The 288,358-nt window shown below is 37.4% G+C and overlaps 3 protein-coding genes, 1 long non-coding RNA gene and 1 other non-coding gene across 14 annotated transcripts; 3 read left to right on the forward strand and 2 right to left on the reverse strand.

Annotated features, from left to right (window-relative positions):
• Window positions 1–1,341: 1,341 nt before the first annotated feature.
• Window positions 1,342–75,139, reverse strand: ZDHHC20 (zinc finger DHHC-type palmitoyltransferase 20). 8 transcript variants are annotated; one of them, XR_005989405.1, is made up of 13 exons: window positions 74,797–75,139; window positions 48,963–48,989; window positions 43,851–43,954; window positions 37,304–37,424; window positions 28,872–28,941; window positions 27,436–27,468; window positions 26,713–26,833; window positions 18,282–18,414; window positions 9,377–9,466; window positions 8,306–8,350; window positions 7,846–7,961; window positions 6,466–6,543; window positions 1,342–5,027 (listed from the first exon to the last, which is right to left on the reverse strand). XR_005989405.1 is itself a non-coding variant. In XM_041766251.1 (13 exons), the coding sequence occupies exons 1-12, from the start codon at window positions 74,912–74,914 to the stop codon at window positions 6,506–6,508; spliced, it is 1,098 nt and encodes a 365-aa protein (XP_041622185.1). In that variant the 5' UTR covers window positions 74,915–75,139; the 3' UTR covers window positions 1,342–5,027; window positions 6,466–6,505. The 8 variants fall into 8 exon arrangements, 6 of the variants coding, with proteins under 6 accessions (XP_041622185.1, XP_041622187.1, XP_041622190.1 ...); XM_041766251.1 differs by lacking the exon at window positions 8,306–8,350 and adding an exon at window positions 13,804–13,930; XR_005989406.1 differs by lacking the exon at window positions 8,306–8,350.
• LOC121498316 lies at window positions 34,200–34,306 on the forward strand. Its single transcript, XR_005989709.1, has one exon. It is a non-coding gene; the product is annotated as a U6 spliceosomal RNA (small nuclear RNA).
• Window positions 75,140–101,264: 26,125 nt separating the features above from the next.
• On the reverse strand, window positions 101,265–233,506 carry MICU2 (mitochondrial calcium uptake 2). Of its 2 annotated transcripts, XM_041765345.1 has the most exons (12): window positions 233,270–233,505; window positions 198,891–199,035; window positions 173,730–173,761; window positions 173,543–173,618; window positions 153,823–153,870; window positions 152,508–152,590; window positions 129,872–129,937; window positions 117,889–117,986; window positions 107,548–107,719; window positions 104,553–104,661; window positions 103,500–103,657; window positions 101,265–101,902 (listed from the first exon to the last, which is right to left on the reverse strand). In XM_041765345.1, exons 1-12 carry the CDS (start codon window positions 233,477–233,479, stop codon window positions 101,798–101,800), a joined length of 1,302 nt encoding a protein of 433 aa, XP_041621279.1. In that variant the 5' UTR covers window positions 233,480–233,505; the 3' UTR covers window positions 101,265–101,797. The 2 variants fall into 2 exon arrangements, with proteins under 2 accessions (XP_041621279.1, XP_041621281.1); XM_041765347.1 differs by lacking the exons at window positions 173,543–173,618; window positions 173,730–173,761 and having other exon boundaries at window positions 233,270–233,506.
• Window positions 194,562–216,318, forward strand: LOC121496760. 2 transcript variants are annotated; one of them, XR_005989336.1, is made up of 3 exons: window positions 194,562–195,016; window positions 199,210–199,298; window positions 216,198–216,318. It is a non-coding gene; the product is annotated as an uncharacterized LOC121496760 (long non-coding RNA). The 2 variants fall into 2 exon arrangements; XR_005989335.1 differs by lacking the exon at window positions 194,562–195,016 and adding an exon at window positions 195,068–195,225.
• Window positions 233,507–278,311: 44,805 nt separating the features above from the next.
• LOC121497874 (40S ribosomal protein S3a-like) lies at window positions 278,312–279,051 on the forward strand. Its single transcript, XM_041767616.1, has one exon. The coding sequence runs from the start codon at window positions 278,312–278,314 to the stop codon at window positions 278,831–278,833; it is 522 nt and encodes a 173-aa protein (XP_041623550.1). The 3' UTR covers window positions 278,834–279,051.
• The last annotated feature ends 9,307 nt before the right edge of the window (window positions 279,052–288,358 follow it).

The raw sequence follows: 288,358 nt of genomic DNA on the forward strand, positions 1-288,358 counted from the left end.
CTTGATACTGCCAAACTGCTCTCCAATGATGCTGCACTGTAAATTTATATTCTCAATGAAATGTGTGAATGATTTTTTAACGAATATTTTTCAAATTTGAGATAATTTTATAGGCTGTCATGCTCACTTTTCTTTGAGAACTTGGGACATCACAGATTAATGAACATGAAATTCCTTACAATTCTTTTTTGAACTTCAATGTTCATTTTATGGATAGTTAGTACAAAAAAAAATCCTCAAAAATTTATAACCTAGTGAGTTGACCTGAAAGTACATATGACCAATATATGGCTAAATTAAATTAGTAATAGAACAATGTATGGTACTTTGGGCAACACAGAGAAGTAACTTGGTTTGGAGGTCATGGGGAAGTGTGAAGAAAGCATGCTACTGGATTGAAAATCCTACATGAAAAGAATTAACTTACTGGAGAATGGACTGAGAGGTGATATTCTTGCTTGAAGAATAGGTGGTAAATTAAGGAGTGGAAACAGCACTTAAATCCTCTTTATCAGATGGAAGGCACTGATATAGAGAGGTTAAAGAAAATGAAGTTAACTTCATAGGATGGTTAAAATATCCATAAAAACCTGTTACTCAGGAAAAACTAAATGTTAATTCTCATGTCTCTAGATTCTGGGGTGCATGAGCATAAAATAGGTAAAAGAGGCCAACATCACTCAACTTTTCCAGAATGGTTCTAAAAAGTTGGCTTATTAAGAAGTGAGAAAAGTAAAGCCAATGTGATGTAGTAGTCTGTCCTCCTTCCTACCCCAAACACAGTACTTTAAATTACCCTCTATTCTCCAAAAAACAAACATAAAGGTTGCTTTATCTCTACTGGCCCCTACTGGTTCCTGTGAAGGTTCTGAAATTTTGCTAGTCTAAAGACTGGGAATCATAGCTCTCAGAGCCTTCCTGTTTCATTGAGCAGCCTCAAATATATCAAAACTTTGTTGATTCGGAAGGCAATGAGAACACAAATGTTGAAAAGAATTCTGCACAAAATAAAACTCATTCAGCATTTTAAGAGCCATAGTTCAACAACTCTTACAGTGTTTCAAAGGTTCATACAACCTTAAAGTGACTTTTGAATTGAAAATCAACTTATGTTCAGTAAAAGCAAATTTAAAACCTTTGAATAAAGCAATCTATACCTCTGGCCTATGTAAATTAAAATACCGCTGCACTCAAATAGTACCTGTCTTAGATGTCATTATCCCAAATTATTTGCTAATTCTCTAAACACTATTTTACCAAATTTTCAGGATGACCAAAATAATAGTTATTCTCTCATTTGGTAAATACCACTTTATAACAACACCACCACCACCACCAAAATGTTCTTTCAGGACTTTATTTTGTTTATTAATAAAGTAAATCATTATTATGACTTTTGAAAAAAAAGCTTTAAAATGTTCAGCCTTCATGTTAATGTAGGTTAGGCCAACCAAAAGACAAAGCAAAGACTTAACATGAAGTCATGGTCCAGGATTACACTTATGAGAAACAAATACAAGACTTACAGTACTTGATAAGTAAAGACAACCAAAGTAAACTGTATTTCAAATTTGTGTCTATAAAAACATATTAAAGATTACTTGAAAATAGTGTCCATCTTTTCTTTGAAATGGGTATAGCCTCATCTGCAATCATGTACAAATATAATAAACTTGACTAATAGCTTTCTTAATCTTTTAATACAAATACAATTCCTTGCTTCTTTATGCAACCCAACAAAATATAAAATGATGTCATTAGAAAAATATGGACCTTTCTGAATCTATATTGCATTTTTAATTTAGATTGGAAAATACAGTTCAGATCATATGAAACACACATGGATTTCAGGCTTACATATTATATCTTACAAATTATTAGATATGATCTTTATTTTGGCTGAAATGCAAAAATATGATTAATTTCTTAGTAACAGATTATTTTAAAAATACTTTCCATTGATAGCAGAGCTAGTCCTAGAACAAAATGTAAGCAAAACATATTTGTAAGTCACTGTCTATTCAGTGCCCCAAATATACAGATCCTAACACTAAGCCCTTAATATACATTTGCTTTAAAGATTATTGAATGGACATCTCATGTGTCTGATAATCTTTAATTTGAACAATCCTGTAAACATAGTCAGAATCTTTCTAAAAGAAATAAATTCAAGTAAACATTGCATATTTGATTTAACCTAACCTTACACAGTTAAATTCACTTATGACACATTGGATCAAAACCATTCAATATGTAAAAAGGTTTTAAAAAATCATCCACACATAAAGATGGAACTAAACTCTGTAAACGTGTTCGTGTTTAATAACTATTGTACTGCAGCTGCTCTTTGGTTTGGCATAGTTACACTGGTCAGATGCCTCAGGTACTGAATATTCAAGTAAATCTGTACCCAGGTAAAACCATGACTTTGTGGAATTTGTCTTTAATGGCAATGGCAAGACCTGAAATTCAACTTTATTTTCCTTACATATCATACCACAACTATTCAAAGTATTTGATGGACCAAAGATGTACTAGTACATTTTGAAGGCCTTCATTTGACCTTTTCCCTTGCAAAGAGCTGACAGAACTAGTCAATACCAGTTGAAATACCAAAGAGGCAGCCTTGTCCTGACTCCCATGCTGCGTGTAGGCCCTTGCTGAACGACCATTAATATGTATGAAAAAAACAGCCAAATATTTAGCGTTTGGGAAAATGTTGGCCATAAACTAAAGCAAAGGTAACTAAAGCAAGAAGCTTTAAGTGAAAATTTCTGGAAAGGTGTTTGCTATGCTATTAAAGATGATGTGAAATACAATCTAAAAGAGAAAGATATACCACCACAAAAGTGCCTGGATAGGTTAAAGGGGAAATTCTTGTTTCCTCAACTGTTAATCAGGTGCATGCAAATCCTTTGATCTACATGTAGAAATACTCACAAAAAGTACCAGAATAATTCTGAAAGTAGTTAAGTAGGTTTAAACATTCACAATTTCCTTATAATACACAAAATGCCAAAATGAAGTGATGTTTTGTTATCGCTTAGCTCTCATACTTAGAAGTTTTCTAGAGTCAAGATTATTAGGACAACAAAGTTGAAATAAAGGTACAAGAATCATTATAATAGTATTCCAAACTGTATTTTCAAAGCTAACTCATTCCTTTGGTTCAAGGGAAAAAAAACATTACATCCTTTTAAAATCTAATATTAGTATAGCCAACATAATTAGACAAATCCACTAAGGTATCTGGAATAGTTGATTATAAAATTTATGCTACATTAGGAAATGACAGAGCTATCCCTAGCATATGTTTGGCACACAGAATATTTGTTTGATGAATGAAATGTAAGGTTACTTTTGCAAAATCAGGAATCAAAGAATGTGAGAGGTCATCCAGTCCAACTCATGCATAACACCCCTTTCTCCCCAATTCCATTTACAGACAGGGAAACTGTATCAGTTGATATTTACAGATGTGGGTTAAGATTTCTCTCCACCCAATACAGGAAGCAATCAATTATTTTGATCTCTGTGTGTATATTTGACTAAACAAAGTAAGTAAGGAATAACATTTCTACCTTGTTTCTTCTTTACAGGATACAGTATTTTCCCTCAGAATTAATGCTACAATTTCTGTTGCTTAGATTGCATTTCAAGAGGAAAAGGGAGATGCAGGTCCACCAGGCAGACAGGGGCTGCTATTTAGGAAGTCGGATTTAAAATTCTGCAAGTAAGAGTGGAATTCACTGCTCACAGACTGGATACTTCAGTTAGAATTTCTTTCCAGAAAGCAGAAATTACACTAGGCAGTTTTACTCTTGTTCAAATTGCCTTTTAAGTCACTGTTTAAGCTGTTATAGGAATGCTGTAAAACATTTCAAAGTAATTTCCAGTAATCACCTAAACTGACATTTGAAAAACAAAGGATGTGGCATTCTAAATACCTTAGGACTAGAAATAATTTTTTTAAGACTTTATCTATTCATGAGAGACAGAGAGAGAGAGAGAGGCAGAGACAGAGGCAGAGGGAGAAGCAGGCTCCATGCAGGGAGCCTGATGTAAGACTCAATCCTGGTACTCCAGATCACGCCCTGAGCTGAAAGCAGACGCCCAACCGCTGAGCCACCCAGGCATCCCTAGAAATAATTTTTAACAGCTTACAATACCTGCCTATATTCCTCTTTACTTTTCTTCTAGCCACTGCCACTATTCTTACTGTGTCCAATATTTCTATTTTGTCTCCTTGCCCATAAAAATACCCATGAAAGTTCAATAAAAAAGTAATTTAAAAGTAGAGGGAACCAAAAATATTTCCTATACTGCCAAGCTTCCTTTAAGCCTTGGGCACAACACTACATCACATGGTTGTATTAATGCTTAGAACTAAGCCATCAATGAATTATACAAATGTTCTCCATGCTTTAAATAATTATATTTAGATATCTGAATCCTTCTGAGTGTTATTTTATAGTTAACAATAAAAAACTTTATTATAAATGTTGAAAAGTATAAAACAGTAATTATAAGTTAGCAAACACCCAATTAAAAAAAAGTTATTTCCTTTTCCTTATACAGTACAAGCAAAAGTAGATGGATATTATTATTCACCTTCAGCCACCATACCGCCCTACATGTACTTCACATAAGACAACTTTTCAGCTTGTTTCTGGAGTGAAAATTTATATGGATACTAAGAAACAACTCTAATGTCAAAAAAATACATATGCCATGTTAACATGTGACTTGATAGCTCATACTGTAGCATCTCATAACAGCAAAAGTGTTATTTCCAAAGTAAAATGAAGTCACTTTTGTAGCAGTAAGTTGATGTAGCACAAATGGGTATATTTAGGATTAAGGCATCTTCCTGCTCTGGAGTAGTGCTCCTGTGGATCTGGCGATCTGCACAAAGGCTTCCTTCTTTAAAAAATATATCTTCTGTTATATTTCAATTATTTCATTCCACTGATCATTTTCTTCCAAATAAAACTGAAAATATCAGTCCATAATATGTTTTTATACACCTACAAAACCAGAAACAATTGAGTTATTGGTTAAAACCTGATTTTATATTTCGAAGAACAAGATTTATTAAATGGTTTTGTGGGCAAAGGTATAAAGCTGCTAAAATAAGATAGGAAATAAATATTTTAATAGTACTAATATTGTAATAACAAAGATTTTTATGAACAGTAAATAAGTGACACTGCTGACTTTCTTCTTCTGAAGCAATCAAGAGAGCGTTTGAAAAGATGTAGATTCTTACAGTTCTCCTTTAACTGTTAACTTGGATGTAATCTAAGGAGACATCTTGCCTACTCCTTCCTAAGACTGCGACAGGATATGGGGAATTACCCACAGCAACATTATTTATAGGTTGTTGAGGACTTTCAACAAGCATAGCATTATACATTATTCCACCCACGTTAAGAATCCTAGAGTGGGGCTATCCCACAACCACAGTTTTGGTTGACATGATCATATGATACAATCACCAATCATCTTCGGAGTCCAGCCTCACACAACCCCGACTGAGAGCCTCTGTTCTGATCCTGTCTAGGACTTAGGCTCTGGCTTCCAACACAGGCTTTGGGTTTTTTACACGGAACTGAATGCTAATGAAAAATGCTGAGCAAGGAAGCAGACGTTCCCCTAATTGAGATGCTAGAGAACTCTGAAAAAAATGAATTCTTGACACAGAGAAACTGAGATAATAAAGGGATGTTGTCTTGAATTGCTAAGTTTGTGGTAATTTGTTATGTAACAAAAGATAAGCAATATACATTATTAGGAAGACTTCAAAACAATCTCCTAATTGTCTTCAAAACAATCTGCCTAATATGTTGCTGAGTCACGGAGCTAGCTCTTTAGCAGTTTTTGTTCTAAAGCATCAGGAGAGACAGAGTTCACTTCATCTCCACAGTTCAACTTAGTTACATTACTCTCACTGCTGGTACTACGTTTATGTTTAATCTGTCTGGAATGTCCTTGATTGCTATTTAAATTAATTTCCTCTGGGTATTATCTCAGAGCTAGCCATATAGCAGCTGATCAGAGTGGTTGGCTACGGTAAACTGCTCTTTTGTTCTGTCTTTTCCAACTAAGTCACATCAGTGAACTTCTTCAGTCTTTTTTGCAGCCTAATTAGTCATTCTTTCTTAAACAGCTAGCAAGACACTGTTTACTGAAAAGATTAGTTGTTCACATATCAATCCACACCAGTTTTTAGTTTCTTAATTAATCTAACCATACATATTTACAAAGATTGCACTAGGAGTGGTAAGAAAAATGGGATTTAAGCAGCTGTTACCATCCAATAGCTTCTGAACTACCTATCTCTTCTGACCTAATTTTGCTGATATAATTAAAAGAGTTAAAAAAAATTGACTTGCAAATTGTTGGAGAGTACAAACATGCAAATAACTGCATTTGTTCAAGGAAATTACCTTTATACTGTCTTACCTTGTTCTTATTCAAATGATTAGTTATGAACAAGTGGTACTCAATTTTCTATTGCCACTGTAACATGGTTATTTGTCCCTGTAAGCACATAATTATATATGACAGGACAAAAAAAAGAAGTATTATGTTTCCGGCTAAATGGTAAAATTGATGATTACAGTAAAAGCAACTCTTATGTAAGCATTAAATAGACTTACGGTGTCAACCATTTATCCTCTTTGAGAACCCAGAAGTCAATCAGCACTAAGAGCTAAAAAATCTGGTTTTACGCTTATATTTGTAAAAATGTCCATTGGCTTTTAAAGATGTTCAGCAATAATTACAAAGCCCATGAAAGGAATTTTTCCCTCGACCTATATGGGGTCTAATGGTCCTAATGAAGATTCTAATGATACTAATTCAAGAGAATAACTTAAGTGCTGCTAAAAGCCAAAAAGAAAAAACAATCAGAAATTCTGACAGTTTTCAAGTTTTAGGGTATTTCCTCCAAACCATTTTCCCACAGTGCAAGATGATGACAATGTTATTATTAGTGCTGATGAAAAACGCCACACATATATTTTAGATTGTAATGCCTATTAAGTGGCCAAGCTTTGTTAAAAACCCAATCTGGGGCAGCCTGGGTGGCTCAGCGGTTTAGTGCCTGCCTGCAGCCCTGGGCATGATCCTGGAGACTCGGGATTGAGTCCCACATTGGGCTCCCTGCCTGGAGCCTGCTTCTCCCTCTGCCTGTGTCTCTGCCTCTCTCTCTCTCTTTGTGTCTCTCATGAATAAATAAAATAAAATATTTTTAAAAAATAAATAAAAAATAAAAATAAAATAAAAACCCAATCTGGTTTGAAAAACCACTTCTGTCTTACCAACTGTTCTATGATGCATCTATAATTCAGGAAATGATTGAGTTATCAAGAAAAGGTTATAATATATTCAGTTTATTCTTTTTATACTAAGGCAGCAATGACTACAATGCATTTCTTATTTTTTAAAATTTTTAATTCTTATTTATTTTTGACTACAAAGCGTTTCAAAAATTATTTTCAAATAAGCAAAGTTAAGACCCTAAGAAAATAACCTTGTTTAAATGTTATTCCGAATAGTGAAGGCCAAAAGAATGTTCTACATTGGAGGTAAAGAAATATGCGCCTGGGTAACAAAAGAAAATCCCACCTGTAAACAGAACAAAACACAGCAGTAGCCACTACACTTACTCTATAAAAGCTACCAATAATCACCGATGCCCCATTTATAAGATATTTTATTAAAAAGTCTCACATAGCTTAGTATAAAATACCATGTTGTTTTAATTTTTCCACATTTGTTAAATCTGTTTGATCTTCATTTTAACCAGGAAAAGCACTGTTTTTAAATGACAAGTATTACCTGATCTGACAGTGCTTTCTTCAGATCCATTCTCTATCCACTGAGATTCACTGTCCAATAATCGGTTTTTTGATTCACTAAGCGGTTTGATGGGAAAGGGTTGATTTGAGCCAATACTGAAAAGAGGAAGAGGTAATTTAGTAAATAGTTTAATGCTCAATTAAGGACACTTTATTAATAAGCAGCAAATTAGTATTCCTTCTCCTAAATATGTGAGGGCAACTCATGAGATCTCAGCACTCTAAAAAAACCCTATCTTCAAAAGAAAAATATACCCCGGCCCCCAACTGAATGGCTCTTAGACCCAAAATCTATATTCCAACAGTGCCAATGAAAACAATTAGACAAAAGGAAAAAGCTTCAGAGGCTGGTGTGAAACTTTTAAAATGTGTTAATCAAAAGCCATAAGGTAGTAGCACAAGGTGAGGATCTATGTCTGTGGCCAGGACAAAAAAATTACCTGTCATTTCCCAAGTTTTCTGCTTTCTACCTCTGCAGTTTAGATCTAAGGGGAAAAAATGATTTAGTGATTTAGCGTAGACTTACTTTTCTTGCTAAGAGATCCAGGGAGGGAGGGAATGGAGGAACAGAAGGAAAAGGGAACTAGTAGTTCTTATGTACTTACTATGGGCCAGACACTGTGCTAGGTGCTTTATACATATGATGTCAACCTTCACAATAACCCTTGGAGGTACATATGGTTATCCTCATTTTATAGAGGTGGAAGCTCAGTCTCACCCAGTTTTAGGGACTTGTTTGGACTCACAATAAATGTTAGAGTTCTAAGGTCCTAAGACTGGAGGTTTGAAGGTCTATATTGTATTAATAGGCTGGCTTGGAATTTATAATCCCTCCTTCTCCACAATTTATTTCTGTCTTATAAAAATTTCAACTATTTTACTTTGACAGAAATATCTCTTCTTTAATATTTCATTTAAAATGAACTGTTTTTCTTTGAATTTATGAATCAGTTTGCTTGCCACACAAATGCTAAAAAAAATCTTTTTTTTTTTAAAGAAAAATCTTCTAAGAGGGATTTTTACATTTGTATTTCTGAAATCCTCATTAATATTATCTCTACACTGAAGTTTAAATCTGTTTATCAAAATATAATAGTGGATACTATGACTAAGTTCTTTGAAAAAAACGTAGCTGATATAAACCAAGGATCAAATCTTGAAAGAACGTTTTGTTTTCTAGAAAGATGTAGCAGAGTTAGGGTAGCCATGTTTCCTGGTTTGCCCAGACATTTCCAGGTATATGTGATTGTCCTGGTTCAACTATTAATAGTAAGCATTCTCTTTCTTACTCTTCAGTGTTCTGGGTGGATGATAGAAAGTATGGTTATCCTAAACATATTAAGTACATACACATTAGGTCTCAGTTAAAAAAAAATTACATAGAATTTCTCTTTCCCTATCTATGTTGACTTACAAATTATTACTTGTATTTATCAGATACATATGTATGACATGCACACACACAGTTTGCTTTATAATGAATAATGAAAACCTTAATGACAGAAGCACACCTTCTGGCATATTCATTCTGATTTGTAACAGAAGCTTGTTCTGGATCCATCCCCACAAGGCGAGTTGGAAAACTGCAACCATCACCCAAGCTGCATAATGAAAAATATCAGTAATAATTTAAATTGTATTAACTTAAATTAAGGTGGTCAAATTTAACAACCATTCTTCAAAAGCATAGTATAAAGAAATTATTATAACTTGTCATTTCAGAAAATAATTCTTAAAACTTTCTAATTTAGAGAGTTAGTAGCCTCATTGAAGAGATAAGCCTTCTTCTCATAATTTATGTATATTTTAAGACAATATCCAATCAATATCTAATCAACAATATCAATTAAGACTATAAAGATTATAATGCGTGAGGTGCCTGGTGGCTCAGTCAGTTAAGCATCTGCCTTTGGTTTTGGTCATGATCCCAGGGTCCTTGGACGCATTCCCACATCTGGCTCTCTGTTCAGTGGGGAGCCTGCTTCTCCTTCCTTCTGCCATTCCCTCTGCTTGAGCTCTCTCTTGCTTACTCTCTCCTTTCTCTCTCTCAAATGAATAAATAAAAATCTTAAAAAAATATATGCCTATAATAGATTATGATTATGATAGAGATTATGATACCTCAAACATAGGTATTCAAATATCTGGGAAGCTGGCTATTTAAATATTTGGGTAATTAAGATTATAATGCTTATTAAGATTATGATGCCTATTAAGATTATGATACCTCAAACATAGGTAATCAAATATCTGGGTAACTGACCTGCTCATCAGAATAATTTAAGACATCATAGAGGCTCAGACTGAAATTCAAGATGTTAAGTTCCAAATATTTATTCATTTGACAAATATTTATTAAATGCCCATGACGCCCTGGGTAATATTATCAGGACTAGGGATATAACAGTGAACAAAACAGAAGAAAATCTTTGCCCTCAAGAAGTTTACAATCTAGGGATGCCTGGGTGGCTCAGTGGTTGTGTCTGCCTTTGGCTCAGAGTGTGATACTGGGGTTCCAGGATCTGGTCCCACATTGGGCTCTCTGCATGGAGCCTGCTTCTCCCTCTGCCTGTGTCTTTTTTTTTTTTTTTCTCTTCTGCCTGTGTCTCTGCCTCTCTCTCTCTGTGTCTCTCATGAATAAATAAAATCTTAAAAAAAAGTTTACAATCTAACAAAAAGTACAGACATATCTTAATTTCACATTTTAAAAGTACCAAAATTATGTAAAAAGGGACTTTCATTTCCAGCCAAGATGGATTAATTGGTAAATGTGACATTTTGTCATGAACAACCAGAAAACCGAACAGCATATACAAAGACTGTTTTCCAAACAGGCAACACAGAACTGTGGTCTCTGAAAAAAGAGAAACCAACCAAGTGACTCCCAGCTTTCTGCTAGGACCTGAGCACCACTAGGGGAAAAAAAGTAGAATGAAGTAATCTCATTGAATTGAGGTGACAGAGATGGGTGTTTCAAGAGGCTGAGGTGGCTTGAGTCTACTGGACAGAGCTGAGGAAGAGGGAGATATGCAAAGAAAGGGCTACAGCAAAGTGCACTGCATTTTACTGGAATGTTTTGATGAATGCTAAGCTTCACATATGATTCTAGGAAAACAACAAATGGGAAGTACAAGTTGAATAATTCACAGAGGTCCTATCACACTAGAAGGTATTTAAATCTGACCAGCCAGACTAGAGAAATCTTACTGAACATCTGGATTCTGTAGACACTCCAAGTGGCTCGCACCTTTGCTGCAGTGCTAAACTTCCCTAGAATAAACACCAAACGTGGCCTAACAAAGTTTAAGACAGCCTCAAAAGGACCAAGCTAAAACACAAGTAACTGCCAAAGAAGACAGCAAACTTTAATATACAGAATTCAAAATGTCTATCCATCTAATAAAAAATTACTAACATGAAAAAAAATAAAAAAAACAAACAAAAAACCCAAAAATTACTAACATGAAAAGTAGCAGGAAAATGTGATCCACAACTAAGAAAAAAATGGTTAACAGAAAAGAACTAGAAATGACTATGAAAACTTGAAGCAAATATTTAATTTTTAAAAAAGATTTTATTTATTTATTCATGAGAGACACACAGAGAGAGAGAGAGACAGAGACAGAGACAGAGGTAGAGAGAGAAGTAGGCTCCCTGTGGGAAGCCCAATGTGGGACTAGATCCCAGAACCCTGGGATCACACCCTGAGCTGAAGGTAGATGCTCAACTACGGAGCCACTCAGGCATCCTGAAGCAAATATTTTAAAATAGTGATTATAAATATGTCTGTGAATTAACAGGAAAAAGACGTATATATAAGAAGAGAAATATAAGATTTATATATATAAAAAAGGACCACCAAACTGAACTTTTAGAGCTAAACAATAAAAAACAATGTAATATCTGAGGGACACCTGAGTGGCTCAGTGGTTGAGCATCTGCCTTTGGCTCAGGTCAATATATATATATATATATATATATATATATATATATATATATATAATCTGAAATAAAAAAATCACTGGATGAGCTTAACAGCAGAGCAGACATCATAGAGGAAAAGATCAGTGAACTTACAGACATAGCAATAGAGACTATCCGAACTTTAGCGGATAGAGAAAAAAGGTGGGGCCTGGGGGAGTAAAGAATGGCAACGACCTATGGGTCACAATCAAGCAATTTAACATATGTATATTTAAGAGTGCCCCAAAAAAGTCAGTGGAGGGAGAGCATGGTTAGACATGATAAAAATTATTTAAATATCTAAAATAAAAATTATAAATTCACAGATCCAAAAAGCCTAATGAACCCCAGAGAGGATAAACACAAAGAAACCACACCAAAGAACATCATCAAACTGCTTAAAATCGAGATAAAGATAAACAAAAATAATAAAGGTAGCCAAAGGGCAAAAAAAGACACAGTAATTTATAAAGAGTGGAATAAAGACAAAAGAGAGGCTGATTTCTTATCAAAAACAATGCAAGCCAGCAGTTAATGGAACAACAGCTTAAGAGAAAGAGGAAACAAAAAACAAAACCACTAAACATTGAAATCTCTGTGTAGAGAAAATAATCTTAAAAAATACTAGTCTGTGCTCTATCTAGTCAGAGTGGAAACCCTCATATTATAGGAGATGATAAAGTACACAGGAGAGATTGATGCACTTAAAGATACAGCAACAGGATCTATCAAATGAAACACAGAAAAAAGACTGAACAAAAAATGGCCAGTGTATCAGGGAGCTGTGTTCGAATACACACGTAACTGGAGTCCCTGCAGTAAATGGGGGGAGGGTGGAGATGACAGAATTTAAGTATTTAAAGAAATAATGGTTAAAATACTTTCCAAACTTGGTGAAAGTTATAAAATCCATTCCAAGAAGCTCAGCTAATTCCAAGTAAAAGAAACATGAAGAAAACTATATACCAAAGCACATCATAATCAAACTGCATGAAACTAGCGCTAAAAAGCATGTCTTAAAAGCATCCAGTGAAAACAAAGACACATTACATACACTTAAAAAAGAATGACTGTGAACTTCTTGTCAGAAAAAATGTAACCCAGAAGACAGTGAAGTAATATCTAGAATTATATGTCAAGTAAAAATGTCTTTCAAAAGTGAAAGCAAAAAGTTATTTTCAGACAAAAATATAGGAAATACAGCTCAACATTTATAAATATATCATTTGAATTTCAAATATTTTTATTTTTTTATTTTTATTTTTTTAATTTTTATTTATTTATGATAGTCACACAGAGAGAGAGAGAGAGGCAGAGACACAGGCAGAGGGAGAAGCAGGCTCCATGCATTGGGAGCCTGACGTGGGATTCGATCCCGGGTCTCCAGGATCGCGCCCCGGGCCAAAGGCAGGCGCCAAACCGCTGCGCCACCCAGGGATCCCTCAAATATTTTTAAATTATTTTTTATTTTTTCGTTTCTGTAATGACTTTGGTATATAGGTGGCCTAAGAAGGCTGGGAATCTGGGAGAAAAGTAAACTATGAATCATCTCAAGCATATACTTTCATTTAAATTTGAAGTTAAAAATTGCATTACATGTTGTCTTCTTTTAAGACACAACAGAATACATAACCTGTGACAGAATCTTTGAAGATACAGCTAATAAACATAAATTCTTATGATTCTCTACTTCAAACAACATATTTTCATCTTCAAGGAAAAAGAGTGATTGTTATTTTTATGAATCATCTTTTCTTCCTCCTTTCCATTCAAATATATACCCAACCTCTCTTTGGGGAGTTAAATAAAAAACACAAACAATAAAATATTTTATATAATTAAGATGTTCTGAGTTTTCATTCTCAAACTCCTAAGAATATCACTATATACTGTGTTCTCTAAGTCCTAAGACATTGAACCAGAGACAGACTATCACAGATTCTATAACTTCTGAGACCTGCATTTTATAAATTACCTTGAAAATATTGGAAGTAGCCAGTATTTCTTTTCATCACCAAAGACTTGTCTCCAATTTTTACTGCATCCAAGAGAAAAACCATTTCCATCAGGTCCATATGAAAATGTGGGTGAGCGGAATGATTCTGTTATATGTACATATATATATAAAAAAAAAGTTAATCTAATTAAATATTATACAAGGATGGAAAGTAGCAATTTTCTTGCTTTAATCTTTGATATCAAAATTATATAAATATAATTTAAAATAAGTAAGATATTGTAATAATTAAAAGATAAGTTTCTGAGACTTATTTGGGAAAAAATACCACCTATTTCATCAGCTTTATAAAATGAAAATTTGAAAAAAATTCTTATATTACTAAAAATCTACGTGTGTTCACTGTATCTCACCATTTTTTTTTTTAAAGATTTACTTATTTATTCATGAAAGATACAGAGTGAGAGACAGAGGCAGAAACATAGGCAGAGGGAGAAGCAGGCTTAATGCAGGAAGCCTGATGTGGGACTCGATCCCAGATCCTGAGATCCCAGGATCACGACCTGAACCAAAGACAGGTGCCCAACCGCTGAGCCACCCAGGAGTCCCATGTATCTCACCTTTTAAAAAGATATGCTATCTCCTGCAACTTCACTCATTTATTACTTATGAAATTCTTTCTATGTACCGAATGGTATAGTACCAGGTGTTTGAGATCCAAAGGTAAATTAGGTGAAATCCTTAGCAAAGAACCCTCAAACCCACAAAATCTAACAAAACTGCACTTTGATAGAGTTTTATGTGTCATGGGGATGGTGGTATGTGAGCATGATCTTGAACAACAAATGACAGATAAAGAAGCAGATGGTGATGAGAAACCATTATTTCAAGTTTGGCTGTTAAGTGAGAGTGGGGGCTAGAGAAAAGTACACATTTCACAAGAAAAAGGTTTTTTTTTAATTCAAAAATACAATGCATTTTAGCATGTTTTATAAGCTAAGAATAAGAAGCCAGGGAGAGAGAAATTGGGAAAGGTTGATGATACAGAAAAGTAAAAATTTATGGAAGAAAATTCTAGAAGAATGGGACAACCTCTAGAAGAGTTCTAAAGATTAACCGTAGATTCCAGAAAAAAATTTGTCCTTAGAAGTTACAGGCAGAGTGACAATGATGAGTTTGTTTTTTGTTTTTCTTTTTTAATTTTTATTTATTTATGATAGTCACAGAGAGAGAGAGAGAGGCAGACACACAGGCAGAGGGAGAAGCAGGCTCCATGCACCGGGAGCCCGACGTGGGATTCGATCCCGGGTCTCCAGGATCGCGCCCTGGGCCAAAGGCAGGCGCTAAACCGCTGCGCCACCCAGGGATCCCCACAATGATGAGTTTGAAAGGAGAAATGTCTGTATGAGGTTATAAAGGGGAGAAAATAAGAACTTCTAATTTTTTCAGAAACAGGTGGCATGACTGCCAAATAGAATAGAGGACCCAAGTGAGGTGGTGGCATGACTGCCAAATACAGTAGAGGACCCAAGTGAGGTCTGAGACTTTAAATGTGTAGGTGCACCAATCACTGTGGGAGTAAGACTGCCTTCCACAGCTTTCTACAGCCCCAGCATACTTGTGGGTAAAGTGGAGAGCTAGACTAATCCAGGTCATTGTTCAGCAACTGAATTACGGGAGAAAGCCAGGGCAGGTATAGTGTGAGAGCGCTGTCAAGAGTTGGTAAAGTCTTCTGTTACAGGATCTAGAATCAAAAAGGTGAGAAATGAGACCAAAAGGGAAAGGAATGCTTGGGAGAATGCCAGCAGTGTAAAAGAGGAAATATAGCTGGAGTACAACAAAGGAGAGCTGCAAGGATGAAGAGTGGACAGACAATGGAAAGTTCAAATTGGAAATTTTAGGGGCTCTTCAGTTTTAAGAGATTAAAAGGTTCAATGTTTAGTTTATGGGAACAATTAGCCATGAGAATCAAAGGGACCAGGCTTACCTATTTGGAATGATCGCATCCCAGAGACTTTAAATTGGGGAAATGGTCTCAAGATACGTAGGTGACAGTTACAGAGAAGGGTAGAGGTGATACCTCAAAGAATAGAACAGAACTCTGGAAGGAGCAGTGGAAAACTAGCCAAGGGCCAGGGGTGTGGAAGGTGAGCTGTAAAGGAAGTGGTGTGCCAGGGTAGTTTTTTCAAAGTATGGGATAAAACACCTTAATAGGTGTTTTTCATACCTATTGTGTGTGTGTGAAAAGCATTTCTTTTTTAATGGACTAGAACAGAAAATATTAGAGTACATCGCACATAGTAGAGATTAATGGTGTCTTGTAAAATTTTTGCTTATTTATATAATTTTATAAACATGTGTGCATGCACTAGGTCACAGTATAAACAATGCCTTTCTTAATGTAGTCACTGGCAAAAATAACTGAAGGATACTGTTTATTTATTTATTTATTTTTATTTTTATTTTTTATTTTTTTTAAGAATACTGTTTAAACAGAACAATGGGTTTCCCACAAAGCCCTCCTCTCTCATAACTATAGGGCTGGGGAGGAAATGAAGCAGGCTTGGAACTATGGCAAATTAAAGCATTCAGGCTTCCTTCCATCTAAAGCAGTAAGCTACTACTCAGTTCCATCTGAAGGATGCCAGATAGGAAAATAGGCCCACTGTTACCAGATTTATCAAGGTTTGAAAAGAAATCTAGGGCCTGGGTGGCTCAGTGGTTGAGCATTTGCCTTCAGCTCAGGGCCTGATCCCCACCAGGGATCGAGTCCCGTGTCGGGCTCCCTGTGAGGAGTCTGCTTCTCCCTCTGCCTAGTCTCTGCCTCTCTCATAAATAAATAAAATCTTAAAAAAAAAAAAAGAAATCTACTTTTCTATGTGACATTTCTTCCTTTTTATTATCAGCACTGATTAAAGGTAAGGAGATGGCAGGGTAGTCTGTGAAGAGGATTAACTAATTACTAGATACAAGAAAGTTTACACAGAAGAGGGATGAAGGCTTGACAGAATGAACTGGAGGAGAGATCCACATGGAGAGTGAGCTGGGGAAGAAAGGACTAGAAATCCTTACCCTGGAGCCCATCACACCTTTACATGACTCAGTAAGACACAACATTAAATCAATCCAAATGTAAACATATCTAAAACTCTCCCTCAAATGTCATCTTTCTGTATTATAAACCACCTGCCTCTAATTCCCCTGGCAGACATACTGGCTTTAGATATCAAGGAGTCTTTGACTTTCTTATGAAACAATGTGACAAATCCCTATTTTGTATCTTGGTACATTAGCCAATGCCTAAATATTTCAGTTCCAGCACAGTGGCTGCTTACAGGGTAATAGCTTAGTTTGAGCAATACCACACCACCCTTATTTAGGAAATGTTTGTCCAATTATTTTAATAGCTTACTGAATTCTTCCCCTATATTTCACTTTGAAAATATGAGCAAAAAAAGGAAATAAATGCTGATATTAGTGATATGTTATGTAAGTTTTACTGTCAATTGACATAAAGATGAAGATGATTAACCATGTCAAAAACACTACTCTTTAGCCTCAATCATGGAACATGCCAGTGTGAAAATCAACTGTGGAGAAAAAAGTAAAGAACACATGTTTTAGCTAAAAGATAAGCTGTAGGGGCACCTGGATGACTCAGTTGGCTGAGCATTGGACACTTGATTTCAGGTGAGGTTATGATCTTAGGGTCATGAGACTGAGCCAGGTGGGCTCCACACTTAGTGCAGAGTCAGACTGAGGTTCTCTCTCCCTCTCTCTCTGCGCCTCCCCCTGCTTGTGTATGTGTGTGTGTCCTCTCCCTCTTTCATAAATAGACAAAATCTTTAAAAACACACACACACAAAGATAAGCTGTAAGTAAGGATTTAAATTTTTTTCTTTTGCATTTTGGGAATGAACCTTCACATAACATGTAAATTGACTGTCTACTTTTATAGGTTTATTTTTAAAAGACATTGTGTAAATGTAGGAAATAGCTTTTATTTATTAAAATTCTTATAGAGGCTCCTGGGTGGCTTAGTCTGTTCAGCGACTGACTCTTGGTTTCAAGCTCAGGTCGTGATCTTGGGGTCCTGAGATTGAGCCAGCCCTGTGTCGGGCTCCATGCTCAGCAGGGAGTCTGCTTCTCTCCTTCTCCTTCTCCCTTTAGCCCTCCCCCCCATCCCCGCCCCACTATAGGCTCATGCTCACTCTCTGTCTCTAAAATAAATAAATAAATCTTAAAAAAAATAAAATATATACCATTAGTTCTTTTATATACAATGCACTACTGAAAATATGTATAAATGCCAATCTCAGGTCCTCAATCTTTAAAATAATGAAACTACATTTATTATGTACCTACTGTTCTTATTCAGTTACAGGTAACCTTAATACAGAATTATTTTATACTACTTCATCATGTATGTCCTCATGATTTCATAGCCAGTTATGGTCATTTTCCTAAATAATTATGATTTCTCTTATCCTACGTACCTATTGTTGTTCTGTTTTTCCCGACTAGCCAGCAGTGGTAGCTGAAAAGTGACAGGACGCTGATGAAGAACATTGTGGACACAAAGAAAAGGAAAAGTACGTGGAACTTCGCACGAGTATCAGAGAGTTCATTCTGAGGAAGGAAAAAAGAAGAGGTCAGAACAGTCAGCCTCCGAAATATATTACCATGTGATTCTTCCTAAAGAATGTTGAATCTACCAAAAATCTTGCCAGATACGAAGAATATAAAATAAATTCAGATGATAAATCCAAAAGCAACATCTCTAAAGACAGAAAATTGACATTATCAAAGGAGCTTGCTCATATAAGAGGTTGAAAGTCATTTAAAAAGTTATTCCTAAACATTAAAAAAATTTTAGTACTTATTTTTAATGAAATAAAAAGATGCCCTTTTTGATTCAACATCTTTCTTTTGTACTTTATGCATATATTCATAAGCTTCCCCTGATATCCAGGATATACATGAGTTTTCCTAGTTATCTATGCTAAAATATTTGCTTATTTTAATTATACATGCTACTAACCAGACACTAATTGTGATAAATGTATTTATGCACTTCTTTAATTTCTATTTTTGGAACATCCCAGCAAATATCCCCATGCCTCAGCTGTTCAATTTCTACTTTTATCCTCACTCAATTCTTACACAGGTTTTTTGGTAATAAGTAATTTTGGTAAATACATTTCCACAGGGTACTAGTGAACTAAAATAACTGCTGTTACCCATTCTTATGGCTATATTCATTTTAACAGAAGCAAAATCTTAACCTAGAAGAAATTAGTATGTATTAATAGGAGAAAGAGGAAGGCTTTAAGTGTCAGCTCTTAAAATAAAGCCATGTGGGCAAATCACAGACTCCACTAGAACACCAGGTGGTCCTGCTTGATTTAAACATAGTTTGCCAAATAAAATGGTTTTTAGCATTAGATTATTCTGACATTTATTTTGTACTCTTGTCTCCCAGAGTAACCACAGTATCTTTTAAACATAACAAGCGATTCTTCAACTTCCCATCTTGTGAAGCAAATGAGTATTATACATATTTACTATAAATGTCACAAGAGTGGCATGGCAATAATGTTATTTTACCTTTGGACAACTCTCTGTAGATTTCCTGCGGCAAAGCTTGTACAAATAGAGATAATGTATTAAGAAACCAAATTTTATACAAAATTATCCTGAATGCTAGTTTTATAAATCTTTTGTTTTGAAGGAACACTAAGATGTTGTTCTCTAAGGTCATTGACATTTTCTCCAAAAACACAAAAGAGAAAACAAACAAGAATATTTAGCTCCTCAAGTACATTCAAGGTACACTTTACATATATACTTTCCCACTGTTTTAAAACAGATTTATATCTAGAAAAGAATTTTTTTAGTAGTTTTTATTTAAAAACTTCTGATTAGTATTTTCTAAAAACTATATCTGAGAATTTCTTACCACCTTCACTCACTGCTATGGCAAAAGCCTTATAAGAGGTGCCGTCACTTGACGGTGGTCTCATCTCAGCTCCACAATCAGAGCGATCCATTACAATGAGACCATGTCATTCCTCTGCTCCAGTTTCACTCAGCATGAAAGACACAGTCTTCCAACACTCTCCAAGGCCCACTGCCTGGACTTCTCATTAGTCCCATTCTTGCTCATTTTACTCTAGCCACACTAGCCTCCTTGTTCCACAAACATGGTAGGGACACTCCTACTTTTGGGCCTTTGCTCTAAAGTCCAGATGTTTCCTCAAAAACATTCTTCTCTCGAATATCCACTAACTCCTTCAAGTCTTCGCTCAAATCTTATCTTCTGAAATCTACCCTGATCATATTGTTTTTTAAAAGCTGAGATATAACTGACATTTAACATTAGCTTCAGGGTAAAACATGAATCACTATACATACACACTGCAAAACGATCATCATAATACATCTGGTTAACATCCATACCACAGTCACAAAATTTTTTTCTAGTGATGACATCTTTTAATATATACTATATCTTAGTGATCTTGAAATATACTTAACGATAGTCACCATGTTGTGCATTACATACCCAGGACTTTTTAATGTCATTTTAAGCACCTTCACCCACTTTTCCTATCTCCCACCCAATGCCCCAACATTCACCGAACCTGTTATCAGTTAAAAAAATTTTTTTTGATTCTATGTGTAAGTGACAAAAATAGTATTTATCTTTCTCTGACTTATTGTACTTAGTGTAATGTCCTCCAGGCCCACCCATGTGGCTAAAAATGGCAGGATTTCCTGTTTTTATGGCCAAGTAATATTCCATTACACACACACACATACACACACACACACACACACACACACAACTTTCTTCACCCATTCATCTGCTGATGGACGCTTAGGTTGTTTCCATGACTTGGCCATTATAAATAAGCTGCAAAGCACATGAGGTTACTAACTTTTCAAGTTAGTGTTTCCATTTCCTTTGGATAAGTATCCAGTAGAATTGTTGGATCATATGGTAATTCTAATTTTGTGAGGACTCTTCATACTATTTCCCTAGTGGCTAAACCAATATACATTCACACCAACAGTACATGGGTTCCCTTTTCTCCACATCCTTGCCAACATTAGTTACTTTGCATCATTTGATAACAGCTATTCTAACAGGTAAGAGTTGAAATCTCATTGTGATTTTTTTTAAAGATTTTATTTATTTATTCACAAGAGATAAAGAGAGAGAGAGAGAGAGAGAGTGAGAGAGAGTGAGAGAGAGAGAGAGAGAGAGAGGCAGAGACACAAGCAGAGGGAAACGCAGGCTCCATGCAGGGAGCCCAACGTGGGACTTGATCCCAGGTCTCCAGGATCACACCCTGAGCTGAAAGAGGTGCTAAATCACTGAGCCACCTGGGCTGCCCTCATTGTGATTTTGGTTTGCATTTCCCTGATTAGTGACATTGAGTACTTTTTCATGTACCTGCTGGCCATCCATGTCTTTGTAAAAATGACTATTCAGATCCTCTGTCCATTTTTTTAATTGTTTTTTTTTTTTTTTGGCTATGGAGTTGTAGGCAACCTTTATCTAACTTGTCTATTAAGCCCTTATCAGATATATGATTAGCAAATATCTTATTCCATTAAGCTGCCTTTTTGTTTTATTAATGGTTTCTTTTGCTGTATAGAATCTTCAAAGTCTGATGTAGTTCTACTTGTTTATTTTAGCTTTTGGTTGCTTTTGCTTGCTTTTGCTTTTGGTGTCAAATCTAAAAAATAATCACCAAGACCAATGTGACAGAGCTTACTGCCTATGTTTTCCATCTAGGAGATTTATGGTTTCAGGTCTTATGTTCAAGTCTTCAATCCACTTGGAAATTATTTTTGTATGATGTAAGACAGGGATCCAGTTTCATTCTTTTCCATGTAGCTGTCCATTTTTCCCAACATTTATTATGGAGATTGTCCTTTACCCACTGCATACTCTTGGTTCTTTTGCTGTAAATTAACTGATCAAAGATTCATATCTTTGTAATATGGTTTGAAATCAGGAAGTGTGATACCTCCAGCTTTCTTCAAGACTGCCTTGGCTATTTGGGGTCTTTTGTGATTCCACAGAAATTTTAGAATTGTTTGTTCTATTTCTGTGAAAAATGTCATTGGAATTTAATTAGGGATTACACTAGATCTATAGATGGCTTTTGGCAGTACAGACATTTTATAATAATATTAATTCATTAAAAAAATATTAATTCATCCAGCCTGTGAGCACAGATTAATTTTCTATTTATTTGTGACTTCAACTGCTTTCATCAATCTCTTATAGTTCTCAATGTACAGGTCTCTTTTCATCTCCTTGGTTATTCCTAGGGAATAAATACTTATGTTTTTTGACCTTTTTGATCCAAGTGTAAATGAGATTGTTTTAATTTCTTTTTTCTTTTTTAAAGACTTATTTATTTATCCATGAGAGACACAGACTGAGAGAGAAGCAGGTTCCTCACAGGGAGCCCAATGTGGGACTCAATCCCAAATCCCAGGATCACGACCTGAGCCAAAGACAGGTGCCCAACTGCTGAGCCACCCAGGCGTCCCAATTTCTCTTTTGATAGCCTGTTACTAGTGTATAGAAATGCAACTAATTTTGAACCCTTCAACTTTTCTGAATTAGCTTCTCAGTTCTAACAGTTTTCTGGTGGAGTCTTTAGGGTATTCTAAATATAATATCATGTATTACGCAAATAGGTTTGCTTCTTTCCTATTTGAATTCCTTTTTTTTTTTCTTGCCTAATTCCTGTATCTAGGACTTCTGATACTTATTGTGTTGAATAAATAACAAGAATAGGAATCCTGGTCTTGTTCTTAATCCTTGGAGGAAAGCTTTAAGCTTTTCATCACTGAGTATTATGTTAGCTGCGGGCTGGTCATATATGGCCTTTATTGTGTTGAGGTATGTTCCCTCTATACCTGGTTAAGAATTTTTACCAAAAATGGATGCTGAATTTTATCAAATGCTTTTCTCCATCTATTGATAATCACATGATTTTTTTCCCCTTCATTTGTTAATGTGGTATGTCATGCTGATTAATTTAAAAATGCTGAACCATACCTGCATCCCTGGAATAAATTCCATGTGATCATGGTGTATAATCCCTTTAATGTATTGTTGAACTCCCTCGTATTTTAAGATTTTTACATCTTTGTTCAACAAGGATATTGGCCTATAATTTTCTTTTCTTATAGTGTCCTTGTCCATTATTGGTATCAGGGTAATACTGGCCTCCTAAAATGAATTTAGGAGTGTTCCCTCTTCTATGTTTTTGGAAGATTTTGAGGACTGGCATTAGTTCTTTAAATGTTTGGCAGAATTCACTACCAAACCATCTGGTCCTGGACTTTTGTTTATTGGGAATCTATTGATTACTGATTTAATCTCCTTACTGAGAATTAATCTCTTCAGATTTTCTATTTCATCATGATTCAGTCTTGGCAATTGTATTTTCTATGGAAGTATTCATTTCTGCTAAGTTGTCCAATTTGCTAGTATAAAATTGTTCATAGTAGTTTCTTATGATACTTTGTATTTCTGTGATATTAGAAATAATGTTTCCTCTTTCACTTCTGATTTTGAGTCCTCTTTCTTTCTTGGTAAGTCTAGGTAAAGGTTAGACTAATTTGTTTATCTTTTCAAAAAACAGCTCTTTCACTGACTTTTTCTATTGTCTTTTTAGTCCCTGTTTAATTTTTTTCCAGTCTGATTTGTTATTTCCGTCCTTGTACTAACTGTGGCTTGTATATTCTTTTTCTAGTTCCTTAAGATGTAAAGTTAGGTTATTTCAGAGCATTCTTATTGGTGAGTTTTCCAGTTTTCTTTTTTGTAATTGATGTCTAGTTTTATAGCATTGTGTTTTCTGTTTCTTTTGGATGGAGTGTTCTGTATATCTGGTTAAGTCCAACTGGTCTAATGTATCATCTTAATGCCAAAGCTTATTGATTTTCTGTCTGGGTGAGCTATCCATTGATAAAAGTGGGTTACTAAAGTCCCTACTATTATTGTATTGCTCCCTATCTCTCTCTATAGATCTGTTAATATTTGCTCAATATATTTAAGTGCTCTCATGTGTCCACTAACTTCCTTCAAAACTTTGCTCAATTCTGATCTTACTGAGGTCTAGCCTGATCACTCTCTTTAACACTTCTAATTGCCTCTGTCATACTCTCCCTCCATACACTAGTCATATCCCTTATCCTGCTCTACTTTTACTTTTTTCATAGTGTTTACTTTCTAATGTATAATAGAGTTTACTTATTTATTATTCTTATATGCCTTCCTTTTCTCAAAAGTAAGTTCTATAAAAACAAGACTCTGTTTTGTTCACTGATATATCCAAAGTGCCTAGAACACTGCCTGGCACATAGTAGATACTAAATATTTGTTAATGAAGAAATAGATAAAGTTTACTAGTCTTTCCTTACTCATGATAAATCTGAAAAAAAAATAAAAATATATTTTTTCTTTTTTTTTTAAGAGAAAGACACACAGCATGACATGAGTGATGGAGGGACAGAGAGAGAGAGGGTGAGAGAATCCCAAGCAGGTTCCCTGGGACTTGATCTCATGACCCCGAGATCATGACCTGAGCCAAAATCAAGAGTCAAATGCCTAATGAACTAAGCCACCCCCCCAAAAATATTTCTTAATTAATAAATTACTATATGCAAACACTGATTAAGTTTCTGACAAAGAAATATGAAATTCTTTAATTTAGGCTTTATCTGGCACTGAATCCTCTTCATGTAAAATGAAGTAGGGTTAAGCGCGTTATAAACTGAATAAAGGTGCTTAGAAGCAGGGGAACAGTAGGATCCAAAATTCATTGGGCTGAGACCACATAGAACTGGGGTACTCTTTTCTAATATGCACAGAGGCACTGTAATTACTACCATTCCCTGGTTTTAAATACCCAAAGTTTAAAAATCCAACAATGTTTTTAGCAAATGAAAGTCCTTCTAAAATGTATTAGATATTTTTTGGAAAAATAATTGTGCTTGATGACTTGAGGTTTTATTTTATATTTTAACAGATTTTTTTTTTTTTAAATTTATGATAGTCACACACAGAGAGAGAGAGAGGCAGAGGCACAGGCAGAGGGAGAGGCAGGCTCCATGCCTCGGGAGCCCGATGTGGGATTCGATCCCGGGTCTCCAGGATCGCGCCCTGGGCCAAAGGCAGGCGCCAAACCGCTGCGCCACCCAGGGTTCCCAATTTGAGGTTTTAATTACGTAATTCCCAAGTATGACTATGAATAGTAACTCACAATGAAAAGTAGTTGGATGCTGAATTAGAGATATCGATGTTCAAATTCTGGCTATTTTCCTAACTCCTCTAACCTCAGTTTTCAACTTTGAAAACTGGAGTAATAGCTCCTGCCACATTATATTCTTACTTTTTTTATTCTTGTCTATTTTTATTTTTGAGAGAGACAGAGAGTGAGAGAGTGAGTGAATGTTGGCAGGGTGGTGGTAGCAGGCGGTAGGCAGAGGGAGCCCAGCACAGAGGCCAACACAGGGCTTGATCTCACAACCTTGAGATCATGACCTGAGCCAAAATCAAGAGCTGGACACTTAACTAACTGAGTCACCCTTATTTTCTGTATGCTTGATGCTCTGGCATCTGAGGCCTTGCTAACTGAAGAGAGACCACCTCTCCCACAGCTAGCTATTCAGTTCTTAAGTGACAGCAAGGAATAAACCTCTCGTATACATACTAACCAATCCAGAGTTCATACTCCAAACCACCTCCTCTATCTGACTATTACAATTCAGGAGGGAGAGGGAAAGGGACCAGCAGACTGACCCAGGTGCCTCCAAAGCACTGCTTTTAAATAAATAATCAGAAAATCAGAAATCATAGGGGCACCTGTCAGTCAGTTGAGCATTGAACTCTTGGTTTTGGCTGGGGTCAGATCTCAGGGTCCCAGGTCATGAGACTGAGCCCTCTGTAGGGCTTGCAGCACAGTCTGCTTGTCCCTCTCCCTCTTCCCCTGGTTCATGTACATGGATGCATGCACACTCTCTCTAAAATAACTAACTAACTAACTAAATAAATAAATAAACAAACAAATAAATAAATAATATCTTTAAAAAAAGATGTTAAAAACATCTTTTAAAAAAGATGTTATCTTTTTTTAAAAAGATAAATAAATAAATAAATAAATAAATAAATAACATCTTTAAAAAAAGAAATCATGAAAATACTGCCTTATAAATATAAAACTTTGATTTGATAAAAACGGTTATAATGAGAGACTCTTAACTACAGGAAACAAACTGAGGGTTGCAGCAGGGGAGGTTGGTTGGGGGATGGGCTAATTAGGTGATGGGCATTAAGGAGGGCACATGATGTGATGAACACTGGATGTTACACAAAACTGATAAATTATTGAACTCTACATCTGAAATTAATGTACTATATGTTGGCTAATTACATTTTAAATAAAAAAGAAAACAGGGTTATAAGATATAAATTGAAAATGGAAAAAAAACATTTACAACTCATGTCAGAAAAGGATTAACATCTACAGAGGCAGGAATCAGATTAGTGGTTATTTGGCGTATTGGCAATTTCATTTTTACTACTGTAAAACTGCAGTAAGTCTTTTGAACTCAAGTAAAAGCAATTACTTCTCTAAACCTGATAGGTCTCTACTGTTAGAATATTACTGAAAATATTGTCATTTAAAAAAGCTCACTATATCCTATTTAATATCCATTTATTTACAAATAAACATATGAAGGTAAACTAATCCCATCTGCTTTCTGATCCATTATAAATTCTACCTAACAAAACTGAAATAAAGTGCATCGACTTATAAAAAAGAATGAATTCTTTATGAATATAGAATCTTAAAAAGTCTTAAATATATGTTTTAAGATAGAAAAAAGACTTACCGTCCAGAATTTTATAAAGTACTGTAAAACTGTTGTAGCCACGAAAAGGCAATATAACAAGGAATATAATAAAAACAGCAGGAAGAATTTGTAATTAGAAAATCCCACACAGTTATTCACCCTAGAAGAATAAAGAAAGTCACACTGTAAAAATAAGACAAATCACAAACTCTCAGAAACAACATGATGGTGTTTGCAAGGGGCTAGAGGGGTGGTAATGGGTACAGAATTTTAGTTTTGCAAGATGAGAAAGTTCTAACGATTGGTTACCCAATGTGAACATACTTAATACGACTGAACTACTTAGAATTGGTTAGATGGCAAGTTTTAATGTTATTTTTTAACTATAGTAAACAAAAACAACAATACATATGACAGATTAAAAAAATCATTATTACTTAGAAATGGGTCATTTGGGAAGTATGGAGCAGTATCTTTTTAAATTGTGGATGTGTGTTTTTAATAAATTCTATGAGGAATCTGGAATTTTAATGTTACTTCCTAATATATACTTATTTGGGTTAATATCAGAGTATATATTTAAGGGAATACATTTAATATAAATATGTATATATATAATTGGGACTAGATCAATATTGAGTAATTAACTGAATTGACCTTAGAAATTTATGAATGCTGAGGTAAGCATTCATAAATGCGTACTCTCAATTCTCTCCTACAACCTTTCCACCCCATGTGATTTCCTCTATTTTTTATACATACCAAGGACAGTGATGATCCATCTTAAGAATACACCTAAAAAACAAAGTGTAAGAAAATCCTTGCATAAAAATTCCCTGAATTCTAATTTCTCATAATTTTCTCTGTCTTTGGCTTAAATTTTTATCTTTACAAATAATATCTTAGAAAAGCCAACTAAGGGTACCTGGGTAGCTCAGTGGGTGAAGTGTCCGACTCCTGATTTCAGCTCAGGTCATGAGCTCAGTTTGTAAAACTGAGCCCCACACTGGGCTCCACACTGGGCATAGAGTCTGCTTCAGATTCTCTCTCCCCCTTTCTCCCTCTCTCAAAAAAACAAAAACAAAAAAACAAAAGCAACAAAAAAACTAACCTAGTAAACACTAGGTTATAGAAAACTTCTGGTATTTCCACAAGGCCTTTTATAGTTAAAGGATGATTTTTAAAAAAAGATTTTATTTATTTATTTATTCATGAGACACACACACACACACACACACACACACACACACACACAGAGGCAGAGACACAGACAGAGGGAGAAGCAGGCTCCATGCAGGTAGCCTGATGTGGGACTCAATTCCAGGTCTCCAGGATCACGCCCTGGGCTGACAGCAGGCCCTAAACCGCCAAGCCACCCGGGGTTCCCTAAAGGATGATTTTTAATACTGGGAATTAAGCTACCAAATGACACTGTAATATGATATGGTACATATAGCACTAGGTAATTAGATAGTACAAATTAGCTGAGAGAGATAAAATGAAATACAGAATCCCTATGCTATTTTAATCATATGCAACACATAAAAATAAAACTTTAGGAACAAATACGTTAAATATTAACAACATTTGGGCATCCACTGGGAGTCTTGGAACAGCTCCCCAGGTGGCTAAGAGGTGACTGCTGCAACATAGGGAATGGATAAACTAGTACTCACAATGTTAAACAGCCTAACTAAAATTCAAGGAATAGTAGAGATTCCCAAACTATGGATCTTTTTGTTCAACACACTGCCTTCTCACAAGTACACATACACAAAAAAAATCTTCCAAATTTTTTTGGCAACAATGTCACAGATGGTAATTGAAAACAGCATTTTTGTGGTTAGGTTTTAATATTAACAATAAAAATAAAATCGTCATGATAGTCTGTTTTTTTTAATGATAGTCTTTTTAATCCATCCAGGAAATAAAATTATCTTTCTCAAGGAGTTATAACTTATTTGCTCATCAATATTAAATATCCATCAACTAGCATAGGAACTGTTAACTGAGATTACTTCAAAGTATATTCTAGTTTATATAAATATTTTTGTTAGCCCAGTATACATAGCAAATAAAGGGAGACGATATAGTGTTCTTGTTAAGTATAGAGCATATAAAATGTTCCTTCCTCTTCCATTCTTCTGTCACCAATTTCCAGTACTAGAGTCAAATAAAAACAAACAAGTAATACTTACATGTCACATGCTGAGCAGTGATGTGCCCGGTCAGGTTTAATCAACTGACATCTTTCACAATATCTGATGGCTACATTTAAGAATTAAAAGGAAATTGTTGAAGGACGTACCAAGCTTAGTTAATTTGACGATAAAATTTGCTTTCATTTTTTTTTTACAAATAGTTCTGTGAAATTGATAACAATTTTAAATTAATACCAAAACTCATTAGAGAGCTTCTGAAATCAAAAGGTCAAGAGAAAGAAGGGAAACTCAGAAATAGAACAGTGCCCAGCAATTTTCAGATGAAAAAGGAGATTTATAGCAAGTAAGTGACTTGCACAAGGTCAAACACCTAGTTAGGTAGCATAACTCAGATTTACAAAGTCCTGATTCAAGTTTTTTTCCTATTATAACACAATGTCTATAGTAAAATATCAAAATGAATGTATCTAAACTCTTTAAGGCACCCTGTGCTGTCGAATTGTTTTTAAAATTATACAATAGCTTTCAGAAAAACAAAATGTTTTATCTCCCATTCCTATCCCAAAGAGCAAAACTGAGACCAAATTTTAAAAATAACCCCAAACTTCTTCCCACTCAATTCTAACATATGTCACTGTTGCCCAATTTATATGTTCATTCATTCAAAACATGAGCACCTACAAGATTTCAGATACTATTCTAGGTTTAAATTCCTGTCTTCATAGAACTTATATTCTTTTGGAGGAGATGGGAAATAGTAATAAGTACGTTAACAAAATAAATAGTATATTAGTGATAGGTGCTGATAAGAAAAATAAAGCAGGGAAGGGGAATTGGGATATTGCATACTGTAATTTCAGAGACATTTGAGAAAACTGAAATTGAAGGAAGGGGGTTAGTAAGTCACACTGGGAAAAAGATTCTAAGTAGAGGGACATGCCTTGAGGTGGGAGTGTGCTTAGTTTAAAGAATAGGATAGGGAAGGGTTGGTGTGCTTGGAACAAGGTGAAAATGAGATAGGAGATGATGTCAGAGAGTAACAAGAAATCAGATCAAGTAAGACTTGTTTTCCCAAGTCAGCTCAAGTACTTTGATAAAAAAAAAGTCAAGAGAAGTTCACTGGAAAGAGTTCTATCAGAGTCTGTATATAGTATAGAACCTAAAGTTTCAGTTTTTGAAATTTAAATAAGTGACAAATAGATATCTGAGATTCACCAGGGAAATGTCCCAAGACTTCATAAATCAGAAAGTACCTTAAAAATCATTATTATGGGGCAGCCCCGGTGGCGCAGTGGTTTGGCACCGCCTGCAGCCTGGGGTGTGATCCTGGAGACCCGGGATCGAGTCCCACATCGGGCTCCCTGCAGGGAGCCTGCTTCTCCCCCTCCTGTGTCTCTGCCTCTCTGCCTCTCTCTCTCTCTGTGTCTATGAATAAATAAATAAAATATTTTAAAAAAATCATTATTATGGATGAATAGAGAATAACAACATTATAGTTAGATCACCCTCCCCCCTTCTAGTTCATGCTCTCTCTCCTATGGATTAAGCACTGGGATTGCAAATGGCTGTATGCTGCTGGATCTGGGTAACATGTGATGGCATTATTTTGCCATGTGAATTGGGTAAAAAATGAAAACTTGTTTTCAGGGAAATACTGTTAAAAATGAAACAGATACACAGAAACAAGAAGAAACAAACTGCACTGAGTCCCAGTTTTGGTGTTCCAATTCTGGGTTCCAATTCTTTCTTGTAGTTCTGCTTTTAAGATACAGGAAATACGTACCAATTTCTAATACCATTTCACATTTTTGCGTAGCTTTTTGGAGTGAAAGGGAGTTAAAAAGCTTAAGTTGTTGCCTGTTACTTATGATCCTAATAAACATAGTAATAGTGTAGAAAATAGGTTCAAATAAAAATTTAAATTAAGTATACCCTCTAAAATAGTGCATGGATCATTTTATGTATTACAATCTATTTGGAAGGAAATTTGGCAGTATCTACAAAAATTTAAGATATGTATGTTCTGTGACCCAGGATTTCTACTTTTAGAAAATTCTATAGACATGTTCACTATGGGGGATCTCTGGGTAGCTCAGCGGTTTAGCGCCTGCCTTCGGCCCAGGGCGGGATCCTGGAGTCCCGGGATCAGTCCTGCATCGGGCTCCTTGCATGGAGCCTGCTTCTTCCTCTGCCTGTGTCTCTGCCTCTCTCTCTGTGTCTCTCATGAATAAATAAATAAAATCTTAAAAAAAAGACACATTCACTACAGCATTGTTTTTAATAATAAAATACTATGAGTAACTTGAATGATGTAAATGGCTAAGCATTCTGATATATCTATACAGTGGAATACTATGTGGACTTGAACAAGAATTTTCCATACAAAATACACATGTACCCTAAATTGGAAAAATGCAAATATATCACATAGGAAAAAAAAGACAAATTGTTACATAGTTTGAATATGTAGCACGTTTCACATCTCTAAGGGATAAGAAGACATATATTTTCTCTTTATATATCCCAATAAAATGCATCCACCTTCCAGACTTGAACTAACATAAAAAGAGACAAAGCATTAACTTGAAGCAATGTTGTAAGTTACATCTGCTAAAAGACACTCTTTAGGTAACCAAATTTGCATTGGTATTGTATTGTATTCACTCTAGTTGTTAAACTATATTAATTGTACATAAGTTATGCAATAACCCGCGAAGTGTAAGAGATTTCTGCAAGGATATACAGGGTGCTCCTGGAGAGCAGTGCTGGGGTGAAAAGCAAACTCACTTTTCTCTCTTTTTTTCTGGTAGGCTTGATGCCTAGCATGGAGCCCAATGCAAGGCTTGAGCTCACAACCTTGAGATCAAAACGGAGCTGAGATCAAGAGTTGGAGCCTGAGATCAAGAGTTAGAAGCTTAACTGAGCCACCCAAGTACTCCTCACTTTCTATCTGGAGCCCTAAAATCTTTTTTGAAATGATGAGCATGTATTACTTTAATAATTTGAACAAAAATGTCTTTAAGTTGAAGGGAATACATATAAACATCCATTTAAATGAATAAGCTATACTTTACTGAAGGCTTGTTCTATAATACCTCACCTGGGTTGGACCACTAGGGAGATAAAGCTTTACAATGTAGAAAAAGTAAAGAAAGAAATCTCCTAGTTGATCTCTCCATTCTACAGATGAAAAACACAGCTGAATTAGTGGTAAGATGAAGATCAGGAGTATCTTATTTTCTTCTATACTTCTACTCAAAATGCTGAAGTGAGAATTTTGTCCTGAGATGAAATCAAACTGAACAAACCTTTGAAGAAGACGTCTGAAGGATCTTGATGGCTAAGGAGACAGAGGAACTGAGGAAAACGGAGCAATCAGCAAACTTCAGTTTCTAGTCTTGGGCCCTGACACGAATAAGGCTGCCAATGGCAGAAATAAGCTCAGTCTGAGGAGAGCAGGTAGAGTGGGGCAAGGTGTTTTTCTTTTATTCATTCTCTCATTCATTCAATCAATAAATATTTAGAGAGTTTCTATCATATGACAAAAATACTGCTTTATGGTATTAAATTTTGGATTGGTGAATCTAGTTTTGTAGGTTTGGATAATAGGTCACTCAAGGACAGGTATTCTGGGGGGAGCCAGGTAAGAGGATGAAATAGGACTCCAAGCTCACCTAGTCCCATGGATACATGCAGATAGCAGACACAGTAGTGTAACTAACCCAGAAAACAAACCAAGCTGGAAATACCAAGTTAGAACACAGATGCCAAGAAGAGTGATAAAGCCTAGAATAATGGCTATTGGGTGCTCTAGGGGAAAGGTCTGCAGCTTCTTCCATCTGAAACATTAGGAAGGATGCTGCAGCCCTTGTGCAGCTAGACTGTAGGCCTCTAGATAGACAAGTGATCCTTGTGTGCAGCTACAGCTTCACCCTTTTGCCTGAGATACAAGAAAGGGTTTGGAATGCAAATAAGTGCTAGTGTGACAATGCCCTTGAATCTGTTATAATTCATATTAAGAAAAGTGAACTCATTCCTGAAAACTATTTAAAAAAAAAAACTGAGACACAATAAACTAATGATCACAATATCTTAGTGTCAGAATTCCAGAGGTGAAAACAAAAGCCAAAGGAAAACTATGAAAAGAATGAGGGCAAGGCACCCTTGTGAAGCTAAGAAATAGAAAAATTAAATTTAGGAGGAAGAATAAGTAATTTAAAAATCAGAACCAGAACCAGAATAGAAAAGCACAAACAGGAAAGCTTTTTAAGAAGCCAGGATGACAAAAGCCACTGAACTTGGGTAGGGAGACTGGAAGTCAGTTGCCTGGAATTAGCTGGAAAGGAAAAGAGGTCTTGGTGAAGACAACTTATAAGAGGACCTAACTTGTGTAGCCCCAGTGGCTCTGGGTTTAGCATGGCTCGGCAGTTTAGCACTGCCTTCAGCCTGGGGTGAGATTCTGGGAACCCAGGATTGGTCCGCGTCAGGCTCCCTGTGTGGAGCCTGTTTCTCCCTCTGCCTGTCTCTTTGTGTCTCTCATGAATAAATAAATAAAATCTTAAAAAAAAAAAGGAGGATCTAATTCAAAGGGGAAAAAAATATAATGGTTAGAACAGCATCCAAAATAAATTGCTGTTGTTTTTAAGAGAGAGATATACTTTGATGTATACCTGAGAACAGAGGGAAGAAACTGGTTGTGATTTATTAACTGAAGAAGCAAGAGTTATAGGAGCAAACCGGAGAAGGTCAGCAATCTTTATGTAAATATGAGAAAGGATGAGGGGGGCGCTGGGTGATGCAGTCGCTTAAGCCTCCAATGCTTGGTTTCAGCTCAAGTTGTGACCTCAGGGGTATAGGACTGAGACCCATGTTGGGTTCCCCACTCAGCTCGGAGTCTGCTTAAGTCTCTTTGTCGTCTACTTCTCCGTCTCCCCCTCTCCCCTGTTCTCTCTCTCAATAAATAAACCTTAAAAAAAAAAGAGGGACGAGAACAGATACCAAGAGGAAACTGATATGCTCTGGAAAAGCCAATCTGTAAACGTGCACCAGCGAAACATTGTCCTGAAGGCAGCAGGGACTATGTCACCAGTTAGGTTTGATGCTAGTTCTTTCATTTACTAGCCTGTGACCTTGGGTCAGTAAATTTACTTTCTATGAGCCTCAATTTCCTCTTCTGTAAGTGCAAATAAAACAAAGTGCAAACGATTATTGTGCAGATTAACTATAAATCTTCTGGAACATATTTTCTCAATAGAAGGTGTTATTAGGATAATAGTAATATTTCTGATAAAATATAAAGTCAAACCATGATGGGGAAAATCAGTGAAGGAGAAAATACTAGGGAGATTTAAAAGTGCATAAACAGTGCTCGCTTTGACAGCATATATACTAAAATTAGCAGGATACAGATAAGATTAGCATGGCCTCTGCATAAGAATGACATGCAAAAAGTGCATAAACAGCCATTATGGAGAATACCCAGGAAGAGATTCATTCAACAAATTTATTAAACAAAAACCTACTGAGGGGCTATTTAATGAGACACTTTGTTAGAGACTATGGGAGAAATTCCTGACAGCCAGACAAGGTCAAGGAGGTAAAACAGAAATAACTATGAGACAGTTATTTGTGACCTACAAGGTACGAACTTGAGAAGTTCAGAGCGGATTTTATTTATTTATTTATTTTTTTCAGAGCAGATTTTAAAAATCACTTCCTGGGGTGCCTGGGTGGCTCAGTCGGTTAATGTGACTAACTCTTGATTTCGGCTCAGGATACCATCTCAGGGTACTGGAATGGAGCCCCAAGTCAGGCTCCCCAATCAGCAGGGAGTCAGCTCATCTCCCTCTCCCTCGGCTCCCCCTCCCACCCCGTGTACATGTGCAGAGCTTTCTCTCTAAGATAAATAAATATTAAAAAAACATAAAAATCACTTTGTGTTCAACTGAATACAAATGGATAAAAAGCAGCAGACATTTGCTTAAAACTTCAAACTAGAGAGGAAAACATAATCATCCTAGGCAGAGAAAAAGACATCAAAAAAGGTGGGGAAAGACGAGTAATTTAGCACAGAGCTGATGCAAGGAAACAGTGTGGGACAAAGCTAGAGAGACATGTCAGTTGAATCCACATCGTGGAAGTAGAAGGTCTAGAAAAACTCATTCTGTTTCTTGAATAGATGATAATTTGTCCACATGGTTCAAAAAGCCCCCCAAAAAACTGAGTGAAAAGCCCCCCATCCCTGTTTCTCAGCCACTAATTCCTCTCTGTGGAGGCAGCTCTATCACTTTCATTCGTTTTTTGGTCTGTGAAAGGTCTACTTTCTATAATATGTATTTCTGTAATTTTGTTTTTTAAAGAATGAATATTGTTTCCATAATAAGAAAAAAGAATAAAACTCCCCAAAGTATGGAACTCTAAGCAGTAGAAATGCAGTATAAAATGGTGCTCAAGAGCTGGGACTCTGCCTGTAATCAGAAGGTAAGCTATAAATCCAAGATCTTATCACTTGAGGACTATGGATACCTAATTCGTGCCTCATTTCTTCATCTCTAAAATAATGTGCAGCACCTCCCTCAGAGGTGTCCTGAAGATTAAATGATCACCAATAAAATATGTGGGATAATTCTAGTGTAACTGAATAGACAAAGGGTATTATTCAGATTACAGGAAAGCCATTATAATGGCTTTATATAATGGAAAAATAATAAAGCCTTTAAGTGCAAAGATTTTACATCAGTGCCTATTAACTATTCGAGGCACGCATACTGCTCTGAAAATCAAGATAATCTCAGATTATCTTGGTATGAGCAGGTTACTCTGAAAACTACATGTACCCGCAACTTTGCATATTATCTCAGAATTCATAAATTCTCTGAAATCTTGGACTTTGGGTTAAGAACATCTAATCTGCAGAACTATAAGTACAAATAATTATTATAAATCAGACTTTTCCTAATTGAATATAAAAAAAGAATATTTTATATTAGCTATCATTTACTGAAAATTCATTATTATATATCAAGATCTACACTAAATGTGTATCTCACTTACATATCTTATTTAATACTTCCACTAACCCAAAGATATAGATATTCTTATCCTCATTTTAAAATAAGGAAACAGAAGGGTGCCTGGGGGCTCAGTCCGTTAGGCATCCAACTCTTGATTTTGGTTCAGGTCATGATCTCAGAGTTGTGAGATCGAGCCCACATTGGGCTCCATGTCAGGTGTGAAGCCTGCTAAAAATTATCTCTCTGACCCCGACTTGGCCCCCCACAACTTGTACTCTTCTCTCAGAAAAATAAAAATAAAAAATAAATAAGGAAACAAGAACTTAGAAAGTCAGTGACTCACTACACTAGTAATGGGAAAGCAGAGGTCTGATCTGAAATTTGTTTTTTGTTATGTACAGCAATTTATTAGTCATGCAAAAACAATAGTATTAAATGCACGAAAAATTTAACAAATATCCCCTCCTAAAATCTTGTAAGAACTTTATAATTCCTTAGTCACCACTTGACCATAACTACACAAAGGTAAAGCTCCTCTTCTTTCTACTTGGAGTTGAACAGCACAGTGGGTTCTAGAGCAAGAGCACCTACATTTAAATCCATTTTTTCCACATACTATCTATATGACCTTGAACAAGTTATAAACCTCTCTGTGTCTCAGTTTTCTAAGCACTCATCTGTAAAATGAAGACAATAGTACCTACCTCACAGGGTTGTTGTGAAGTTTAAATGAGTATGTGTAAAGCACTCAGAATAACTGTTAGCTATTATATGATCCTGTATTTGAACAAACTCATGGGGTATGTAGTTTATAACTTAAAACAATTTCCTATAATTAAGTGACTACATTGGCCACCCATTAACTCATCCGAATTATAAGCCTGTCACCCTAAGAAAAGGAAGGTGCTGCACGAGTCACCTATGTCAATGTAGGCAGTGGGAAATCCCAATGGCCTTGGAATCAGATAAACCTGAGTTCAAATTTTGGCTGAGTATTAGTTTTAAAACTTGAACAGGATTCTTCCCCTTTGGGTCTTTTACTCCTCTCCATTCTAAATTAGCACATTCTTAAAAAAAAAATAAGTTAGCACATTCTTGATTTTTAAAAAAAATTATTCCGTGATAACACACAATATCCAAATTCAAACCAGATTTTCCAAATGATGGTTTGCTAAGACATTTTTTAGCCATGGGGTTGAACTGGAAAAAAACTGCAGAGAAAAGAGGCTCATAGTGAGCTCCTTAAAAAAATCTGTATCAATACATGTACATTATATATGTGTATCTGAAATACCACAGAGGATACAGAACACAGGAAAATCTTGTTTTTGCAGATGTTATTTGTAGCAATCACAATATCCATTTAATTGTCAACTCATGCAGATATATTTTGGCAGAATTAGCCATATTTTAAAAATTCTTTGGAAAGGAAAGTTTAAGACTGATTTTTCTTACTCCTTGAAGCTGATGTGGTGTAGATAGGTAAGTCCCTTGCTGCTCTTCTCAAAATTTCTTGTTGTCTTTCTTGGCTAAATTCCTTTTCATAACGTTCCTTTTCAGAATTGGACAAGTAGAACTATAAAAAGAGAAATAACCATTAATTCTTTTTAATCCCATGAAGTATCATACTCAGAAAAAGTTTCATTCTGAACAGAAAAAAACATTTTCTTCTATGAAGGCAAAACTTATTTTCAAATTTGAGAAGCTCAATCAAGTGTATTTTAGCACAACTACATACCTTTGACAGATTAAAAAATATTTGCCCTCAATACTAATGATGGGAAAAAATACGAACTAGAAAATTTCATCTTTGTTTTTTACAGAAAAAATTAAATATTAAATACCCCCAAAACAAAAAGGGCTTAATATATATTTCCTATTAATAAAAATTTTGATGTTTGAAAATTAGTGTCAAGAAATTTGTAATTTTTGGAAGGATGTCCAAGATTTACTCACTTTGGATAATAGATTAAATCATAGGCATGAGGTCCAGCTATTTTCTGGTCAAGTATCTCAATGAGGTCAACAAGTCATTCTTTTACTACTTTGTTTTAGCTATTAGAAAGCTAGCCAATAGAAGTACTTTCTGCAAAATTATTAAGGACTGTCTCTTTTATAGAGTTATTTCTAGTTTCCATTTCTTAAAGTTTTATTCCCATAGAGTTACCAGCCTGCAGTCCATTTCTTAAATAGCATTTTCCCTACAAAGGACTTGTTTATAGTTGCTCTTCCTGTCATCTCAGTATCTCAAGGACCCTCAGTTTTAATGCCTCTAATTTCATGCAAACAGAAGCTTTCAATCTCTATCAGTCTTTATTTCAGATTTTTTTAAAAACTAAAAATGGCTTGGGACTTGCTTTCATCATATTATATTTTTAACTGTACTGTTTTTCAATTTTTTCAAGCAAAAGCAGGGTTTAGCTTGAAAAGAACTAAAGAGTCATGAATGGAGTTCTATCTTTTTATATTCAAGTATTTTGATTCACCTAACTTGCTACTAAAACTTTCCCATATTCTTGATGCCTCATCATCAGTTATAATATTAGCTTATCAGTGCACCCTATCTTGTTACAAACAAGGCAATAGTCTGGCATAGTAGAAAGAGGTCTGGGCTGAAGAAACTGTGATGCCAAGAACCTTGGGAAATTTTCTAAGATCGCACAATTACTGGTAGAACTGATATTAAAACACAGGTCTTTTAAACTCTAGTATGCTTCCCTCTATACTGCTAATGTAAAAGAAACGTTCTTGCTTTTTACAGACTGTTACTCTAACCTGACCAAACACCACAGTTTAGGACATAGAGGAGTCTATTTAGATTACCTTGCCTGGTTCCCACAATCAAATCTTGATGGCATAATAAATCCTCAAATTTACTTCTAAGGCATGAGAAGTAGCACAGACGAATAAACAAGATAAAAAGAAGTCAGAAAAGGTCCCATAATCTTAAACTGAGACTTTGGAGGTCACTCATCTAACCTCCCAGGCATGTAGGAATCTTAAGACGACATTTCTGAGATCCACTCCCTTTGTAAATACTTTCAGGTACTGAAATACTTCCCTACTTTGCAAAATGGCCCATTCTCTCTTAAGAGAATTGTAACTTGTAACTTGTTTGAATGAAAAGTTCTCCTATGACATGACGTGTCTCTGAAGCATTCAGAGTAGAATATAAGAATCATATGGTATGATAATAAATATATACTTGGATAGGATGATGTTCTAATCCAATTTTATAACTTCCTTGTAAAATCTGAACATACTTCCCTGGGCTGTCCTATTTCTAGCCTGTGGTAGTATCCCAGGCTCAACATCATCACTTTTCCTTAAGGACTAATGTTACAAATTATAAAAAAATTAAAATAAAAATCTCAAGAGCCACCAGAATTTTAGATGAGGAATGGAACAAATTTTAAATGGATTAGACCTCAGAAATTACTACCATACATCTAGTTTTCATTAAAAACTACAAAACAGAATTCAAACTATGAAATATCATAAATGCAGTGTTCAGATGGTTCAATTTAAATATATGTTAGATACCCAATTAAGAACTTGGAAAAACAAAAACAAAACTTGGCACTGCTCAAGGTAACAGGAATCCACGGATGAATATTATAGCCTTTGCCTTCAAAAGTATATTCCTACAGTTCAGTAGGAATGTTGGCCATGTCAATAAAGAAATACAACTTACAAATCAGTTTAAGTATAATATGTTACCAGGTATAATAAAAGCTCCCTTAGGAGGGAGTGGAGAATGTCACTGAAAGTCTCTTGGAAGAAGCAGTACCTATACCAGGTTTTGAGAGGTAACAGGAATCTTGCAGGAAAACAAGGAGGGAAAGAGAATCTTGGTAAAGGGAGCAGCATATAGAAAGCACAAATATAGCATGGTATAGTCAGTGCAAAACACTACCAAGTTCCAGGAAGAAGCAGTGCAGATAAAGTTAGTAAGATTTTACTTCATGAAGGGTCTTTCTTGTGTGCCATCCAAATGAGCATGAGATTTATCTTGTAGCTTATTGGTGACCTCTGTAGGATTACCCGAGAAGTGATGGGGCCATATTTTCTTTTTAGAGAGATGACACTTAAGTGATGGAAAATGACTGCTAGGTCTTCATATTTTGCCTTCATTCATATATTTAGCAGTCTGCCTGTTATATACAAGGTCTGAATCTAGGCAATGGGGATACAGCAATAAACAACAAAGATCCTCCTTCAAAAAGCTAATACTTGGGCAGCCTGGCCTGGGTGCCTCAGCGGTTTAGCGCCGCCTTTAGCCCAAGGCATGATCCTGGAGACCTGGGATCGAGTTCTACGTCCGGCTCCCTGCAGGAGCCTGCTTCTCCCTCTGCCTGTGTCTCTGCCTCTCTCTCTCTCTCTGTGCCTCTCCTGAATAAATAAATAAAATCTTAAAACAAAACAAAAAACTAATACTTTAGTGAAAGAGATACTTACAGAAGTCTTAAGTGCCACATCCTCAGAAATTTGTTCATACTACCTACAGTTGTTTTCCCCTGATATCTTTTAGTGTTACACTTTACTACATCATCATGTTCTTTTCTAAAGTTTTGTAAGTTTATCACAATTTATAATTATTTATTTGTCTACTATCTGTCTCTTCTTTTAAAATGTAAGGACTATGTCTTTCTTGTTCTTTTTATTCCCAGAGCCTAGCACACACAGTCTGACAAAGAGTAGGTGCCAAGTACTTGCTGACAAAAAATGAAAAAATACACATATTTATAACTTAACTTCCCTAAAAATGTAGAGTTTTTGCTATTTAGACTCAATCAGTTTTCCTGGGTCTGATTTCCAAATGTTGCTCTAACCTCTCAACTACTGTTAACTTTAGTAGCTACTGCATAGCTTTGTAATTACTCTAAGGAACCAGCTCAGTTGGCACACTGGAAGCTTATTAGAAAGAGAATCCTAGGGGGATCCCTGGGTGGCTCAGCAGTTTAGCGCCACCTTCAGCCCAGGGTGTGATCCTGGGGACCCGGGATCAAGTCCCACGTCAGGCTCCCTGCATGGAACCTGCTTCTGCCTGTCTCTGCCCTTCTCTCTCTCTCATGAATAAATAAATAAAATCTTAAAAAAAGAGAGAAAGAATCATAAACTCCTACTCTTTCTTGGTTGCCACTGCAGCTTAACTTAGCCAGCCTTTGATGATTTAATGATTCATTCATTCAATAGTGAACACTCACTCTGTGCTAAATAATGGGAGAGGGATACAGTACAGGACACCATAAAAATGATCCCTGCTTCAAAAAATTAACAATAAGGTGGTGGATACAAGTCAGTATGGTTAAGTTCTATGACAGGAAGGTAGAGCATGCCATAGCAGGGCCACTGGACAGGCTTTGGGGATCAGCTGAACTTCTAGGAAAAGGGGAACATGAAGGATGGAGTGGATGTAAAGGCTTAAGCCCTATGCTGAATGCTAAATGGATGCAATATGACAAAACAGCAACCAAAATAAATAAATAAATAACATTTAAATGGCACTTATTAAGTGCTATGTATTCTTCTGAGCACTTTACATATTTATAATATATACTATTAAGTATATATTATTATAAATATTACTAATCACATACATGATTAATTTATTCAATACGTACAACAATCCTGTAAGGTATGTACCACTATTGTCCTCACTCTACAGGAAAGCTCTGAGGTGCAGACAGCGGAAGAAAGTCTCCAAAGACACAAAGCTAGTTCGCAGCAGAGGCAGGAGTTGAACCTGGGCACTCTGGAACCCAAGTCTGAATTCTTCACTTCTATACTATACTGCTTCTCAAAAGGATTACCACTTGTTTTTATTCTATTTTTAAAGTTTATTTATTTAAGTACTCTCTACACCCAACATGGGGCTCGAATCCATGACCCCAAGATCATGAGTCGCATTCTCTTACAAGTAAGCCAGCCCATCAACTCTTTTTATTTTTATTTCCTATAACAAGAACTATTTACTTCTATACACTCTATGTTTTCAACAGCCATCACTAGTAGTAAGTGATTAAATAAAATTAGTTCTTTTTCAACTCAGAGCTTAAGATGTAGATGGCAGTTTGTGGGGCGCATGGGTGGCTCAATCAGTTAAGTGACCAACTCTGGGTTTTGGCTCAGGTTTGATCTCATGGTCATGAGACTGAGCCCCGTACTAAGCCCTGTGTTGAGCTCGATGTGCAGTGGAGAGCCTGCTTCTCTCCCTCTCCCTCTGCCCTCCCTGCCACTTGCATAAATGTGCTCTCTAAAAACAAATAAATCTTGGAACGCCTGGGTGGCTCAGTGGTTGAGTGTCTGCCTCTGGCACATGTCATGATCCTGGGGTCCTGGGATCTAGTTCTGCATGGGGCTCTCCGCAGGGAGCTTGTTTCTCCCTCTGCCTATGTCTCTGCCCCTCTCTCTCTCTCTCTCTCTCTCTCTGTGTCATGTCTCTCTCTGTGGGTCATGAATAAATAAATAAAACCTTAAAAATAAATCTTAAAAATAAAGAAAGATATGGATGGCAGTTTGTAACATAACTTTAAGAGTTGACTAATTATTACCAAATGTCTGATGAATACATTTGAGGAAACACCGTTTGATTGATTGCTCAACCCCTTAAAACAAGAGCACCCAATAGAACAAAAACGGGCAAAAGATTATGTAGCATTTCCTACTTAATGCTGAATGTACACACAACATAGGATCCAGCAATTCTAATCTGAGGCACCTACCCAAAAGAACTATAAATATACACATATGTGGGTATGTATGTAAATATATACATAGGTATATGTAATAGGATGTTAACAGCAGCCCTATTTGTAAGAGCCTAAAACTGGAAGACACCCAAATGCCCCTGCCCATCAACAGCAGACTAGCTAAATAAGCTATTATTTACCACAATTGAATACTAAACAATAATGAGAATGAATGCTCCACAAGTACATGCAACAACATGGAAGAATATTAAAACAGAATGTTAATGAAAGAAGCCAGAGACACAAATAAACAAAGTATATGACTCCATTTATGTAAAATACAAAACCAGGCAAAATGAACTGATGCTATTAGGGGGCAGGAAAGTGGGTTTGCATGGCTGGAAGGAAGCATGAGGAGGCTTATGAGATACTGGCAATGTTCTGTTTCTTCAGCTTGGTGGTGGTTACTCAAGGGTGTTTTGGTTTGTGAAAATCCATCAGGTGTACACTTATATATACTTTTGTGTATATATGTTTTATAAAAGTTATAAAAGTTAAATAAAAGTTGATATTATTTTTAAATATGGTCTATAACTTTTAAAGAATTTTGATGAATTTTATGGAAGTGGAATAATTATCATCATCTAATATTTGAAAACAGGCACTATTTTCCAACGAGAAAACGGAGGCTCAGAGACATTAAGTAATGTGCTAGAACAGAAAATCAAACTCAGAGAATCCTAACACCAGAGAGTACATTCTTAGCTATCTAGTTATAACAGATTTCAGTCAGCTATGTCCAGGTAAGAGAAACACTGGTTTTAATACTCTACATAAATATTTCCTCACATTATTTTCCCAATGGAACCTCAAATTAGAAGAAACATATGCCATATTAAAGCCTAGACAGTTTCCCACAATCAAAACTTTCTTTAGTTGTAGCATATTTGTTCAGGCCTGAGAAAATATGTTAAGGTGTCCAAAAGTATACTCTACTTTTCTAACTCTATTCTGTCCCTTAAGATTTTTTATTTCAATAAAAAAAGTAAAGTATGTCTTTAAGAATATACAGCATGGCAGAAAAATACCAGTATTAAGTAAACTATTATCAGTCATTCAGTGCACTAAGTCAGTGGGTTTTATCTGAGTCCAGACTGAAGACTCACATTCACAATGTAGAGTCACCAAGCAAGTTCATGAACAGAAACAGAACAAATGCATTATGTAGTAAAATGTTAACCAAGGTATCATAGGGAAAATAATTCCATCATTAGCTACAGCATTTGGTAATTTACCAACATTAAATTTACCTCTTTGGAGGGGGAAGCGGGAGATGTGAAAATTGTCATCCAATAGGACCATACAAACATAACAAAGAACAGATGGAAAGCCACAAGGTAAACAACGGCCTTTCCTGGTAAATAAAAACAAACAACATTTCATTGAATCCAGGTGAAAGCAGGAAAAAGCATTACATTAAAACACAATATTCAGGGTCAGGAGGCTTAATCCAATAAATATCTTAATTAAAACTATTGAAGACATCAAATTTATAAACTCCTTTATCTGAATGATGTAATATTACAGATATGAGGAAACATTCAGTTCCTACACTTAAGGGTTATCAGCTTGGTTTATAACCAATGACTATAGTCTGAGATGATATTTGATTTTATTAATAAACTGCTGAACATTGAACAAGTTGAAACCCTCCTTCACTCACTGTATTTCAAGATCTTCCTAAAAGTTACATTTTAAAATGACTTAAAAATTACTTAAAACAGATTTTATCACTATGAACATTAATTAAGTCCAAGGAACAAACTGAAAGTAATAAAGGAAGTTCCCATCACTGTGAATAATGAGTAATCTGAAAAACTCAGTTTCTGGATTTTCCAGAAATGTTATGCTAAATTTCATTCTCCTTTCAACACAGGGTAACAAAAAAATTCTAGCCATTTAAAATTTCTGCCATAATTGTTTCACAAGTGGATTAGTGTGGCATTCTAACATCTTTCTCTCCAAATATTAACTCATCACTGATATACAACTTAGAGCTTTTTGTTGTGTTCCACAGTTTTTCTACTTGAAAGAAGTAGGACTGGTTTTCATAGGGAACAAGAACTATCTACCAGATGTTTAGACTCTTTTTCTGTTGGAATGAGGCACCACAAATCCACTGAAGAAAACAAAGTAGACATAAGCTTCAAAGTTTGAAATTCTACTCATTTTTAAAGTTCAGATCAAATATTAATCCTTCTAACATAAGCCTTCTCCATTACTTTTAGAATTCATTACCTCTTCATGCTATACTCCTCCTCCCAATCTGCTCAGACTTCAATAAAACACTTCATCTGTTTTATTTTATTTATTTATTTTTCTCATCTGTTTTATTAAAGTTAGTTGCTTAACACTGATTACCTAATATGTGCAAAACATTTAAAACAGTGCCCGGCATATAATAAATCCTTAATAAATACTGGCCATTTTTTAAAAGTAATCTCAACACCCAATTGGTGCTCAAACTCACAACCCTGAAGATCAAAAGTCACACACTCTACTGACTTAGCCAGACAGGCACCGCAATACTGGCTATTAGTAGTAGTAGTAATAACCAAGAATTTTAATTTCCCTCAAAATCTGGTTCTGTTTGCACATTCCCTATTTCCATGTTTCCAAAGTTTAAGGAATGATAAAAGTTTTCACTGGTCTGTAGTGAAATGACATTAAGAACAATGCAGTGAAGTTTTTATAAAGCTAAGATGTACTCGATTCAAAGTACTATTCTTTCTTTGGTCTGAGGTAATTTTTCCGTTCAATTTTGGTTTTAAAAACTTTTCCTTTAAAATAAACTAATGATAAAAAAAATTAACAACCCGTTGGATTCAGTCTTTTCTTTTGCATTATACTGGTCCATCATGTATGGCCTTACAGACCAGGACCACAAGTCCCACAGTTGACTGGCACAGGAAATCAGGACCCAATAACTCCTTACATTGCACAGCTAATCAGCACAAAGCACCTCAAATTCTAGTTCCTTGGGACACCCGGGTGACTCAGTGGTTGAGCATCTGCCTTTGGCTCAGATAGTGATCCCCGGGTCCCTGGATCAAGTCCCCCATTGGGCTCTCCATGGGGAGTCTGCTTCTCCCTCTGCCTAGGTCTCTGCTTCTTTCTGTGTCTTTCATGAATAAATAAATCTTTTTTTAAAAAAATTCTAGTTCCTAAAATCTCTTTCAAAGTAAACTCTCATTATTTTCACTGCCGGTATAACAGCTCATCAACTGTTGCTTAACTCATTTGGATCACTGCAAAAGCCAACCAGTCTCCTTGCCTCCAGTCCATCTCAATGGGCAGTGTAGAATGTGCCGTTCATAGTTTCTACTCCACCCTGGCTGTGGTATTCTTGGGAAATAACTCCAAGTGCATGACTCATGACTTATGAATGCATTATGAAAGGCTGGGACTTCCTCATACCCATATTTGACCGCAACTACTCAAATCACTACTTCCACCTACTAAAAGCCTATTAGAAAGTATATATTGTGTACCTTATTTCTAACCCTCACTATAGTCCTGTAAGGCATTCTTTCCGTTTACTAATGTGAAAACTGAGTTGCAAAGAATTTAATATCTTGCCCAATGTTACTTGGTAAATGATAAAGCCAGGATTCAAACCCATATCTGCTTGATAAAAATCCAAGGTTATTTTCATTGTCATACCTAAAAGTATATTTTCCTCCACTTTACCCATCATCTTAGTAGTCACATCCTGTTATCAGAGCCAATATCTGATGCCAAGACAAAATCTTTGCCATAACTTCCTTCTATCTTCAAATTTGCTTTCTTTTATGTCCACTCAAACTGATCATCATCCTCATTGAAAATTCTGGCTTGTCAAAATCTGCATTCTCTACTATCTCTGTTCCCTCCAGGCTGAACTCTATGGTCTACTCAATGGATCCAATATCTTTCCTTCATTTGATTTTCTTTTGGAAAAGTATACTGGAATTCAGTCTCCTACTATTATACGATACTGAGGCCGTTTGCCAAGTTTGCAATATATTCCTCACCTAGCTCACTTCGCTTATTTATATTTTTGCCTGGCCCCCATATTCAATCAAGTTTGTCAATCCTCATCTAATATCCCCTTGTATAGCTTTGGTAACTTTAAGGTCGCCATTTATCACCACCTTGAGGTATTTTAAAATTTCTTAATCATTTAGTTACTTACAACTAAGGTCAACATATAAACAATATACTCCCAAAATATTTTTAAAGACATCTAAAATATTTATTAAACTATTGCTGTTCTCCACAAGTACAAAAACAAATGGTTTCTGCTTTAAAAAATCTTAACCCTCAGTTAAAACAAACAAACTGATAAATCTTTTAGCATCATGCCTGGAATATAATAAGTACTTAACAAATGGAAAATATCAAATTGTAATGTAAAAAATAACAGGAAATACTGCCTTTACATAAATTTGAAATAATGTGATTATTAATAAGAAAACTTCTGCTCACATATATATGCTAAATCATTGTTTAGAAGTAATAGATAAAGGGAGTGCCTGGATAGCATAGTCAGTTGAGAGCCAATTCTTGATTTCGGCTTGGGTTATTACCTCAGGGGATCAATCCCTACATCAGGCTCTGTGCTCAGTGCAGTCTGCTTGAGATTCTCTCCCTCTCCCACTCATGCTAAGTAAACACATCTTTAAAAAAAATAAAAAGTAAAAGCTTAGTTAACTAAGCAAATTAAAAAAACCCCAAAATCTGAATCTATAAAATAAAAAAAAAAACCAAATCTGAATCTATAAATCAAAAAGTCTGACTCAAAAAATCATCTGTAGGGATCCCTGGGTGGCGCAGCGGTTTGGCGCCTGCCTTTGGCCCAGGGCGTGATCCTGGAGACCCGGGATCGAATCCCACATCGGGCTCCCGGTGCATGGAGTCTGCTTCTCCCTCTGCCTGTGTCTCTGCCTCTCTCTCTCTCTCTCTGTGACTATCATGAATAAAAATAAAAAATAAATAAATAAATAAATAAATAAATAAAAAAAATCATCTGTAGGGCAGCCCGTGTGGCTCAGCGGTTTAGCGCCGCCTTCAGTCCAGGGCCTGATCATGGAGACCCAGGATGGAGTCCCTTGTCGGGCTCCCTGCATGGAGCTTGCTTCTCCCTCTGGCTGTGTCTCTGCCACTCTCTCTCTCAAACAAATAAATAAATAAAATATTTAAAAAAATCATCTGTAACTGAATTTTAAAAAACAAACACATAAGCAAACAAACTCATTTAAAGATTCTTTGAAAGACATGGGGAAAATAGCTCCAAGAAATAATGAGACAAGTTAGATGCTCTTTTTTAAGTACTTCAGAAATTCTCTGCTTTCTGTACCTGTGCTTTCACATATAGTTTTGATTTAAAGGAAGAAAATCAAGCCAACCAAGACTGAGTCTATATTTATTCCTCAACTGTGGCTAGAACTGAAAAATTAGATTCAAAGACAACTTGAGATTTACGTGCTTAGTGCCTAATTATTTCCAATAGGAATAAATATTTATTAATAATTTCTAAGTGTTGAACTGTTTTAGAAATCCTCTGGATTTTCATATCTCAAATCAAATTTTGTTTTTGAAATTTGATAGACTTAATATTTTAACTTGGTGAAACTGTGAGCAATGAACTTTTCCCTCCAGGCATTATCGCATTGACTATTATAAAAAGTAGAATTCCCTTTCAAAATGAACTAGTAATACATTTTACAAATTTATAGTCTGATTATTTTGTTAAAAATCTCTGAGTAGTAAAGTACTATTTTTCACAAATATATAAACAAGAGGACCATCAATAAAATTTAGGCATCATGAAACAAAATCCACTCCTCAAACCTAGCTAGAACTGGTATTAAAAATATTTGAATCAGGGCAGCCAGGGTGGCTCAGTGGTTTAGTGCCACCTTCCACCCAGGGCATGATCCTGGGATCAAGTCCCACGTCCGGCTCCCTGCATGGAGACTGCTCTTCTCCTTCTGCCTGTGTCTCGGCCTCTCTCTCTCTCTCTTTCTCTGTGTCTCTAATAAATAAATAAAATCTTAAAAAAAATAAAATCTTTGAATCACTACTACCAAGTGTTCTGAAGAATATACAAGGGATAAATATGTACATAAATATATCAAAGAAGTTTGGGTACTAGGTGTCTTACAAAATAACAACTATTTCAACTTATATAAATTACACAAATGAAAATATATTGAAATAGGAATAAACACAATATTGTATCTCCTTTTAATTAAACTTTAAAAAAATATATTTTATTTCTGCAAACAAAAACACATATAGTCATCACAAAATAAAAGTATGTGGGTCACAATAAGGATACCATAAGTATTCTACTTAAATTGAGACTTAGAGTGTCTTACCGTTTTCTCCATTTCCAGAGAGAGTAACTAGAATAGAAGAAAAAATAGTGAATAAATAATATACTTTAAAACATTTTGTTTATACATTTAAGATTGACTACTCATCTTAATACCATTTTCCAAAAATGAAATTTAGTTATAAAATGTAAATACTAATGCAAATTCAGGATTGTATGTACACTTAAAAAATCCGAAAAACACTAAAATGCTAAACATCAAATTTTTATCAACACTGTAATCACATTACAATTTTTTTGGCCTTTGTTAATTTTAAGTCTATCAATATGGTTATATAGTTAGGTTTCCTTTAGCTCTTTCCTTAATGCCACCTACAAAATGAATAGGACTCTCCTCTGATACTCATACTTATGTATTCAGTCTGTGAGGTACATTAAAATTTTATAAAAGCTATACCCCAGACAATTTGTGTTTTTCTATAGAAAAAAAGCACAGAAACTTATCCCTGTAACTTTCAGTGTTTTTATTCCTACCCTAAGATGCTGGGAATTGCTATTTATTTCTTCTCTCCAGATAGTCCAATGGCTTCTAGGTCCTGTTAATTCTACTACCTACACCTCTTCAAATCTGTCACCTACTCTCAATTTGTCCCATTGCCTTATTTCAGGCTCTCCTGAAACATAATAGCTTAAAAAGACTTTCAACTATCAGCTTAACACATCTCACCACCAGCAAATCTGATGGCTGAATACTCTAACACTTCCCAGTCACTTGCAGAATAAAGCCCAGTATCTTCAGGATAACAGCTATAGTCCCTCTGTCATCTACAATCTGTCTACCCATCCAGTCTATCATTTGCACATACCTGTGGTCAATTATCCTGAATAAATGGCAGTTTCCTAAATGCATCAAGCAGTCTCACAGGTGCTCTGCTACCCCTCCCTCTTCATCCTCCAAGGCCCAGTTTAAATACCACCACCTCTATAAAGCCTTCCTGAGTCCCTCCTTTATAGGCAGAGCTGATACTCCTTTATATTGCCACTGCTCACTCTTCCATCTCTACCATGCCACCTCATTTTTTTTTTTTCTAATTACGTGATAATATGTCTATCTCACCCTACTGGACTGCTCAAGTGTGGAATTGTGTCTTAGGATAATAAAAACTCTAAAAGTTATTATTACCTCTATTTTACAGATAAGTTAGCTAAGGCTCACAATAATTAAACGACTTGCCTAAGGTCACAGAACTACACTAGATGTAGTGTAGACAGATATCCGAGCTCAAGTCTACTTGAACTTGTATTCTTTCCTATAGTGTCTCTCATCTTATTCATTATTTTAGTTCCAAAGCCTGCCATACAGCAGCAATGCTTAAGAAATGTTTGCTAATTCAGTAACTATTTTTTTAAAAAGATTTTATTTATTCATTCATGAGAGACACACAGAGAGAGGCAGAGATGTAGGAAGAGGGAGAAGCAGGCTCCTCACGGGGAGCCCAATGTGGGACTCGATCCCAGGACCACGGATCACGACCTAAGCCAAAGGCAGACACTCAACCACTGAGCCACCCAGGTGCACCTCCATAATCATTTCTGACTAAAATCTGTTGATAAAAAAGAGGAGTACCCAGACACTTCCTTAATAAAACATATCTACTTCAATCCTCAAACCAGGATAATTTAAAGAGAAACAATACAGGAGTAGTCCCACTAAAGTTTAGAAATAAAATAAGCAAGTTCGTGGTTTTTTTTTTTTTTGGAAAGCATTGTTTTAGAAAGACACAGGGCTTCTTCTCAACCCATCTCAGGTCAGTCTGGTAGAACACTGGGGTAGTTAGATCCTGGGCTGGTCCCCTCTGGCCTCACAAACCATTTCCCATTTATGCTAATCTACACTAAAAATATAATTTTCAATACTGCCATGCTGTGAAATGATTGGGAAGCCCTATATAAGGCACACAATTCCGAGAAATCAGTTAGTGGTATAAAAATGGAAAAGAGGGGGATCCCTGGGTGGCGCAGCGGTTTAGCGCCTGCCTTTGGCCCAGGGCGCGATCCTGGAGACCCGGGATCGAATCCCACATCGGGCTCCCGATGCATGGAGCCTGCTTCTCCCTCTGCCTGTGTCTCTGCCTCTCTCTCTCTCTGTGACTATCATAAATAAATAAAAATTAAAAAAATAAAAAATAAATAAAAATGGAAAAGAAGCAAATGTATCACTATTTGCAGATTATAAGACTATATGCCTTCATAGTCAAAGAAAACCAACCGAAAAACCATTATAAACAACAGGTGGTAATAGTCTACAGAAATCAATAGCTTTTCAATAAACATGGAATCACCATGTAGAAATTATAACCAAAGAAAAGTTTTATTTATAAAGCCACCTAAAAATATGAAATTCCTAGGAACAGACATAACAAATGAGCAAGATCTACACAAGTGCTCCCCACAAGGCTTCCATGGGGAGGCGTGCATTATCACTGCACAGGAGGAATGGAAGTCTACCTACTGCCCAGGCCTTCACCTTCTCTGACACCACTTTTTTCCTACTCTGAAGTAGGAAAGGGGGCAGGAAATTACAAGAGGGATGCCTTGTTACAGCCAGGCAAGGGGGAAATCTAAGCTTATACTCAGCCTCTGCTGGAAAAATGGGAGCAGAGGGCAGTTTTTCCATTGTATTTGGCTGAAGTAGGGCAGTTACTATCTAGTTTTGTCTTGCTAGGTTGCCCTTTTCCTGTTTGGCTAAAGAAAACCAGCTTTTCTTGAGGCTTTTGTCTGTGTTCATTGGTATCTCCAGGTTGCCAGCTTCTCTAGCATGCAGGATAGGATATACGGGGCAAAAAGAAAACCAGGGAATTCACCACCATATCATTTCTCAGGTACCAATATCCCCCCACCCCCCGCCCCCGCCCAGCTGATCTTTCTCCAGGTTTCAGAATCGTCTTATGTTTGCTTTATGCATAACATCCAGGAGTTTTAGTTGTACTTAGCAGGAAAAATAGGAAGACTATGCATTCACTTGTCCTGGAACTAGAAGTTCTAATTAACAAATTGTGACTTTTTTTACTGCTGACTAGTATTCTACTGTATGGAGATACCATAATTTCTTATACATTTACCAACTGATGAGATATTTGCTTTCAGTTTTTGGCTACTTGGATACTCCTGTACACCCTTTGAATGGACATATATTTTCATCATTGGGGTAAATATCTAGATATAAGATTGATGGATCTATGTTTAACTTTATCAGAAACAGTCAAACTGTTTTCAAAAGTAGTTGTATTGTTTTACATTCCCCACCAAAAATGTATGTTTTCACGAACACTTGGAACTGTCAATCTTTAAATTTTTAGCTATTCTAAAAAACATATAGTGATATCTCATTGTAATTTTGTGTCTCCTTAATGACTAATGATGTTGAATACTGTTTCACATGCTTATTGGCCAGCCCTACACCTCTTCTTTGTGAAGTTGTGTCCAAACCACTGGTAACTTTTTAATTGTTATCTCCCTTATTATTGAATTGTGGACTCTTTATATACTTTAACAAATTCTGCAAATATTTCCTTCTGGTCTATAGACTAGATATTGTTTTTTCATTTATTTAACAGTGAGTTTTGAAGAGCAGAAAAATTTAATTTTGATGAAGTCAAATTTATCAATTTTTTCTTTTATGGTTCATGCTTTGTGTCCTATTTAGGATATCTTTACCAACTAAAGGACACAAAGATTTGCTCATATGCTTCCTTGTAGAAGTTTCAGAGGTTTTATGTTTAGGTCTGTAAACTCTTTTAAAAGCTGATTTTTAAAAATATGGTATAAAGTAAGGGTTGCAATGAATTTTACTGCAGATAAACGGCCAACAGTTCCAATATTGTTAGCTGAAACCATCCTTTCTCTACTGAATTGCCTTGGAACTTTTGACAAAAATTATTAAAAACTAAGTTAATTTAAAAAAAAAAAAAAAAGGGACGCCTGGGTGGCTCAGAGGTTGAGCACCTGCCTTCGGCCCTGGTCGTGATCCTGGGGGTCCCGGGATCAAGTCCCACATTGGGCTCCCTGCATGGAGCCTGCTTCTCTCTCTGCTTGTGTCTCTGCCTCTCTCTCTCTGTCCCTCTCCCGCCCCCCCAATCTCTCATGAATAAATAAGATCTTTAAAGATTTTTTTTTAAATTTATGTATTCATGAGAGAGACAGAAAGAGACAGAGATACAGGCAGAGGGAGAAACAGGCTCCATGCTGGGAGTCCGACATGGGACTCGATCCCAGGACCCCAAGATCACGCCTGAGGTGAAGGCAGGTGCCAAACCGCTGAGCCACCCAGGGAGCCCCAATAAATAAAATCTTTAAAAAAATTAAAATTAAAACTAAGTTAATATGTGTAAGGGTTTATTTCTGAACTCTGTTCTGTCTTATTAATGTATGTCCATTCTTACCCCAATACAACATGACTTGATTACATGTCACTCTTAGTAATCCTGAAATCAGATAGTGTGAGTCCTCCAACCGGTTCTTTTTCAAAAGTGTTTTGGCTATTTTAGTTACTTTGCGTTTCCATATATTTTAAGTTCATCTTACTGATTTCTTTTTAAAAAATGCCTGCCGGGATTTTGTTTGGCATTGTGTTGACTCCATAGATCACATTGGAAAGAATTCACATCTTTATAATAATCAGTCTTCCATTCCATGCAGAGTGTATCTTTTCATTTTAGATTTTATCTCATCAATACACAAAACCTTGTTTTTTTGTTTTTTTTTTTTTAAAAAACCTTGTATTTTGTTAGATTTATCCCTAAGTATTTAGGGATATTAGTATTAGGGTATTTAATTATAGCGCTTTTTAAAAGTTTCAGTTTCTAATTCTTGTTAGAAATATAGCTGGGTTTTCTTTACTGATCTTGTATCATAGCCTGTGAACTTGCTAATAAATTCACTTGTTAATTTTTAGTTATGTTTTCGTATATTCTTCAGGATTTTCGACATAAATGATTTGTCTGTTAATCAACAGTTTTCCCCCTTTACTATCTATATGCATACATATATCTTTTTTTTTAAAGGTAAAACACCTCATGAGTTCATACTAATAATTCAAATTAAAGTTTGCAAAGCTTTTATCAATTATCTTTCAATTGTATCTTTTTTTTTTTTTAAACCATTGTGAATCCTGGTTCTCAAGGACAGTGTGGGACGCCTGGGTGGCTCAGTGGTTGAGCGGGCTGCCTTTGGCTTGGGGTGTGATCCCAGGGTCCTGGGATGGAGTCCCACACTGGGTTGCCCAGGGGGAGCCTGCTTCTCCCTCTGCCTCTGTCAGTCTCACATGAATAAATAAAATCTTAAAAAAAAAAAAAGTATCACATTCATTTTTTTTGTTTTTACTGCTTCATTATTGGTGTATACAAATGCAACAGATTTTATTCATTTTCTTTATCTCATATTGCCCACCCAACCTCAATGAGACCAATATGATTACTGAAAATATGATTATTTAAATAATTTTTTCACATTGCTGTCCCTTTTCTAATAGCTGCACTACATCTACTTTGTTAGATCATATATGCAGGGGTCCCAGGATCGAGTCCCACATCGGGCTCAGAACTCTTTGAGTGGAGCCTGCTTCTCCCTCTGCCTGTGTCTCTGCCTCTCTCTCTGTCATGAATAAATAAATAACATCTTAAAAAAAAAAAAAAACAGGCCAGATGTCTTTTTTTTCTTTTTCTTTTTCAGATGTCTTGTGAAATGTACTGCATTCTGGATTTTTCTGTTTCCTTTTCATTCCTTGACTTCATCCTCTGACCCCTACCAAACTTCAAGTCTAAAAGTTTAAATGTAATTTGAGAGTGGGAGGGAGAGAATGAACAAGAATACTCAGATACGAAGTATTTTGGGCACTGCTCAGCAAATCAGGAGGTACATTATTTAGGTATGTCACTATTAGCAATGCTATATTTGGGTCAATTGTCAAGGTAGTGACCACCAGGTCTCTCTTTTGTAAAGATACATTTTTCACTTTAACAATCATGAAGTTTTTTTGAGGTAAAATATTAGCAATATGTGAATATCTTCTTCCCCAAAAACTTTTCACCAAAGGGTTTTTAGCATCCACTGATAATCTTTGCCTGAATCAATTTGAAAACCACCTTGAAAAACCCTCTATTTATTTCTAACTTTTAAGCTGGCATTCTTCTGTGAAGAGCTTTCAACTGGGGATGAACTAGAGCTTCCTAAAAAGGCAGCCCAGAAGCTTAATTATTTCCCTTTAATTATCTATTTTCAGGATAGGATGTTAGTGTAACATTCAACTCCACTGTTAGCAAATAAATTTAAATTTTCTCTTTCTGAATATCAATAAGGAAACATAGATTTTTATTTATTTAATGTGCCATTATTAACTACATTCATTCTTTCTTATGTTCCAATTGTCTCATCTTTGGCCAAAGCTCTTCCAACTGACTCCTGTAGTCTCGTGAATCATCCCCATTAGTTTTTGAGTACTTCCTTGCTGTCCAGCACAAGATGTCCCAGATTCTTTATATTTTTTCCTGCCTCCTCACCTGAAATTAATCATTTCTCCAAGAGGCACTGTTTTTTTTTTTTTTTCTTCTTCAAAGTAGGCTCTACCTTCAATATGGGGCCTGAACTCATGACCCAAGATCAAGAGTCACATGTTCTATGGGCTGAGCCGGCCATGTGCCCTGCATCTGGTTTCTTTTAATGATTTTTAGAAACCAATCCTTGAATACCAGGTGCTCATAGCTATTAGAGTTTCCCTGCTTTTAAGGCCCTTTGGGAAGACATTGTATAGTAATTTAAGTTTTCTTTGCAGTTTTAAAATTGTGTTTTGTTTTGGCTTTAAACTACATCCCATTAAGGAGTATGATATTCAAAAGGCAGTCAAAATGATTCTTTCCTCTGTGTATAGTACCAACTTCACATAAAATTAAGTTCATTTGTTTCCATGATTCCAAATCTTACAGTTTGCTTTTCCTCTTCTTCAATTTTATTTTTTTTAATATATAAAAAATATAAATGGTTTAAAAGTCAAAACTATATAAAAAGGTATACAGAAAGGCCTGGACTTTCTTTCTTACCCTCTCATCCCAGGTAATCATTTTTATTAGTTTGTTTTATCCTATTTCTTTTTGCAAAGCAAACAAGTAAAAATGTATTTCTAATTTCTTCCTTCATATACCTATTCCACACCTTGCTTTTCTCACTTAATGTACCCTAGAAATCACTGTATATCAGTACACAGAGAAATCATTGTGTTTTAAAGCACTGCACAGTATTCCATTGTGTGAGTGTTCCGGTTATATAATCAGGCCTCTATTGATAGGCATTTGGGTCCTCTCCAATCTCTACTGTTACAAACAATGTGGCAATGAATAACCTTATGCATGTGTTGCTTATTTGTGGAAGTTTGTCCTCAGTGTAGATTCCTAATAGTGAAATTACTGGATCAAAAGTTAATATGCCTTTTTTTTCCCAAATCCCTGTTATAGAGGTTGTACCATTTTATACTTCTACCAGCAATGCATCAGACTGCCTGTTTCTCCACTGTATTTCCAAACATTTTGTATCACAAGGTAATTTTACTTTGCATTTTCTTATACATAAGAATAAGCACCTTTTCAAGTGTTTTACGAGCCATTTCCTTTTCTTTTTTTCCTGTGAACTGTTTATGTTATTTATCCATTTTTTTCTATTGGGCTTTCCTCACTCCCTGGTTATAAGATCATCCACCCATGTTTCCTTCTAGCACTTGATTGCTTTTATTTTTTACATTCAAGTGTGATCCATTTCGAAATGGCAGGTTCCAGAGTAGGAAAAAGTATCAGATAAGCCTGAAAAATTTTGTATTGCCATAAAAGAAGGAAGGAATAAATGATGTGGCCACATCAAAAGGATACAGAAACCAAGCTGAAGGGGCTCCTACTGGACAAGTCTGGGACAATCTGAGCAATAAAATGACAAATTATAATCCATAAAAAAAGAATCCATGACAGTGCGCAGATGTAAATGAATGACTCAATGAGGAGGGAAAGCTCTTCCTTACAGCAGAATTCTAATTATTAAATGTAGAAGTCATAGAATTAGAAAATCATCATTTGACAACCAGCACAATAACAACTGTTCCAAGCAAAAACACTCAGTAGATGCTAAAAAGAGTAAGTGAAAGTAATCAGAGACAGATTTACAGAGTCTCAAGGTATTTCCCACAAAGACACTTGTCTCAGGTTGGATTCTCTGGAATCAGATGCTGAGACAGAGTTTGGGTACAAGCTATATACTTAGGAGAAACTAACTGCAGTGCGGGCTTATCAAAACTTTGGCCAACTAGCACAGAGCTCTAAAGCAGTCAGGCCCCTTCTCACTCAGACACTAGTATAGGCTGGCACAGGAAGGGTGTGACCTTGGGTGAAGTTAGTCATGCTGAAAGACCTGACAGTTAGAAGCTGTCTGCTGACCACACTTGCCACAACTGAGGAGCAAGTCCTTCCTCGAAGGATCTGTGGTGTATCCAGGTCTACCAAATACTCATTAATTACAAAGAAAAATCAGACCTTTACAGAATGGAGAAACTTGGCAGATACCACCTCAAGTGGTGACTAAAGTTAACAGTCCTAGAAATGCTACAATGACGGAGATTACTTTTGTGGTATTCTTGCTAAATGTACATTTTGAATCTAGTCACCAGGAAATATCAGACAAATCTAATTTGAGGGGTACTCTACAAAAGGAGCCTGTACTCTTCAAAATTGTTACGGTAACAAAGGAGATGGCAATATTGAAGAACTTTTCTAGATTAAAGGACACTACAGAGGAATGATACCTGCAGTGTGTGATCCTTGGCTGAACCGTGGAGCAGAAGGGACTAGTGGGGCACCTGGTGAGATTTGAGTAAAGCTTACAGATTATGATTTTTTTAAAAGACTTCATTTATTTATTCATGAGAGACATAGAGAGAGAGGCAGAGACATAGGCAGAGGGAGAAGCAAGCTCCCTTAAGGGGAGCCCGATGTGAAATCGATCCCAGGACCCCAGGATCACAACCTGAGCCAAAGGCAGATGGCTCAACTGCTGAGCCACCCAGGTGCCCAGGTTTACGGATTAAAGTAGTATTTCATCAATGCTAATATCCTGATTTTGATAACTGTACTCTAATTATATAAGAAAATTTGTTATAGAGTGAATGTTTTTGTTCTTCTCCAATGTTCATATGTTAAATCTAATGCCCAAGTTGATGGTATTTGAGGATGGGGCCTTTGGGAGGTGACTAGATCATAAATGTGAAGCCTTCATGATTGGAATTAGTGCCCCTTTAAAAGACCTCAGAGAGATCCCTTGTCCCTTCTGCCATGTGATGATACAGTGAGAGGATGGCCATCTAAGAACCAGGAAGTGGGCCCTCACCAGGCAAAAAATCTGCGGGCATCCTGATGTTGGACTTCGCAGCTTCCAGGACCATGAGAAATAAATTTCTGTTGTTTATAAGCCACCTGGTCTGTGGTATTCTGTTATAGAAGCTGCTATAGAACAGACAGATATAGGATCCCTGGGTGGGGCTCAGCAGTTTAGCGCCTGCCTTTGGTCCAGGACAAGATCCTGGAGTCCCGGGATCGAGTCCCACATCAGGTTCCCTGCATGGAGCCTGCTTCTCCCTCTGCCTGTGTCTCTGCCTCTCTCTCTTTCTCTCTCTCTCTCATGAATAAATAAAATCTTAAAAAAAAAAAAAGAACAGACATTTTTGTTCTTAGGAAATATCACTAGGTATTTATTGGTAGAGGGACATTATATCTTCTATTTAGTCTCAAACTGTTTCAGAGACAGAATGAATGATAAAGAATGTATAGTAAATAAAAATATTTAGGGAATCAGGATGAAGGATATATGAAAATTCTTCATACTGTTTTTTACAAGTCTAAAATGATTTTAAAATTAAAAGTTTAAAATATAAGAAAAGAAAAAATAAGATTTTATCAATTTGTACCTTATTTTTAGAATATCGTGTGAGGTATGGACCTGATTTTATCCCTCATCAAATACCTATCTAGTTGTCCCATCTGTTCCTCTATGATTTGAGATGCTACTTTTATCATGTTCTAAATTTTTATAATTATTATTTCTGGACATTCCGTTCTGTTCCATTGGCCAATATATCTGTCCACATACCATAATATACAATTGTTTTTATAACAGACTTTATTTTTTAGAACAGTTTTAGATTCAGAGAAAAACTGAACAGAAAGTAGAGTTCTCCTAAACTCCCTACTCCCAACAGTTTTAATTATAGAGGCTCTGTGGTTTAAAATACGTCGAGGTTTGCCACCTTTATGACTTTTCTTTTTCATGGTTTCCTTGTTCTTTCCTGTTTATTTTTCCCTATGGCTTTTAGGATTAACTTGGGTAGTGCCAGAAAAAAGAAAACTTATTGGGAATGGAATTCAATTATACATTAACTTGGGACGAACAGAAATCTTCAGGACGCCTGGATGGCTCAGTGGCTGAGTGTCAGCCTTGGGCTCAGGGCATGATCCTGATCCCTGGTCCAGGAACCGAGTCCAGCATCGGGTTCCCTGTGAGGAGCCTGCTTCTCCCTCTGTCTGTGTCTCTGCCTCTGTCTCTCATGAATAAATAAAATTAAAAAAAAAAAAAAAGAAATCTTTGTAATATTGAGTTATTCTATACATGAACATGAAATATGAAATGTATTTATTTCCACTTATTCAAGTCTACTTTGTGTTTTTAATGAATGTTTTCCTCTTACAGGTTTGGCATATTTCTTAAGTTTATTCTTAAACATTTTATCTTTTTGATGTAAGTGGAAAAGGAGACTTTTCATCCACCATGTTTTCAAACAAATTATTATGTATATACAGAAATTATTGGTTTTTGTTTACTAATTTTGTATCCTGGTTTTTGTTTGCTAATTTTACTCCATTCTTTTTTGCTTAGGCATTCTATTGTTATTAATCCTCTTGGCTTTTCAACATATACTATCACATTATCTGCACACAGAAATAGCTTTCCCTCTGACTTTCCAATGTTTTAGGCTTCTAATTATTTTCTCTTGATTGAATATGGTAATTGATTTTGTCAATATAGTACAATGTCACACAGCAATGGACATAGTAATAAGCATCTTGCTTGTTTCTGGTTTTAATGGAAACTGATCAAGTATTTTGTGTGTGTGCAACTTTATTCTAAACCACTTATTCCTATTTTATTAAGCCCTATTTAAAACAAGGATTTGGGGATTTTTCAAATACCTTTACATCATCTATAGAAATAATGATTTTTCTTTCTAAATGATGAATTTAATAGCAAAAAGTAGAAGAAATTAGCTATTACCCTTCCTATCTACTGGTAACACCACTTTTCTCAGAGGCATAGTCCTGTCAGTACTGATCTGCTCCCCATGCCCCTCCTCCCACCCCTATGACCACTATTGGGAGCTTTGTTCCCAAAGATTAACAACTATCTAAGTCTAAAAGGATTTAAATGAAAAGAAGATTTCTATGGTAAAAACTATAAAACACTGATGAAAGAAAGAAAGTGAAGACAACACAAAGAGAAATGGAAAGACATTCCATACTTATGGATCAAATGAACAAATATTGTTAAGATGTCTATATTAATGAAAGCAATCTACACATTTAACGCAATCTCTATTGAAATGCCAATGGCATTTTTCACACAACTAGAACAAACAATCCTAAAATTTGTATGGAACCACAAAAGATCCTGAATAGCCAAACCAATCTTGAGAAAAACAGAACTGGAGGTATCACAATTCCAGACTTCAAGTTATATTACAAAGCTATAGTGATCAAAACAGTATGGTACTGGCATAAAAAACAGACATACAAATCAATGGGAAAGAATAGAGAGTCCAGAAATAAATTCATAATTATATGGCCAATTAATCTTTAACAAAGCAGGAAATAATATCTAATGGGAAAAGACAGCCTATTCAACAAATGGTGTTGGAAAAACTGGACAACTACATGCAAAAGAATGAAACCATTTTCTTTCACCATACACAAAAATAAACTCAAACCGGATTAAAGACCTAACTGTTGAGACCTGAAACCATAAAAATCCTAGAAGAGATCACAGGCGAGTGGTAACCTTTTTGACACTGGCCAAAGACTTATTAGATATGGGCACCCCATTGGCTCAGCGGTTTAGCGCCGCCTTCAGCCCAAGGCCTGATCCTGGAGGCCGGGGATCGAATCCCATGTCGGGCTCCCTGCATGGAGCCTGCTTCTCCCTCTGCCTGTGTCTCTGCCTCTCTCTTTCTCTCTGTGTGTCTCTCATGAATAAATAAATAAAATCTTAAAAAAAAAGAAAGAAACTTATTAGATATGTCTCCTGAGGCAAAGGAAAGAAAAGTAAAAATAACCTATTGGGACTTCATCAAAACAAAAAGATTCTGCATAGCAAGGGAAACAACCAAAAAAAAACTAAAAGACAACCTACTGAAAGGGAAAGAGATGTTTGCAAATGACATATCCAATAAAAATTACTATTCAAAACATATAAAAAGTTTATACAACACCAAAAAAAAGATAATGCAATTAAAAATGGGGAGACATAGATATTTCTCCAAAGAAAACATATAGATAACCAATAGACACATGAAAAGATGTGTCTATTGGTTAGACACACATCATTAATTATCAAGGAAATACAAATCAAAACCACAATGAGATATCACCTTGCACATGTCAGAAGGGCTGAAATAAAAAACTCAAGGGATGCCTGGGTGGCTCAGTGGTTGAGTATCTGCCTGCAGCTCAGGTCATGATCCCGGTGTCCCAGGACAGAGACCTGCATGGGGCTCACACCCAGGAGTTTGCTTTTCCCTCTGCCTATGTCTCTGCCTCTCTCTCTCTGTCTCTCTCATGAATAAATAAAATCTTAAAAAAAAGAAAAGAAAAGAAAAAAGAAACAAGTAGTGTTAGTGAGGACATAGAGAAAAAAGAACCCTCCTGCATTGCAGGTGGGAATGCAAACTGATACAATATGGAGGAGGTGGGAATGCAAACTGATACAATACGGAGGTTCCTCAAAAAATTAAAAATAGAACTATTCTAGGTTCCAGGAATTGCACTGCTGAGTATTTACTCAAAGACACGAAAACACTAATTTGAAGGGATATATGCACTCCTATGTTTATTGCAGCATTATTTACAATCACCAAAGTACAGAAGCAGCCCAAGTGTCAACAGATGAATGGATAAAGATGTGCTTTATATTTACAAAAGAATATTATTCAGCCATAAAGAAGAATGATATCTTGCAATTTTCAACAAGAATGGATCTAGGGAGTATAATGGTAAGTGAAATAAGCCAGTCAGAGAAAGACAAATATATGGTTTCACTCATATGTGGAATTCAAGAAACAAAATAAATGAACAAAGAGGGTAAAAAAGAGACAAACCAAAAAACTAACTCTTAACTATAGAGAACAAACTGATGGTTACCAGAGAGGTGGGTGAGTGGATGGTTGAAATGGGTGAAGGGCATTAACAATACACATTTCTTGATGAGCACTGACTAAAATATGGAACTGTTGAATCATTATATTGCACACTTTTAAAAAAATATTTTATTTATTTATTCTTGAGAGACAGAGAGAGAGAGAGAGAGAGGCAGAGACATAGGCAGAGGGAGAAGCAGGCTCCATGCAGGGAGCCTGACGTGGGACTCGGTCCCGGGATTCCAGGATCACGCCCTGGGCCAAAGGCAGGCACTAAACCACTGAGCCACCCAGGCACCCCTATACTGTACACTTGAAACTTATAACAGTATGTTAATTACACTGGAACTTAAAAATAAAACTTGTAATATGCAAATGATACTGTAATATTAAAGACAGGGATTATTCATATGAAGTCTAAATGTATTTGACTATGCACACTACACATCTTTGTATTCCCAGTGTCAAATACAGCACCTAGAACACTATAAGCACAAAGCAAGGTAGGGAGAAAGTGAAAGAGGAAGTACTTGTTTTACATGGTGTAGTTAGAAAAGCCTCTCTTGATAGCTGGGTACTTTAAAAGAAATCTAGATGGACGGAACAAACCATGTGGAATCTGGGAGGAAAGCATCCCAAGCAGAAAGAAAAGGAGTACAAAAGTCTTAAGGTGGGACAATGCATGGCATGATAGATGAAATTCAAGGAGGCCTTGACTGAAGCAGAGTGGCCAAGGAAGAGACGAGTCAAAATTAGTGGCAGTTGGGAGCATTTAAGGCCTTGCAGACTACAGAAAGAACTTTGGACTTCATTATGAGCAAAGAAGAAAGCCACTGGAGGGTGCTGACAGAGGAGTAGTAATCTTGTCTTGGATTTTTTTTTTTAAAGATTTTATTTATTCATTCATGTGTGTGTGTGTGTGAGAGAGAGAGAGAGAGAGAGAGAGAGAGGCAGAGACACAGGCAGAGGGAGAGGCAGGCTCCATGCAGGGAACCCGACGTGGAACTCGATCCCGCGACTCCAGGATCACTCCCTGGGCCGAAGGCAGGTGCTAAAGCGCTGAGCCACCCAGGGATTTCCTCTTGCCTTGGATTTTAAAACATTTGCAGGCATTTTTGTGTATGTGTGCGGGGGGAGGACACGATATACTGTTAGGAAGCTATGGCATATGTGTACATGTCAGAGCCATGACCCTCCACTTCTCCTTTTTAAATACTTGTAGAAAGTATACCAGTTATCCACAGAAAAATAAGAACCACATAGCATCTGGAAGAAGAAAACACTGAGGATACATTCACGCCACTGACAGTGACATATGCAATAATAACATTTTACTGCTATCACTTCCTCCTGGAGCAGATGATATCCTTTCATGCAGTTAGTCTAAAAAGCTTCCCTGAGGACTTTACTTCTAATAAGTTCCCATTTATTTTTATGTTGTTCAATTAGTATCTTAATAAAAAGTACTCCTCCTGTGATTCCATCTGGGTAAGCCAAAGTCCATATTAATAAGTATAATGAAGCACTGGAAAGAGAGAGCACAGAGAACAGAAATGTTTTTAAAACAATTTTAAACATTCTTTATCATCAAGGTTTATGGATCCGTATTTTAGAGAAATCTATTCTCCATAAAACCATAATCACCATTATTTGTGGCCTACTATTTCAGTTAAGTATAGGTGCCCATCTGCTTAAGGAAGATGTGTTGCACATTTCAGCAATATCTAAATCTGTGTAGCTTATATGCTTGTAAGAATAGTGTCAGGTATTAATCTTCCTAAAGTCCCACATGGTGTGGAAGCGTCTCTCCCTTACAACATACTCTCCCACATACATACTCTGGACACAATCAGCAGCTCAGGCAAAATAGGCACATGCTTTTGGAATATGATATTTGAATACAGCCAATTAAGAAAAGAATATTAAAAAAGACTGTGTCAGAATATGCTTTCACTCATTAAAGGTGGGGGAGGGGAGTTAAAAACAAACTCTAAGAATTAAAAATAAAAAAAGAAAACTCCTGTCCCCCAAAGAAGAAGGCAAGAAAAAATATGCTAGTGGCCTTTTCAATCTTCTCCCCATCTCCAGTAATATCCGAAAGCTTACTCTAAGAACTTTATATATTACTTTTTAAGGCAGGTATTATTCCATTTTATAGAATGGGAACAAGTTCAGAGGTTAAATAATTAATGAAGATCATTCAAATATAGCCAGGTGGCCAGTGTGACAGCTGTAGAAACAAAGGAAGAGTGGAGGAGAAATTAGGTCAGGGAAGTAATGAGGGGAGGAGGGCATGGTAAGCACTTTAGGTGTTCCACTGAACAAGACAGGAAGCCACCACGGTTTTCAGAAGAGGAGAGAGGAGTCACAAATCTGGTATTGACTTTAAAGGGATTATTCCGGCTGCTCTGTGGAGAATGGACAAGGTGCAGAGTGAGGATGGGAGTGGAGTGAGGAAGGAGAGGCAGAATGTAAGAATACAGTACTACAATGACAAAGATAATGTGATAACCACCCATAATTTAGTGACTTTAAACCACCACCATGTATTATTTCCTATAATTGTGTGGATCAGCAATTCAAGCTATGATGAGCTAGACTGTTTTTCTACTAGCTGTAGTTAATTGGCAGCTCAACTTCAGCAGGAAACTCTAAGACGGCCTCCTTCACACATTAGGGGCCTTGGCACTTAGATCATCTTGGCTGGGCCTCTCCATGTAGTCTAGCCTGGACTCCCTTACATGGCCATCAGTTTCAAAACAGCTAAGGCAGAAAAAGCATGCTGAATAGAGGCTTAGGCTCCAGATCTCACTCATCACTTCCACCATATTCTATTGATCAAAGCAAGTACAAGGCCAGCCCAGATTCACTGGGTGGGCAAAAAGACTCCTCTAAAGAGATTGAGGAAAGGAGATAAAATTATTGTGGTCATGTTTTTGAATCTGTTCCACAAGACAGAGATTATGGTGGTTTGAATGAATATAGGTGTCATGGTGGTGGTAAGCAGCTGGGTTTAATACCAGGATTTATTGATTAATTGGATATGGGAAGATTTTTCAACCAAGGAACTAGAAGGATGAAACTCATTTAATGAGCTAGAGTAGGAAGAATTGGGAAGGTAGGAGAGGGGGTAGAGAAAAATAACTCAAGGAAGGTTTTTTTGGACATGGTAAACTGAGATGCCTATTAGATACCCAAGTAGATTATTAATCTGGAGTTTAGCATGCCTTATCTTCTTTGTCACAAACTAGAAGAGGCCAGGAGAGAAGGAAAGTCTTATTTGTATCATTTAGGGCATAATGTTCTTCTTCCAAATAGTATGCCAAGGTTTCTAAGTTGTCTTGTGCCTTCTCCTTCATATATCTTGTCTTGCAAGAAATGGTGAAGACCCAAAGAAAGTTCAGTTTATTTGGAAGAAAATAAAAAGCTTTTTGTTCATTTTTGGGTTTTTTGGATATACATATTACAGAGCTCTCTCAGACCAGTTTGATTTCTGGTACCAACAGAACATAAGAACAGATTAATTTACTAGCAATCAAAAAAAAAAATCTGTTCTTTAGAAAAAGAAAAAAAAAAAGGAAAGAAGGCTGGGATAATTATAGAATGCAAACAAGAAGGTCTGCAAGGCACTACAGCTTTCAAAGGCACGTTATATAGGAAATTATTATACTCCAGTATCTGAAAACAGATAGTAAATAACAAAATAAGAAGGTTTTTAAAAAATATCCTAATTCGTGTCTTAACTTGTCCTATAATTATGTAACCACTGGGGATGGGATATACAGGGAGCCAGATTTTTTTCTAAATAATATCAGCCTAATTTCAAAGAATCAAAACAAAACTGCAGAACCAATAAGCAATATCATCTAGCCTTTAACCCTGAAGACTACTGAAATATATATTTGGTAATCATAATTTAATTAATATTGTTATTGTGGATGTTTGTTCTAATATATTGAAACACAATTCAAGTGAGTTTATAACTGTATGATTCTACTCAACACATATTAATTAGACTCTCTAGTAGATGCAAAGATGAGCATGACTCAAATGTATCGAAATCTTCTAAGCAGGATTTTTCAAATACTTAAATATGATATAATAAAGTACACTTCATTTATATTCTAATACACAAATGATTTGTGGAGGCTTACTAGAAATAATATTCTTATATAAAGTTGTAAATATATTTTAAAAACAGAAAAATACAAATTAGATGTGAAGCAGAGAATAAGGGGAGAAATACCAATGCATGCTACAACAGAGAGAAACTTCAAAAACATGTAAAAAGCATCAGACACAGATCACTTACTATATGACTCCATTTACATGAGGTATCCAAAAAAGGCATACAAATACAGAATAGAAAAGAGGTTGCCTGGGGCTGGGAACAGGAATTAACCATTATTAGGCATGAGGGATCTGACAAAGGTAACTGAAATGATCTAAAAATTAATGGTACAACTTGGTAAGCTTACTGAAAACCATGGCACTGCACAATTCAAGTGATTGAATTTTAGAGTGTGTAAATCATACATTATAAACTTTTTTTAAAAAGGTAACATAAAAACATTTATAGACATACAAAAGCTGAAATAATTCATCACCAACTGACAGACCTTACAATAAATGCTACAGAAACCCCTCAGGCAGAGGGAAATGACATGAGAAAAGAAATCTGGATCTATAAAAAAAAGAAAAGTACCAGAAATGGTAACTATATGGGTAATCATATAAGATTTGTTTTCATACTGTTTAAATCTTTTAAAAAGATAATAAATGGTTTAAACAAAATAGTAGCAATACAGTGACTTTTATAATATAAAAATGAATAATAGCATATAAGGCTGGGAGGGAAGAATTAGAAGACTGTTTTTATAAGGTACTATTTGTGAAGCTGTATATCATTTGAAGTTAGATTATGATAAAGATATAATCTATACATCCTAAAGCAAATCGCTAAAATAACAGAGTTACAGCTAATAAACCAACAAAGAAAATAGAATCATAAAAAATTATTCAAAAATCATAAAAAAAATAATTCTAAAGAAGGCAAAGGAGAAGAAAAAAGGAATACAGGATAGGACAGATTAAAGAAACAGCAAATGGTTACACTTCACTTGACTATATAAATAATCACATTAAATATAAATGATCAAAACAGGGCAGCCTGGGCGGCTCAGTGGTTTAGCGCCGCCTTCGGCCCAGGGCCTGATCCTGGGGACCTGGGATCGAGTCCCATGTCGGGCTCCCTGCATGGAGCCTGCTTCTTCCTCTGCCTGTGTCTCTGCCTCTCTGTGTCTCTGTTTCTCATGAATGAATGAATGAATGAATGAATGAATAAATAAATAAATAAATAATCAAAACACCCCAATTAAAAGAGACTGTGCTATAATTGATGATACTGTTGTGTATTTGAAGGTTGCTAAGAGTAAATCTTAAAAGTTCTCAACACAAAGAAAAAAAAAAAGTAACTATGTGTGGTTGATGGATGTTAACCACTTATTGCAGTGATCATTGTTTTTTTTTTCATTGTTTTAATTATACCAAATACATTTATATATTCAATCATTGTGTTATATACTCAAAACTAGTTTGTTGTATGTCAACTGTAACTCAATAAACAAACAAAAAAAAAAAGGGGAAAAAAAAAACCCCACAGCTTTTCAGATTGAATTTAAAAAGCAAGACTGAACTATAGGCTGCTTATGAGAAATGCTTTTTTTTTTTTTTTTTTTTTTTAAAGGCTCCACACACAGCTTACAGCCCAATGCAGGGCTTGAATTTACAACCTGAGATTAAGACCTGAACTGAGATCTAGAGTTGGAAGCTTAATTGACTAAACCACCCTGGTGCCCCAAGAAATGCATCTTATTATTTTAAAATTTTTATTTATCTATTTGAGAGAGAGTGCACATGCACAAGCAGGGGTAGCAGAAGAGGAAGCAGGCTCCCTGCTCAGTAGGACCCCAGGATCATGACCTAAGCTGAGGCAGATGCTTAACCAACTGAGCCATCCAGGCGCCCCAAGAAACGCATTTTAAATATAAAGACAAATAAGTTAAGATAAAAGGACAAAGACCTGCCATGCCAACACTAATCAAAAGGAAGATGAGTAGACGTTAATACCTGCCCAACTAGATTTCAAAGGAAATAATATCACCAGGGATAAGAAAAGCCATTTCATAATGACAAAAGGTCAATTCACCAAGAGAACGCAATAATGGTACCTAATTAGAGCTGCAAAATGCATGAAGCAAAAAGTGACAGAACTACAAGGAGAAAGACACAAATCCATTTTTACTGTCATACCTCTCTCAATAATTAATTAATAGAACAAAGAGAAAATCAGTGGGGCACTTGGGTGGCTCAGTCAGTTAAGTGTCCACATTCAGCTCAGGTCATAATCCTAGGGTCCTGGGATCAAGCCCTGCATCAGGCTCCCTGCTCCTTGGGGAGTCCGATTCTCTCTCTCTGCCCCTCCCTTCCCCTTGTGCCTACTCTCTCGAATAATAAGTAAAATCTTAAAAAAAAAAAAATGAGCAAGACCATAGGAAACTTAAACATCAACCAATTTGCCTTGACATCTACGGCACATTATGACATAACAGAAAACTCTACCCAACAACAAACAGCAAAATGCACTGAATACAGAACATATTTTTCTCAAATGCACATGTAGTGCTTCTACTACAGATCACATTTCGGACCATAAAACAAGCCTGAGTACATTTTAAAGGACTCAAGTCATGCAAGATATGTTCTCCGACCACATGGAATTAAATTCAAAATCAGTAACAAGAAGGTATCTGGAAAATCCTCAAATAACTGTAAATTGGCATACTCCTTAAACAACCCAAGAGTCAAAGATGAAATCAAAAGTGAATTTAGAAAATAATTTTAATTGAATGAAAATGAAAGTACAATATATCAACACTGATGAGATGTGAATAAAGCAATATTTAGGAATAAATTTACAGAACACGTAAGAAAGGACTCAAATCAGTGACTTGAGTTTTCTAAGAAACTAGAAAAAGAGCAAATTAAACCCAAAGTAAAAGGGAAAGAAACAATACATATCAGACAAGAAATCAATGAAACAGAAAACAAAATAACGGAGAAAAACCAAAGAAATCAAAGGTGATTGTTAAGACACTGCGGTCAATGTTGACATTTAAGCTATCTATCTGTCTCATTTTAAATCTGCAGAAATCATGGAGGAGACACTGGAATATTAGATATACAGTCTCAAAGGTCACACTACTACTCTACATACTTCTCTCTGAAAAGGGATGAGTCATATCCATCTTTGGGCAAACTACATAGCTCTTCCATGCAACAGTTGTCTCAGAAGTAAAATTAATGGATTGATTAGACCATCTCTAAAATCTCATTGGGCTCTAAGATCCTCTACATGTACACATCTACTATTAACAGCTCTAAATGACCCTAAATGACCTGAACAGATGTCTTGATAAAACCCTGGGAACCAAAAAAAAAAAAAAAAATTAAAAAATTTAAAAAACCCCTGGGAACCTATATTAGCACTTTCCTCGAAAAAATACCACCTTGACCAAAGTGTAAAAGTTGGTCAATCCACCCATAAATTCTTATGTTCAAAATGAACCTTGGGGGACACCTGGGTAGCTCAGTGGTTGAGGATCTACCTTCAGCTCAGGGAGTGATCCCAGGGTCCTGAGATCGAGTCCTGCATCAGGATCCCCCGCAGGGAGCCTGCTCTCCCTCTGCCTGTGTCTCTGCCTCTCTCTCTGTGTCTCTCATGAATAAATAAAGTCTTTAAAAAAAAAATCAACCTTGGAAGAAAATCAAGAGGACTTCAGTTTAATTTAATGTCAAGGACCAATATTACTAATTTACTTAATCATCACTTCTGTTTATCATCCCTGTGAGATGACCATCTTAGATTCATTACTTCTTACTCAATTTTTTCTTTTTAAGATTTTATTTATTTATTCATGAGAGACACACACAGAGAGAGGCAGAGACACAGGCAGAGGGAGAAGCAGGCTCCATGCAGGAAGCCTGATGCAAGACTCGATCCAGCATCCCAGGATCACGGCCAAAGGCAGACGCTCAGCCACTGAGCCACCCAGGAGTCCCACTTCTTACCAATTTTGACTTCAGTATTACTCCTTCCAGTAACATGAGTTACACATTTCATATGTGTATGTATGGAATTACAAAATTAGAAAGTTATAGAGGCTGAGAAGCAATGAGGGCCTCTTATAAACAACTTATTTGTTCAAATGTCCTACTGTGGGCCAGGCATTTTTACTATCTGAGCTATTTAGGAATCTTCTCTGCTGCTATCTTCCAGGAGAAAAATGACCTTATATAAATAGATCAGAGATGAGACCGAAATCTGCTGTGAGTGTACAGACCTGGAAAAACAAGATGACTAGTCTTGCAGAGTAGTTAATTTTAAAAACATTGGCTCTAGAGCCAAATCACTTCTGAGGCTGATTATGCCATTTACTAGTTGTATGGCCTTGGACAAATTATTTAACTTTCTGGATATTTTATGAGCATTAAATAAATTAACACAATAAAAATGTAATTATAATCATCATCTCCTATTTAGTTTAAAAAAAAAAACCAGAAGCTAAGAAGATTCTTTAAAAACTATTAAAATAGCAACTATCTTTAAAAATTTAGCTTGTGTAGTTAACACAGAAAGTTATATTAATTTCAGGTGTAAAAGATAGTGATTCAACAATTCCATATATTACTCACTGCTCATCAAGCCAAGTGTACTCTTAATCCCCTTCACCTATTTCATCCATCCCCCTACCCACCACCTCCCCTTTGGTAACTGTTCTCTGTAATTAAGAGTCAGTTTTTGGTTTGTCTCCTTTTTAACTTTCTTCATTTGTTTTTATTTCATAAATTCCACATACAAGTTAAATCATATGGTATTTGTCTTCCTCTGACTGACTTATTTCACTTAGCATTATACTCTTCAGCAACACATTCACAACAACATGGGTGAATAGCAAGACTTCATCTTTTTATGGCTGAATAATATTCCATTGTGAGTATAGATGTGTGTATACATATATATACACATATATACCATCTTTTACATACACACATATATATGTGTGTGTGTGTATATATATATAGTCACTTTTTAAAATATTTGACAGAAAGTGTGTGCACACATACATAAGTGGGGTAGGTGGGTGGAGAGGGAGAAATAGACTTTCTGCCAATCAGGGAGTCGGACTCCCGGCTCAATTCCAGGACCCTGGGATCATAACCTAAGCCAAAGGCAGATGCTTAACTGACTGAGCCACCCAGGTACCCTATACCATCTCTTCTTTATCCATTCACCAGTGGATGGACACTTGGCTGCTTCCACAGTTACAGTTACAGTTCCATTGTAAATAATGCTAAAACAGCACTTTAAGTTAAACTCACACTTCACTCAATTCATATATAGACATATACCAGTGAAAGGGTCTGTGTTATGAAAACATAAATACATATAAGTAGTTTAAAGGATAGTGTTATTATGAAAGTGAATGAACTTTTATGCTCATCTACACACACACAGTTCAGTGATACTGCAGACCTCCCAAATTCTCCATAGTTAACCTCAGATAACTTAGAAGTATTAAGTATAGGCCCTTTATCAGAGCTTTCATTACTGATTATTTAAAAATTCTGTCAAGCATTGACCCTTAATGGTTGCAGAATGTTTTAACTTAATGAAATCCTGGGGTATGATCTCGAAAGGATGGGCCTAAAGCCTAACTGAAGTCATGATCTCCAAAAAGGGCAACAACCTAACCCCATGCACTACCCTTCCCCAATCATAGAACAAAACAATTACAGTTCCAGTGACTTACTAAAGTTATATGTAGTGTAAATATGTAAATCACACTGCAATAGCCACTCAACAACTGTGTGACCTAACCAACAATCTATTAGCTCAGAGTCTCATTTCCTACATCTGGAGGAGATACCTATACTCAGAGACGGAGGATTAAAGAATGAAAATAATATCCCCTCCATCCTTATTAACACATAATACTTCCCAATTCATATTCATTTCCCTTTCCGTATATTTAACCTCACCTTTTGATTTTTTTTTTTCCCCCAAAAACCCTCTATAAGGGAGGGTGCCTAAGTGGCTCAGTCAGTTAAGTATCTGCCTTTGGTTCAGGTCATGATCCTGGGGTCCTGGGGTGGAGACCTACACCAGGTTCCCGGCTCAGCAGGGGTCTGCTTCTCCCTCCTCTGCCACTGCTCTGCTTGTGCTCTCTTTCTCTCTCTCTCTGTGTCAAATAAATAAATAAATAAATAAATAAATAAATAAATAAATAAAATCTTTAACCATTTAAGCTGTGAGATTTCAACATAAATGCACATTTTTAGTGTTCCTTCAGAAGCTTTACTTCAAAACTACTGTGTAATTAGAATAGGGTAGGAATAATCTTCTGACAGAATTAAATAAGACTCCTACAGGGATCCCTGGGTGGCGCAGCGGTTTAGCGCCTGCCTTTGGCCCAGGGCGCGATCCTGGAGACACAGGATCGAATCCCACGTTGGGCTCTTGGTGCATGGAGCCTGCTTCTCCCTCTGCCTGTGTCTCTGCCTCTCTCTCTCGCTGTGTGACTATCATAAATAAATAAAAATTTAAAAAAAAAAAGACTCGTACAACTTTTGGAATAAATGCCCACTTCAGAGTAAATAAGATCAAATACCATCACAAGCTGATGAGAATCCTATGATCACTACCACTTTTGGGAGCAGCTTTAAGAAATACCTAAATCTAGTCAATTTTAATTAATTCAAACATCATTATTCAATAACATTCAACAGATTAACTCCATTATTTTGTGTCCATGTATTCCACAACTAATTTATTCTGGGGCCTATTCACAGGGATCCTTTCCTTAAAATTAAATATTCTATAGGTACAATATGATTTAGTCGAAAGCAATTATTTTCATTTAAAAACCCACCCTCTCAAACTTTTTGAGCCAAGACATTCTCTTTCATGTGCAGAACTCAGTTTTAACCAAGTATTTGAGAACTGTACAAGTCTAGAGCCACGACTGGAAAAGTCTTCATTCTGCCACTTGCAAGTGGAGTGGGTGGTACAACTACTTTTCATTTCACATTATCAATCAACCTCAGGTGGCTTTTTCTTTTTTTCTTAAGATTTTTTAATTTAAGAGACAGAGAGAGCACAGGCAGGGGGAGCAGCAAGCAGAGGGAGAGGGAGAAGCAGCCTCCTCGCTGAGCAGGAAGCCTGACAGCAGGGCTCGACCCCAGGACGCTGGGATCATGACCTGAGCTGAAGCAGGCACTTAACCCACTGCGCCTCCCAGGCACCCCGCGAGGCTTTTTCCCAATGTATAGGAACAAGGGTCCACTAGATAGCTGCGGACTGGAGTATGCTAAAACCAGATCACTCTGGATGCCAAGGGATGGCCTGTACCAACACCATTTACTATTTGGTCCTCAGTTCCCAAGAAGAATCGATACGAAGAGCAGACACAGCAGAAGCGGAAGGCCAGAAGAGCCCTAAAATAGCCGCACACCCAAAGCCTGCGAACAATTCACTTAAGGCAGAGCACTCATCACCATCACACAGTCGGAGCCCTCAAACGGTGCTTCGAGGACAACCAATTTCTTAACATTTTAACGGCCACCTATTGAAATCAGGGTCTTAGGTCCTCGGACTGTACCCTGGGTGTTACTCCTTTTCCACCGCAGGGAACCCGGCGAGAACCTGGTGCACTAAGAACTAGCGAGAGCCCTGGCAGGGACGGAAGCGAAACCCTGAAGTCTGAGGATGGAAGAAAGACAGACCTCCATCACAGACAGACAAGGAAGGGAGAACCCGGCTCCATATCTCCTCTCCCTCCTTCTTTCGGTCTTAAAATAACACTGTGTGTGGCTGAGTGGACGCAGAGGCGGAAGAAATGAACTTTAAACGGGTCCGGGGCCACCAGAAATGAGCAGCGGGCAGCGCTGTGCCCCGGGGCCCAACCTGCCGGCCGCCGGCGGCGACCAGACCACCTGCCCCCCCGCCCGCTCCCCTTCCCGCGCTGCTGGGGCGGTGGAGGACGAGCAGATGTCTTCGTTCTAAACAGGATCAGAAGCAGAGGGTGAGCGCACACGCACACGCGCACGCACACGCACACGGCTCCCCCGCCGAGGAAACGCCGCGTCCGAACCCAGCAGCCCCGGAGCCGCCGGGGCCCGGGCGCCCGAACCGCCCTGCCCCCAGCGCACCCCCAAGGCCGCCCCGCAGCGCGCTGACAAAGCCCCGGGCGCGTCGGCCTGCTCCCCGGTCGGGGCCGGACCCCGGCGGTCCTCGCGGGCAGGCGCAGGGCGGGGGCTCGGTACTCACACACGCACAGCTCCACCACGTACGCGTAGTAGGACCAGACGACCACGAAGGTGATGAAGAGCACCGGCACCCAGCCCACGCTGCGCTGGCAGCAGCGCCAGAACGTCCACGGCGCCATGTTCCGCCGGCGGCTGCTGCGCCCGGCGCCCCACGGTCCAGCGGAGCGCCCGGGCCCCGGCGGCGGCGGCGGCGGCGGCGGCGACTCGGCTGCTCCGGGCCGCTCCTCGCCCAGGGACCCCGCCTCCCAGCCCGAGCCCGAGCCCGAGCCCGAGGCCGAGCCCGCGGAAGAGTAGACGGGAGTCCCCTCCGCGACTCCTCCCCGAGCCGCTCCCGGCCAGGTCCCGCCCCCGCCCCCGCCCGGCATCCCAACGCCCCCCCGCCCCCGCCCCCCCGCGCCCACGCCCGCCCCGCCCCGCCCCGCCCCGCCCCGCCTCCGCCTCCGCCTTCGCCTTCGCCCGCCGCAGCCCGCGGCGCGCCCCGGTGGGCGGGGCCGAGCCCGAGCGTGGGGCGGGGCCGGGCGTGGGGCGGGGCCTCGGGGGACGGCCCGTGGGGTGCGGCTGGGCTGGCGGCGTGGGCGGCGGAGGAGGCCGGGGGAGGAGAGAAGAGGAGGAAGTGAGCCTGGGGGCGCCCCCGAGACCAACGGCGCTTCCTCGAGCGCCGACCGGGAGGGCGAGCTGCTTTGGGGGCTCTTGGCTCACGCCGGGAGGCCGCTGGAAATGGTCCCTCGGCCGACTCGTGGGCCTCGGGCCTGTCGGTACAGAACGTGCTCTCCTGGGGCCCTGCCGCCCGAGTTCAGATAGGACCGGACCGAGCCCACCCGGGCTGCGGGCGAGGAATACCTATTGTTAAGAATCCCTGTATTTTGGAGTGATTTGCTCCATGTTTCAGGCGGAACTGACAGATGAAAACCCCTATCTGAACATCCCTCCCCGGGAGAAGGGGCGCCCGAGGGACCCCACGGGGACACGCTATCATTTTTTCCACGATGGAACTGAACAGGTGGATGTCTGTGATTTAGGATGGAAGCCGCGTGCAGTCTGTCACTTTGATTTGAAACCCAAATCTCGGGGATCCCTGGGTGACTCGGCGGTTTGGCGCCTGCCTTTGGCCCAGGCCGCGATCCTGGAGACCCGGGATCGAGTCCCACGACAGGCTCCCTGCATGGGGCCTGCTTCTCCCTCTGCCTGTGTCTCTGCCTCTGCCTCTCTCTCTCATGAATAAATAAATAAATAATAATAATAATAAAAAAGAAAAAAATCTAAAACTGAGCTGTGGGAAAGGGAGCAACAGCCCTCTCCCTGCCCCTAAACCACTGCTGAAATCTTGAGTTTATTTACAACCGGGAAATCTTGCTAAATAATGCCTGTAGTCATAACAACCTAGCAGCATCACTGTGAAGACATCATAATACAAGGTCAGAAGCATTACGAGTAATTCCAAGCCTCATTTCCAGTTACTATCATGTCTATTCTTGTTAGACTAAGATTTTCATTAGCTACTACTCACTAAAGTCTCTATGAAACAGATATCCCCCGTCTATAGTGTGATATAAAGGTCGTGAAAGGAGATAATATTTAACTACAGCACACCAGTGGTAGAAATAATAAAGCATGTGTAAATTATTTTGTTCTCCCAGATTTTGTATCTTGAAAGTCATGTGAGTGGCAAAAATGACAGTAGGTTAAAGGCACTAAAGTGAATCACATTCAGCTTGTTTTCCAGAGGGGTTGCTTAGGAAAGTTAGGCTTCAGGCTGGAATTTGGATCGGCATGAAGACCATAACTTAAAGCCTTTTCCCTTCCTGCCACCTATGTATATAAAAAAACATCTTACTAAATCTCAGTACAAATGCCACGCCTTCCAGCATTCTTATCTGGAAATGATTCATTTCTGTTGTACCGTTTTGCCTAATACCTGTATAAGTTTCCTAGGGCTGCCATAACAAAGCACCACAAACTGGATGGCTTAACACAACAGAAATTTAGTGTCTCACAGTTTAGAAGTCCTAAATTAAGGTGACAGCAGGCTGTACTTCCTCTGAAAACCATAGGGGCTAATTCTTGACCATTACCTAGCTTCTGGTAGTAGCCATCAATCTTCAGCATTCCTTGGCTTGCAGCTGGATCACTCTAATCTCTGCCTCTCTTGTCACGTTTTCCCTTCCTGTGTCTGTATCTCTATGTTTATTCTCTATTGGATTGAGTGCCCACCCTACTCCAGTATTACCTCATTTTAACAAATTCCTTGCAAGAATCCTACTTGAAATAAGGTCATATTCTGGGCAGCCCAGGTGGCTCAGTGGTTTAGCGCCAACTTTAGCCCAGGGCCTGATCCTAGAGACCAAGGATCCAGTCCCAAGTTGGGCTCCCTGCATGGAACCTGCTTCTCCCTCTGCCTGTGTCTCTGCCTCTCTCTCTCTCTCTCTCTCTCTCTCTGTCTCTCATAAATAAATAAAATATTTTTTAAAAATAATAAGGTCATATTCTAAAGTACGGGGGTTAGGACTTCAACATATCTTTTGGGAACACAATCCAACCCATAACAACACACATTTTTTTTTTTGAGATTTTTATTTATTTATGTGTGTGTGTATGTGTGTGTGTGTGTGAGAGAGAGAGAGAGAGAGAGAGAGAGAGAGAGCATGAGTGGGGGGAGGGGCAAAGGGAGAGAGAAACAGACTCCCCCACTGAGCCCAATGCTGGGCTCAATCCCAGAACCCTGGGTTCATGACCCCAGCCAAAGGCAGATGCCCAACTGACTAAACCACCAAGGCACCCCATCACACACATATTTTTTATCCTTTTTATTTTCTTATTTGTGAGCATATTTCTATCTTAAATGACTAGACATGAGTTAATGTTCTTTTGCCTGTAATCAGTAAGAGCTAGCAACTTAAATATCTTCTTTCCTTTTCCATGTTGGGCTGGTGATTTTACACCATCTCTGCTACTGATTGTGACAGCAGAGTATCATTCAAAGATTTTAAGTGGGGTAGTGATATGAATGGAATGGCATTTTTTAACAGTCCCCCGGGCCTTAGTGGGAAGAATAGACTGGAGGAAATAAATGGACTAGAGGCAGAGAAACCAGTTAGAATGTTGTTTCAGTCATACAAACAAGAGGTGTGGCGGCCTGAACTGGGGTGTGTCAGTGAAGAAAGTGATAAGAAAGCTGTTTAAGACTTCTGATCAACTTTGACACATCCCTCTGCTCCAAAAATATAGCAATAATAGATATGAATCTAAGAATAAAAAACCAGTCAGACAAACTGAGGCTCAAGCCTCCATTCCCAACTTCTATCCTTCCCAGCCCTCAGCAAAGGGGGCAGGGAAAAGTGCTCAACCTCTAGGACTGTGGCTCTTAAAAGAGGCTGGAGGACACACTGCAGCTCCCTGACCTTGAAATAAACCAAACAGCCAGCTGGCCTTGTGATTCAATATTTGGTGTCTCTCTTATTACCACCAGCCAGCAATCTCAAAATGCCATTTTAAGTTTCAATTTTGAACTAAAAGCTGGAGAAGAATAAGGGCAGCTAGAGGCAGCTGTGAAACTATTGGACAGAGTTTATGGAAACCAGGTAGATACAGATATGAAAAGAGTGAAGAAAAAAACACAAACTCACAAATTCGAAACCAAATAACAATACCAAAACATACTAGGAAATGAACTTATACTAGGAAATCTTATACTAGGAAAGAACACAAATAAAAACAATCAGAACTTGAATTCACTCAAAATAAAATTAATTTTATGAAACAGTCTTATAGACTTTTCAAACACTACACAGCATGCCCAAAGAAGTAGAAGAAGGAAAAACTTCTATCCAAACAAAACAAGAAATTGTGAAACACACACAAAAATAAACAAAAATGGAAAAAGAGCAGGCAGACTTGAAAAATAATCTTTTAGGAATCTTCAAAATAACCAAATATTCTTCTCAAATTAAAAACACAATAGATAAATGTAATCTGGACACTAGAGAAGAGGAGCTTAGCAAGTTGGAAGTGAGTGCTGAATAATTCATGCAAAACACAACACAGTTTTTTTTTCTTAATATGGAAAAACACATATATTAACAGGCTTCAACATACATTTCAATTAAGAGTTCCAGAAGAGGGATCCCTGAGTGGCGCAGCGGTTTAGCGCCTGCCTTTGGCCCAGGGCGCGATCCTGGAGACCCGGGATCGAATCCCACGTCGGGCTCCCGGTGCATGGAGCCTGCTTCTCCCTCTGCCTGTGTCTCTGCCTCTCTCTCTCTCTCTCTGATGACTATCATAAATAAATAAAAATTTAAAAAAGAATTCCAGAAGAGAGTGAGAATATTAAAGAAACAAGTTTTGAAGAGATTAATTTCAGAATTGAAGAAAGACATAAGTCCTTTGGTAAATGGTTACTTGACTATCAACCAGGATAAATACGATAAATCTCTTCTTAGACACAGAGTAGTGAAACTATTGAACATTTAGGTTAAAGAAAAAACTCATAGAATTCCAGGCATAAAAGTCAAATACCAAAGGAACACTGATTAGACTGGCAGCAGACTTCTCATCATCGATAACCAATGCCAAAAGACAATAGAGCAATATTTAGAAATATTATTTATGTATTTATCTGACAGAGAGAGAGAGCACATGTACAAGCAGGGGGAGCAGCAGGCAGAGGGATAGGGAGAAGCAGGCTCCCTACTGAGCAGGGAGCCTGACAGGGGGCTTGATTCCAGGACCTGGGACCATGACCTGAGCCAAAGGTAGACGCTTAACCAGCTGAGCCACCTAGGCACCTTGAAGTAATATTTTCAAAGTTCTGAGGGAAAATAATTAATTTCCTTAAATTCCACAGCCAGAGAAATGATCATTCAAGAGTAAAGACAATTTGAAAAGGTAATTAATGGAATCAGAGCAAATATTTGCAAATCATATGTCTGATAAGGGGTTGATATCAAGGGACACCTGGGTGGCTTACCAGTTAAGTGCCTGCCATCAGCTCAGGGCATGATCCTGGGGTCCTGGGATCAAGTCCCACATCGGGCTCCCCACAGGGAGCCTGCTTCTCCCTCTGCCTGTGTCTCTGCCTCTCTCTCTCTGTGTCTCTCATGAATAAATAAAATCTTAACAAAAAAAAAACCCAGATAAATACAAATGACAGATAAGACATCCAACAGAACTAATCATTAGGAAAATGCAAAACTAAACAAAAATAAGTACCACTTTTCACCCAGTAGGTTGCTATTATAGAACAAAAACAACAACAAAGTAAAAAAAATAACAAATTTTGAGGTTACGAAGAAAGTTGGAACCCTGGTGTGTTGCTGGTGGGAATATGAAATTATGTAGCTGCTATGGAAAACATATGGCAGTTCCTCAAAAAATTAACCACAGAATTATCATATGATCTACTTATGGTATATATTCCAGAGAAATGAAAGTAGGGATTCACATAGATATTTGTACACCTATGTTCATAGTAGCATCATTCACAGTTGTCGAAAGGTGGAAATGAAGACACTATCCAAACATCCATCTTATCAGTTCAGAGCATTAGACATCCCCAGGCATGGCTGGACCAACCAAGGAACACATAGGCGCAGGCTCAAGGTATGGGAAAACTAGCTTATCATTCAAAGGAATCTGTAGGACAAGTAGGGAATCAGCACTACCCTAGAGGTAAAAATCACTAAATGTACCTAATTAAATCTCTAATATGAGGAACAAAGTTATTTTTTAGATTCCAAGTCTCTTGAGATGGTAAAGATTTCCGGGGGACTAGATGAAGCGGCACCAGAATACCTTTTCAATGGCCTCACAGACCTTCAATCAGCTGCATCCACCTCAGGAGACTACTGCGCAGTTAGCTAGGATGCGATGGGGAGTTATTTAGACCAGAGGTCTGAAAGATATCAGAAGTAGGGAGGAAGGACAAAAGCACAGAAGGAGTGTGTTCTGTTTTGCAGAACAAGCCGTTCCCACCAAGGAGCTGCCTAGCTAGGTGTTTCACCTGATAGCACCTTACTTGAGTCGAAGGTGATTTGGAACTAGGACCTACACATAAGCCCCACTGACTTGTCCTGAAGTTATCATTAGTTCATTATAATAGTAATTTCTCCTATGGGCAGGGCTTGCCACCATATTTTGAACATACAATGGGGATGCCTGGTTGGCTCAGCGGTTGAGTCTGCCTTCCACTCAGGTGATGATCCTAGAGCCCTGGAATCGAGTCCCGAATGGAGTTCCCTGCAAGGAGCTTGCTTCTCCCTCTGCCTGTGTCTCTATCTCTCTCTCTGTCTCTCTCATGAATAAATAAAATCTTAAAAAAAAAAGAAAGAACATACAATGTATGTTGACATGCTAGATATGTGCGATTGAACCAAAGTGCCTAAATAAGAGGATATATGTAGGTTCCTTAATGGATATGCAACCTCCCTGCCCCTATCACCTAATACACTAAATAAAAGCTTCCTCTACTAAACCCATGGAGAAAGAGTGCTTTGAGAACTATTTCCCTGTTTCCTTACTGGCAACAAGTAATAAAAATCCTTTGCTTTCAACACTTTCATGGGTTGTATTCAACTTAATGCATCCCAAGGAGTGAGCCCCTTGAGTCTGGTTACAAAAGCAACCCAAGCATCCATTGTCAAATGAATGGATAAACAAAATGTGGTATGTATGTACAGTTGAATATCATTCAGCCTTAAGAAAGGAAATTCTGACACATGCTACAACATGAATGAATCTTTTTTTTTTAAGATTTTATTTATTTATTCATGAGAGACACAGCGAGAGGCAGAGACCTACACAGAGGAAGAAGCAGGCTTCCCACAGGGAGCCCAAAGAGGGACTCAATCCCAGGACTCCAGGATTACTCCCTGAGCCAAAAGCAGAGGCTCAACCACTGAGCCATCCAAGTGTCTCAACATAAATGAATTTTAAATACATTATGGTAAGTGAAATAAGCCAGTCACAAAAGGACATACAATATATGATGCCACACATATGAAGTACAAGAATAGTCAAATTCATAGAGAGAAAAACTAAAATGGTGGCTACCAGGGTCTGGGGGAAAAGGAAATGGAAGTTTAATGGGTATGGAGTTTCAGCTGGAGAAGATGAAAAAGTTCTGAAGATGGATGGTGGTGATATCAGTGAACGTACTTAAATGCCCCTGACCTGAACACTTAAAAATGGTAAATTTTATGTTGTATATGTTTTGCCACAATAAAAAGAGTGAAAGCAAAGTAAAGACATTTTCAGACATGAAAACTAATAACGTTTACCACCTACACACTCTCACCAGAGTGTAGCTATCAGAAGATGTACCTGAGCACATAGAATAGTGATCAGCAAGAAGGAAGGTGTTCAAAACAAGAAACAATGGTGAATATGGTTTTGGTAAAGTATGTTTGTGAATTTAATTATAACTAATGTAAAAACCTAAAACAACTTTCTTGTGTGTTTAAAAAGAGTAAAAAGAAAGCTCTGGTCAATGATACCCAGAAGGGGGTGTTGGAAGGTACATATATAGGTAGTTAGATGTTAAGCTTGATGAGAGGAAAAAAATCTTCTAAAGGTCTGAGATATAAGGGAAGCCATTTAATATTTTTTTTAAGTCAGCAAAACTGCACATAACCTTTGTATAGTCTAATTTATGACTCACCAAGCATACATTGTGCACCTACTTTGTAAATGAGTAGCTTAAAGGAAAATCATCTTGTCTTTAAGATTTTTTTTTAAAGATTTTATTTATTTATTCATAGAGACATACACAGAGAGAGGCAGAGACACAGGCACAGGGAGAAGCAGGCTCCATGCAGGGAGCCTGACATGGGACTCAATCCTGGGTCTCCAGGATCAGGCCCTGGGCTGAAGGCAGGCACTAAACCGCTGAGCCACCCAGGCTGCCCTGCCCTTGTCTTTGAGATATTGATCAATGCTCCTACTCTCTGCCTTTCTTGAGCTTTAAAATGTGATTTCTGCCTCTATGCTAATCTACAATTTTTTGAGCTTTTACAAGATGAGAAAAGTGTATGACCCTGTAAACACTGTTCATTCTCCAGAGCATGTTCTTCCTGTGAAGAATGTGTTTTCATGGCAGCTGTCCTAACTTGGGCTCAAATAAAACTAACTTTTAGAGATTGTTTTTTTTTTTTTTTTTTTTTTTTAAGATTTTATCTATTTACTCATGAGAGACACACACAGAGAGGGGCAGAGACACAGGCAGAGGGAGAAGCAGGCTCCTCGCAGGAAGCCTGACATGGGACTCAATCCTCGGACCCAGGATCATGCCCTGAGCCGAAGGCAGATGCTCAGCCACTGAACCATCAAGGCATCCCTAACTTTTAGAAGTTTTAAAAAGTTTGTTAATTTTGTGTGGAAAAGCTTCTTTTATTCACAAGCTGGAGAGAGTGAAAAATTTTGCTAGAAAGAAATTTAAAAATGTATGCTAAAATAAGGGTATTCACTGAAAGAACAGAAATATAATTTCTAACTTATAAACTATCAGAATAGCAGTTGAGAAAAATAGAGAAAAGTTCTTCAGTCCAAAGGAAGATAGGAAAGGGGAGGAAGCAACAAAAAAGGATTGGAAGCAGAAAACATACATGAGATGAGAAAGTTAAAATCTACCAAATCAGTAACTAAAATTAATATAGAGTAAACACTACATTTTTAAACATAAAAGTGCTTGGGTAAAGATTGGAAGCAAAATATTACCAGCAGCAATTGCTTTTTTATCTTCCACAGTTCTATAAAAACATGATACTTTAATATGTGATCATTTTTAAATAAGAGGAAAATACCTAGCATACAGGAACAGATGGTAATTAAGGATCATTAAAAATTCCAAGACAGATATTGGGAAGGAATAATTTCCTGTGCCCTTCAGAGTCCTTCCAGCTAGACTAGGAATCAAAGGGTGCAAGCTAGATTCACAGGAGAAAACCAAATTTAATAGCGTACATATGGGGAATCCACACAGACATGGAAATCCCAAAGACGGTGAGGCAACATGAAACTTGTATGAGCTAAGGAGAGGGGTAGGGGCCTGAGGATGCCTTGGGAAGGAAGACTTTTCGGGAGGTGAGTGATGTTTGGGAAACAAAGGTTGCTCTGTTAGGCAGATAAGTTTCTTAGGTAAAGAGGAGTCTGTCAATGGCTCACTTCCTGGTACAGGCAGGCAGCAGAGGGGGAGGTAAATAACTTCTTTGGGATCTGCTGGGTTTGGGTTGCTTTTAACTCAAAATAATCTTCATACCAAAGTGGCCCAGGCTGCCCTTGGCCTCCACATAGGCCTTTGTCTTTGCTTTTTCGTTGTAGTAGGAATGAATCTCACCACAGTCTTTTGATATGTCAGCCCACCAAAGTGTAGGTGATAGGCTGAAACACATGGAAAAACAAAGTCTGGTTTCCCTATTTCTACTGATAATAAATATTCTTTGAGAACTTCAGCATGGCTGGTTTGGAGGCACCTGGGTGGCTCAGACGGTTGAGAGTCTGCCCTCAGCTTGGATCATGATCTCCAGGTGCTGGGATTGACCCCCACATTGGGCTCCTAGCTCTGTGAGGAGTCTGCTTGTCCATCTCCCTCTGCCTTCCCTTCTGCTTGTACTCCCTGTCAATCTCTTAAATGAATAAATTTAAAAAATCTTTAAAAGATGAGAAAAGAAAAAAGAATGGCTCTGTCCCGCTTTAGGAGCAAATGAGTCCGTGAAAGTTGCATATCCTCATTCTTTAATGGTGCATTCAGAGGAGAGAGGGAGCAGGGCAGGGTTAGGGGCAGGGCTGTAGGAAGAGGGGAGTGGGCAGCTGCTTCAGGAAGCAGAGGCATCACTGAGGCCTAGCGGCCTGCTTCCCTCACCCCTTAGCCTGTCTTCCTGTAAGGCCTGTGCCTGCGTTACCTCACCATCTGCCCTCCCCACACTGGCCGCCCTCCAACCCACTCCACATATTCATTCCCTCCTTTTACTCACTCTTGTAGTAAACATTTTCCGATCGCCCGCTTTGTGCCAGGCACTGCTCTAAGCATGGGGAACAGAGACAAAATCTTGGCTCCCATGAAGCTTTTCTTGTATTGTTCTTTCTTGTATTCTGTTAACCTCCATGCCATGGTTAGAGCGAGCCTTTAGGAAATCAGATCTTCGCAACACACTTGAATGATTTGAATGATGTCTGATGGAGCTTCAAAGGCCTTGCAGCCCTGTTGCCTTCCTACCCCCCACCTCATCTCCTCAGCTCTTTCTTCCCAGCTTCCTCTGGGCTTGCCACCCTCACTCAGCTACCTACCTTCCCCATGGCTTCCTTCTTTCCCCTTGAACCTCAGTCCAGGCTTCCTTAGGTCTTGGCAACGCTGCTCCATCTGCATGCTGTGCCTACAAAGTGTCCACTCCGTTCACCTCGCCCTGGTATTCCCTATCCTGCCTTCAGACCTGGCTCATCTCTGCCTCAGGGGAGCCTTCCCTGAATCCTCCTGTGTCCTGGCCTGGTTGCTAAGGGATTGGATCCAAATCTTAGAGGACCAACCTCTCTTCTGCAGATCATGTCTTTGTTGTGAATGTAAAAGTAACATTTCCATTACCCATCACTTAGACAGCAGAAAGGCCACATGCCTCAGGAGAGATGGAGTCCAGCTTCTAGTGGCTTTTATCCCTTTTCTTTTTTAATCTCTTTACTTCAAAATAACTTTAAATTTGCAGAAAAGTTATTAAAATAGTATAGAGAGTTCCTATATAACCTACACCCAGCTTCCCTTACTGTTAGTATGTTAGTATGCCGTATAAGCATGGCATATTTATCAAAACTAAGAAATTAACGTTGGTACAACACTTTTAACTAAACTACAGACTGTTTTTTTTTTTTACCAGTTTTTCCTCTCATGTAACTTACTTACTTACTTTCTTTCTTTCTTTCTTTTTTTTGTTACAGATTTTGTTTATTTATGAGAGACACAGAGAGAGACAGAGACACAGGCAAAGGGAGAAGCAGATTCTCTGCAGGTAGCCTGATGTGGGACTCGATCCCTGGACCCCAGGATCATGCCCTGAGCCTAAGGCAGACGCTCAACTGCTGAGCCACCTGGGCATTTGTCCCTCATGTAATTTTCTGTTCCAGGATTTGCATGTAGCTATCATGTCTTCTTAGCCTCCTTCGGTGCACTCAGACTGCAGTAGGTGACTGTCAGCCTTCTGTGATTGTCTCAATGAGCTCAAGAAAATATCAAAAACAGGAAGAACCAGGAAACCAGTTAAGCAGAAGCATGCAGGCAATATTTCTGAATAATCAGATATGATAGAAGCATAACGTATTAAGATGACCCAAGGGTCTTTCTTGTGTTTATGTGGAAAGTAGAAAACCTTAATTTTTACAACCAAAGCATACCTTGCAAAGCACAAGTACCTGGAGTACTGCTTACCAGCACATATACCCTTTTGCCCTTTTAAATATAGAATCTTGTAGCTAACAGCTTCGGAGCAGTTCTTGAGAGCAGTCTGAGAAAATGTCTCCCAGGCTACAGTCCTTGGTAACACAATGAATAAGGTGCTTCCTAACCTCCTTGGAGGCTGGCTTTCCTTTGCTATTTCTCAGATTTCCTTTGCTTTGCTTGGGGAAATACTTTTGAGGAGGATTGACCAGGTATTTTGTGGAACGTCCCTCAATTCAGGTTTGTCTGATGCTTTCCTGTGACTAGACTGAGGGAAGAAAACCGCAGAGAAGATGTGCCTTTCTCCTCACATCATGTAAGGGAGGACTTGCTTTTACTGGTGATATTAGTTTGAGCTCCACCACTTGGATGAGATGCTATCTCTACCATAAAGTCACAATTTTCCCTTTTCCCCACACTATTCATTGGAAAGCAATCATCAAGTCCAGCCACACTCAAAGGACAGAGAATTAAATTTTACCTCCTGCGGGGAGGAATGTTGAAGAATGCGTGGACATCTATTCAAACCATTACAGTAATTGGTAAGTATTTGGGGAGAGGTACTTTGAGGCTATACTGATTCCTTGTTTCTCTGTGAGCTTTCTGCCACTAATTTTAACATCCATCTGGGGATCCAGGCTGCAGCAAGGCCTTTTTCTTTGCTGCATAGTTGACTAATGATGTGTTTCTTGACTAATGAAATGAAACCGAAAAGGGAGCCCAGAGATTTAGCTGTCATGGTGGGATGACAAGTAGATTCCGGACCCTGATGACTGCAAGAGTTTCTGGTTTGCTTGTATTTATGTCTGCACACCTGGAACTCTGTCCCCCAGAAAGCTTCTGGCCACTTGTTCACCCAGTGGTCCAGACATGTGTTACTGATGGCGTGTGGGTTACAGAGGAGAGTCTGGGCTTGGCTGCTGCCATTGGAAACATTGACTCCTTATGAGAGGAGAGCAGGTTTCTACACAGTCTCTACTGCTGTGGTATCTCTTTATGATCACTTTGGATTAAGAGCTGACAAATTCTTGGAAAACAAAGGCAGAGATGACAGACCATGCCCCACAGGAGATAGGCAGATGCTAAGGTCTTGTGTGTGTGTTGTGTGTGTGTGTGTGTGTGTGTGTGTGTGTGTAGAGGGTTCAGGATTTGGAACATGCAGTCTGTCTATGTTACATCCCCATATAATACTCTGAGGTACCTCTCCTGTGAATGACTATTTAATTAAAAACAGTAACTTTCCCCAGACTATATAAACTTTTTAATTTATTTTTATTTTTTAAAGGTTTTACTTATTTATCATGAAAGACAGAGAGAGAGAGAGAGGCAGAGACACAGGAGGAGGGAGAAGCAGGCTCCACACAGGGAGCCTGACATGGGAGGTCAGGTCTCCAGGATCACGCACCCTGGGCTGAAGGCGGCCCCAAACCGCTGAGCCACCCAGGCTGCCCTATATAAACTTTTGAAAAGAGTGACTAGGTCTCTTTTGCTTACCACCAAGAGCCCAGCACATTGGTGAGGACATAAAAGGCACTAAATCATATTAATTGAACAAATGAATGACAAGCACCCTGGAATTACGGATGTCCGTGCTTTCCCAATCTTTCTCGAACTCCCCCTAACTTTAATCACAGAGGCAATCTTGTAGACAAGCATTATACTCTCAGGTGCTAATAGAATAGTGTTATAATTTGTATTATGAGGTCAAAAAAAAAAAAACACAAACATTTGAGGGCTAGTCCAGGGATTGAACTTTGATGCAGAGCACTACTCAGGATAAATTGACTAAGGAGAGTAGGAAAAAAATAGATTGTGGAGTCAGTGATATTTGGACTCGAATCCCAGGTTCATCACTTTTTAGCTACATAGTACCATGGAATTTATCTCCACTCCCTAAGACTCACTTTCTTCTTCTGCGTAACGGGGGTAATAGCATCTATCTCATAGTGTTTGTTGTGAGGAATACATGAAATATGAAGTACGATGTATGCACATGGATATATATGTAGTCTATGTAAAACAGTGTGTATATATATATATATATATATATATTTTTTTTAATGTACTCATGAGAGACACAGAGAGAGGCAGAGACATAGGCAGAAGGAGAAGCAGGCTTCCCATGGGGAGCCTGATGTGGGACTTGATCCCAGGACCCTGGGATCACAACCTGAGCCAAAGGCAGAAGCTCAACCACTGAGACACCCAGGCACCCTGAGAAAATGTAATGTTAAGAAATGTGTCAAACAGAGAACAAGAAAAGCCAAGGGTGACACAGGGAAAGCACCCGTCGCAAGAGCTTCCGCCCCTAAGGGCAGGGGCACAAAGGGACGAAGTTGACTGTGGTGGAATCTGGAAGCTTGAAGGAAGGGCCCTGTCCTGCCAGCTGGTGCTGGGCCCCAGGGACACAATGAGCTGGTTCTGAGAGCTCCAAAACAATAACAACACAAGCTGGAGCCTCGTACCACCCGCCGCCAGGCTGAAGGATGTGACCCCGAGGACACAGCCGGGACAGCGGCAGGGACAGCAGCACGCCCTCGGCTCCTCCAGCCTCACAAGGCCTCGCCAGGAAGGCAAAACGGGCTTTGCAGGGTCGGCCCAGCATCAGAGAGCAGAGCCTGTGGAGGGAGGGAGGGGAACCGGAGACAGTGGCTTAGTGACCAGCAACATCAGGTCACTTAATTTGATTAATTCATCATCTTGACAGCTACCAAGAAGTCCAGGGTACAACCTGGCACGTTTATTTATTCACTTCCATGGTGCTGTAGAGTCAAGTGGGGTCCAGATTTTTATTATTTGAAATGACCCTGCAATGAGTATTTCTTTTTTTCTCTTTTTTTTTTAGATTTTATTTATTTATTCATGAGAGACAGAGAGAGAGAGAGAGAGAGAGGCAGGGAGAAGCAGGCTCTACGCAGGGAGCCCGATGTGGGACTCGATCCTGGGTCTCCAGAATCACGACCTGAGCCGAAGGCAGACGCTCAACCGCTGAGCCACCCAGGTGTCCCTGCAATGAGTATTTCTTTGATACTCTGGATTGTCATAAAATTTTGTAACTGGGGAGAGCTTTATGACATTCTGCCAACAGTAAAGGAGATATTAATTAATAATATTTTTTGTCCTGCAATATCAAACATCTAAATGTTATATAAATCTAGGTGGTATAGATGTTTTAAGCAAAATATTTTTTCTGCTCTCCATCGTTTTGGAAAGAAAACTCTCACAGAAGGAGGACGGCCCCGGCGGGGTGCATCGAACAGAGCAGGGTTCACTAAGGGTTTGATTCGAGCGCTGCCGGAGGAGATACCCTAACCTATTACAAAGTGTCGCCTAGAGATTCCAAAGATTAATTTCCTTCCTCACTGAGTGTAACCAGTCACAAAAGGCGCATGTTCGTGGCAAATCCAGTAACTCCCTGTGCAATTTCTCTAAGAGCTGGTAAATATTTAGTCTAGGCCTTTCGGTCCAAAGCCAGTCCAAAGTCTCCACGGTGCTTCTCTTTCAATCGGGAAGTCATCTTCAAAATGTTCTGTAATTTTCTGTACCTTTGCTTAGTTTTTCTGTTAAAGATCATGCTTGGTGCTCAGGGCGGATAAAACATTTTGGAAAAGCAAGACTGCCATCTTGTGGAACATTCATATTTAGGGTTTTTTAAAAAAATAATTTTAAATGAACTGCAGACCTACTACAAATGATTTGCAGGACCCTTTAAATTTTTCTCAATACAGTTTTTTTCTACACGTCAACCTTTTGGCATCGGGGTGGTACTACTGTTGATTTGCACCCCAGCTTTTGAGCACGCTAATTTCCACTAAACCAAACTTAACCCCTCTCCTGTCCTGTGTTGAATGTATCTATTTACCTTTTCTTTATTTGCATCAAACTCCAATCTTGTAGTTTGCCTTCCACTTCCGCAGGGAAAATCAGGGAAATTTCTATAAAAATCCTATAACTGTTACAATTTAGAGGGGAATATCTGCCACATAAGAGGAGCGGGGAAAGAATGTGGAGTTCACTCTCCAAAGATGGGGTTCAGCTCAGCTGTCTGACATGTGCATTTGTTGACTTTGGTTCTGCTTTTCTTTGGTACAGTGTTGGCAGAGAGCCTGGAGTCTGGAGAAAGGTTTACATATCATAAGAGGATTCCAGGCATTAGTGCTTCTTCTAGTGTATGGGATACCTAAGGGCTTAGAAAGGAAGATCCAAGGACTGACAGGGCTGGCAGTTGAAGGCCTAGCTGGCTGCTCTCTGCTTACCCAAATCTTCCTACTATTTCACCTTTGGTGCCATATAAAAGTCTAAAACATGCCCTAGCAAGAGTAGGAGAAAAAATTTCAAATATATAAATAAAATTAAAACTTTTCCCATAGCTTTTAATTTATTGCATACTTTCAAACGTATTGGTGAAAGAGGGTTAAGTCTATTGAATTTTTGGAGTAACTTGCTCACTGTATCCTTTTTATGGCCAGGGAGCTATTTTCTTGAATGTTCTCTTAAACTTTATCTGTAAATTTCACTCTGCTCCTCTAGCAGTGAGTAGTTTGCCCTGCATGCCTCTAAGACTCCTACACGGGTTTTGCTTACAGAATTTCAATTTGGGGGGAAAAAATTTACTGCATGTCTGCCCAGTCACTTCACATTCTTCTGAGAGCAGCAACCTCTTCTCTTAGAAAAGGTCCCTCCAGGGACGCTTGGGTGGCTCAGGGGTTTAGCGTTGCCTTCAGCCTAGGGCATGATCCTGGAGACTGGGAATCAAGTCCAGTGTCGGGCTCCCAGCATAGAGCCTGCTTCTCCCTCTGCCTGTGTCTCTGCCTCCCTCTCTCTGTCTCTCTGTGTCTCTCATGAAATAAAATAAAATTTTTTTAAAAAAAGGAAAGGTCAAAAAAAAAAAAAAAAAGAAAAGGTCCCTCCTCTGCCACAGTCCCAACCCTGCAGGCTCCTAGGAATTGCCGTGCTCTCTAGATGCCACCCTTCTGGCCACAGTTGACTGGCCTGGGATGGAACCTGAGCCAGATGGCCAGCCCACCAGCACCTTCCCCAGGAGTTTCTGAATTTCAGAGAGAGCAGAGTTGGTCCTTCTTCGGTGTCTGGTGTCCGTGCAGTGAAAGAGAAAGAAACTGATACAGAGGCAGAGCAGAGCAAAGGATGGTGAAAGTTCTAGTGGTTTTCAAGTCCTTAGCTGGAGTTTTTGTAAGTTCCAGCTGCTCCTCTGACCTTCCCAGGGTTTGGCTATGTGGCACCTCAAGGTGTTTCCAATGAATTCCTCTAACCTATTTCAGAATAGTTTTCTGTCTGTGTCCAAAAGTCCTAATGAATACATGTGGGAAGAACCACATCAAGGTTGCAGGATGGTCAAGAAAGGCTGGCGTGGCCAGAGGTTTTTTTGTTTTTTAAGATTTTATTTATTTGAGAGAGAGAGCTAGCAAGAGAAAGCCTGAGCATGGGAAGGGGCAAGGGGAAGAGAATGGGGTGCTGATCCCAGGACCCCGAGATCATGACCTGAGCGGAAGGCAGATGCTTCATGACTGAGGCACCTACGTACCCCCTGACCAAAGTTTTTCATCCCTGTAAAAGCAGCTGAGATGGAACCAGATTATCAGAAGGTTGGTGAGAATAAAATCAGAACAGGGGGCACTAATAATGTGATCAGAGGGTGTGATAACCACAGGCTCTGGTAGCCTGATGTGCCCATCTTTTATTTATTTTATTTTATTTATTTTATTTTATTTTATTTTATTTTATTTTATTTTATTTTATTTTATTTTATTTTATATTTTATTTATTTATTTATGAGAGACACAGAGGAAGAGAGAGAGAGAGAGAGGCAGAGACACAGGCAGAGGGAGAGGCAGGCTCCACGCAGGGAGCCCAACACGGGACTTGATCCTGCACGCCCTGGGCTGCAGGCGGCGCTAAACCGCTGAGCCACCGGGGCTGCCTGTGCCCATCTTTTAATAGGATAGATCTGTCTCAGAAGAAGGATGCTTCACTGATCAGCTTCCCTCTGTCTGGAAAGTTCTGCATTGCATAGCTTATTTCTGTGGTGTCTTTTCTATGCTTTTGTAGGTGGTCCATAGCTCTTTCTGATTTATTGAAAGAATTCAAAAATATTTATTGAGCATCTACTCTGTGCCAGGTGTTGTTTTAAGTGTTAAGAACTGTCCAGATGGTTATTCACCCTAGTGAATAAGAAAAATTCCCTATTCTTATGGAACAAAAATTCTAAGAGGATAGATAATAAATTTTAAAAATGTAATCTATATTGGTAGGGGATGATAAAGTTCTATGAAGAAAAATAGAATAAGAAGATGGAGAGTTTTAGGAGATCACAAGAGGATGGGCATTGGTCTGTGAGAGTTTCTTTGATAAAAGAATCATTTGAGCAGAGAGTGGAAGAATGAGTCTCGTGGAAGACCCAGAATCAGAACCGTATAGGCCAAGTGAATTGAGGCAGGAGTGAGCTTGGTGGGGGTGGTTTCAGGAGAAACAAAATGGCCATGATGGCCGAGCAAGAAGGACAGCAATGGAGGTATGCTTGGGAGGTTGGGAGGTAGGAGCAGGAAGGTAACCTAAATGGCTTATTTATTTTTTTAGTGGTTACCCTAGAGTTTTCACTATACATTTGTAGCTAATCCATGTCTTTTTTCAGAGCACACTCTACACTTCCTGGGCACTGCAGCTGGGTCCTGCAGTTATCTTATGACTGGGTGTTGCCAATTCCTTCCTCATATCCTGCAATTATAGCATTGCTCTCATTCATTTCACTCATCTGTATGCAGGTGATCCAGAATCACCCAAGACATCGTGGCTGTTATTATTTTCAACAAACCATTAGATCTGTTAGATCAATAGAGAATAAGAAAATGACATTTATGTCTTCTCCAGTGCTGTCGCTTTATGTAGAGCCGAGTTTCCGACCTCCATAATTTTCTTTCTTTCTGAAGGATTTCTTTTAACATTTCTTGCAAAGCTGATACACTGGCAATGAATTCTCTCAATTTTTGTTTGAGAAAGCCTGAGAGTTTTTGTTTGTCAACTTCACTTTTGAAGGATGATTTTGCTTGAATTCTAGGATGGGGGGTTTTCCTTCCAACTGTTATAAGTATTTCACTCCATTCTCTTCTTGTTTGGTTTCTGAAGAGAAGTCCAGTGTATGAGCCTGAGAAGGAATTTTCTTTGAGTATACTAATATATTTTATTAAGTTAAAATATGAATCCATTTTACTAGATGTTGTTGCCTACCTCAGATCCTTTAGATGGTTATTTTATATTTTTGTTTTATACTGGACCTCAGGTGCATAGTGTTGAGTTGGTCATACTCCTTATTTTGAGGCATGCCATCATTATGGATCTAAGCAATGTCTTTCTCAATTTATTTATTTTTAAAGATTTTTGTTTTCCCCTTTACTCCTTTTCCCCAGCCACTCCTTCCCATCCTACCCTCTGCCAGTATTGTCATTCTTGTATATATTTTAAATTTGGGTAAATCGTATTTGTTATCAATCTTATTTTTTTTTAACTCAATATTAGGGACACCTGAGTGGCTTAGCAGTTGAGACCCTGCCTTTGGCTCAGGGTGTGATCCCAGACTCCCTGGCTCGAGTCCCACATCAGGCTCCTTGCATGGAGCCTGCTTCTCCCTCTGTCTGTGTCTCTGCCTCTCTCTCTATGTCTCTCATGAATAAATAAATAAAATCTTGAAAAAACCTTCAATATTATACTTTGAAGATTTACCCATGTTGTTCCAGTTTATTTTATTCTTTTATTTTTTTTTAATATTTTATTTATTAATGAGAGACCCAGAGAGAGAGAGAGAGGCAGAGGGAGAAGCAGGCCCCATGCAGGGGGCCTGACGTGGGACTCAATCCCGGGACTCCAGGATCATGCCTTGGGCTGAAGGTGGCGCTAAACCTCTGAGCCACCCAGGCTGCAGTTTATAGTTCTAGGTTCTACCTAGTATTCCACAGCATGCACTCACCACATTTTACTTATGCATCTTTTAGAGGTGGACACTTGTGTTCCTCTACCTTCCTACTACTACAGTTAATACCGAGATGAACATCTTTGGACATGCCCTCATGTAAGTTTGTGCTTGTTTCTCTGAGTGCCTCTGTCCAAGAGTGACACTCCTGAGTCACAGGGTGAGCACATACTTAATTTCACTCAAGATCGTTAGATTGCTTTTTAACCAGCAGCACATGAGGGAGGGATTCCATTAATTCATGTCTACATGAAGTAATGGAATATTATCAGATTCCTATTTTTGCCAGTCTGATAAAGTGTAGATTAGTATCTTGTTTTAATTTGCATTTCTCTGGTTACTAGTGAGCAAACATTTCTTTTTTAGTCACTCAGATCCATCTCCTGCTCACTACACCTTCCTTTTGTGAATTACCAAAATCAGTATTAACTGCTTATTTTTCTGAGATCTTTCTTTCTTTCTTTCTTTTTCTTTCTTTCATTCAAGTAAGCACTATACTCAATGTGGGGCTTTAACTCATGACCTTGATATCAAGAATCACATGCTCTAACCACTGGGACAGCCACTCCTCATTTTTTTGTTGTTGTTGTATTGTTATATATATTCTAGATAGTACTGACTCTAGGAGGTATTTTTGACAAATATAGATTTTTCTCTTTTGGATCTTTTAGTATAGTAGTGCCTGAACCTATATGCAATGATTATATGTTATTTTATTATGAATTCTTTAAAAAACATATCATTTTATCTTTTTAAAAATATATGTTTAAGAAGGTTATGTTACCTATGGATTTCATTCAGGATAGGAAAAAGGATATTACAAAATATTTTTTTTTAATGGTGGTGGTCGGGCAGCCCTGGTGGTTCAGTGGTTTAGTACCGCCTTCTACCCAGGGCTTGATCCTGGAGACCTGGGATGGAGTGCTATGTCGGGCTCCCTGCTTCTCCCTCTGCCTGTGTCTCTGCCTCTCTTTCTCAATCTGTGTCTCTCATGAATAAATAAAAAATAAAATCTTAAAAAAATGGTGATGGTATTAGGAAGGATATTGGGTCTCATTAGGTTAAGAACCACTGATCTAGATATTAATCCCTTGTTGGCCTTTGACATTTCCAAATATTTTTTCTCAGCCTATCACCATTGGCTAATCTTGTCTATGATATGTTTTCTTAAAAAATAGCTTCGTTGAGATATAATTCACATACCAAACAGTTCAACCATATAAAGGGTAAAATCAGTGTTTATTGTGTATGACCAATTTTTAAAAATTGTGTAAAATACATATCAAATATTCCATTTTAATCATTTTAAGTATGTAATCAATGGCATTAATTACATTCACAATATTGTACAACCATCATCCCTATTTTTTTTCCAAAAATGTTCATCACCTCAGACCAAAACTCTAACCATTAAGCAATAACTCCTCATTCTCGATCCTCCCCAATGCCTGGTAACATCTAATCCACTTTCTGTCTCTATGAAGTTGCCTATGAAGTACCTCTAGAAAGTACCTATATAAGTAGAATCATACAATATTAGTCCTTCTGTGTCTAGCTTATTTTACTTAGTGTGTTTTCAAGGTCATCCATGTAGCATGTAGAAGAACCTCATTTCTTTTTGTGGTTGAATAATATTTTATTGTATGGATATACCATATTTTGTTTTCCAATTCATCTGTTGATATAATGCATATAATGTATAAGTACATCATGATGCATGAACAATAATGAACATTGCCGTGCAAGTATTGGTTTGAATTCCTGGGAGTGGAATTGCTAGATCGTATGGTAACTCTATGCTTAGATTTTTGAGGTACCACCAAACTGTTTTCCATGAGTGGCTGTACCATTTTAAATTCCCACCAATAATGTAAAGTGTTCCCTTTTCTACACATTCTTGCCAAAACTTGCTATTTTCGGGATTTTTTTTTTTGATAATACGTATCTTACTGGGTATGAATTGGTGTGATTTGTTTCCCTAATAGCTAGTGATGTTGAGCATTTTTTCATTTGCTTAGTGGGTCATTTGTATATCTTCTATGGAGAAATGTCTATTTAATTCCTTTGCTTATTTTTCAATCTAGTTGTCTTTTTGTTGTTGAGTTGTAGGTCTTTATATATTCTGGATATTATCTCTTATCTGATATACTATTTGTGAATATTTTCTCCCATCCTGTGAATTTTCACTCTCTTGATAGTTTCCTTTGATATATACATCTTTCTAATTTTGAAAAGACCAATTTATCTGATTTTTCTTTCATTGCCTGTGTTTTTAGTGTCATATCTAAGAAATTATTGCCAAATCCATTATGAGCTTACTTCCGATGTTTTCTTCTAAGAATTTTTTAGTTTTACTGTTCATTGAGTTTCTTGGATGTGGATATTCATGACTTTCATCAGATTGGGTAAGTTTTCAGCCATTATCTCTGCAAATATGTTTTCTGCCCCAGGTTCTCTCTCTTTTCTGGGATACCTGTGATGCATACCTTGGTTTGTTTAATAGTGTCCCACAGGTCCCTCACATTTATTTTTCATTTTTTAAAATCTCCATATCTTAGACCACATAACTTCAAATGTATTATCTTCAAATTAATCCATTGTTTGTTCTGCTTGTTCAAGTATGCTGCTGAATTCCTTTAGTGACCTGTTTGGTTCTTTTTCATAATTTCTCTTTATTGACATTCTCATTTTGTTCAGATATCATTTTCCTGATTTCCTTTAATCTTTGCTCATGGCTGCCTTTAGCTTATTGAACTAAATATTTAAGGCAGTTAATTTAATGTCTTTGGCTATTAATTCCAGTGTCTGGGCTTCTTCAAGGATGGTTTCTGTGAAATCCTTTTTTTTCCTGAGAATGCATCATATTTGCCTGTTGCTTCATAAATTCCCTAGTTTTTTTGTTGAGAACTCAACATTCTAAGTATATGTTGTAGGAGTTCTAGAAACCTAATTCTCCCATTCCTGTGAGATTGCTTGTTTTTGTTTTTGTTTTTTTGTGCGTCACAAAAAAACAAAGAGGATATCCATCCTCTTGTGGCTTTCCAAACTATTTTTAAAAAGTATGTTTTCTTGTTTTTGTGGTCACTGAAGTTCTCCATTTTCTCTGTGGCCTGCTACTGACCTGACAAAAATTTCCTTAAAAGTCTGGTCTTAAGAGGGGGCAAAAGATCCTGCCTCTTGAAATCCCCTGTAGTGCAAAAGCTGCTTGCAGGAAATAGCTGGGACATCTGTGCGGCTCCTTCAGTGGCCAAAAGCAGCAGTTATTAACACAATGTTCTTTTGGCCACCCTGGGTCTAGTAGGCCACACCAGGTCCACAGCTTTGTCCACAGCTGCCTTCCCCTGGGCTGGTAACTGCAATCTTGCAAAAGGCTCAAATTCACCAATATTTACCAGCCTCTTCACTGAGCTCTCCCACATGCTGAACCTCTTCTACTAAACTCCAGAGTTCCAAAACAGTAACTTAGACAGTTTCTGCCAGTTCAATAATTGTTTAGGTGGAGGGACAGATTCTTAGTTTCCTACTCTGCCATCTTCCCTGACATCACTCTCTATGTTTTATGTAATTTAGGTCCCAGGCGGTAAACCTATTTCTAAGTCGTGGGATGGCATCTCAATTTTGTTATGGTCTCTAGCACCTACTCTGTCTTTCACTCATGTCATAGTCCCCGGCCAGATTCTCTCACTTGTCCTCTATGTTCAAGGCAGAGGCCAAGCCAGAGCGGCCTTATAGTTCTGAGAGGACAGCTTCTAAGAGAGCTCTTCTCTTTTTCCTGCCTGGTCCTGTAACAGAATGGCTGAAATATCAGGAAAAAGCATGCACATATGGGGATATTACTTCTCATTTTTATGTCCTCCCTCTTTTCCTCCCGTTTCTTTCTTTATTCTTTATTTCTCCCATACTTTTTGAGTAACCGCTATGTGCCAGATCTTTGATGGATGCTGGGGAGATGGTGTTAAAAGAACTCAGGTCCTTGTTCTTAATGAGGTATTAGTTGAGAGAGGCAAATGAAGAATCCCAGTACACTTGGTGAGGTTTGAAACAGGTGGAAAAAAAGATGCTGAGGGAACTGAGAGAGGGAATGCCTAAATGAGTTTGAGGGAAAAGTAGGGAGAAAAATGGACAATTTCACAAATGAAGTAGCACTTGAAGAAGTTAGCCAGGTGGGAATATCTTCCAGAAGCACTATCAAGTCCAGGAATGAGAACATGGCCAGCTGGGTGCTAGCAGATAGTTTTGGTGTAAGGTGTGTGGGGGAGGGTTAGGAGAGGAGGCCAGAGAGGCTAGGTGGGGACAAGATCATGTAGGAATTGAATTTTATGTTGTAGTGACTGTAGTGTCACAGGATTGTCAGTAGTGGTGACATGATCAGATTTGTATTTTAGAAAAGTTAATCTGGCGTGAGGCCCCTGTGTGGTTCAACTGGTTAAATGTCCCACTCAAGGGCAGCCCAGGTGTCTCAGAGGTTTAGCGTTGTCTTCAGGCCAGGGTGTAATCCTGGAGACCTGGGATCAAGTCTCACGTCGGGCTCCCTCACCGGGAGCCTGCTTCTCCCTCTGCCAGTGTCTCTGCCTCTCTCTCTCTCTCTCTGTGTTTCTCATGAATAAATAAATAAAATCTTAAAAAAATGTCCCACTCAATTTTGGCTCAGGTCACGATCTCAGGGTTGTGGAATTGAGCCCCATGATAGGCTCTGCACTCAGTGTGGAGTCTGCTGGAGATTTCCTCTCCCTCTGATCCTCTCCCTTGTTCACTCTCTTTAAAATAAACAAATCTTAAAAAAAAAAATGGTGTGAAGGCAGATTTGAACAGTAATTTAACACATAATGAGGATTTACTGCCATGCATTTTACATATATATTGTTTAATCCTTGTAACACACTATTATAATGGAATTATTATTTTTTATTTTTTATTATTATTTTTTATTTATGATAGTCACACAGAGAGAGAGAGAAAGAGGCAGAGACATAGGCAGAGGGAGAAGCAGGCTCCATGCACCGGGAACCCGACGTGGGATTCGATCCTGGGTCTCCAGGATCGCGCCCTGGGCCAAAGGCAGGCGCTAAACTGCTGCGCCACCCAGGGATCCCTTATAATGGAATTATAATCATTCCCACTTTTTAGATGAGGAAATGGACACAAAAATTAAGTACCTTGCCAAAGGTTAGGATTGGTAAGTGATGGGGCTGAGATGGAATCCAGGTAGTCTAACACCAGCATGGATGTTTAATCACTGTGCTTTTAGTGGGGGTTACAGGATTCTGTTGTGGTGACCTAAGGAGTAACTGCTCAGGGCAATGGGGCTGGAAGATGGGAGAACAAATTTGGGAGATTTCAAGGAAGAAGAATTGACAGGACTTCGAATTTAAACATGGAGGAATAAGAGAGTAAGATTCTAGAACAAGTGATTGGTTTCTGGTTTGGTCAGTTGAGAGACATTCACTGAAACAGAGGAACACAAGTGAAGAGGCAAGGTTTGGGGAGATGATGAGATCAGTTGTGGACATATTGAATTGGGTCAACAAAACAGACATCCAGAAGGTAAATGGGCCAGGAATTCAGGGGAGGGAATAGAAGCCAGAGATGTGAATGAGGTCTTTGTCCTTTAAGGGAGTAGACAAGGAGAAAAGAGGCAAGGCTCAGGATAGGATAACCACCACCATCTCTGTCTTCAAGAGATAAGCAGAGAAATACAAGATAACCACCAAAATATTAGAAGACTCAATGATCATTTATTCAACACAATCACAGTAAAGGAAATGATTGAAGATTCAGTTCAGATTAGGAAGTACAGCTGCTTTCAAGGTGACTGCCTCTATGCACCTAACAGGAGACACTGGCAAATCTAGTTTGCTTTCTGATACAAATATTTTATCCATATTCTTTTCAAATGGGATCTCCAAGTTGTTTGCCACAATCATACAGTAATGATGAAAATGACATATTAATTTTTTGACTTTTTAGTTGTAGAACATTTCCTTTTGTTTCAGAAAAATTGAAGATTGTATCCTCAATTCTTGGAAACTCCTGTTTTTTTTTTTTTTTTAACGATTTTATTTATTTATTCATGAGAGATAGAGAGAGAGAGAGAGAGGCAGAGACACAGGCAGAGGGAGAAGCAGGCTCCATGCACCGGGAGCCCGACGTGGGATTCGATCCTGGCTCTCCAGGATCGCGCCCTGGGCCAAAGGCAGGCGCCAAACCGCTGCACCACCCAGGGATCCCTGGCGTTGTCCTTTCAATATGTCCTCCAGGCTCATCTGGTACTTTTCCTGCTCTAGTCTCAGAATCAGCCATTTAACCAGGGAATGGAACATGTTTTAAATATTTGCCAAATTCTTGTTTGAAAAGCATATTTAAAAAAAATAATTTGCATTTACTGTGTTAAAAATGCATTTATAACAGCATTTTATACTTAATGCCAATTTTTAGTGACATTTTAAACATTTGCCCACAATCCAATATATCCCATGAGACCCTGATATTATGATCAAGATTCCCGCAATTACACTGATTTTTTTTGTTTGCCTTTTTTAAAAAAAAACCTCATGACCTCAAGATCAAGACCTAAGTTGAGCTCAACAGTTGGACACTCAACCAACTGAGCTACTCAGGTGCCCCACTAGGTTTTTGAATTAAAAAAAAAACACAACCTTTTTTTTAAAAAAAGATTTTATTTATTTATTTATTGATGAGGCACACACACAGAGAGAGAGAGAGAGAGAGAGAGAGAGAGAGAGAGGCAGAGACACAGGCAGAGGGAAAAGCAGGCTCCATGCAGGGAGCCTGATGTGGGACTTGATCCCGGGACTCCAGGATCACATCCTGTGCCAAAGGCAGGCACTAAACCACTGAGCTACCCAGGGATCCTCGAGTTTAAAAATTTTTTAAAGTAATCTCTACACCCAATGGGGGTTCAAACCTACAACCCCAAGATCAAGAGATTGAGCCAGCCAGGCGCCCCACCACTCACACTAGTTTTTAAGAACATAAACTAATGAGGCTGTAAAGGGATGAGAGTATTTACATTTGTAAAAAAATAATGTTTAAAACACATGTAAAACAATACATGTAATTTTTGTATCTGTATAAATATTTTATTCTGTTTTCACATAGGATATTGGGATTTACATATTATTTTAGAGAAAATTAATATACAGCTAACAAGCAAAATACACGAGGAGCTTATGAGATATGACATACAATGAGAAAACCTGAGATGTTTTAAATTTAATTTGCCTTACTGGGATCATCAGGACTCTTGGATGTGATATTGGCCTGTGTATCAAATATTTTTTTCTGTAAGTACTAGCCGACACCTTTCTGAAGAGCACATGGTAATACTGTGTCTAAGAAGTCAGTGAATAACTAGGCTTTCCATCTTATCAAAGTACAAAGCATTACTTCAATTCTAGATCCTCTGATAGAATCCAGTATCTATTTTTACTAAGTTCTTTGATGAAATTTTTATTAAGAAATTATTGAATCAGAAAGTAAATACAAGGCATCTTTATATTACAAAGAAAATCAAGACAAGTATCTAGTACTTAAAAAAATTTCTAAATTACTAGTACATTTGGAGCAATATAGTTCCCATATTAGCTTTTTCTAAAAGAGACCTTTTCCAGCTTGTTTCCAGACTTCTTTTACTCCTTTAATGCTTTCTCTTTTCACACATTTCCAGTATTCCTGTATACTTTGTTGTTGTGGTACCTGTTAACCAATGATAAAAAGTAAAGAGATCACTCTCTTCAAGGTTAAACATGATTTCATGTGAGCTCTTTTACTATTTCCCACATGCCTCCAAAAAGTACTTGAGGTAGATTATGTTGTAAAAGATGACTGCAACAGAACTAACTGTAAGTAAGACAGGATAAAAGGCAAAACAGTGAACATGATGTAAGAATATCCTTAGGGTAACTAAAGAATGGAGGCTGACTAAGCATACATGATTGGAATTCCTCCCTAAGAAGATAATGAAGACTTTGGGTGATCTTCTTCCACCTATTGGTTTTAAAATGTAATTATTAAAAAAAAAAATAAAATGTAATTATTTCATAATGCTTTATGATATGTTTCCCTTTTTACGGTGAACTTTATTTAGCCATGTGGAATAAAAATTCTAAGCCTAAAACTTTGGTTTAGCCTTGCCTAAATTAAAAAGAAACTATATTTGATAAGAATCTTTAAGAAGAAATAATATATTTCACCTAAGTGCTCTGTGAATTAAAAAGTTCTGTATGGGTATTATTCCTCTCAGTTAAACAAGAAAGTAAAGGTTAGAAAATATTTGTATCCTGGTGATCACAGGATCAAAGCATTACTGGATATCTGCCAAATGGAAGCAAAAGTTAATTTAGATTTTATATATATAATATATATAATACACATATGTATGTATATATGTATGTTCTTTTTCTGATCGATTTACAGGTCTTCTATTTAGTGTCTTTTGAGAAATGGCAGAGACTGCTTGGTATATTAAATTGTTAACTGTGAAGGCTGGTTTAATTTCCAGGGATAAGATTAACTATGAGGTACTGGGTGACTACAAAGCTTGTAAAACACGTTTGCTAATAGAAATCATACATGTTCCTTTTCCATAAATAATGTTCGTGGGAGGAAATGAATGTGCTTTTCTGAGTTGTAAATAGATAGTTTTATTCTCTCCCTCATTCTCTCTCATCTTCTGGCCTAACCTGCTTATCACATAGTTCTCTTTCCACTCTTGTTTACAGCCTGCAGACTATTTTATGGGAGTGCTTCTAGCATAGCAGATTCTAATTTAAACAAAATTTTGAGTTTTATTTGTCCCACAGACTAATACGTGAATTTGAATGCAATGATAATGGCTAACACGTATTTTGTGTGTCTTAGGCATTATACTAAGTATTCTACATGTAATTCTTACAAAATTTTTTCTGGGAGATCCTGTTTCCTCATTGCACATAGATGAGAAACATGAGGCTCTGAAAAATTAAGTGGCTTTGCAAGATTAGGCAGTTATTAAAGTGACAGGGCTGGGATTTGAAATTAGGTGTGTCTAACTACAGAGCCCAAAGCAAAATTCTAGGCTATGATTTCTGAACCGGATTTCTGGTCAGATTTATTAAAAAAAAAAAAAAAAAAAGCAAAGAAAAATACTGGATCCCACCTCTAGGAGATATCTTGGTGTTGTGATCATAGCTTATAATCTCTTTATAAATAATAAAACTTCCATTTAAGACTACAGATTTGCCCAAATTCGAGGTGTAATATCATTCATTTAATTACATGTAAACATAGTTATTTAAAAAATCAAAATCTTTACCCATAAACCTCGATGCATCCTGTTTTTTAAAACCCCAAGAAACTCTCCATGACTAAGACATTCATCACCATCTACATCAAAGATCTTGAAGACGGTGTCCAAAATATTGTTTGAGAGCTCCTGTCCAGTTGCTACTTTCACGGCTCTCTTAAATTCCGCTGAAAGAAAACATAAGACAACTCATCAACTATGTGAAATAGTCTAAGTTGAATTAATCTACATTTTATTATTTAAGAAGCAAAAACAAATCTAAACGTCCATTAATGAAAAGTAAAACAAAACCAAAAATACTCATTAAGAACATATTGAAATAATAAATTTGGTTGAGAAATGTCATGAAAGTAACTGAAAGAGAAGCAGGCTATTTTAATTTAAAAAATTTTAGGGCAGCCCGGGTGGCTCAGCAGTTTAGCGCTGCTTTCAGCCCAGGGCCAGATCCTAGAGTCCCGGGATCAAGTCCCACACTGGGCTCCCTGCATGGAGCCTGCTTCTCCCAATGCCTGTGTTTCCACCTCTCTCTCTCTCCTCTCTGTGTATTCTCATGAATGAATGAATAAAATCTTAATTTTTTTTTAAATTTGTGTTAATTAGCTATTACTATTTTTAAAGATTTTATTTATTTATTCATGAGAGACAGAGAGAGAGAGAGAGAGAGAGAGAGAGAGAGAGAGAGGCAGAGACACAGACAGAGGGAGAAGCAGACTCCATGCAGGGAGCCTGATGTGGGACTCGATCCGGAGTCCCGGGATCATGCCCTGGGGCAAAGGCAAATGCTCTACCACTGAGCCACCCAGGCATCCCTTAATCAATGTTTTAAAGAAGGTATTTAAATATCTCTTTTCCCTTCTTAGGGAGAAATAAGGAAGTAAAAGCAAATAAAGTAACTGTTAACTGTGAGAGTCAATGTGTTAAGTCCAGAGTAACCACAATGAATTAATTAAAAGGCCAATGAATTGTTTTACTGACAACTGGCTCCTTGACATACATTCTAGTTGAAGAACAGAGTGATATTGTTTATAGATGACAAAAATTAAACTAAGTCATATAACTTACCCAGTCTGACAGGACGATGAGCTAAACTAAACATTTGCATGGCAATAGCAAAGTCTTCCAAGTGAGTCGTAAAATGACAAAATGACTTGAACTCATCCAAACTAATACTCTAATAAAATAACAAAAATGAATTTTAATTACAAATTTGTAAATACATTAAATAATCTTAGAATATACACACAAGTCCTGTTTCTATCATAAAGCTTATGAACTTTTACAGCTTTCTAAGAAAGTTTATTAAAAAGAATGGGTAAGGCCACAGTGTATGGTTGCACAGACTGTACACTGGGTGAAAGGGGTCTCCTGCAGCAGGGCAAGACCTGGGGTGGCCTTGTGTTACTGACTGAATTGTCTCCTCAAAATGCATAGGTTGAAACCCTAATACCCAATATGATTGTATTTGGAGACAGGGCTGTTAGGGAGGCAGCTAAGGCTGAGTGAAGTCATCAGGGTAGGACTCTAATCTGATAGAGGACTAGCATCCCCATAAAATAAAGGAAGAGACTACCAGTGCTCTCTCACTCACTGTGTGTGAGTGTGTTAAGTATAGAGGACAGGCCACGTGTGGACACAGTGAGAAAACCGTGATCTGTGAACCAGGAGGAGAGACTTCACAGAAAACCAACCTGCCGGCACCCTGATCTTAGACTTCCAGGCTCCAGAATTTTGAGAAAATAAATCTGTTGTTTAAGTCATCCAGCCTGGAGTATTTCTTATGGAAGCCTAAGGAAACTAATACATACTGTTAAGTGGTCCGCCTCCTTGCCTTTCTGCCCACAGCACTGAGTAAGAGCACTGGGTTTTGGAGTTAGAGGAACCTATGTTGAAATTCCAGTTCTGCCATTCACTATGTGCATGGTCTTAGCCTCTTTAAGCCTTAAGTAACCTTTCACGAATTAAGTGATTTGTTCACCATCTACTAAATGGAATATCAGGATTCATTTGAACCTTGGTTCATCTGACTTTAAAACCTATGCACATAAAAATAAAACAAAAAATAAGTTAGAAAAACCAGTTTTTCCATTGAAAAAGTAAATTAAGTCTGAAAACGTTTCTCTTTATAGGGACCCTTCAGGATCATGTTCTCTGCTTAGGTGTGGTCTTTTTTTTTTTTTTTTTTGAAGATTTTATTTATTTATTCGTAAGAGACAGAGAGAGAGAGGCAGAGACACACGCAGAGGGAGAAGCAGGCTCCATGAAGGGAGCCCGATGTGGGACTCGATCCCGGGACTCCAGGATCACGCCCTGGGCCGAAGGCAGGCGCTAAACCGCTGAGCCACCCAGGGATTCCCCCTTATGTGTGGTCTTATTCAAGTTTTACTGCTTTCAACCTTTGTGAATTTATGGAATTTTTACTTTCAAAATTTTAACTAAGTTTTTGAAGAGGTAACATATAGATGGTAGAAAAAATTCTAACTATGGCCTCTGTAGGTCACTTGTGAGAATCTAATGGCATTTTTATGGGAACCCATTAGTGTTCACCATTATCTCTTCTGTTTGGATTCCTGCACATATGAAAGATTACACTTTTTTGCCTCTTTGCAGTTACGTGGGGGTCATGTGATTAGTCTGGTCAATAGCAAAGTGTGATGTTTCTAGGCCAAAACATTTACTTGCTGGAATGTACTCACTCCTCCTTTCTTTTCCTGACATAAGCTCTGCAGATGATGTTTTTTCCAGATGGTAAAGCTCCAAGATGACAGAACTTGGGAGAGTCTGGGTCACTGCGCAACTGTATGCAGAGCCTCATACCAGCCCACAATGGAAATGTAGCATGATTGAGAAAGAAATCTTTCTTGTGTTAGTCATGGGGATTTCAGGGTTAATTTGTAATTGCAACAAACCTAGGCTGTTCTGACTAATATAACCATTACATTTATATATGAATCTAAGGGAGAACTGCTATTAAGATTTCCCATTCAATAATCAGAGATGTCAATATAATTAGGTAAGTTTTCTTTCTTTCTTTATTTTTTTTGTAAGTTTTCTTTAGATCCATCAAAACTTTAGTTTTTTTCATGTATTTGTTGTTAAATTTATTTTTAATTGTATGTTTCTATTGTAATTATAAATGGGATCTTCATTATATCTTATTCCCTTTTTCCTTGTTATAGAAATAGCTTTAAAAAATTATATAAAAATAAAAAAAAATTATATAAAAATATATGCCCACTTCAAAAACATGTATTGGAACAATGAAGTAATAAAACCAATTCATAAAGTTAAAAAAATCACTTAAAATCTCACAACAGTGTATTTTTTTTTTTTAAAGATTTTATTTATTCATTCATGAGAGACACACACAGAGGCAGAGACACAGGCAGAGGGAGAAGCAGGCTCCATGCAGGAAGCCCGATGTGGGGCTCAATCTCAGACCTGGGATCAAGCCCTGGACCAAAGGCAGATGCTCAAGCGCTGAGCCACCCAGGTGTCCCTCGCAACAGTGGATTAATCATTATTAGTAGTTTGGCAATCATCATTTCACATTTATATACACACACTAGTGCCATTAAACATTTTCTAACTTTTAATCTGTACATAAGGCAGTTACTGCTAATATATCAGCACTGTAACAGGAACTTTATTGAATTTTTACTGTTTCTAGGCTTTTCAATTTGATTCTCTTGGGTTTTCTAGGCATATAATCACATCTCTGCAACAAAGACAACTGTTAACTCCTTTCAGATGTTTATTTTCTTTTATCCTGTTAATTTACACTGGCTAAGATTTCCAGAACAATAGTAAGTAACAGTGGTGACTGAACATTCTTGTCTTATTCCTGACTTTACTGGAAATCCAAAAACTCATGTTTGCTATACAGATTCTATCTTAGGTAATAATTCATTCATAGGAAAACAGTATGTAAAGAACATTTCTCACCCTGATTTTATACTTAAATAATAGTTTTTGTTAATGTGCAAGTTACTTTAATTACACAAATATTTCTAACATTATTTCATCTGTACCAAGAAGCATAATAAAAAGGTATACCAACCTCTCCTGCTGTCAACTTCTCTCTTACATTTTTCCAATAGATGTCTTTATTTTCAGTGGTAGTGAAAAAAAGTAGCCACTCTGCAAAGTCTTCTTTTCTCATGAAACTCAAACCTTTAGAAAACTGAAGGAATTCCATTTCTTGAACCTCTGTTTGTAAATTCTCCATAAATCTAAATGTTAAAATACAAAATTGATGTAAGGAACTAGTAGTATTCAACTTTAATGCTGTAAACGGGATTCCAAAGCACCTTGAACATTACCTGAGTGGCCAGGCTTTTGAAATGTTGAGTCAAACAAAGTATTATTTCTGTGCAAGGGGTGGGGGAGTAGAGGACGCAGAGAAGCTGATTAAGTCCAATACCTGCTTCAATCTGTCACTTCCTATACTCAATTTGTGCAAATTATACTTGGCAACCTACATTCTGATAAAGATTTACAAAATTATGTAAACCATTGCATTGATGTATCTATAATAGTTTTTTTCCAACATAGAAAGAAAAATTATCCATCATCAGAGATACTTAGAATTCAGTTGGGCTATTGTTTTTTGAATGTTAATTGTAATTAATGGTTCCTAATATTTTTCAGATACCAAACTTGACCAGCATAATCTATGGCTTTGCATCAAAAACTTAGATTTACCTAAAAACATTTATAATCCTTTGGACAATAGCATATGAATATATGATCAACATTCTTTTAAAAATAAAAACATGGCACTTTGATCAAACTATCAACAGCTCCCTTAAAAAAGTACAGGTTGAAAGGATATCAGATTAAAAAAAATCTTCTTTGACCAAGAATGCAGAAATGCTGCACCTGATTTATTTCTAACCTAAATCATGTGAAAAGTATTATTATTTCCATGTGTCTCAATATGTTGCAGACAGTTCCATTCACTTTTCTACATGATAAAAGAACTGTACAATCTGTCATATCACAATTTAATGGAATTATGTATGGGGTGAAAAATAGGTCTATTCCAGTTCAGTGGGAGAAAAACTGCCACTGTTAAAAAACTACTTGCTTTTGGCTCTACCTTTATCCCATAAAGCTTAAAAGCATGAAGGAGGAGTTTGATTTTAGGCTTCTATCTAGTGCGACAGGTAAGGGCCTGTTACCTACAACATTTCTGAATGTGCTAGCATACATAGATTTATCAATTTATCAATAAACCTCAGGCAGAGGTTTATCTAAAATTTGAAGCAATTCCAGTTTGGGCTGAAAGATCAACAAACCTTTTACTGATATGCCTTGTCCTTTGTTTTACTGAGTTTTATTATACAGTGTACCGTGAGAAAATTCAACTTATTAGGATTCTTAAAAAAAATGCTTTACTTGCAAATGAGTGTACAGTGAATTTAAGAAAGTAGAAAATATGGTATAAACATATTACTAACTTGTTCCTTTCCTTTCTCTTTTTCTTCAGGCCCTGATGTTGAAATATAAATTTAACTGCTGTTAAACTATACATGGTATGGTTTAAGCTACTTTTATCTGACTAATTATACTACTTTTGAAGAACATAAGTATATTTTAGGAAAACCATCTTTCCTATCTCTAAAATTACAGATCTTGTTATGACTTGAAAATCTTAGAACATGATTACTGGACATAAATATATGAATTGAAGAATTTATAGTACATCAAGTCACCAGATATTTTCTTTTTTAAAATTTTTTTATTTAAAATATTTTATTTATTTATTCATGAGAGACACCAAGAGATGTAGAGACACAGGCAGAGGGAGAAACAGGCTCCATGCAGGGAGCCTGATGTGGGACTCGATCCCAGGACCTTGGGATCAAGGCCTGAGCCAAAGGCCGACATTCAACCGTTAAGCCACCCAGACGTCCTTCACTAGATACTTTCTAAACAAATTAAATAGTTTACAAATTAGTGTATTAATTGGGAACAATGGGAAAAAAATGGCTTTTCATTATTATTATTATTATTATTATTTTAATTTTTTAGGTCATGGGGTGCTGGAGCTGGCTCTTATCAGCTCTGAGAATCCATTGTGCACATGTTTTTCTACTTTTTAATGTACAGTACCTTGAAATTGGCTTGGTATAGTATTTACATCACTCATTGGCAAATGCTACAAGTCCGGCTGTTCTTCCTGAGAGCAGATTGTTAAATGTATTTATTAGCACAGCACTGCTTATAGACATCTTTGAATTTATAAAAGCTCCTCATAAATTTAGAACATTGTCAACTAATTGGTATTTCAGAATTAGTACATCAATACATCAAGAAGATGGCACATGGAAAGATCCTGAACTCAAGTGTTTCCACGGACACACAAAATCTACAGTTACATATCAATCAACTCCCTCTGAAAAAGACTTGAAAACTAGCTGGAGCTCCAGATGGCAAAGGACAAAAGGGCCACATTGTGGTCTTCCTAAAAACCCTAACCCAGCATAACCAATTAGGAGGGATCTCACAAATAAGGAGCATATCCCTGAGGAGTAACGGTCCTACTCTATCAGGCATCCCAACCCCTGGCACCTACAAGCTCCCAAAATGTTGGCCCTGAAAGTCAATGGGGGAAACAAAAACGGTGAGAAAAGAAATGTAGAAGAAAAGGCCCTAAAGAAAGTAGAAAAAAGGAAAAACGAGGCTGGAAAAACAGAGGTAGTGATGCAGAGTTGGTAAGAGCCATCAACAACTGTCTGAGTAGGCTGAGCATCATTTTTTTTTTCTGAGCTATATATATACGGATAAAGAATGGAATTTTAATGATTAAATCACCTGTTGATTTCATAACAATGAATATTCATGAGAGACATAGAGAGAGGCAGAGACATAGGCAGAGGGAGAAGCAGCCTCCCCAGGGGGAGCTGGATGCAGGACTTGATCCCAGGACCCTGGGATTTTGACCTGAGCCGAACGCAGATGCTCAACCACTAAGCCACCCAGGTGCCTTTATAATAATGAATAAACACTGAAATTCCAGCAGATAGAGCTTAAATTATACTTTGGTTTTTATTTAATTGGCTAACACGCATTTCAGACAATTTTTTAAAGTTTATTTATTTACATAATCTCTAAACCCAGTGTGGGACTCGAACTCACAACCCTGAAATGAAGAGTCGAATGCTCTTTCAACTGAGCCAGCTAGGTGCTCCAAGGTATTTTAGTTTTTTGACTAATTGTAAAAGTAAAAAACCAAAAACCAACCAAACCAATTTAAAAAACAACAACTCAAACAAATCACAATTTATCCACATGCTCCCTCACTAACTGATAAGTTTCTCCTAACATGTGGTAGTATCTACTTAATGTGTCTTCTGTCCCTCTGGTCACCTGGTCTAGTGCTAATTCCTTGAAAGCCCATTCAGTGTACCCAACCACCTACCAGGGAACTGTGGGACTAATTCTTTCAGAAACTCTGTGACCATTTAAATCTTTTAATAGAAACCTGAGTCTGAATCTTACCTCTTCAATTTCTAATATATATAACCTGGACCAAGCCCCTTATTAATCTCCTCAAATTCCAGTTGTATATAGGGAAGACTCCTATATGACTTTCTTAGAACAGTTGAAATAATGTATGTGAAATACTCAGACAAATATCAGGCATGCAATGATGGCACTGAGGATGCAGACTCTAAATTGCTTCAGCCTCTCTCTTGCTCACACCCTCAGCTCCCTGGGGCTGTGGAAGGCCTTCTCCAAGGGCAGCCTGGAGAAAATCATACAACTGCACATAGTGACACCAGCAGAAATTAATGGTCTCCACCTTTAACAGGGTCCTCAGCCTTGCCCACACCCTGCTGCTAGGCTAGAGAGCTCTCCTTTATTTCACTCTGTGGCTATTTCAATCCGTTTATATTCTCTACAAGTCTATCTCACTGGCTTTTTATCTGTCCTCAGCAGATGATTTGCCAACTTCTCAGAGAAACTAGAGGTCACTACTTAGGAAATGCTCTCATTGTCTTGCTATCACTTGGGGAGTGTTAAAAGCATGCAGTCCTCTTCTCTCCACCTCCAATCTCCTTTCTGTCTCAGTGAAAGGAGGAGTCCCTTTTCCTGTTGGCAGCTACCTGTACTCTGAATTCCACTTATATTCCTTTATTTCTTTCTACTCAGAGGACTTGCTCCTCTAGTGATTCCCATTCACACCTGCATTCAGTCTTTCCCTTTTCACATCATCATTTAAACATGTGAGGAAATCTTTCTTACATTCCTCTCTTGCTACTGCCCCCTCTCTTCCTTTGCTATAGTCAATCTCCTTGAAAGAATTACCTATATTTTTTTCTCTACTCACCCTTCACTCACTCCTCAACCCACTGCAATCTGCTTTCTGCTCCCATCGACCACATCCACCCTACATTCATCATTTTCTTTCCTAAACTTGTTCTTCCTTATGTTCTCTAGCTCAGTGAACAGGTATCACAAATTTCACTGGCTCCAATCAGAAGTCAGGCAGTAGCTCAGATTTCTCCCCCTTTACTCTTCATCCAGTCAGTCACCGATACTGTTAATTCCCTTCTAAATAATCCCTTGGACTCCTCCACTCTTTTCTGTTCCCACTGCTACCACCTTCGTCTAATCATGATCCTCTCTTCTCTATTAATGCAACAGTCTCTAACAGATCTTCCTGGCTTTTGTTTGATTTCCTTGGCCAATCTGTGGATCTGATGATCACCTTACTCCCCTCCTTCAAGGCCTTCATGGCTCTCTGTTGTTCTTGGCATGGCATAAAAGCCTTCACAACTGTGTCTGTGTTGACCTTCCCACCTTCATCTCTTACATGTCTGGTTAAGTCACAACGAACTTCTAGTTTCTGAACCTGCCACGTCTTCTGTTGCATTTGGACATCTTATCTATTTAGTAATTATTGGGTTTGGAAAACATTGGCTTGATAAATCTTGCCAACATTATGGAAATATGGATTCTTCTGGGAAATTAAAAACATGAACTATTTGAACAGAGCAGCAGTCTATCTACATTTACATCAATTAAATTATTCTGTGGAATGAAAATAAGCTTAAAATATTTCTGAGAATTTTTTTCTATCTTTTCTATCTTTTTTTCTATCTTTTTCACTGTATATTGGCAGTACCAATGAACCTATCTAGGGTAAGACATTTTGTAAATTGTCAGTCTGTAATCAGTATTTTAGGCCAAATAGATAAAAACATCAATATTGTGTAAAATATGACCCAGAGATTTAAACAAAATTACTGTTTTATTGGACTGTAAAACAGGTTTTTGAATTTAATTGCTTTATCCTTAGTGTAAAGTCTACACTGGCTAAGAAAGGTTTTTGTTCCAGAGACTTCTATGTTCTTTTGTGTGAAGAATTTAAATTTATAATTTAAGAATTTCAATAACACATGAAACAAAATCTGGAATATTGATTGGTTAAATCTGACATCAGTACCTTTTCCAATTGATAAAAGAACAATAGACTGGAGTAAGCGTTGCTAAAAAAGTCACTTAAAATGGAGTTGGGAAGACACTGAGGCAGGGCCTATGCACATTTCCTGTCTTGGTTCTCAGAAAAATGCTAAACTTGGCTTGTTGGCAAACTGCAAACATCCTGGATGAACACGTGCTATGTGCAAGAACAGACTTGAATGGACTTTCTGTCTCGTAGTGATCCTAGCAACCGACATACAGAATAGTGTTACTATAACCCTGACAGGGCCAATCATAAAAGAACAACTTATGTGATGTGCCAAAAATTCCTCTTTTGATTTTAAAAACCCCAAGTTCCTTTGTCTCTTTGGAGCAATCTGGGTTGCTGCCTTAATTTCTGTCTCCTGAACTTGCAATTCCTAAGATCCCAAAGAAATGCCTTTATATATATATATATATATATATATATATATATATATATATGTATATGTATTAATCATTGCTTTGTAACTTTGTTACTTGTTGGTAGGTTTAATTACATTACTAGCATATTTTCAGAAGACTTTATAAAGCTAGGGATCCTTCATAAAACAGATACAACGTCTCAATTACTACTGAATTTTCAAATACAAAAATTGATAATAAAAGTGGAAACAACTTTGCCATTTGTGATGAAAAATACAAGCGGTGTCTGGTTTTCTCTTCTAACTAAAAAAAAATCCTTCTCTCTGAATTTTAAAACAGTCAGTCCTTGGGGAAAAAGATGAATATGCTATAATTTTATTTTAGTTTTGAGGTTTTTCTTTAGATGTTGGATTAAGGAGCCTTTGGGAAAAGAGGCTGAAGAAACGCTAAGCTAAAGAAATATCCTGACCAAGAGAGCTGGGGTATATGCAGAGAAAACAGTCAGAGAAAAGAATTCCCTAAGAAGAGAGATCTGGGAGCTGGAAAACAAAGCTGCCAAAAAGTCTAAAAATAATTTAAGTTGATATGAGTTTGACACATATTCTGAGAGCTTACCATGTATTACATTGTGTGTACTTTAATATATTATCTCACTTAATTCTTAGACTTTTCATGTGGGAGGATAGGATATTAACATAAATAAGAGTAGGAAGAATCGAATAAACATTAAGAAAGGAGATATTTGCACGAATTAGAGATCTCCTCTTTTCCTTTATTAGGTTACAGTAAAATTGTTATAATTTATAATCTTTAAATTTACTTTTACATTTACTCCTAACTCTCTAAAGTGGACAGGACAAGCATCACTTTATAAATTTTTACAAAGAATAAAAAAAGGCACATGATTACTTCCTCAAGACCATACAGCTAAATAAACCGCATAAGTAGGATTACAGCTATTTGTATCCCAAGTCCAGTGCTTTTTCTCTTTTAGACTGCTGCCAACTTCTAAAATTTTGGAATTTAGTACTTGTACTTGTCTATTAAAATATAAAGTGGTTTTAAAGAAAAAGAAGCTGAATTTCAGAAGCTGAAGTGAAGTATGACTTCATGCTTAAAACTGTGATTTTAGTTGTTCTCTGCTGATAGATGCTATAAAAAAAGTTTATGTAATTTAAAATTTATTGCTGGTCTTACTACAGTTGTTAAAAAAATATATTACACAGTATCCTTTTCATAGGACCCATGGGAAGCTTTCTTTTTGGCCCTATGGGGGACAAATGTCCCCCCACCTTGTGTTGAATCAATGAGCTTCTAACTTAGGGATGCAGTGAATTGTGTAACTGATCATGTAACCCTCTTCATATCATCTGTCAGAAAGCCCAGGGTCAAATTTGTGGTTTATTCTTAACAAGTGCATAGAATCTCAAGATTTGCACTTTGTGTATTAGCCTAATTGCTGGCTCCATTTTATGAAACTATCATTGTTTTTCTTTTCTTCATCCTTCTCACCTGTTTCTGATAAGGCATCTACTTATATCCTTTTTTTTTTTTTTAAAGATTTTATTTATTTATTCATGAAAGACACAGAGGAGAGAGAGAGGCAGAGACACAGGCAGAGGGAGAAGAAGGCTCCATGCAGGGAGCCCGATGTGGGACTTGATCCCAGGACTCCAGGATCACGCCCTGGGCCAAAGGCAAGCACTAAACCACCAAGCCACCCAAGGATTCCCCATCTACTTATATCCTATTACAAGTGCCAATTTATAGCTGGACCGTTGTTCAGAATAATTATATATAGCCAACATATTAAAATTATATATTACTTAATATATTCATTATATATAATCATACAATAAATTAACATATATATATATATACACATACTTATTAAGTAGATATTAGCACTGTGATTTCACAGATGAAGAAATAGAGACTAGGGACTCAGGTTAAATCCCATTTAATAAATGATGAAGTACGAACCTAAGTATGTCTAAATTGCAAATATGTGTTTTTCAAAATCAATAATACTGTTTTCTCTAAATGAGATGCTGATATCTATAGGCCAACATTTTAAGTAGCTACTACAAAAGCTGTAATTTTGTGTCACCTTCCTTGCCTTTCCTTGAAACTAATAAACTATATCTCCTGAAACAATATCCCTTATCAGAGAAGCTATAAGAAGGTGGCCGAGACCAAGCTCAAACATCTCTTTTCTAAGGAAAAGGATACATTAATTATACTCCGGTAACGGTAAAAATCAAACTCAAAGCTCCAAATAGCACAGACCACAGGGGGATCCCTGGGTGGTTCAGTGGTTAGCTCCTGCTTTCGGCCCAGGGTGTGATCCTGGAGTCCCGGGATCAAGTCCCACATCAGGCTCCCTGCATGGAGCCTGCTTCTCCTTCTGCCTGTGTCTCTGCCTCTCTCTCTCTCATGAATAAAAAAAAAAAAAAAAACAAACACAGACCACAAAAATTTTCATGGAAATTTTATTATTAATTTGGTCAGTATGTTGGTAAAAAGTTTTTAGAAACATTATATACATATATACACAGAAGCTATTTTCTGTTACTTTATGACTTATGCAAAATTTTAAAGACATTTTATGATTATTAATTCTAGCTAGTATAATAATAATTTTAACTTTAGGAGAACTTTGTTCTTTAAAAAAATATTTTATTTATTTATTCATGAGAGACACATAGAGAGAGCATGAGGCAGAGACATAGGCAGAGGAAGAAGCAGGCTCCACACAAAGAGCTGGATGCAGGACTTGATCCCAAGACCCCGGGATCACATCTTGAGCCAAGGCTAGAGGCTCAACCGCTGAGCCACCTAGGCGTCCCTAGGAGAATTTTGTTCTGTCCAAGAGACAAATTTTCAAAAACTGCATTTAAAGCATTTGTTGTTAATTGGATGTTTTTTAAACTGCATGATGGCAAGCCAAATCTCACGGAGTTCAATATTTAGAGAAATGCTAGTAAATTTTTAAAAAAAAATAAGTAAGGATTTTAAGATTTATTTATTTATTTATTTATGTATTTATTTATTTATTTATTTATTTATTCATAGAGATGCAGAGAGAGAGAGAGAGAGAGAGAGAGAGGGGCAGAGACACAGGCAGAGGGAGAAGCAGGCCCCATGCAGGGAGCCCGACGTGGGACTCGATCCAGGGTCTCCAGGATTGCGCCTTGGGCCGCAGGCAGGGCTAAGCTGCTGCACCACGGGGGCTGCCCGGATTTTAAATAAAAGTACTCCCTTTAAAGAAAGTTAAATTTACAACAACTTTAAAAATTAACTAGCTCAGGGAGTCTTAAAATGAAGGGGGAGTGGTGTATCAGTTTGAACAAGTACAGCTGATATGACAATGGCTTTGCTTGGTTTTAAATCAATACTTTGAAATTTTAAGAAATGTTAAGATAGTATTTTCAAGTATATAAAAAAGAGACACTTAAAAAATTTTGTGGAGAAAAACTTCTAGAGAGGTTAAATGACCTACTGGAGTTTTGCTATGGAGAACATAGTGATTGGACATAATTCAGAAATTTGGGTCTTCATGCATTCTACCTCAATCCTCAATCACTAAACCCCACATTTTCATCTCCTAACTAGTTTTTGAAAACTCTACTTCAAAATCCTTATTGCCGCTACACTAGTTCAAGGTTCTCATCATTTCTTATCTGGAGTATCTCTCTCATAAAATCTATCCTTTATTCTGCTGCCAGAATGATAGGCACATCTGACCAGGTACCCTTCATGCTTCATTCTTCAGGGCCTCCTACTGTTGAGTTAATTCAAGCTTGATCTTTCAGAGTACAAAATCTTCTGCAGGCAAGTACACACTTCTCCAACCTCTGTTCTCATGTTTTACCATAGTACCTTATGCTTACTACTCTAGACTCTACTGCTTATAATTCCCTTTACAAACCATACATTTTCATGCTTCTATGTCTTTTCTAATGTTGTTCTCTTTTCCTCAAATGCTTTTCTGCCCAGACTATTTTTGCCTGGGTAATTCCTGCTCATGTGTCAAGATTCAGCTTAGATGCCATTTCCTTCACAAAGTCTTCCCCGATCATCTACTCCCAAACTCCAAACTAGTACACAATGTGATCTGTGCTATCAAAAACCCCTATGCATCTATGATAGCTCTGACTACAAATAAATAAGTAAATAGATAAATAAATAAATTAAAAAAATAAAATAAAAAAAATTGTATTCTATAAAACAGATACTGGGACGCCTGGGTGGCTCAGCGGCTGAGCGTCTGCTTTTGGCTCAGGGTGTGATCCCAGAGTCCAGGATCAAGTCCAACATCAGGCTCCATGCAGGGAACTTCTCCCTCTGCCTCTCTCTCAGTCTCTCATGAATAAATAAAATCTTAAAAAAAAGAAAAAGAAAACAGATACCTCTTTTTCTAATAGGTTAGATATTTTTGAGAATGTAACTTTATATTTTATAAATATCATGTCTGCAGTTCTGGGAAATGAGTATATTCAATTGTTTTATAACTTCTTACCTATAAATTTCCCTAAATGAATATAAATATTGCATTTACCTTCGAAATTCCCTATAATGAAGTTTTCTTTCTCCTCTTTTTCCAAAGAAATGTATCTGAAGGGTTGTGGTAATTTCAGGTTCTTTCAGTGTTGATTCCTATTAAAAAAAAAAGGGATACAATAATTTCAAGTAATTATACCAAAGAACAAAAATGGACACGGTAGCCTGGAACTCTTAGAACAATATCCATAAAAGATTCTTGTAACAACAACAACAACAACAACAACAACAAAGGTGGAAGAAAAAGGTGTAGCCATCCTATCTCTTGCTTTGCATAACACTTTTTTTTAAAAAAGATTTTCTTTATTTATTCAGGAGAGACACAGAGAGAAGGAAGCAGAGACATCGGCAAAGGGAGAAGTAGGCTCCGTGCAGAGAGCCTGATGTGGGACTTCCTAGGATTCCGGGATCATGCCCTGAGCCAAAGGCAGACGCTTAACTGCTGAGCCACCCAGGTGTCTCATATAGTACTATTCTTTAACTATCTCTGCTTAAGCAGGAGAAAAACAATGAGGGCTAAAACACTCAATATACTCAAGATGGAGTTCAGCAGTAAACAAAATCTTAGAATAGTCCAAAAAGAGAGCTTAGAAATGAAATAAATATTATTTCAAAATGTGATCTTGAGCCATTTTTTAACGAAGCAGGACTGAAAGCCAGAAGGTCTGTGAATTTTTGCTGAATATTAGAAATACTTGAAAAACATCTGCTTTTCATAATTATAAAATTAATGTGATAACTCCATTAAGTACTGAGTAAAGCAGATTCACAGATTCTCCTTCAAATCTCTAGTAAACAAAAATAATCACAAAACAGAACTGCTAAAAGATTATCAGCTGCAACTAAACAATAAGGGGGATTACAAATTTAACCCAAATACTGTGAAAAGGAGCAGCTGGGAAAAGAAACACTAGATTCAGGTGTTGGATGGTCCCCCATGTCTTCTAATCCCATCCCTAACTCTACTTCTCAGAAATGGCAGGAGTGAGACTATTACATTAGAACTTCAGTAAAAACTTCAACTTAATGATAGATTAGTGGGGACAAATTGAGGACAACTCCAATAGAAGCTCTAATAGAACTTGCTAAGCTTAAACAGAGGGAAGGAGGGCTTCCAGGGTGCAGAATCCTTCACGGCACTAGGAAAGATTCTGTATGGGGTGGGATGTACCTTGGAGGGGAGGAGTGAACTGTGTCTACGATACTTAATGAGATCAGAAGAATGAACAGAATATAGGTTCTTGAAGAAGGGCTGCATTTAGTCCAGAGGAGTCTCTTACCCCTTGCCTCTACACCTTTGGTCTACAAACAATGGACCAAAATGCAATGCCTGCAGCTCAAAAGGACAAAGACAAATTTGTTCTAGATAAGGCAGGAAGAGTATTTCATTTGTGCTTTACCATAGCAATGAGAAGATCTGGACAGAGCATAAGCATGAGCAAAAGAAACAGCATGCCAACTAAGCAAAAGAACCATAGCAAGAAATAGAACAAATCAGCAAGACACAAAACACCCAGTCTAGAACACATAATGCAAGGAACAATATATGTCCCCATAAGTCCTTTATTAAAATGTTTTCTATTTTGAGATTAGAAAAAAAATTACTGATTGATGTCAAGGAGATAATTGTTTGTTTTCTTCTTGGGCATTTGTGGTTAAGATAGCGTTCAGTTTCATTCTTTTGTGTGCAGTAGCTGTCCAGTTTTCCCAACACTATTTATTAAATAGACTGCCCTTCCCCCATTGTATATTCTTGTCTCCTTTGTTGAAAATTAACTGACCATGTACACGTGGGTTTGTTTCTGGATTATCTATATCTATAGTTCCATTGACCTATGTGTTTGTTTTGTGGCAATACCACACTGTTTTATTACAGCTTTTCATAATACTGTTTGAAATAATGCACAGTAACACCTCTGGCTTTGTTCTTTTTTAACATTCCTTTGGCTATTTAGGGTCTTTTGCAGTTCCTTCTACTTAAGTTATGGTATACTAATTCTGTAAAAAATGTCATTGGAATTTTTATAGGGATTGCAGTGCATCTGTAGATTGCTTTGGGTGAATGAATGGACACTTAACAATATTAATTTTTCTTTTTTTTTTTTTAAATTTTTTTTTAAATTTATTTATTTATGATAGTCACAGAGAGAGAGAGAGAGAGAGGCAGAGACACAGGCAGAGGGAGAAGCAGGCTCCATGCACCGGGAGCCCGACGTGGGATTCGATCCCGGGTCTCCAGGATCGCGCCCTGGGCCAAAGGCAGGCGCCAAACCGCTGCGCCACCCAGGGATCCCCAATATTAATTTTTCTAACCTATGACACAAAATATCTTTACATTTATTTGTGTTACCTTCAATTTCTTTCATTAATGTCTTATAATTTTTAGTGTATAGACCTTTCATCTCCTTGGTTAAATTTATTCCTAGGTATTTCATTCTTTTTAATGCAATTGTAAATGCGATTATTTTCTTGATTTCTCCAATATTTTGTTAATGTATAGAAATGCAACACAGCTTTGTATATTAATTTTTTATCTTGCAATTTTATTGAATTCACTTATTAGTCTGACAGCTTTTTGGTGGAGTCTTTAGGGTTTTCTATATACATTATCATGTCATCTGCAAATAGTGCAAGTTTTACTTCTTCCTTTCCAATTTGGATGCCTTTTATTTCTTTTGCTTGACTAATTGCTTTGGCTAGGACTTCCAATACTATGTTGAATAAAAGTGGTAAAAGTAAGCATCCTTGTTGCTGATCTTAGAGGAAAAGCTTTAGCTTTTCACCATTGAGTAAGATGTTAGCTGTGGGCCTGTCATACGCAGCTCTTAATATGTTGAGGTATGTTCCCTCAACATACCTCAAATGGGGTATTACCCATTTTGTTGAGTTTTTTTAAATCATAAATAGATGTTGTATTTTCTCAAATGCTTTTTATGCATCTATTAAAATGATACAATAATTAGCCTTCATTTTGTGGATGTGGTATATATCATTTGATTGATTTGTGGATGCTGACCATAATTGCATCCTTGGAATAAATCTCACCTTATCATGATTTAAGATCTTTTTTTAAAAAAAGATTTATTTATTCATGAGAGACACAGAGACAGAGAGAAAGGCAAAGACACAGGCAGAGGGAGAAGCAGGCTCCATGCAAGGAGCCCAACATGGGACTTGATCCTTGGTCTCCAGGATCACGCCCTGGGCTGAAGGCAGCGCTACAACGCTGAGCCACCTGGGCTGCCCATGATGTAAGATCTTTTAAATGCATTGCCAAATGGCCTGTTAATGTTTTGTTGATGTTTACATGTATGTTCATCAGGGATATTGGCCCTGTAATTTCCTTTTCCTTCCTACCTCCCTTCTTTCCTTCGTTACATCCTCTTTCTTCTTTTCTGGTGTCCTTTGGTTTTGGTATCAGGGTAATGCTGGCTTTGCAAAATGAGTTTGAGAGCATTCATTCCTCTTCAATTTCTTGGAAGAGTCTGAGTATCGGCATTAAATGTTCTTTGAATGTTTGGTAGAATTCACCAGTGAAACCACCTCATCCTAGATGTTTGTTAGGAGGTTTCTGATTACTGATTCAATATCCCCCAATATCTGAGGTATCCGCATTCTTGGTTGGAAGATGTTTTCCTTTCATCACTTTGAATATGTCATGCTACTCCCTTCTGGCCTGCAGAGTTTCTGCCATGAAATCTTTAATAGCCTTATTGGGATTTCCTTTGTATGAAGTAATTTGTTTTTCCTCTTTCTGCTTTTGAGATTCTGTCTTTAACTTCTGACATTTTAATTATAATGTGTTTTGGTATGGATCTCTTTGACCTCATCTTATTTGGAACCCTCTGAACTTCCTGTACCTGGATATCTATTTCCTTCCCCTAGCTGGGGAAGTATTCAGTCATTATTTCTTCAAATACGTATCTTGCCCTTTCCTCTCTCTTCTCCTTCTGGGACCCTTATAATCCAAGTGTTACTCTATTTGATGTTGTCCCAGAGGTCTCTTAAGTTATTTAAAAAACTTTTTTTCCCCCTTTTCATTGCTTTGCTTTGGTGAGTTCCACTGTGGTCTTCTAGATCACTAATCTATTCTGCTTCATCTAGTCTACCACTGAAGACCCTCTTGGTCTTTTATTTTTTAAATTTTTAAAATTTATTTATGATAGTCACACACACACACACACACACAGAGAGAGAGAGAGAGAGAGAGAGAGGCAGAGACATAGGCAGAGGGAGAAGCAGGCTCCATGCACCGGGAGCCCAACGTGGGACTCGATCCCGGGTCTCCAGGATCGCGCCCTGGGCCAAAGGCAGGCGCCAAACTGCTGCGCCACCCAGGGATCCCCTCTTGGTCTTTTTTATTTTATTTTTTTTAAGAGAGGGAGAAAGAGGTGGGGAGGGGTGGAAGGTAGACGGGTGGGGGGGAGGGAGGGAGGGAAAGGAGAGGAGGAAGAGAGACAGGAAGAGAGAGAGAGACAGACAGACAGACAGTCAGACAGTCTTAAGCAGGCTCCATGTCCAGTGCACAGCCTAATGTGAGGCTTGATCTTACAAGCCTGAGATCATGACCTGAGCTGAAATCAAGAGTTCGACACTTAATTGAGCCACTCAGCGCCCCTTGGTCCTTTCTTATACTTTCTCTTTGTTGAAGTTCTCATTGTGTTCACCTACTCTCCTCACCGAGTTCATGAACCTCTTAATAACCATTAACTTAAATTCTTGTTCAGATAGATTACTTTTCTCTGTATCATTAAGGTCTTTTTCTGAGGTTCTGTCATGTTCTTCTGTTTGGAACATATTTCTGTTTCTTTATTTTGCTTGACTCTTGGTGTGTTTCTATGTATTAGCTGAAGCAGCTATCTCTCCCACTCTTAAAGTAGTGCCCCTTGTGTAGGTGATGAAACTTCTCTTTCAACCTTACTTTTTGGTTCTTTGTTGTCTCTTGAACCTTTGTGATTGTCTAAACTACTTGATTTATTCTTGATATGACCCTACTGTTAGGGAATGCCAAGACCTGCCTATTCTAGGGGGAGGAATCTCATTTAACACACAACTTTAGGTTGATTGGAAACAGACTCCCAGGCAGCAGCTTTTATTTATTTTTTTAAAAAAGATTTTATTTATTTATTTATTCATGAGAGAGAGAGAGAGAGAGAGAGAGAGGCAGAGACACAGGCAGAGGGAGAAGCAGGCTCCAGGCAGGGAGTGCAATGTGGGACTTGATCCCGGGTCTCCAGGATCACGCCCTGGGGTGAAGGTGGCGCTAAACGGGTGAGCCACCCGGGCTGCCCAGGCAGCAGCTTTTAAAACAAAAAATACATACAGTGCTGTGGGGCTACAAGCATAGTCCTTGCTGCCACCAGACCAGAAGACTGAGGATACCCCTGGGTGACATTTGCAAAAATTGGGGTTCCAGATAAGTTAAAAGTATAAACTCCTTTCTGACAGGTCTAGTTGAGATGTAGGAAGGCCAAGGAGGTGTGCAAGGATGGTGTGTCTCTAACTGGGTTCCCTGGGAGCACCTCCTTAATTTCCATATGCATGGGAAACCTAAAGCCTATCCCTTAAGCTGAAGCTCCAAGCTAAGTAAATAGGCCTTTTTTCCCCAGAAGACTGGGGTTATGTTTCAGTCTGCTGCTGTGCAGTGTCCTGAGTTGGTGCCTGCCAAGAACTGTCTGAGTGTTATATTCCTGTGGAGCTCAGGACTGTCAATCACTTTGGCTACCAGGGCCAGGCAATTGAGTGGTGTCCCTTGTGTGGACAGCATGTATCTGCTGGCTTTATCTAGGCAGAGTGTATGGGGCAAATCATGTTTGCTAGTGTCAGAAAAGTAGCAGCAAAATCTTGACTGTATACCTGTGTGCTTCAGGGTAGAGTGGGAGAGTCCCTTGTCTGTGCATGAATGCTGGCTTTAGGCTGGGAGCCTGAGAATGACAGCCCCAGCCAGAGAGTTGCAGAGTGTTGCAACTGCCTACCCTTACCAATTTTATTTAGGGAATGAGAAGATACCTTGAATGTTGTGCTTGCCTGTCCCAGCTACAGAGTGGGGGGAGTGCTGCCACCTTCTGTGCTCTCTAGCATCCTGAAGGCAGTGGGATGGTGTGGTGACTGCTTGTCCCCACCTGTCTTAGCAATGCAGCATGAGGGTGCTGCTTGTGAGCCTACCCACTTTGCTAGCAGAGTAAGTGGAGAGTGCAGAATTGGCTTCTGCCAGCACCTCTAACTCCAGGGAGAGTTTCAATGGTCCCTTGCCTTTCCAGAAGATGCTTTTATATTGCCAAATGAATTTCTTTTACCTGGAGTCTTGGTACTTTTCAAGCTACTATTTTTCTGCTGGGGTCGGGGAGCATGAGACTGCATGTGAGTGCTTTAAAAGGGTTATCTTAGTTTCCTATAGCACTTTGGATCCCTTGGATATCAGCCCCTCTGCATTTCCTAGGTCAGATATTTTGGGGGCTCATCTCTCTGGCTCAGATCCCAAGGACGGGGGTGACTTAAGTGGGACACTGTCCCCTCACTCTTCCAGGAGAAACACTGGACTGGTGGGAATCCTCACTGTTGTGTCACAGTGCTGGGGGGATGTTTCTGGTAAGACCATATCTCTGACTCTCCTACCTATCTTGATGTGGCCTTTTTCACTTTTCTTGTTGAGAAACAGTTCATCTACTTTTCAGAGGAAAATGATCCATATGTCCCGATAGATTTGGTGTATTTGTGCGACAGGGTGAGTTCAGGATCTTCCCATGCCGTCATCTTGCAGAAGAGCTCCACATTTTCTTAAGTATTTCCATAGTTTGATTTTTGACATTATCTTTGATTTCTCTGGAATTTACTTTGCTATAAGAATTGACATATACACCCAGCACTGTAGTCAGTCACACCATTAGTTATAAACAAGGATGTAGTAAATGCCTATTATGTGTCAGACACCATGTTAGGCCTTGGGGCTTCATGGTTTTCTGTTCCTGTTGGGTAACTGGGCATTCAACAAGTTATTAAAGATAGTAATCCAAGCATGAAAGTATTAAGAAGTTCAAGGAGCTTTGGGAGCATATAAAGGGTGTCTGACTCACTTAGCTCAGACAAGGCTTTCCTGAGAAAAATGCCATTTAAGCTGAGATCTAATGTTTGAGTTGAAGTTAAGAAAATAAGAAGTGGGAATACAACATTCCAAACAGGAAATTAAAGGTCTGAAGGTGCTAGATAGCATGGTGCTTTATGGCTGGTAGTAGAAAGCAATAATAATCAATATAACATATATAGCTTATGTGTTAAGCACAGTTCTAAGAGATTTAAATTAGTTAATTTAATCCTCAAAACAACCTACTGAGAAGATTACTATTATTCTTTTTTTCTTTTCAGTTTTTAAAGATTTTATTTTTAAGTAATCTCTACATCCAATATGGGGCTTTAACCCAAGAGATCAAGAGTCACACATTCTACTGACTGAGCTAGCCAAGCAGCCCTATTATTCTCATTTTATAATGAAGACAATGAATTTTATGCAAAGAGAGGTACGTTAAACCCAGAGCCATGCAGCTATTAAGTGATGGAGCAGCATATGAATGCAGGCAGTTGGTCTTTCTGAGTCTGAGTTCTTAACCATTGTGCTATACTGTAGAAAAAAATGGTACAGCTGGAGGTTGCAAGAACAGTCAGCCTGAGGGTAGTTACATCCTATTTGTCCTTTTAGGTCATACTGGCTATCATGTGAAAACGAAATAGAAGAGACAAGACTGGATGCAGAGAGATCAGTCAGGAGGCCACTGCAGTAACTCAAGTGAGAAATGATGGCTGTCTGATAAAATGACAGTCGTGGAAAGAGAAGAACAAAGGAAAGATCTGAGAAATATTTAAAAGGTAGAACAGATAGTACCTAGTGACTGAATGGATGTGAGGGGTAAGAAGATGTCAAGGATGACTCCTAGTTTTCTGGATTACTGAAATGTAATTTGGTAGTTTTTTTTCCTACTGATTTAAAATGGTATCTATATTATATGCCAATACTCATATGTATTTGAGTTTATATTTTGACTGTTCTATTGCTCACTATAACATTTCATTATCCCTCTCATTACTTGCATTTTCTGGAATGTTCTTGGCTAGTCTCTCATGGTTTTTCTGCCAAATGAAGTTTAGAATCATTTTGCCAAGTTTCTGTACACTTCCTACCTAACACTAGGACCAAAAAGGAAACCATCCAAAACCAACCCTCCCCCAAAACACAACCAAACAAAACCAAAATCAAGTGCTAAGTTGTTGAGTTCCGATGTAGATTGTACTGAATTCATATGTTAATTTAGTAGGAACTGGACACTTTACAATGCTCACCATTCCTACCTAAGAATAAAGCCTATCTTTATTTCAATCTTATCTTCCTCAATTAAAATTTATAGTTTATAGTTTTCTTCATGTAGATTCTTCTAAATGCTTTTTTGTTTTTATATTTTTCTATATGTGCATAGGTGACACACATTGTTAGTTTCAGGTGTACAACAGTGATTCCATATCTCTATACATTATGCTATGCTCACAAGCATAGCTCCCATCTGTCATCGTACAATGCTATTATGATACCAGTGACTATATATACCTTATGCTGTACATTTTATTCTCTAGATCTTTAAAATATTAACCTTTATTTTTCATATATCTCAAAACTAATTATTAAATATTCAGTGTATAAAAAAAAAATTAAAAAATATTCAGTGTAATTAATATAAGCCTCATCAAAATACATTCTTCATGCTTTTGGTATATAGTATGGTATTTATTTTAAAGAGCAAAATTTTATACTATATTAACTATTATCAGTTTACCTAAAATATTAACTTTTAGAACTTATTAACTATGTTTATTAAAAGCCAATGTAAACCTACTGGCCAATTAAAATATGATAACTGCCTTCCGACTTACCATATGATAGAATGAGATGACAAAAGAGCTTTTCCCCAAAAAGCAAACAGCTGGAGAAAATGGTCAAAATACAACTATTCAGTGCTGTGGAATCTAACCAAAGGCAATCAACAAAATGAGAAGTGTTTTTCAGATTAACTACCCAATTTTGGGCAGCACACAATCTATGGCTTTCTTGCCTTGCCAGCTTTACCCCATGGAATTTTTACCAGAGAGTGTCAAGCTGTCTGAAACCAGTTTCCCTGGTGATCTTGGTGGCTTCCTTAATGGAAACTGCAGGCATCTTTGGAGCAAACAATGGACTGGCAGATGGGCAGGTACTTGAAGGTTTGTTTGAGGAGCTGAGACAACCATAAGGACTTGCTGAGCTCTCCTTGTAGCCCAGGTTGTGCTGCACTTACAGGAGAGACTGTATCAGCTCCAGCTGCCAACACATCCTCAGCACAAAGAGCTGACACACGTGTGTGTACTGGCAGGCTTAAAAAGAGCCTAAGTGTGAATATACTCTTACACAGACGCATCAGCAGGAAGAGAGGACACACCTTATTAGCTCTGTGTCTTTTAGTACAGTCTCTGGCTGGACACTAAAGCTGTGCAGACACGGGAATGACTTCTAGGAAGCCAGGCTAAAAATAAAAATCAAATAGATTTCCTGTGCAATAATTTTTCCCTTGAGGGAAAGGAGTCCATTTATAATAGTAAAAAAGTAATGCCACTAAGGATGCCCTCAAACAAATTTCAGATGAATGAAAAAATTAAATGTAAAAAACCAAAAGCATAACTAAACCAGAGGATAATCTAGGTTAGTATTTATTTTTTATTATTATTTTTTTAATAACTTTTTTTTTTAAATTTTTTATTTATTTATGATAGTCACAGAGAGAGAGAGAGAGGCAGAGACACAGGCAGAGGGAGAAACAGGCTCCATGCACCGGGAGCCTGATGTGGGATTCGATCCCGGGTCTCCAGGATCGCGCCCTGGGCCAAAGGCAAGCGCCAAACCACTGCGCCACCCAGGGATCCCTAGGTTAGTATTTAAAACTGATTTTGATGTGGGGAAGACATTTTAAAAAGTCAAAGTAATTAGATAAATAAAATTCAAAGACAAATAAATATGACCACATAAAGAATAAAAACATCTATAACAAGACATCATAAAAACAAATCTGGTAAATATTTCAATAATTTTGATAGGTTAATATTCTTAAATATAAAATACTCTTAAATCTCACCTTTATTATTCTCTCTTAAATTTACATGTTTAACTATTTAATAGCAAATATTTGGAAACAATCTTAAAAATCAGTAATATAAATGTCTATTCATATGATTAAATATTTGTTCATTCATTTAAAAATACTTACTGAGCATGTAGAGCATGCTTTGGTGCTTTCCCAGGCTATGTAGATACAACTTATGCAGTAAAGAATTTACTGTACCCAGATAGAGGTCTAGCTTTTGTCCTGGGCTGCTGGGAGGTGATTTCTACAATAAATGTCTGTGAACTTGGGCGTTTTGGGTCATACCAGACTAACAGTGAGATTTAAGGTGGTTTGGCTTGTGTCATGGGGTATCAGCATGACTTCCAGAATGGCTAGAGATGGGGGTTAGCAACATGGGCAGCCAACCAAGTTTACATAGCTGGTCCCAGGAAATTTCTGGACATTAGGGCCCTGATTGGCACGACTCTGTGTGTAGTTATACACCTTGCTGGGAAAGTTAGTGTTATCCATGACCCCACTGAGGAAAGGACAACTGGAAACTGCTGGTGGAACTTTCTGGACTGCTGCTTCATGTGTCTCTTCCTCTGGCTGATTGTAATCTGCATCTACTCACTGTAAGAAACTGTACCCATGAACCTAACTACTTTCAGTGAGCTTTGTGAGTTCTTCCAGTGAATTATGGAGGTCTTGAGGGTCCCTTGAATTTGCAGTTGCTATCAAAAGCAGGTGGTCTTGTGGACTGTTCCCTAACTTCAAACAACTGTAAAGAGAGGAATGATGCTTACAGTTCAAAGCAGGACACAATTAAACAATTATACTAATGTGTGACAGATGTTATGATGGCAGACATAGAGGGTATGATGGGAACACGTAGGATACATACATCTAATCTAGGAAAAGGGAATACCACTCAAGGACTTGGATGTGGGAAAAAGAAGTTCAGCACAGGATTGCTCAAAATGATGAAATATAAGAGAGAACTGTGATTTTAATAATTCACAAAATTTGAAGCATACATGCTCAAACGAAATGATGGACTGACTTGGAAATTTAAGAAAATCTCATGGAAAGCATGCTGTGGAATTAGAACTGATTGAAAGATTATCAATAGAAAATTTACTGATCTACTTTAGTGATGGGAATGAAAATCGGCTCACTTTCTATAGGAAATACTTGGTAATACTTGTCAAAATTTATCAACAACCTTAGAAATAGTCATATCTTTTGACCCAGCAATCAAATTTCTGGGAAGTTATCCCTCAGATATATTCACATATGTATAAAATGACATAATTACAGGATTATTAATTGCAGCATTATTTGCATGATCAAAACACTGGATATATGGTAAATGTCTTTATAGAGGGGAATGGCTACATAAACTAGTACATCCATACAACAAAGCACTATGGAGCTGTTAAAAAGGAGATATTCAGATGTATTGAAGAAAATATGGAATAGTGTGAAACAATGCACAGTGTGCTACTCCCTGTAGAAAAATGGAGAAAAGAACACATGGATATATATAGTCACTTCTTTACAGAAACACTTATACACACATGAGTATCTCTGGGTGAATATACAGGACACTGAAAGCACTCATTGCTCAGGGAGAACTGGATGACTGGGAAGAATATGTTGCACTCTCCACATACTCTTGTGAACCTTTTGAAGTCTGGACCATGTGACCATGGGAATATAGCACGTCTCTTCAAAATATTTAGAAAAACGAAGTTACTGATAATTTTCCCAACTATGTGAGAATATTTATTTGACAAACAGAATAGAGAAACTACTATAAATATCAATCTCTCTGGAAATATTTACTTTATTTGCACATACCTGGGACTCTGTTTCATTAACTATTGTTGTCTTCAAGTCATCTTGTTTACTTATGATCTTCTGTAGCTACAAAGATAGCAAACATGAATTCAGATATGTGACTACTAGACTATTCAAAGTAGCCTAAAAAACAGATGTTTTTATTATAAAAACCTATACCAGTTGCTATATATTAAATTTTCTCTATTATAGCTAATATTGTTACTTATTTTTTCTTGAATCATGTAAGAATCAAAGAAGAGTACTTACATTACTATTATTACAATTTGAATCATTTTTTTCTAAGAAAGCTAGTGTACTTAATACACATATATTCCAAAGATATTACCCTATAAAAACTTCATGATTACCCTCATTCTTGAAGAGAATTTTTATCCATAATTTTTGTATCATTGATAGTTTATGGCCACATTTTCAAGTATATAGCTTTTTTTTAAGAGAGGGAGAGAAAGGGGGTGCAGAGAATCTTTTTTTTTTTTGAGGTGGGGGGGACATGGAGAGCCTGTGCATGAGTGAAGGGGGAGACAGAAGGGAGAGAGAGAAAATCTTTAAGCAGGCTCTACCCAAAGCAGACTTGGGGCTGGATCTCACAATCCTGAGATCATGTGAGATCATGACCTGAGCAGATATCAAGAGTCAGACCTTTAACCGACTGAGCCACCCAGGTGCCCCTCAAGTATGTAGCTCTTAAAAAGCTACTTACATCATATAAAAGTGATCTTCTTCTCCTTACGCATTTATAAAACATCAAAATAATTTTTAAAAAAGATTTTATTTATTTGAGGGGGGGAATGGGGGAGGGGCAAAGGGAGAGGCAGAGAATCCCAAGCGGAGCTTGATGGCACAACTCTGAATTCCTGACCTGAGTTGAAACCAAGAGTTGGATGCTTAACTGACTGAACCATCCAGGTGCCCTAATCATCAAAATAATTTAAAAACATACATTTCTGCCAATTATAAAATTATCAATAGTACCTTAAGACCAAGTACATTTAAAAGCCTACCTTTCAGAGTCATTTGTACCAATCCTCATATGGAGAGCAAATTAAAAAAAAAGTTTTTAAAAAATTAAATGCAGACAAAAATCTGAAACTATGGATGCAAATGAATTAGGAGACAAACCTTCACTCATTTTTTTTTCTAGGCTACTTTTTGTTAATAGTTTGAAAACTGCTTCAACTAAATTCCAAGTTAATTATCTCAAGTTTGGCTGCCTCTATTACATTTGTTTTTAGGCAAATAGTTTATCTCTAATTCCCTAAGTCCCTCAAACTTTTCCACATCTCCTCCCTCACAACATTTTAGGGAAAAAGTGTTGAAAGGTTTTACATTTGTTTTATTCTTACTTTTTAGGTTGACAAATATATAATGCCAAGTTCAATATCGTTCTCCTTTTGCTTACCATGCCTCCATTAAAATTTTTTATGATGGAAAATTTGAAACACAGCAAAGAAGAGAGAAATCTGTAATAAACCACACATTCTTCAGCTTCAATTTATCAGTAGTCTGTTATTCTTGGTTTCTTTATACCTCTACCCATTCCCAGTTCCTTCTCAATTATTATTTATAGCTCCTGAGGGAAAATTTATATACACTGAACGTATAAATCATAGCCATACAATTTTGACAAATGGATATACCTGTGTAACCCATCCTCCTAACCTGGAATATAATAATATTTCTATTTTCTCAGAAAATTCATTGTGTCTCTTCCCAGTCAATCCTTTCTCTCTGCATTCCCACAGAAAGAATATCAGAGTTCTAGTTTTTTCCCCCATCTAAACGAGTTTCACTTAGTTTAGAAATTCAAATAAATTATACCAACTGGTATATATTCTTTTGTGTTACTATCATCTTTCACTCTGCATAATGGTTTTGAGATTCATTCATTTTGCATGTAAGTAGTGTTTTTTTTAATAATAAATTTATTTTTTATTGGTGTTCAATTTGCCAACATACAGAATAACACCCAGTGCTCATCCCGTCAAGTGTCCCCCTCAGTGCTCGTCACCCAGTCACCCCCACCCCCTCTCTCCTTCCCTCCACCACCCCTAGATCGTTTCCCAGAGTTAGGAGTCTTTATGTTCTGTCTCCCTTTCTGATATTTCCTACCCATTTCTTCTCCCTTCCCTTCTATTCCCTTTCACTATTATTTATATTCCCCAAATGAATGAGAACATATAATGTTTGTCCTTCTCCGATTGACTTATTTCACTCAGCATAATACCCTCCAATTCCATCCACGTCGAAGCAAATGGTGGGTATTTGTCATTTCTAATGGCTGAGTAATATTCCATTGTATACATAAACCACATCTTCTTTATCCACTCATCTTTCTTTTTTTTTTTTTATCCACTCATCTTTCAATGGACACCAAGGCTCCTTCCACAGTTTGGCTATTGTGGACACTGCTGCTATAAACATCGGGATGCAGGTGTCCCAGTGTTTCATTGCATCTGTATCTTTGGGGTAAATCCCCAACAGTGCAATTGCTGGGTCGTAGGGCAGGCTTTGTTGTTGAGCTGTATCCCATTGTATGAATATATCACTATTTATCCATTCACTTATTGACAGGTGTTTGCACTGTCTCTAGTTTTTGACATTGTGAATCAAGCTACCAAAATTTTTTTTCCAGCTTTACTGAGGTATACTTAATATGCTAAAATTGCACACATTAATGTATACATTTTGGTGAGTTTGGACACATGCATACATCTGAGATACATCAAGGTAATAAACATTTCCATTACGTCCAAAAGATTTGTGTAACTGTTTTTTCCTTTGGTATAAGAACACTTAGCATGTGATGTACTTTCCTAAGTTTTTAAGTGCACAACACTGTATTCTTAGCTATATGTACTATGTTGTATTGCACATGTCTGCCATAAGCTTTCTTGTATAATTCTTTTGTTTTTTGTGGACCTATGTTTCAATATTTCTCTTGGATGAATTCCTAGGAAGGGAACAATTAAATCCTTCTTCATTGAGTTGTTGAGTTCTTTATTCTGGGTACAAGTCTTTTGTTAGATATCTGTTTGGGAAACATTTTCTCCCATCCTATAGTTTGCCTATTCATTTTCTTATTGGGACTCTGAATGAATAAAAGTTTTTAATTTGGATCAAGACTAACTTATTTTTCCTTTTGTGGTTATTGCTTAGTGCCGTAAGAAACTCTGAACATCCTAGATTCTGATTATTCTCTTATGCTTTGTCTCAGAAGCTTAATGGTTATAGTTTTTATGTTTAATCTATACATCTCAAATACATTTTTGTATAGACACACCTTGTTTTATCACACTTTGTAGATACCGCAGTTTTTTAGAAACTGAAGATTTGTGTCAACTCTGTATTGAGCAAGTCTTGGTGCTATTTTCCCAACAGCATTTGTTCAGTTTGTGTCTCTGTGTCACGTTTTGGTAATTCTCACAATATTTCAAGCTTTTTCATTTTTTTTATATTTGAACTACTGTAATGTCATGATAAAACTTTAATGGATTAAGAACTGCTTCTTATGAATGAGCACAGAAAATGGTTTCTCGAGATGGAATCCACTCCTGGAGAAGACTGTGGAAATGACAACAAAGGATTTAGAATATTACACAAACTTAGCTGATAAAGTAGTCAGCAGGGTTTGAGAGCAAGGACTCCCACTTTGAAAGAAGTTCTACTGTGGGTAAAATGTTATCAAACAGCTACGGAGCTATAAATCATTTGTAAAGTCAATTGATGAGGCAAACTCCACTGTCTTAGGAAATTGCCACAATCACCCCAACCTCCAGCAACTACCACTCTGATCAATCAGCAGTCATAAACATTGATACAAGGTTCTTCAGTAGCAAAAGAGATACCACTCACTGAAAGCTCAGATAGTTAGCATTTTTTAGCAACAAAGTATTTTTTAATTAAAGTATGTGCACTGGTTTTTCAGACATAATGATACTGCACACTTAACAGACTATGGTATAGTGCAAACATAACTTTTATATGCACTAGGAAACCAAAAAATTCATTTGACTTGCTTTATTGTAGTGGTCTGGAACTAAACCTGTGGTATCTCCAAAGTATGCCTATATATGATGTGAGGCAGGGGTTAGAACTATTTTTTTTTCATATAAATATCCTCTTGTTCTAGTGTCATTTATTGAAAAGATTTTTCTTTTCCTGTGAACTAAATTGGTGACTTTATTGAGAATTAAATGACCACATGTAGATTCTTTATTATCTTCTACTGATTTACTTGCCCATTCTTAGATCAATATCACAACGTTACCATCCCTGTGGCTTTGCAGTTAAGTCTTAAAGTCAGGTAGTGTGAGTTATCCAGAGTTGCTCTTGTTTCTAAAGATTAACTTGAGTGTTCTAGATACTTTATTTTTACATGTATACTTAAAATCAGCTTGTTAATTTCTACAAAAAAGGCCTGCTAGGATTTTGCTTGGTAAATTAAATCTTAGACCAATTTGGGAAGAACTGACATCTTAACGCAACTGAATCTTCTAACCCATTAACATGCTATGTTCCTCTACTTAAGTTTCCTTGAGTTTCTATTGGTCATATCTGAAGTTTTTGGTGAATGTTTTTTTGTTAAATATCTACTTACTTTACGTTGATATCATCCAAAGGAGAACTGATTTTAATTTCATTTTCCAACAATTTGCTACTAGTATGTGGAAATATAACTGATTTCTCCATGTTGACATTCTATATTGAGACCTTCCTAAATTTGCTTTTGGTTCTAGCAGCTTTCCTTTTCTTGTTGATACCTGTGAATGAAGTCAGATTTATTTCTTCCTTTCCAATCTTTTTATTGCTTCCCCCCGACTTGTATTGCTATTATTAGAATCTTCAGTAAAATGTTCAAAAAAAGAGAGAATATATCCTTTGCCTCGTTTCTGATCATAAAGGGACAGCATCCCATCTGTAGCTTGATGCCATTTTTAAATTTTTTATAAATGCTCTTATCAGATTGAAAAAGTTCTTTTCACTTTCTACTACTTTGCTCAGTTTTATTATGAAAGTGTTTATTTTATTAAATGCTTTATATGCATGTAGTGATAGGATGTTAATCTCTCCTTTATTCTGTTAATATGATGGATTGCACTGATTGATTTTCAATAATTAAACAAACTTTGTATTCTTTGCATAAATCTCACTTCATTTTGGTGCATTACTTTATATAATATATAATGTGTTTTGCTCTGAATAAGTATTTTGTATCTTTATCCAGGATAAAAGTTAGTCTATAATTTGCTTTTCTTGTTAGATTTTTGCCAAGTTCTAGTTATCAGGGATAAGCTGATCTAATGAGAGGGAATTGTTCCTTTCTTTTTGTATTTTTTAAGTTTGTGAAAATTGGTATTTCTTCTTCCTTAAACGCTTGATAAACTTCACCAGTAGAACCATCTGGGTCTGGACATTTCGTTGTGGGAAAGTTTTTTTTTTTTTTTAAAAGATTTTATTTATTCATGAGAGAGAGAAAGAGAGAGAGAGAGAGAGAGGCAGAGACACAGGCAGAGGGAGAAGCAGGCTCCACACAGGGAGCCCAATGTGGGACTCAATCCCAGGACTCCAGGATCACACCCTGGGCTGAAGGCAGGCACTAAACCACTGAACCACCCAGGGATCCCCACGTTGTGGGGAAGTTTTTGATAACAAATTCAATTTCTTTGATAAAGGGCTATTCAGATTTCTATCTTGTTAGTTTTGATAAGTTTTTTAAGGCATTTGTCCAGTTCATTTGAGTTATCAAATTTACAGTCACATATGAATTAAGTTGTTCACAATATCCATTTTAATCCTTCTGATATTTGCAGAATCTGTGGTGATATCTCCTTTTCATTTCTAACAATGGTAATTTGGACCCTCTTAAAGTATTAAAATTAGATCCAGTACTGAAAATTATTCAAAATTTATCATACATATAACAATTTAAAAATAAAAATAGATGTTATCCATAATGATTTTAAGTTTTTGTACAAAATTTTAAAAACATAGTTCTCTTATTATGACATTTAATATAGTTGTTACAATCTTTACAGTCATTAAATAGTGACAAGCAAACTAAAGCAAAGATTAATTAGTTCACTGAAATGAGAATTTTTTAGGAGGCTTATTCCAATAGGATGTGGAATTTAGAAGAATTAGGGTATGTCCCAAAGTTCTATCCGAGTGGGTCTGGTACGAGATAAAGCTTGCCATGTTAAGAAATAGAGTGTTTTGGCAAGGATGCAGAGAAAAAAAGGAACCTCAAGCACTGTTGGTAGGGATGGTAAATTGGTACAGCTACTGTGTAAGACAGTATGGAGGTATCTCAAAAAATTAAAAATAGAAATAAAATCCAATAATTCCACTACTGGGTATTCACTCAAAGAAAACAAAAACACTAATTTGAAAAGACATATGGACCCTTATGTTTATTACAGCATTATTTATATTAGTCAACATACAGAAGCAATCTAAGTTCCCATCCACAGATAAATTGATAAAGATGTGGTATAAACACACAACAGAATATTACATAGCCACAAGGGTGAGATCTTAACCATTCATGACAACATGGATGGACCTAGAGGATATTATGTTAAATGAAATAAGTCAGACAGAGAAAGACAAATATCATATGATTTCACTTGTATATGGAACCCCCAAAACAAGCAAATGAATAAGCAAACAAACACAAAGGAGAATCAGACCTATAAATACACAGAACAAACTGATCGTTGCCAGAGGGGAGGTTAGTGGCAGGGAGATGGGCAAAATGGGTGAAAGAGAGTGGGAGATACAGGTTCCAGTTATAGAACAAATAAGTCACAAAAATAAAAGCATCAGGAATACAGTTAATGGTACCATAATAGTATCATATGGTGACAGAGGCTAACCATGCTTATATGAGCGCAGTGTAACAGAGCTGTTGAAGCACTGTGATGTATATGTAAAACTAATGTAACACTGTGTGTCAACTATACTCAGAAAAACTTAAAATAAAATAATAAGAATTTAAAAAACCTTGTCATGTTAGTCTTATCCAAAACATTTTGATCTGTACTCAGGGAGAGGGTTATAGCAGGTTTTAGTGTACTTTGAAGATAATAATGCTGTATGTACACTTAGTTCTATAGTAAAAGGTCCATTTGAAAGAGCACAGACATGTTATACTAGGCACAGCTGACCTTCAAAAAACATGGGGGTTGGGGTGCCGAACCCATGCAGTCGAAAATCCCTGTGTAACTTTTGAGTCTCCTAAAACTTAATGACTAATAAATAGCCTACTGTTGATTGAAAGCATTACTGGGGATCCCTGGGTGGTGCAGCGGTTTGGCGCCTGCCTTTGGCCCAGGGCGCAATCCTGGAGACCCAGGATCGAATCCCACGTCGGGCTCCCGGTGCAAGGAGCCTGCTTCTCCCTCTGCCTGTGTCTCTGCCTCTCTCTCTCTCTCTCTCTGTGTGACTATCATAAATAAATAAAAATTAAAAAAAAAAAAAGAAAAAGAAAGCATTACTGATAACATAAAAATATTTGTATGTTGTATTATACACTGTATTCTTAGAATAAAGTAAGTAGAGAAGGGAAATGTTATTAAGAAAATCATTAAGGAAGAGAAAATACATTTATAGTACTGTATTATAAAAAAAAAAACTGCGTGGACCTGTACAGCTCAAACCCATGTGGTTTAAGGGTCAACTGTATCCTCTTATGTAAAAGGATTCTATGGTTTTAAGACAGTTCCTTTTTCTTTTTTTTTAAAGATTTTATTTATTTATTCATAAGTGAGAGAGGCAGAGACACAGGCAGAGGGAGAAGCAGGCTCCATGCAGGGAGCCCGATGTGGGACTCGATCCCATGACTCTGGGATCACACCCTAAGCCAAAGGCAGACGCTCAATCACTCAGTCACCCAGGCATCCTAAGACAATTTCTAAAATAGCTGTACATGACACTGATTCATGATAGCAGTATAGTTAATGCCTATCATGTAGTGGAAGTGCTGTTCTAAGTGTTGGGAATATAGTAGTTAAGGACAGATAATATCCTTGCTGTCATGAGGTTTACATTCTAATGGGCTAGATAACAGTGAACAAATAAGAGAATTTCAAATAATGTCAAGTGTATAACTAGAATAAGATAAAATAAAAGTAGGCTAACAGGATTCCGAGACTACTGGGCATGGGTTACTATTAGATAGGTTTATTCTGTGTGGTTCTTTGTGAGAACATGACATTTGGGCTGAGATCTGAATGATAAAAGGTACCAAAGGAATGGGGAAAAAGACATTGTAGGAAGACAGTCTGTGGGAGAAATAGGGGTGCTTTGAGAGGAACAGAAAGAAGGTAAAGTGGTCATATAAGCAGGAGGACACATTCACCAAATAAAATTCCATGATTAAAAAAGTACTGCCAAGTGGACTATTTAAATTTATATTGATCCATATTTTAAATTCCAGGCTGAAAATGAAGAAACATATGTAGGATTGATTTAACTTATTTTTGCTTTCAGAATCATGATAGTTTAAATTCTGAAACAACATTATCCCCAAATCAAGAACAATAAATTCTACTAAAGGCTTTTATATTTACTTAATAGTAATACTAGCATGTATATTTATGATAAAATTTTAATATTACTATATTAAAAGCACAATCCTTCCTGCCAGTATGAAATCAGTGTGAAATAAAAGGACCACCTAAGGAGAAATTCACACTAGTAAACAGACTTGTCATTAAGCTATTGTTTAAACAAATTGCACTAAAACCCTGGCACTTAGCCCAAATAAGCAAATGTGCCATATATCAAGGTACAGATTAAGTGGATTAACTATTGCTGGGTTTGATCATTGCTGTATTGTTTATTATTATCTGAAAGAAAACGGCTTATATAGATAGTTGCTATTTTACTTGTTCTTGGAATAGACAAGCAATTAACAGTTTCTAGATATAGATATTAATAAAACATGAATGTACTGCATAACACAAAAGAAACAAATGGCGGCAATTTATATTTTAGGACATTTTCAAAAGACTTTATATTAATACATTTCATCATTACTTTTTAATTTCCTGTTCAAATCACTTTGCTGTATCTATGTTTTAGGTATTTTTTTTAAAAAAAGGTTTTATTTATTTATTCATGAGAGACACAGAGAGAGGCAGAGACACAGGCAGAAGGAGAAGCAGGCTCCTTGGAGGGAACCCAATGTAGGACTCAATCTCTGGACCCCAGGATCACACTGAGCCAAAAGCAGATGTTTAACTGCTGAGCCACACAGGTGTCCCTATGTTTTAGGTATTAAAGTAATTTTCATTCCTTACACATTATGTATTAACATTTATGGTAGGAATAGCAATAAATAAAATTTACTGGAGAAATACTCGGATAACCTACAAAATAAAATAAAAAATAAACCCATGTCCTTTAAATCTGTTCTTCTGATCTGAAAAGAACTGTTAAGTTTGTTCAATAAAATTTCAAATATAAAATGTTACATACTTAGGTTTCCTAATATAATGACCACGGAAAAGAAATAATTATTCAAAAAATTAATGTAAATGCACTTTTACTCTATGTTATAATTTTTAAAAGTCACATATGAACTTATTCATATGTGGAATTTAAGAAACAAAATAAAAAAATTGGCAAAGAAAAAAAAAAAGGAGACAAATCAAGAAACAGTCCTTTAACATATAAAGAACAAACTGATGGTTATCTGGGCGAGCAGGAGTGGGGTTTGGGGGAAATAGCTGATGGGGATTAAGGAGTACACTTATGAAAAAAAAAGTAAACTGAGGTATAATTGACATATAGACATATTAATTTCAGGTGTACAACATAATAATCTGATATTTATATATATTGTGAAATGATCACAATAAATCTAGTTTTCCCCTATTACCCTACAGTTACATAATATGCAATACAATGTCATTGACTAGTCACTATGCTATATATATTATATCCTCATGACTTACTTATTTCGTGACTCAAAGTTTGTATGTACCTCTTGATTCCTTTCTCCCATTTCTCTCACCTCCCCCAACCCCTCTCCTCTGGCAACCACTGACCTGTCTCTATGTCTAGAAGTTTTGTTTTATTCATGTGTTTCGCTTTTTGGATTCCACATATAAGTAAAATCATATGGCATTTGTCTTTCTCTGATTGACTTATTCCACTAAGCATAAGCATATCCTAAAGGTCCATCTATGTTGACACAAATGGCATGACTGCCTTCTTTTTCATGGCTGAGTAATACTGAAGAGATCATCCTTTTCCAATTGGATATTCTTTCCTCCTTTGTAGGCAAATCTATTCTGTAGATGTAGAATGGTTTGAATCAGGCAGTGTGATGCTTCCAGCTTTTTTTTTTTTTTCAAGATTGCTTGGGAATCTTCTGTGGTTCCAAACAAATTTTACGACTGTTATATTTCTGTGAAAAATGTCATTGAAATTTTGATAGGGATTGCTTTGAGTAATATGGACATTTTAACAATATTAATTCTTCCAATTCAAAAGAATGGACTATCTATTTATTTGTGTCTTCTTCAATTTCTTTAATTAATGTTTTGTTTTCAGGTTATAGGTCTTACATCTTTTTGATTAAATTTATTTCCCCAGGTATTTCATTCTTTTTGATGCAATTTTAAATGAAATCATTTTTTTTCTGATAGTTCATTGTTAGTGTGTAAAAACAAAAGATTCCTGTGCATTGATTTTTTTTTTTATCCTCAAAACTTTACAGAATTCGTTAGTTCTGACAGCTTTTGGGTGGAGTCTTTGGGTTTGTCTAAACATAAAATAGTGTTCACAAATTGTGGCAGTTTTGCTTCTTCCCTTCTAATTTAGATGCCTTACATTTCTTTTTCTTGCCTAACTGCTCTGGCTAGGACTTCCAGTACTATGTTGAATAAAAGTAGTAATTGTGGGCATCCTTATCTTATTCCTGATCTTAGAAGAAAACCTTTCAACTTTTTTACCACTAAGGATGATATTGGTTATGGGTAATATATGACCTTTATTATGTTGAGGTAGGTTCTCTCTATACCCACTTTGTAGAGACTTTTTAGCCTAAATTGATGTTGAGTTCTATTAAATGTTTTTTTCTGCATCTGTTGAGAGGATTATATGATTTTTATCCTTCATTTTTTTGATGTGGTGTATCATTTTGATTCACTGCAGGTGCTGAAACATCCCTGTATCCCTGGAATAAATCCCATTTGAACATGGTATATGGTCTTTTTTAATAATTATTGAATTCAGTTTGATAATATTTTGTTGAGGATTTTTGCATCTATGTTCATCAGGGATATTGGCATATATAATCATTTGGATATGATTTTTTTTGTAGATGAAATAGCTAAAATTTTGGCCTCTTTATTCATCTTCAGTCATATATTTGGCTTGAAAACAATGTACAACAAATAGTCTCAATTGAGAGATCACAAACTAAAATTTTCTTTCAGAACTCTAAATGTGCATGGAGAGCCAACTTCCATGGTACATGGCATAGCATTCACTTGAGAGTTGGCCCCACAGAAAATATTCATGTAAGCCAAACAAAAAAGATGTTATTTGTTTCTCATCACATAAATATCACCTGACCTTATCTAACCAACAAACTTGTTTTTTTTTAATTAATCTGTGACTGAAAGTACTATCATGTTTGGTGAGTGCCATTCTCATTAGAATCACATCCAAATGATTATATATGCCAATATCCCTGATACACACACACACACACACACACACACACACACACACACACACGAAGCATTCCCTCCTCTTCAATTTTTTTAAAGAAGAGTTTGAGAAGTACAGGTGTTAAATGTTCTTTCAATGTTTGGTAGAATTCACCAGTAAAGCCATCTGCTCCAATCTCTGTACTGGTATTTGGTCTATTCAGATTATCTATTTCTTCATGAAGATTTTTAATTTCTAGGAATTTATCCATTTATTTTAGCTGTCCAGTTTGTTGGAGTATAATTCTTCATAGAGGTCTCCTATGATCCTTTCTGTTTCTGTGGTATCAGATGTAACTTCCCTTCTTTCATTTCTGGTTTGAGGATTTTTTTTTTTCTTCATGAGGCTATCCAAAGGTTCGTTAATTTGTAGTTCTCATCAAAGAACCAGCTCTTAGTTTTGATTTCATCTACTCCCTTTTTAGTGTCTATTTCATGTCTGCTCTGATTTTAATTATTTTCTTCCTTTAAATTTTAGGCTTCATTTGTACTTCTTTTTCTTCATTTGTACTTCTATTTTCTTCCTTTAAATTTTAGGCTTCATTTGTACTTCTTTTTCTTTTCTTCATTTGTACTAACTTTTTGTGCAAAGTTAGATTGAGATTTTTCTTAAGATAGCCCTGTATTGCTATAAAGTTCCTTCTTAGCACTGCTTTTGCTTTATTCCACAGATTTTAAGTTTGTATTTTCATTTTCACTTGTCTCAAGGCATTTTTAAAATTTCTCCTTTAATTTTTTCAATGACCCACTGGTTGTTCAGTTGCATATTGTTCAATCCCCACACATCTGTGATTTTTCCAGTTTTCTTTTTGTGAATGATTTCTTGTTTCATACCACAGTAGCCTGAAAAGATCCTTTTTAGGACTTCAATCTTCTTAAATTCGAGATTCATTTTGTGACTTAACACTCAATCTATCCTGGAGACTATTCCATGTGCACTTAAGAATAATGTGTATTCATTCTGCTTCTATTGGATGGAATGAATACTTGTATATATCCCATCAAGCTGGCCTAATTTGTTGTTTAAGGCTGTGTGTACTTAGTGACTTTCTGTCTGGATAACTCTCCACTGAGGTAAGTGGTGTATTAAAGTCCTCTACTATTACTGTATTGCTGTCAATTTCTCCTGTGAATATTTGTTTCATACATTTAGGTGCTCCTATGTTCAGTGCATAAATGTTTTACCTTTTTACTGGACTGAACCCTTATCATTATGTAATGCCCATCTTTTTCTTTTATCACAGTTTGTTTTAAAATCTCTTTTGTCAGGCAGCCCCGATGGCAGTGGTTTAGCGCTGCCTGCAGCCCAGGGTGTGATCCTGGGGACCCGGGATAGAGTCCCACATCAGGCTTCCTGCATGGAGCCTGCTTCTCCCTCTGCCTGTGTCTCTGCCTCTCTCTCGCTCTCTCGAAATGAATGGATAAATAAATCTTTAAAAAAAAAAAATCTCTTTTGTCTCATGTAAGTAAAGCTACCTAGCTTTCTTCTGGTTTCCTTTGGCATGAAATACCTTTTCCCATCTCTTCACTTTTCAGTCTGTGTGTATTAGATATGAAATGAGTCTCTTATAGGAAATATGTAGATGGGTCTTTTTTTTTTTTTAATAAATTCATTCATTCTATGTCTTTTTTAAAAAAATAACTCAGTCCAGGGATGCTGGGTGGCTCAGCAGTTGAGTATCTGCCTTGACTTAGGGCATGATCCTAGGGTCCGGGATGGAGTCCCACAGGGGGCTCCCTGCGGCGAGCCTGCTTCTCCTTCTGCCTGTATCTCTGCCTCTCTCTGTCTCTCATGAATAAATAACATCTTTTAAAAAAAATAACCCAGTCCATTTATGTTTAAAGCAATTAAAGATATGTACTTATGTACTGCCATTTCACTGATTGTTTTCTGGCTGTTTTGTAGTTTTTTTTCCTTCTTCTCCTGCTCTCTTCCCTTGTGGTTATATGCCCTTTTTTAGTGTTATGTTTAGATTCCATTCACATTGCCTTTTATGTATCTACTATAGGTTTTTGCTTTGTGATTACCAAGAGGCTTACACATATTAACCTATATGTACATACTAATTTCACATTGATAGTAAGTTAAGATTGCATTCTAAAACCCAACATTTTGGGCAGCCCAGGTGGCTCAGTGGTTTAGTGCCACCTTCAGCCCAGGGTGTGATCCTGGAGACCCGGGATCGAGTTCCATGTCCACCTCCCTGCATGGAGCCTGCTTCTCCCTCTGCCTGTGTCTCTGCCTCTCTCTCTCTCTCCCTGTGTCTCTCATGAATAAATAAATAAAACCTTTTATTTTTGTAATAAAATCTTAAAGTTTTACTTTTATATTTTCCTCTAATTAGTTCTCTTTCTTTTCAGATTAAAGTTCTTTAAAATTTCCTGGAAGGCCAGTTTGGTGGCAGTGAACTCTTAGTTCTTACTTGTCTTGATAATTATTTACCTTTCCTTCAATTCTGAATGATAATTTCGTTGAGTAAAGTATCCTTGGTTGAAAGTTTTTTGCTTTCGGCATTTTGAATATCATGTCATTCCCTTCTGACCTGTAAAGTTTCTGCTTCAAAATCTGCTGACGGTCTTCTGGGGTTTCCCCCTGTACATACAAGATGTTTTTCTCCTGGTGCTTTATCATTCTCCCTGTGTCTTCAAATTTTGACATTTCAATGATAATCTGTCTTGTAGATACATTTGGGTTTATCTTATTTGGAACTCTTTGTGCTTCCTGGAACTGGATCTTTGTTTCTTTCCTTCCCCAAGTTACTGAAGTTTTCAGCCATTATTTTTTCAATTAAATTTTATGTTCCTTTGCTCTCTCACTTCTCTTTGGAACTCCTAAATGTGAATGTTGTTCTGTTGTCCTGTAAGTCCCTTAAACTATCTTTACTTTTTAACATTTTCCCCTTCTTTATGCTGCTTTGTTTGGGTGAGTTCCTCTACCCCGTCTTCCAGGTCACTGATCCTTTTTTCTTCTTCATCTAGTCTGCTTTGAACTCCTCTAGTATATTGTTCAGTTTAGTTATGGTGCTCTTTAGCTCTGTGACTTCTGTCTGGTACTTTCTTGTATCTTCTGTCTCTTTGTGGAAGTTCACTCTGTACTCATCCATTCTTCCACAAGATTTGCAAGCAGATTTATAACCATGACTTTGAACATTTTATCAGGTAAATTACTTATCTCTATTTTGTTAAGTTGTTTTTCTGAGGTTTTATCTTGTTCTTTCATCTGGAACACATTCCTCTGTTTTTTCATTTTGTTTGACTTTGTATTTGTTTCTATGTATAAGGCAAAACAGCAGTATCTCCATCTTGATGGAGCAGTCATAGGAAGACAGGAGATGTGTTTCAGTTGCTTTTTATGCAGTGCCCTAGGGGTGGCAGCCTCCCAAGAATAGTCTCTTCAATTGTTTTAGTCATGTGGGGCCCAGAATGCAATGCTCCTTGGCCACTAGAGTCAGGCATTTAAAGGGCATCCCCTGTGTGGACTGCACATACCTGTCAATTTGGCATGGTAGGGCAAGCCTGCTGTTGGGTTTAGAAGGGCTGGGCCATGGGAGAGTGCACAGGTGGGGCAAACAGCAGTAGCAAGGTAAAATGGGACTGAAAAAATGGTGCTTGTGAGAACCTCCATCCCTGAGAGAGTTTCAACAGACCCCTACTCCTCCAGCAGATGCTTTAAAATTAGCCAATGAATTTCCTTCACATATGGCCCAAGTATTTTTCAACCTGATGTTTATGTACTGAATCTCAGGGTGAATCTGTGCATGAGTCCTTTAAGAGTAGAGTCTCAGTTGCCGACAGCCCTTTGGGTTTCCTGGATGTAAGCTCCATTGGTTTTCAAAGCTGGTTATTTTGAAGGTTTACCTTTCTAGCATAGCTTCCAAGGGTTGGGGCTGGGATGCCTGATGTGGGGCTTGAACTCCTTATTCCTCAGGAATACATTATTTTTTTAAAAAAGATTTTATTTATTTATTCATGAGAAACAGAGAGAGAGAGAGAGAGAGAAAGAGAGTGTGAGAGAGAGGTAGAGACACAGGCAGAGGGAGAAGCAGGCTCCATGCAGGAAGCCCAATGTGGGACTCAATCCCAGGTCTCCAGGCTTATGCCTTGGGTGGAAGGCGGTGCTAAACTGCTGAGCCACTCAACGTGCCCACGGAATACATTCTTATTTATTTGCAAGATCCCTCCCACTTGTAGGTTGCCATGCTGGAGGTAAGGTTTTTTTTTTTTTTTTGTAAGAACATGTCTCTAATTCTGCTATTCATTCCCATGTGGCCTTTTTATCCTTTGGTGTGAAGGGGCTGTTCAACTAGTTTGCCGGTCTTTTTCAGAGGGAATTATCTGTACACAGCTATAGATTTGGTGTATCCAGGGAGGAAGTGAGTTTAGGGTAATTCTACACCCTCATCTTCTCTATGCTGTCATTTTAAATTGACTACATCATACTTTGTGAGTTATTAAGTTTACTGTTTTATTTCTATGATCAGCATAAAAGAACCTGTATTGGCTTAGAAGGTTGATCTTTATAGTGTTACGTTTAAAAAAAATCAGTGCCATATCCTAACATGCTTTTTCCCTTGTTTTCTTAATTCATGAGTTGATCATCTAAGAATTTTCCAAACATTTAGAAAAAAATATAGTATTCAGAAAGTGTCCCATAAATTCAGCATGTTAAATTACGTTGAGAAAAGGTATCTGAAAACTTTTAACATAGGTATCCTCAACAATTTCAGGAATAGAGGCTGTATATGTTGTAAAAGAGACTTGTCTAGTCTCTTGAACTAGGAAACTCTACGTTTCAATGTGAGAAGAGACCTGAAGATGACAAATAGAAAAACATGTCCTCTACTGCCTTTTTTCAGTGTCTCCTTTATCTATAGGCTTTGTCATTCAGACTTGATTATCATCAAACGTTAGAATAATAAATCAGAACTTTGGTTTGGTAAGTATGACAGTGATATTACCAAAGGCTCTATTATGTCCACTTTATAAAATTACCTCCAACTTTACAAATCCAGGGATGTATGGATAGTGGACACAGTACTTCTAAGATTTGGCTCCCTATGCCTTGTGACTCCTAGAAATAGAAGCAGAAAGTTCATCCAGGTCTAAGGGAATTATGGTTTGTGCACATTCTAACAGCTTTATTTACATAACAGAATTTTACATTCATGTAGAATAGCCTTTTCATAATTATTAGCCTCATATTGAATAATAATCTTAAATATATCCTTTTTCTTATGCCTGAGGTAGATTGAGTTAGGTAGGATGTAATGGTATCTTGTGACTTATGACACTGGTATTCCAGGTCCTACTTGTGTGGAGAGATAGGTTTTCTACCTTAAACTAGTATCTAATTAATTTCCTTCCTTAAACATCAAGCATCTCAGAAGAAACTGCCATCGATTTTGCATTTTCTATCCACTCCTCTTTAGCCTTTTGCTCTGAAGCATCGTTCTTTACCACTCTTTATAAACTGCTTCTATAATGGTTCCCAAACACCTACCAAATTTAAGGAGTTCTCGAACTCTGTTGCTACCCTACTTGACCACTTTTAAAAAGTCTGATATTAAACACTTCCTCATGGTTGCTCTTTTCTTCCCTAGATTCCATTATCCTGCACTCTCTGGGCTTTCTTCTTACTTCTCTTCTTACTACTATGCTTCTTCTCAATTTGATTCTTTGGCTTCTCAGTCTCATTTTGACCTCTTAAATTCAACTGTTTTCCAAGACTCTGATCTTTATCTCCTTTCACTCTACATACTCCCCTTTAGATCACATACTCTCACGACTTAATTATCACCTTTATCAGGATGGTTCCTAATCCAGGCTAGATACTTATCTCCAGACAGTTGCTTGCTACACTTGTTTATCTCTACAGGGATGTCCCAACAGCCGATAAAGGTCAACATTTCCAAGCTCAGAGTTAAGATCTTTTCAACCCAGTCCTCCCTTGCATTCTCCTTCAAATGAAGCAGCCTAACATTAAGGAAAGAGCAGGGCTTTAGAACTGGATGGACTTGGAATCAAATCATGGCTGCAGTATTGACTGCATATCAATTTTTCTCATCTTTAATATGGGGATACTACTACCTACCTTGTAGGCTGCTGTAAAGATTAAATAATGTAACATATATGTTGAAAATAACCAATCCTCAATAAGAACTAGTCACCTTTTCTCTTAGATCACTTAATACTATAATTATTTCTAGTTAGGCTGGCTGGAAAAAGGAGTGACCACTGATTTCTCCTTTCTCCTCATCTCTCCAAATCAGTCAGAAACCAGGTTTAGAGTTTATTCCACAGCATATCTTGATTATATTTCCTACTTTTCATTCACAATTGTAAACTGGACTACTCTAAAGCTTAAAGATTTATTTATTTGAGAGAGAGAGAGAGAGAGCACAAATGCACAAGCATGGGGAGTGGGAGAGGCAGGGGAGAAGCAGGCTCCCCCTAGAGCACGGAGCCTGATGTGGGACTTGATCCCAGGACTGGAGATCATGACCTGAGCTGAAGGCAGACACTTAATCAATTGAACACCTGCACATCCCCCAATCTCTTCTCTATTAATTCAGCTTTCACACTGTGGTGTGAGATGAATCTGGAACACTGAAGCACAATTCTCTCCATAACTGCCTGCTGGTTTCTCCTGACAGCAGTGTACAGTTCACATTAGGGGGTTCTGCCTCTTAGGTATCTCTGTTCACATTTCTGACACATAAGAACAGCAACAATGCTTTTATAGTGGTCTATATTTTATAAAGTTTGTTTCCCCAAGAGACCATGAATAATGGTTACTGATGCTAAATAGAGCAATATGGTTATTTCTGCTTTCCTTAGCCTGAATAAAGTTGAATTTAAAGATAAATCTATGATGACTATCTAGTATTTCTTTTCCTGCTTGCTTTTTTTTTTAACCTGAGGTCCTAAGTAAGAGCCATGTTATCTGGAAATCCTTGTTTTTTTCCACTTTGTCTATTCACAAGCACCTTCAATGTCTAAGTGGAATTCCAGGCTGCTTCGTAAACCAGTTGATGTACAATGGTAAATTTTATCCATACTATTCCTTTGGTAAAAGGCAGATTTGCTAACATTTGTTCACAATGATGTTGTAATAAAATAATTTCTTTTTTTTAAACCTGTATCTCTTACATATAACATGTCTGAATACATGAAACCTTCCAAATATTCTTTTCTTTTTAAAAAATGTTTTATTTATTTATTCACGAGAGACATAGGGAAAGAGGCAGAGACATAGGCAGAGGGAGAAGCAGGCTCCTGGTGGGGAGCCTAATGTGGGACTTGATCCCAGTACCCTGGGATCATGACCTGAGTCAAAGGCAGATGCTCGACCACTGAGCCATCCAGGTATCCCCCAACTATTCTTTAAGCAGTTACACAGTATAGTTTTCTCTATAGCTTTCTGTTACTTTTAACTTCTACCACTTTGAGAAAGTGAATACTTTTTTTTCTGAACAGTAAGTGAAACTTCATGTGTCTAAAGGTATACTTCAGGCAACCTCAATCCTCTGGAATACTCCAGCTTTCTTTCTTAAGTTGCAAACCCAGAAGAAAGATGTTTTTCAGCATTTGAAACAACTGTCATGGGGGACATATAATAAAATATATATGAATATTTATCAGAATTTATAGTCTTGTATATTCTAAAGCAGTGCTGTCCCACAGAAATATAATGGAGCTACATAAGTATTTTAAGTTTTCTAGGAGACAGATTTAAAAAGGTAAAAAAAAAAAATGAAGATGAATTTATATACCAACATTATTACTTCATCATATATTCAATATAAAAATTGAGATATTTTACACTTTTTCTTCAAAATCCAGTATGCATTTTACATTTACAGGTTCATCTCAATTCAGATGTTACATTTCATTGTAAATTCTTGATCTGTGTTTTTAGATTTCATAAAATTTACAATTGAAAAAGTAGATCCATATACCCAACTTGCTTCAAACATATATGAAAATCTCCCAATATCTGAAGCAAATGTCAGGTTTTAAATTTAAATTTTACATTAATTACAATTTAAAAACTCAAGCTTCTTAACCACAAACCTTATTTCAATGGCTCAACAGCCACAGGTGGCTACTGGCTAATTTACTGGACAGAGCAAGTAAAGATTCTGTACATATGATTTTAACAAACTTTATTGCTGTTTTCCCACTGCATTGGAGACTGGAAGCAAAACTAGATGACTGAAATTGAAAGATCAACTGTTTAGTCTCACTGATATCAGTGATAAAAAACTAGTGATATCCTAACAATGAGGACAAAAGCCAGAAATATGAATTAAAAGCATGAAAGTCTAAGGCCATTCAGTGTAAGGATAAGTATCTCATGCCCTTAGGAAACTCTCAAAATCTAACTAGCCCATCATTATGAAACTGATCTTCATAATGATAATACTGAGTTGTCAAAAAAAAAAAAAAGGATAAATTATGCGCATTATAACTACTTTGAAAAGACAGGGAAATATATATATTCTTGGAGAGCTTATCAAGAAGAATTACAAATGTTAAAAATTTAATGTTAAAGGTAATTCTCAATTTTAAAAATCATTTATATGAAATATTTCATTGTCTGATACTGCCAACTAAGGAAGTATTAGTGTTACTCCTATAAATTCTAACCTCTGTCATAAGAGGTTTCAACAGGATGTCTTCTCCTGTGTTGGAAAATCTGTAGCCTTGTTTTATGACTTATAGACTTTGATCCTTCTAGTATGTTAATAGTCCACAAATATTAGCTTTTTTCAGTTGCACTGGGACATAATTGACATACATCATTGTGTAAGTTTGAGGCGTATAAGCATGATGGTTTGATTCACATGTATTCTGAAATGATTACTGCAGTAAGTTTAGTTAGTATCCATCATATCATATATACACAATAAAAAGCAAAAGCAAAAAAAAAATGTTTTCTCCTTGTTATGAGAACTCCCAGGATTTACTCTTTTGCTATGTATCATATAGCAGTGTTAACTATGGTTGTCATGTTGTACATTACACTCCTAGTACTTATTTATCATCTAACTGGAAGTTTATACTTTTTGATCATCTTCTTCCTAGTCTCCTTCCTCCCCAACCCTGCTTCTAGTAACCACAAATCTGATCTCTTTTTCTATGAGCTTGGTTTTTTGTTAGAGTCCACACAGAAGTAAGACCATACAGTATTTGCCTCTCCCGAGTCCCATTTTTTTTTAGATTTATTTATTTATTTATTTATTTATTTATTTATTTATTTATTTGAGAGAGAGTGAGCAAGCATGACTGGGAGGGAGGGCAAAGGGAGAGGGAGAGAGAGAATCTCTCTCCATATGCTTAGATTTATACACTCATTCAGATAATTTCTAAAATGTCAAATACGCCTACCTTTTTTGGATCCTGTTTTATAAGTTTAATCTCTGATTAGAACCTTTTGTCATGTCCTTTGTTTTTAGACTGTGAGACGGTGTCTTGTATATAAAACCAAGTATCTCAGTAATTAAATTTGCAAAGCCTGTGGAATGGAACTTTGTCAAAGGTGTTTCCTGAGGTATAATTCATATGTAATAAAATGCACTTGTTTAAATATAGTTTGATGGGTTGTAACAAATTTATACACCAAGTCACTAGTATCCTAACCAAGATTTAAAATGTTTCCAGCACTTAAAGATGTTCTCTTATGGAAGCTGCAGCTAATCTGCAGTCAATTCCTTATTCCCTTACTCCCTCTAGACCCAGGCAACCAGTGATCTGCTTTCTGTTAGTATAGATATGTTCCTTTTCTAGAGTTTCATGTCAAAGGACTCATACCATATGTACACTATTTGTTTCACTTACATACATCCATGTTGTTGTATGTACTGGTAATTTTTTCCTTTTTATTGCTGAGTAGTATTCTGTTGTATGGATATAATTTGTTTGTCTAGTCACTTGGTGAACACTTAGGTTGTTTCCAGTTTGGGGCTATTATAAATAAAGTTGTTATGAATATTCACATATAGGCCTTTGGGTAAACCTACGTTTTCTCTTCTTTGACTCTGGAATAAAAACATAGGACTGAATTGCCATGTCATAGGCTGAGTATACATTAAGAAGCTACCAATTTTGTTTTCCAAAATGTGTGTTTCATTTCACATTCCCATCAGCAATGTAAGAGAGTTCCATGTTTCATGTCTCAAAAACTTTTTAAAAAAAAGTCATAAAGTAGTCATTTATATATGTACTCAGTAATTATCAATGGTAGGTCTAAGAAGTTAGTATGTACCAAATGCTGTGTTATATATTTATCTACATATTTTATCTTTTTCTTCACAAAAGACTCTAATACATTAAAAACATTTAACTTTGGCACATACCCAAAAGTTTATATGCACTGAGGTATTTTTTTTTTAATATTGTCATCAACATTCTTGAAATGGAGTGAAATTTACTGGTTGTATGTCTTAGAGTTGTCTTGGAAACATATTTTCAGCTTTTTAAATATTAGCTAATTTCTGGAAAATCTGCATCCATTTATACCTATTGTAGTTTTTTCATTTTTCTCTATTCTTTATGAAGGCTTAAGTTTTTATTTTTCTTGCTCCTTTTGTGGAGGTAGGGGTGTATAAGAGTAATTTTGAACATATCTATGAGGCCCTTTCCATTTTATTTCCTGCTGAAATCATAAAAATAAAACTCTAAAAAATGTAGATGCACAAGCTCATTTCTCCCACAGGAATCTTATGCTCTATTCCATTACAATTTTTTCAAGGTTGTAATATAGAAAATTTAACACTTTTGAATGTATAAATGATTTCTTGACATTTCATATGTAAGCAGTGGATATAATTTTGATTTTTATGGAAATGTACATCACACAAGCATCCAAATGTTTTATGATAAACCAAAAATAAGTAGAATTTACTTACCTTAAAAAATTCCTTTTTCTCAACCATCTCATTACCATCTGCATCCAGCATTTTAAAAGCAACATGAAACCCAGTATGGGGTTCTGCAATTAAGTAAAGTGAATAGTTATTTAAATGTTGGTGAAATGCAAATTATTTACTGATCTATAGGTCGTCAAATTTGAAAAAAAGCTTCCAGAAACTATTTTTTTTTTAAGTCCAGAAACTATTATACAAGTGCCTAAACAGAGAAAAAAATAATCTCTTCTCATAACAATTTTCAAAGGCTGATGATATGTTTTCCTGGCTGCGTTGTTCTGCTATTAAGTGCTTTGCTTCTCAAAGCAAAATTAATTTGAGAATTTATTTCTTTAACTCTACCAGGAGCTTTCCTTTTTTTTTTTTTTTTTTTAAATTTATTTATGATAGTCACAGAGAGAGAGAGAGAGAGAGAGAGAGGCAGAGACACAGGCTGAGGAAGAAGCAGGCTCCATGCACCGGGAGCCTGATGTGGGATTCGATCCCGGGTCTCCAGGATCACGCCCTGGGCCAAAGGCAGGCGCCAAACCGTTGCGCCACCCAGGGATCCCCCAGGAGCTTTCCTATATTCTTATAGTAACTTGGTTATTTTCATACTGATTATTAGTCTTTATTTCCCGTTCTCAGAGTATGGCTTTTAAAAAATCTTTTTATTTTGAAATAATTTTAGACCAAAGAAATGTTGTAAAGATAGTATACAGTGAGTTCTCATATACTCTTCATTCAGCTTCCTCTAATGTTAACATCTTATATAACTATAGTATCATTGTCAAAACTAAGAAATTAACACTGGTAATAGCATTTTTTTTTTCATTTTTAGCATTTTTAACTGAACTACAGACTATTTGGATTTCATGTTTTTCCACTAATGCTATTTTTCTACTTTAGGATCAAATACAAGAAACCATGTTGCATTTAGTTGTTAGGTCTCCTTATTCTGCTCCAAGTTGTGAAAGTTTCTCAGTCCTTCCTTGATTTTCATGACCAATCTGAAAAGTACTGACCAGGAATTTTGAAGAATGTCTGATGAGGGATTTTTTTTTAACATGTGAAGGCTAAGGCTAAGTCTGATTCTCCTGTTCAACAAGTCTTTTAAGGAGACAAAGTTACAGGGAGCCATAGTACAAAGGGAATAGAAGGGCTAATCTAACCCAACAGTATCATTGTGTTAAAAAATAGAAACTAAGGTAGCAATAATGTTTTAATGATAAAGACATAAATACCAAATTTCCAAAACCTTGTTTGCTAAGAACAGATAATTCCACATGATCAGTGACCAAAACTGTAGGGTACTTACTAGTAAGGATTGTAAGCAAGAAAAGATACTCAGTATATGAAATCAATCCTGAAAGAGATAAAATAAAAACATCAGAAAGTAAGTTTCAGGTTTAGAAGTAATCATACATAAATACTACACGCAAACTTCATTTAATTAAAAACACACATTTTTGGGGCATCTGGGTGGCTCAGTTGCTTAAGCATCGGAGTCTTGATTTCTGTTCAGGTCATGACTTCAGGGTCATGAGATCAATCCCTGTGTCTGGCTCTAGGCATGGAGCCTGCTTAGGATTCTCTCTCTCTCCCCTCCACCACCCACCCCCCTCAAAAAGAAGTGGGGGGAGAAAAAATAAGAACACACATTTTTACTTTAATTTACCTCTCTCTTTGGTACAGTGGAAAATTTCTGTAACAGAGAATTAAGTATAGTACTTATACTTAAAATGATACTATGTTTTTTTCATCAGGTTATTATTACTATTAAAAAAGGGGAATGGATGTTGGCTAGCAAATAATAGGTACCCAGCACAGGTTTTATTTGCACAGCACTTCATGCAATTTCTGCTCAAATTTCACTGTTCCTAACATCTCAAGTGGAGCAAATTTAAAAATTCAGTTGAGGAAAACAAAGATCTCAATATATAAAAGGTCAAACTACATTATTGAAAATGAGGTAATTAAATCTTTGCAGCAGTAACTTGATTTTCCTTTGGGAAACCATTCCTTTCCCCTTCTCAAACATGCAGCTTTGGTAGGATGATTCATCCTCACCTTTGAAGGTAGATACTGGCCTAAGCCAATCATTGTATTCTCAGTGAATTGGTACAGAGATGGCAAAGAGCTGACTGAAGCTAAGGAGCAGGTTGCAATAGTCTGGCTGCAGGGACTAGTTCAGGGATGGGCCTTGACCTAAACTGGGTCGCTTAGAGTGGAATTTCTGACAAGAATGCTCAATCATTCACTTTATTATTATTTTTTTCCTTCCCCAACCCCCCTGGATTTTGATGATGTGAGAATGTTTCACTTAGGAATGTGAGGCAATGGAGAGAGTGTGCCTGGAATTGTCAGACAGCCAGTGTTTAGGGCCTGAGAATGCAGCCAATCTTTAATTGGCAGACCTGAAAGATGGATACTGGTGATGTCTGAGCCCTGGATTAAGTTGAACTTGAAGCCAGCTCTGTGTCTGGCCACTAGCTCTATGTCTGTCCTTACTAGCTCAAATAGATAGTGTCTAGTTTTCCGTGCTTGCAATGAAAAGAATAGCAATAAATATAGAACAATGTCTTATAAATCATGGCTTCCTGATAAGCTAAAAAATTTTTCCTTCTGGATCATAAATTTGATATAATAGCAAAATACACAATTAAACTTTACCATGGAAAACTTCAATCATACACAAAAGTAGAGAGAACATAATGAATAACTTACATATCAACTTTAGTAATTATCAACTCATTGCAGATTCTGTTTTATCTATACTTCTTTTCACTCCCTTCCCCCCCACTTCACACTGGATTATTTTTTTTTTAAAGATTTTATTAATTTGAGAGAGAGAGAGAGAGAGAGCGTGCACACAAGTGAGGAGAAGGGTAGAGGCAGAGAAAGATGCAGACTCCCTGCTGAGCAGGGAGCCCAATGTGGGGCTCAATCCCAGGACTCTGGGATCATGACCTGAGCTGAAGACAGACACTTAACTGACTGAGCCACCCAGGCACCACCTCTGTCCACCCCCTCACTGGGTTATTTTGAAACAAATCTAAATATCTTATTTCATAGTAGAAAATTCAAGCTTTATCTCTAAAAGTTCCCTCCCCACAAATATATTTGCCACACCTAAAAAATTACCAGTAATTCCTCAATATCATCAAACTCACATCACTTTTACAAATGTTCCTATTTCAGAAATTCTTTTTTCAAGTGTGCTCAAATCAGGATTCAGAAAATGTCCTTGATTTGCACTTGGTCAACAGGTCTCAAGTCACTTTTCTTTACAGTGGTAAAATACACATAAAAAAAATGTACCATTTTAGCTATCTTTAGGTGTACAGTGTAGTGGCATTAAGTCAATTCATTGTTTTGCAACCATTATCAGAACTTTTTCATCATCATAAACTGAAACCCTATATCCATGAAACACTAACTCCATTTTTTTTCTGCCTCCAGCCCCTGTAACCTCTCTTCTGTTTTCTGTTGCTATGAATTTGCCTACTCTAGGGACCTCATACAAATGAAATCATATAGTATTTGTCCTTTGTGTCTGGCTTATTTCACTTAGCATGTCTTCAAGGTTCATCCATATTGTAGCATGTGTCAGAATTTCATGCCTTTTTAAGGTTGAAAAATACTCCTTTATATGTATATATACTACATTTTGGTTATCCATTCATCTGTTGATGGACATCTGGGTTGTTTCCATTTTTTGGCTATTGTGATTAATGCTGCTATAAACACTGGTGTACAAGTATCTGTTTGAGTCTTTGCTTTTAATTATTTGGGGTATTTACCCAGGGTGCAATTGCTGGACCATACGATCATTCTATGCTTAATCTGAGGAACGTCCATACGTTTTTCAAAAGTGGTGGTACCATTTTACATTCCAACCAAGAGTACACAGAGGTTATGATTCCTCCACATCCTGGTCAGCACTTGTTTTTTCTTGATAATAATGGTATTAAGTGGTATCTCATTATGGTTTTGATCTGCATTTCCTTAATGGTTAGTGATGTCAGGCATCTTTTGACGTGTAAATTAATCAACTGTATATCTTCTTGGAAAAATGTCTATTCCAGTCTTTGCCCATTTTTTTAACTGGGTTGTTTGGTTTTCTTGTTGTTGTTGAGTTATACGAGTTCTTTCTATATACTGGATTTTAACTCCCTATATATGATTTGCTAGTATTTTCTCCTTTCCTGTGGATTGTCTCTTCACTCTTTTGATAGTGTACTTTGATTCACAAAAGTTTTAGATTTTTCTTTTGTTCTCTGTGTCTTAAATATTTTTTTCTTAAAGTGGGCTCCATGCCCAGTGTGGAGCCCAATGTGGGGCCTGGATTCACAACCCTGAGCTCAAGACCTGAGCTGAGATCAAGAGTTTGGATGTTTAACCAACTGAGGTGAATATGAATATAAAGCTGAATATGAAAACTAAATATAAAAATATGAAAATTAAAAAGTGACTGAGAGAAATAATGTCCATGTGGAAGAAGCAATGGGAAATAAGGCCACTATGGTACCCAGACATGAAGAATGAAGGCAGAGGGTGATGACAGTGGATTTGCCCTACTGGCTCCCAATCAAATAACACAGAGTGAGGGCCCAAGTTCAGAGCAGGGCAGGTGAGGACTTTATCTCTAGGTAATTCAGTGTTTTAGTTGCAAATAACTTCAGGTACGCATTTTAAGTGACTTACATTTTTGTGCATTACGAACTTTATGTTTGTCTTTATTTTGGAGCAGGTGTAATTCTTTTTAATAAAAAAGCCCAGTGTCTTCAGATATTTTTCCTTAAAAATATTCAGTGTTTATATGGAAGGAGAATAAATTAAATATGTTTTGTCATTATCTTTAATACCTGAGAGAAGTACTCTAATATTAGTTGAAGGATTAAAGTATTTCATCCCTTGGTAGACTCAAAAAAATGGAGAGTAGCTTTTTTCCCTTTCATTTTGAAGGGAGTACGGCAATGTGAAAAAAATGGCCAAACTTCTAGACTGACGTGGGCTTGGTGCCAAGAGGGGGCCTCATTCTTCTTTACACACACGTATGTGTCTCTACAATGGGACTTTGTGAGAAAGAAAATTCCAGTGTCTTTCTTTGAAATGCTGACTTAAATAAAAAGCTTGAATAAACAGAATTGAGATGATGTAAAAACAGCAACTACACTCCCAACATAGATTATAAACAGTATGGCTCTACAAAAGCATTCTAGGCATCTGCCCTCTGAAAATGCTTTTAAAGAAAACTGATACTTCAGAATATAGGAGAAACAATTTAATATATGTATTTTTTTATTTAATTATAAAGTAAATGCTGTTAAGTGGCAATGTTTTAAAAGTACCTGTTAAATAGGTATTTTAAATAATTATATATATATATTTTAAAGATTTTATTTATTTATTCATTAGAGACAGAGGGATAGAGACAGAGAGAGAGAGAGAAAGAGGCAGAGACACAGGCAGAGGGAGAAGCAGGCTCTATGCAGACAGCCTGATGTGGGACTTGATCCCGGAATTCCAGGATCACGCCCTGGGCCCGAAGGCAGGCACTAAACCACTGAGCCACCCAGAGATCCCCTAAATAATTATATTTAAAAATTTGTTAATAAATCCTTAAGGAAAGGCCATTAGAAGACATGACTGAATTCTGTTATTTACTATGCTTCTCTACAAACATTTTAAATTTGGAACCATTCTAAATATGACTCGCTACTAAGTGCAATTTTGAGAATTCTGTTTCCTAAAGAGAAATTAACATATCCATCATAAGAACATATTTATATATCTTGATGAATTTGATAAATACCTAGGAGGCAGAATTAGAAGGATTTTGTATCTGACTGCATGTGAAGGATGAAAATGGCAAAAAGAGAAAGGGTTCAAAGATATTTCTTGGGTTTTGATAAGGTAGGTGAAAAGTAGTACTACCAAATGAGACCAAGAAAACAAAGCACTGATTTAGGGAGAGGACCGTGAGTTCAGCTTGGGATATGACAAACTCAAGGTAACTGAAAGACCTACAAGCAGGCATGTGGCAGCTGGTTTGGGTATAGAAGTCTGAAGCTCAGGAGAGTAGCCAGGGCTACAGACACTGAAGGGGTTTTGAGAGTCTGCAGCAGTATCCATGGGTGCTAAACCAAGAGGAGAAGGAAAGCAGTAAGCAAAGGACAGAGATCCTAGGGAGCACCAACACTTAATGGGCAGCAGGAGGAAAAGAAACCAATAACAGAGAGATAGGTACCAAGAGAACTGAGACAATGTAGTTTCCAAGAATCCAAGAGAACTTGTGGCACATGAATTTGCCTAATAATAATAAAAAGATCTTTTAGTGACACTTGATCTCAAGGCACAGTGGAGGAGCTTTATGTATATCATTCCCACCAGAACCATGGAAATAGATAGAGATTGTTACCTTTATTTTACAAATGAAGTAGATGTTAAAGAAAGTTACAAACTCAGGGTATCCAGGAATTATGGAACTCCACAGGTTCAGCCTATGACACTTAGCATCCTTAGGGACAGGTGCTCTTTTCTCAGCTACAGTATGGTACAGTGGATGTGTCCGAGGGATGGAGAATATGAAGGGGTAGGATTGAGACTCCAGAGTGGAGTACAAGCAAGCATAAGAAAACCCACATTAAGAGAGACCAGCATTTGGAAGAATGGTGAGCTAGCAGTTCTTACCCTGCCCTTTCATGGCATTTCTAATTCTTCCTACGTACATAACAACCCTGCTGTTCCTCATTTTCTTGTCAGCTGCTTAGTTTCCCTGTCAAGGTTAGGTCATCCTTTGAGTCCTGATTTCAGTCTTTTATTGATGAAGGCTGTTCTTTCATATCTCCCATGTGGTAGGGAGATATGTTTAAAAGTCTCCTCCTGCAGGTGCCCAGTGCAAATTACTTATTCCTTCTCATTGACTTTGAAATGAATGCTATCTATATTATTTATACTCGCAGTCATTTATTCTTCCTGGATCCTCTTAAAGCCTCTCTCCCTTTCTCTCACTTATCATCTCCTTTCCTTTATTTCTCATACTAATAACTTCATGTACTTTGCATAAAGGAAAAAAAACAAAGCTTTCTGCTGTGGACTTCCACTTTCTGTTTTTTCTAATAGTCCATCACTAAAGGCCTTCCCCCCACCTCCCCAGCCATCTAGAAATAGTGGCTTTTAATGCTTTTAGAAATCTTGGAGATGCACGATGCCCCTATTCATTCTGAGAATATAAATAACTCTCTAGCTACCTAAGGAACAGGGAGAGAGAACTATCCAATAGGAAAATGTGTGAGTAGGTTGATGAATTTATCTCCTTGACAGTTGGAAAGGTGTATATATATAGAAAGAGAGACAGAGACAGACATATAGAGATCTATGTGCCTGTAACTGAAAGTTAAATAAAGAAGTTACTGAAAATCCTCCTCGATGCCTTCTGAAAACAAACATCTATTTTATCTCCCTTATGGCACAGACACAGTGAGGCTGGTAAAGATATACAGAGTCATAGTGCTGCTCCTGAAAACTAGAACCATGATTTCCAGAAGTGACCACACTCTAACAGAGTCCTGACTAAATGCCTCTCATGAGGATGCCTCTCCGACTTATATGCTGATATGCAGAACTGCTTCATGAATCTTGCTACTACAAGCAGAGGCTGAATGGAGAGAATAGTACCCTCAATTTCAAGAAGTGAATAAAAACCTTTTAAAACCTCCCCTCCCACCGAAAGGAGAAAGGAATAAAGAAAATCTACAGATATTTTTTCCTGTCTGAAACACATTTTAGAAACCGAATAACTGGGATCCCTGGGTGGCGCAGCGGTTTGGCGCCTGCCTTTGGCCCAGGGCGCGATCCTGGAGACCCGGGATCGAATCCCACGTCGGGCTCCCGGTGCATGGAGCCTGCTTCTCCCTCTGCCTGTGTCTCTACCTCTCTCTCTCTGTGTGACTATCATAAATAAATAAAAATTAAAAAAAAAAAAAAAAAAAAGGAAACCGAATAACTTTCTATCTGTGGGACCCAGGAAATTGAACAAAATCCCCTACTCCTGGACAAGCAGAACAGGACTGACTCTATTTTGGGCTGCACTCACCTTGTGCTGACCTGCTTATTACTTAGGGCACTGCCCTGCACTAGTCAAAGACCAGGACACACCCTAATCGGAAATCTGGCCCAGGGATCTGCCCCACCCTAGTCAAAGACCAGGACATACCCTAACCAGAAATCCGGCTCAGCGGACCAGCATGACTGTGCAACTTTCTGCGTATCCCATTGGCCACTGGCCCCTATAAAGTTGCTAAGCCTCTTAGTCTCGGGGTCCAAGTCCCTGCTCCGCTGTGTGGGGTATACTTGGACCCAGGCTTGAGCTTGTAAAACCCTCGTGTGTTTGCATTGGTGTCGGCTCCTTGGCGGTTTCTCGGATTCGCGATCTTGAGCACAACACTATCTTCCCTTCAAATTTCACTGTTACTTACAAGGCTTCCATTATAGCCTGTTTTTTTTTTTTTTTTTTTTTTTCATTATAGCCTGTTTTATGGAAGCTCCACCACTGTTTGCTATCTTCTCTATACCAAGAAAATGAACTTTTGCTTACTGCTCTTAGAAATCTCAACTCCCACATCACACTTTAGGTCTCAAAAATACCACCCTTCATTTGCCAGATGGCCTCCCACTTCCTTTAGTTTGTTACGTCTTGCCTTCTACTCCATTATCTCCTGTGAAACAGAGTTTCACATTCATGCTAGGACTGACAAGTCAGCCTCTTGTTCAAACTCACCTCATCAGAATGACCTGTTTGATTTCCCCAGTTTAGGTAGTTCTGGTTGAATTTTATCAAAGGAGACAGAGAAGATACCACTAGGATGGTAAGAACACAACACAAAACAAAGTATGGGGTACTATAAGCCAAAAGAAGGGACTAGTTTGACGTGAGAACAGGTAATAGCATCAGTACAGCTGGGGTCATGGGTGCCAAGAATACAGAATATCTTCACTGGATCTAATAACAAGGAGGTCACTGATGGTTTTGTTAAGAGTGGTGGTGTTTGAGGATGGGTACCAGACTACAGTGGGCTGATGGCTGACTCAGAGGTGAGGAACTGAGCACAACGCAAAACAAAGAGCTTGGCTATTAAAAGGGATTACAAAGTATGAAGAGAATCACAGGAGGAATGTGTTTCCTTAAATATGGGAGATGTTCATAAGTTATTACGTAAGACGGGAATGATATAGTGCCCAGAAAGAGAATGTGGCAGGGGGAAGGAATGACACCAGAGTGGAGAAGCCTTGGGAAGACAACAGAAGAGGCCTGGGGCAAATACAGAAAGGCAGCACTATTTCTGCTATTGGGAACAGTACTTCTATAACAAAGTGAAGGTGGAAAAAACAGACATAGTTGCCGGATGTGGATACAGTAGACTTGGAGGCACTCCTTCATGTAAAGAAAAAAATGCCTTTAAAATGCACTAAATTCTTCTCTGCATAGGATATACATCATAATGAATTTTACTAATTTTAACAATTATCTCCAAGATTGTGAACACAGAATATATGATATTAGAGATACATTCTTATAATCTATGGTAGGGTAGTGCAATTTAAAAAACTGTTTTGTGCTTAACTGCCAAGATCAGGTTTATTTAGTAAATTAGCTTAATGCACTTTATAGGTTATGTACTTTGAAATAACTATACATCACATAAGATACGGTAATACAATGAATAACTTCAATTTAAATAATACCCAGTTCAGGAAAAGCAAAAATATTCTATAGGATAGTTGCAGGTCATTACGCATTAAGCTGATAAAATGTTAGTTACTAGGAGGCAGAAGTTTTACCTAATATTATTTTAGAAATATTTTACATCAAAAGGAAGTGTTTTAATGAAAAAGAAGATAAAATTACTTGCTGATAATTTTCATGTTTTTTTTTCAGATGTAAACATTAGTGCTAGCTGGATTTAATTCTTTTGATAAAGTAATACCAATTAATTTTAACTTTTATTTGAAAAGTTTTAATTGGAAATATTTTTTAAAAAGATGTAGTTTTTGTACTTTCAATTCATAGAAAGGCTGACTCAAATTACATAACAAAGTCAAGGGACTCACTGAAATAGATCAGAATAATTTGTAATTATCATATTCTTATTAACATTATCAGCATGGCATGCAATTTTAGATGAGCATCTGTTATGTGCTAAAGAACATTTTAGGCAACGTGCTATGCAAATGACCACACATAGATTTATCCTCTTAGAGAATTTATGGTTTAATTAAAAAATATGACAGACAGTACAGTGCAACAAAATGCAAAGAATGAAAGAGAACAAGATCTCTGGTGGTTTCAGAGATTTCTTTCACAGAGTAAGACACCTGATGAGCAGGAAGTTGGCAGGTGAGGGAAGCCTAGCTGGTATAGCAGGTGGTATTTGAGGCACTCCTGATAGTATGGAAGATTAGTTAATGCAGGAGATGAGGCTTGTGGAAGAAATTCTTTTCAGAAGTGAAGAGTGCTTCTAAGGTCTTTGAAAATGAGTCTCTCTTCTAGGTACTACAGATTAATCTCTTATCTTTTAGATATTTTTCTCTTAAAATAATCTAAACTTCAGTTTTTATTTTATGACTGTCTTAAAAATAACTTTTAATAGAATTCCTAAAATTATATACTTATATTAATGATTTATAAAAATGCTGAATTAACCTACTCCTTATTCTATATTCTGCCACAAGGTCAAAATTACTCAAGAATTCTCCCCACCCTTCTTTCTTCCTATGGGAGGCGGGGGAGGGGCAAACAATCAAATATAAAATAACTGAGTTTATTTTTATTTTTTATTTTTTTAATTTTTATTTATTTATGATAGTCACAGAGAGAGAGGCAGAGACACAGGCAGAGGGAGAAGCAGGCTCCATGCACCGGGAGCCCGACGTGGGATTCGATCCCGGGTCTCCAGGATCGCGCCCTGGGCCAAAGGCAGGCGCCAAACCGCTGCGCCACCCAGGGATCCCTAACTGAGTTTATATCCATAGACATCACTCAAGTTTTCACAACTAGAAAATACAATATTTTTCTTCAAATCCAAAATGTGTTTAGAAAGTATTTGTCAAGAAAGGATATCTCAAAGTTGTAGCTCTGAGCTAAATATCAGTATCTGGGGTTTAAATATTATTCCTAAAATCTCTGAAGTGCCAAATTACTGACAATTTCCTAAAATCTGTATCAACTACAATTTAAAAGGCATTACTTATTTTAACTTATTAACTCACTAATAAGAGGCCAAGCAAGATCCAGTTAATACTAAAATCTTACAAAAACAGAGAGCAATTACAATGCTACTAATATTATCAGTTATATATTTCCAATGTGCCAGACACATAGTAAGGAAACGGAGACTAATTTGCCCAAGATCAGACAGGTAACTAATAGAGCTGGGAAGCTTAACGCCTATGCTCCTAATCAGTTTAAGGAGATACTATAAACATTAAAAACATCTTGTTTTATTATATTCTTCAACAATCCCATAAAGGCAGGCATTACTCTCTTGTTTTAAAGGCAATGAAAATGACAATGAAAGAGATAACTTCCTGAGGACAGAAAGCCAGGAAAAATTTGAATTTAAGTCTGCTGATCCAGAACATATGCTCTTATTTATTACCTAGAGACTACCTCTCAGTAAACTGCCACTTAAAAAAGTAAGGAGATTTTTAACCTCTTTAAGTACATGTTCTGGTGCTTACTGAAAGGAATCAGGTCAGAGGTGGGGTGGAGGGGTATAAAGATAATTAGACAGTTTAGTATAAGGAACTAATACTTGTAAAATAGACTTAAAGTTTATGTAGTCCACTAAATACACACTGAAGTGTGAGCAGGAATTGATACTAAAATAAGCAATCTGACTGCTACTGACTTCATGGAGCTGGGGTGCTGACATTTTAAAACTAACGTTCACATGCAAAAACAAGGCACAAACAAATGTTGACAAGACAACATTGCAGATCTCTCGAGCTAATGGTCACAAGCCTTCCGTATTGAATAAACAGGCCAGGAGCCACTAATTTGGAAGTTGGCTTAATTCTCCAACTCCTTCAGAAAAAGAGGAAAGAACATTATCACCAACTTCAGGTGAAGACTTTCTCTACTTATCACAGACTAGTCCTTATATAAAAAAGACCACGGGAGCAAAAGACATGAAGAGAAATTCACAGAGGAAGACATGGACATGGCCAACATGCACATGAGAAAATGCTCTGCATCACTTGCCATCAGGGAAATACAAATCAAAACCACAATGAGATACCACCTCACACCAGTGAGAATGGGGAAAATTAACAAGGCAGGAAACCACAAATGTTGGAGAGGATGCGGAGAAAGGGGAACCCTCTTACACTGTTGGTGGGAATGTGAACTGGTGCAGCCACTCTGGAAAACTGTGTGGAGGTTCCTCAAAGAGTTAAAAACAGACCTGCCCTACTACCCAGCAATTGCACTGTTGGGGATTTACCCCAAAGATACAGATGCAATGAAACGCCGGGACACTTGCACCCCGATGTTTATAGCAGCAATGTCCACAATAGCCAAACTGTGGAAGGAGCCTCGGTGTCTATCGATGAATGGATAAATGGAATTTATCGATGAATGGATAAATGGAAAGATGAATGGATAAAGAAGATGTGGTTTATGTATACAAAGGAATATTACTCAGCCATTAGAAATGACAAATACCCACCATTTGCTTCAACGTGGATGGAACTGGAGGGTATTATGCTGAGTGAAGTAAGTCAATCGGAGAAGGGCAAACATTATATGGTCTCATTCATTTGGGGAATATAAATAATAGTGAAAGGGAATAAAGGGGAAAGGAGAAAAAATAAGTGGGAAATATCAGAAAGGGAGACAGAACATAAAGACTCCTAACTCTGGGAAACGAACTAGGGGTGGTGGAAGGGGAGGAGGGCAGGGGGTGGGGGGAGTGACTGGGTGGCGGGCACCGAGGGGGACACTTGACAGGATGAGCACTGGGTGTTATTCTGTATGTTGGTAAATTGAACACCAATAAAAAATAAATTTATTATAAAAAAAAAAAAGACCATGGGAGACCCTCTGCCTATTTGTACGAGAATATTCAAATATATTCCAGTGACACTGAGATGAAATTCAGCTTGAATAGACAGGAGAGTAAAGCTAAATGCTTTTTATTTATTTAACAATTTTTATTTACAGTGTAGTTAACAGACAGTATAAAATTGGTTTCAGGAGTACAATTTAGTGATTTATGACTTACATGTAACACCCAGTACTCATCACAAGTGCCCTCCCTTCATGCCCATTGCCCACTTAGCTCAGCCCCCACCCACCTCCCCTCCAGCAACCCTCAGTTTGTTCTCTATACTAGAATCTCATGGTTTGTCTCCTTTTCTCTTTTTTTCTCCCATCCCCTAATTCATCTATTTTGTTTCTTAAGCACAGATGAGTGAAATCATATGGTATTTGTCTTTGTCTGACTTATTATTTCACTTGGGATAATATACTCTAGCTGTATCCATGCCATTGCAAATGGCAAAATTTCAATATTTTGATGGCTGAGTAATACTCCATTGTACATATGTATATACACCATCACTTCTTTATGTATTCATCTATGGATGGACATTTGGGCTCTTCCCATAATTTGGTGCCTGCTGATAGTGCTGCTATAAACATCAGGGTGCATATGCCCCTTTGAATCAGTATGTTTGCATCCTTTAGGTAAATACCTAGTGCTGCAATTGCTGCATCACAGGGTAGTTCTGTTTTTAACTTTTTGAGGAATTTCAATACTGTTCTCCAGAGTGGCTGCACCAGCTTTCATTCCTACCAACAGTACAAGAGGGTTCCCCTTTCTCTGCATCCTCACAAAAATCTGTGGTTTCCTAACTTGTTAATTTTAGCCATTCTAACTGGTGCAAGGTGGTATCATCACATCATGGTTTTGATTTGTATTTCCCTTATGATGAATGATGTTGAGCATCTTTTCATTCTGTTAGCCATCTGGCTGTCTTCTTTCAAAATGTGTCGATTCATGTCTTCTGCCCATTTCTTAACTGGATTATTTAATTTTGGATTTTTTTTTTAAAAACTTTATTTATTCATGAGAGACAGAGAGAGAGGCACAGGCATAGGCAGAGGGAGAAGCAGGCTCCATGCAGGGAGCCTGATATGGAACTCGATCCAGGGTCCCAAGATCACGCCCTTGGCTGAAGGCAGGAGCTCAACCACTGAGCCACCCAAGTGTCCCAGGGAATGTCTTTCTATTTCTTTGTGTCCTCTTCAATTTCTTTCATAAGTGTTCTATGGTTTTCAGAGTACAGACCTTTTATCTCTTTGGTTACGTTTATTCCTAAGTATCTTATGGTTTTTGGTGCAATTGTAAATGGGATCAATTCCTTGATTTCCCTTTCTGCTGCTCATTATTGGTGTATAGAAATACCATAGATTTCTGTACGTTAATTTTGTATCCTGTGACTACTGAATTTGTGGATCAGTTCTAGCAATTTTTTGGTGGAGTCTTTCAGGTTTTCTACATAGGGTATCATTTCATCTGCAAATAGTGAAAGTGTGACTTCTTCCTTGCCGATTTGGATGCCTTTTCTTTTTTTTTTTTTTTGTTGTCTGTTTGCTGAGGCTAGGACTTCTAAGTACTATGTTAAGTAATAATGGTGACAGTGGGCATCCCTGTTGTGTTCCTGACCTTAGGGGGAAAAGCTCTTGGTTTTTCCCCATTGAGGATGATATGAACTGTGGGCCTTTATGATGTTAAGGTATGTTCCATCCATACCTACTTTGTTGAGGGTTTTTTTTTTTTTTTTTTTAAGATTTTATTTATTAATGAGAGGCAGAGAGAGAGAGAGAGAGAGAGAGAGAGAGAGAGAGAGAGAGAGAGAGATACTGAGAGCGTGGCAGAGACACGGCAGAGGGAGAAGCAGACGCTATGCAGGAATCCCGACATGGGACTCGATCCTGGGTCTCTAGGATCAGGCCCTAGGCTGAAGGCGGTGCTAAACCGCTTAGCCACCTGGGCTGTCCTGTTGAGAGTTTTTTTTTTTTTTTTTTTTTTAATCAAGAATGGATGCTGTATTTTGCCAAATGCTTTTCCTGTATCTATCGACAGTATTATATAGTTCTTATCCTTTTTAAAAAAATGTTAGCATGGTGTATCAGGTTGATTGATTTGGAAATATTAAACCATCCTTGCAGCCCAGGAATAAAATCCCATTTGACTGTGGTGGATAGTCCTTTTAATGCACTGTTGGATCCTACTGATTAGTATCTTGTTGAGAATTTTTGCAACCATTTGTTGTTTCTTTTCCAGCTCCTTTAGGTGTAAGATTAGGTTGTGTATTTGAGACTTTTTTTGCTTCTTGAGGTAAGCCTGTATTGCTATATACTTCCCTCTTTTTTTTTTTTTTTAAAGATTTTATTTATTCATTCATGAGAGACACAGAGAGAAGGGAGAGGCAGAAGCAGGCTCCATGCAAGCAGTCTGATGTGGGACCTGATCCCGGGACTACAGGATCATGCCCTGAGCTGAAGGAAGACGCTTAACTGCTGAGCCACCCTGGCGTCCCTATGCTTCCCTCTTATGATTGCTTTGCTGCATCCCAAAGATTCTGGACTGTTGTGTTTTCATTTTCATTTGTTTCCATGTTTTAAAATTTCTTCCTTAATTTCCAGGTTAACCTATTCATTCTTTCTAGGATGTTCTTTAACCTCCATGTACCTGTGGTCTTCTCAAATTTTTTCTGGTGGTTGATTTCAAGTTTCAAAAGAGTTGTGGTCAGCAAATATGCATGGTATGATCTCAATCTTTCTTGTATTTGTTGAGGCCTGATTGGTGACCTAGTAATGTGATCTATTCTGGAGAATGTTCTATGTGTACTTGAAAAGGATGTGTATTCTTCTGCTTTAGTTTGAATGTTCTGAATATATCTGTTAAGTCCCTCTGGTCCAGCATGTCATTCAAAGCCACTGTTTGCTTGTTGATTTTCTGCTTAGATTATCTATCCATTGCAGGAAGTGGCATGTTAAAGTTCCCTACTATTATTGTATTGTTATAGTTCTTTATGTTTGTAATCAATTGATTTATATATTTGGGTGCTCCCAGGGTAGGGACATAAATATTTACAATTGTTAAATCTTTTTGTTGGGGGGATCCCTGGGTGGCTCAGTGGTGTAGCGCCTGCCTTTGGCCTAGGGCGTGATCCTGGGGTCCCGGGATTGAGTCCCACATCAGGCTCCTGGCATGGAGCCTGCTTCTGCCTCTGCCTGTGTCTCTGCCTCTCTTTCTCTCTCTGTGTCTATCATGAATAAATAAATAAAACCCTTAAAAAAAAAAAAAAAGATCTTGTTGGGTAGACCCTTTTATTATGATATAGTAACCTTCTTCATATCTTGTTAATCTTTGGTTTAAAATCTAGTTTGTCTGATATATGGATGGCTATTTCAGCTTTCTTTTAATGTCCATTAGCATGATGAATGGTTCTCCATCTCTTCGCTTTCAGTCTATAGGTGTCTTTAGGCCCAAAGTGAGTCTCTTGTAGGCAGTGTATAGACGGGTCTTATTTTTTAATTCATTCCCATGCTGTATGTCTTTTGATTGGAGCATTTAGTCCATTTACATTCGGAGTGATTACTGACAGTAATGAACTTAGTGCCATTGTATTACCAGTAAAGTTGTTTCTGGAGATTTTTTCTGTTCCTTTCTAGTCTTTGTTGCTTTTGATCTTTCTTTCCTACTTGAAGACTTCCCTTTAATATTTCTTGCAGGGCTGGTTCAGTGGTCATGAACTCGTTTATTTTTTGTTTATCTGTGAAACTCTTTATCTCTCCTATTATGTCTTGCTGGATAAAATATTCCTGGCCCCATTTTTCCCACTCAAAATGTTGACTATATTATGCCTCTCCTTTCTGGCTTGCCAAGTTGTTGTTGTTTTTTTTAAAGATTTTACTTATTTATTTGAAAGAGAGAGAGAGCAAGTGCACAAATGGCAGGGGGAGGGGCAGTGGAAGAGGGAGAAGCAGATTCCCTGCTGAGCAGGGGGCCTGATGTGGGGGGATCACAACCTGAGCCGAAGGCAGACATTTAACCAACTGAGCTACTCAGGAGCCCGTGGCCTGCCAAGTTTCTGTGAATTAAGTCTGCTGCTTGTTTTGCTTTGTAAATTAGGGATTTCTTTTCCCTTATTCTCAGGATGTTTTCCTTATCTCTGTATTTAACAAATTTTACTAAGATATGTCTTAGTGTTGGCCTGCTTTTGTTGATTTTGATGGGAGTTCTCTGTGCCTCTTAGATTTGGATGTCTGTTTCTTTCCCCAGATTAGGTAAATTTTCAGGTATATTTTCCTCAAATAAACCAGGTGCCCCCTTTTCCCCTCTTCTTCTGGAACTCCAATGATACAAATATTATTATGCTTTGTTATGCTGAATTCCCTAAGTCTACAATCATAATCCAATATTTTCCTTTCCCTCTTCTTTTCATCTTATTTTCCATAATTTTATCTTCTTTATCACTTATATGTTCTTCTGATTCTTCCATCCTCGTGCTCATTACATCTAGTGGATTTCGTATTTCAGTTACAGCAGTTTTTATTTTGGCTTGACTGGTTTTTAGGTCTTTTATCTCTGTAGTAAGGGACTCCCTGGTGTCTTCTATGCTTTTCTCAAGCTCAGCTAAGTAGCCTTATGATTGTTGTTTTAAATTCTGATTCAGGCATCTTACTTAGAGCTGTTTCAATCAGATACCGGACCATGACCTTTTCTTGTTCTTTCTTTTGGGATGAATTACTCTGTCTTTGCATTTTGTCTAGGTCTCTGTCTTCTGTGTGTTAGGAAAGCTTGTTATGTTCCCTGCTCCTGAGGGTAATGGCTATATGCCTAGCACTTCAGGAAGTGTCTCTGATGTATGCTGTGTGTACTTTGCTCTTGTGTTTTGGCTGCTCTTCCCTTCAGATCAGTCCTCTGTGGAGTTTCTCCATGCTTGCTGTGGGGAGTGTTTAGACCTTGTCCAGTGTTTGGCAAGTTTTAACTAGGTGTGCTTTGGTCTGCTTGTTAAGAGGCTAGATCCTGTTTCCACCAGAGCTGAAGCACTCTATGGTCAGTAGGCTTGGTGTATGTGTTTGTGTGGGGGTTGTGCTGTTCTTCTGGGGGAGGGGGCCCACTGCTGCTCTGGTTCTCAGGCATGCCTGCCTTAGTAAAAAAGCACTTGCAGAGTGCAGGGTGGTGGGGCTTGGACTAAGCAGCTTGGATTTGGATGTCTGTGGGTACTGTGCTGCTTGCTCACTGAAGTCAGACCATGCTGATGGACAGGGGAGAAAAATGGCAACAGTCAGGTCTTTCCTCCCTGGAGAGGGGAGTTTGCACTACCACCACTGTCCAGAAAGCCCTCATAGAAAAGCTATCAATCTTTCCTTTGTAACCTAGACACCCCCCAGATCTCTGCCTTCACCCTGTCTGTGCCCACCTGGCAGCACAGTGCTCCTGTGTTTTATTTCAGAAAGACTGGGTTTGAAAACTCAAATTTTAGAGACTAGGCATGATGCAGACTCACTCTGATCCTCTGGGGAAGGGTCTTGTTGCGCTGTGGCTGGTGCATGTCTGTCCCAGAAGGGCAGTCACATGAATGTGACACACACACACACACACACACACACACACACACACACACACACAGAAAGAGAGAGAGAGAGAGAGAGAGAGAGGCAGAGACATAGGCAGAGGGAGAATCAGGCTCCATGCAGGGAGCTTGATGCGGGACTCGATCCCTGGACCCCAGGATCACACCCTGAGCCAAAGGCAGATGCTCAACTGCTTAGCCACCCAGGCATCCCTACTCTTCCATCTTAACTCCTTTTCACTAAATGCTATTTATAAATTGCTTTTACTCCTATACATGACTTTGGGAAGGTTACTTATTTATTTATTTTTTTAAAAGATTTTATTTATTTATTCATGAGAGACAGAGAGAGAGAGAGAGAGAGAGAGAGAGAGAGAGAGAGAGGGGCAGAGACACAGGCAGAGGGAGAAGCAGGCTTCGTGCAGGGAACCTAATGCAGGACTCGATCCCGGGACTCCAGGATCACGCCCTGGGCTGAAGGCAGGTGCCAAACCGCTAGCCACCCAGGGGCTTAAGTAACCCTGGGAAGGTTACTTAATCCTTTTGTGCCTCTGTTAGCTACTCTATAAAATGGGGGTAGGAAATGAAGTTACTTTCTTCAAAGGACTGATGTGAGGATTAAATGTAGTAATACATATAAGAGGCTCAGTATAGTATAGGAAGCTGTCAGTAAGGATTTACACCTATTAAAACTGTTATTGATCACGTGCATTTGTTTTGGAAGCACTTACAGCACAGCACTGGTTAGGTCACTCCCCTGGGTGAGTCCCTGACTGACCACTCCTTCTTGAACTTCGTAAAGGGCTGCTCTCTCTTCTGTCCATTCTTTAAACTAAGTTGTTCTATCTCAGGGCCTCTTCTCTCCTCAGTGCTTCCTGCATGGTTGCATCTGTAACTGTGACTTCAATTGCCATTTAGATGGCTCACAATTCTTTTTTTTTTTTTTTAATTTTTATTTATTTATGATAGTCACAGAGAGAGAGAGAGAGAGAGAGAGAGAGGCAGAGACACAGGCAGAGGGAGAAGCAGGCTCCATGCACCGGGAGCCCGATGTGGGATTCGATCCCGGGTCTCCAGGATCGCGCCCTGGGCCAAAGGCAGGCACCAAACCGCTGCGCCACCCAGGGATCCCTGGCTCACAATTCTTAAATCTGAACTCAGTATGTCCTAAACTGGACTCATTCCCTGCCTTTTCCTCCCCCAACTTAGTCTTTTCCTTATGATCCATGTATCTTGGTGAATGGCACAACCATTCACCTTGCTGATCAAACCAGAAACTTGAGCACTATACACGATTCCTTTTTCTTCCTCCCTTCTCATAACCAATCACTCATTAAATCCTAATTCTATCACCAAAATACCTATCAAATTTATCCTCTTCTCTCCATTTCTACTACCTCTTCTCCAGCCTATAACCCCTTGCTGTTATTGCAAAACCTCCTGTTTCTTTTGCTCCCTCAATCCATTCAAACCTCAGAGTGACTGTTCTACTCTGATTTGTCACTTTCTTACTTTTCAGTAGCAATGCACTCTTCTTAGGATAAGGTCTAAACTCTTCACTTCCCTATAAAGGGATATATGATTTAGGCTCTACATTAACTCTCTGGTTTATGTCCAACTATCCTTAGCAGCCTCATCCCCCTTTCCAAAATGGTATCTCTCCTCTTTGCTTATACATCTGGATGCTGGTCTATCCTTCACCTTTCCTGACTGAACCAATCTCCTACTCCTCTACTCCTCTACTTCTACCCAAATTTTCCTACTGTGCTCTCTGAAATTCTCTTTCCACAGTACACCTCTTTAACCTATTCATTTTATGTGTAGTCTTGCCGAATCCAAAACCTGGATCGCCACTAAGGGTACTGGTACCTTCACAGACTTTTGAAATGGAAGTTACTCATTTTTTTCTGCTTCAATGCTAATTCCAGGCCTTTTCTCTTCTAACCTCTTTATAAAAATCTCTGTTTCTCTAATGCTATCCAGCCAGGCCACCTTTTGCTTTTTCTTCATAGTGGTCATTTACCAATGTTACCTCTCCTCATCCCTAGTCTCTTTCAAGGGCACTGCTTCCTCTTCTACTCCCTTAAATGTTGGTGTTCCTCGGATCTCCCCGAGGCGTTCTTTTGCCACATTCCTCCTCCCCTAGCTTTAAATAAAACTGATGTTTTAATAATTAAGTTGTAATCTCTCTTGAGAAAGTTATTTCTTCCTTAAGGAGTATTATAATTTAAAAACATTAAAGAACTTGGCATTAAAACATTTTTTAGGTAGGTTCTCTACTGTATATTCTCTACCATACTGTTGCTGGCCTCACAACAATTCCCTAACAACATCCTGGTTAAATAAAGCAAGTAAACAGAAATTTAACAAGTCAAAATTACCTTTATCACCAAGGTCTCTGAAAAAGGTTGCTCCAGAACGAGTTGGTTGGATTCCTGCCAGTATATCCTCGATATCCTTTGAATGCACATTAAAATCTTTATATTTAACTTATAAAAGTTCATTTTTTTGTCACCAAGAAAACAAAAAGAAAGGGAGAAAGAACTCTCTCCCATACATCCTGCTTACCTTTTTTGTCAGCTTCTTTACTGCAGTTTTACCTACAGCAAAGAAGAAACATTATTTAATATCCACATTCCTTGGTAAAACTCAACTTCTATTAAGAACAAAAATCATTTAAAAGACAAAACAGACAACTAAATATTTCTAAGGAAAAAAAACTTAGGCAATTTAGCTCGTCTCTTTAAACCAAAGTTATGAGCTGGAGAATTCTAAGTCTAAACACAAAGACATCATGGGTTGTTTTTAAGACCTACTTTTCAATTTCACTTACCCTATTTCAGACATATAAAATCTTTTTTTAAAAATATTTTATTTATTTATTCATGAGAGACACACACAGAGAGAGAGAGACAGAGACAGAGACAGGCAGAGGGAGAAGCAGGCTCCATGCGGGAAGCCCTACATGGGACTCGATCCCAGGCCTCCAGGATGATGCCCTGGGCCAAAGGCAGGCACTAAACCGCTGAACCATCCAGGGATCCCCTAGACATATAAAATCTTATCACCATATTTTACTTCTCTTAGCTGTCTGCATCATAAATAAATTCTTGTCAAACCTGATTAAAAAAAAATCTGTCTTTTTGCTTTCACGGATTAAAAAAATACAAAGCTGCCCTTTTAAACCCTAAAAATTCTCTTAAGTTTTTCAGCTCTCTAGTCAATTGAAAAGTCTAGCCAACGTGACTATACATTCCTAAGTTATTTTTAATAATTTCCTATTGGACAACAGATTTATAATTCTTTCAGGTGTTTAGACATCCTCATTATTGCTTACATCATTTTCCTCTTATCCACTATAATTTTTTTAAAAGATTTTATTTATTCATGAGAGACAGAGAGAGAGGCAGAGAGACACAGGCAGAAGGAGAAGCAGGCTTCATGCAGGAAGCCCAATGTGGGACTCGATCTCAGGTCCCCAGGATCACACCCTGAGCCAACGGCAGATGCTCAACTGCTGAGCCACCCAGCCATCCATATCCACTATAATTCTAAAGCAATCAGGTGCTTCTTTTGTTGAGACTTATTTTGAAGATGGCCTCAAGTCATTTATACATCCAGAATGCTGAAAAATGTTTTACTTTCTTACATAAGTCATATGCATCACAAACTTCCCTTTCTGCTTCAAGATTATCTTATCTATGAAGTTCCTTCAGTATAATTACATGGTCTATGAAAGTTCAGGTGACAGGTTAAAAAAAATGAATACTTTCAGATGTGCCTTTTCTGTACTTTAGGATGCTTAATTTAGACTATATATCTATCGGGGACACATTCTATCATTTGGTGTTAACAAATTGTCAGAATTTTAATTTTGCATTATTTTTTTTAAAGATTTTATTTATTTATGAGAGACTCAGAGAGAGAGAGAGAGAGGCAGAGACATAGGCAGAAGGAGAAGCAGGCTCCCCATGGGGAGCCCAATGTGGAACTTGATCCCAGGACCCCACGATCATGGCCTGAGCCAAAGGCTCAACCACGGAGCCAACCAAGCGCCCTTTAGTTTTTTTTTTTTTTTTTTTTTTTTTAATGGAACCCTTTAGTTTTGTATTATTAATGAAAACAGTGGTTGTGGGCAGCCTGGCTGGCTAAGCAGTTTAGCACTGCCTTTGGCTCAGGTTGTGATCCCAGGATCGAGTCCCACGTTGGGCTCCCTGCATGGAGCCTGCTTCTCCCTCTGCCTGGTCTCTGCCTCTCATGAATAAATAAATAAAATCCTTAAAAAAAAAAAAAAAAAGAAAATAGTGGTTGCAGATATGACTGTATCATTTTTAGAAACATCTATGATAAATGTTTATAAACGTAGGTGTTACTATTTTGGGATAATTTTAAACAATGTGTCATCTAATGACAAAGAACCCTAGATTCTAATGTTAGGCACTAATATACCCTTAGATCATCAAACAGTCAAAAGTTATCACCTAAATCACAAGCCTAAGGGTTTGTGTGAATGTGTATATAGAGAGATGATGGTAATACAATGCTGATAACAAACCCCAGAAAAATATGTAATACATATATTTTTATCTACCTTTGTATATTCTATTAAAAAAAGAAATTAAAAAAAAAGAAATTGATCACGATTCACATACCTTATGTTGTTCTTCATGTTCAAATTATTCATTACCTTAGGCACTTTTATTTTTAAACAATTAAGGTTACTCCCCAAAGAGATTAATCCTTGTACCCAACAGAAAAAAGGATTCTAGGAAGTAAAAATTGACATCTTGAAGTTGACAATATGGGTGGTTTCTAAGTAATAAGATTATTTCTAAGGGGTCTTATATTTGCTTCATATCTAGATTTCTTTTTGGTCTTTTAACAATTTATGTTCTTAAAAAATCCTTCTACTTAATACTGAGTGAGGAAAGAAGGTAGCCTTTGCTTCCCTGTGGCTAGAAGTCTTGATGCCAAATACCTAAGCCAGTAAAATTCAATACCATATGAATAAAATACAACAATAAAGTCATGAACTACAAAAATCACATGTAAGAATGAAACTATAAAACCCTATTGAGGCAGATTCCATATCTGTCCTTCCTTTTATGTAGCTCAGTGATTAGCATTTAAATATTGGTTGAGTGAATAACTGAAAAAAAAAATTAGAAAAGATTCCAGGAAGTCTTCTTATTCAGATCCCTGCCTTTAAGTGGTTAATAATTATTATCCTCATTTTACAAATAAAACAAATAAGGCTGACAGGCAAGAGGAATTAGGTCACAATGTGGGCACTCGAGGATTTCTCTTCTCAAGATTTTTCAAAAACAGGTGTTAGATGTCTTCATTTCTATTGAAGTAGCAATTGGGAACCTGTGGACCACTCTCAACACTTCAGGAAATTTCACAGAACTGAATGATTAAACATGGGATGGTTAGAGAGGGAACACTGGTTATTTCATGTTGATTACAAGTTCTGCTGGTACTAGCATACATGTTTATCAAAAATGGAGAAACTAATGTACCTAATGAGCTTCTCTTGTATGAAATGCTCTTCAAAATGGAATCAATAATTTTTTAAATGACAAATCATTTTAGCTGACAAAAAGAGGTCATTCTCTTACATAAAACTCATTTTTAGATTAAAAAAGTAAGTCAGAGCTACTAGGGGTAAACATTTAATTTCTCTTGTTTCTTCTTCCTCCTAAGTCAATTAACTTTTCTTTCAGTAAGAGAAGGGGTTGTGATGTTTCAAACTCAGAACACCAGGGTAGAAAGTGTCTCACCCAGGTGTGCCTACCTGTATACCACTTGTTCATGCACTGTACTGAGGATACCACAGATCAAAATAAGAGGTCCATGGTCTATGGTATGATAAACCACGACTTTCATTCTTCTGACAGCAACTACAACATCAGGACATATTAAATATACCCAAATATTTTTGGCCACATTTTTCTATTTAAGAATGAAACCCATTTCATTCTTAAAATTTTATTTTATTTTTAATAAAAAATATAATAAAATTATATTAAAATTTTATTTTATTTTTTAATTTATCTTATTTTTTATTTCAAGTTTTTTTTAAGGATTTTTATTTTTATTTTTATTTTTTTTAAGGATTTTATTATTTATTTATTCATGAGAGACACACAGAGAGAGAGAGAGAGAGAGAGAGGCAGAGACACAGGCAGAGGGAGAAGCAGGCTCCATGCAGGGAGCCCGATGTGGGACTCGATCCCGGGTCTCCAGGATCAGGCCCCGAGCCGAAGGCAGGTGCTAAACCGCTGAGCCACCCAGGCGTCCCAAAACCCATTTTAAATTATCTAAAATTTTGTGTGTGTGTGTGTGTGTGTGTGTGTGTGTGTTGTCTGTCTGTTTTTTTCTTGGAGGGAGGGGAAAATTCTTGCTTTCCTTTCTTTGGAAATATATAAAAAAACCCAGTCTTTTTATATGCATACCTATTTCATATATATTCATGTACTCATATATGGAAATAACAGAATGGGGGAAAAACAGCAAAAAGGTAGAGCTAGAGCTGAGGCTGTAATGTTTTATTACATGAGCTTGAAGAATGGCAAATACATTGTGGCTTTTCTTGGCAGGGGGAAGCACAGATCTTGAAGATCTATGAAGCACTACAATGGAATTCTGGCTCAGGAAGTAGAATGTTTTTAAAGGTCTCCACCTCTTTATAGAAATTCCGCCATGTGGCTTTCACTGTTTACAGAGGATTTCCAAGGTAAAAATCAGGAACAAGCACATCTTGTTAAAGATGAACAGCCATTTTAATACTTAAAATACATAAAACTGCATTAATACATATTAAGTATTATTACAGGTCGAATAAATCTTTGCTGCTAGCCAAAATAAAGTTATTTGATGATTGTAACTATAAAAACATTATTAATGGTATCTAATTCCAGTTCACTTTGCTGGAAGTAAGCAGCCTTTGATACATAACAATTAGACAGCAGAGACACTGCCATCATTTCAGGTCTTTTGCATGAATATATGGAACAACTTGGCATCAATGTTAAAAATAGTATGACAGAACTAGTTGCTCCAATACTTGCTTGAATTCAATCACAGCTAATATGAAAACTAAGGGAGAAAATGACATATTAGCAAAACAAACTTCCTAATATCACTAAATAAAAGTGATAACTGGAGGGAAAAAAAAGGAGGGCAAATTAAATGGTGCCATTTTCCTTCAACAAGTATGTGGTTTGCTCATTTCTACTGGAATATTTAAATAATGAGAGCAAGAGATATCCTCTGGTTGGTATTTCTTCCACAGGGAGACAAACAGTGACCTCCAAAAATGTCTGAAACTCGCCTACTTGTCAACTTTGCTAAACTGCTCTTCAAATATATTTAAATTATTTTTGAAGGGGAAAAAAAGTGACTATTTTTTGCAACCTCAAGTACTGTGAAATAATAACATTACACAGAACACAGAATACAAAAATATTCCAGCAGAAATAGTAATCTAGTATATAATAACAGCAATAGGTCTCTTTATTTACACAACAAATAAATTACATTTTAAAACTGATGTATGGGGCACCTGGGTGGCTCAGTGGTTGAGCATCTGCCTTGGACTAAGGTCCTGATCCCGGGGTCCTGGGATCGAGTCTCATATCAGGCTCCTTGCAGGGAGCCTGCTTCTCCCTCTGCCTCTCTCTGTGTCTTTCATGAATAAATAAATAAAATCTTTAAAAAAAAAAAAAAACAAACCTGATGTAAAGGGGTAAATACAGCAGCTAGAAAGTAAGTAATAGGGGGAGGGGAAGATAGGGAAATCTCCACAACAAGAGATGCTGAAGTGAACATCTTAAGGTATGCATGAATTAGCTCAGAGAAAAGGGGTTTAAAGCATTCTGGGAACAGCATGTGCAGTTCTGAGACAAGGAGAGTTGGAGCACTGTAGGAACAGAGTGGGGCCTGTCAGTTACTTCTACTGTGATGAGGAGGGAAGAGTGTGTGGTAGTTTTGGTGGCAGGAAGCTGAGGTAATTGCTACCTAAAGACTTCTATTTTCTCTTTGAGTAGGTGATCAAGGTAGTTTGCTAGAACATGTAGGAGAAAGTATACGAAACTTAGCATGACATCCAAAGATTGCTAGTATAAAGAAAAACTGACTTTTGTGTAGAGATGCTATATCTTGACCCTGATAACTCACTTATTTTAGTAGTTTTATTATTTGTAGATGTTTTGGGATTTTCTACATAGGTAATCATGTCTCTGACCAAAGACCACTTTAGTTCTTCCTTTCAAATCTATTGGTCTCATTTCTTTTTTTCTTGCCTTTTGGCACTGGCTAGAACTTCCAGCACACTGTTGAATACAAGTGGTAAGAGTGAAGAGCCTTGCCTAGTTCTTGATCCTGAAGGCAGTCAATCTTTCACCATTAAAAATGGTAATAGCAACTGGCTCTATGTCCATATGGCCTTTTAGGCCTAAAGAGTGCCTAAAAGTCCTTGGAGGCCTAACACATCAATTCTTTTTTGGAAAATGAGTCTATCATCAATCTGTGCTTTTAAAATTTTTGATTATATAAAGACAAGCTACCTCCTATAAATCAGTTCACTTTTCTATTAGAATTACCCTAGATGAATATTTTGGTTACATACCGCCTTAGACCCACAGGAGTTCTCTGCTTTAGAAAAGCATATAGTCATGTTTTTATTATTTTAGTGTCTCTGTTTATGTTTCCTAAAATATTGTAATTTTTTTAAAATATCATAATTTTAAAACTAGTATTTTCAATTGGGTATAGGATTAGTATTTTTTATACATGCATTTTATATAGCTTTATTATATTTCATAAACCATAAAAACCATCCATTTAAGCTGTATAGTTCAATAGTTTTTTGTATATTCACAGAATTGTACACTCATCACTACAATCTAATTTCAGAACATGTCATTACCCCCAAAAGAATGAAAAATCCATTAGTCGTCACTCCTTCTCCCCCACTCCTAGGCAACTGCTAATCTCCTTTCTGTCTCTAGAGATCTGTGTATTCTGGACATGCCATATAAATGGACTCATATAATATGTGGCCTTTTGTGACTGGCTTCTTTCATCAAGCATTATGTCCTCAAGGTTCATGCAAGTTATTGCATGTATCAGTACTTCATTTTTTAAAAGAGCCGGGTAAGATTTCATTGTATAAATCTACCATGTTTTGTTGAACCATTCATCTGTTGGTGAACCTTTAGGTCATTTCTATTTTTTGGCTATTGTGAATAACGTTGCTATGAACATTCATGTGCAAGTTTTTGTGTGGAGGTATGTTTTTACTTCTCTTGTATGGTCTACCTAGGAGTGGAAATGCTGGGTCCTAGAAATTCTTCTCTTTCTTTTCTTCACTGTCAAGTTTTTCTCTCATCTGTCTATACATACACAATTGTTTTTCCCATCTTAAAAAACTCTTCCTTGAACTCACTTCCACTTCTATCTACTGCTTCAACTTTCTCCTTTTTACAGCAAATCCCTCAGTATCTATATTTGTTTTTTCCCATTTTCTCTTTTCCCATGTCCACTAAAAACTACCTTAGATAGGCTTTCATCTTCATACCACTCCACCAAAATTGTACCTATGAAAATCACCACTAAACCCTCATGTTGCCAAATCCAGTGGTCAATCCATTCATTTACTTATTTGTTTTTCTAATTGAAGTATAGTTGGCAAACACTATTATGTTAATGTCACATGTACAACACAGCGATTCAACATTTAACACACATTACAAAATGCTCACTATGGCAAGTGTAGCTACCATATGTCACCATACAAAGTTATTACAATATTACTGACTATATTCCCTACACTGTGCTTTACATTCCCTTGAACTATTTATCTGAGAACTGGAAGTTTGTACCTCTTAATCCCTCTCAGCTATTTACCCATTCCACAACCCATCTCCCCTTTGGCAACCACCAACTCCATTTTTTGTATTTATCAGAGTGTTTCTATTTTGTTTGTTCATTTGTTTTGGTTTTTAGATTCCACATTTCACTTAGCCTAATAGGGACCCTTTAGGTTCATTTTTTGTATTTATCAGAGTGTTTCTATTTTGTTTATTCGTTTGTTTTGGTTTTTATTTTTATTTATTTATTTTTTTAAAAGAGTTTATTCATGAGAGAGAGAGAGAGAGAGAGAGAGAGGCAAAGACCTAGGCAGAGGGAGAAGCAGGCCCCATGCAGGGAGCCCGACACGGAACGCGATCCTGGGTCTCCAGGATCAGGCCCTGGGCTGAAGGCGGCACTAAACTGCTGAGCCACCGGGGCTGCCCTGTGGACCCCCTTTAGGTCCATCAATGTTGCTGTAAATAATAAGACTTCATTTTTTTTAAATGGCTGAGCAATATTCCATTGTGGTATAAAGATGTATCATATCTTTTCTCTCCCTTCTTCTTTTTTTATGAGTATAGTTGAATATACATAACATTAGTTTCGGGTGTACAACATAGTGATTGGTTAAGTTTATATATTAGGCTATGTTCACAAGCATAGATTTGTTCCAAACACACTGCATCTTAATCCATTTATCCACTGAAGGACATTTGAGTTGCTTCCGTATCTTGGCTATTATAAATGATGCTGCAATCAACACAGGGGTGCAGATCCTTTTCAAATCAGTGTTTTCATTTTCTTTAGGTAAATACTGGATCTCACAGTAATTCTAATCTTATTTTTTTGAAGAACCACCATACTGTTTTCACAGTAGTTGTACCAATTTACATTCTTACCAACAGTGCACAAGGGTTCCCTTTTTCCCATATTCTTGCCAACACTTACATTTCTTTTCTTTTTGATACTACCCATTTTGACAGGTGATGTCGTTGTGATTTTGATCTGTATTTCTCTGGTGATTAGTGATGTTCAGCATCTTGCCATGTGTCTACTGGCCATGTGTTTGTTTCCTTTGGAAAACTGTCTATTGAGGCCCTCTACTCATGTTTTAATCAGATTATTTTTTTTTTGGTGTTGAGTTGTAGGAGTTCTTCACATATTTTGGATATTAACCCCTTATCAGATATATCATTTGCAAATATCTTTCCCACTCAATAGGATGCCTCTTCATTTTATTGATAGTTTCCTTGCTATGCAAAAGCTTTTCAATTTGCTGTAGTCCCAACTATTTATTATTACTTTTGTGGTCCTTACTTGAGGAGGCAGATCCAAAAGAATATTGCCAAGATCGATGTCCAAGAGTTTTTCACTTATGTTTTCTTTTAGGAATTTTACGGTTTCAGGTCTCATATTTAGGTCTTCAATCCATTTTAGTTTATTTTTAATGTGGTAAAAGACAGTGGTTCAGTTTCATTCTTTTGCATGTAGCTGTCCAGATTTCCCAACACCACTGATTAAAAAAAGTGTCTTTTCTCCCATTTTGTAATGTTGTCTCCTTTGTTGTAGATTGTGACCATATAAATGTGAGTTTATTTCTGGGCTCTATTTTGTTCCATTGATCTATGTGTCTATTTTTGTGCCAATACCATACTGTTTTGATTACTATGATTTTGGAGGATAGTTTCAAATCTGGAGTGTGATACCTCCAGCTCTGCTGTTTTCTCAAGACTGTCTTTGTTTATTATGGGTCTTCTGTGGTTCCATGCAAATTTTAAGATCTGTTCTAGTTCTGTGAAAAAATGCTACTGAAATTTTGATAGGGATTGCACTGAATCTGTAGATTGCTTTGGGAAGTATGGACATTTTAACCATATTTATTTTTCTAATGCACAAGCATGGTATACCTTCCCATTTATCTGTGTCATCTTCAATATCTTTCATCAATGTCTTATAGTTTCCAGAGTACAGGTCTTTCACCTCCTTGGTTAAATTTATTCCTGGGTATCTTACACTTTTTGGTGCAATTGTAAATGAGACTGTTTTCTTGATTTCTCTTTCTGCTAGTCTGTAATTAGGCAATAGAATGCAACAATATTAATTTTGTATCTTGTAACTTTAATGAATTCACTTATTAGTTATAACAGCTTTTTGGTGGTGCCCTTATGGTTTCTATACACAGTAACCTATCATCTGCAAATAGGGACAATTTTATTTCTTTTCCAATTGGATGCCTTTTATTTCCTTTTTTTGGTCTGATGGCCATGGCTGGCACTCCTAGTACCATGTTGAATAAAAGTGGTGAGAGTTAGTAGCAGGGAAGGAATGATAAAGATCAGACAAATAAATGAAATAGAAATTTAAGAAAAGATCAATATAAATAAGAGCTGGTTCTCTGAAAAGGTAAACTCAAACAATTCCAAAAAATTGAAGATCCCTCAGGCAGTTAAGCTCTACTGATTTTCAAAGCCAGATATCATGGGGTGTGATCCGCAGGGTGGGGGTGCCCAACTTTGGGCCTGACCCCCTCTTTCTGCAGGGTAAACCTCTGTGCCTTTGATATCCTTTTGGCTTGTAGTTTTCTCTGCTGGGGATCTGGTTCTGTACCTCATCATGTCCCACTCATTTAGATTTGGCTTTTTCTTCATGTCTCTAGCTATGGAATACCTATTGTGCTAATTTCAGGTTATTCTCAGAGTGAGTTGCTCTACATGTAGTTGCAGGCTTGGTCTGTTTATGGGAAGAGGTGAACTCAGTATCTTCCTACTTTGCCATCTGCTCCATACCACCTCCAATAGCCAATTTTTACTCCTTGTCTTACTTGACTTGTTACTGACATTTTTCATGGTTGATTATTCCTTCCTCCTAGAAATACTTTCCTGCACTTTGCAACACTCTACTTTACTGGTTTTCTTCTTTAACTGCCCCTACTCAGTTTCTTTTACTGCTTTCTCTCTCATCTCTCCAACTCTAAATGCCAGAATACTTCAGAGCTCATTTTTACTGCTTATCTTTTCTATATAAACTCACTTTTACAATCTCATCAAGTATCTTAACTTTAAATAGCACAAATTCGCTGAAAAGTCTTAAATTTATACTTTTGGTTCAGTTCACCTCCTTACTTGTGTAACTGCTTACTCTTCTTGGAACTCTAGTAGAAACTTGTTAATGAACACCCACTGTGTGTCAAGTGCTTTTCTGAACATTTGGTCTATGACACTGAGCACAAGAGACAAAAATCCCTGTTGTCATGGAACAAGCATTCTGGGGGTGGAGCACAGATAATAAACAATAAACTTAGAAAATTAAGTAAATCAGATATAGTATATATTAGATTGTTATAAGTGCTAGGAGAAAAACCTGAACAAGGTAAAAGGGATTAAAAGGGCAGCAGAATGAATGGATAGGTGTGTGTGTGGTGTGCGATAACATTTCTTCCCTGAGTAGGCAATTAGGGCAAACGGAAGGATTAGCCAAAAGATATCCGGACAATGTGTTTCAGGCAAAGGGGACATCCAGTGCAAAGGCTGTAGGGTGGGAGCATGTTTATTGTTTGAGGAAAAGCAAGTGCCCATGTGGCTAGAATGGAGTGAGCTAAGAGAATAACAAGTGTTCAGGTTAGGGAGGTGATAGTGGCAGACAGATAAGTTTATACTTTATAAAATACTTTAACGTAACATTATTTTTAACTTTTTAAAGAATGTCCATACTGTTTTCCAGAGTGGCTGCACCAGGTTGCATTCCCACTAGCAGTGTAAGAGGGTTCTCCTTTCTCTGCGTCCTTGCCAACATCTATTTCCCCGAGTTGTTAATTTTAGCCATTCTAACCAGTGTGAGGTGGTATCTCACTGTGGTTTTGAATTGTATTTGCATGATGCCGAGTGATGTTGAGCATTTTTTCATTTGTCTGTTGGCCAGTTGAATGTCTTTGAAGAAATGTCTGTTCATGTCTTCTGCCCATTTCTTGAACTGGATCTTTTGTTTTTTGGGGTGTTAAGTTTGATAAATTCTTTATAGATTTTGGATACTAGCCCTTTATCTGATAATATCTTTGCAATATCTTCTCCATTTCATAGGCTGCCTTTTAGTTTTATAAATTTGACTATTTCTCCAAATGAAGTGTACTTCTCATGGCAAGGATATATTACTGCTTTGTTACATGCATAGCCTTATTACAAAAGAGTTGGTTCTTAAGTTGCTCTGTATGAATGAAGCAAAGAGCATAAAACAGAGGAGGTAAAAGTCAGTGCAACAAGGGCTCCGAGTGTTAAGCTAAAAGTTATGGGAAATGCTAAGTAATTTTAAGTAGGAGAGTAAAAGGAACAATTGTTGGTATGGGAAAAAGATGTCTAGACTGAAGGAAAGGGGGTTGTTGCAATAATCCAGAGAGAAGTGCTGAGAGCCTAAAATAAAGCAAAAGAAATAAAAATAGAGGAAGACAAATAAAAGAGAAATGAAGGAGGCAGAACAAGCAGGTCTTGGTAATGAACTGGATATAAAAGATGAGGCAGATGCAGAGGTTTATGAAAACTCCCAAAAGACGGAGTGACTTAGGGATGTGATGAGAGTTGTGCCATCACAAAGATACAGGAAAAGACTTAATTAGAAAGATGATGAATTAATTTCAGACATGTTGAGTTTTCAATGTCTGTTGAAACACAAGGGGGGTAACACAAGTTTCTAATGGACAGCTAAGAGTTTTAGGTTAAAGACAAAAATGTCTAAAGTAACAGTCACAAGTGATAATAAAACCATTCAGGGATTATAAAGTGAGTAGAGCTTAAGGGCACATGGGCATTTAAGAGTTGACAGGAAGACAAGGAATCATAAAAGCAACTGAAAAGTAATGAATATATTTGTTAGCAAAAAAAACAAAACAACAACAACAACAAAAAAACCCAACAAACTAGGGAATGTGTCTTGGGGAGAATGAAGTTTCAAGGAGAGAGTAAATGCTGTTAAAAGATCAATTAAGAAGTAGGCAGAAAAAGCAGCCATTGGTCTTGGCAATTTGGTCACTGGTAATCTTAAAGATAATATTCAGTAGAGAGGTGAGAGAAGCAGCCAGGTTGTGGTGTACGAGGGAATAAGTGGGCTATAAAGGAAGGAGCATAGATGGCTGAAATCTGGTTGAGGAGAGAACAGCCAGAGAGAAGTAAGATCATGTTAGGGATTTTTTCAAGATAGTAAAGACATAAGACCACCTGTAAATTTCAGAGGAGGAGGCAGTAGAGATAAAAAGAATGACAAAACTAGAGGAGATGGTGGCGGAATTAGTCTTAGGGTGAGGAGCACACCACTAGGAGAAAGCTAATGAGGGATGTGTAAGTGCTTTAGAGAATCTAAGTGAAGTTGAAGAACATGAATTTAGTGGCTCCAAACTGCACAATAATGTGATTTTCTCCCAATAGTTCTTGGCAGGCAAGGTTTATCCTTTAAAAAGGATAAAGATATTTAAAAGCAACTATTAGTGAGTGACAAAATGACAAAGTGACAAATGACAAAAGCTACAGAAAAGAAAGAAAATCCAGAAGAGCTGAGAGCTTGGGAATAATAGAAAAATTGAGATTAGAAGCTTTTCTGAGGCCAAGAATAGGTGTATTGGGTATTAGGAAGTGGGTAAGATGGAAGGATAATTGATACATTGTTGCTAGAGAGTGGCTTCTGTAATTTGCAATTTCTAAATTGGAGCAATTCCAGGAAATGGACATGGGATGTGAATGATAAGAATACAGGTCCCTGGAATGAGAACCAAAGAACTGTAAGGCTAAAGAGATTTCAATGTAAAAGAACTTAAATAAGAGAAAATGATGTTTCAATCACATAACCTAGTTATCAAAGGAGCATGCTTTTTATAGTATTTAGAGTACGCAATGGGGAATTAAGGATCTCCCCCAAGCCCAGGAAAAAATGAAGAAGCATCCAGCATCCACTTGAAAGAACATTAGCAAAGTATATTATTTGCAAAAAGTTCTGAAAGGTACAAACCAGGCAAAAATGAGTTTAGGATCTAATAAATCTCAGACTGCTTTGTTTCTTTCTATTTATACATGAAGACCATGGGTCATTGGGTTGGCTCTAGTTTTCCTTGTTTTGCTGTTCACCATGATCCATAGGAATGCAACCAAGATTATTAATATTCTTATCCATGATGAAAAATGAAGATGAAGTACATCATATGCATAAAGGATGTATTATTTGGCCTGCAAATTACTGAATTCTTGATTTAGCTAAATGCCTTCTGATAGAGTTTAATTGCATTCCAATGAACAATAAAAGTGCAAAAGTTATAAGAGCCCAAATTGGTTAAACCAAGGGTTGCAGAAAAACAACAATGAAACAAAGAAAAAAAGCCACATAAACTTTAAATTTGATTAGAAGAATAGTATAGGTCTGTGGCTAAAATAAGGTAAAGCAAAAACTAGATTCAACTGAAAAAGGGAGGAAATTCTCTGATGATATTAAGCACAAGAATAACAGTTTGATGAAGAAGAAAATACAAATGTTTAATGAAAATCAAAGAAGTGAACCACTGAATCAGGTGAAAAGAAAACAAACACTAATACATATTATTTACAGGTATACTTTAATATTTTGAGGATGATCAATTTTTACAACTTCTATTTGAAGCGCACAAACAAATGAGCACAAATTATAGTATAAGACATAGACAGCATTGACATTTCTGATAATGAAGAGTTGATTGGCTGCAAAATATTTCTAAAGAATTCTTCCATTATCCTTTGTTTTCTCCTATAATATCATCTTCTTCGTTCTGTATACTTTAGAATCAAAATTCTTAGAAAAAGCAATCTATACTTGCTTTTTTCATTCCTTCTAATTCTCTCTTTTTACTGCTCACCACTCTCATGAAACTGATCTACCCAAGGTCCTAATGACTCATGCTAGTGACCAAATCCAATAACCTGTTTCCAGTTATCATTCTACCAGACCTTTCTGGAACATCCATACTACTGACCAAACATTTTCTGACTCATATGACACTGCATTCTCGTTTCTGGTCAACAGTCTTATTTTAAAAATCAATTGCTTCTTCTTGCTTCATTTACCTTTTAAATGTACATTTAAGAAGCATTTAAAATTTTCTTTTTTAGACCAATATTATATTTTGCAGAGGAATTAGAAAATTGCAAGAACAAAAACAAAATATAAAAACTAATAATGCCAAAAGCCAAGAGTGTACTATTAGAATTTGTACTACAGCAGTCTGTATTTTATTTATAAACAAATATAAATAAGAAAAATATGCACTCTCTTTATACACTTTTTAAGAACCTGCTTAAATCGACAGAATTGAAGGGAAAAAGGCAGTTCTACAATAAGAAACTTCAATATTCTACTTTTAACAATGAACAGAGCCACCACCAAGAAGAGTAATAAAGGAACTAGAAAACCAGAATAACACTATATACCAATTAGACCTAACAGATAAATAGAACACTTAAGAATATCAGTTTATACATACTTTTCATATACACATGAAATACTCCAGAATAGACCATAAGCTAGTTTAAAAATCAAGTCTTTTTTTTAAAATAATTTTTTTTTTAAATTTTTATTTATTTATGATAGTCAGAGAGAGAGAGAGAGAGAGAGAGAGAGGCAGAGACACAGGCAGAGAGAGAAGCAGGCTCCATGCACCGGAGGCCTGATGTGGGATTCGATCCCAGGTCTCCAGGATTGCACCCTGGGCCAAAGGCAGGCGCCAAACCCCTGCGCCACCCAGGGATCCCAAAAATCAAGTCTTTATACATTTAAAAGTTGAAATCACATAAAATATTTTTTTCTAATAACAGTGGGATTAAACTAGAAATAAGCAGCAGAAGGAAAACTAAAAAAACTCACAAATATTATGGACATTAAACAACATACTCTTCAAATAACCGATGGGTCAAAGAAGCAATCACAAGGGAAATTACAAAATACCTTCAGAAGAATGGGAATAAAATCACAACATATTAAAACTTATTGGATACAGTAAAAAACATTGCCTACAGGGAAATTTACTGCTATAAATGTGTACATTAACAAAGAAGATCTCAAATCAATTGTACACATTAAGAAGCTAGAGAAAAGTGCAAACCAAACTGTAAGCTGGCACAGGGAGAAAATAATAAAGATTTAAGTGGTGATAAACAAAACAGAACAGAATAACAGTAAAGAAAATCAACAAAACCAAAAATTAGTTCTTTAAAGAGATCAACAAAATATAAATTTTTACCTAGTTTGGTTATAATAAAAGAATAAAAGCTTAAGTTAAATTACTAAAATCAGAAATGAAAATGGGGACATTACTACTGATTTTACAGAAATAAAAAGAATTGAGAGAATACTATGAATAATTAATATGCCAAAAAATTGGATAACCTGGATGAAATGGGTGAATAACTAGAAATAATGAAATGAGCAAAATGAACCCAGAAAAAATAGAAAATATGAATATACTCAAACATGGAGATTAAATCCGTGAAAAAGAAGTGTCCAACAAACAAAAGCCCAGGACCTGATGGCCTCACTAGTGAATTCTATCATTTTAAATTAAGAATTAACACCAATACTCTTCATACTCTTCCAAAAATTGAAGAGAAGGAAACAAGTCTAAACTCACCCTAAGAGACCACTATTACCCTGATGCCAAAAGTAAAGACATTAGAAGAAAACCATAGGCCAATACCCCTTGCTAATATCGGTGTAAAAATTCTCAACAAAATACTAGCAAACAGAATTCAATAGCATGTTAAAAGGATTATATACCATGGCCAAAGGAGATTTATTCCTGGAATGCAAGGGATTCCTTCATATTAAGATACAAAAACCAATCCATGTATTACATCACTTAATAGAATCAAAGGAAAAATCCCCACATGATCACTTCAATGAGTCTGAGAACCTGACAAAATCCAATCTTTTCATTAAAAAAACACTCAATTTCCTAATGTACTAGGAAAAGAAGGGATGTTCTATAAAGGGCATATTTGTAAAATGAGAGAGAACTATATACTCAGTGGTAAAGTCTTAAGAGTAAGATTAGGAAGAAGGAAAGGATGACCACCTGTTTTCACCAATCAGTTCAACAAGTGTCTATAAGTTCTTAACAGAGCAATTAGGCAAGAAAAAAGAATAAAGGGCATCCATTTAGAAAAGGAGAAGTATAATTATTTCTAACAATAGACATGATCTTGTATGTAGAAAATCTTAAGAAAATTTAGAATAAATTTAGAATAAATGAATTCATCAAAGTAACAGGATAAAACAATCAACACACAAAAATCTTGTATTTCTATACACTAGCAATGAATAATCCAAAAAGGAAATTAAGAAAATTCCATTTGCAATAGTATCAAAAGGAATAAAATACTGAGGGGCCACTCCAGATTTCTTGTGGTAGTTGTTTGTATACCTTTTCCCATTTTTTTACTTTCACTTTTTTTGTTTGTTTTTGCATCTAAACTATCTCCCATTAACAGCAAACAGCAAATAGTTGGATCTTGTTTTTAAAGCTAGTGTGACCACATGAAAAGATGTTCTTCACCACTTATCATGAGGGAAATGCAAATCAAAGCTACAATGAGAAATCACCTCATACCTATAAGAATGGCTAAAATCTGTCAGAATGGCTAAAATCTCAAACACAAAAAACAAGTATTGGTGAGGAGGTTGAGAAAAAGGAACCCTCTTGCACTGTTGGAACACAAACTAGTGCAGCCACTGTGGAAAATAGTATGGAGGTTCTACAAAAAGTTAAAAATAGAACTACCGTATGATCCATCAATTACACTACTGAGTATTTACCCAAAGAATATAAAAACACTAATTCAAAGGGATACATGCACCCCTATGTTTATAGCAGCATTACTGACAATAGCCAAGATATGGAAGAAGCCCAGGTGTCCACCAACTGCTGAATGGATAAAGAAGATGGTACATGTATACACACACACACACACAAAGAATATTATTCAGCCATAGAAAAAAAATAAAATATTGCCATTTTTAATGATATGGATGGAGCTAGAAGTATAACGCTAAATGAAATAAGTCAAAGAAAAACAAAATACCATTTGATTTCACTCATATGTGGAATTTAAGAAACAAATGAGCAAGGGGGAAAAAAAGAATGAGAGACAAATCAAGAAACAGATTCTTAATTTCAGAGAATAAACTGATAGTTATGAAAGGGGAGAGGTGTGAGGGGATGAGTTAAATAGGTGATAGGGATTAAGGAGGGCAGTTGTGTGATAAGCACTGAGAAATGTATAGAATTGTTTAATCATTATATTGTACATCTGAAACTAATATAACACTGTTAACGAACTGGAATTAAAATAAAAACCTAAAAAAAATAAATGTAGTCTGACAACTTTGCCTTTTGATTGTACTGACTCATACATTCACATTTGACAGTGGTACTGATATAGCTGAATTTGTATCTAGCATTTTACTTTTTGTTTTCTAGGTATGTTAGGCCTTCGCTTCTCAGGAAGGCACAGCTTTAGGTATGCCCACAATCACTGGGATGGTAATACTTTTGGCAGTTCTCCTGTCTCTTTTCCTGACCATATCAAGATGTTAAACTCCATCCTCAGCTGACTGCTTTACTATTTCCAAGAATGCTTGGGACATAGACACTGCTCTGGACGATAATAAAATCAAAATTGGGGGATCCCTGGGTGGCGCAGTGGTTTAGCGCCTGCCTTTGGCCCAGGGCGCGATCCTGGAGACCTGGGATCAAATCCCATGTCGGGCTCCCGGTGCATGGAGCCTGCTTCTCCCTCTGCCTATGTCTCTGCCTCTCTCTCTCTCTCTCTGTGTGACTATCATAAATAAATAAAATTTTTTTAAAAAAAGGAAAAAAAATCAAAATTGGGATCCCTGAAGGAACAGTTCCCATGATCAGTGTTTAATATTTGTTATGAACCCTCTAGTGCTCTTTCCAGCTATCTTTCATTCATTCTCTTTCGCAAACTAGACAGCTTACAGTTAAAGCCTGCTATCTTCATTGAACCTATCAATAATCTCCCAATTACCTTTCACCACAACCTCCACTTGTTTTTCAAAGCACCCTTAGGCTTGAGCTTCTCTATGCTGTTTAAAACAATGTCAGTTTCTTTGCAAAGATATCAGAAGCTTTTTTTTTTGCCACCTCTTTCTTTCCCCAGGCAAAATCTCTTAGCCAGGGCTCTGGAGCTAGGAGTAGGGCTCTCAGTGACACCCCTATTCTAAGAGGTGGGTGGTAGTAATCTCTGATCTCAGAGTGGAAGCAAAGCCTTACGAGCTGGGAGAAGAGACATCAAGATTCCAATATTCTCAGTGGCATGGAGCCCATGCAGAGCCTCCATTCTATGAGTGAGGTTTGGGGGACAAGAAGAGAGCTCCCACCTTTCAATTGCACTTGCACAGAGATCAGCCTCTGCAAGTAACTGAAGGCAGGATGAGAAATGCTAGTGTCCTGCTCCCCTGGGACGTAACCTTCTGACTGGGAATTGGGGATAGAGAGAACCCTGTGTTCTTGGTTGCACTAGTCTGGAAGGGAGTTTTGGATTCACCCCTGGAATGAGGAAGGGATTAGTCTTAGTTCAAACAGCACAGATTCTCACTTTTTATCCTATTTTAGCAGATTTTCTTGAATATATGGTTCTTCATTTGCTGTATGACCTAAGGAATGTTTCCTGAGATTTTAAATGATATTTTAAAATATTCAATCAGTGTCAGTGGGATGCAGGTCCATGGAGCTCCTCATGCTGATGTGATAGGAGTTGATCTTTTCAGTTTGTTCACTTTTAGTACTAAATAAGATACCATTGTACAAATATGGGACAATTTATCCATTCTCCAAATGAGGGATGTCTGGGTTGTTTCTTGCTTTTTTTTTTTTTTTCTAATACTGCTGCTATAAAATATTCTTATACATATATCCCACTGTATGTACATGGGCAAGTATTCCTATTGGATTGTACAGTATGTATACACAGAGGAATGGGATTTCTAGATCAAAAGTTATGCAAATGTTTAACTTTATAAGACAGTGCCAAAGTGTTTTCTAAAGTAGCTGTTTCAATTGGTACTTATACCCACTAGGGTGTAAAAGTCTATATTGATCTAGATCCTCTACTACCTTTGTTAACAGAATTAACTGCTGCCAACCTACACTGTAAAAATTTGTATCTTACTGTTGTCACTAATAAAGGTAAATGTATGTTTATTGTTCTTGTATGTTTTCTCTTCCGTGAATGCTATTTATTTCTTCCATTTTTTGATTGGATTGTTTTTTTCTTATTGATCTGTATATATTCTGAGTATTAATTGTCAGTCATATATATTATACAAAATGTTACCAGTTTGTGGCTTGTCTTTTCAATTTCTCTAAGGCAAATAGAGCTGATAAACAGAAGTTTTAATTTCAATATAGTTGAATTTGTCAATCATTTATGTTAATGCTATTTGTGTCTTCTAAACAATTATTTATTTATTAAAATATTTATTTGAGAGTGAGAGAGAGCACACATGTGTGCATGAGGGCGGCACAGAGGGAGAGGGACCTGAGGGTCCACCAGAGCAGTGGACCTGCTCCTGCTGAGCAGAGAGCCAGATGTGGGATCACGACCTGAGCCAAAAGGTAGATGCTTAACTGACTGAGCCACCCAGATGCCTCTACTTTTTGTGTCTTATTTAAGAAATGTTTCTCTAACCCAAGGAAACAGATTTTAAAAATTATCTTTGAAAAATTTTTACTACTTGTCTTTTAATTGGTGTATTTAGATCTTTCATATCTAAAGTGATTTTTGATATAGTTGGGATTACTATCTACCATATTTGCAACTGTTTTCTATTCATTGTTCTTGCTTTTGTTACCTTTCCTTTTTTGTCTTTTTCTGCCTTCTCTGAGCATTTAGTACAATTTGATTCTCTCCTCTCATAGCATGCCAATTATGTTTCTTTAAATATTTTTTAGTGGTTTCCGCAAGGTTTGCAATATACATTTATAACCAAACTAAGTCTACTTTCAAGTAACACTATACTGCTTCATGGTAGTGCAGGTGCCTTATAGCAGAGTATCCAAAATTTCTTAATCCCATTCCTTCGAACACTGCTGTCATTCATTTCACTTATCTATAAGCTATAATCAATCATCCACTATGTTGCTGCTATTGTTATTTGAATAAACTGTCAGATCTGTTAAGAAAAAGAAATGATTTTCTTGTATCTTCATCTATTCCATTTCTAACTCTCTTATTTTCTTCATGTAGACCTGAGTTTTTGATCTATATCACTTTCCTTCTTTCAGAAGAACATTTTAGAGCAGGTCCACTGGTGACAAATTCCCTCAGTTTTTGTTTGAGAAATTCTTTACTTCTTTACTTTTGAAGGATAACGTCACTGGATACAGAACTCTAGGCTGGTGGATTTTTCTTTGAAAATTTTGTCCATTCTGATACTCTACGTCTTTTGATTGGAGCATTTAGTTCATTTAAATTCAGAGTGATTACTGATGAATATGAATTGAGTGCCATTATATTACCTGTAAAGTCGGTGTTCCTGTAGACTGTCTCTGTTCCTTTTGGTCTCTCTTTTCCGCTCAAGGGTCCCCTTTAGTATTTCTTGTAGAGTTGGTTCGGTGTTCACAGATTCCTTTAGTTTTTGCTTGCCTTGAAAACTCTTTATCTCTCCTTTCATCCTGAATGACAGCCTTGCTGGATAGAGTATTCCTAGCTGCATATTTTTCCCATTTAGCACACTGAATATATCATGCCACTCCCTCTGGCCTCCAGGTCTCTGTGGACAGGTTTGCTGCTAATCTTATGTGTCTACCTTTGTAAGTTCGGACCTTTGTCCCTAGCTGATTTCAGAATTCTCTCTTTATCTCTGTATTTTGCAAGTTTCACTATCACATGTCTTGGTGTTGACCTGTTTTTATTGACTTTGAGGAGAGTTCTCTGTGCCTCGGACTTGAATGCCTGTTCCCTTCCCCAGGTTAGGTAGGTTCTCAGCTATAATTTGTTCAAACAGACCTTCTGCCCGCTTTTCCCCTCCTTTCTTCTGGGACTCCTATGATATGGAGTACACTGTCCAGGGCCTGGTGCTTCAGGAAGTATTTCTGGTGTATGCTGTGTACATTCTGCTGTTGTGTTTTGGCTGCTCTTTCCCACAGGCCGGTCCTCTGCTGAGTTCCTCCATGCTTGTAGTGGTGAGTGTTTGGACCTTTAAGCCATTGTGCTTGGGTTTGTTTAGGATAGGCCTGATAAGAAAGAAAAAAAAAAAGCCCAATCCAAGAAAAGAGAAGAAAAGGAACAAGCAAGCAAATAAACAAACAAGAAAGTATATGCCTGATTCCAAAGGAAAAGAAAAAGAAGGCAAGAGGGGAAAAAAAAGCCTGATCCAAAAAACTACAAAAAGAAACAAGCCAACAAATGAACAAAAGAACTATAAGCCTGATGCCAGGGGAAAAATACATATTAAAAAAAATATGTGAATAAGGAAAGAGAGAGAGAGAGAGAGGAAGGGAGGAAGCAAGAAAGAGAGGAAGGGAGGGAGGAAGGAAGGAAGGGAGGGAGGAAGAGAGGAAGGAGTAGGGGGAGCTGAACTGAAATGGATCCTTTGGAGCAGTCTACAATCAGTAGTCTTGATGCAAGCAGAGGGCCTCTGTTGGTCTTCTGAGGGAGAGGCCTGCTGCACTGCCTCACAAGTAGACCTGCTCTTGTAAAGATTCCACCACCTCCCCTCCCTGGCCACTACAGGGGGGGTGGGGTTTGGTTTAAGTGACTCTACGGGTTGTGTTTCTGTCTGAAGTCTAATTGTGCTGCTATTAGGAGTGGGGGTGCAGTGGGGGCAGATGGGGTCAACCTGCCTTCTCAACCTGAGGAAGGAACTTGTGGCTGCCGCTGTCCCAAGGCCCTCACAGAAAAGTGAATGATCTCCTCTTCTGTGTCCCAGGCTATCAGAACCCTGCCGTCAACCCATCTGTGCCTGGCGGTTGGCCCGCCCTCCACACCACTCTCTCCCTCCATCCCTGACTCTGCTCTGTGAGAAGGGTTTCCGCTGTTCTGTAGTGCCATGACTTTTCTCTCTCCCAATTCATGTCTCTGAACCTGTCACGTTCTTGCCCCAATTGTGCAAATTGTTTTCTTAATCCTCAGATTGATTTCCTAGTTGTTTAAAATGACTTGATGTTGATTTAGCTGTGTTCCAGGGTCCCGCTACTACTCCGCCATCTTAGCTTCTCCCCCTATCCCAAAATTCTATTTTACTCTACTCTCTTCTTGGTTGCATGGTTTTGGAAAAGAAGTATAATTCTTAACCTTGTTTCCCTTTAGGTAAAGGTTTTCTCCCTGACTTCTATTAAGATTTTCTTTCTGTCTTTGATTTTCCATAGTTTGAATGATATGCCTAAGTATAGGCTTTAAAAAAAAAATTATCCTGCTTAGGATTCTGTGAACTTCTTGAATTTGTAGCTTGTGTTTACTAATAATTTTGGAAATTTCTCAGCATTAATTACTCTGAATATTTCTCCTGTTCTTTCCTCTTCTGGTATTGCTATTACATTCATGTTAAAATTTTTGAATTGTCCCACACTTTTTGGATGTTGTTTTTTTTTTTTTCCAGTCTTTCTTCTTTTCAGTTTGGGGAGTCTTAATTAACATGTCTTCAAGCTCAATGATTATTTCCTTGGCCCAGAGCATTATTCTGATGAGCCCATCAAAGGCATTCTTCATTTCTATTATAGTGTTTTTTATTCCTACATTTCGTTTTGATTCTAAGGGTTTCCCCACCTCTGCTTACCTTGCCTATCTGTTATTACATGTTGTGTACTTTTTTCTCTTAGAGCACTTAGTTATATTAACCATGGTTATTTTAAATTCTGGTCTGCTAATTCCAAAATCTCTGCTATATTTTTATCTGGTTCTGATGCTTGCTTTGTCTCTTCAGACTGTCTTTTGCCTGTTAACATGTCAACTGAGTTTCCTGAGAATCAGACAGGATTTATTAGGTAAATATTACTTAGAGATAGATCTTAAGTGTGAGGTTCTATTTTATACGGATAAAACTAGGATGAATTTAATTTCTGCTACAGTTGTATGTGTGAGAGGCTTTTAAACACTTCTTCTGTTGTCCTTGTTTTTGTTTTTTCTGTTGTTTTCATTTCCTTAGAGACTCCTTCATATATAACGTCTGAGGGTGCAGTTCTTCTGTGGTATTCTCCTTAGACAGGAGCCTTTGTGACATGTGGTGATGTGTGGGGGGAGGCGAGGAGCTTTATAACCTTATGATTAGGTCTTGGTCTGTTAGCGAGCCAGTGTCCCTGAGTTGTGATATTCACTAGTGCTTTCGCTTTTTTGTTTTCCTCCATAAGTGAAACAGGAAAGCTAGAGGGGGCCAGAGTTGGATATTTCCATTCCCCTAAGTTGGTTAAACTTTGGTAAAAGTTCCCTGTCTGTGTAGCCCTTCACTAAGGAGAACAGAATGTTCTGGAAGTATTTTCAAAATGATTACTTTTCTCCTCTTCCCGAGGGAAGATTTTTCTTAGATCTTCACTGTGAGAACCTGGTGGGACTCCTCTAGGTAAAATTCACAAAAGTACACGGGACTCTCATGGTTGGGTCTTCACAAGTTTTTTATTCAAGTCATCTCTCAATATTGATAATGGTTCCCCAAGTCTTTGTAGTCTTTTTCAACTCAATTTATACTTGTTATTTCTTACTTTGGCCTAGCCCCTATCACCTGTCACACCTACAGCTACCTACAGGGTAGTACTTCCAGCACCCCCGATAGGTGTCAGGAAGTCCAGAAGTTTTCAGAGAACACTTTTATAATAAAGGCACAGAGGATAGGGCCATATTTATTCTCTGCAAAGTAAAAGGGACCTGTATTCATTGTCACTAAATACATTAACAGAATAATTAATTTATCTAGCATATTAGTTTTTGGTAGTATTGATGTTTTATATTGATAATGGTTCCCCAAAGTCTTTGTAGTCTTTTTCAACTCAATTTATACTTGTTACTGCATACTTTGGCCTAGCCCATATCACCTGTCCCACCTATAGCTACCTCCAGGGTAGTACTTCCAGCACCCCTGAGAGATTTCAGGAAGTCAAGAAGCTTTCAGAGAACACCTTTATAATAAAGGCACAGAGGACAGGGCCATATTTATTCTCTGCAAAGTAAAAGGGATTAGGTTAGGTGATTAAGAATTTCTAACATCATGTGGAATAACTAAAAGTTGATGGTTTATGAAATAAAATTACATAATTATAGCTTCTGGATTTTGTTTCTTTTCTTTTTTTTTAATTTATGATAGTCACGGAGGGAGAGAGAGAGAGGCAGAGACATAGGCAGAGGGAGAAGCAGGCTCTGTGCACCGGGAGCCCGACGTGGGATTCGATCCCGGGTCTCCAGGATCGCGCCCTGGGCCAAAGGCAGGCGCTAAACCGCTGCGCCACCCAGGGATCCCCTGGATTTTGCTTGTTATCGTATTTTTTGGGGTTCTCCCCAATTGCTTTAATCTGGTTTCATTCTTTGCCCAATTTAAAACATCAATACTACCAAAAACTAATATGCTAGATAATTTAATTATTCTGTTAACATATTTAGTGACATTAAAAACTTGTTTTTCTTTTGGTTCTTTAGAAAAACCCATGAACAAAACAAAATAACTATTTCTTAAATACATAAAAAGTTCAACTACACTTCTTTCATGAAGAATATAAAGTCTAAATAATAAGCAAATGCATGGTACAAAGAATTATACTTAAAATGAAAAAGAGCTGTTACCAATTCTGAAAAATAGAAGGTTTTTAGCCTTAAAGTTTGATTAAAAAAAAAAAACTTAAAAAAAATCCAAAAAACAACTTACGTTCCACTTGCTCAAACATCACTGAAAAGAGGAAGTCTCGTGGTGTCATATAATATTCTCCTTCATGTTCTAGTGAAGAAAACTGCATGAAGCGCTGTTTACGAAGGGACAATTTTTCTCCCATCTCTCCAGAGTCAATATTTTCCTAAAAGAAAAAGAAATTGCAATTTAAGACTTCTTTTCAGTAGGATTCTCCAACTTAGCTACTTCTAGAATAATTATTAAAGAGTAGCTTTCATGTTTAGGTCTAACAATCTCCACATTTTTAAATCATTCACTAATAAATACTTACTTACTTGTCTACTTATCACTCTTTCAGGCATGAAGATAAAACAGTGAATGATCCTAACTTACAGAACTTTCATTCCAGAGTGGGGGAAATGACAATGAATACATGCAGAAAATAAGGTGAGATAATGGGAAGCGCCACAAAGAAATAACAAGCAGGATAAGAAAATCATAAGGAGTAGTTTTTAGATAGGATACTCAGGGGAGGTCTTTCTAAAGAGGTGATATTAAAGAGACCAAATGAGGTGCAGTTAGTGAGCTATGGGGCTCTCTGGAGGAAGAGCATCTGAAGCGAAAGGGAGACAGAACATAAAGACTCTGGGAAACGAACTAGGGGTGGTGGAAGGGGAGGAGGGCGGGGGTGGGGGTGAATGGGTGACAGGCACTGAGGGGGGCACTTGACGGGATGAGCACTGGGTGTTATTCTGTATGTTGGCAAATTGAACACCAATACAAAATAAATTTATTATTAAAAAAAAAAAGAGCATCTGAAGCAAGAGGTGAAGTAAGATCAAAGACCATGAGATTGGTGTATGTGCGTGTATGTGGTCCAAGGTATGCCTGATGTGTTCACAGAATAGTGTGGCAAAGATAAGATGAAAGAGAGAGGTAGGCAAGAGACCAAATACAGCTGTGTTTTTCCACAAAGATAAAACATACCATGTCTGATAAATAGCTCTGCTTTTGGAAATATGTTTGCATTATGGGTGGAGAGTGCTAAAAGGACAAGAACTGGTAAAATACTGTCAGTGTAAGAGTCTGTATAACAGAAGCAAAGGCACCTACTTAGATCTTGACTCAAATGCTAATAGAGATGATACTGAAATCTTTATTGCTAACCTTTTGTTGAGCACTTACCATGTGCTGGGGACTATACTAATAAAGCACTCTACATGATTTATTTAGCTAGTCTTCACAATAACTGAACAGATACTACAGCAGTATGGCAACTAAAGTAAATGGCACAGCTAGGATAAAAAACCAGGGTGTCCAACTCAAAGTGTGTTCAATTCCTTACCTATCACACTAACCTATCCATGGCTAGGCATTGTATCCTATGCAGACTGGCAGAAGACAACATGGCAATCAATATAGCAATTTGAATGATTTTTAAAGATTTTATTTTATTTATTTATTCATGAGAGACACAGAGACAGAAAGAGAGAGGCAGAGACACAGGCAGAGGGAGAAGCAGATCCCAGGGAGCCCGATGTGGGACTCGATCCCAGGTCTCCAGGACCAGGCCCTGGGCTGAAGGTGGTGCTAAACCGCTGAGCCACCGGGCTGCCCAATATAGCAATTTTTTAAAAAAGATTTTATTATTTATTCATGAGAGACACAGAGAGGCAGAGACAGGCAGAGGGAGAAGCAGGCTCCCCACAGGGAGCCTGATGTGGGACTTGATCCCAGGACCCTAGGATCATGCCCTGAGCCAAAGGCAGATGCTCAACTGCTGAGCCACCCAGGTGTCCCTCAATATAGCAATCTTGACACAGAAAGAAAGTATTATTTGTGAAATCCAAAAGCATACTCTTACCTTGGATTGCTTTCCTTAAAGCAGTTTTGACCTGGACCACAACATCCTTCCTGAACACACATCACTTCCTTTTCACACTTACTATTACTGAAACTATTATTTACCCTGACACACAGTGACATTTACTGACTAGAACTGAAATGGGGGGCGGGGGAGGGGGCGGGGGAGGGGGCGGGGGAGGGGATGTGAATTCTAGTTGCTTAAACCTCTAAAAATTCAAAGCTAACAAAATTCAAAGTTAATAGCTCCTTTTTTGGCTATCTCAGTTTTCTGACAAGTATTAATTCTCTCTCATTTTGACAACTGCTTTCCTTGAGCAGTTAGCTTTATACCTCTTTTATGTTCTACACAGTGTATACCAGAATACTGGATATATATAGACTACTCAATAATACCAGAGTGAACTGAACCCCTATCTTCTTCAGAAATTGTCTATTCATGTCTTTCCTTTTCTTTCCCCCTAAATTACTACTATAAAAATGACTCACGAGGCATGTTTTAATTACATGAGTCCATACTTTTATCATGAGTCAGAAAACTGAATTTTATTAATACTCTGAACATTTTACATATGAGGCAGATATAGTAACAGATATATTATTTTATATAACAAACTGATTCTGAGTAGGTGTAGGAAAACAGTGGTAAACAAGATAAATATCAATTCCTATCAGAATACACTAAGTGCTTCGGTAGTGAAATTACAGAAAGTGTACAACTGAGACAGGGAAGAGAGGGTGTAAGAGTCTTCTCAGTAAATGTCACAGCATTGTCAAAGTCCTATATATGAGACAAAATATAGCATATGAGAAGAACTGAAAGAAGAGCATATACACTATTAGCTTAGAGAACAGTTCTATTTATTATACTAAAGTTAATACATAGTCTATCAAAAGGTTAACAAAAGTAACTAATCCACATGGAAATACAGTATATTTCCAAGCCCTTAAACAAATGCTGTCTTTCTTTCTTTATACTTTCTAATATCTAAGTTGTTCCTGACTAATTAAAAGAGTACCTTTTTACCCAACTCAATCCTTTTTGTATACATAAACTCTTCAAATTTCAACCAACTTAAAGGAGTCAAATTCATTTGTTCTCCTCTTCAAATGGTCTCATAACAGGACAGACTATTAACTCTGCCTCTCTTGGTTTTCATGTTATCCTCCATCTTGTAGCAGTTCTACTCTTAGTATATTGAAAATGACCAAGAAGTAAAAACACAGGTTTAACCTCCCACTCTTTTATAGCAGGACATGAAAACTATTTTCAAACAAATTCTATTTTTTTCCTTCTTTAGATTTTTAGAATCTAAAAATCCTATCTCATTGTTACCCTTTTCCATATGCCTGTGTATCTATAACTTGTACAAGCATAACATTTCTGAAGAGTCTTGAGAGGAATCAATTATTCTGGGAAGTACCATTTTAAATAACGGTTGGTTGGGTGGTCATCTCTTCCAATTTTGATTAAATATCCTCTCCAGTGAACAAAAAAAAGTAGAGGGGGTAAAACCAAAATTTCCTTTCAAGGGTTTATTTCTGAGCTTAAAGTTGTCATGTGAATTACAAGTCATGAATTTAGAAGGTCACTTATAAACAAATGACCTCCAAATTTGTCCTACCACCATGACTCTATTGGTAGATGGCTGATATGCATATCAACCATCTAACAACCCCTACCAACATTCTCACAATTCAATCTGGTATTGTGGCCTTTAATTCCTGCTACTTCATGATATAAACAAACCTATTCTCCTACCCCTCAAATCTTTTAACTCCCATGCCAGCACTAATAATGGCTTTCTTTTTGTTAATCCTTTCTATTACATCTCATACTCTGCTTATTGAGTACCCAGCTACCACCTGGAGGTCACCACCACTGCAGATTCTAATCTTACTACTTTTCTCATGGAATATAAAGTGGAAGCCCCCAAAGTACAATCTCTTACTACTGGTCTTTTCCTGCATCCTAATCCACCCTTCAAGTAAATACTTATGAGAATCTACTAACTTGACAACACTCTAGGAAGAGACAGAACATGTATGAAGGAGGCAGTTGTACAGTAGTATACCCTAACAATAAAAACTTATATTAATTAAACATGTAGTATATGAAGGCAAGATGCTAACATCTTTATTTACATGGTCTCACTCAACCTTCACAATACTCCTGAGGATGGACATCATCTTTAATCAACCTCATTTTACAAAAGAAGAAACCAAGCCTTGTCAGGGTTTATCAGCTTGCCTAGATTTGCACAGCAAGTAAACTGACAGCACAGGTGGTATGACAACAACCCCAGTCTCAACCATTATCCTAAACTAGCTTCTCTAAGAATTACATAAATTAGGAAAACAAGGCAGTGTGGTTAATGACAGCTGAGGTAATTCATGAAAACAGTGGGATTTAAGCTAGAGAAAAAAAAAAAATGACTACAACAAGAATTAGCCATCTTTTAGATCTGGGCTATTGTCCATTTCCTAAATGATATGTATTACTGCTCCTGTTCAATCAAACTTAAAAGTAAGTAGAATTTCTAATATGTTTCTTTGCTATAATAAGTTTATGTAGGGTGGGGAAAAAAGTATTGTTTTAAAGTTACAGCTTTTGTAATTCAGAGTTAATGAACCAAGAAATTAGTTTTATTTAGGTTACCTTTATCATACAATAGTTGAAGTTAAGTTTATTTATTTTTTAAAATAATCTCTACACCCAACATAGGCTCAAACTCATGACCCCAAGATCAAGAGTTGCATGCTTCTCTAACCAAGTCAACAAGGTGCCCAAGTAGTTGAATGTTAAAAGTACATTTTAAAGAACCACTAGTATAATTGATGTGCATTATATATTTATGCTTACTTGATAGAATTTAGATAATTTACCATTTTTTATTGAAGTATAAACATGACACATGTTACATTTGCCATTTTTAATATTTTACTTACCTATAAGGCCTATTCCAGCCTTCATTTGTATAATCATTCTGATCAAAACTCAGGTTATTGGATGGATTTAATTGTCAAGAATTAACAATTCTCCTTCCTCTCCAAGCCTTTCTTTCATCTCTGCTTTTCCTACTCATATGCTTGCACACTCTCTCTTTTCTCACCACCCCTTCCTTTCTCTTCCCTTGCATGTTTTCGGTGGCTTTATCATTTTTAAAGATTTTACCTTAAGTAACCTCTGTACCCAATGTGGAGCTCAAAGTTACAACCTTGTGATCAAAAACTGCATGCTCTACTGACTGAACCAGCCAGGTGCTCCAAAAACAGGAGTTTTCAGTGGGCTTATTAAAAATAATTGGTTGCTGTTTTCAGCTTGTGGTATTTTTGTTTGAAACTATTTGAACTATTATTGTTATTGTTATTGATATTGTTGCAGGTACTCATTCTTTTTAATCTTCACTCATTTCCTTTAGTCTCTTTCTCACTTTGGCAGACATGTGGCCCATCTGTGGGAGACTGGGCTTGGCAAACTAAACTAAGGCAAACAGTGGCTTGTAGACTTTGGTAAGCATAGTTAAAATATCAGTTTGGATGGAGAGGATGAGGAGGAATAATAAAATTCAAAATATTAAAGTTATATTTGAGAGTAACAATATATAAGGAAATCCTAGCTTATTAGTATTGTTACATATCTGGCAGTGAAAAGTTCATTAATTTATTCTCAAACATTTAAGAATCTCTTTTTTAAAAATTTAATTTCAAGTGTATTCTTAGTTTCAGGGGTAGAATTCAGTGATTTATCATTTGCATACAACACCCAGTGGTCATTACATCAAGAGCCCTCCTTTTTAAGAACCTCTTATGTGTCACTGTTCCATAGATATATGATGGTACTATGAGGTCTTCCCTTAAGGAGTCTACAAAGGGGAGTGTAAGACAGCAAATAAATAGTTAAGAGCACTGTCTCTGAGGTCAAACTGTCTGGGATTCAAATTCTAGTACTGTCACTTACTAGGTATGTGATCTTGGACCAATTACCTCTCTGTGCTTCATCTGACTGATACGGAAAATGTGAGAACTGGAATCAAACTGCTCAATAAATCCCAGTTCTATCACTCGGCCAAGTTATATTACTGTTCTCCTTTACTTAACCTTAATCCAGAAAATGGAGAAAATAGTAGTATTTACCTCTAAGGGCCTTTTATTTATTTTTTATTCATTAAAAAAAGTTAAGTATAATTAACATACAATGTTATATTAGTTTCAGGTATACAGCATATTGATTCAACAATTCTATATATTAATCAACGCTTACCATGATAAATGCAGTCACTATCTGTCACCATATAAACAGCTTAACAATAACCCACAACCCTCGGACCAACTTCTGTCACCATATAAGTTATTACATTATTACAGTATGCTGACATATAGGTTTGGAGGACTTCAGAATGTCAAGAGAAATGTGACTGCTTTTTCCTAGGGCTAAATCAATTCCTTTCAAAGATAAAAGTATTATAAGGCAACCCATAATAAGTTATAAATGTTAGAGAAGGGAGATCCAAATAGCCTGACAGTGATATAGGAGAGAAAAATAATATGAAACAGACATGGCTGCAATAGTCTGGACCAATCACTGTTAAACCACCAATCAGTGGCATCTAGGTCTATTTTTGGTGATGATCTTCAGGCATCGAGAAACTGCTAATTATATAAGGAATATTCTGTTAAAAATGTATGAAAATATGTAACATAGTTTAACTGTTCTTAATGCATGTTTGGCATAAAAAGGATGTTTAATTACTTACAAGGGTAATTTTTGTCATCTGGAAGATTCACTCACATGCACACTCCTAAGATGCTATATAAATTCAGCATTACTGCCTGATCTACTATCTATCCAACTACTTTGTAGAATGCATATCATGACTATGTTTATACAAACCGAAAATGATTAGAATTGTGACTGAAAAAGAATCTTTCAGAAAAACATAACTAGACATAGTTTGGATTTGTCATAAATACTATTACATGTCAAATAAAATTAGATAACAGGATGTAAGTCTTTTCATCTTTCCAATATTGTTAACATACACCTTTAAAAGAACTTACCACTAGTGTATTCTTAGTGATAATGAGGTATCACTTACAGGAAAAGCATCTATAAATAGCATTTCAGTACGCTGACGTATAGGTTTGGAGGATTTCAGGATGTCAAGAGAACTGTGACTGCTTTTTCTTAGGGCTAAATCAATTCCTTTCAAAGATAAAAAGTATTATAAGGCAACCCATAATTTTAAACAATTTATTTAGGATATAAATGTCAGCATAAATATCAATATTCATGTCTAAAATCCTTCTAAGTACTGAGGGCTATTTCCAGGCTCTGGAGACTATATGAGCACCAGAAAGAATCTACTACATAAACAAGTGTTCTCTTTTTTCCTTTGGATTTTTGATTTTGAATCTTAAATCAATATAGTGATCCACTTGAAAATAAAATCTGGGAAGATCCTTTCAACTCTACTAGTTTCCTCTAAAAAGGGGGCTATAAGTTACCTTCTTGAGAGAGTTAACTCTTAATAAAATCAAAGGGTCATTAAAAAGCAAAACAAAAATGAAACCTCCCAAAATGATGAGGAAGGGGTAAGTCAAAGTTCTTAAAACCTCCCCTACAACACAACAACAACAACAAAAAACAAAAGAAGTCCAGTCATACTGATGCTAGCTCCTAACCTCCCACTTTAAACTGGTCCTAGAAGGATCTTCTGATAATCTGGATCAAACTAGAAAGACAACACTAAGACTGAAATCTAGTTTCTTCTTCTAAAGAGTGCCATGTAGGGGAATGAGAGACCTGAAATTCCTCACCGATTAGGGCCACCCTGTAGAACTATGTGCACTACACAAATCTAAGGGGGCGCCACTCGAGTCACCATGAGGTTGTTCAGCAAATGACAGCAAAGTGCACTGAGGAAGGGGTATGCTTTGCTAACTGTACAAAGTTACCACATGAGATGGGGTAGTGCTGTCACTGATGTGTCTCAGCTTGAAGGGACTATGCAGGCCAGGGAAAAGTACAGGATGTCCCATAGGAAGCTCCTGTCACTCCGTGTTCACTAGAGGCCCAACAGTTGCCCTTTTTCCCCTCCTGTGTTTTATCAAAGGTGGGCCAGCATCACTAAGGTGGCTTGGTTGGGCAGAGGGAAATACTGTATTTGTGACCACAGATCCCTTAGGCAGCTAAATGACTGAATAGTTGAGATAACTATTAACATCCTGCTTTTTAGCTAATATTCTAATGAGAAGATAAAAAAGATGCTCAGATCAGGATGGAAAGCTGTGAAAGATACACATTCACATTATTTTTGGCAAACAACATATTTGCCTAGAACACATGTTTAAAACCTAGTGTTGGGCCTATGCAAATTCTGTGGGGAAAAATGAAGGTGAGCAATAAGAAACAATGAACAATGAAAATCACATTCTGAAAGAAAACATGAAAAAGTTACAGGAAATGAAAGTGGCAACTTTACAACATCAGAGAGCAAAGATAAGATGCAAGACAATAGAAATAAATACCTGAAAAGGGAGTTGGTCTAGCTAAATAAGAGAAATAGGAGGAAAACACCATTACAAACCTTAAAATACTTTAAGAAACAGAAAAGATTAGAATCAACCTTGCAGAAAATGTATGGATGGTGTGATAGGAAAAAAAAAATCACACGGAAGGCAAAGAAAAGCAATCAGGGGAAGAATATCCATATGTGTGACAGACATGAAGGACTCAACATATGAATAACTGCTCTGCTCCAGGAAGAGAAAGAGCAAAATCTAACATCAATTTCCAAAATATAGTAGAAAAAAAAAACTTTACTGAAATGAAGACTTGAATTTGCTACTCTGTTTGCCACTGTCCTACATATATGTACTTTGGGTTTGAATAATCCTAGAAGACCTCAAGGGACACTGATCAGTTTTAGTCTCTTTCAGAAAACCTAAATAAGGTAAATGTTAGAAAATCTAAATAAGGTTAAAACCACAATGCCCCTATTGCTGGATATCTTAAAAACTGTCTTCTAAGGACTTAATAAAGAGAAAGAGCACCATAAGAGATAAGTCATTTATTTCTAAGGTTATTCTTAAAAGACACGTATCACTTACATATTACGTGGGGGAAATGAAAGCAATGCAAAGGGGACAGCACACTGAAGCTACTCAACCCACAGGGCTGGACAGAACATTTTTTGCCTCTCCTCATCTCAACTTATTTACTGCAGTTCAAGAGAACTTTTCCACTAGGAATGAATTAAACACTAATCTTAACCTTTATCTGAATAATGAGATTTCATAAGAAACTTCTACAAATCTACTCTGTTGGCCAATGTATACTGTTACACATAAATAATCAATGGCCTGGCATGAGGGAAGCAGCTGCCAGAGGAACGAGCTCTCCAGAAAGAAGAGTATAGAATGCAGTGGTGGAGATCAAAGGGCTGCCGAGGGCCTGTTGGTGGCTCTCTGTTACCCGAAACCCACCAGAGACTGAATTTAGAGTCTTGGTAGGTGGAAAGTGATGGCGGTGGGGATGAATTCCAATTACCACAACTATTTGCTTCTCAAACCTGCATCTACAGCTAAATACATGAGAAAGGAGGGGCAGCAGAAATGCTGGGATTTGGGGCTATACTGAACACGTGAGAACCATCCACATGGTTCTGGTTATATATAAAATGCTCCATGGATTTCAAGGATTACTTGTAATGCAGGAAAAAATGTGACAAAGGAATTAAGAGCAATGAGTGATGTGAACTGGATAAAAGAGATCTTTGAAAGCTGATGACTTCTGTTAAAACATTTCCCTAGTTTATTGCCTTTAAAGCAACAGGTGCTTCACCATTCTGTCTCTACTTTTTATCCATGAAGTGACAAATCTGAAAAAGTTAGTTCTCTGTTCTTTGTTGGACATTCTTTGATTTCTGCATTCTCAGGAAGAAAGTGAGAAAGAGATTTCCTTGCAATGCTTTTAATATATACAATATACCTTACAATGCATTAGATAAAATGTAGTAAAACAATATTCATTTGGGACCTTTATTTTGGAATTTGTAATAATCTGTAAACAATGTAATTGCTTTATTGTTTTTGAACTTTCTGTGGTGCAATTGAAAAGACTAATCTTTTCTTCGTAAAGAAAACTTTACAATTGGAAAATTTCAGTCATTAGAACTTTCCCATTTCGTTCTGAATTGGGGAGATTTTTTTTTGTACCTGAAACAAAGTAGTGCCAGACTAAATTAGAAATATTCACTGTATAAGCTATATTTTACAATAAACTCTACAAATTCACAGAGTATTAGCCGAGGAGACAAAAGTCCCTCCTGGGATACCTGGAAGCTCTGGGAACTACTTTGGGTGGCTTCTGAACATTGTCTGATCTAGTGACGGCCTTGTCTAGACTGTCCCACAGACTGGAAAACAGCTAATGTGACTTTTCTTAGATAAGCATGGTAATGAAATGGCACATGCTTATATATATTAATTTTTTAAAAACCCACAGAATTCTGTGTAGAGAACTAGCCACTGTCAGGAGATGCTGATAAGTAAAAAAATAAGCATCTTCTCTTCTAGTAACTGCTTTCTCTTTCCTGATAAGGTCATTGAGCAGAAATATTAACTTTCCCTTCCTTCATAATTACCTTGCAGGAGGTATATAACAACTACGTAAGTTTTTGTTTACGTTCTTAATGAAAAGTTTAAATTAGGCTTCATGTGATTAAAAAAAAAGACTAGAAATCTCAACTTAAAACTTCAATCCCCTCCTAAAGGTTCAACAATATCATTCATCGCAACCATAACTAAAAATGTTTTTCTAAGGAAGTGCAGAGTTACTTCAGCTTATTACCCACCTCACTGCCCCTACCCCCACACAGGACAAGAGAAACATTATTTTGTGAACTTTCTACAACTATTCAATGCCAACTTATCTAATAAATATCATGTGTCTCCAATGACCATTTGGAGACATCTGGAGACATCTTCTCATTTATAGACGTAAAATGAGAGACGTTAACCTAGAGGAGGGAAGCATAATGGAATGGAAGGTGGGAAGTGCTAGGCAGCAGTATGAAAGGAGCAACTATCATTTAGCAAGTGTGTATGTCTCACAGTGATAAATTTCAAACTATGATAATTATTTTAAAATGTTACTGATCAATCATGACATCTTGACTTCTCACTTTTCAAAATGAGATATGTGCCAGACTAATATTTTTCAAGATGGTACAATTAAATTTAAGTAGAAAGCTAGTAACAAGTTTAGTATCAGTAACTTTATCTTGATTGTGATCTCCCTTCTTTGGGCAGCAGAGCAGTAACAACTAAGCTTTGTGATGGAAACCATGATCTAATTTCTAGAACCTTATATATCCATGCAAGAAGGTCTCCTTAAAACTGAGAACTTCAAGTAAGCCTGGAGAAAGTGCTGCTATCAAAGGGCTGAGTCATAAACAGAGGATACTAAAGATAATAACATTTAGGATACTGTATCCTACAATACATGACACAGTATGGAGCAATGAAGGGATGGATTAAAGAATCCCTCTCTCCTCCCTCCCACCCCTTCATGAGGAACAGCTGCAGTCTATAGCTGTAAGTATTTTATAGTCTGGGACTGCAGAAGGAAAGTAATTCATTCCTATAGTATTTTGCATTGCTTTCCCCCCAGGCTCCCACATTCTCTGTGATCTACTCAGACTTCCATATCCCCAGTTCCCAGCAAAAGACTTTCTGTCCTTTTGGTTAACAGGAAACCCATTGTGAGAACGGCTGTGTAAAAAAGCCTGTGGCTGAATGCTGATAGCAATTTTGCCATTCACCAAGTCCCTTAAGCCCCACACCCTAACCCTACACAAAATTTGGTCAAAAACTGGAATTTTTTTTTTTAAAACAGCACTGTTATTTGCATACAAATAGAAATTGTACCCAAACCAAAAATAAAACAATTAAAAAAAAAAAAAAACCTTTTGGTAAGTGGAAAGATAATGAAAACCTGAATAAAGGGGCAGATTTGCAATCTCTAATTAAAAACAAAATTATGTTTCTATTTAAAAATGCCATTGGTACTATTGTTTTTCTTTTCAATGAATTGGGTCTTTGTGCAAAATATTGTACTAATTAAAATGTCAACCTTAGTTTTGTTCATTGCTAATATGATTTTCCTAAAACTGATTGGCTTGCTAGTGTCCTTAGCTTCAGTACTGACCTGGCTACCCTTCAATGAGCTTCAACAAACCTTTGCTGCATACTTTTCTAGAAGACAGATTAAATAACCATTTATTGATTTTGACTACAATTAAAACACTACACAAAGCTAAGCATGTAATATAGTTAGTTGCTTCTTGTAGTACCTTTTTTCATTTGGCTACCTTATTAGTTAAGAATTAATTCTGGTAGTTACTGCTCTAGGAGTCCTTCCCTGAGTACCCATTTTAGGTTCGGTAGCATCTCAGAAGTACAGAGATCCCTGAGTAAACTTTTTTCAAGCCCTAATGATTCTAACTGGAACTGTCTAGAGCCCAATACAATGAATTTTTTAGGAACAGAGATATCTTTTTTCCCTCTGTATCACCAGTGCCTACTACATGATTAGTATTGCTAAATGGTTTTTTTTTTTTTTTAAAAAAGAAGTGTGCCAGGAATGCATGGATCTCTATGAATGGGAATCAATTCCCAACTCAGAGTGTGACATTAAAAAATTAACTTAAAAGCAGATTTTTGGGGAGTGCCTGGGTGGTACAGTAGGTTAAGTGTCTGCCTCTTGGTTTTGGCTCAGGTCATGATCTCAGGGTCCTGGGATGGAGCCTTGTGTTGGGCTCCACGCTCAAGTCTGCTTGAGATTTGCTCTCTGCCTCTTGCCTCTACCCCTCCCGTTTGTGCTCACTCTCTCTCAATTAAATAAATACAACCATTTAAAAAAAAGAAAAGATTTTGGTTTTTGAACTAATATCCAAAAGTTTGTTTTTTTGTGTTTACATACTTTAAACCCTATTTATTGAAATATCTTTAGATAGCTACGTAGGGGGGCAGCCTGGGTGGCGCAGTGGTTTAGCGCTGCCTTCAGCCTGGGGCCTGATCCTGGAGACCCCGGATCGAGTCCCATGTCGGGCTCCCTGCATGGAGCCTGCTTCTCCCTCTGCCTGGGTCTCTGTCTCTCTCTCTCTCTCTCTCTCTCATGAATAAATAAAAATATTAAAAAAAAAAAAAAGATAGCTACGTAGGTACTTTGTTGTGTGCAACTGCACTAAAGTTTGCACACAAATGGAAATAAAGGCCTTTTGTTTCCTTTTATTATAATCACAAATCACTGCACCTTGTTAAGTACTTCAGATTTTTAAAAATGCCTTCATAACAAGAGTAAAGAGGTAAAGCCATTGACAGGTGGTGGCAATGTTAACCATATCAAAGAATATTGCCTTATTTTTTTGCCTATTGTAGAAATCATGGAATCTCAGAAATAGAATGCTCTGAAACTGGATTACACCAGCTGCTTCACACTCTCCTATAAATCTTAATGAATGATCCAATGTATTTCAGACTTTACACCATGTGTGGTTTAGATTTTAATGGATTTTTTTCAGCTTTGGCTTGGAGTTCACGGACATAACTTAATATAGTATATTTATGATAACTGATAACATTTTGATATTAGAATGTACTTGTAGGAGATGAGCAGGGGATAAGCCAGACATTTTACCAAGCATTGGCAAAACTGGTAGATTTTACTAGCAAAGGCACTGAGATGCATGTCATTTGTATTTCTGTTGATGTTTACAAATTAAATTACCAGTAAATAAAGTAATATATAGATGACACAATACAAAAAGACAACTAATAAACAGATATGACTATATATTTTGGCAAATTAATTTACTATTCAAGCAAATCACTTAAGACCTAGCAAAGATTTGCCTAAATCTTTCTGCTTTTACCATATTCCCTGGACAAGTTTCATGAGAATATATCCATGCTCTCATTTAATAATTTCTGAAGAGAGTGCAACAGTGAAGATTTAAAAAGATTCCATAACAGAATCTGCTTTATATTGACTGGAAAACCAAACAGATTATTTTAGTTTAGTTTTGTTTTGCTTTAAAGTAGCACCAAGCACAGCTAAAGCAAACCAATGCTAAATAAATAAATGGAAAAGAATTTTCCACTTTACTATTTCAGATGCCACTACTTCTAGTACTCGGTCACTTTTCTCCTTCAAATCCTCCTCCACTGTTATAGCAGTTGGTGTCAAATGAGGAATCATGAATTTCTATAACTTAACCTGCAAGTACAGGAAAGAAACAGTATAAAACTGTGCCAGTAAATCATATACTAAATTAGCAGAATTGTTAGCATTTGCCTAGGCAACAGTGAGGTGTGTACTAAATATGAAGTTCTCTGGTTGCATGTTAACGAAAAATCTTTATTTTTTATTTTTATCTTTATTTTGACCCCTGAGAATTTTAGAATCTTACATAAGAAAACAAAACCAGTGAAAACCTGTAGTTGGTAAGTTGTTACATATGTACGTTAAGGGTAGGTATGGGCAGAACTAGTACTTGGATAATTCTGTTAAAATTTACTTGGTGATAATTTAGTCCTGTACTCTAACTAAGAGAATAATAATTTTAGTTAACTTTTGGGAAAAGTAAGGGAAAGAAAAAAACAGATATATTTGTAGGTTAGAATAAACAGAGCCTAAAGTAATGAAATGATTCAGGGAACCCAAATCTCCAAACTTGAATTGTTAGGAAAGTCCCAAAGAGTAACTCTGAATATTTAATTAAAGACTTGGATGGATTCTGTCACTTAGAGTGTAAAATTAGTTTCTAAATATTTATGGCTATTGTTTAGATACTTTTAACTTACAAACTTTATTTTTTTAAAAGACTTTATTTGATAGAGAGAGAGAGAAAGAGAGTGAGTACAGGAGTGGCAGGCAGAGGGCGAGGGAGAAAGAAGCAGGCTCCCCATGGAACAGGGAGCCTGATGTGGGGCTTGATCCCACAACCCTGGGATCATGACTTGAGTTGAAGGCAAACAAACACTTAACCAACTTTAAAAAACTTATATATATAGGGGTGCCTGGGTGGCACAAGTCAGTTGGGTGTCTTGGTTTTGGCTTGTGTCATGGGATTGAGCCCCACATGGGGTTCCCACATAGGTGCAGAATCTGCTTGGGGCCATCTCTCCCTCTGATCCTCCTCCTCTAAAATAAATAAATCAATCTTTAAGAAAAAGTTCATATAAGTACTATGTATTATCAGTATTAATAATATTCCAATGAACTTATAAGTAGACCCTTAGGCTCTGAGAACTTGAATAACCCAACCTGCTCACAGGACAGAGGGTAAAGAGAATAAACTTGAAGACTCTCCTTCAGACAATGTGCCTTTAACATTTAAAGGAGAGGGATATTGTAATTGACAAAAGTATGTGTACCATTTATAAAGCTATACACAGGATAAGCTACTACAGTAAGGCTAATGAAACATACTGGGCTAGAAAAGAGAATGTACAATCAGAACAGAAGTGAAGAACTGGTGAGAGGGAAGAGCAAATATCAAAAAGTAAAGGTACATACCGTTAATTATCTGATTTGAAGGTAAAATCATCAAAAAGCTAGGAGTAATGGAGTGAGACATGATAAAAGCAGTGAACTAGAAGATTAAATTTTAGACATTTCAAACATTTCATAATATGGAGAAAAACAAATACTTAGAAGCCAGAGGGACGAAGGATAAAACTTAAAAAATTAGAGCAGAGGTTCTAAACCCCACACTACATAGTCATATCTCTTGGTGTTCATAACTCCCTGAAATTTCATGTGAAAACGTGTATATGCACTTTTAGGAACAAAGTATATAACTTTTATCACATTCTTTTAAAATTTTTTAAAAATTATTTATGCATTTATTCATGAGAGACACAGAGAGAGAGGCAGAGGCAGAGGCAGAGGGAGAAGCAGGCTTTCTGTGGGGAGCCTGATATGGGACTCGATCCCAGGACCCCAGGACCACGACCTGAGCCAAAGGCAGATGCTCAATCACTGAGCAACCCAGATGCCCTGTTTCATCACATTCTTAAATGGATTCACAGCCTAATTAAAGATTAGAAATAAGTGACAATGACGAATCGGCAAACATAGGTGATAATATGGTAAAATACAATGATTAGTAAAATAAAATGTTCCAATTTTAGTGCCATATTAGACTCAATCTCTGTTCAACATACAGTTGTAGGGATCCCTTAAAATTTAAAAGAAAAAAAAAAGCTTCCCAAATAGGACTAAGTAAAAATAAGAAATTTATTAATTCCAGGTCCTTTAAAAAGGTCTTACATTTTCCACCAGTTAATGTAGATTAATTTAAATAAAGAATACACAATTGCTGTCTAGCCGAAACAAAGCAATGTACTAAAGGACATCTTTGCTGTATAAAAATACCAAACAAAAGTTTGGTCTTAATGAAATCTTATATGCCTACCTGTACAACTCTTTAAAAATTGAGGTATAATTGAAATACAATACTATAATACACAATATTTATTTTTGTATCACTATACTTTTCCACCAATATGGTGCTAAAGCCATTGTAGGGTGCCTTCCTCAAACTAGACACTACTCTATATAAAGAAACCATCATCACACTAAGCATAATAAATACTTACCAGCTTTTAGGAGAAAGGCTACTAGAGAAACATGGATAAGAAGAGACTGGGCAGCAAGGACATGGGGCAAGAGACAGTCTCCAAAAGGGCAAGGACAGCTCACTTTCACTATAACGAGCCATTATTTCAATAACATGAAAGTGTAGTATTTTGTTAATATTATCTTGCAAAGTTTTAAGAAAAACTTTCCTACTCAAGATATAAAACCCAAAACTAACAATGACAAGTATTTTTAAGTCATAGTAAAAGGAAGATGGTTTTTACATTCCTTTTTGCCTTTTCAATTTTCTATAATATACATATATTTCAAGAAAAAAGCTAATATAAATAATCTTTAAGAATCAAGATATAGCCAACAGCTCCAAGTCCCTTTCCCAATATATTCCAATGAATTTCAATAACCATAATAAAACAGTATTTTGATGGTGTATCAAGAAGCAATCTTTTCATGACTGTAATTTAGGATAGATTTAATCACTGTCTAGTGGTCAAGTCTACTCTTGAAACTCAAAATCCTAATTTAAATACAAAACAATTGTAGTACTACATAAAAAATTACAACTAAAACATGATTAGTTAGTATTAAGTTTGTGTCTTTGGCTCACATTATACCACTGTCCATTTTCTGTTGCAATGATTAAATACCAATGTTTGTTTATAGTCATTCTTTTCTAGCTTGCCATTAACCTATCCTACACTTGGTAGGTGTACTAGAAGAGATAAGACTTTCATATTATACTTCGATGAATGTAGGACTGATAATCAGATGAACCTTTAGCCAGTGCTTAGCTGTTTACTACTTTCTCTTTGCAGTATTCAGTCACAGCCATGGGACACACACTGAAGCAACACATAAAAGCAGTACTGTACCACAACAGCAGTCTCCTGACATGGACTTCAACCCTGGAGCAATTCCAAGCATTCCACAACTCCTCAGGACTGTGGGTTTAAACAGAGGCAGAAGCCACATTAGGGTTCTGCTTCTGATTTGAGCTGGTTTTCTTAACTGGGCAAATTATGAGCAAATAAACTAAAAAGATTGCCTTTAAAACACTTTTAAGAGTGTGATTTAATCTCTTGGTTACAGTGCACACACACAAAAAACATAGAAATCAACCCATTTATAATTTTTTAAAAAGATTTATTTATTTGAGGAGAGCAAGAGCTATCACAGAGGAAGAGGAGGAGGGAGAAGCAGACTCACTGCTGAGCAGGGACATGATGCGGGGCTCAATCCCAGGACACTGAAATCATGACCTGAGCCAAAAACAGATGCTTAACTGACTGAGCCACCCAGGCACACCTATAATTTCTTATTATGTATAAACTTCTAATTCTATATATTAGCAAATGAGAAAAATGACATGATATTCCCAAACAGCAGATATACTAAGTTGATCATATTTTGTTTTGAAATATCTAGGATAATTTGTGAAAAAAAACCTGCACTTTACTATTTAAGGTTTATTATGTCTAATTCAAAAAATGGTTTGCATTTTCAGGGTAGACAACAGCTAAGTCATGAAGAACTGAGAAGGGAGATGCTTGGAACTCAGACATAACATGAAACAAGGTATAGAGTTCCTAGTACATAATACATAAATCATATAATATATATGGATAAATTTAGGATTTTATAAGGCTGTATTTCTCAACAGTAACCATAACTTTTATTCTATATATCGCAGATTCATGGAACTTTTATAGATGTCAATAAAAATTTTCTACATGGACCAGGCTGTACTTAAACACATGATTTATTAACTATTATTTCTAGAGTGAAGCTATGTATAATATGAAACATTTAACAATCTTATTTCATTCAATCTTATTCAATTTTTTTTTTCTTATTCAATTTTTTTTTTCATTTATTTATTTATTTATTTATTTATTTATTTATTTATTTATTTATTTATTTATGATAGTCACACAGAGAGAGAGAGAGGCAAAGACACAGGTGGAGGAAGAAGCAGGCTCCATGCACCGGGAGCCCGATGTGGGATTCGATCCCGGGTCTCCAGGATCGCGCCCCGGGCCAAAGGCAGGCGCCAAACCGCTGCGCCACCCAGGGATCCCCATCTTATTCAATTTTTAATCCATATACTGCTACTAGTGGTGGTTTAGGATATGTTTATCTGGTGTTGTGATTCATGAAACTCTAAAATTCACAATAATAAGAGCATTAATTTGTATACATGATCTACTACAATATATGTTTTATAGAATATGAGTAAATAGGAATTTTTTGCATGGGTCCAGCTAAGCAAATCTAATTGCAAAAGGGAAGATTAAAATAAGTTTCTGCTTTGATATTACAATTTGTTTTTCTTTTTTTCTTGGTCTCCCCTACCCCCGAGAAAAGTAGCACAAAAGATTTACAGTAGTATATGTAAGTGCTGCTGTCCTCCTAGTATACAAGGAAGGAAAGTAAGACAATCTCTCATTCACGTAAGACAAATAGCTATGCCAAAAGCACAAATTACATCTAATTACAGGGTATAACTTTGTCATCTTTCTTTTCATAATCTAGCCATTTACACACTTTGATTTTTTTACTTCCATTTAGGTTTATTAACATCAAAGCTTTGTCATCACTTACCTGTTTCTAGAGACATTTTTACCTGAGGCAATAAAGAATAAAAATGTCTTCACATTCTTGCTTTACTGTTGACTAAAGGAAGCTTTAGTCTTCCCTGGCCTTTCAGCATTTCATGGTTATTAAACTTCTGTATGTTGCTGTAAAGTATACTGCCCTTGGCATACCAATTTTAAATGTACTATCATTAAACCCAATGTACTGCACACATATACATTCCAATTCAAGTATACTACAGTTAAGTTCGTGTTACCCATTGAATAATGATATTAACATCTTTTACCCCTTTATCACAAAAATAATCACCACAAATATAGTCAGACAACTATTGCAAAGAAAGCAATACCAACTTAATTTTATGAATTGTATAGAGTTATCACAGCAAATTGAAATAGCTCCACTGTATTAATTACACAATCGGGGCTTTTATTCACTGATATATAATAGAAATGCATTACATCGAATGAAACTTGCAAGTTCAATTCCCAATTAATATATTTGTTTGACGGATTAAACACAATGATCCATATTCCTTGCTTTTATTTATTTAAAATTTGTGACCATTTGTTTAAGTTGGGTCATAGCCACAAAATAGGAATTCAAATGTGAATTTAAATATTATCAGAGGAAAACAAATCATCCCTGGTGTTCTCTTACTATTTTAGACTTTAAATATTTTAAAATTGGACATCCACATGCAGAAGAATGAAACTGGACCACTCTCTTTCACCATACACAAAGATAAACTCAAAATGGATGAAAGATCTAAATGTGAGACAAGATTCCATCAAAATCCTAGAGAACACAGGCAACAACCTTTTTGAACTCGGCCACAGTAACTTCTTACAAGATACATCCACGAAGGCAAAAGAAACAAAAGCAAAAATGAACTATTGGGACTTCATCAAGATAAGAAGCTTTTGCACAGCAAAGGATACAGTCAACAAAACTAAAAGACAACCTACAGAATGGGAGAAGATATTTGCAAATGACATATCAGATAAAGGGCTAGTTTCCAAAATCTATAAAGAACTTATTAAACTCAACAGCAAAGAAACAAACAATCCAATCATGAAATGGGCAAAAGACATGAACAGAAATCTCACAGAGGAAGACATGGACATGGCTAACAAGCACATGAGAAAATGCTCTGCATCACTTGCCATCAGGGAAATACAAATCAAAGCCACAATGAGATACCACCTCACACCAGTGAGAATGGGGACAATTAACAAGGCAGGAAACCACAAATGTTGGAGAGTATGTGGAGAAAAGGGAACCCTCTTGCACTGTTGGTGGGAATGTGAACTGGTGCAGCCACTCTGGAAAACTGTGTGGAGGTTCCTCAAAGAGTTACAAATAGATCTGCCCTACGACCCAGCAATTGCATTGCTGGGGATTTACCCCAAAGATACAGATGCAATGAAACGCCGGGACACCTGCATCCCGATGTTTATAGCAGCAATGTCCACAATAGCCAAACTGTGGAAGGAGCCTCGGTGTCCATCGAAAGATGAATGGATAAAGAAGATGTGGTTTATGTATACAAAGGAATATTACTCAGCCATTAGAAATGACAAATACCCACCATTTGCTTCAACGTGGATGGAACTGGAGGGTATTATGCTGAGTGAAATAAGTCAATCGGAGACGGGCAAACATTATATGGTCTCATTCATTTGGGGAATATAAATAAGAGTGAAAGGGAATAAAGAGGAAAGGAGAAAAAATAAGTGGGAAATATCAGAAAGGGAGACAGAACATGGAAGACTCCTAACTCTGGGAAACGAACTAGGGGTGGTGGAAGGGGAGGAGGGTGGGGGGTGGGGGTGACTGGGTGGCGGGCACTGAAGTGGGCACTTGACGGGATGAGCACTGGGTGTTATTCTGTATGTTGGCAAATTGAAGACCAATAAAAAATAAAATTATTATTAAAAGACAATCTCCCCATTAAAAAAATATTTTAAAATTTAATGCCATGATAGAGTATGTTACTCATATTAAACTCATAATACCAATTTTTCTTCAAAATAACTTATTAGATGATACTTTTAGCAGCAATGGAAAAACTCACCAAAACAAAGCCATTAGAATTTTGTGGTAATTAGCCCTGTATTCATCATACTGTTGTTTCTAAGCTCTCATTCTTCAAGAACTGCGTTATCCCCTTCCTACTAACTCTGGTTTTTTCTCTTTTGTAGCAGTCATTATAGGTCCCTCTGATACGGTCTATTTTTCCAGAGCAGTTCACAACCAGGCTCTTTTTGCCTGTTTTTAATAGACGGAAAGTGTGGAATTAGGTCAATGGTCAGCTTCTAGGACTAACCCAAACCTTTGCTTTCACTCCTGTTACAACAGAAGAAGAATCCTTTTTTATTGTCAAAGTCCAACCTTTCTACCTATGGTCTTGACTCCATATAACTTCCTTTCTCAAACACTTCAACCTATAATTATCCCCTGAAATATCTGTAACAATTTTTGCTTTTTATTACGTCAGCTCTATCAGCATTCAAATGCCTCTACTGTCTCACATTAAAAACAAAACCTAGCCTTGGTCTCGTATCTTGCCTCTTCTTGGATATCTATCCTTCACAGTTAAACTTGTAGAATGAAGTATCGCTATTCATATTCTTTGCTTCCTTTCTTTATCATTTCTCAGCATATTCCAATTAAATTTCTGTCCCCAGGATTTCCCTGAAATTTCTCATCAAGGTCAGGAACACATTCCCTACTGCCACACCCAAAGCCCAACTTTCTGTTCTCACCATCTCAGCAGCCAACAGACCTAAGTAAACACCCCACCCCTTGAAAGGTTTTCTCAAGACTATACTATAGTATAGTATAGAACATTTTGCCACTTATCTAATATGTTTTGGTTATGCAAATGTCCCACTTTGAGATTAAAAAAAACTGCCATATGAAACTTCTTGCTATACTTACCATAATGATGCTACAGTATCCTCTTTATGAAACTGTAGAAAATAATTGTCTTATTCACAGATTTAGTTGTTTCTAAGCAACTGACTACTATGAAGCATATAACTGGCCTGTTCTCCTCTTTGAACTTGTTGCTAAATTTAAAATCAAATTTATGATTAACCTCAAGCATAACACAAGATCTTATAGCATTATTTTATTTTTTCTATATTCATCTGAATACTACTTTTCTCTCCACTTATTGCCCACAATAGCACTTTTTAAAGTCATTTAAAATCCTCTCAGCATCAAGCTCAGGGTAAACATTCAAATACAGTTTAAAAAAACAAAACAATGACAACAACAAGGTCAGTGGGGGAAGCTGTCTACTTCAACTTCTTAGAAGTGGCTTTTCTAGGCATCCTCTTTCCTCTTTCCTTCTGATTTTCAGAAACTATTACTTAGTATCCCCTAGCAAGTTGTTTTGTGTTACTTAGGCTAAAAGTCCTCTTCTTTTTTTTTTTTTTTTTTTAATTTTTTTAAAATTTTATTTATGATAGTCACACAGAGAGAGAGAGAGAGAGAGAGGCAGAGACACAGGCATAGGGAGAAGCAGGCTCCATGCACCGGGAGCCTGACGTGGGATTCGATCCCGGGTCTCCAGGATCGGGCCCTGGGCCAAAGGCAGGCGCCAAACCGCTGCACCACCCAGGGATCCCTAAAAGTCCTCTTCTTTTAGAACAATTCAGAATTGGCTGCAGCTCCTCTCTTCCTTCTTCCCCTTTGCCAGGGATAAGGAGTGTAGGGCATGGCATGTCCAAGGCATAGCTTCCAGGAGACTGGTTACATACAGGGAGATCCACTATTCAAATACAGATCTTCAGGGATCTCTGGGTGGCTCAGCGGTTTGGCGCCTGCCTTTGGCCCAAGGTGCGAGCAGGGATCGAGTCCCGTGTCAGGCTCCTGGCATGGAGCCTGCTTCTCCCTCTTCCTGTGTCTCTGCCTCTCTTTTCTCTATCATAAATAAATAAAGATTAAAAAAATACAGATCTTCCTTGAGTTATGATGGGGTTACATCCCCAAAAAACCCACTGTGAGCTGAAAATATCCTAAGTCAAAAATGCATCCAATAGACCTAATCTACGAAAAATCACAGCTTAGCCTAGCCTACCTTAAATGTGCTCAAAACACTGACATTAGCCTACAGTTGGGCAAAATCATCGAACACAGAGCCAGTCTTATAATGGAGTACTGGCTAACTTATGTAATTGACCTAAACTACTGAAACTGACAAATAGTATGGTTGTAAGGGTATATGTTGTTAATTACTCTTTTGATCACATGCCTGATTGGGAGCTGCAGCTTGTTGTTGCTGCCCAGCATCATGAGAGTAGGTACCACACATCACTAGCCTGGGAAAAGGCCAAAATTCAAAGTATCGTTTCCACCAAATGGGCATCACTTTTGCACCACTGTAAAGTCTAAAAACTGTAAATCAATCACCAGAGGTTGGTGACTGTCTGCAAATTATGATGGTCATGGATTGAAACCCTCTGAATAAAGCAGGAATCCATGAGTCCAAATGAATGAATGAATGAATGAATGAACGAACGAAAGAACAGTGGAGAAGAGAAAGCCTCATGAAGCCTCAAACTATCTTCCCACAAAACACTAATTAATGATTGTAAAATACACATTAACTTTACAATGGAGAAACCTGTCAGACACCATCTTACCAAATGACAAAAATTAGTATCATCAGTAGCAATCTATATCATATGCCTCCTTAATATGATACATTGGGAAGAACACAGCAAAGCTGTAGTGTTATTCTTAACAAAAATACATAAATCATGAGGAAATATCAGCCAAATCTAAATTTAGGGATCTAAATTCTGCAAGGTAACTAGCCTCTGCTCAGTGAGGTCAAAGGGCTTTAAAACTGCAAACAAGTCTTAGAACAATATACATGGATTGAAGCTTGGAGGGAAAGGCACACTAATTTTGAACTGAATTTAGCCATTTTAAACATAGCTTTAGTTGCATACTCTATTCATTCATTCACTCATTCATTCCTCAATTAAATAACTACTATGAGCCACAGACTGCTAAGTATTGTTAGTAAAATGATAATAAAAATGAAAAATTATGTATAAGTACTTTAGAATGGTAGTTGCACAATTTAGCCAAGTGCCCTGTCACTTTATCACAAGAACTGCCTTTCCTTCAGTTTCCACTAACATGTTCCTCGCTTCCATTTGAGACCTCACCAGAAGCACCTGTAACATTCAGAGCTGTAGGAACAGTCTCTTCAAGGCAATCTAGACCATTTGTATCGTATGTCTCAAAACTTCCCCTGCCTCTATCCATTAATGCCTTGTCTAATCCAAAACTACTTTCAGTTTTAGTATTTGTTTCAGCAGCACTCTAATTCCCAATACCAAAATCTGTTATTAGTCAGGGTTCTCTAGATTCTAGAGAGGAATCCATTCTAGAAATGCGCCAATAAGGTAATCCTATATAAAGGGAGAGAGAGGGAGGAAGAAATTTATTTTAAGAAACTGGCTCATTGGATTGTGGGGAACAGCAAACCCAAAACGTGTGGGGCGGGCTGTAATTTCTGGATTCAGGCAAGGTCTCTATGTTGCCTTCAGAGACCAAATTCTTTCTTCCTCAGGAAACCTCTGCTTTGCCCTTAAGGCCCTTCACTGAATGGATTACATGATGGAGGGTAATCTGCTTTACTCAAGTCTACTGATTTAAATGTTAATCACATCTCTGGGTGCTAGGGTGGCTCAGTTGTGAAGTAGCATCTGACCTGATCTATGGGTCGTGAGTTCAAGCTCTGAGTTGGACTCCACACTGGGCATGGAGCCTACTTAAATGTTAATCACATCTAAAGAAAATCTTCATAGTAATATGTAGACTGTTTAACCAAACAACTGGGAACCACAGCCTCACCAATTTGACACATAAAATTAATGATCATACTGACTTCACTAATTTTCCTGTCATCATTAATGTTATGTCTTAATAATATAAAAATGATAATTTCAACAATGTTTATAACCTTTTAATTTTTTTCACTACAATGAAAATATTCTAAACCTCAGTTACTATACCATAATATCAGGAATTTGACAAAGAGCAGTAACAAGTAATTCCATGAGAAATCTCTGATGGAGGAGGATGTATCTTGCAACTATGGAAATGTACATCCAACAAACATTTAAGTTTAGCATTAGAGAGACAATATGAAAGAAAAGCTCATTTTGTTGAGTTCTTTTATTCCTTGATAACAAACACAAAGGACAAGTTGGACTCTATTAAATGCTCACATATTCTCAGCACTGCATATGATGCCAGTAAGAAATCCAGTCAGTGCCCTTTGTAACAAGTGGTCAATTGGAGTTTTTCCTGTTGAAACCTGGGTCAGACATTCTTCAACTCTAGGGTCAATTGTTTCAGCTTCTATTCTACTCTTCTTTGTCCTGCTTTCTGATGCTGGAACTGAACCCCCTGCAGAATTTTCTCCTTTGTTAGCTAGAAGAATTTTAGCTTCTGTCAATAGAGGGCACTGGAGTGACACTGAAGAAAATAGAGGTGGGAAGGCATTTCTGCCTTTTTTATTCAGAGCTAGAGCCAAGCGTCCCTCACAGACCAGCCAGGGCCACTTTCAGTCAAGTCCAGCAAGCAGATAAAGTAATCTGGCTGTACCCTCAGGATGCAAACTTCCCATTTGGTGGACAGCTTCCATGGCTGCTCTGGTGGGGCCATTAGGCCACACACAACCCACCAGATACCTCTTATGAGCAGCTCCAGGTGCTACTTCTAAAGCAGCTCTGGCCATGCCATCAGGCCACATTCTTCCACTCAGTGGGCTGCTTCTATGGACCAGTTCCAGACCCCACACACCTTGCAGCAATGACAAGCTTCTTCCAAAGACTAGCTCTGGTCTGTACCATCTGGCCAGAGCTACTAACAGTGGACTTACTATTTCTGTGGTAACCATGCCCTCTTCAAAGAGGCTAAATCTCAGCTTCTGGGGCTGGAGGAGCTTTCCCAAGTCCTTAGTTCCTTCTTTTTGAGGCTACTTTTTGACACCTACTACTTGTGAAGCCCTTAATGTCCTTTACTCCTTTAGAAGTCAACCACCTTTACTAGATAATTCTTTATATTAAACCTCGTCATTCAAATTACTGTTTTAAATTTCTGTCTCCTGACTGGACTCTGACAGAGATCAATCCTACCTTTAATTTCATAATCTATAACTGTTCAAAATCAATCCAGGAACTAATATTGTTAAAATGTTGGGGCGCCTGGGTGGCTCAGTCACTTAAGCATCTGCTTTCCCTCTCTGCCCCTCCTCTCCACTCCCATTCAAATAAATAAATAAATAAATAAATAAATAAATAAATAAATAAATAAACAAAATCTTTAAAAAATTGTTAAAATGTCCATACTGCCCAAGTGATTTACAGATTTGATGCTGTCCCCATCAAAATCCCAATGGCATTCTTTACAGAAATGAAAAAAAAAAAAATCCTAAAATTCATATAGAACTACAAAGATCCTGAAAAGACAACCCAATCTTGAGCAAGAAGAACAAAACTGGAGGCATCACACTTCCTGATTTCAAAATACACTACAAAGCACAGTAATAAAAATAGTGTGGTATTCCCATAAAAACAGACATATGGAACAGAATAGAGCCCAGACGTAAGACCACACACAACAGGAAAAGGATAGTCTCTTCAACAAATAGTGTAAAGAAAATTGGATATCCGTACATAGAAAGATGAAATTGGACCCTTATCTCATACCACATATGAAAATTAAAGAGGATGAAAGACTTAAATGACAGATCCAAAACATTAGACCTACTAGAGGAACACAATGGAGAAAAGCTTCTTGACAGTGATCTGGGTAATGATTTTTCTTGATGTGACCAAAAGCACAGGCAACATAAGCAAAAATTATCATGTGAGATTGCATCAAACTTAAAAAAAAAAGCTTATGCAGAGCAAAGGAAACCACATAGTGAAAAGCAACCTACAGAATGCGAGAAAATATTTACAAAGCATTATCTGATAAGGCGTTAATATCCAAAATAAATAAGGAACTCACACAACTAAGTGGCCAAAGAAATGAATGTAAACTGGTACAGCCACTATGAAAAGCAGTACAGAGGTTTCTCAGAAAATTAAAAATAGAATTACCAAAAAAAAAAAAAAAAAAATAGAATTACCATATGATCCAGTAATACTACTTCCCAGTATACATTTGAAGGAAATGAAATCAGCACTTCCATATTCACTGCAGCATTGTTTACATTAGTTGTCCATTGATGGCTGAATGGAAAAGATGTGATATGCAAAATATTATTCAGTCTTGAATGGGAAATCATGCCACGTGCAACAATATGGATGAACACAGAGGACATTACGCTAAGTGAAATAAGCCAAATACAGAAAGACAAATGTGACATGATCTCACTTAGCTGTGAAATCTAAAATAGTGAAATAGAAGTAGTTGTTTGAAGTTGGTGGAAATGGGAAAATGTTGATCAAAGAGTAAAAGTTTCAGTTATGCAAGATGAACATATCCTAGAGATATACCATTAAGCATCGTGACTACATTTAAAAATGCTGTTATGATACATCAGAAATTTGTTAACAGGGTAAATCTTAAGTGTTCTCATCACACACATATATACATTCAATGATAACTACATAAGGTGATGGATATGATAAATAATATGATGCGGTGATCATCTCACAATGTATAAAAAATCAAGTTGTATACTTAAAAATTTTTGTACATGTATTTAAAAATTTTTTTAAAGATTTATTTATTTTTGAGAGAGCGCTCATGCACAGTAGAGGGAGGGGGAGAAGAAGAAAGAGTTGGAAGCAGACTCCCTGATGAGCACAGAGCCCTATGCAGGGGCACTATCCCAGGACTCTGAGATCATGACCTGAGTCAAAATCCAGAATTGGATGCTTAACTGATTAAGACACTAAGGCGCCCCTCAAGTTGTACACTGTAAATATGTATAATTTTTATGTTGATTATACCTCAATAAAGCTAGAAAACAAAACACCCTTCTAGTAGTGCTGCTAAAAATGTGGGAATGGGAGGAACTTATATTCTTCTTGCCTTCTCTTTTGGCTATTGCTTTCATCTAGTGCTTAAACCACACGAACTTTGTGTAACTCTGTTGAAGCATCTGTGAACATACTAGACTTTACTGAAGACTAGAAGGGCAATGGGGAGATCGAAAGGTTACAGAGAATCCAGTCTTTCCAATTTTGTCCTTCCTTCTCCCTTTCATTTCTATGCCCACATTTCCTTATGTGCTCCATATTCTTCTGCCTCTCCTTACCCCTGAAGCCCAAGCCAGTTACATTCAGGCTCTTATGGGGCTTACTCTCCACCAGAAACTTAGTAGGTAAACCAAAACCAAAACTCTCCCTAAGAAAAATTTTAACCAATTGTGAAGGTACAGATCTCATTATATTTACATCTTAATATTTCAGTGTAAGAAATATATATAGTGTACACTATGCATTTAACTATAATATCAAAATATATCAGAATAATATCAAAATATAACATCACAAAAAACACAAAAAATATAACATCACTATTATCAAAATATAGTTTTTATTTATATGGTTAGTTTTCACCATATGTCAGGATTATTTCCAAATTCAAAAACAATTTAACTGGCTTGGGGTTTACAAGTTGAAGCATCTCAGTAACTAGAATGAAAGTGCAATTAACTTTATTTAAATTCTAAAATTAATTTTGATATTTTACTATGATAGCAGAGGACAAAAGCTTACTATATAAAGACAAATATAAAAGTGAATTAAAAATGAAATCTCATACACATGAATAGATGAAATAGACCCATCTTTAAACTTTTGAGAGAAAGGTATACCTATTATTGCTACAAATTCTATCGATTTATTCACCCATTCAATGTTTACCACACCTACTATGCACAAGACTTTTCTGGGCCCTTGGGATATAGCAGAAAAGAGCAAGGTTTCTTATTTACTTATATGTTCTACTGGGAATATGAGATGACAAATCTTTATGAGTTGAAGTGTGTAATTGAGTATATACAGAACATTTAGTAACTTAGCTGATTCTAACCATTTTTAGATACTGCTTGTCTAATATTTCTGTAAATGCCAATCAAATAAAAGTTAGACAAGGTCATTTTGTTATACAGTGCAGGTTATTCATTCACTCTTTAAATAAACATATTATGTCCCATTACGTGACTGTAAATATACAAAGGTGAATAAGACGAAGAGACCATTTTCGTAGGAAAAGACAAAATAAACAAATAGATAAAATAACTTTGGAGAGTAATAAATTCTACTCAGGAAAAAACCGATGAGGGGGCACCTGGGTGGTTCAGTGGTTGAGCATCTGCCTTTGGCTCAGGGTGTTATTCCAGGATCCTGAGATTGAGTCCCACATTGGGCTCCCTATAGGGAGCCTGCTTCTCCCTCTGTCTGTCTGGGCTTGCCCCTCTCTCTGTCTCTCTCATGAATGAACAAATAAAATCTAAAAAAAAAAAAAGAAAGAAAGGAAAGAAAGAAAAAACTGATGAAATGTTAGTGGGGGAAATTTCAAAGATATATAAATATACACAAATACACATATCAATGGAAATCGAATACCTATGAAACTATATGACATTTGAATTTATTTAGAATAAAAAACATTTATACAGTATTATAGACTAAGTTATTCAAATCATTTTTTTTAAGATTTATTTATTCATTTGAGAGAGAGCATGTGTATGTAAGCATGCATGGAGGGGTGGGGGTGGCAGGGAAAGAATCTCAAGGAGTTGCCCTGCTGAGTGTGAGCCCAAAGAAGGGCTTGATCTCAAGATCCTGAGATCTGACCTTAGCTGAAATCAAGAGCTGGACACTCAATCAACAGAGTCACCAGGTGCCCCAATAATTTCACTTTTTAAATGTAATTTTTAAACAAATTTTTCATTAAAAGCAAACGAAAAAAATCCTGTTATGAAGTTAGGGAAACATAGCATTCAATGTCACATAAATAACTTGGAAATTAAGATAAGGCCAAAAATACAAACATTTTGAGAATAAATGAAATATTGATAAAATTAACAAAGAAGGCAAATACTATTACTGTTTTGTCAACTGTGAACTATATTGCATTTTACTTTGGCTTTATGGCTTTTTCTTTACCTTCCCCCCAACCCCTCCAGTTTTAGGTCTTATTATTACAATGATATGGATGGTTCAGAAAAGCTTTATAGTTAGTCTGATCTGACATAGCATTGAGGATTTACTTAGTGATATGAAAATTTGTTTTCATCAGTTGTTGTTTATCAATATATTACCTCTAGCTTATAAAAACAAAATACAATAACAGCTTTTGTTACTGAAATACCTGCAGGAAGAAAATAATTTTGCCATTCTGACTCTACCCACTCCTAACCGCTTTCACCACTGAAATAACTTTGTTTTTAAATATATCGTTGTTTATTAACAATGCAGCTACCCTTTATAGAAAAATGGACTGGAATAATAGAACACTTTTATATTTCCCCTTCTAATCATTTATCTGATTTTACTATGTCTGAACCAATTAAAATAATATTGTAAAGGGAGTAATAGTAAAATCTTAGAACAGTTTTCAAATATTCTTAAATGTTTCAGAAGAAGCAATTTACAAAAAAGTAAATATTATGCTCAGGTGCTACAAAGCAAATTCTCTAAGGATCTGTAGGATGAAGTGTTTTCTTGCCCAGCTGAAGTCACTACATATTTTTAAAAACACTACAATTGCATTTTATGTAACATCTGCAACTCAGATTCTTTGCAAATTTATCTTCTAAATGTCTTTCAAATTATCCACTAACTTATCTCTCTCTGGAATTCCAACAGCTCCCTCACCCAGTTTTCAATTCATTGTCTTCACTAAAGTCTTGATACTCTTTCTAAAGGTCAAAGCCAAATTTGTGATAGAGAAATATATGTAACTTTATGCATGAAATAACTGATATAGTGGCAGATTGGATAAATACTCTGATTTCAAAGATGTGATACTTTGAGATACCTGTAACAATAACAGGAAAATATCTGAGATTTCTGTTGACAACAAAGTCAGCTGTTATAAGTACTACATCTTTTTGCCTAAATCTGTAACTGAAGAAAATGTTAAATTATAAGTTAATAAAAAAGAAAGTATTATTTTTCTATTTAAAGTCATAAACTCCCTGAATTCTAAGTCTGCACCTTTTGGGGTACAGGAGGGTTAAGAACCCCCACAATGTCTCCCTGTTATCTTCAAGATAAAAATTTCTGTCATAGAGCTAAAGGGCACCTCTTGATGATTCTTTGCTACCACTCATCCCATTTTGAGCCTTATCTTTTTACAGCTCACATTCTATACAGTCACTCTTCTGCAGAACTCTGCAGTAATGTTATAATGTTCTTCCCATTCTTTTTGCCCAGCAAACTTCCAGTCATTCTACAAGTGCCCCTATACTTATCATTACTTCAGAAAACCAAAACTGTTAGGTGCTCTTTCATTGTGCTTCCATAGCACCCAGAACTTACCCCTATCACATTTATCAACCTGGATTAAAATTGCCCTCCCCTATTAAACCATAAGCATTTGAACTGTACTTCGAACTGCCAGTCCTTGCATACCGCTGCAGAACAGGCACTTCAATAATTACGGAGGGATGGAAAGAAAGAAGGAAACTCCAACTTATTTGTTGTTTCATGACCTTGATTTCTTCTACCCTTACTTTCTGATCAACCCTCACAAATGCAAGCTGTTGGTCACCATGGGAATCACGAAAGTATAGAATTCATTAATATAAATTCCCTATTTTTTAAAAAAGATTTTTAATTTACTTATTCATGAGAGACACAGAGAGAGAGAGAGAAAGAGAGAGAGAGGGAGAGGCAGAGACACAGGCAGAGGGAGAAGCAGGCTCCACGCAGGGAGCCTGACGTGGGACTCAATCCCAGGTCTCCAGGATCAGGCCCTGGGCTGAAGGCGGCGCTAAATCGCTGAGCCACCCGGGCTGCCCTAAATTCCCTATTTTTACTGGAAAACTCACCTCTGTGATGACCAAGAGTGAAGGTCATTATTACTATTGTTAAATATCCATGTCAGGAAGATTCTACCATCTTGCAATAACTATACTATCAAGATGGTATGTGTACGTATCTATCAGTAATTCTCAACTGTGCACACATGACTCCAAAGTGGTGGTTGTGGCAGAGGGATTAAGAGGCCCCCTTTTAGGGCAGTATTATCAGAATGACTGAGGGAGAAGGAGAGTTTTCAAAATAAAAAGAGGCTGGGTGGTTCAGTCTGTTCAGCTACTGACTCTTGATTTCAGCTCAGATCCTGATCTCAGAGTCATGAGATTAAGCCCCATCTTGGGCTCCTCATTGGGCTGTGGAGCCTGCTTCAGATTCTCTCTCCTCCCTCTACCCAGCTCATGCATGCTCACTCGCTTTCTCCTTCTGTCTTAAAAAAACAAAATAAAACACAAAAAAACATAAAACCAGTGGATAATAAAATCGTTTCTGCATTACTTCAACTAGGCTGAAAGTACTACAAGTTGGAGGCGGGGAGAGAGCTGGGGAAAATTCAAAATATACTGGTATAAAATTGAAAACACAGATGGGCTAGAAGTGGTACCCCCACCCCCCAAAAATACAATGAGACGACTAATTGAAATGAGAATCTACAAATTGCTGAGGGGATAAAAATTGAAGTCATGTTCTGAAAGGGAGTGAATTACTGTAACTTTTGAGTACTGATAAGTTATAGTGTTACTACAAAGGGCTTTGAATGACAAAACTTTTTATTATTTATTTATTTATTTATTTCTAAAGATTCTATTTATTCACGAGAGACACAGAGAGGCACAGAGACACAGGCAGAGGGAGAAGCAGGCCCCATGCAGGGAGCCTGATGTGGGACGATCCCAGGTCTCCAGAATCATACCCCGGGCTGAAGGCGGTGCTAAACTGCTGAGCCACCTGGGCTGCCCGAATGACAAAACTTTTAAATGTGGATTTTATCCTAGGTCCAATGACGCAGTAATGGTTTCTAAAGAAGGGTAGATTCTGTGGTTAAACAGTGATATACTTGGGATGATTAACCCAAGGGTCCTCACAGGATGAATTAAGAGGCTGAGAAAAGAGAGAAACCAAAGATGAATAATAAATTGAATCCTGGCACCAGAAGAACTAACAAAAATGCTACAAAATACCACAAGACAGATCCTTCCATCTATGATCAGAAATGGCAAAAGGATGAGAAATTTATTGCATTATCTGTGTAGCATCTTAATTTAAGTAAAAATATCATTGACAAATGACATTATCAAATAATAAGTAAAAAATATCATTGACAAATGATATTTTTACTTGTATTAAAGTAAAATTTGATTTTAATTCACAAGGCCTTTTCCCCTCTCTTTCATCGTATCTGATTGTTCCTTGGGCTTTTCATTAGAAAGGAACAATGTAAACTTAACAAGCAGAAAGAATACCTGCTTCTGGTTTTCAAAGCAATGCACACACTAAAACTTATTAAAAGTCTATAAAATATCTAAAAAGCAGTAATTTTTCAAATTTTCAAACACTTTACATGGCAATTTTATATTGAAGTGGGGAACTTTTACCTTTAGTACCTGGACGTTTTAGAGGAGATGTGTTTTGCTTAGTGCTTGTAGTCCACTGAAGCATTAAGGTTTATAATCACGTAATGATGTTCCTTTACAGTAGATCATAAAATCTGTAAATTATCAACCAGCTAATTTTTATGGTTGACACTTTCATGATTAAAAACAAGTCACCTCTTAGGGACAGCTTCACCGTGCTATACAAAGAGCCAGCCAAAGCTTCAGTTATAAAGGTGGACTTTATGTCGGGTGGGGACCTGGACACACAGCCGTCACAGATCTGAGCGCCCCTTCCCCACAACAGAGAGGGACAGGGGTCGCCGCGCTGCGAGAAAGCTGCAAGTTACGAGTGCCGAAGTGAGACAGGCTCCCACTCCTCACCGCCAGTTCACGCAGGGGGCTTTGCGTGTTTGCCTTTCGCGGAATTCTCACAAAAGAGCCGGACTCTCCCGGCCCTGACCTCGAATGACCTCGGGGCGCGCGGGGGGGCGGGGCGCGGAAGGAACGCTCGCTGCCTGTCGGGGGTCTTCCGCAGCACGGCCCCTACCTGGACTCGGGAAGAGGAGCCGGGGCTGCCCGCCCCAGACCCTCACCCTCCATCCCCGGAGGTCTGAGGACGGAGGGGCTTGGCTGGGCTGGCGAAAAGGACAGATCCCGTACCTGTGCTAAGACGGTGAGGCTGCCTTGGGGTGCCGCGACGTTCTTGCGGCCGTGGTACCATACCACTCCTGTGCTTGCTAGGGCTGCGCCGGCCACGGCCGCGGTCAGGGGGCCGAGGCCGGGCAGAGCTCGCCGTCCCGCCGCGACCCCACGCCGCAGTCTTCCGCTCCAGGCTGCCAGCCAAGCACCTCTTGCCGCAGCGGCCGCCATCTTTGCGGAAGCGCCCCATCTAGGAGCCCGGAGAAGTCCCGCGCAGCCGCGGATCTCGCGAGACCCGGCCGGCCTCCGCCTGGCCCCTGGAGCTAGCGTCCTGGCGGGCAGCGGTTCGGGGAGAGCTGCGGAGGGGGGGGGCGGGGGCCGGGAAGTGGTCAGGACGGGACCCCGAGTGGCCTCCCCGGTCGCGAAAGAGAGTTCCAGTGGTGTGTAGGCAGGCCCTACTTTTTTCGTTGGGAGAGTGTGTCCCTCGCTAGGGGGAAGCCCGTGTTGAGGCCCCGCGGGTTCGAGGGAGGCACGGGTGGGTGAGCCAGGCCCTCGGGGCAGTGATGTGCTGGATCGTGTGGTCCGGCTCGGGTCTCGGTGGACGGGATCCTCCTAGTGAGGAGCTGCACCGTGTGGATGCCGTCTGAGCCCTGGAACCCCATCCCTGCAGACGTTGGCGCTGGAACCGAAAAACCTGCACATTCCCCACAACTACACTCGCTCTGAATTCCACAAGCCCACGCGTGTTAACAATTTCTTAACTGTTGTTCTGAAGTGTGCAGAAGCTGCAGATACTTTCCCGCAGGCGGTTTAAAATAAGATCAGTTAGCTCGCCCAGCTTCTAGTAAACAAAAAGGTTTTAAAAATGTTTTTTTTTAAAAAAAATTGTGTGCGTGTTCTTACTTTAATGGCTAAGCAAACTTCATTGATTTTGAAGTGTGGTAGAATATACACACCGCAGTCTTCACCATTTTTAAGTGTACGGTTATTAGCTCAGTGGTGTTGGGGACATTGACGTTGAGCAACCATCTCTACCGTCCATCTCCAGAACCTCTTTTCCTCTTGCAAAACAGGCAAACTTAAAAAAAAAAAAAAAATGTCTTCCCCATCTGTCTTCTTCATCCTTCCCATTCTTATATTCTTGACTGATCTCTCATTTTTGCTAAATCCTATCCTATCCCAGCCTTCTAACTTTGATGCAGTATTTTCTAATGAGCTCCGGAACAAAGCCTCTCTATTTCAGGCAACCATTATTTGCCCAATGTTGAATTTAAACTCTGTTCCAGTTAACTGTTACCTATTATCCCATCTAGGACCGAGTCAGATGCAGAAGAACACTTACCCCATGTCACAGTTGTCAGTGTTTCCCCTTGGAAAGGCTGAGAATAATACCTCAGTCCCAGGTGTTCCATTGGTCATGGGAAATGATTTGCACGAGGCTCATGCCTCTAGCAGAGGCCTTTGTTTTGTAGCCTCTGGTCCTCCATTCTTCAGTCTTTTCAGAGTACATTTACTTAATAAACTTTGTTCAGCCTCTGAAATGTCCTTAGTCATAGAAGCTTTACTTGGACATGTGGTAACTTACAGCTAAAAGATGCCAAGATCCTTAGCACATAATCAGTGCCATCTTGACGTTTGTAAAACAAACAAAACACCGAAACTGAAAAACAAGTGCCACACTAAATCTAATTTGACCACTTAATTCTCGGATTGTTTTGTCATGATCTGCCTCTAGTTCTTGCTCCCTTTTTCTGAGCCAACTTGTCTAAATCTGCAGTCAGAGCTTCTTCGCTACCCCCTCCCCCCAGCTGCTGAAACCACTTTGGATGTGCCTTTCCAGGCGAGAAGTAAGCAGATGAGACTCACTGTACACACTTGTGAGCCAAACCACAGGGTTGGAATCCTGTCTGTACTAGGATAATCCATGTGATTTGGGGCAAATTACTTAATCTCTCGGTCTCAGTTTTCTTAACTGTAAACAACTCTCATGGTTTGGGATTGGGGGATTACTGAGATACTCTGTAGAACTAGCAGAATGCCTGGCACATTGTAGGCTCACCACAGATGTTCATTTACCTTCTTCAAATTTTGGTTTACTCCCGCCCTCTCATCACAAATGAAATTGGCTGAGACCTGACCTCTGCTTACCTTGTAATATAGTCTTGATTTCCACAAACCATAGTTAAAATGGTAGTTAAATGTCTAATTCACACAGTCCCTCTATCCATTTAATGAAACCCCACATCTACTGCTTAGTCATGGCTCCAAGCCCCAAATAAATGCATATTCCCATTAGAACATTTGGCATATTTAGAAATATTCTATTTATCCCACAGTTTGACATCATTTTGGGAAAGGCTATATCTTCTTTTGGACTGGTACAATGCCCAACACATATTAGACATTCAATGAGTGAATATATGAATAAGTAAAAAAAATAGAGGGCACAAATGAAACTGGTGGATCTATTTCCATTCTTTGATATCAAACATACAGAAATATATATAGTTTATTTTTTTCAAGACAAAAACCTTACTTTAAATTATTTTGCTGAAAATCTTTGAATGTACTTGAAAAACTGCTTTGATTTTTTGGGTTTTGGCTTTATTGTTGTTGGTTTTTTGTTTTTGTTTTTGTTTTCTGCATTATGTGCCTATGCCTGTAGAACTCTCATTAAGATTTAATCTATTCAAACTTTTCTTCTGCAGAGAAACAAATTCTTATAATAGAACCAATCTCTAGCCGACTAACCATTCTAAGTATGAAATCTTCCCTGGCAGCTGCTGACATTTGTCTAAGTGCATTGCCTATATTGGTCTTTTTAGGCTCCAGCTTTGTTCATTTCTTCATCATTAGCTGTAGAGAAAATATACATCCTTGACTGGGATGTATTTTCAACCATGTAGTTTATAAAGTAATCTCCGAGTAAAGAACTGCTTCTAACACTGTAAGATCTATGCTGTTTTAAATCGTAATTGGAGGAAAAACAGTAGAGAAACAGTGATAGTTCTAAAATATCATTCTAAATTCACTTATTCTGTGCTCCTTTTCTGGAGGAGGGACATAAGTTATATGACAGAAGAACTATTCTCGGGGGACTTCACTTTTACTGGAGGCCAGGCCTGAATCCAAAACAATGCAAGATGGCATTTAACTGTTATACAGAGGAGGAGGAGTGTGGTTGGCTAGAATAGTCAAAGACAACTAGGGAAGGAAGGAGACTTGATCTGGAACTTGGAAAGTGAGAAAGATTTGGATAGATAGGATCCTCAAAGATTGTAGGAACAGTAGAGTTGAGAGATGGGAGAAACCGTGTTATGGTGTGTGTTTACCTAGCACGGAGTAGAAGGACTGGTGTAGGTCTGGCCTTTAGTGGCTTGAGGGCCACAGGGTATCATGCAGTGCTTCCACTAATATATGGAACAACTTTTAGCTCTTTTGGCCCTCTATACATGTTTATCTTGGGGTATTTATGCCTTTTTTCTGATATCCACCTTGTGTCTGATCTCCTCCTTTGTATGTCAGACACTCTCTACCCAGTGTTTACCTTCTTCCTGTTCTGGCCTTTCTCTAAATTATCCAGGGGCTTCTCTAAATTATTTTCCTTCTTACCTACAATTAAAAGTTTGATTTTCTTGGTGGTGTTGGTCTTGAACAAAAGAGATCAACTAGCTTTTCTTATTGAAGACATTTACTCTTGTACGTTCATGACATTAAGTCAAATCAATCTTTGATCTTAACATGTTTAGGGAAGATAAATAAAACTTGCTATCCTGATTCTGAAAGAGTCCTTGCTGTTGCATTACAGAATAATGTGAAGATTGATTATCTTAGATGGAGAAGAAAAAAATATGGAGGATCTCAAAAGATAAAGAGGCTGGACTCAATCCTTTAGCAATAGAGCAAGTGGAATACAGATGGACATTATAAAGAACCATTGCTTGGAATAGACAGAGGTTAAACTATATTTATGGTGGATAATTGTGTAGCGAAGGGTATGAATCACTCTCAGAGGCCCTAGATGAGTCAAAGAATTGCTAATTATGTCTTTTTTGTGCAGTTTGGGGCCATGGGTAAAAATATCTGGGTATCATGATTGATACCAGCTTGTGTAGAAATAGGTCAAGATTAAATCTTAGTGACAGTGAAAAAGCAGTGCCAAGGGTTGCATTTTCAATGTCTTTCAGATCCTCCTCTGCTTCTCATTCCCTTCCCATCATCCCAGCTTACACTCTCATTACTGCGTGCTTTGATGATTGCAATCGTCTCTTAACACGTACTGTTGCTTCCAGTCTTTTTCTCCTCTGAAGCATCTCATAGATCTATGTCAGATCAATCTTCCTAAAACATTTCTTTCACCATACTTCCATTAGCTGTGTGATTTAACCTTCCTAAACCTCTGTCTCCTTGTTGGAAAATGGGGGTTTGGTTTCAGTTTATTTTTCCAGTTCTAAAATTTTCATTCTATGCCATTCCAAAGTGGCTTTTTTTTTTTAATTTGGCAAACTGTATTGAGTGTGAAATATGTGCCAAGCTTAGTGCCATAAGTTAGAGATGCAAAGACAAAGAAATAATAGCTCTCTCTGCTGTGTTTTGTCATGGGAGGGGTCTCCACACATTGGAGTGTGGCCCCTATATTTAAAGCTTTTTAAAGCATGTTGCCCCTAATTATGTACATTTTTTTATTTCTTAAACCTATACATTTACAACTAAATGACAAAAAGCACAGAGTAAAAATTTTAATGATGATAAAAATTAGCCAGTATTTATAAAATAAAGTTTTAATTTTGTTATTAAAGGTGCAATAAATGTTTTGCTCTCAAAAAATGTTAATAATATCTAGTGAGATCAATGTGCTTAAATTGGCTTTATTAAATTGGATAATTTTGGTTTAAGTTTTGTGAGAAGTACAATGATCTGGCATTATGTTTGGTTAATTTAGACAGTTTTTAATGACTGTAAAAACTCAAAAAGATATCTCCTAAAAACATATTAATTCAAAGGAAGGGAGTGGGTGTGTTATTAACTGAAGTAATGAATCATGATATATGTGTCTTTTTATTTTGAGAAACTTAAAATACATATGAAATTGGAGAGAATAAAATGATGAGCCTCCATGTACATCTAATCTGACTTGAACAGTTACCAACTCATGACCCATCTTGTTTCATCTGTAGTACTCCCATTTCGCCCAACTAGATTATGTTGAAGTAATTCTCAAACTCACACAATTTTATTCTAAATATTTGAGTATGCGTTTTTTAAAAAGATGATTTAAAAGAAAATCCACATACCTATTTCTTTGTTTTGTATTTTTTAGTAGTGTTTGTAATCCAATAGACACACAAACATTCACTGAGGAAAAAAGTCACAAAGATGACATAAAATGCTGGGAAGTCAGGGGAACACAAGGGCAATGGGAAGAAGCAGAGTACTGTGCAAGCGTGTGTAACACTTCCAAGTCATGGGGAAAGTGACCTGTGCTATTACGAAGTGCACTTACAGAGGATGAGTGACGGTACAACTTTTGAAGTTGCAAATAAGATGTTCTCTGAGGACACATTTATGTAACAGATTGTATCTTCTTGGGAAACTTGATTATTTTCAAGTCAGTTATAGTATCTCCAAAGTTCTGCATATCTCACCAAGAAAGAAAAATAACTCTTTTCCTCCCTTTGCCCCCTTTCAACTGTAAATCATGTATTTCCAGCGAATCAAAGATAACCAGTGGAAGAGTTAGGAAACATGGCATGTCCAAATGAGCAAGAGGAAGAACTGGGCAGGAACTAAAGAATCTAATGAAATGCTCCTTGATCCAAGGTTTCAGCAGAATTTTTTTTTTCAGCAGAAATTTTTAAGTCCATGATATGGATTCATGTGCATCAGGACACCCAGAATATGTTGGCCTGTGTTCAACTGTGCAAAAGATGAAGGCATTAAGTTAGCACAAAAGCTTCACATTTTCGCTGTTTCTTAAAAAATAAAAAATAAAAAAAATTAAAAATTTCAATTTCATTATGTTTTTCTTTCTCCCAAGAGTAGTTCTGTTGGTTCTGTCTTTAGGCCACCAAACTATGTAAACATGTGGTAGCAGCACCACTAGCCCAAGATAATTTGTGCAGCAGAGGCCAGCAGAACTGGACGCTTGTCATCTGGCAGAAGAATCTGAGTTTCTTTCAGAAGCTTCTTCCTCCAACTGATTCGGTTGCCCTGAGTTTGCTTTGTGCTTCAGAGACTCAGAAAAAATAATTTGATATGGTCACTATTCAGTAGGTCTCTCAGAGACAATGATGATCATGAGGTGTCAAGAAATGTTGGTGCTCTGGCAACATTTGAGGATAGGGAGGGAATTGGGATAGGAGACCCTCCGATGACTCACAGGGTGGACAGATCTGCACCTGAAACACATGCAGAATGATGGCTGGGCTGTTGATCTGCTGCCTTCTCGGCTTGCAGGGAGGTGGTGCAGGTAGCCTTGAGGGATGAGGGATTCAGTCTGGCTTACTTCCTGGCCATGATCTCCGTGACTTCTTCTAGTTACGAGGCCATTAGCTGCAACCTTTGGTGGTTAGGGGTTGAAGATAGGACAGCTGAAGAGAAAAGCCTGCAAACCCAGAAGTAGTTGTCAGTAACAAAGACAAGCTGTGCAGAAGTGGGCTGGCTTTGAAAGCCAGCAGTTCCTGCCACACAACAGGGGATGTATTCATAAGTGGAGCCAGTACAGCTGAATCTGTAAAGTGCAGAGCAACATCTTGTTTGGGGGTGTGCTCCAGTGTGGGGAGTAGGGTTTATAGACCATCCAGGTAGAGTGTTAGGGCTGTTTCTGGACTGCCTGCCATGAAGAGGGGACCACTGGAAGTCTGTCTTCAAGGAACAGCCATATGGCCCATCTGGCCTGTTCCACCTAAGCCCGGAACTTGGACATTAGGTTCTAGTGGCCAATTTGCAGGTACACTTTAGAGATCCCCTTGGCCTTTTCAGGAGCTTGAGATGTTTTGCAAGGATAGGCTGGCTGAGTGGGCTGAGAGAGCTACTCCCCTTCAGGAGGAGGGCCTGAGTAGAAGCCACATCTAGAACCAAGAGGGCAAGTGAACTAAAACACCAGGAAACCAGAGTGTGAGCACTGAGCCCAGGCATGGAAGGTTTGGAGGCCCCTGTACCTGTTGCTGATACGTGCAGTAACAGGGTAAGAGCTTCCTACCAGGGGCAAGTACTGCTGCTTTAGCAGTTTCTTCCAGGGCTGCAGCAGGGCTGCTGGCCATTGGCTGCTCTCTGCTGCTCACATGTAACTGTCCTGCGTGGATGAGCTGTCATCCCATGTGCTGGGCATGGGGTGTGGTGAGGACAGCAGGCAGTTAGTTGCATGACTGGCACTTCTGACTGCAAGTCTAAAATACTGCCCTGATATTTGTATCAGTTCCAGCCACCAGTTAGGGGAAGATTTTGTTAGTTTGACCCCTGAAACCTCTGATTTCCTTGATATCACTCACTTGTTCATTCAAACTAATTAGGTTTGAAATTTGCCAAAAATGTTTACTTCAAAAATTTTGAAGGGATAAAGGGATGGGCAAAATGGGTGAAGGGAGTTGGGCAGTATAGGCTTCCAGTTATGGAATGAATAAGTCATGGGGATGAAAGGTACAGCACAGTGAATATGGTCAATGGTATTATAACAGTGCTCTATGGGGACTGATAGGAGCTACACTTGTGATGAACACACTATAACATAGAGAATTTTTGAATTGCTGTGTTGTACATCTGAAACTGATATAACATGGTATGTCAACTATTCTTCAATTTGAAAAAAAAGATTTTCAAATGGGTTAGAAAATTTTGTGTTCAGGCTTTGTAAATGTGTAGATAAAAGAGTTTTTGTAAGTCACACTTGCATTATTTGGGGGCAACATATCACAGAGTGATGCAGTCATTTCCAAATATCGGTTTCCAAAATGTACTTTCCGAGAACAAGTTTCTTTCAAACGGCAATTACTTTCTTGGTTGGTCAATATTAGACATCACTTTTGCCCTTAAAAAATAGATTAATGTGGGTTTTTAAAAAATTTACTGTATTACTAACAGCCGCTTGTAGAAGTGGGCAACAAATCTGGAACACATCGTTTTGTAAAAGAAAAGTGTGCAACTCATCTTTCCAGTGACAGTTCCTTAAATTACTTTGCTGTCAGTTGACTAGCAAACTGTTGTGTGATCCAGAAAAAGCTTCATAATCACTTTCTATCTCATTTTAAGAGTGTAGCAAATATTCTATGGCCTATTAAACATCTTCTTAAGAAATTAAGCCTTGGTGGTTTCTCAGTTGCAGCACTATTGATGCTTTGGGCCAGATAATTCTTTGTTGGTGATGGCCTGTTCTGTGTACTGTAGCACGTTTAGCCGCATACCTGGCCCCCACCCACTAGATACCAATAGCACCCCTCCTAGTTGTGAAAGCAAGAATATCTCCATATATTGCTGAATTGTCTTCCAGGGGGCCAAATCTTCCCCAATTGAAAACCAGTGTTCTAAAATGTTAACTGTAGGAGGGGAGTGAATTTTTCCTGTTTTGTGTAACCATTCTATTATTCCTAGTGCCTAGAGCAATGCTTACCACATAGCCATTCAATAACTACTTATTAAGTGAATGAATATTATTGTAGTCATTTTTATTATAACAGGAAAAACAAGGATTTTCTCAATGAGTTTTGGGGCTTCTGTCATTGTGGGTTTTTAAAATTAAATTTTTAAAACAGATTTTATATATTTATTTGAGAGAGAGTGAGCAAGAGAGAGAACAGAGAGAACACAAGCAGGGGGAGCAGTAGAGGCCGAGGGAGAAGCAGGCTCATCACTGAGCAGACAGCCTGATGCAGGGCTCCATCCCAGGACTCTGGGATCATGACCTGAGCTGAAGGCAGACGCTTAACTGACTGAGACACCCAAGCACCTCATGGGGCTTCTGTCTTTGTGATTAACAAACCTCAGAAGGACTTTGTGAACATTTATCTTTAAATTTAGTAAAATTTTCTTTAACTTCTGAATTGGATGTTGCTGGAAAAAATGGTTTGTAGAGGCTTATCTTCATGTTCTGGATAGTTTATTTTGAATTCTTTTTTTGGTGCTGTACCATTAATAACTAATTATCTCAAGACAATATACACTTAGGATTAAGTTCATTATTACTGATAATAGATATAAATCCATTTTCAAATATCCTTCTTGATAATTTGTTTTGTCTTTACTGACTTTGTCTGATTAGATAGTTATTTTCATCTTATAATAGGAAAGGAGGAGCATGTGCCCTGCTATTTTTACCTTGCTCACTGGAATTTTAGTATTATATTCTATTTTTGGTTTTTGCAGGAGTCTTTTAAAGCTAGTTATCCATTATCATCAGACTTATTTTTATTAACGCTAGATAATGTAATCTATTCTGGGTGTGCAGAAACCTGACAATGATCAACTACTGGCATCTGGTACATTCCTTCAGGTCGTAGAACCCTTAATCTTTTGTCAAGATACTTCACATATTGTGATACGAGGCTATCTTCTATCATGTATGTGTATTATTTATATTTGGGTAGTACTGCCTATATGTATTGCTTATAGGTGTTTTTTTTCTTTTTGTTGGATTAAAATAACATAGTACATAGAAGCTGTAATATTTTGTTTGTGTGTCATTTGTGGTATGTACATTCACCTTTGAGAATCACAGGCCCAGTACATTTTGGGTCAAATCTATCTCCCAGCCTCATATTCTCAGTTGTCGCAAACACAGTGTTATAAATCAGCCAAATCTTATTTTATTTTCCTCTTTCAGGGCACACAGGAAGTTGCATTTCCTAGCTTCTCTTGCAGCAAGGTGTGCAATTAAAGGGAGTTGGCCTGTGTTCATTCTGAGCCAAGGGGGTTGAGTCAGTATACCTTTCTCCGTGCTCTGCATTGATCATCTTCTGCAGTAATCTTGGAAGCCATGCATTCTGGACGGTGGAGATGTAAGAGAGAGCGAGATCCCCTGCTGGAGGAGAGCTGCCAAGGAGAATGGACAGTCTACATATGACTTTGACGCTTTTTGTGTTAAACAGCCTAGGCTTTGTGATTGGATATTAGAGTACCTGGCATGAATTGCCCTACCCGATACACAGGTTCTCTGTTAATATTCCCGATCTAAATTCTCCAGTACAGTTTTCAATTATTGACTGTCTTTCATTGACATCACTCTGAAGAAGACAGGAAAATGAAACTCACTGTGAAATTGTTTAAAGAGTGTCGAAGTTATAGCCCACCAAGTCATATTGTATCTCCTAATTAGAATCTAGAGGGGGAAATTTCTCTTAGTTCCAGTAGTAAGAAAGGATCCCTCATCAGTCAGTGTACCTGGTCTTCTTTATTTCGTGACATTTCATGCCTGGTAATTGATCATGTTTTCTTCAGTGCCAACCTTGTGGCTTCTGTCTTCTAACTGTATAATTTATATTAATCTGCTATACATTATTCATTTTTGTGATATGCGTTATCCTGATTTTCTGCCTTTATTTTCCTGTGTCACTATACTTTCTTCTATAACATAAAAAAATCCCTCTTTTAGTGTTTTTAATGTTTATTTTAATGCCTCAAATATTTTTTGATAAAGAAGCTGCTATGAATACATTTAAAAATATGTGGACTTTTACTGTTATCTGTTTGGCCATATTTTCAGTAAAAAATGAAAAGAGAGTTTGTTTGAGAGTTTGTAATGTGTCTTCTAGAATTTTGGTATATCTCCCAATAACATTTAATATATATTTCTTGGTTGATTGATTAACAAAGATATCAGTATATGTGTTGATTTAAAACTTATAAATTTAAAATGAATTAGATGTTACAATGACACAGAAGTTAGGAAGAGGAATATTATAATACTAAACAGGTAGAGATTAGACATGAAGTATAGATAAATCTATATGGTGTGCATGACTTTGTTACATTTATACTTGTCTACATTTCTGTTCAAATGATCTCAGTGTGTATTGCGCTCTTTTTGTAAGAACTATTTCATTTCTTGCTCAAATGTGGATATCAATAACTTATGATTTGGGCAGGAATATAGTGTTTACAAATGTCATTAAATTTGACTTTAATGAAGTCAAAGGAGAAAAGTAGTGAAGTAGCACATGGGACATTTTTGTTAATATAAGAATTACTTAGGTATATTTTCCCTAATGCAAGTATCCAAATTTTCATGGCTGCAGTAAAACAGATACCGAAATACAGCATTGTGATTTTTTTTTAAGATGACAGTAATGATGAATTACATGTCATTGTGAGTGAAGATAAGGTACAGGCAGTTGTGGTATCGGCCAATGTCAGGTGGGAAGGCAGCCATGCTGTGCTCAAGTAAAGGCTCACCCGTGCAGACACGAAGGCACTGTGGACAATTTCCATACTTTCCTAGATGTCTGAGATGTTCCCCTGGGATAGGCTTTGAAAAATCAGTGTGGCTCTTGGTCCTTATTAACTAGTAACTCCTCAAAGAACTGTCTGCAGCTTCAGAAAGATATACTGTGTTTGAAAGCATGGTTTCTTTATGGGTGAACTGTCAGAAAACCAATATATATGGCTATGTATATGTGTGTGTGTGTGAAAAAATTTGATTGTTTGTGAACAAACAAGTATTTGAATTTGTATGAAGGATCTTTCAGAATATGATAGTATGATATGTCTGGAGGGTGTAAAATTTAGGAGTAAAGTAAAATATTACTAATCTGTATATAATACAGTATATAAAGTATTAAGTTATATAGTGTGGATCTGAAGCATTCTTGAGGAAAAAAAGGTAATCCTTTGTTGAAATTTTACAGTGTTTCTCTCTTGGTGAAGTCTTATCAAAGTTCTAAATCCTTTTTCTAGCATGTGTGAGACTCTTCAAAAATACTTTTGTCAGAGATCAAAATTCTAAATTTCAGATTGGGTTAAATACATTTTATATTTTGTCCTGCAGCTGTTGGAGCTATATTGGAGTAAATTGAGAATTGCCTTTTAGGGCATATTTCTCAACAGAGCAGTTTTGAAAATGAAACCAAATCTTCATGCTCCACTTGACGTTGGAATTTAAAGTTATTTTTATAGGCTCGATTGCAGTCAGTATGTGAAACATTTGAAGGTATTAGAATATAGTAAGTTATAGTTACAATAATTTTTTTCCTACCTCTTGTTCAGTAAATAAAAAACAGGAATACAAATTATATCTTGCTATCATGTTTCACAGTTTTTCATCTTTATGCTTTGACCAAATATGCTTTGACCAAATGTTTCCTCCCTTTTAATTATAGTCAGATTTGCTGCCTCAGCAGGTAGAGCTTTTATTAACTTGGAAAGTATGTTTGGGTGAAGTAGGGGATATAGGAGCAAACCCTTCAAGGAAAATCACGTCTGAAATGTGGCATGGTATCTAAATATAGCCTTGACTAAGTCCCTCAAACATTGAGGTACTGGAAAATGTTCAGGTATCCCTCCTGGGGACAGATCTACTTTCGATTTTACAAAGTGGTGACTGTATGAAGTCACTGGAGCTGAACAGAAAAAAAGACTTCAGATTCAATGTAAAGCCCACAAAAGAAGTAAGCTGAACAAAAGTGTGAGCAAAGAAAGAACTGTGTCCATCTTTCTTTTTGTATTTGACTTGAAAGGCCTTTGACCCTGGGCACTCCTGTGAAGTAGACCACTTTTGTTTTTGTCTTATCGGACTTCCTCCTTCCATTACAGGCCCCTGCAAGTAGCCGGGGTACCATTCCTGGAGGGCCTTGTCCTAAGCTAACTGCCAGCTAATCCCCAGGAAAGTATATGTGAAAGGTTTCTTTCAGAAAATAGGGACTAGCTGTCCCTCATCTCCGCTGACTTTGAGGAATCAGGCTCAAACTACAGCTTACGGATGGAAGGATTTAGGTTCGTTTACAGTGAAGACTGGTAAATATCAGTTCCATCGTAATTCCGGAAGTCTTTCAAAATGAGAGAATTCCTCCAGTGTCTGAGACAGCTGAAATCTTAACATTAATCTGGGAGGCAATGAAGATGTGATAGCTAAAGAGCAAATTTCAGGTAACTGTATTATAGTGGAATGTGTGATTCCAATGTTAGTCTTTTTTATGTATACAAAAAGATATTTGAAGTCTGATCATTACTTATTCGTGAAATTCTGAAGATCCCAGTTTGGGAGCAACTAGTAGAAAACCCTCATTTTATATATTTAAATGAATAAGTAATGAATAAATAAAAACAAAAACAAAAGAACTGAAACCTAACAAAATTAATGGCTTGCTCAAAGTTAAATCACCAGATAATGACAAAGAATAGAAAATTCAGATTTTCTAGTCTCAATTGAGCACTCTTTCTATAAGAGTATACTACTTCTCAAATTTAAATTACTTCTCAAATTTAAAATTTAATTACAGTTAATTGACAAGCTTTTCCCAAATAATTTAAATATCCATACCAGCTGAGGCCTAGCCTGTTACCATCCTTCTAACGAGCACAAAAAAATGTATTGGAATCAGTGTGGGCTATTCTGAATAGTTTAGATCAGTTTTTGAGACTGTAATGTGCAAGTAAATGACTTCGGCATCTCATTACAACGCATGTTGACTTCCATAGTAATAAGGTGGAGCTTGCATTTCTAACAAGCTCCCAAGAGATTCTCATGTGACAGCTGGGGTTCAGGATAGGAACAGAAGACCCTCAGTGCCCTAAGAAGAGTGTGGTCTGACAGAGAACTTGCACTTCAAATCCCAGATGAAAAAAATAAGGAAAAACCAGACAACAAATAAATATATCTTGAATATCTGGTTTTTAGATATGTATATTATTCTTTGTCAATGTTAGCTTTTTCTAAGTAAAGGAAAAACCTGCCCTGGTGAGTTCCTTTTTCACTTTTTATACGGTATAGAAAACCACTCAATACTTAGAGGCTGTTGAGAAATGCCAAATGACGGTCATTACCATAGGTCACTGGAAATATCCAGGTAAAAGTAGAACATTCGGTCTTGTGATAACACTCCTTTCAGTAATGGATTATCAGAATGGCTGGATGCTGAATTTCTTTGCAGCTTCATTAATCCCCCCAAATTCTTGCCACTTCCCAGGCAAGGGAAAGAGCAGGCATGTCTTCAATTCCTAGGGAGATCCTGCAGGTTTCAAGGCTAAAGGACAGACTGTGTGTAGATGGATGGCTATTAACCATTTTCTTGTTGGACCAGAGTTTGAGGGTGAGAGTGGGAGATGGAAGCATTGACAAAGACAGATTTTCTCAAAAGTAGTCTGGAGCTGTACTGTCCTATACAGTAGGTGCTAGCTACTTATGGTTGTTTAAATTAACTAAAATTAAGTAAAAAAATGAAAACTTAGTTCTGTAGTTGCACTAGCTACATTTGAAGTGCTTGGTAACAGGTGGCCAGTGCCTACTGTGTTGGGTAGCAGTGCAGATAAAGGTCATTTTCATCATCTCAGAAAGTATTAGTAGACATAAGGGGAAAAAAAAGGACTGAAAGCTTGATTTGAGTGAAGGCTGGAAGTTACTGAAGAAATGTGTAACTAGACAGTGATTGTTTGAAAACAACATTCAAACTGGAGAAGGCTAATAGAATGGGGCAGGCCTAGTGTGGGGGGAGGGGAGAGGAAGGATAAAATTAGTTGCTCACATTATATCACATCATAAGCAATCCTTTGATTCATTCCTTTTTTTTTTTTTTTTAATGAGCAGTGGGTACACTCTACATTTCTTCACACATTCATCCCTGAATCCATCTTCTTAGGAAAACATTTTATTTACCAGAGCACATAGTACTTTCTGCAGTGCTTTATACATATTTTATGTTATGCAAACTACTCTTGATTTTACGTCTTCCCAGTAGTAGATGTGCATTCTGTGTTAGCTCAGTTTATGAAAGTGCTTTACTCTGGTGCTCAGATATCAGGATCAGAGGTTCTGCTTTTATGTCTTATGACATTTTTTAGTAATTCTGTTTTCATTCATTCATTTGTTCAACAAGTATTCATTAAACACCTATTAGGTACCAGTTGACTAGTTGATTCTTCCCCTTTATTCTCTTTTACAGCAACAACATCTTTCTTCTGGTTGAAAGTTTGAACATAACAAAATGAAATTACCCAGGCTGAACTTAATATTACAAACTATTTTCTAAGTAGAGCAAACCACATTGTTTAGAAATCTGGGCCAAATGGATTAACTTCTATCTTAGGAAGAGAGAACTTTTATAATTTTTTCTTCTTGGGTCTTAAGATCCCCTCTGATCACTCAATAGCCTTAGACCCTGTATCTATTTCATGGAGCCTCCATAACAAATTACCACCAAAGGAGTGACTCAAAAAATAGAGATGCATTCTCTCCCTGATCTGGGAGCTAGAAGGCTGAAATCAAGGTGTTAGTAGGACATGCTCCCTCTAAGGAAGCGTTCATTTTTGCCTCTTTCTACCTTCTGGTGCTTGCTGGTAATCCTTGGTGTTCCTTGGCTGGCAGCTGCCTCCATCATCATGTGGCTATCTTTTATCTGTGTGCTTCAGTGTCTCTGTGTCCAAATCTCCTTCTCCTTTCTCTTATAAAGACAGGAGTCACTGGAATAGGGTACAATTTAGCCTCTATGACCCGATCTTAACTTGATTACATCTGTAAAGACTATTTCTAAGTAAGGTCATGGTCATCAGTACCAGGTGTTATGGATTTTTTGGAGGAACAAAAAGATGTTGGAGGAACATCTTTTTTGGAGGACACAGTTCAACCCACAACAGTCACTTGAAGTATATAAGCACATGCATGTATATGCAGGTCATTGATTTTAGCCCCAATAAGAGTAGCAAGGAAGCAGGACTACAAGAAGAGCCTGAGGTTCAACAAGAGAAGAAATAACATTACTCTGACCCTTGGTCCCTACAGCTTCTTCAGGGAGCAGATGGGATGAGCCGTGAGAAAGATCAAAGACAACCCGGGACCAGAGGGCAGAGTGATGAGCACACTGGACACCAAACGGATTATAAATCACTTCTAGTCCTTTTAAGTTACTTCTTATGCCTTTTATTCTCTCCTACCACTCTTCCTTCTATTTGTCTCTTTTCCCTCTTCCCCCTCCCCTTCCATTTTCCATTCGGTCTCTCTGTCATCCCTTTCCTTTGAGCCCAAAAGCAAAGAAGAAATATATTATGTGATCAAAGAACTTTCCGAAGACACTTGCATAGTTTCCATTAGGTTATAGGTGCTTTATGAAATTTTATTTTTTTCAAACAAAACAACCTAAATCTAGGATTCTGAGGACAAATGATAGGACAGTGTTTGTAAAATTCTTTTGCTTGATGTCAACCAAGTTTTGGTTGAATCAATCTTCTAAAATTCTTTGTCCTGTTTTATTAATTCCCAAGGCACATGATAGAAATATACAACATTCCCTAAAGAGCTGACCATGTTATATGTTAATCTACTCTGATCTTCTTGAGACTTTTGTTCATTCTTACTGCAAATATTTATAAAGTACCCACTATGAACAAAGAATTTTCCTAGAATTGTAAATGATGCAGAAATAAATCAGACACAGGCCTGCTTTCAAGAAGTTTCCAGTTTGGTGGGAGAAAGACTCATATATAAATAACTCAGATATAAGGTAAAGTGAGATAAATGCTGCAGACAGGTTCAAAGTATCTGGGGAGTATTTGGGGAAAGAGGGATTGATTATCACTGGGAGTGCTCTTGGAAGAGGTAATGGAGTTTGCAAAAAGAATTCAAGAATGGAGAGTTATGTCAAGTAGCAGATATTCCTTGAGGAACATTACCATCAGGATACTGAGCAAAGGTGTTGAGGTAGGACAGAGTAGGATATATTCTGAGAGAACAGTAACAGGTATATGGTATGGATAAAGAGAAGTGAAGTAGAAAATAAGGCTGTAGAGAAGTTTAAAGATCCAAGAGTGAAGGATTTTCCTTTGAATTCTAGATTGAAGTATTTGGTTTTCATACTATGTTTAATGAAGAATCATCAATGTTTCTTATTGGAGGACTTTTGGAAGATCAGTTAGGAAGCTATTGAATAGTCCAGGAGTCAGAACATAAAAACCTGACCAAGGAAAGGAGCAGAGGATATGGAGAATAGGAGGATTTGAAGTACAAGATAGAAGTAAAATAAAATAAAAAAAACCAAGCAGCTGATTGGATATTGAAGATGGGGAAGAATATAGAACAATTGGAATCTTGGCAGTACCATGAAGGGAGGCAGTAGCAGTGAAGAAGGTCATATAGAGAGAAAGGATGTGGTAAGGAAGGGAATAAAAATTCTATTCTGGTCTTGCAGTATTTGTGAAATGTTGATGCAGCAAAGTCCAGCAGGTAGTGAAAATGCTTGTTTAGAGTTTTGAAGAGCAGTCAGAGTATTTTTGAGCTCAGGGATGAATATTATTAACTAAAGAATGGATTTTAGAGAGAAAGGGGGTGATCAGCCCAAATGCATTGGCATTTACTAAACATAACTTTGTCCAAAGAGGAAAAATGTATAAAACAGAAAAACACTAAGTGGGATAAGAAAAGACTTATGGATTCCAGCGGGGAATCAGCCTGATTTAAAGAATTGTTTATTGATTGAGGGAAGTCTTGTTATTGACAGATTTTATATTTTGTAATGGGTCATTGAAAGGTTGTAGAATGTATTTACATAAAAGTGTTACTGTAATATTTGAATGGGACAGTCAGAACAGAGAGCTGTGTGGACAGACCATTAACTGGAAAATAGTTTTGTCTTCTATGTTTGAGTCCTTCTAATTAAGCAGGAGGCATGTCTAGTTTTATTTAACTTGAAGGTGAATTTCCTCACAGTAATAAGTGTCCAACAATGGAACAGGCTTGCTCAGGAAGACTTAGGCTTCCCACTCAGGAAGTGTTCAAGAAAAGTATGGTTGGCCATCTGTTGAGATATTTCAAAAGGCATTTTTACTTTGGGAGAAAAAGTTGGCCTAAATATCACCCAAAACCCATGAGCTCAGTATTAGACGTTAAAGATTGTATTAGTTGCTTCCCGGGTGAGAGGCTGGTTATTGCCCTTTGGTTCCAATGGCAATTCTGTTGTTGATTCTCTTGGAACCCAAAGTCAAAAGGATCACAGGAGATTGTAAATAATCTTAGTGTCTTTTATCTTTCCTCATAATTCTTATTTTCTAACTTTTTAACATTTTTAGTTCTTGGTTGTGGAGAGTAAGAATGGAAATGTATCTTATGAGATGTTTTGTTTTGTTTGAATTTTGAAGGCAGCCACAAAGAGAAGCTTTACTTTAAAATAGTATCTTAAAATTTTTATTTCAAGTCAATTCTTGGAGTTTAAATGGAAAAATTATCCAAGTATGCCTATGTTGGTATAAAGTTCCACTAAATATCTTAAAGTTTTGCATTGACTATAACACTGACAATTTTATCTATACAGAAGAGAAGCACCTCATTGTTTAATTTGTTTTTTTCATTTGAACTTACTCTTTTCTGTGCTTGGACTATGTGCTTATGCTTATTATAAATATAAAATTAGTCCAATTAACTATGGCAAAATGAAAATAGCCTTTGTAAATCTTAAATAAAACAAAGATAAAAAATATATGTTTGGTATCCTCTCCCACTACATTAGTGTTTTTGTAATAAAGTTGTGGTTCTATCATTTAGTAGTCTTAAAGCCAATCTTGATCTAATTCTAGTCTCATTAGCAAGAGTTATATTCACATATATTTTTTCAACAATAGGTGGCACTAGCATACAAGCCTCTCATGTGTATTCAACCCAACAGAAATGTTAATAAGTGGGAGGGAAATATAAGACATGCCTGAAGACGGAGAATTCAGTTCTGATGAACATAGATATATTGGGGAGTTATGTGAGATACAAGTAGTTTTTGGGCAGGAAGACACTTCAGAACATGAGCATAGATGCCTAAGCATATGAGGTAGTTTGGTCTCTTGTTGAGAACAACAATAAAATAAATAAAAACCAGCTCTCTTGGAGAATATCTAACCAGAAAATCTACCTAACTTATCAAAATAAATTCCAAAGAATGAAGGAAACCAAGGATTGTCTACTACTACTTGAGACATCCTACTGCAACATTAGCAGGAGTAGAAGTGTAGAAGAATATGTGGAAGAAAAAAGAGAGAAGTTTAGAAATGGGATGATGATTGAATGCTGTAGGTATTTGAAACTTCACAAAAGGGTGCTGCATACTCTCTGCCTATTTCTTCCTAAAAAGTATACAAAATGTGATGACTACAGAGATGTCCAAGAAAATGTCCTCTGGGGAGAAAAAAAACAATGAAGATGATGATGAATTGACTAATTATTATGTTTGTACAGTTGACCTTTGAACTAGGCACTGCACAGTCAAACATCCCTGTATCATTTTGGATTCCCTAAAACCTAACTGCTAATAACATACTGTTGACCAGCAACCTTCCTGATAACATAAACAATCAATTATCACATATTTTGTATACGTATTGTATGCTGTTATCCTACAATTAAGTTAGAGAAAAGAAATGTTATTAAGAAAATCTTAAGTGACAATACATTTATAGACCTGTACTGTACTTACCATAAAAAGTCCATGTACAGTGGACCTAGGCAGTTCAAACCCTTGTTGTTCACGACTCAGCCATAATCACATTATGGTTTTCCATTTGCAAAGCTAGCACACATGAAGCTTTACTTTTATTAAAATCCACTTAAGGAAAAAAAAAAAAAAATCCACTTAAGGAGCATTGCAATTTGAGTGTTTGTTACCAGATTGCTATTAACCATAGTCAAACAAATGCTTCTTGCTTAAATAAGCTAAATTTAATTTTATACTGCTACATAAAAATCTAATTGCTATTGAGGCTTTTCTTTAACAACTTTATTAGAATAAGAGCACAACAATTAATATATTCACATAATACCTCTGGGTCTCCTTTTCCTTATTGGCAAAATGTAAGGGCTAGATTATTATTATTATTATTTTTAAATTTTTATTTATTTATGATAGTCACAGAGAGAGGCAGAGACACAGGCAGAGGGAGAAGCAGGCTCCATGTACCGGGAGCCCGACGTGGGATTCGATCCCGGGTCTCCAGGATCGCGCCCTGGGCCAAAGGCAGGCGCCAAACCGCTGCACCATCCAGGGATCCCCTAGATTATTTTTAATATTCCTCTGCTGGTCTACGATATTGCACATAAGAATGACATATGATTTAGAGCAAAATTTAAAGAAATAATAAGCACCCAAAGTACAACTAAGTATTTATTATTAATGCTTTAATAAAATTAATCCTTAAAATTTTTTCCTTGTAGTAATAAGTTGACAAATTTATTTTGAATCTTTCCTAATGTCAAATATCTACAGGCAATAATATAGTTCAGGTATTCCTGGATTTCTACAGTCTTTGGAGTAAAAATATATTGCTTTAAATATATTTGCATTATTTAATATCTTTTATCAATAAAAGATTTCTCATCTACTTTTCCTGCTTGACTACTAAAGTTATGAATATGTTTAAAATTCTAATTTGTATCAAATACTTAAGGTGAACAATTCTCCTTAGTAGTTCACTAGACTTTGTAACCTACTTTTGACATTAATCAATGATAAAAACTACGTTGGAAGAGGAAGCATTAAAAAGGAAATTAAAAAAAAACAAACTCTTGCCCCTCATATAACATCTGGTGGTTTTAAGAATGAGGTCAAGTTCTACTTCTTTTGTAAAATCTTTTCTTACATTCCTAGCTACCCAGCTTGACAGTATTTGGTGATTGTTGTCTTCATTTGTATATGTTTCTCTACAAGTAGATCCTAAGGTTTTCTTGTGTATTTCAATAATCCAAATAAGAAAATAATCCAAATTATGTTTGTGTGTATTTTACTGATAATTTTTTTTGGTTCTATTTTCCTTCTCTTTTTTTTCCCTTTGAATTTCTATCACAGATGCTAGATTGATTCTGATCCTGTTTATCAGGAATAATTAAGTAGCCTTTTGACTTTAAGAAAGTTGTGGTTTTCTTCATCATGGACTTTGCAACCATTACTCCAATTGTTTTCTTCCAGAACTTTGTTGTGATTTCTCACTTGTTGATAGACTCCTCTTGGTCTCATTATTTATTTGGGTTTACATTTTAGCAGAGTCTCAGAATGGAGAGAAGGTAATGCATGTGTATAATTTGTCTCGTATGACTAGAATTAAAAGTACTTTTATAGTTATTTTGGTTAGAATTTAAAGACATTAACTTAGATCACTGGTTCTTAAAGTTTGATCCTTGGAGCAGCAGCATCAGCACCATGTAGCAGTTTGTTAGAAATGCAAAATCTTGGGCTTGTCCTGGACCTACTGAATCAAAACTTTAGGGATGATTCTGAACAGCCCATGTTTAACAAGCCCTCCATATGATTCTGTTGCAAGGTGAAGTTTAAGATCACTGAATAAAGAAATCAGATACCTCCTAGGGTATGATTTCTTTCCTATTGTTTTTGTTTTTAGATTGAGTTAATTTTGGCTTTTTTTTAAATTACTTCTTTCTTTGTAGTTTCTTTTTATCTTTTTTTCCTTCTTACTAACTTCTTTCTTAAGTGTACACCTAAATTTCATCTTTATTTTTTTTTCTTTTTAAGATTATTTATTTGGGGTGGGGGAAGCAGAGGGAGGAGCAGAGGGAGAGGGAGAGAATCCCAACCAGACTCCATGCTGAGCACAGAGCCCAAAGTGGGGCTTGATCTCATGATCCTGGATCATGACCTGAGCCAAAACCAAGAGTCAGACACTTAATTGACCATGTCACCCAGGCACCCCTGTAAATTCTTTTCTAAAATAAGCATCTAAGTCCTTGGAAAAAAAAAAAAGCATCTAAGTCTTTAAATTTTCATGAATTACTGCTCTTCCTATACCCCTAACAAGTTTTCGAATATGGTTCCGCTCTCTCTCTTTCTCTCTTTTAATTTAATTGTGTCAATTTTATGTATGCATTTATGTATGTATATAAGTAAACTCTACCATCAGCATGGAGCTCGAGTTGCATGCTCTACTGACTGAGCCAGCCAGGCGTCCCTCAAATATGGTGTTTCTATTATTTATTTATAAATGTTTTAGATTTTTCACTACTATATTTTCCTTGACCCATTTTTAGAAGATTTTCTTTAATTTCCAAATATAGAGACTTTTGTTTATCTTTTGCTCAATACACTGTCTTGTGCCTAGAGAATATGACTTGTGTGATATTTCAGTTAAATGTAGACACTAATTTTATTTTAATTTTTGTAAATATTCCCTTTGTGCTTGAGAAAAATGTGCATTTTCTAATTATTGGATCAATTCTGGATAACTTCAATAAGTAAGGCTTGTTTGTGCATTTCTGATTCTTTTATGGTTATAGTTGGAATTGCTTTTTTTGTTCATTAACCTATCTTATTTCATGTTTGGGAAAAATATGTTACTCTCCTGAATCCATATACATATCTTATGATGCCAATTTGTTACTTTCTTCCTATAGTTCTAGCAGTATTTGTTTTTTCATTTTGAGGTATATAAATTTTGTAATTGTAGTAATTTGTTGGTGCACTGAATCTTTTTATGGTCATCTAGTGATGTATCCTTATTAGTGCTTGTGGTCAGAGAATTTCTTTTGTCTGAAATAAGTATAGCTACTCTAGCTATCTTTTGCTTATTAGTTTCCTGGAATTCTTTTTCTATATGTAAAAGTGAGTTAAAATTTACTTTGCAATTTTCTATATCTGCATGTTTTGCATTTTGTGAACAGCATATGACTGGATTTTGCCTATCCTTTTTCTGGCAAATTTACTTCACTAACTTTTATCATGATTATAGACATATTTCAATTTGAATATCTTACTTGGTGCTTTCTATTTGACTACATTTTCCTATGCTTTTTTACTTTCTTATATTTTAAGTATTGATTTTTCAAAAAAAATAATTGTTCATTTAATTCACTTTCTGTGTACTGGTTGGAAAGGATACATTCTATTTTCATATTTGAAATCTTATGCATGCTCATCTTATCAACATTTAAAGTTAACATTTTAGCCCTCTTTTGAACAGTTCAGGTTCTTGGAACACTTTAGCTGATCACTTTATCCCAATTTAAATGATATTTTTATTCAACATTTTATTCTAGCCTTATATTTCCAAATAGAACGTTATTATGGATTCAAATGATTTTCCTGCATTCTAAGCAAGTTATTTGCTTACTTATCCTTCCTGCATCTCAGTCCCTCCTTCTGAGATCATTTTCCCTTTTCCTGGATACATCTTTTATAAGTTCCTCTAGCATAGTCTATTCCTGGCTCGGTTTTTTAATTTATCAGGACATTTCTTTATTTTGAACTCTGTCTTGAGATACAACTTTTCTGTGTACACAATTCTGTACTGATAATTATTTCTTCTTAGACTTTTCAAGATATACTATTGCCTTCCTACTTCTGTTATTGCTTCAGAGATGTCTGCTCGCAATCCAGTTGTGGGTTCTTGGTGATCTGTCCTTTTGCTCTTAAGATAACTTTATTTATGGTAAACAATAGTTTACTAAGATGTGTCTAGCTGGGGATTTAAAAAAAATTTCGTGTTCAAAACATGTTTTGCTTCCAATCTCTGTAAATTCATGCCTTTCTGGAAATTCTGTCATTACCTTTCTACTCCGATCTCTTCTTCATTCTGACAATTTTTGCCTATTAGACTTTTACTTTCCATTCTCCTGTATCTATTAATGCTTCTTTCAAATTTTCCACTTTCCTATCATTCTATATGCATTCTATTTCTTTTTTAGATCAGTCTTCCAGTTCACTGACTTTCCTCTTCATCTATGTTTTCTGTTGTTTTATTTATTGGGTTTTAGAATTTTTTAACTGTTATTAAAGTATTTATTAATTTTTTTATTGTGATAAAATGCAGCTAACATAAAACTTATCATTTTTACCATTTTTTATGTGAGTGGTATTAAATACATTCACATTGTTGTGCCACCATCACCACCATATATTCCCATAACTCTTCATCTTGTAAAACTGAAACTCTATACTCATTAAACAGCAATTCCCCATTGTCCCTTCCCCCAGCTCTGGGCAACCACCATTCTACTTCCTGTCTTTATGATTCTGACTACTTTAAGTACCTCATATAAATATATTCATACATTGTTTGTCTTTTTGTGATCAGCTTATTGTTACTTAGCATAGGTCATAAAGGTTTATCCATGTTATAGCATGTTGCAGATTTAATTCCTTTTAAAGCTGAATAATATTCCATTGTATGTATAACCATATTTTGTTTATCGATTCATCCATCAATGAACACTTGGGTTGCTTCCACATTTTAGCTACTGTGGATAATGCTTATGTGAACATGAGTGTACAGTATCTCCTTGAGACCCTCTTTTCAATTCTTTTGGGTGTATATCCAGTATTGGAATTGCTGGATCACATGGTGGTTCTGTTTTTAATTTCTTGAGGAACTATTTCCCACTGTACCATTTTTACATTTCTACCAAAATCTTCTAATTTCTCCACATTCTTGCCGATGCTTATTGTCTTCTGTCTTTTTTTTTTTTTAATAGTAGCCATCTTTATGGTTGTGAGGTGATATCTCATTGTAGTTTTGATTTGCATTTCCCTGGCGATTAGTAAAGTTGAGCATTTTTTCAAGTGCTTGTTGGCCATTGGTCATAACTTACTTGGAGAAATGTCTATTCAAGTCTTTTGGCCTTTGACCTTTGAAATGTTTATTCAAGTTTCTACATAGTCTAGATATTAATTCCTTATCAGATATATGATTTGAAATATTGTCTCTCATTGTGTAAGTTGACTTTTTACTCTGTGCATAGTGTCTTTTGATCTGCCAAAATTTTAAAATTTTTATAAAGCATAATTTGTCTATTTTTCATTTTATTACCTGTGCCATTGTGTCATATCTAAGAAATCCCTGCCAAATCCAATGTCATGAGGTTTTATCCTATACTTTCTTCTAAGAATTTTATTATTTTATATTTAGATATTTAAACCATATTGAGTTAATTTTTGTATATGGTGTTAGGTAGGATGCAACTTCATTCTTTTGCATGTGGATCTTCAGTTTTTCCAGCACCATTTACTGAAGAGACAGTCCTATCCCCATGAAATGGTCTTGGCACCCTTGTCAAAAACCATTTGGCCATATACATGAGATCTTTTTTCTGGGCTATCTATTCAATTCCAGTGGTATATTTGTTTGTCTTTATGTCCATACCATTCTGTTTTAATTACTTTAGCTTTGTGATAAGTTTTGAAATCAGGAGGTATGAGTCTTCCAGTTTGTTCTTCTTTTTCAAGATGGTTTTGAAGTAATTTGGAATCCCTTGAGATTCCGTATGAATTTTATTTTATTTTATTTTAAAGATTTTATTTATTTATTCATGAGAAGCAGAATGAGAGAGAGAGAGAGAGAGAGAGAGAGAGAGAGAGAGAGAGGCAGAGGGAGAAGCAGGCTCCATGCAGGGAGCCTGCCGTGGGATTTGATCCTGGGTCTCCAGGATCATGCCCTGGGCTGAAGGCGGCGCTAAACCACTGAGCCACCCAGGCTGCCCTCCATATGAATTTTAGGATGGGCTTTTTTATTTCTGCAAAAATCATTATTGGGATTTTGATAGGGATTGCATTGAATCTATAGACCATTTTGAGTAGTATTGACACTTTCATGATATTAATTGTTCTAATCCTTAAAGGAAGAATGTGCTTCCACTTATTTAAATCTTCTTTAATTTTTTTCAGAAATGTTTTGAAGTTTTCATTGTACAAGTCTTTCACCTTCTTGGTTATTCTTTTCATTAATATTGATAATTAAATTTTTGTAATTTCCTTTTCAGATTTTTCACTGTTTATGCATGTATAGAAATGCAACAGATTTTTGTATGTTAACTTTGTATCTTGTTACTTTGCCATTAGTTTTAACAGTTGTGTGTGCGGGTGTAAAATCTCTAGGGTTTTTTACATGTAAAATGATGTCACCCGCAAGCAGACATAATTTTACTTCCTCCTTTCCAATTTGGACACATTTTATTTCCTTTTCTTGCCTAACTGTTCTGGCTAAAACTTCCAGTACTGTGTTGAATAGAAATAGTGTAAGTGGACATCTTTCCCTTGTTTCTAATTTTAAAGGAAAAGCTTTCTGTCTTTTACTATTGTACATGATGTTTACTATGAAATTTTCATATATGGCTTTAATTATGTTGAGGCACTTTTTTTTATATGTATATATTTTATTGGAGTTTGAGTAGCCAACATTTAGTGTAACACCCAGTGCTCATCATGTCAAGTGCCCCCCTCAGTGCCCGTCACCCAGTCACCCCATCCCCCTGCCCACTTCCCCTTCCACTACTCCTTGTTTGTTTCCCCGAGTTAGGAGTTTCTCATGTTCTGTCACCCTCGCTGATATTTCCCACTCATTTTCTCTCATTTTCCTTTTAATTCCTTTCACTATTTTTTATATTCTCCATATGAGTGAACCCATATAATGTTTGTCCTTCTCTGACTGACTTACTTTACTCAGCATAATACCCTCCAGTTCCATCCATGTTGAAGCAAATGGTGGGTATTCGTCCTTTCTGATGGCTGAGTAGTTAATATTCCATTGTGTGTATAGACCACATCTTCTTTATCCATTCATCTGTCGATGGACACCAAGGCTCCTTCTACAGTTTGGCTATTGTGGACATTGCTTCTATAAACATTGGGGTGCAGGTGTCTCAGTTTTTCACTGCATCTGTCTCTTTAGGGTAAATCCCCAGCAGTGCAATTGCTGGGTTGTAGGGCAGGTCTATTTTTAACTCTGAGGAACCTCCACAGTTTTCCAGAGTGGCTGTACCAGTTCACATTCCCACCAACAGTGCCAGAGGGTTCCCCTTTCTCCACATCCTCTTCAACATTTGTTGTTTCCTGTCTTGTTAATTGTCACCATTCTCACTGGTGTGAGGTGGTATCTCATTGTGATTTTGATTTGTATTTCCCTGATGGCCAGTGATGCAGAACATTTTCTCATGTGCCTGTCTTCTTTGGGGAAATGTCTGTTCATGTCTTTGAGGCAGTTTTTTTCTTTTTTAAAGATTTTATTTATTCATGACAGAGAGAGAGAGAGAAAGAGAGAGAGGCAGAGACACACAGAGAGGGAGAAGCAGGCTCCATGCAAGGAGCCTGATGTGGGACTCGATCCCAGGACTCAAGGCTCATACCCTGGGTCGAAGGCAGGCACTAAACTGCTGAGCCATCCAGGAATCCCCTAGTTTTTTTCTATTCCTGGTTTTTTTGATGTGTGTTTTTTTTTTTTTTATCATGAAAGGGTGTTGAGTTTTGTCAAATGTTTTTTCTGCATCAATTGAGATGATCATGTAATTTCCCTCCCTTCATTCATGTGATAAGGCATATCACATTGATCAGTTTTCATATATTGAGCCATTCTTGAATTCCATAAATAAATCCCACTGGGTCATGGTGCACAATCCTTTTAGTATGCAGCTGAATTCTATTTGCTAGTATTTTTCTTCTGAGGATTTTTGCAACAATATTCATTAGCGGTATTGGTCTGCAGTTTTCTTATTGTTTCTTTGACTTTCGTAGTGCTGGCTTCATAGAATGAATTAGAAAAATGTTCTCTCCTCTTTAGTATTTTGGAAATGTTTGGGAAGGGTTGTACTAATTCTTCTCTAGAATTTGGTAGAATTCACCAACAGAGTCATAAGGTATAGGGCTTTTCTTTGTCGAGAAATTTAAAATTACTGATTCAATGTCCTTACTAGTTATAGGTTTATTCAGATTTTCTATTTGTTTGTGATTTAATGTTGGTAGGTTTTGTGATCTAAGAATTTGTTTATTTCGCCTTGTTTATCCAATTTTTTGGTGTACAATTGTTCATAACACACTCTTAAAACACTTTTTATTTCTGTAGAATTAGTAGTAACATTCCCATTTCCATTTCTGATGTTAGTAATTTGAGTTTTCTCTCTCTTTTTTCTTAGTTCATCTAGCTAAAGTTTTGTTAATTTTGTTGACATTTTTGAAGAACCAACTTTTGGTGTTATGATTGTCTCTATTGTTTTTCTATTCTCTATTTATTTTTCTTTGCTCTAATCTTTATTATTTCCATCTGTCTGCTAATTTTGGGTTTAGTTTGCTCTTTTTTACCCTAGTATTTTAAGTTGTAAAGTTAGGTTGCTGATTTGATATTTTTCTTGTTTTTTAAATGTCTGTTTTTATAGCTATAAATTTCCTCCTTGGCACTGTTTTCACTGCATCCCATGTTTTGGCTCTTTGTGTTTTCATTTTTGTTTATTTCTAAGTATTTTATAATTTCCCTTGTGACTTCTTTTTGATTCACTGATTGTTTAACAGTGTGTTGTTTAATTTCCACAATTCTGTGAATTTTGGGACACCTGGGTGGCTCAGCGGTTGAACGTCTGCCTTTGGCTCAGGGCATGATCCTGGAGTCCCGGGATCGAGTCCCACATCTGGCTCCCCAGATGGAGCCTGCTTCTCCCTCTGCCTATGTCTCCACCTCTCTCTCGATCCCACATCCTGGGCTGAAGGTTGCGCTAAACTGCTGAGCCACCTGGGCTACTCTAAATCAATAAAATCTTAAAAAAAATTCTGTGAATTTTCCAGTTTTCCTTTTGCTGTTGATTTCTAACTTCATTCCATTGTGGTCAGAGAAGATATCTTGAATGATATCTATTTGTAAAAGTTTACTGAAACAACTTTTAACACATGGTTTATCCTGGAAAATCTGCCACGTGCACTTAAGAAGAATGTGTATGCTGTTTTTGGGATAGAATGTTCTCTATATGAATATTAGATCTAGTTGGCTTATTGTGCTGCTAGGTCTTTCCCTTATCTTTTATCTGGTTATTTTATCCATCATTGTGGGGTATTGCAGTTTCAAACTATTATTGTAGAACTGTATATTTCTGCCTTCAATTCTGTCAGTTTTTGCTTCTATATTTTGATGGCCTGTCATTAGGTGTGTAAGTATTCATAATTGTTGAACATTTTTACTGTATTGAACACTTTATTAATATATAATGTCCTTCTTTATCTCTTCTAATTTTTTTTATTTAAAGTGCATTTTGTCTGATATTAGTATAGCCACACCTGCTCTCTTTTGGTTACTATTTGCATGGAATATTTTTTTTTTACAGTCTTCAACCTTCAACCTGTCTGTGTCTTTGGATCTCAAGCAACTATCTGTAGACAGCATAGAATTGGATTGTGTGTTTTTTTTCCATTCTGCCAGTCTCTGTCTTTTGATCGAAGAGTTTAATCCATTTCCTTTAAAATAATTGTTGATAAGAAGGGACTGACTACTGTCATTGTGCCATTTATTTCTTATCTGCTTTATGGCCTTTTGTCCGTCATTTCCAGCATTACTGTCTTCTTTTGTGCTTGAGTGTTTTGTAGTGAAATGTTTAAATTCCCTTCTCATTTCCTTTTGTGTGTAATGTCTATTTTCTGTGTGATTACCCAAGAAGATTACATTTAATTTCCTGAAGTTACAATATTCTAATTTGAATTTATACCAGTTTAACTTCAATAACATATAAAAGTGCTCTTTTACAGCTATGTGCCCCCACTCTCAGTGTTAATGTTACAAAATTACATCTTTATACATTGTGAGCCCTAATGTGTAAACTAATAATTCTCCCAAATACGTTAACACCTTAAATTAGCAATTGTTAATTTTTATTTTTAAATATTTTCTTTTTCATAGTCTCTTACTGCTTGCTAGTTTTAGCCATTCCATTTAAACATTAAATATATAAGTATTTTATAGTCTATGGTCCAGTGTATAGTAATTTAAATATCTGAAGTCCCTGAGAGTCAAATTGTTTTTGTTGTTTCTGCTAACTCTCATTTATGGTGATCTATCTTTTCCCTTCTGATTTTGTGATTTTTTGATTGAGAACTCATATTTTTTTAAAAGATTTTATTTATTTATTCATAAGAGACACACAGAGAGAGGCAGAGACACAGGCAGAGGGAGAAGCAGACCCCTCACAGGGAGCCCGATGCAGGACTTAATCCTGGAACCCTGGGATCCCACCCTGAGCTGAAGGCAAATGCTCAACCGCTGAGCCACACAGGTGTCCTGAGAACTCATATTTGGTTAATTAGCATGTGGAAAACCTAGGACTTCAGTTGAGGACATTTGTTTTGTCCGGAAGTTAGGGGTTTCATTGGACCTGTATTGAGTCTCTGGCTAAATCATCATGTCTCTCTTTTTCTTTTTTTAAGATTTTATTTATGTATTCATGAGAGCACAGAGAGAGACAGAGACATAGGCAAAGGGAGAAGCAGGCTCCCCACAGGGAGCCTGATGTGGGACTCGGTTCCAGGTCCCTGGGATCATGCCCGGAGCAGAAAGCAGATGCCCAACCGCTGAGCCACCCAGGTGCCCCCTCCCCCGCATTCGTCATGTCTTTATTTCAACTTCTCTCCCTTCATGAGGAATAGGTTGATATTGCCATGCAACGCAGCACTTATGTGTATAGCTTGCTGGTTATTTTTCTTCCTTGTAAGCTCCATGGTGTTAATTAACAATTCCAAAAATCTTAGTGGTTTAAAACAGCCAAAGTTCATCTGTCACCCACATAAGGCCTGATGCAGGTCACAGGACTTGCCAGGGCACCTGTCCTCCATGCTGTGACTAAGCAGCCCAGGTTACTTTGTTCTTCTGGTTTGACTGTCTCAATGTGAGGCCTCTCCTTTCACGGCATAAAAGGAAAAGAGAACGTAGAGAATTATATATGAAGCCTTTACTCTATCAACTCCAAAAGGACACTTGTCATCCAGCTCATATTTATTGGGGGGAATTATGTGACTCCTCCAGCTGCAGGGGTCCAGGGACATACAACCTTCCATAGGCTACAGAAGAAAAGGAGAACCAGATATTGGTAACTCCTAAGAATGACTACTGCAATTTAATTCCTGAAAGTGCAGCAATGGAGCAAATACAGCTTATTATACAGAATATATTTGTTGCATGGTGTGAGGGCCTTTCAGACTACCTAGATTGCAACTCTGCTGGTTGGAAGCTTGTAGCTCATTGTTATGCACACTAAGATTTGAGAGCCACTAGATGTCACAAGTTCTACTTTGAGTTTTAAAAACTCAATTGGGATGCCTGGGTGGCTCAGCGGTTGGGTGTCTGCCTTTGGCTCAGGGCATGGTCCTGAGTCCTGGGGTTCAAGTCCCCCATCAGGCTCCCTGTGAAGAGCCTGCTTCTCTCTCTGCCTATGTCTCTGCCTTTCTCTCTCTTATGAATAAATAATAAATCTTTAAAAAATAAAATAAAATAAAAAAACTCAATTGACTAATTTTGATGAGGTGTATGGAATAATGAGATATTTCCTAATTTTATTTACCCCAAAGCAAATACTTGTATTCTTTAAGTGTGATAAAATAGAATATAGTGGATATGAATTTGGATAGAGGTAGCACAGAGTATATATATTTTTATATAAAAGAAGATATTTGAAAAAACGCAAGTTAAACAGGATTGAGAAAGGTGAGTGATTTTTGGAAAACTTTATAAGGCACATATGCTATCATTTTACCAGGATCCTTTGATGCAGTTGAGCACTTTCAGATTCCTCTCTGGCAAGTATTGATAATGGGTACTCAGGTGAAACAATCAATTCTAGAACATTTAAGATGTGTAACATTAGTGGAATTAGGTCTTTTAAATTCTTATTAGAATTATTAATTTTGTTACTTTTTATTGATAGTTTTTTTAAGATGGTGTTAAAATACGAAAATTTATATATATGTGTATATATATATATATATATATGTATGTGTGTGCGTGTGCCTCTAGGCTCTGAAATAAACTGGATTAAGAAGCATAATAAAGCATGTCAAGACCAACAATACTAACTGATACATTTTACTCCAAACTCAAGTAAGATTTACCAGCATCTTTATATTTAAGTCTAATGCAAATTCCAGAGTTTTGAATAATTGGAGTGTGCAGCTGGAAGAAACAACTTAAATAGGAAAGAAATCTATTACGTCACAACACTATTAAAGAAACAAATATAGAATTACTAGTGTTTAAATCTATTTTCAGTATTTTAAAATTATATGTTGCATGAAAATGCTAAACTCGAAGAAGCTTATTGAGTCTCTAACTTCTCTGAGCAGCTGCCAAGGGCTAATGGTTATAATTATTATTATTATTGATAATAATAGTAATTAATAGTAAAATCTACCTTAAAATCTGATGCTTTTAAAAATAATATTGAAGATGACAAAGTGTATATAAATTTTCCCTAATAAAGTTTAAGATTGTAAAACTGCATCATAATTATTATTTCCTGTAAAGCACATCATATTTTAACTGGGATTATTTCCTGTAGTCAAGATATTTAAAGAAAATACTTAAGAAAAATACTTCAAGCATTTTGGGAATAGAAGTGTTATCTGAATAGGGAAAATATATTATTATTCTTTTTTAAAAAAGATTTTATTTATTCATGAGAGAGACAGAGAGAGACAGAGAGAGAGAGAGAAGCAGAGACAGGCAGAGGGAGAAGCAGGTTCCATGCAGCACTTCCTGGGCAAAAGGCAGGCGCTAAACCACTGAGCCACCCAGGGATCCCCATATTATTATTCTTATATTACAAAGGGAAAAGACCCATTTGTCCATTATATGTGGTAATATTTGAATGCTGATTTAATTGACCTTATAATAAGATACTCTGTTTTTAATAAGAAATTTTGGTATGATATTCTGCAAATTTCTTGTTTACTAACAAAAAAGAACAATTTTTTTTCTTAGAACTTAACTGTGGTGTGATAATGGTCAACATAACTGATGCCACATGCCTAGCACCTGACATCATGCTCAACATGTATGTCATTTACTTTCCCAGCCTGAGGAGGTAAGTTGCTATGTTTGACTTCACAGGGGATGGAGGCTCAGAGATTTGCCCAAGGAGAGTCCTCTTCCAGTCTCCCTTCTCCTTCTCCTTCTAAGATTTTATTTATTTGACAGCACAAGTAGGCAGAGCAGCAGGCAGAGGGAGAGGGAGAAGCAGGCTCCCCACTGAGCAGAGAGCCTTACACTGGGCTCCATCATGACCTGAGCCAAAGGCAGACACTTAAGTGACTGAGCCACCCAGGAGTCCCTCGAGTCTTTCTTCTTAATTTTGGTGCTGTGTTACCTCCCAGGGAGGAAGTCAGCGTACCACTCTACTAATATATTGCTTCTTTTAAACCTGACCCTCTGGGATGTCAGGGTGGCTCAGAAATTGAGCCCTGGCCTTGGGCCCAGGGTATGATCCTGGAGTCCTGAGATCGACTCCCACATCGGGCTCCCTGCATGGAGCCTGCTTCTCTCTCTGCCTGTCTCTGCCTCTCTCTCTCTCTGTCTCTCATGAATAAATAAAATAAAACCTTAAAAAAAAAAACCTAATCCTTCTTTGACTATCAGTGGGATAGTAGTTGATTTGTGTATACACAATGAAGACAATATATTGGTAAATAAAACTAATGTTAGTAAAATAAGAGGTGGAATTTTAAATCCCCTTTTTGAATAAAGGAATTATATAATTTTGGATTTGGAAGAAACTTTTGAAATTATTTATTAGCTCCTTAATTCTACAAATCAAATGACCTCAGACACTTGAAGCTTTTGTGCTGGATCCAGCAGTAGAACCCAGGTCTCCTGACTTCTAGATACGTACTTTCTTCTAGATAAAATTTTTTGTGTTTTTTTAAAACTCCATCTTTCTATTAGACTTTAGTAATTTAGCCTTTTAAGTATAGACTAGCAAAACCAAAGCCTGCCCTGCTACATTTAATGTTGCAAATCTTGTTTACTTCTTACCAAATAATCATGAAGCTACATTTCCTGCCTTCAACCCTTTCTTTTTCTTACTTGTCATTATTGATTAATTCTTATATAGTGTGTATCCAGTTTCTATAGATGAAAGGTGACTGCAAGATGAATCTGCTGCCTTTGATGGACAATAAAAAATAGTGATATAAAAATAAATGCTCTATGTGTTCATGGAAATATCTTCAGACAATGTTTTCCCTTGTGGATATCCTACTGGAAGGCAGAGGCAGATGAATTCCTTAGCTTGTGGCCACCAACCTAAGGCACGGGCAAGAATATTTTGGAGGCAGCCTACACCTCAAACCTCCTTCTTGATCTAGTCGGTAAAGGCATTCCTCCTCTGGGCAATATTGTTAGCAGGTCCTCAAACTGACCATCACTCTGTCTTTAGCACCTGTTGGACACTGCTCTGCCACAGCCCATAATAGCTACCTTTCTCTCATATTGGTCTAACTCACCTGTGACAGTGCCAGCTGTCCTGGCACAAAGAGATCTATGGTAATGGAAGCAGTAAGAGCAGTGTGCCTTGGAAAAAGGCCCCACTCAGATCTCAGGCATTACTAATGTGTGCGCCCATCATTTCTAGCAGTTTCGGAGCTGTGGGATCACAGGAAGACCAACAGCTTTGCTAGCAGAGGGCCAGGTAAAGAGAGGGGAAGTAATGCCTCTGAGATGCCAACTCAGTGCCTGGCTTGTGCTAGGGACTGCGGGTATCACCTCACGTGGTTATTCAGTCTAGGTGTATAACCTTCATTTTCTAGAGAGGTAGACTCCCGTTCCTGAGAGGTCTGGTAACTTGACCATGGTTGCCCAGCGTATATGGGCAGACCCAAGACTTGCTGATGTCCACATGGCCTGTTGTGGGCCTGTTCACACTTAGATCCTCACCGTGTGCTGAGCCCTGTAGGCTGCATTTCCTGATCTCCCATGTCAGCTGGCTTCTACCTTGGTTGGGCTAAAAGGGCTCCAGGAGGAGCTTGGCAGGAAGGGAGAAGCCAGGGTATCTCTTTCTTTGCCATGGCTCTACAAGGTCCACCGTGGGTTCAGCTTCCACCGAGTGAGCCTGGGTTTCTGTTTGTTTTTTAAGATTTTATTTATTCATGAGAGAGAGAGAGAGACAGACAGACACATAGGCAGAGAGAGAAGCAGGCTCCATGCAGGGAGCCCGAGGTGGGACTCGATCCCGGATACCAAGATCACGCCCTTAGCCAAAGGCAGATGCTCAACTGCTGAGAGCCTGGGTTTCTGATAGCACACGTTGCCCTTCTAGTTCAGGATGTTGTTGCCAATCTGCAGACTGCTTCACTCAGCTTTTCCATGGCCTCTGTAACACCTCTGGTCCAAGTTTACTTAAAAGTTTACTCCCCCCCCAAAAAAAGTTTACTCCAAAGTTTACTCAAAAGTTAACATAAAAAAAGAAATGGATTTAAGCCCAAGAGCTGTCACCACCTGCCTTCTTTTCTCTAAAATTCGGTTAAAAAACTTTTGCCTTCTCTTTCTCCTGGGATTGTTTGAGGCTCACATGAGACAACATAGGGGAAGACTCTGCAGTAAAGAGATGTTTTATTATTGATGTTTCCAACACTGAAATGGATTACCTATACAGGCATTGGGCCCCAGGCTTTGGCAAAGCCTTTCTGTCTAGAAAAGCCCTCTGTCTGGGTGGAGTTGGGGGAGGGCTTTAAAATTACTGCTGCTTGGGTCCCATCCACGTGGATTCTGATGTCAGTTGTCCTGGGCAACCCAAGTTTTGAAAAATCTCCAGGTGGTTCTAATACGCAGCCATGGTGAGAATCAAACACAGCTTTCAATCAGTGGTTCTTGAAGAGTGGTCCTTGGACCGAAAGCATCAACATCCCCTGGGAACTTGTTAGAGCTGCACCTCTTTGGGCTCCACCCAGACCTATTCAGTCCGAGACTCTAGAGGGGGGCCCACACGCTGCAAGTAACAGGCCCTCCAGGTGAGTCTGGTGCCCGCTCAGGTTTGGGTGCCTCAGTGTTAGGTGAGTGTGCCTTCCTTCAGCTTCTGAGGTTTAGCTGTCCCTGGCCTTTTCTCTCATTTCACTTCTGCTCTCCTGTGGCTGCAAAAGGGAAGCTTCTTGCAATACTATCACGATTCTTCCTACTTCCTGTTACCATGTGCGTGTGCTGCTTATTATATATAGGGCTCTAGGCTGCTGCTTCTAGCAAGACGCTTTTGGGCATTGAAAGGAATTTATTTATGCAGACCTAGTTATAAAGCACACACTGTGTGCCAGAAACCATGCAAGGCCCTGACAGTGCCATGTGGAAAGGGGAGGTGGTCTCTGTCCTCACCGCACTTGTGGCCTGGGGAGAGAGAGACCACCAGCAGCTAAGCAATGAACATCTATCATAATAAATGCTGGCAAAAGAGCTCTTGCCCTAGCACATAAGAACAGCACTATTATTTCTCTGAGATCAATGATCATAAGATTTATTCATATAAATGAAGATAAAGCTAATGTACAATGTTTGATGAAGAGAGGGATCAGTTTCACTAGATGTATATTTATAAGGCTGTGATGGTTTCAGTATGTCCCAAATGGGCAAAACCTGATGTGAGACCAGCAGGAGTCTCCACCAGCCAGGCTAGCCCCAGGTCTGATCTGAAATTCCAGTGGAGGAGGTGCCTTGTGTGTAGCCCCTCATGGAGTTCCCGGGGCTAAGGTAATGCACAGGTGGGCCTGGGAGGCAAGGCCTTGGCCTGTACAAAAATGAAACTGTGATTCCCTAGCCTAGAGGGTAAGTGTCTGCTTGGGCAATAACTAGGAAGGCGAACATCTTCAAAAATGTGTATGTATTTATGGTTTGGGACCCTGTCTGATGTGAAGGTGAGATCTAAGCGGTAGCGTTGGTTCTCTCCACAAGAGGGCGCCTATATTCTTCGTTTTTATTTTCTATCTGGAAGCAAAAAACAATTTTCCTACCCGCACAGGATAAACAGAAGAGTGACTTATGTTTTGCTGTTTGCTGAGCTAATTTCATGTAAATTTTGACAGTTGTATTACATTCCAAACGGTTATAATTTTTTTCCACTGGGACTTGGGAATATTAGATTAGGACATGAGAAAAACATGGGCTGTTCATCTCCTAACAATATCCTTATAATAGATGAGGTCTATGCTATTTGGATTATCTGGAAAAACATCTCCTTCATTAGTGCCTATGAACAAGACCTGTCAGTAAAATATTAGTCTTCAAAATAGGCTTCTGCATATTTGAGAGAATATTTACATAAAACAGAAAACAAGTGGTTGATTCATTTAAAATGGTGAAACAACTGAATAGTACTTTTTCTTATTATTCAGACAGTTACAGCACTATGGAGACATTGCCATTAATAAGTTCAGACATGAGTAACATGACACTTTTGCAGATCGCACGCCGAAATAAGAAAGGGGCCGGCCGTCTCCAAGGGGGCTGGGGGGCAGGGGGGCAGGGGGAGGAGGGTAGACACATGTGTATAAATACACAAACTCCTTTCAGTGTCCCAAAAGGCTGAGTGGAGAGATCTGAAAATAAAGATCTGTGGCCTCTGAATTTATTGTGAAAGTGCAGATCGATAATGAAGTGATAATGAATGAATAGATAATGAAGGCAGATAAGAGATGGAAGAAATAGGAGCTAAGTGTTGGCGACACTAGACAAAAGTGTGTCAAGAATTGTCCCTGTGGCTCGGGTTGTGGCCCTACCTGGCGGTCTGGGTCTGATACGTTGGCCCATGGGTGGAGATGCCCTTTTTAGAGGAGATTTGTGTGATTTTCTGGTTTCCTGGGGAATAATTCCCTCTCTCCCTCTTTGCTTGCCGGCCCCTACCTTTTTACTCCTAAATTAATATGACTTGGGGAGAGGGGAAGCCTAGCTCAGACTTTACATTCGCACAGCTTTCTGCAAAGGTGAGGGAGATGGAAACTTCTGGGCCTGATGACTTGGCTCACGTTGCTCTGAGAGTTTCTTCCCTCCTAAGTTGAAGAAGAGCTGGGGCCCGGGACCTTTTCTATCCTACTCTTGCGCTGGGCGTTTTCTTAAGAAGTCTCAAGGGTAGGTGAAGCCTTCAGCTTTTAAATTGCCGTGACCCAGCGTTCACACGGCTGACCGTGTGGACACGCCTGCCTGCGAGGAGGTTTGGGGCCCGGGGCCGATTTCTGTGGAGGCAATCAGCAGAGAGCATGAATGGGAGGAATGGTTGGGAAGCTCTGAAAGTCTCCAGTGTGCTCCATGTTTTGTCATTATCTCGGGGTAATTGGAGTTGAGAGGGGAGGACCTCTAATGAGCGGCTTCTGTCCCCTAATGGCCGGGGGACTGGAAATTAGCGCGGCTCCCGCTGTTCTCCATGAGTGAGCCGGGGCTGCCAGAGCCGCCAGCGAGTCCCTCCAGGAAGTTTGAGGCAACGGCCTGATGGTAGCCTCGCTAATGGCAACAATTACAGAATGGCCTTTTCAATAAGACCCGTGTGCATCAGTTAGAGACTAATCTCATTGAGCAACAACAGGCCTGTGACAACGTCTATTCAGGGACCAGTACTTCGGCGCTGCTGGTAGAGGTGGTTTTCGTGTCTCCCGAGGAAGCCAAAACAGACAGAAGGTGACACTGACCCATTCTCCTCCCCAAAACTGAAAATGCAACAGCAGGTGAGGAAGGAAGCATGCCTTGCCTCAAAATCCACCTCCTGCCAAGGCAGCCCCTTCTGGCACCAGGGCACTCTATTTAACAAGGACGGAGCATGGCCTCCCTCCGGGCCTTGGCCTTCACTTCACCGGGAACATCTTGGAGAAAGTTGGAGGGACAAAAGGCAGAAGAGGGTTTTCAGGATGAGAACCCATGAATGCAGGGCAGTTCCCTCAGGGCGTGAATGAGAGCTGGTCAATGCTATTGAAAATGATCCAACCGGTTTACTGTCACAGTTTTTTTTAAAGATTTTATTTATTCATGAGAGACACACAGAGGGAGGCAGAGACATAGGCAGAGGGAGAAGCAAGCTCTGCACAGGAAGCTTGATGTGGGACTCAATCTCTGGACCTAGGATCACGTCCTGAGCTGAAGGTAGACAGTCAACCACTGAGCCCCCCGGTGTCCCCTGTCACAGGTTTTAACACCTCTGGTGACAGAACTGGGGCTTCCAGATCTGGCAGTGAGAGTTACCATACTTTAAGGTCAGTGACTTGGCTTTACTTCATCTGTTGGAAAGACCAGCCTTGTGCTGTCATGGCAGTGTTGACTTGCCCCCAGAAGGACCCAGACTCTGAGAATGAATAGGAGAGCGTTCTCCTGCAGGGGTATCTGGTGCAGGGTCAGCTCCTCTGTGTGAGTGCCTGTCAGGCCCTCTTCACAGGCCCCTCGCTTGCATCACCCTACTCCCCACCTGGGAAAAACCCCTCCACTTTTCCCCACGAACACTCTTTCTTCAAATGATAGGATTCAGTTATTTTTACTGAATTAATATGTTAGTAAATTTGGCATAATATGAACACATATACTTCATCTCCTGGGTGGAAAGACCGAGGTGTTGAAGGAGTTGCAAATGTTTTTGAATATAAAAGCTATAGAAGGAAAAAAAAATTTAAGACAGCAGTATGGGTACTGGGTAGATTTCAAGATAAGCTAGGTCTTTTTCATTGTGATAATTTTTCTTGAGCATCATTGGTTAACTCAAATCTGGACTTTTGTTTGGAAAAAAATCCCGAGAGGCTTCAGATTTGCCTTAGCTTCCTGGGGTTTGTTCACATATGATAGCTATTGACTAATCATCATTAGAAAAGTAGAGATGAGAGAAAGCAACAAATACATGTAGTGTACTGAGTTCTAAAGAGTTTTAGTTGTCGTTGGTTTAAGCGTTTAAAGCGTTTGTTGCAGCCACAACGTGCAAACACAAAAATGACTCGTAAAATATAGTTTCACTAGACGATGATCCTTTATCCATTCAGAATGAGGGGACAGTGCTGAATTCAGCTCACAAGTGACCAAATTGACTTACATTATTTGTGCATGAAAATAATTGCAGGTGCAGACAGGGCGTGAACCTTTTGAGCAACTGGCCTTAGGTGTGCTGGTATAATAATGCCTGGTCAAGTTGAATCCTGTAGTATTTGTTCTCTGCTTTGGCTTGAGTCATTCCAGTGACTTATAGCTTTTTCTTCTTTTTTCTTAAGAGGAGAAGCACAAGGAAAAATCACAGATTTCACCTAATTTAAAACAAGAGTTTCCTATTGACTGATTTGACTCTTCTCATTGCAGAATTTAGAGAAAGCAAGCAGTTCACAAAGTACCTATTTCTGGTTGGCAATACAGGTTGTCGTTCCCAACATATTAAACATTGTCTATATTTTTGTGACACTTTGCCTAAGAGTTGATAAAGTGCTTGTAAAGTAATGGTTGTCGGGAGCGCCTGAAAATCCCCCAGGAACTAATTTGTTGTTGTTTTTATTCTCTGACTAGAATGGGAGTTTGCCTAAGAGGTCAGCAATTTCCTGCAGTGATTTCTGAATCAGAAGTAGATTTAAGGTATGAAGTCACTTTTTTTTTTTTATGTGTGATCTCTGGGTTAAGAAGCAAATTCCTCACTTTGAAGGCTCAAACAAATGTTTTTCTTTGGAGAAAGAGAGCAAAGAAATTCAATGGACTTGGTAAACACGCCTGTCCCATATTGATTCCATCATAGAATGGAACTTGGCTCATAACGAAGTGGTACCAGCCTGAGGTGGTGGGGTTACCGAGGCATCGCTCTTGGGCCACAGAGACCTCAAGCGTGAGTGGAATGGTGACCTTTGGCAGCCATCAGGCCAGGAAAACAACATGCCAATTACCAGGGAAAACAAACAGCAAGAAGTTTCTACACACCCATCCGGGAGATATGAATAACAGAGTGCATACATTTTAAAATTTAGCACATTTTTGCTGCTCAATAAATGCATAATAATAATAATCATCATCACATTTTTATTAGACACTGTGCATTTATGAGCAAGCTTGGTGGTCTCTTTGGGCCTTTGCCAAAGTCTAATGGACCCTTCATAGCTGTTCAGATTTCTCTTTCAGGGCTTCCCCTCCTTTCTGCATAATCTAGGGAACAACAGCAAACCCACCTGGAGTAAAGGCAAAGTGAAGGAGGTAGCTTTTACTTTATCGGAGAGTCAATCTACCCTTGCTTTTCCAAGCCAAAGATGTTCTTCTAGAAATCACTGTGCTCAGTAACAAAAGTTGAGCAAAACATAATCACTCACAAAGGAAAAGAAAAATGTTAGCATTAGTCTTTTGTTCAAAAATTGGTTTCTGATCCAGGTGTCAGCGTTCATTGACCTATAGTGCCAGACACTATGCTTACTTACCAGTAATGGCAAAGGTGGGGCTTGGCACAAAGCCATCACCTCATTTTTTAGAAACCAGAAATGAGATAGAGTTGAAGGCAAAGTTAATGTTGTAACATACTATTTATCAGATATAATCTGACTCGGAACACAGAAAGATGAGACAGGAACATTCATTCAATCAACAAATCTTTATTGAGCACCTAAGTTGGAGTAACCCCTCCTCCTGGAACTTGGATATATTGGACAAAGAGCCCTGACTTAGCAGAGTTTACATCTGGGTGATGTTGGTGAGCATGCGCTACTGAATAGAAAGTGCAGAGAAGATCCACACCTCCAGCCTAAGTTTGGAAGGTGAGGAAAATAAAAGCAAAATAACGAAATCAGTGTTATGTAGCTGAGGGAGACACAGTTGAAATTAGACTTTTTGGCATGATTCAAGTGTATGCAGAATTGTTACCTTGGAGAGGACGGGGGCCATCTCCACCGAGGGTGGTACAGAAGGAGCCAAGCCACCTGCTAGGAAGGAAATCTAAACTCAAAGGTATGGAAGAATGGCAACGAGAACTGGAATGCAGTGCCAATGGAAGGAAAAACAATGAGATAAATTACATGTGGTCTTTCCATAATTGGCATGAACTATCTTTAAGCTTTATTTATTCTACATTTAAAAATTCAAAATAGCTGTAAATGTATTGAACATGAATAAGCAGTAAATTGTCTAAGGGAGATAGACACAGACTACTGCACCATACATAGACCCGTACATGTAGAGTAACACATGTGTTTTGTGTCTAACTTGTACGTAGAGGAGTGGGTTTACACAGAGCAGACATTTTTCTTCCATCTGAGGTAACATTCGTGGAGGAGGCTGGTTCATCACTTCTAGACTCCCAACCCCCTCACAATGCATGTGCATAGGATATATATTTATATGTTTACTGTTGTTTGGGTTGGTCTTTTAAACTTTTCTTTCCAATGTATATAGTCAACATATCTCCCAAACATATCTCCCAGAGGAGAACTATTGGAGATGTGCTTGGAGTGAGTTCATCCCTTGAATGTTAGGCAGGTACTAAGAGAGTGGGCAGGTAGGTTTTTTTCTTTCTTTCTTTCTTTTTTTTTTTAAAGATTTTATTTATTTATTCATGAGACACACAGAGAGAGAGGCAGAGACACAGGCAGAGGGAGAAGCAGGTTCCATGCAAGAAGCCCGACTTGGGACTTGATTCCGGGACTCCAGGATCACGCCCTGAGCCGAAGGCAGGCGCCAAACCGCTGAGCCACTCAGGGATCCTAGAAGGTAGGTTTCTCTGGGGGGCATAATTAGTGAAAGTTTAGGGCAGGTTAAGAGCAGGGCCTGGTGTGGTCATTATCCCTACTTCTGTTCTCCCTTTGCCAAAGGCTACCGAGTTCCTCCCAAGGCAGGTTCCCCAGTCACCACCCAGAGTCACTTAGGGCATGCTTTAAAAGTGTGGATGCCCCTCTGGAAGACAGTATGGAGGTTCCTCAAAAATTTAAAAGTAGAGCTACCCTATGACCCAGCAATTGCACTATTAGGTATTTACCCAAAGGATACAAACATAGTGATTTAAAGGGGCACCTGCACTCCAATGTTCATAGCAGCAGTGTCCACAATAGCCAAACTGTGGAAGGAGCCATGATGCCCATCGATATATATATATATCGATGTGTGTGTGTGTGTGTGTGTGTGTATATATATACACACACACACATATATATAGACACTATATATAGACACACACACATATAAATATTACTCAACCATCAAAAAGAATGAAGTCTTGCCATTTGCAATGATGTGGATGGAACTAGTAGGTATTATGCTAAGTGAAATAAGTCAATTAGAGAAAGACAATTATATGGTTTCATTCATATGTGGAATTTAAGAAATAAAACAGATGAACCTAGAGGAAGGAAAAATGAAATCAGAGAGGGAGACAAACCATAAGAGACTCTTTTTTTTTTAAAAAAAGATTTATTATTTTTTTTTATTTATGAGAGAGAGGGAGGGGGAGAAAGAGAAAGAGAACACGTAAGTGGGAGGAGGAGCATAGGCAGAGGGAGAAGCAGTCTCTCAGTTGAGCAGGGAGCCCGATGTGGGGCTTGATCCCAGGACAGTGGGATCATGACCTGAGACTAAGGCAGATGCTCAACCAATTGAGTCACCCAGGTGACCCTGAGACTCTTAACTCTAGGAAACAAACTGAGGGTTGCTGGAGGGGAGGAGAGTCAGGGGGTGGGATAGCTGGGTGATGGGAATTAAGAAGGTCATTTGATGGAAACAGCACTGGGTATTATATGCAACTGATGAATCACTAAATTCTACCAGTGAAACTAATAATACACTATACGTTAACTAAGTTGAATTAAAAAATAAAAACAAACAAACAAATAAAGTAGATGCTTTGGTACTACCTCAGACATACTGAATTGCACACAGGCATGTGCAGTAGATAAGGATCCTGAGATTTCCAGGAAAAGTTCTGGAACTCCTGGTACATAGACTTGGTTCAGTAGCAGCAACTGCATTTGGCAGCCAGTTCTAGGAAACTGTTTCCAGTGGAAGGAGGGTCCCTTGATAAATTATTGAGTTATGTTTAAGAATCAATTTATTGACCTTCCTAATAGAGGTAATGCACTTCAGTAACTAGTTTTGCACAATGAAAGAGAAAATTTCTGATTATGTTGATTATGTTGATAAGCTACAATAATGCTATAGCTTCAGAGTTTGTGTCTATTGTGGCACCATTTATCTAAGGAACTCAACGTATCTTATAGGCGTTCTTCTAAAAAATGGTTTTTTTTTTTTAAAGATTTTATTTATTTATTCATGATAGTCACACACAGAGAGAGAGAGAGAGAGAGGCAGAGACAGGCAGAGGGAGAAGCAGGCTCCATGCACCGGGAGCCCGATGTGGGATTCGATCTCAGGTCTCCAGGATCGCGCCCCGGGCCAAAGGCAGGCGCCAAACCGCTGCGCCACCCAGGGATCCCCTAAAAAATGGTTTTGACAGAGGTTGTAAATGTTACTGTCCTCACTGGTCAGTTCAAGAGCAACAGATTAATAGTAAAAAGTCACATCTTGAAAATAAAAGCCAATGTTTCTCTAGACTTCACTGCAGTTCACAGACACCAAATGGTACAAGAGGAAAATTTTTGTCATTAATGTCAGAGCATTAAAATTGAATGGGGTGGCATTTAGATATTTAAATATTGTTAACTGATATATGTATCACAGACTTATAACTGAATTCTGAAAGGCTTGTCCCAGATATTTATCAAATTAAATTCGATATTCTGTATTTTTACTTTTGTGTGTGTGATTAACTTCAGAAATGACTATAGTAAGACTTTCTCTGATACAGAACTTTTAAAGGTGGGAAAGAGTAATTGTGAAAATACTGTTTCCCAAATTGTAGTCATAATTTCTATGCCTAATACTCCTTTCTGTTTTTTTTTCCTTTGGGCATGTCTATGTAAGTCAAAAGTTTTAGTAAAACTTTAGATTAGCATTCTTACTAAAAGAGGAGGGAAATCCTAGCAGTGTCTGAAATGGTCCCAAGCAGCTGTATTTCTATGTCACTCTGCACATAATCCTGAGGCATAGCCAGAACTGAGACCTACTCCTGGGGTTTTCTACAATAGTAGCCATACTCTGCAGAATAAAAAGCAATCTCTCCAATCTAATCTTGACATTAACAAAAAATAGGAATAGTGACAAATTATTTTGCCAACCCAGATTTGTGCTTTTCCCATTTATTTGAGTGGTCAGCATAAATCCTACTTTGATATTTAAATGTTTATTATTCTCGAGAGCAGCGCCATGGCGGTAGGCAAGAACAAGCACCTTACGAAAGGCGGCAAAAAGGGAGCCAAGAAGACAGTGGTTGATCCATTTTCTAAGAAAGATTGGTATGATGTGAAAGTGCCAGCTATGTTCAATATAAGAAATATTGGAGAAACACTAGTCACAAGAACTCAAGGAACCAAAATTGTGTCTGATGGTCTCAAGGGTCGTGTTTTTGAAGTTTGCCTTGCTGATCTGCAGAATGATGAAGTTGCATTTCGCAAATTCAAGCTAATCACTGAGGATGTGCAGGGCAAAAACTGCCTGACTGATTTCCATGGCATGGATCTTACCCGTGACAAAATGTGCTCCATGGTAAAAAAATGGCAGACCATGATTGAAGCTCATGTTGATGTAAAGACTACCGATGGCTATTTGCTTCGTCTATTTTTTGTTGGTTTTACTAAAAAATGCAATAATCAGATTCGGAAGACCTCTTATGCTGAGCACCAACAGGTCCACCAAAACCGGAAAAAGATGATGGAAATCATGACTTGAGAGGTGCAAATGACCTGAAAGAAGTGGTCAATAAATTGATTCCAGACAGCATCGGAAAAGGTATAGAAAAAGCTTGTCAGTCTATTTATCCACTCCATGATGTTTTTGTTAGAAAAGTAAAAATGCTGAAGAAGCCCAAGTTTGAATTGGGAAAACTCATGGAGCTTCATGTGAGGGTAGTAGTTCTGGAAAAGCTACGGGGGATGAGACCGGTGCTAAAGTTGAATGAGCTGATGGATATGAACCACCAGTCCAAGGATCTGTTTAAAATTCAGACATTTAATGGTGACAAATAAAAACACATTTGTGATGAAAAAAATGTTTATTATTCTCAAGTGTCTGAAATCAGGGGTCTGCCAAAAATTGCAGAAAAATCTAAATCACCATCTTGTTTTTCTTTGTCACTATTGAGGAGAGTTGGAGATTATCACCAAGTTTTCTTCCAATTATATGATTCCATTTAATGGCTCTGATAAGTGAGTATTTGAGTATACTAAATAGGTTTACATTTTTAGATGAGTATTCTCATCTAAATAGTATTCTCATCTCTCTCTCAAGTATTCTCAAGGTATTGTAAGAATTCATGTATATAATGGCTGAGCCTGGTCAATGGTATTTAAGAAACTTTTACACTAAACAGTTTTCTACCACACTAGGAAAATAATGGTTTTGTTGTGGGGCTGAATTTGTCTGTTTAACTGATTCCTTATTATTGAACATGTTATTTCCAACTATAAAAAGTTTTTTGAGTTTAGTTGACACACAATGTTACATTAGTTTCAGGTGTACAATAGTGATTCAACATCTCTGTGCATTATGCTATATGCTCACAAGTGGAGCTCCCATTGGTCTCCATATAGCACCTACTAAAATATCATTGACTATATTCCCTAGGCTGGACCTTTTATTCTAATGACTTATTTATTCTCTAACCAGAATTCTGTATATCCTACTCCCCACCCACCCATTTTGCTCATCTTTTTACCCTCTCCCTTTGGCAACCATCACTTTGTTCTTGTGTTTAAAGGTCTGCTTCTGCTTTTTATTTATTCACTTGTTTTGTTTTTTAGATTCCATACATGATTAAAATAATACAGTATTTGTCTTTCTCTCTCTGACTTATTTCACTTAGCATAATACCCTCTAGGTGCATCCATGTTGTCGCAAAGGCAAAATCTCATCTTTTTTTTTCTGGCTGAGTAATATGCCAGTGTGTATAGACATATCTTGGCCATCATAAGTTATTTCTCATTCTTCCCCCTTTCCAGATGTCTTTTTTTTCTGAATAGGTGTAATGATAAATTTTATGTGTCAGTTTAGATATTAGATATTTGGTGAAACAATATTCTGTGTGTTTCTGTGAGAGTGTTTTTTGCATGTGGTTAACATTTATATCAGCAGGCTGAATTGAAGCTGCCCTCCATAAATGTGAGTGGGTCTCACACAATCAGTTTATAGCCTGCGTAGAACAAGAAGCTGACCTTCTTCTCTGAGAGAGAAAAAAACTTTCTGCCCTGATGGCGTTTGACCTAGGCATTGGCTCTTCCACCTGTCAGCTTCCAGCTGAACTGGGACGTCAGCCCTGCAGATTTTGGACTTACTGGCCTCTGTAATCACATAAGCCGGTTCCTTATATAAATCTCTTCCTATAATCACTCTCTATATAATAATCTTTATATACATATAATCTTTATGTGCAAAGTCTAATAATATTATCTATAATAAATCTCTATGTATATATGCATATTTACACACATGTATATATCATATTGACTCTGTTTCTCTGGACAACCCTGACTAATACAATGGATGATGAAGAACACATGACTTTCACTGTATTTAGAAACTTTTTTTTTTCAGTGACAATATGGGATTGTTAGCAGAAAAACATATGTTGTGTTATTTGTGAATTACAATCATTGGGCATGGGGGTGCGATAGCTATAATTTAGAAAACTTCATGGGACCCCTGGGTGGCTCAGCGGTTTGGAGCCTGCCTTCAGCCCAAGGTGTGATCCTGGAGTCCTGGGATCGAGTCTCACGTTGGGCTCCCTGCATGGAGCCTGCTTCTCCCTCTGCCTGTGTCTCTGCTTCTCTCTCTGTGTCTCTCATGAATAAATAAATAAATCTTTAAAAAAATTTAGAAAACTTCCTCTTATTTTACTTTTCAAGATGAAATAGATTTTGAAAAGAGCAAATAATGTTTAATATAGATTCCATTAAAGAATAAATGAAAATTGAATAAGTCAGTTGAGATATGTAATTTAAAACGTTAATAATGTAAATTTTGTTTCATGAGTTTATGTTTCAGCAACGTGACTGACATGTCATGATACTATCATATTTAAAGTTTTAATAGTTTAGAGGTTTTATTTTTAAGTAATGTCCACACCCAATGTGAGGTTCAAATCCACCATCCCAAGATCAAAAACCGCAGGCTCTACTGACTCAGCCAGTCATGTGCCCCGAAAGTTTATCTATAATCAATAACTTTAATTGACCTAGAACATTAGTATTTTTAGCCATTTAAAAAAATGAACATATTTTCTTCATTTTACCCTCCCCAAATCACTAAAAACTCTGACATGATTTTAAAGAGTAATTTCAGCAAAGTCTGGAAACTTTGGTTAAAGTTAAGGAGGTTAAAGGAATTAACAACGTATTTTCTCCATAGACCTAGTTTTTGAGGAACTTGATTGGAATTTGTGGCAGAACTCACACCAGGACAATCTAGACCAGGGTTTCTCAACCTTGGCACTACTGACATTGTGGGTTGGATAATTCTTTGTTACATTTTAGAATGTTCAGCAGCACCGTGGCCTCCACCATGTACCCCTGACTGAGCAACCAAAAATGTATCTGGACTGTGCAGAAAGTCCCCTGGTGGGGCAAAATCAGCCCAGGCGAGAACCACTGGTGCGAACACATATGGCACGAGCAAGGCTAGTTGCATGAATAAGTAGAGATCACAGCCTAAAATACATGTAAATAAGGGATTGTCTAATAAAAATAAAATTTAATAAAGAACAACAATCAAAAAAACTTTGGACTCCATGGGGTAGGGATCATAGCTGTTCTGTTCTTCACCTTTTGCCTCCTCACATTTGACATTGTGGTTAATAGGGAGCGGATTTTGCTTTACACTGACTTTTGCAATGCCTCTCTGCCTTGGTTTTCACCAAATTTAAGGCAACAGCCTACCTGGAATAAGACTACTCTCCTAATTTGTTAAGGCATTCTCTAGTGAGAGAGCTTTTAAACCTCTGTGATGATTTTGTTTGATGTAATGAAGGTTCAGCGAAGTAATAAAGTTCCCAATTGACCAATTGGTTACGCTTTATGTTACCCTTGCCTTGGCAGGAAGACAGGGATGTAGCAAGGACCTTATTTCCTGAGAATTCCATTTTTGGTGAGGTCTGGAATGAGCTAAGAAAATAGTGGCTTTAACTAAATGAGGAAGTAGGAGAAAACAGAAATGTTGGGTGACCATGAGGGTCCATTTGATGCATCCATTCGGTGAGGCTATAGTCCCCAGTTATTTAACCAAACACTCATTTGGGTGTTACTTTGAGATACTTTACACATGTGGGTACCATGTACAATCAGCTGACTTTAAGTAAAGGAGACTACCCTGGATAAATTGAGTGGGCCTAATCCAATCAGTTGAAAGACCTTGAGTGTAACTGAGGGCTTTCCCTGAGGTAGAAAACATTTCACCTGCCCCCAGCAGCTTCAGCTTCTGCTCCAGCAGATCTAGTTTGCAGGCCTGCCCCACAGATTTTGAATTTGCCTTGTCAGCCCTCACAATTTTTTGCAATAAATCTCCCCCTCCCCTCTCTCACTCTCTCCTCTGTTTCACCTCAAGCCTTAATGTTCAAGCTGGTTTACAGTAGGAGAACTACCAGCATTGTTATTATCAAGGGACAGAATGGGGACAAGCCCCTATCTCGTTTATTTTGTTTTCTTCTGGAATCTGGCACATGGCTCTCAATAAATGATGAATCGAATGAAATACGTTATTAGCAATTACTGCAAAAAGCTCTGGAGTATTATTTTTTTAAAATACAATCACTGGGGTGGGAAGGATTTTTTTTAAAAGATTTTATTTATTTATTCGTGAGACACACACACACACACACACACACACACACACACACACACACACAGAGGCAGAGGGAGAAGCAGGCTCCATGCAGGGGGCCCGAAATGGGACTCGATCCCGGTGTCCAGGATCACGCCCTGGGCTGAAGGCGGCACTAAACCACTGAACCGTCCGGGCTGCCCTCTGGAATATTTAAAACAATATTTTAAATGTCTCTGCTAGGAAGTTGGTGATTTCTATGGAAAAAAAAAGGGCATCATTTAGCTTTCAAAATTCAAAAAAGAAAAGTATTTTCATTATATAAGTAACACTAAGCACATTATTGAAAATCTGGAAAATAGAGGGAAAAAATACCTTATATTCACAGTCATAATATAACTAGTGTTAGCATTTTGGTGCATTTCCTTGAGGCTTCCGTTTTGAACCCCCATCCCAAGCAAATGCCAGTTTTTGTATAGAGGCAATCATGCTGTATTTAAAATTTCCCCTGCTTGCTGCTTTGTTTTTGCTTAATCTTCATAAATCTCATTTTTTCCTTTATTTATTTAGTTTTCTGTTGAAAATAGCTTTACCATTTAAGTGAAGTCAATTTATGCTCTTTGATAAGATGTACTTTAAGTAAGCCCCTTTTAGATGTTCGGCATTTCACATTGGCTGTATCCCTTTCTATCCTCTAAACAAGCATGTGGCAAATATTAGCATCCCCATTGTACAGATGAGGAAATTGGTCTGGGTGTCGCTGAAGAGTTTGTCCAGTCTGCCATGGCAGAGCTTTCAAAAAATGCACTCTTTCTAGTTTGCCATGCTGTCTTGTCTGCTTATTTTACACCATATTCTCTTCTGTGGGCAAAGGGATTTTCAGACTGTGGGAGAGCACTCTTTTTCATCTTGTTCCATGGGAAAGAATATGGGCAAAGACTCAGTATCTGGTTTGATGTTGTATCATACAGTGCCAGCATTTTTCTAAAGTTTGACAAAGTGAGGATGTCTTTTTTTTCTTTTAGGGTATGACTATTTATGCTTCACTTCAATTTATGTTTTCAAATTTAGTTCACATTCCAATAATTTTTACCAAGGAGAAGTTAACTATGGAAAACCATAGTTTTAGACTTTGGGTTAGTCACTGGTACCCCTCCCATTTGAAATCCACAGACAGATACATGCTTAAAATTGACAGAGAAAAGTGCTACATCATCATTCAACTCAAATGGAAGGATGTAAAGTAAAATGGATAAATAAATAAAAATAAGTAAAATGAAGCTATGATTAAAGAAATGTTCAAAGATTAAGAATGGGCACTGTCAGTTGAATCTCCTTTTCATGTGAAGTAGTAACTCAAAATACAGCATTATTTCCATATTGGGTGTAATTAGAAATACTATGAAACTTTGGTTGTTTTACTGGGTGTTCAACACATTGAAGTAAATAATGCCACATTAAACAATCCCAAATGTGACTGATCAATTAAAATTAATTGCACATGATCAAATTATAGCATGAAAAACACGACTTCACTTCCTTTGCCCTCAAGTAGCTCCTGCATATTGCAAATAAGAATGCTTCCCCAGAATTATCTATAGAGATGTTGTATGCTGAGTATGGTTACGTTTTTTAATTTTTTTTTGTGGATTCGTGCTATTTCATTGTTCTTGAGTGAAATACTCAAATTGATATTAACTCTGTGTTTTCTGGGTCTGGCCAATTTATGAGTAGGACTTGCTCTCTCCCCTTCTACCTCTGATTTCTAAAATAAAAAAAAAATTGCATTAATGCTGGGGGAAGATTTCTGACCACAGGGACTTTCTGGACCTCCTTCAGAGAATACCTTATGAGTAGTGCTGGCCACTATGTCAAAGACCAGCTTAGCTGAATAGAACTACTCTGCTACAGTGAAAGGGACTTTGTTGAATTGCAAAAGCTCTCTAGAAGGTACTTAAACATGTTGCACATTCCATTTCTTTGAAAGGTCAGCTTGGTAAACCTATCTAGAGAGATACTAAGGATAAACATATCCTCCCGGTTCTACAACATTGAGAAGGAAGCATGGTTATCTAGAGGTGAGTTTACATACCAGCATAATTCATGAAATTTATGTGCCAGGAGGTTCATATAGGGTACACTTTTAGTGCTATATATATATCCTTAGAAAATTTTGGAATGTTATTTTCGATTTTGTATTTTCTTCAATCAGCAACTCAGTGGAAAATGCTGTCTGAGGTGATTGTTTCATAAATGTTGTAAACCTACATTTATGAAGATTTAAGGTGATTCACTAATCATCTTAAATCCCACACTGAATCTGTCTGTATTCAAGCATTCTTGTAAATGAAGGCTAACAAGTACAAGTCAGTTGTTGAAGACTATGCTGTCTAGCGTGGTAAAAATCTCCCATTTATTTTTATGTCCTTAATTTGGAGACACTGTAGACAAGCTAGGTCTCAGAAGAACTGAGGAGAGGCCTCCTCCCCTTCAGTGCCAGTTGTGCCTGGGGGGTGTGCTTCAGAGATTTCCTGCCAAGTCGGGTAGCCTCATTTACCTATGCCAGACTTGGGAGAAGTCTTGAACCAAGTGAGACAGTGGATGTGTAAGACCTTCGGAAATGACTAAACATGGTGACGTATAAGGTAGAATCATTATGATAATCACCTTCACATCTTCAAGATTAAAATGTGAAACTTTTCCTTTTGGATAGAACGTAGTTGGTGGAGGCAGGCCACTAGGAGGAACTGGAAGAATGACGAAAATGAGATTTTGGAAGGCACAAGGCAGTCATGGAAGAAATGAGTACTAGATGAACTAAAAGGACAGAGAAGGAAGAATTGTTCCCAGGCAAGTTGAAGACTGACAGGTGTTCTTGGCCCTAGTGGCATTTGTTGATTTGGGGTACAGGTCTAGGATCAGATGTGGCTTAGGCAGATGGTCCTCGTGAAAGGAAGAGAAACCAGCAAAGCTCTAAACAACACAGGGCCTAGTGTGACAAATTGGAAACTTGAAACGCTTCACACGCAGAGCTGGTTTTCTCTGCAAAATATTTGCTGAGTTATCAGGATTCATAGGATGATGGGGAATGGGGCTGGAAGTTTCTACAGGGCAAATGAAACCTCCCACAAGCTTACATTCTTAAAAAACGAGAAGCCTCTGGGGGGACAGGGCCTACTTCAAGCACAGGGCTGTTTCCTCTTGGCCTTAAGACTTTTGCCAGATGTTGACATGTGTGTGTGTGTGTGTGTGTGTGTGTGTGTGTGTGTGTGTAAGGAACCTGGAAAGCTGGTTTGAAAACATCTGAAATCTTCCAGAGTTGAGGAAACTGACATCCATTGGGCTCTCCATCAGAAGTAGGGCAGGGTTATGCCCCAGGAACAGGGTGGATATAGACAAAGGCCTATAGACAAAAGACTATAGTCTCATCCTAAAACTGCAACCCTGCCCCAAACCAGTTAAATTCCTGATTGGATTCATGTGATCAAGCTCTCATATCTAAGAAAAAAAGGGACACACTGTGTAGTGGAATAGAGCATCAGCAATAACCTCCACTTTTCTATATGCAACATCTGGCATATAGTCAACAATATCTAGTCGCGCATGGATATAAATGAACATAGGCTGTACAAAAATAAACATTTTCTAGATGTTTTCTCCCACTGTAAAGAGATTCCAATCTAATCAGAGAAGCAATTCTTTGACAAAAGTAGGAAGTTTATGCTGGCTAATAGATAAGAGAAATTAGATGCCTGTTCTTTTTTGCTCATCCTTTACTATATTTAAAATATGGCTTCAAAAAATGTAAGTCACACCTCTGGTATTATTTTATTCTTCTTAATACAATTTTTGCTTTCAAAGTTTTTCTATTCTTCCTATGTCTATGTTTTGAGGTACTTACTAAAAAATACTAACTTGGTAATTACCCATTGAATCACTAAAAAGCATTAGAGTATAAGAAATGAAGCAGACGGATATTCCATTAAATTTAGCATTCGTGTTAATGGTAACAAAGGGCAGAGTTAGAAAAAAATGGAGAAGAGAATATAGACAGATAACTCAGTGGAAGCCTGATTACAAATTTAACTTAAACTGGGAAGAAGAAGGAGGGGAAAACCCAGGCTTTTGTGTTGGAAGGTCTGCATTAGAATTAGCTCCCTGGCTGTGTGACTCTGGTCAAGTGTTTTAAAGCTCTCTACACCTTAGTTCCCTCAACCTTAACAAGCAGAGGTAATGATGTCTAATTTATAGTGTAATCAAGTTTGAATGAAATAGTGTATGTGAAGTTCTTTGCATGTATTGAGTGATAAGTATTATTGGTATTGTTATTATTTATACACCATCTATATTCTAAAAGTGGGGAAATAAAAATAATAATAAAACTAGGGAAGTAGGCAAGAAAAAAATAATTAAAATGAGTTATGCTGGAGTGACCAAAAGGAAAGTGGGGAGAAATGGGAATGAAGAGGCAAACATGGAGGGGAGGTCACATTAGGATTTGGGCAGCTTTGCTGGCCATGAGAATGAACTTGGAGTGGAAGGTAGTGCATTTTGAATTAGCAATGTGATCCAGTATTGGGACAATTAGAAGTAAAGAAAGTCCAGGGCTTTGCCAGCCACGTTTTATGATAGGAGAAATAAGGAGAGGAAGGAAGAAAGATAAAATTAACAGGATAAAATGCTAAGGAAACACAAGAATTATACTGAAAGAGATGGAAAGGAACAGCATTTGGATTTGACTCTGTTACATTTTCAGAGATGTGTTAATTCATGCACCTGGGCTGTGTGGAGGATCAGGGTCCCCCATCATGTTTTCTGTAGTTCCTCTCAAGACATTTGCATCAGGCACTGCACTTCCGTTCCTTCCAAAGAGATATATGTAATTACTTTAAAACATTAAACCGTACTTAAGTTTTTGTAAATAAACACTACTTTGTGTGGTTCAAAGTGGTAAGAAAGTGTATACAGTGAAAATCCTCCTTCCTATCCATTGTCCACTAGCTATATAATTTTTTTTCTTGAAGGCAATGAAAGTCATTGTCTTTGTTTCTTGTATGTATTTCCAGAGATATTTACTTACATGTATAAATATAAAAGTTTTCCCTTTAGGACACACATGATGCCATAACATATAAGCTGTTCTGGATTGTATTTTTTTCTTCTTAACAATATCCTTTGATATTAGTTCATGGCAGATTAGATTAGTTCATGGAAGTATACAAAAAGCTTCCCAATTTTTTTTTCTTTTACCAAGTTGCTTAAGATTCTATTTTATAGATTTCTTTAAATTCATATAACCAGTCATTCTCGATGGACACATAGGCTGTTTCCACTATTTTGCTACTGCAAAGAGTGCTACAGTAAGGAATCTTCTGCACATGTGATTTTGTACATGTGTACATAGATATTGAAGATAAATTTCCAGAAGAGAGATTGCTCAGTCAG

Source organism: Vulpes lagopus, chromosome 8 (genome assembly GCF_018345385.1).
Source record: "Vulpes lagopus strain Blue_001 chromosome 8, ASM1834538v1, whole genome shotgun sequence".
NCBI lineage: Eukaryota > Metazoa > Chordata > Mammalia > Carnivora > Canidae > Vulpes > Vulpes lagopus.

Bases quoted from the DNA above. Each gene is read 5' to 3' on its own strand.
- ZDHHC20 (XM_041766251.1), bottom strand. From the start codon at position 74,914: ATGGCGCCGTGGACGTTCTGGCGCTGCTGCCAGCGCAGCGTGGGCTGG. The intron at 27,469-28,871 runs GTAAGTATTACT...TTTGTTTTTTAG, and splicing joins CACTGCTCAGCATGTGACAT to GTGTATTCTTAAGATGGATC. The intron at 13,931-18,281 runs GTACGTAGGATA...TACATATAACAG, and splicing joins GAAAAACAGAACAACAATAG to AATCATTCCGCTCACCCACA.
- MICU2 (XM_041765345.1), bottom strand. From the start codon at position 233,479: ATGGCGGCCGCTGCGGCAAGAGGTGCTTGGCTGGCAGCCTGGAGCGGA. The intron at 153,871-173,542 runs GTAATTTTGACT...TATCTCTTTCAG, and splicing joins CAGAGACCTTGGTGATAAAG to GATTGATTTCATATACTGAG. The intron at 117,987-129,871 runs GTATGTGCAAAT...TTTTTTTAATAG, and splicing joins TTAATGAAACAGAGTCCCAG to GAATCAACACTGAAAGAACC.
- LOC121497874 (XM_041767616.1), top strand. From the start codon at position 278,312: ATGGCGGTAGGCAAGAACAAGCACCTTACGAAAGGCGGCAAAAAGGGA.